This window comes from Strigops habroptila, chromosome Z, assembly GCF_004027225.2.
Source record: "Strigops habroptila isolate Jane chromosome Z, bStrHab1.2.pri, whole genome shotgun sequence".
NCBI classification, from domain to species: domain Eukaryota; kingdom Metazoa; phylum Chordata; class Aves; order Psittaciformes; family Psittacidae; genus Strigops; species Strigops habroptila.
In genome coordinates, this window is record NC_044302.2 from 3,159,517 (window position 1) to 3,410,453 (window position 250,937).

At 40.5% G+C, this 250,937-nt stretch overlaps 3 protein-coding genes and 2 long non-coding RNA genes across 9 annotated transcripts; 2 read left to right on the top strand and 3 right to left on the bottom strand.

The window, feature by feature from the left end:
* Positions 1-6,039: 6,039 nt before the first annotated feature.
* Positions 6,040-159,945, bottom strand: BANP (BTG3 associated nuclear protein). Of its 4 annotated transcripts, none has more exons than XM_030470514.1 (13): positions 159,861-159,945; positions 145,267-145,411; positions 143,794-143,888; positions 142,280-142,479; positions 116,505-116,627; positions 115,443-115,618; positions 101,779-102,018; positions 85,141-85,308; positions 75,581-75,711; positions 72,718-72,780; positions 70,528-70,572; positions 11,006-11,149; positions 6,040-6,858 (listed from the first exon to the last, which is right to left on the bottom strand). In XM_030470514.1, the coding sequence occupies exons 2-13, from the start codon at positions 145,334-145,336 to the stop codon at positions 6,787-6,789; spliced, it is 1,527 nt and encodes a 508-aa protein (XP_030326374.1). In that variant the 5' UTR covers positions 145,337-145,411; positions 159,861-159,945; the 3' UTR covers positions 6,040-6,786. The 4 variants fall into 4 exon arrangements, 3 of the variants coding, with proteins under 3 accessions (XP_030326374.1, XP_030326373.1, XP_030326375.1); XM_030470513.1 differs by having other exon boundaries at positions 72,718-72,789; XR_003989205.1 differs by lacking the exons at positions 6,040-6,858; positions 11,006-11,149; positions 70,528-70,572 and adding an exon at positions 74,320-74,639 and having other exon boundaries at positions 72,745-72,780.
* On the bottom strand, positions 24,981-32,516 carry LOC115601001. Its single transcript, XR_003989207.1, has 3 exons — positions 32,506-32,516; positions 29,888-29,897; positions 24,981-25,160 (listed from the first exon to the last, which is right to left on the bottom strand). It is a non-coding gene; the product is annotated as an uncharacterized LOC115601001 (long non-coding RNA).
* Positions 128,437-136,272, bottom strand: LOC115601000. The gene is made up of 2 exons (XR_003989206.1): positions 135,788-136,272; positions 128,437-128,549 (listed from the first exon to the last, which is right to left on the bottom strand). It is a non-coding gene; the product is annotated as an uncharacterized LOC115601000 (long non-coding RNA).
* Positions 159,946-168,354: 8,409 nt separating the features above from the next.
* On the top strand, positions 168,355-192,912 carry CA5A (carbonic anhydrase 5A). Of its 2 annotated transcripts, none has more exons than XM_030470516.1 (7): positions 168,355-168,579; positions 177,392-177,589; positions 181,573-181,691; positions 183,418-183,513; positions 183,679-183,741; positions 185,613-185,768; positions 187,721-192,912. In XM_030470516.1, the coding sequence occupies exons 1-7, from the start codon at positions 168,450-168,452 to the stop codon at positions 187,898-187,900; spliced, it is 942 nt and encodes a 313-aa protein (XP_030326376.1). In that variant the 5' UTR covers positions 168,355-168,449; the 3' UTR covers positions 187,901-192,912. The 2 variants fall into 2 exon arrangements, with proteins under 2 accessions (XP_030326376.1, XP_030326377.1); XM_030470517.1 differs by lacking the exon at positions 168,355-168,579 and adding an exon at positions 175,816-175,977.
* A 2,882-nt stretch (positions 192,913-195,794) lies between these two features.
* On the top strand, positions 195,795-235,121 carry SLC7A5 (solute carrier family 7 member 5). The gene is made up of 10 exons (XM_030470512.1): positions 195,795-196,882; positions 210,103-210,228; positions 222,846-222,951; positions 223,672-223,716; positions 225,075-225,198; positions 226,305-226,408; positions 227,187-227,283; positions 227,638-227,787; positions 228,945-229,122; positions 230,965-235,121. Exons 1-10 carry the CDS (start codon positions 196,282-196,284, stop codon positions 231,018-231,020), a joined length of 1,587 nt encoding a protein of 528 aa, XP_030326372.1. The 5' UTR covers positions 195,795-196,281; the 3' UTR covers positions 231,021-235,121.
* The last annotated feature ends 15,816 nt before the right edge of the window (positions 235,122-250,937 follow it).

Consider the following 250,937-nt stretch of genomic DNA (forward strand, 5'->3'; position numbering starts at 1 on the left):
TTTCAGGCAGAACCCCAAACAGATGTAAACCCCCCAGATGATTTAAAAACATAGTAAGGTAGAAAAAATAATAAACTAAAAAAAACAAAACAAAACAAAAAAAAAAAATCAAAAGAAAACCCCAAACCTCTGCCCTCCACCCTGCCCATGCCTACCTCTAAAGCTGCTGTTCCTTGGATAAAAGTAGGATATTTTTGTCACTATTGTACTTCAGAAAATGAAGAACCTCTCAGTGTGAACCACCTCCCTGGGCTGCACATTTAACTGCCAAAAGGAGCAAAAGGCAACCTGAACGAAAAGGGAGGAATGGATTCAAAACAAATGAACAGACTGTTTCTCCTCTCTTCCTTGTTCCTCACGCCTCTTCTTTTATGAATATTTTGGGGTTTTTATTTCTTGTCTGGTTTTGCTGAAAAGAGCAGGGAGCCCATTAGAGCTGGGGGATTAAGAGAGTTGAAGTAGGATTGAGTAATAAAATTGCTGTTAAATAACAGCAATTATGCAAGGCAGATGGCCCCAGCCGACAGCACAGCGTTTCCCACATGCCGGGACAGGAAGCAGAACTGAGCCCACTCTGCTTTGGGAAGAGCATATCATTTGTGTCTGATTAAATCATACCAATTTGTGATTATTAGAGAGGAGCTGCCGTAAGAGGGTTATGACACTGGGAGACGGAAGCAGGCATTTTAGGGAGGAATGGCATCAAATGACAGGTTTAGCTGCTGTTTAACCTCAACTGGAAGCACAATTCTCAGTGCAATTCACAAGACTAGCTACTTGTGTGTTCACCTGGGTGAGTGCAAAAGAAGGTTTAATTTTGCTACCACATGGAAACAGCAGGGGAAAATCTGTTTAGTGAACTGAAAACGTTACTAATTAATGACAGACACAATTTCCGACCGTGGCAAATTCTGTAACTGTTAATGAAGACAAGTAAGAGAGCTGCTTCCCTGTGCACAAGGTAACAGTTATAATGGGCTTTTTCTGTTCAATTCAGAATCGCACAGACCAACGGTTTCTGATTTATTTCTTTTAAATCAGGGGTAGCAAGCCAAGCTCCTCTGGTAAATCAAAGCAGAAAAATGGATCTAGGTTTTTCATAAGATTAAAAATAAATGCTATAGAAAGTCGAGAGTGGAAAAAAAAAAAATGCATCAAAAGGAAATAAGAAGAGGAGAGAGGCGACTTCCAGGACCAAAGTAGTAGGAGGTGAGCCAACCCCATGGGAATTCAAGTAACAAGATAGCCATATATAAATATACATATACGTACACAAATACACATCAAGCAAGCTGTAGTGCACCTTTCAACTAGTCAAATGATGCTGGCCAGCTCCCGATTTGTTTTCTACTTTACCCAGAAAGCGAATGGTAAACTTAAACCTATAGAATCACAGAACCACAGAATGTTTTGGTTTGAAAAGAATCTTAAAATCATCCAGTTCCAACCCCCTGCCACGGGCAGGGAAGCCTCACACTAGACCATGTCACCGAAACCTGGCCTTCAACACTTCCAGGGATGGAGCATTCACAACTTCCTTGGGCGGCCTGTTCAGTGCCTCACCACCCTCACAGTAAACAACTTCTTCGTTATAACTAACCTCAATCTCCCCTGTTATGTTTTAACCCATTACCCCCTTTCCTATAAAATATACTTCAGCAATTAGAAATTACTGTGTATTACATATACGTAACACGAGATTTGTTTTCCCTGTGGTAATAGCAAGAGAGGAAAGTCCCTTTGTTTTCAGTGTACTTGCTTCAATTATCAGACCTTGACATGATGCACTCAATGGCTTTGCAAGCAAACCCCAGCGCATCTGGAAAACAGAAATCCCAAAGATTCCTTAAGAAAAGCAGGGAATCAGTATGGAAAACAGGAGTATTTCTTGTTTTCAATTAGATGCCCAGATCATGGCACAATGAGGGCCCATGAGCAGTCTGTCCCTACAGCTGGCATCACAGCATAGCATGGGGAGATACCACACTAACCTCCGCCTTCCACCCAGGCTTTTGTTGATCTGTTTCACAACCAGATTAACCTTCCTTTAACTAGTATGAAAAATCTGAAATAAAATACTTACTGGAAGATTATATTACATATAAACTCATGCTCAACACAAGCTGATGGACAGAGATGAAACCAGACAGTTTACTTCAAAATTCAAACCCACAAAATAACCTGTGGGACCAAAAGTACAAAACTTTTCCCAGCCTACTGGTTAATTAAAAATATTCATACTGATGAATAAATAAACCTTAAAATATAATTTTCTGTTTCAAATATAAAATTTTTATTGAAGGACATTTTTCCTTCGCAATGTGAATTTAGAAAAATTGAATAGGAAACAAACATGAGAATTCACTTAAGTTTAAAACGAGGCAAACAAAGGAGAGGTTCGCTCTTGAATTAAACTTCGCATGTGAAGTTGTAGATGCAGAAAAATAGGTTTTCATCCAGTTCCATCTGATTTATGCTGCTAAAGAACAAGGCTTGATTAAAAATCCCTTGGCACCTTTTGAAAGAGGAGTGTTACTCCCTTGCCCCAGCCACACTGCACGCGGGCAATCGTATCCCACACACATCAGCTCTGACTTCAGCTCTGCACAACTCCTCTTGCCTCCACTTGCTCTGTGGTTTCTTACTCCTGTTTTTGTGGGGTATAAAACAACCTCTGCATATGTCAAACCTCATTTAGCAGAAAAATGAAGCATGTCCACTTGTACTAGTGCATTAAAAAAGCGATCTCAGTTTACTCCAAACACTACTCTCTAACTGAATGACTTTCTTATTCCCGGCTTCATTCAAGGAAATGAGGTTTGACTGTTGAGTACTCATCTAAATCAGCAGAGCTTATAGAAGTGCTTTGGGATTGCATTGAATGAAAAGAACATTCTTATTTCTGATAATGGGAAACAGTTTTTGTTGAATTATATAGTTACAGCTCTAAATTTTCAGTACTTAGTTTATCAGGAATTCAGAAGGAATACTGATTGCCACCAGAAGTTTGTACAGAGTGAGATTCTCCAGTGATTTTGGGGTGGGTTTTTTTTTTTTTTTTTAAGATATTGGTTTTCTCACTGTATTTTCTAACATGAAACTCCACAGTGGTTCTGTGAAGCAGATAATAAAATACATGGCTACCAGAGCATACCCGCCTGCATGCCAGGATCTCCACAACTAAGACAAGCACTAAAGCAACATTTTGGCCAGCATTCCTTGCTTTACAGGCAAACTGTCAATACTGAAATGCCTAAACATGCAGTTAATGAAGGCATTCCAGTTTATTTGGGTCACAGAAGGGTGCTCATTTTTATAGGTTTGTTTTGCAAGACAAAATATGTAAAACTAATGAGGAAAGAAAGAAAGAAAAACAGAAAAGAACCCAGATCCTTCACATTTTTAGACCAATTTCTAGTTGTACAATCCAAACCATAATATTTTTATTAGTTTTTGCATCAGGACCATAGAAGCCCTTAAGAAATCACGAGATTGACGCTCTTTCAGGTGGGATTCAAGATTAAATGATCAAAGGTTATTCTAATGGTACTACAGTGCCTGCACAGCCATAACAACATGTCAAGAATTTTAGTACATCAAGACAAATGTTGAGGTCCTGGCTGTAGTGAACTTAATATCAAAAATAACCAAGGGAGACAAGCAGGGTAAGCAGAGGCTCTCTTCCCCTGAAGCCCACATGCCTTAACATTATTACACAAAACAAAATCAAACCCATGAAAACAGTATTCTGCAGTTCACAAGATGAATTACAAATAAAATATGCAGCTGATCCTAGCCTAACCTTACGAGAAACGTTCCCCCTGCAGACTCTTGGTCATATGTTCTCAATCTCTGCCTCTTGGACAAAAGCAGTGTGAGGAGAAAGAGAACTGTTAAAAACAAGGATGTTAGAAGGTTTGCTGAGGGGAAAAAAGAACCTTACTCTTAAAAAGTCAGAGGCTGTGAATAACAGAAGGAGACATAATGAGAATGCATTTCTAGCTGACCTACTGAACACAGTCAAACAGTCTTTAAAGGCAGAACTGCATCCATGGTGAAACACCACCAACCTACCTGAACAGAGAGCCAGGCAAAACCCTCAGTATCCATGCAAGATTTTCAGTCCTTGAGTTATAATTACTTTTAGGATTTCTTATTGTTATGTTGATATGTTATTGTTACAATAAATCTCTGTACGAACATTCTCTTCACACTTGGCACAGAACCTCACAGCCTTTTCACAGTCACAAGCATTTCCTAGAAGGGAAATAATTCCTGAATTACTCTGCTTGGGAATGACTTATTTGTAAGTGACACACCCTGTGATGTCTAGAAAACACATAAAACATTCCTGAAGACATTTTCTCCCTGGGCAAGGACATAAATCCTCCAAAAAGGGAAGAGGGATGGGAATTACCCATAGGAATAACCTGCTCAGAGTTGAAGTCTCTTTTCTTTGAAGTATAAACATAGTGTGACACAGCTTAGACTAATGTAAACACAAACATAACACTAGGAAACACTCACATCTTGAGGGACATGCAGTCTTAACATCTGAATGCAGTAGAAGGTCTCAATATGCTGCTCTCCTTACTTAATTGATCTGGACACTCCCCATTCCTCACTGGTGAAATGGATTTCAATTTCTTAAAATCTAGTGAATGCTACTTCACTGCTTGAGACTCCTTTACAATCACTTTTAGCAGAAAAGACTTGCACATGCAGCAGGCTAAAGAAAACCTCTCCTGAACTCAATCAGGAGAATTTCATCTTGTACCTGAGCTGAAAAATGCAAAGAGAGGAGAATTCTTAGCAGCACCATAAACCAAAGATGGGTACTCTACAGTTTAAAGGCATGTGTGCTCCCTTTGAAAGCAGAATATGCCCAGAATGCAGAAGGAAAGCTGGCTAAGAGCACAGCTTTCTGAAGAAAAGAAAGCCACTGTGGCCAATATGAATATAGCAAGAGAGTACTTTGCAGTGGCAGCATTGCCATCCCAGCTTTCTCACTGTCATTTCTAAGTGATAAATTATTATTAAACAGGCATGCTAAAATGTACAGGCCTTGCTTTATTTTTAGGCTTTGATTCAGATGCCAAGCTCTTCAAACATCAGCCAGCCTGAGAACCACTATTAAAAAAAGAAACTGAAGAGTAGCCAAATTCTTGGCCTGCTGCAAACATTGTATTCAATAAGCTGTGGTTCAGTTGGCATTGTACTTGTGCGTCAAGAAATATCCTAAAGAGAAGCAGGAATTTACACAAAGCGTAATACTTACCAGGGACATTCCCAGAAATTGGGTGTGCTTAACCCTTCCTTTCATAAAAACATAAGTAAATGCTATTTGAATTCAACGATGTAGAATTTGTGGCTGTGCCTCATTGATTAATATATTAAATGCACCATGAGCCATATATTGACAATAGCCATACAGCTAGTCTGCTGAAAAACAACATACAAAGCAAGACCTCCCCCAGTAAACTCTGTATTTTCCTAAAATGTGCACCATTAGGATAATCAGGTTCTAGCAAACGTGTATCCTTTCCACTCAAGCTTAGCAAATATGAAAACGTCACTTTCTTGAAACTGATATCAAGTTTCCCGTAAGTTTCAGTGAATGATTTCACCTTGCTGTTGGATAACAAGACAGGTATCAGACTTTTGCAGCCCAGCTTTTTATGGGTGAATCCCAAACTGAGGTGTTGCCACAAATGGCTGGACAAAGGAGGTAGGAGAAACAAAAAGGGATAGCTCAGAGCAATTGGTCACACTTAAAAAAGAATTCTTTCAGAAATTAATTGTATAAAATAGGATTTGCAGACTCAAAAGCTTAACTATCACATTTTTCTTGTAGTGGAAATTTAGATAATAACATGATCTAAGATAGGTATCTTCCTTATACACTTAATCTTACTTCTCAGTTGACAGCAAAGCTTGCCAGATAGCATCTATCTTCAAACACTCCAGAGCTAAACTCTTACAGCACAGTCCAGTCAAATCGTGTTCATTCCTAAGGCAGAGAGCAACTTAGAGCTGCGCTATTCATAAATACACATTTATTTCTCATTAGAAATGCATAATTACAGCATTTTAAAGCCTTTTCCCCTAGAAAAGTAGTTAAGCAACAGTACAAACAAAATTGTTAGTCTTCTGCAAATACAGTTTTCATTACACTGAACAGAAAACACCAGCAAAAGGCTAATACTTGCAGTTATGGGATTTTTTTTTTTAAATATTTTCCATTTTTGTTATAAACACCATAGCAAATAAAAAAAGCTGTTTAAACAGTGAAAAATATTTGAGCTCTTGATCTTCTATATGTGGTAAAGCAAGTATTGCAAAGCAGCAATACACTAAAGATATCTGCAGACATTCAAATGGTGTATTTCACAGAAGAAATGAAGAGGATGAAACATTGATTTAGTCTCACAGTTTTGACTCATTAGATTTCTTTCCCTCTTTCTGAAAGACTTTTTTCCCCTCTTTAAGTGTACCTAAGGGCAGGCCATTCATTTTTTCTGAAGGCCAGGCCATTCATTTTTTCTGAAGGCCAGATCCTCAACTGATGCAGTGATGTAGCTCCAATTTAAGTAAATGGGTCTCATTTATTCCAGGTGAGGACAACCAGATCATCAGAACTCTGCAATTCGCAGGACATATCCGAGGTGTGACCGTTAGTCTAAAGGGCATTTCCATTCTCCTGTCGTTGCACGAAGATGATAGCACTTAACTTCTGGCTGTGGATCACCCACATCTCAAAAGTTAATGCAGCTTTTCACAGTTCTCTTATTGGATTTGGATTGCTCCATGTTCTATCTGCATTTCTGGCTGGATTGCTGATTGAAGGGTATCAGTGCCCTGCAAAACGAAACATCAGTAAATCAATCCAACAGTGCTTTCCACTGGTGTAGCCAAAGGAACGCAAACATGTTATAGCAACACAAAGTTCTTGTATATACATCAGTGCAAAATCTGCATGGATATCATCTCTATGAGAGAACTGAAATGGGAATACACTTACAAAGGCACCAAAAATAACAAAGAATCCACACGAAGACCAAATAAGACTAGTGCCCTTCAGGCTGGGAAGAGAAGGTTGAAATAATAAAACCATGATAAGGATCTATAAAATCATGAGTGGCATGAAGAGGGCAAACAGAAAACAATTATTCCCTCTCTTCCCAAAAAAAGAACAAGCTCCAGAAAGGAACAAAATAAAACTCGTGTGTGGCACAACATGTGCCAAAGCTGCAGAAGGACTTGTCCCAGCACGGTGCACGTGCTGGCAGCTTGGGAGTATGAAGTGTTATGGACAGAAGCCCACCAAGGGTGATCACAGAAAAGACAGTAGGATGTCGCTGAGTGACAGAACTATTGTAGGTAAGGGGAGTAAAATTACCTGTTTGGCCTGTGCTTGGAATTTCCCCAGCTGGTGCAGATACGGTCTAAAACTGCTGACTTTACCCACTGCAGTCTTTCTCTATTTTGTGTAAAATGAGAGTAGTGCTACTACAGAGAACTTCTTTCTTAAATAAATTTCTTCCTACAGGCCTGATTCTATTCACTTTCCACGCAAAAACAGTCCTCCATGAAGGAATTTAAAGCAAATAAAGTTGACTTCAGCTCTCAGAGGAAGTCTCCTTAAAAATCACATTACTGCCTACCAGAAGTCTGACAAGGCTGTGAAAGGATAATCCCATAGCAAACTGTCTTTTCAGCCAAGTTAGCTGGAGTAAGGAGAACTAGATTATGACACAAACTCCATCCTTAGAGCTGTAAGACGAATAGCATTTAAGAGCAGCTGTATTGGCTTGGATAAAGCCCATCACACCCAATAAGCCTTCCCCTGATAGCAGCCAGTATCACAAGCATAGATAAACTACAAGGAAAGGGCAAGCATTTAAAGATATTTTCCTGTTCACTCCCACAGATTCCAGAGATCTGCCCTTGATGGATTTTCCCTCCATAAAAACATCTACTAGATGCTTTATGTAATGCCTTGAATACAGAATTATTTCTGTGGCAGGAATTCCACTATGAAAAAGTCTTACTTGAAGCCCTGCTTTATAGTCTCAGCCTAGGATCTGCAGGATGATCCACAATAACACAAGGGTGGAAACTGAACAAGATTTCCCATCCTTTATGTCTACTCTACAGTCCCACCTTACTTATGCAAACAAAACCACTGGAGTTTCAAAATTATAAAGCGCTGCTCCTAAATTAAAGTTTTGTTGTCAAATTATTTCCCTTCACTTCTCTGCCTTGTTGCCAGGAATTGCACATAGGTACCAGATCTTTTCCTGTTCAAATTTATAGGTTATTTGGTGCTTACTTATTTGTACAATAAACTAGTGCAAAAGTGGTGAATAATTCTATCAGATTACTAAATTTGATAACAAGTAAATTTTCTAACGACAAAAGGTTTTTTTCCCATTAGAGGAAAACTGTACTGAAGTATTATAATTATCAAATAATAACAAAAATAGCAATACTGAATATTTATCCAACATTCAGACTAGAATTAGAAGACTGCCCAAAGAGATTAAGAAGCACGCTTTGGCTTTGGAATTCTGGGTTTGGTTTTTTTTCAAATCTAACAATATTTACTATCAGCATACGAATTTCAGCATAGAATTAATCCAAATTTCTAAATATTGCAAGCTGCTCTAAGTAAGAATGCTGTCGAGACACAAAAGCAAGCTTCAGCTGAGGTCAGAGAAGGGATTCATTTCAAATACTCCAACCTTCAGCTTCCAAAGGCACGGCTTTCAAGACAGAAGGTCAGAAAACTGGCATGTTGTTTTCTGACATTAAATAAGCTCACACTTTGGGTGTTTCAAACATTTTGTGTAGAGTTTGAGTAGAGAACAGCATCCAACCCAGGTGGATATTAAACTCCACTTCTATAAGCTTTGATTGATAAAATAGATACAAAATCATTGAGAATATCTCAGTACCCTGCCATAAACCACATGAAAACAGACCAAAGTGTCACTGCAGCCTCACTGAGAGGGTTTTCCCTTCAGATAAGATCATTCCTTCCAGATAAGATATCTTTCTAAACCGATGCAGATCGATATCCATACTTTCAGCTCCCCCCCCCCCAGGTATTGAGCTATCTATATAACCCAGAATAATGCAAATATCATCTCAATATCTGTAATTTTAGCCCCCCAAAAAGCTACTGAACTCGTCATGTAACTCAGAGTAATGCAAATATCAAGTTGGTTTCTCCAATTCATTAACAGATCCTTAGTTTTCAGTTTGTGTAAACTGAGGAAATATTTATGGCAAACTTATTTTTCACCTTGTCTGCTTTTCCTTTCACACTCTTCTTATTTCACATTCCTTTTCTGCTTTTCTTCAGCTTTGTATAAGTCTCTGTGGTTAACCACAATATTAAAGCCTATCAAAGTACAAAGTGTCCCTGAAGAGAAAAGTGACTCCTCTGGTGGCTGCCAGTTGTATGGAAGATGGATGCCGACAAACTGCGCTTCGTAACCTTCTGCCCCTGTCAGAGGTGCTAGCAGAGAAGGGAGGACAGGCACGAGAAACAGACCCAGGAGAAAGTCCATGGGAGGGAAACCTGAGAGTTTCCCAGGCCTGGAGTGAGGACAGCAGCACGAGACACACCTCTCACTATCTGATGCATATATGCTTTATTAACTGCATGGGACCAGCAGTACTTGAGGATTTGTAAGAAATAAGGCACGATCCCTCTAGCAACACTCTTGTTGTCCAGTGTACTATTACAAATGACTGAGTAATATATTGAGACTGTTTACATAGAGGCTAATCTAGAAAAGATGGAAAATGCCTACTCAGGGCTCATCTATGCAGGAAGATCAGCGTACAGAAAACTGGAGTGTAATCTTACAGTGCAGCATGCTCACACACCAGGCAGGCTGATCACAGAGCATCATTATTCTGAAAAGCTCTTTGTAGCATCCAGGTGGGGAGTGGCTCAGAGAGTTCAGAGCTCCGGCTTCTCTCCCCGCACCAGCCACTGCAGAGAGCATGTCAGCAGTACACCTATACACAACACAGCTACTGGGATACTGATGTGCTTTAACTTCACATATCAAACTGATCTGCAGATTGCCTTGTCCAGAGAAGCAGCACTAAGCACTTGAGCTTTGTGTACACAAAGTCTGGATGTAATTCCCTTGATTTCTTATGCAATTTTTTATTTCCACCTCAAGAGATTCAATATCCAACATAAACATTCATAGCCAGATCAGATTCTACAAAACTGTGTAGGTATCAGACAAAAATCCACTCTACTATTTGCTGCTAAGGATACCATTATATTTTGGCTAGCAAGCAACAGCTTATTCTTCACAACCACTTGACCTTCTCTAGAAAAGAAGCCCACTAAGTGAGGTTCACAGAAGAATGTGTATCCATCTTCAGAAAACACAATTGTTCTAAGTCAGCACTTTTGTGCTGCCACCAGTCACAGCTTCAAGATGACGAGGAGCTTTTTCCTGACGCAGATACATGAGTGTTCTTAAAAGGGAAAACAAAAAATAACTCCTCCACCATAAGTGAGAAGATCAAGTATTCACTTACAATTGCTAACATTCCGACTCCTGAGGGAAATCCAGGCTGTTGATCAAAATAACTGGAAAACTGCTGTCAGAAAGGGAATAACATTTTTAAGAGAAACCTCAGTCTGAAAAATACTTTTTGGATAGGTTCCAAGCAAGTTTTTTGACATGGCTCTCAGTCTTCAAGGATGCAAAAAAACAATGATGACCAAAATAACTATTCTCTAGAGGCATTGAGCAAGAGCACTGAAGCAGCAATAGTCAAAGCCCATTTATACCTTTAACAAAATTATGTTTCTTATTATAGACGTTTTGGGGTTTCGTTTTTTTACAGTTTGGAAACAGGATCATAAACTCATTGGGATCACAGTATTTGTGGGTAGATGTACAGTTCATTTGACAGGTTTCAATCAAGTTAAGTACATTCAAATGAAGAAAAGATAATATATACATACTTGATTAGTCGCAGAGTGGTCTGTCACTGGTGTCAGCTGCACATACTGGACTTGGATATCACTCCCTTGGAGCGGGGACCCATCAACACCCCCTGAGGCAGGCTCAGCAGAAGCAACAGCTATCAGCTGAGCACCCTGCAACACCTGCAGGGAAAGCAATGGAGAAAGCAGCTTGTGAACAAGCACAATCAGAAGTGCGTGAAGAACCATCTAACTCAAACCAGATGCAAAAATCAAAACCCATTATACAGAAACACAAGAAAACTTGTCTATCGGTAACAGTTGCTTTAAATCATGTGGGTTTACTGAGAGGACATGGTATGCACATGGAAAGATTCCCATACTAGATGCTCACCACATTTTGTCTTATGAGATGCATGAATTTTGTTTATGATTATTGCAATGACTAACTGGGACAGACTGTGCAGGTTGCACTAAGAATGTGGCACTGCCAATAGCACACAGCAGCATCACTGAGTAATGTTTTTACTGCCACGGAAAGAGACACAGATCCAAGATACTCCTTCTCACAGTCAAAGGTATTTAACTTGTGACCATTTACTTCAGTAACATTTATATTCCTATCATATATGAAGGTACAGATATAAGAATTACTGCTAATTAATGCTTACTCTAAATACATTTGACTGGTGAAGGCTGTAAGTCTGCTATAGGCTTTAAAAATCAAAGAACAGCCCATCCATCTAAAAGTGCCTGCTTAAAAATGTTCTTGTGATTAGACTAATTTTAATTTCCTTCTTGAACCACAAATCACAATAAAATACATGTATGTATTTTATGGCACAATGACAAGTCCCCTCAGCTAAAATCTACATATTCCATTTTAATTTCTATATGCTGCGAATGATGTATTTTTAAAATATGGCATTTGAATCACAGCAAACAAAAGACATCTTTCAAACGAAGGAAAGAGAACAAAGAAGAAAACTAACATTCTTAACAAGGGTTCTTCTTAACAAAGTATGATTTCTCAGCTGATGTGCGGGTGGGTGGCCATGAAGGAGTGGGTAGACCAGAAATGCTCTAGGGAGTGTGGGAGGCAAAAAGAGGTCACCTCCATAAACGACCTTTAGGGGTGTTGTCAGGGTTTTATAGGGATCTTGGGTGTTCTGAAATACCGTCAGCATCAAGCTGCAAAAGGATGCTACAGTTTGTTTTTACAGGAGTAAGCAAAATTCTCTCATCCTACGATATTTGTTTTGGAACTATACGAAACGTACTGTTGGAACCACATTACAGTCTGCTCCATTGATTACCTGCAGGTCTTGAATGTATAATTTTTGTCTTTTATTTCTGAACTACAGACTTCGTAACAACTGTAAGTGACCGAATAAGCCCATCATTCTCACATACAAAGTGTTTCACAATAAAGCAGCCTAAAATTTATAACAGTACCAGCTTCCCTGCTTTATTGTATGTTCTCAACTGCACATCTTCCAGTGCACTTCAGAACTCCCTTTTATAGCAGACACTCTGGAGAAGAGCAAATAACTCAATGTGTGGAGGAGCTGAGTAGCAAAGCCTTTTGCAAATGGGGCAGGTGCAAGTATACGGCTTTTCTTTGGTTGCTCACTTGACTTCCAAACCAATACTTCGACTTTGTACTTTTCACCTGCCCTTGACCTTAAAATAAAGGAGTTGTACCAAAAAAATACACAATCTGCCCCGGAAATGAACTTCTCTTCCCAATTCCACTGGGCTTCTCTAACATCCTGCCTTACTGGTCCAACACAGGTAACAGAATATGGTTAAACTGAAAAATAATAAACTTCAATTTTAACAAAATGGATTAATTCATGCTTTTTACACACACAGAACAAGAAGCTCTAACCAACCCTTCCCTTTCACTTTGGCAGAAAAGCAGGGAAGTATCCAACACGGAGCGTTGCTCAAGCTAAGTCAGGCTAGTGAGAGTTCAAGCCTGAAAATGATCCTAAAAAAAGAGTGCCTTTAAAATTACCAAGCAGAGGGGAAAAAAAAAAAAAAAAGAAAAGAAAAGTTGAGTTTTATTTTAGTTTTTTTCTTTTTTTTCCTTTTTTTTTTTTTTTTTAATAATTCAGTGGAGTACTTAGAAGAAGTACATTTGGTCATCTATTATTACTTCCTGTCAGTGGTAACTAGTTGACTTGACAGTGACAAGATCTGTAGCTCTCCCAGAGCCGGAGCCCACTCTTTACGTTGCACAATTATTTCCACTGCAAGCATAAACAACTGCACAGCTGGAATAGAGCTCGCTAAATTCCTCTCTTCTTTCAGCTTGCAGTTACCACCACAGATACATGCTTTTCCCCAAATAGAAAACCCAGTGAAAAACATTTATCAAGAAAAATCTGAATACTTTAGGAAGGGCCTGTAAAATATGGGAGGATCTCTGAGATATATGTATTTGAGAATGCTCTCAAGCACATTTTGGGACCTAGCCCAATCCTTGCAAGCCTATATGTCCCAAATCTTGGTGTCTCAAAGATTACCACATTGCATGGTGACCCTGGAGAAGACAATCTGCCTAAACTAAAAAGCAGGCATGAACGAGTTCCTTCTTTCTTTTGCCACCTTTTAGAATACAAAAATGTTCCCTAACACGTTCAGACAGAAATATAAATGCATTTCTATTAGTTTTGATTTTACATAGTCCTAGAAATACCAGAAGGAAAAGTATTCTGTTCAGATGTTTAAGATGAAGTGTGAACTCTTGGCATGGTTCATGAATACAGAATCACAGTCTCTTCGACCAAATATTAGTTTTTCCTTAAAGCTCTATAAGCTTTCAGTTAGCGGTATCAGAGCTGACAAGCCTGATAACATGAGCTAAGGGACAGACAGCTCCCTCCTACCCACTCAAAGGATATTGTGCCCATACACAGTTCTCTGTCCCTCCTTATAGCAGCACTAACACAACCCCAGGCTTCCTGAGAACTGCAGCACCAGCATGAATCCGGGCACCAGCATCCCATGGACCTGAACCTTTGCCTTTCCCTTTGGGTTCCCCCCCCCCTCCTTTCCCCCTTTCTTCGTCTGTCATTTTCTCTTCAAAGTCTTGATGACTTAGGACACGCAAGCTATTGAGTCTGAAGGTCCTGGATTTCTAATCCCTTCTTCAGTCCGATGCTTGCCATATAAAACATAATAATAAAATTAGTATTAATAATGAAAACCAGCTACTTTCTCTGCTCCCTTCCTTTCCATTTAAAGACCATTTCAGTCCATAACTAACAGTTCCCATTTTACATTCAACTGCCAGGGCAGGAAATAAAATTAAAAAATTAAAATGTAATAGGTTTTCCTTCAGTGTCTTCCAAAATTATTCAAGCACGGTTTCCAAACACGGTTCCATTCATATCACATCCTCTGCTTATTTTACTTATCACTGAGATATTCTAGAAGCCCATACCCTAAAACGTTTCTTTAAATCCCAACCTTCAAAAAGAGGTAACTGTTTTGAGGTAACTGCCGCTTGTTTACCAAAAAACCCCATCCCTTGGGCTGGTCCTTGCCAGACTGAGTCTTCTAAAACACATTCTTGCTACTGTTGTGAGCTTTTTTATTAATCTAGGCAAGCACATATGTTTGCCTACCTTGCTATAAAAAGCCCCAAAATAAGACACATTGGGATTTTGGTGTCTTTTTTCCACAATTTCTTCCCATTTCTACTGCAGGAATGCAATAAAAGATGATGTTTCTTTTAAAAAATGAGGTTTTGAGTCACTGAAAAAGTGGTTGTTTATAGAAGGTTCACATCTGAAAATCCTGTAACACTTAAGAGCCAGAAACTAACCATTTCAACAAATGTGGCACAGAAGAAATTAGTTGTGCATAGGAAAAAAGAAAGATCTTGGTGAAATGTTCTAGCTAAAACACTGGTTAAAAGGACAGTTTGAACCCCGAAGTGTAAGGATGGTTATGGGGTTACAGGATTCCTAGAAAACAAAAACTTAATACCTGCCGATTATCCTCCTACACTGCCATTCATCACTGATGGCAAAACTACAAGAATATATTCAAATAGAAGACACCAATACATTCAAATAAAGACATGAATACATTCAAATAGAAGACACAGCTCCTTAAACTGACAGGAAGCTCTGCTGATAAAAATGTTCACTTAAAAAAAAAAGATCACTTCGTCTAACTTTTCAGTCTTCAAGTTTGTTTCATGCAGCCTGAAGATTAAAAATATCCACTGTATTTCATGCCAACTAAGCATTTATTTAGTGGATTTACAGGCTTATAGATGGCTTCATCTCGCTAGTAAGCAGACTCTATATTAAGGTCCAGAACCCAAAACTTTTTAATATCAAAAACTAATGAGTTCCTTGAAAACATCAGTCTTAGACTCACCAAGGCCTCCATCACCTTGGCATTTACTAAGGAATCTCGAACAGGCAAGCAGAATGCCGAAAGAATGGAGCTGTATGGAAAAAGAAAACAAAACAAACCAGTATTTTCTTCCATAAGATTGCCTTTTGTAGCTCTTAATTTCCCTTGATGAAAAAGAGCAAGACCAAATAGTATGAAATGAGTCCAGTATGGAGGATACTGAAGTACAGAGGAAAGTCTGTAACATGATCTATTTTACACTCCTTCGTCTTTAAGCCATTGGTTCAATTTAACCCTGGTCAACTGCATTGACAAGCTCCTATCTAATGGTGGCCGATACAAAGTTATTCTGCTGATCTTACAGTCCAGTTCCAATAAAATTGAAGTGTTAATGTCACAAAAAGGAGCAGCAGCAAAGGACGGAGTGACCTCGCTGTTCTCAAAGAAGCAGCCGTCTTCACACTAAGATCAAACAGTATTCATTGAAAATCACAGTAACCCTTACATGGTATTTATCTATCCCATATGTATATAAAGTCAGAATGCATACAGCCTGATGATGTGTTATCTTTCCGGAGAAATGAATTCCCATTTAACCTGCAATTCTTCAGAACAAATACACAGCAGACAGTACGGACCAAGGATCACCACATACCTCTGCATACTTCCTAGGCTCTATTTAAAACAAAGCAGTAAGTATTTTAATGGAATTACAAGACAGTTTTAAGGCCTAAGTTTTATTTTCCAAACTTTTCAAAATATTAACAGCAATAAAAGACTGGGAGTTCCTCTTCCAAAAAGATAAGGAAGACAGATGGCTCACAGTGTTGCAGAGATCATCTGCAGCTTTCCCCTCTCAGTACCTAGCGATAAGAAGCATACAGAGGTCCGAGTAAGCACATGGAAAATGTAACCCATCCTTTAGCTCATTTATTGGCAACCTTTTCTTAAGCAGAAGCCTCCAAAATATAAGGTCTCTCTTCCTTTAAGGTGCATTTTTATGGCTGCTCTATGTCTGACTTCAAACTACTGAGATCATTAAAGTGAAGCAAAAAGCCAAAAGATATAGCACTCACATTTTTCTGAAATAATTACATACAATAATTTCTTATTTTTCAAGTCGAACTTGTTCTGATCATTTCATCAATACCAGCATCACCACAAGAGAAAGAAAACCCACTAGGCCATAATGTGTACTCCAATAATGTTTCATATCCAGCCACCACAGAGTTTCCTGAAATTCACAGGTTTTTCTATTTTACTGTTACAAAGGGCTGATCATTGTCTAGTTTGTCTTACACAGCACAAATTAAAGACTCTCACACAAAGCGATTTCCATGAAAGCCACAGCTACTTTTTGAAGTACAACATCTCCTTTAGAGGCCATCCCATCTTTATGGTAAATACTTCAGTTGATGGAATAACATGGAGCATCTAACATACTGCTCCATCTTCCAAGTCCTCTCATTATCCCTGCAGGAAAAGGTTTGGGAGGTGAAAGAGTATATTTTGTCCTATCAAACAGACCACCAAACCTTCACCAGTATAATAAAATAATTCTGGAATAATTGCTCTTTGAAAAATACATTACTTTGCATCTAGCTTTATTAAAAGGCAAGTTGAGTCAATCATATCTAGCAATCTAGGTCAGAGTGTAAAAATGACCTGTTACTTTCATTACTTTAATTATACTGCCATTTATGTATCAGTAATTATTAATTTTCTTTCATATCTTTGATTAAAATACTGAATAGCATTAGGCAAAGATATTTGTGGGAAAACACTACAAAATACTAATTGGAAGGCTAAAATTACTTTTTGCAATATACCAACTAAATACTTTTGAATAAATGTTAACACTGGCTTCAATCATTTGCTACAGGGACACAATTCCAAGTTATCAGAATAGCATGTTGAAAATACAAAGCAAATAAGTATACTGTCAATCAAGCTCACTAAAACAAGCCTGTTTTTAATAAATTAATGCTGATTTACATTAAGTATGCTAACATGCTTTAATTAATTTCTAATTACCTTCTAAACACTTCCTCTAAACTGGGCATATTTATTGAATTAAAAAACAGACTCTTTGTAATGTCTGTGCCCAGAAAGACCATATTAAAACATAAAAGGAACTGATGCCAAAGGAAAGATTGAGCTATTAAGTCTCCTTTCCACTTGAGCAAGACACCAGATACGGACTGCATTATGCAGAAGAGAAAAGAGAAAAAATAAGGGTGCTGAGAGACCCAGTGGTAATGAAGCAGCTACCAAAGTTGGAATATACAGAATCATGTGTTCTGCTGGCAGTTTCCATCACCCAAAATCAAACTGATTCACTTACTTGTCCTCAAATACTGAAGTGTTGTATGACAAGGGTTTTGCAGAAAACTACACAGCAAGCGTTAAGGTAACATATTCCCATTAACGTCACAACACATTTCTCTTAAAATAGAAGTACGTTTGATCTAACAATATAAAACAATATAAAAAGGATCCACTGCTCTTAAAGATTAGGGTATCCTTCTAAAGTTAATGATCTAGTTCGTAAAGCTTTACTTCGAGTCCTTTCCTTATTCCAACAACAACTTGTACCTAAATTGGCTATTTATTTCTTACATAAAATGTGCCAATACAAAAATAAATTCAGCATATATAGAAGTCTAATATATAGCAGTTCACAGAGAGAGGAACTCTCCCTGCTGTGTATTTCTAAGTGTGCTGAATTGAACCGTGCAAAATGTGACCTTAAATCTGTCAAAACTTCATTAACTAACACCCCTACAGAGTCATATAACTGAGAGCACCTCCTTTAAATTCCCCAAACTAAAAGGCATGAAAAGTGAAACTCATTTCAGCTGTGCCGAGGGTGGAAAAATGAAAAGGATAATTCCAGAGTACATTTTTATCAGTGGCATTATTTCCTTGCATAACAAACAATAAACCATCTCATCTGCTTCTACTTTCAGCATATAGCACAACACAGCTCTACTCCATAATGTCTACTCTGAGATTCCCTTAACACGCCTGTACAAAACCTGGAGAACAGAGTGAACACAAACTGCAGCTATTGTGGTTACTTAAACAAACTTCACAAAAAAGTCCATCTTTCTGGTGGCTGCAGTTGGATTGAGCTAGATGAGTGATGGCAAATCGTGGCTTCATGTATTTAAACCATCTGCATCTTTAAAAGCCCTTTCACGACACACCACCTTGCTTCCCAAAACCTCTGTTGCACTGGTCCCCAAGAAGCAAACCCCTGCCTCTGAAGACCAACTATTCAGTAAAGCCATCAATACTTTACAGCACTATGGCTTTATAGAGAATAGCAGCCACCAGTGAAATGCTGTAATAGGCCCTGAGGAAAGAAAAATATTAATAATAATTTAAAAATTTACAAATAAATATTCTGCAATATTTCTAAATTGTTCACATCTATTTGGTAAATAAATTGCAGAAACATAAGGAGCAGAAAAAGACCAAATTAATACAGTTCATGTTGACTTTTGTTAAAAAAGTACCTGCTCTCACCATCACTGTCTCTCACCCTTTCCTAAGCATATCCAACATACATTTTTCCACATACACATAATGTATGAAAAACCCATGAGGCTCCTGATCTCTCTCCAAGTTAAATGCATCCTGCCTAAATTTAAGTGAACACCTAAGGGCAAAGGTGCAGTTGTTATAAGTATCTCACACTTTCACTGGGTCAACACACATGCCCTTACACGGAGAGCTGGGGGTCCCTCCGCAGCCTAACAGCTCCTTGGAGAAGTGGCTGGTACTGAAGACAAAAAGGTAATCAGTGTAATTAAAACTTTATCTGTGAAGTATTATGCTGGCTGAAAGGGATGCAAAGTTAATTACAAAGAAATAACTGCCCAAATCAAGCTTTGTATCACGTGATCTAAATATAATGAGATTATAGGAAATCCTTTATGTAAGTAGTCCACATCCACATAAGCAGGATTTTATTTTAACTCAGTATCACAGGTAGAGAGACAGTGATGTATCTGTTATCAACAGATAACACAGCAAAGAAAGAAGTATTGTCTCAAGATGCTTTGGGGTCACGTCCCATGTAAGCCAAGTGGGGGCCTTCCTTTTACTACAAGTAGAGATGGACTCAGGCCCTGTAAAATAATGTAAAATACACCAAAACAAGACACAGACTTCCACTTAAAACACACTTTAAACTAGCACATGTGCAAGACTTAATTATAATTAAATGGCAGTTCAACTGCAGATGTAATTTCAGTAAAAATTACTTGGTTACGGAAAGAAGAGTTACCTCATCTGAATTCACTGTATCAAATTAACGAGGCTCTTTGGAAGTATGAGGCTTGTAAGGAAATCTGTACAGTACATCTGACTCATCTTTTGTATGAAGATACTCTTAGTAAATCGCTCACCAAGGGAAACTTCTCAAAACAACTTTGTGGTCAACTGATGGCTCTTCTCAGATGTTGCACTTCCCAAACCATAACCTACCGTGTCATTGGAGCTGTTCCACAAAAGCTAGTTTGATGTACCTGCACCTCATTTATTGTTCCCTAAATCGGGTACGTTGGGGATTTCATGCCCACCTTCTCTGAAGGCAAACCTCTGGTTAATATCTCTTTTCTGTATCTTTTTTCTGGTGAACCAATGTTTTACATTATACAATCTACACGCGCACATGTGGACATGTGGCTGCCAGGCATTCAACCCACCAGAAATTATTTCCTATGCCTCAATAACCTTTTGGCAAGAAAGAAAAAAAGCATTTCAGCTCAGCCTTCGACATTCTGTTACAGCTTGCAAAATCTTTTGCGTTAATTCACTCTAAGAACAGCAAATATTACTCAAATCTATGCAATTGCAACATTTTGTGATGAAATGGCTTCCTGTTAGCACTAAGTATGGTAAAATTGATGGAACCACTTCCAAAGAGGAAGATTTTTCAAGAGTGGACAATTAGATCTCTCTACGATAATTCACTATTTTTTTTTCCCAACAGAATGTTATTTTTGGGCTTTTTTCAACATAGAGCTAAGTGCTATTAAGAAATGGCTCGATAGTTCAGAGAAAAATACTACAGTGTCAAAGAAATCTTACTAAACTGTAGCTGCCGAATGCAAAAAGAAAAAGTCAGACAGGAGTGACCCCGACCCCCTCTAACTGACCAGCACTGATAAAGGTTATCCCAGTGAATAATAAATAGTGACTCACACAGCATCTGGCTGGTGGGAAATTTTTTGGTGTGACATAACCTTGCCAAGAGGGAGAGGATAACTCAGTCCTAAAGGACTGTCTGCCTTTACATTTTTATGTGGCAAGTCCCTGCATGTAAACGTAAACATGGCTTTAAATGTCACCCTGCTGGTCCCATCCTCCAGTCTCCAATTCCTGATGGGATGAATTATACTTAAAACAACAGGTCAAGATAAATGCTGAAGCACTTTCAGCATTTACTATGCAATTCTGCTAAAGTCTTCAGGCAATTTCAGCAGAAAGAGCATTCAATCCTTTCATAAATAACTTAAAACTAGAATTTGGACTCTTAGTGCTGATGAGAGGGTGCATCCTCTCCAATGAGGCTAGTAGTAAATATGCCACTTAAAAATAGTAAGACCAGATTACCGAGGATCTACCAGAACCACACACATCTGTTATTTTGCTTCTAAACCAATTTCTCAGTTTCCCCTCGGAACAGTGATTTTACTTTCATTCCAAGAAGAAAAAGACATTTGGGGGGAACTGCAAATGTTTACATCATAACTGGCAGTGATTTTTTTTTTTTTTTAAATACTAGAAAAATAACATCTGAAAGTTTGGCTTTTGTTGCCAGAGCAACAAAACACTGCTCCTACCATACACTGCAGGATGCTATTAAGTAAGAGAAATATGGATGGGGAAAAAAAAAGCACATGCGACGATGGCATGAGCCTTTTATACACAGAGGAGCAGAAAAGTTCTAGTATTGCAATGTTCAGGAAAAGTCCTAGGGAAAAGAAAATTAATACAGTGCCTCCTGCATTTTAATTATGAAATGATGTAATCAGCTCAATTTATATCAATCAGCTTCAGAAATACATAATGGCTTCAAAAGCAAAGCAGAAGAATGGTAGGAACAACCGCAGTGAGGAGTTAACTGTAAGTGCGCTTGAGCTATAAATCAGAAGTTGGAGAAAGTTTTACACCAGTGCTTGTCAATTAAAGAATACTTAAATAAAAAAAAAAAACCCAGTACTTCTGAGAATTACCTGAGTTACATTAATAAGTTTCTTAGAGAAACTTGCACAAAAAAGAACACTGTAGACATAATTCATGAAAAAATCACAGGAAGGACAAGAAAAAGCGTAAACTGGACAGAACTTAAAGAGCAGGTTCAAACACTCAGGGTTTTTTCCCTTGAATGGGTTTTTTCCCCATGACCTAGAGGAAGATGCCTTCAGGAAAGGAACCCAGAACTTCAAGGTGTCTGTCTTCTGGAGTTTTGCATTTCCACCCAAATCTCAAGATCAACATGAATGACAGAGCGCTGCAAGACATACACACAAGGAGTCGTAGTCATATTATAGTACGGTATACACATTTGTAAACAGAATATGTACTCCAGAACTTAAGCTAGAATTAAACATAGGAATATGGCTGAGTTTTAGAATGACACACGTGACAAAAACACCTGGACTTCTCTAGATATCAGTACAAAAGACTACAGGATATCAGCAGGAAGAGAATTACAATACCCAACTGTATCTCTAATCTTGGCTTTTATCTACTAGCTAAGTTCATGTAAAAAGAATTCAAAATAATAGAGGCTTTACCTGCTCCATTTACATTATTCACACTAAAAAAGACAGTGCTGCTATAAACTGCTAAGTGTATTCCAACAATCACCAAAACTAAAAGCAGATGTAATGCATAAGCTATATATCATGTTCCACCTCAGAAAACCTTATGTTTCATGTCAAAAGCATTTGCAGACAATAGTTCTCAAACAAAAGCAATTAGGAGAAATGATTAAGTTCTTTCATTGAAGTGGATGTTGTTACATATATCCACTCATTTTTGAAACTATCATCTTTTTGACAGATTTACTAACATTAGACTAACACCAATCACTACCCTCTGATTTCCACTGAGTGCACAGATAAGACAGTAATTGTACATCCTTCTCTCCACATGAAACTGGATTGTTTCTACTTCGCTTCTCCCCCAGAAGCCTGCGCAGTGAAGGAACAGCACATGTGCTTCCCTTTTCTTCAATGCACTAAGGGGACAAATGTTTCTAATATCCCAGAGAAGAATTTGGTCCTTCTTTGACACCAGCCCATACAATGATGTAAACAGGCCCTTTCTAATTTAAAGTCATAAAATGAAAATGAGTGTCAGTTTGCTTGACTGAGTCATGTACTACATGTTACAGTGCTGAAGATGATATTTTCCCAATTTTGCTAATGAATTCCTAGTTACTGAATTAATTTCCTCCTTTATTTATTTTTCTCAAGTTGGAGCCAGTAACCTGATATTTAACAATTACATAAATTCTTAAAAATGTGAATTGCCAGGTACATTCCATGTTGAGAATACAAGATAATTTTTCTGGTAGTGATTTTCAAAATTTGCTTTTTGCTTCCATGTCTTAGCCTATGGTATGAAGTGGGAAAGCACAGGAAAGCATTTTCAGCAAAACTAGTATTACAGAAGATAGCAAAACCTCTGCTGTTTAAATTCTGAATCAAGACAACTAAGCAGTGATTGTTTATCCACTTTACTTCCTGCATTGCTTAGAAAACGGTACCGAGTCATTCTGAACACATTAGGTAACACATACACCCTGTTCTCCTATAAATTATTGAAATCTCTTTGCTTAGGGGGTGGGAAATAATTGGCACAGTAGTTGAGAGTCTGTTGCCCCCCGTAAATTAAACTCCAACCATATGTCTATTGTCAGGGCAACTTTACCCATCCAGAGCAGCAATCTCCGTGGTTCTCCAAGGTTTTGCGCACTTCCTTGTATTCATTTTCCACTTCAGTGAAAACGAGGGCAGACAATGACTTTGGGATGTAATTACAGGAACAATCTATCAGTAACACAGTCTCCGAATCCTTTACTACTCTGCTGTAGAGCTGAAAGTTTCACCTATGTGGAGCTTCCACATATTAATGGCCTGTGGTTGAACTTAAATCAGGGTCTCTCATACAGCAATGTGTTTTGCTACCAGCTGAGCCTCCAGGCCAGCCAAAGGTCTTTACTTTCTGAAGCCATATCCAGATAGCATTTGCATACATGTTAAACTTTCCGATCATCATTTGGACGTTTTAAAATGCGTTTTTGAACAACTCTCAATTTTATAATTTTGTTTGGTTTTGTTTTGTTTTGTTTTTTGTGAGAGAAAAGGGAGAGGAATACCTAGTGTGAATTTGAAGCAGACTTCAATGAAAGCTCTGGACCCAAAACTATTGTTTTCTTAGAGTACACATCTGGTTTTCCCCAACATACTGCCAGTTCTGTAACTCAGTTTAATACCCAGCTGGGATAATGTAAAACTAGCATATAACCTAAAATAAATGCTAGAAGCACATATTTTTGTTCGGTAATACTTGTACGCATTAAGTTCTACTTGACTAATGTTCTACCCACATACCAAAAAGTTTGCATCAACAAAGGAGGAAGGGGGGGGGAATCACACCCCAAACCAGGCACCCTGCATGTGTGTGGCCACACAATTGGATACCAGAACTAAAGCTCATCAGAGTGGCATAAAATCTTCCTTTTAGAAGGTTAAAATTACTTATTTTTACAATCAAAGCAGAAGTTTTCAAAGGAAAGACATGTAAAATGTGGGTTTCTCACAACATCAGAAAGGAATTATCAAAGCCTCTAACACTAGCGTGTCACAGGAATGTTCCCCGGGCTGCTGACAACTTTCTCCCTGACCAACTCGAAACTTTCTTCTTTCTAGTCCATGGGAAGTACAAATGTCTGGTAATAAAATTTTTAATTCTTAGGAAACTAAGGCTATTGGAGTGCACAGAGGAAACTGCTGAACTAAACAAGCTGAAGCTACAGAATGCTGTATCAAATCATCATATTTTGGCAACTTTGATGGCCAAAACATAAATCAAAAGTCATGCAACAGTAAAAATGACAACCTGATAATGTTATGCTGAAGGCTGCTAAGAGGTAAGCATGCAGCAAGCACCACAGTGAGCTCAGTTTGAAACGTTACTAAAAGAGTTTAAAGAAGTGTCAGGTAAAGTTATTCCCTCTTCCAGCCTATTAATGCACGAATTATTTTGATTTAGATTACCAGATTTTTATTCACACAGTAACTTTATATCCTATAGTCTGAGCCCAACTCTATATGGCTGGCTGTTCTTACAAAGGTGAATAAAAGCTTAAAATGGATCCAGCATTTTAGGAATAAGCCCCCCCCACATTTGGACTTGATCAGATCTGGTCCTGATACAAATTACAGCACTTACAAACCAGACTTTCATACCTCGCATGGTTTCTGAGACTGCCTTGGGAGTGTAAAATGCCAAGATGCTATTAATATAAAGATTCCATAGAGCATGTGCTCATAAAAAGCATTTTTTTCATATCTAATAGAGAACATGCTGCTTTTTTTTTTTTTTGCTTAAAAATTCAACATATTACAACTGCAGCAAAACAAGATTATTAAGACAGGCACCCTGCATGACCCTGCTGCCGTGTACCAACCAGTGAGACTATTTACACTTACTAAATTACTCCAACTGAGGAACTCAAGCAGACTTGGGCCCTGAATTTACAGTTCATAAGGGTATTCTGGAAATATTTCCTCTTACATTTATAATTTCTTTCTGAATACTAAGATCTTACAAACCTATTCTCCTCCTGGTGCCAACATTTTCCTCTAGAAAAACCTTTGGTTGTATCTTGCTGTAATCTTTAGAGTCAAATCGCAAGGACTCCAAACTGCACATTACAGAAGTTATTTCACTGCCTCCATGAAATCGAAGTTTCACACTTGTGGGTGTTTTTTTAGGAGAAGAGGGAGGAAAATGGTATTTAAGGGGAAGGAGGTAATAGGTGGTACATAAGCATTTGTCATAGCAAGAAGATAAAAGCACAGGAAAGAAGAAAGGGGTAAAACAGTGCAGGAGATGTACTGCTTACCAAGTATTCCCTCTGCTTACCAAATATTCTGTCTGCTTTTATTTACCTACTGATGTGCATACTGCTTTTTCCCACATATATGACTTAGAAATTAAATCACACAAAGCACAAAGAAAACCACTGTATAGCAAATAAGCCATGGAGGAGTAATAAAATCGCACTGGAAAATATAAATTCAAAATTTCTTTCATTTTTAACAACAGTTAGATTAAAAAATCTTTAGTAATTATCCATTGTAGCATTTGAGATAAATAATAAACCACTGTATATGACAGAGTATGATTAGCCAGTGTTATAAAAAACCCGTATAATAGTTAATAATTAGGTTTTAAAATTTAAATTATGGCAGACAGAATCTAGGAGGCAAACAGTAAATAGGTAAACTTTTCTAATAGGTTTGAGAGTCCACACTTTGTGAAAAATTTAATCTTAAAAATACACAGAAATGAAATTTTCTAGCCATTTTCATAACAAAATCCAGTGACTGATCAGGGGTTAATTTGATTGCCTGACTGTCCAGATAGACAGATGGAAATAATGAGATGGAGACAACTGTGAAATCTTGTTCCACCCTCGAGTACGAGCTACGCATGGTGAACGCGCAGCAGCTCGTGCCTGCACGTTTGCTGTGTGCAGACCATCCTCAAGTCCACCCTGACAGTAGTTTTAGAGAAGGAAAATTCTGCATTCCCCAAGGACGATCCTCCTCTGCATACAATCCCCAAATGTACACGATTAGGGCTCCGTGGCCCCAAGCTTTGCCTCTCTATACCACTGGGGGGCAGGCCTACAAGAAACCTGGAGAGGGGCTTTTGACAAGGGTCTCCAGGGACAGGACAAGGGGGAATGGCTTTAACCTGACAGAGGGGAGATGAGTAGCAATTACCAGCATTGTCCTGGCTAATGACCTCCCAGATCGTCGTGCTCAAACCCGATTTTTTGCTGAGGATTGTATTAACATGATTGAAAATGTCAAGAGCCAACTCAAGGGAAAATAAAATTTCTTTGATGAGATAAGGTTAGTCATAAGTAACATTTACAATTGAAATACTGTAATTTGAACCTTTGACAACCTTTGATATTTCTTCACTTGGTTCAAAATTTTTTACAGTGTTAATTTCTAGCACTGTAAAAATGTAATGTCATTTTGGGCCCAGCCACTGGTGACATTTACTGTGGTCTTTGCGACCCACACAGGCCAGTCCCAGACCTATTACAGCTCTATTTACAAAGGGCTCCTTTGAGAGTACGAGCCAGCACCATATAGACTGATGCATGTCTTTAAACCATTACAGATCTCATTCCATAAAACATAGCTGCAGTTGCTGACATTCATAAATGAATTTCTAATGCATTAGGGCACAGGGAAATGGTAACATTATACAATTCCCTTTGGACTTTTCAGAGTCTCTAACGAGCAGGAGGCCAGAACATAGTAGCTACCTACAGAAACAGAGCAGCACTGTCATGGTGCTTGCGCAGTGCACGATGCTGCACCCTTTTGTATTTTTCAATAATGAGCAAAACTATACATTAGAGACCTCATTAACATTACTACTGATAAACATTACTGCTTCAGACAAGTAACAAGTGCTGAACTTCGCAAAGGCAAAGATTAAGTTAAAAAAGATCAGTTTACACTGGGAAAAACTGTTTGGAATTTCTTAATGTGTTCCTAACACAGAAAGTTTCTAAGTACTTGGACACCTCAACAGAATGTCTCTGTACCCAAGGGGATAAATGTGCATGTGAAAATACTCCATGTGGACAAAACTATAATGACAACAAAAGAATGAATCTGAAAACATTTACACACATCATGCAGGAAAAGTGTATTGCAGTTCTCATACACATTTTAAATATCCTTCTAAAGAACCCAAGAGAAAAAGGATGAAAGGAGAAATAGAAAGTCCACAAAGAGCAACTACCCCGCTGCCCAGCACTGCTGTTAATGTAGTTACACAAAACACAAGGTAAAAATGTATTACCATAGGTTAAAATAAACATAGGGCACAGGGGATAGGATTTATATCTTGATAAACAGCTGAAAAAACATGTAGATGTTATGTTGATGAAATATTAGATTCTAAGATAATTTAGTAAAAGGTAGAACTGCAATGATGTTTTGTTGTGCCAAAGTGATAAAAAACTTAGAAGAGGGAAAGTTCTGTACTGAGAAATTTTGAAATAGTTAAAATCTGAGAAATTACGTTGAGTTCTAAACATAAGTTACAAAGTACCTCGGCAACGATGTACTTACTATAAACACCAAAATTTCTATTCATGCATACAGCTTAAACCACTTTTTAAGGAATACACACATCATCCACAGTGGTGCAGTAAAAGCAATACTATTTTCAATAGCTTCCAATGGAGTATTTTAGATATATAGATAAAATTTAAACCACATCATATTTATCACTGGAGTTCAAAAAAAGGGAGGGAGGAAGAAAGCAAACATTGGTTTTGTTGTTTTTACTGTGGCTGTAAATTCGATTTCTGATTGAAAGGAGATGACAAGCAATACTTGGTCTTATGTCTAAATATGTTTGTTCACTGGTTGGTAACTAGGGAAGGTTTCCATCCAAGGAAAACAAAAGTCGAGAACCTGGCCTAAGAAACCAAACGGTGAGAGAGGATTTGGTCTGTGTGATATTAAACCATGTTAAATTACGTGCTAATAAAGAGACAACTCTGAGCTCTACAGATCAAAGATTTCTCACGCTTATCCAATATTGTATATGTTTCTGGCGTTGATCTTTCTCTGGGCGCAGCTGCTTCTTACTGAAGTACGAGCAGATTTTGGCCATTGAGCCAATATAGCCAGGACCAGAAATGTAGCGAGGACGTAGGGCTCCAGGTCCTCCAGCATCCCCCTTCAACACATGACACACACACACCTCATCCCTCTCAGCAGTTGACTTTTAGACACGCTTCGAATGTTATTATACCATCATAATTCCTGGGATAATGCTAAAATTGTTCACGCATCTCCCACAGAGACTAGGACAGAGAAGACCAAGAAAAAGAACAAGTATGCACTGTTTTTACAAAAAAAGTGTGAGAAAACCTTCATAAAGCTGATGTACTAAATATGTCAGGCAACTTGGAGAGTTTAACTAGTTTTAATATCATCATGATTAAGTATATTAAAAAAAAAAAAGGTGATGAAAGGGAAGATGATTTTGGTTCAAAATTTTATTAGATAAAAACCTACTGTAGACCTCAAAAGCACAAACAAGAAAGAGTAATAAGCTCCTAACCTCCTGCATATTTCCAAGTTTTTACTCACTCAATGGTAAGAAAAGTAAACGGTCCCAAAATTTCTTAAATAGGACATAGTTTCTACTGGTCACCTATGACTAACACTGCTGAAAGCATCAGATTAACAGTTTCAGGGAGATTTGACACATTTTCCTGACTTTGAAAGTTCTGGTTTCAATTTCTTTAACAGCATTATAATCTATTTTTATAAAAAGCCAAGAATTTCAAATGAAGAATATTTATGGGGGTTTATTTAACATCTCTGCTGTTACTTTTTCAGTTTATGGGCAGCACTATGACCAAAAATTTCTTTGAAAAACTTAAGGATTTTCAAATATCTGGCTAATAAGTGAATAATTGTCGAGTAATTCAATGACTTCAGTCACTGGTGTCCCAGGTAAATAGGAACTGCCCAGATACAGAATGTTCTCAGCAAAGTGTCCAAGATTGTGGAAACTGGCTCAAGAAGAGCCGCGTGTTTTTGGAAACACGACGCAGAGGAAGGACTTGTGGAAGGACTCCTATGGGACAGGCTGAACTGCAGGAATGCTCAAAGGCTATGAAAGATTTATTATATAATGAAACCACCTGAATTTTTGTATGTAAAACACATCACATTTTAAATTTAAAGAAATACCTAAACAGTGGTGTTATCTTTTCTTCTGCAGAGCGTTTCTGCTAAAGAAAAGACTTTTGTGGTGACCTGGGAAAGCATTACAGCCACAATAATAATGAAAAATGCAAAGCAAATAAAATGAAAAGCCAGTATAAAGTCTTGACCAGATATTCTGAAGGAGAGACCACTGAACCCCATTCCCAATATTGGTTAAAGGCCCAAGGGAAGAGAGAACAAGTCAGTTTTGCCTCTATAAATATGGAAAAATCTTCAAAATTAAAATTATGTGTTAAGCACTTGTGTTTTACACGACAACCCCAGCTGCAGTAACAGGTTTTGCCAATATTTATCTTTACAACCAAATCAAAAAAATATAATTCCCTGCATTAGCAGGAAACTTAACACGTCCCTAAGTGCATCTTGCACTTCGAAAAGCAACAAGCTCTGTTCCACCCTGGTCTAGCAATCGGAGTTTACTTAATCTGGGCACAGAGATCAGTTTAAGACAGACCTTTGGGGACCTGAAGCTTAAACTCCAGGTGGGTCCCCTGTTCTTACATCCTTTTTCAGAACAGAATACAATGTTATCTAACCAAAGATCTAAATACTGCCACGTATTTTTACAGACTTAGTAATTTATTGCTCTGTGTTGTTTTATTGTGATCATAACCTTTTCATTAGCTTGTAAATCAATGATGTGAAAGAGTGAATATAATACAGGGATGAAGAGATTCCAAAGCTGTCACTCGTATTTTTAAATAACATTTTGAAAGCAAGTATTTATTTTAGCTGAAAACAAATGCCTCTAAGTTCTGTTTCTTCGTTTATATACAGCTGTGGGTAACTGCTGGATGAACGAAACATTCTGCAGCTATCTAACAACAAATAAATGTTTCTAGTTCAGCTATTAAGATGAAAAACTCATTAGAAGACACTAACAGCTGACACTCAGGCTATTTCTGCTAACACTTAGTTAACACTTCAGAAGGGATGCAAAGAATTTGTGAAGTATTTCTTACATCTTTGGACTTTAGTTGATAACGAACAAGGCTCAAATTCGCTGTATGAACCTTACCCAGAGTTGGTTGTTTTTTGGTTTGTTTTTTTTTTTTTTTAAGGAATATTCACAAAGACCAATATTGGAAAACCCACATAATAAACAGCACACAATGACAAAGACAGCAGATTATCTGGATCCTAAAACAAACACACCAAAGTTGTAGAGTGACTAAGCTACCATCAGTAGTGCAAATTTAAAACCTGCCCTCATGGATGGTCATTGTATTAAACACATGGCCTGCGACCAGGGTCCTCAGCCACACTGACCTAGTTTTGTATTAACAGAGAAAAGTACAAAATTGGCACTTCCTAACTTTGCAATCCTTGTTTCTTATTTTTGTTTCTTAGATATGTGTGTGTGTATAACTTACGGTAAACAAGTCACTTTGTCAACTAAATTAAAAGTTTCCTGAAACAACTGCATTTGCAACTTGACAAAGGAGAACTCATTTATCAGAAACGTAACACGTAAATCAATTCCAGCCCGAAGACTTTTGGGGAAAAACCTTTCACAAGAATGTCACAGCTAAGAATCTCTCTGCTAAAATTACAACGCATTTGACACAGTTGTTAACAGAAGAGCTGCACTGCAACCTGCCCCACATACCAGAGAGCTCTGACAACAGGGCTAAATGTGAAAATCCAATGTTTTTTATATAATTGGTTCAAACCTGATTGGTTCAAATCAAGGGACTGTGGACTTTTCTAGAAGTAGGAGTTTTCCTACATAATTCTGTGTATAGCAAAACAGAATTCTGCTAAATCAAAGAAGAAGAAAAATTAGAATAGTTTTCTGTTATTCATCGTAAGCTCTTAAGCAAGGAAGAAGGGCTAAGATGGAATCTCCACACAGAAAGGACTCCAGCCATTTTCCTCCAAAAGTGAAAAAGCTTCTTAGGCTTCTTGCTTGGTAAAAGCAGGAATCTCTACTAGGAATCAGAGAAAACATTCCAAAGTGTACAGAAGTAATCCAGAATTCTTAATTTCTTATTTTAGTTCCCTATCAACTGAAGTGATCTGGGGCAAGTCACAGCTTCCACATCTTCCCTGTACAAGCAGGTTGATTCCACTTCCTTACAGAGACATTGGTAGAACTGACAGATATAAAGGCTTGAAAGATGAAAAACGGGTATGAGCTGCTTCTAGCAGCTAAAGATACCTGACAGCAACTCCACTGTCAGGGCTGCACTTAAAAACAGATTTAAAACAGGACATAAACCCCTATCCCCCTCTGCAAACAGGCAACCGATTAAAATATGAAATTTTGACGGCATGAGTTTTTACGTCCTGGAATTTCCTCCGCCCTTTGTTTGAATTGTAACAAAATCAGGATCTTGTAACAGCGCAAAATTATCTGTGATCAATCCCTTGAGATTCTTCCTGAGGTCAGTTAAAATGCAAAAGGTGGAGTAATAGAAAATATCATCAATGAGACACATTACAATTACTGTCTAATTGCAATGATGTGGATTTTAAGTCATGCATCATCAAGCAAAAATAGTTCTGCTTTAAAATTGGCAATATGATATTTCTTAAACTGTATCTCAAGCATTGTTTTTTATCCTGTTAAAGAACATTTTGAGAGTACCATAGAAAGTAAATTCGCTATTCAGCCGAAGGCAGGCAAATTCTAATGTGCTATAACTAATTGGCCAGCATTTCATTTGCACCTGTAATGGAAAAAAAAACCAAAACAACATAAAATCTGTGCAGGCTGAACCAAAGCAGCAGACACAAGTGCATACAGATACAAACCGGAAGTTTTTCTACTGTTTTAGATGCTCTTTCTTATATTCAATATATTTGTGGAATATTATGTGATGTATCAGAATACACACACAATGAGATTTTTGTAAGATTACTTCTACAAACTGTGTATAAAAGCACAGAACAAAAGCACAGAACTTTCACCTTAATGTAATTAAATCCACAGAAAAAAAATCTACGTTTTTAAAGCCAAAAGATCAGTTTTGTTTCTGGAATCTTTGCCTAATTTAGTATATCTTGTGGTCTAAAACTTCTTTTTTTTTTTATCATTATTGCTCTGCTCACAACACCTGATCTCTGTACAAATTCCTCTTCTCATAACCTTGGGGGTTTTTTTAACCTTTTCTATCACTTTCCCACAGTCATTATAATTTTCTTTTCCCCCCACAAAATCTCTCCGAGAGCAAATACACCAAGGTTTAGAAAGCATTTGTTCTAGCCAACAACCCGCGCGTTCTTGTGTGTTCTACACCATTACTCATAAAAAGAAAAAACACCCTTGTAGGAATAAAAGGGTTTTATCTTCTGCTTGATTTATCTCATGGATATTAGTTTCCTTTTCAGAGGTGACTTGCAAAACTAGCAAAGAGAAGGGCAAAACTCCAGTCGGAGATGATCTTTTCGTGACAAGAGCCCCCATTCCTCTCACCTCCCAGTCGGTGCTCCCAGCCTTGGGAGCACTGCTTAGCACAGCTCCAACCTATGAAAAATTAGTAACAAATGCTTACATTTGTCATGGATTGAAAATACTTCCAATAGTCAGGCTTTTTTATATGGCATATGTATTTACATGCAGATATACATATTTCACTAGCTTGGCTAATTAGGGAAAGTGGTTCAATATGCTCTAAATTTCTCCCTTTTTTTTTTTTAATCAATTTTTAAGTCCTCGTGTTGTCAGATGCGCACATTTTGCCAATTTGAACCAATTTCTACCTCCTCCCAAAACCCAGGGGGCACTTCACACATATTTCATTCTTGCAGGCTGAATCCTGAGAGGACATACAAGGGGACTATTAAAAGAGTTTTCACGGAATATTTGGGAATGCTTAAACTTTGAACTGATAAGGCAGCAAAAACACAGCCAGGAGCGTGACTGCAGGATTTTGTCAGCTGCAGAAGAAAACAGGAAAAGGTAATCCACATCTAATCCTATCTACATAAGATGTGTGTTGCTCCAAGTGCAATACATATCCTAGCGAAAAGCAACCCATAGCACACACCGACAAGCCGTAACCAAACGCTAGATTCAACTATTAACGACTCCTGAGTCTACAAAGTAGAAAATCCCAAACAACTAAAATAATAAGACTGGAGCTGGAGCTGAAAACTTCAAGGTCTGATCCAGGTCCTGTCAAACCCATGGCAAAATTCCCAATAGCTTGAAACAGAATAGCATGAAACAAAAGCACGGAGAATATAAATACCCGATATTCACTCAGAAAACACAGTTCAGCTGAGAATATGAGTAACAGACACATGAGCTGGGACACTTGAGATAAACTGGGGAAACCCAAGTTGCCTGCCCCAAAAGGTGTGGTAGCATGATGTAACCTCCAGAATTAAGGTAAACACAGAAAGCTGGATCCTGTCCAAAGCCAGAATAGCTTTTTCTGTAAGTAACTATGCGCTTCTCCTTCGATAACTCCACCCTGCCTCCTGATTCCCAGTCTTTAAATTAACACTATTAGGAAAGAGATAGCCACAGAGGAGTTAAATTACATATATATATATACACACACACACACACACATACATATATATACACACACACATATACACACACACACAAAATCTTAGCTTGCTCTTTCTTCAACTGCAGTGCGACACCTCCTGCAAATAGTGAGGATATATTGCATATTTTGTTGCTCGTACATTGACTAAGCAGACTAAGAAAACTGCATGGCACTTCTGAGCAGTTGGAATTACGCAGTCATGGCTCAAGAAAGCCTTTTTGTAACCCACAGAGTAGACTGTCCTGTTACATGTGAAAGTAAACAGTTCAGAGTGCCTATCGATAATAGGACAGAAAAAAACAAATTAAGTGGATAAGCTAAACTACATTAAATCATTTAGGAATCTCATTCATAATTCAAGAGACTTACATTAAATTCAATCTAATTAGACCCAAAAGTGAATTAAGATCTATGAATTAAATCCTTTTGAATTTTGTAAAATAGTGTCCACACAGGGGTTTATTATGGTTTGAAATAATCCACTAAATGTCTATCTTTGGTTAATTTAGATAAGCTTTTTGAAGTATTCTTGTTCAGAGAAGCCCAAAAGACAGGTTCTCTCTAAAGTATGAGTTCAGCAGAAGTATCAAAAGTATTCTCTTACACAAATCTACAATTTTTGGATTATGCTTTTAAAAAATAAAAATTAATAATTTTTATCACTAAATTATAATAAAATCATAATCCAATCACATTTTTAATGCAGCTTGGTGCACACAGCAATCACTCCTATACCTTTGCACTAACAGCTGCCAATGTTATTAGTTGCAGCTTTAAGGTCCCTTCCAACCCAAACCAGTCTGTGATTCTAATCAATGTCCACACCAGGTATTTTTCTCTCCAATGCAATTAATTTCCCTTTTTATTAGAAAGCTTTATTTACTATATCTAGTAACCCCATGTCCATTAATCCTTTTACTCCATCCCATTCTGAGAGTGCCATGGGGGGGAGGCTCCATCCTATCACCAGCCTATTGTAATAATGCCTGGGCCATGTTATACTTTGATATTTTGAAGGCTGGACTAACATTCAAATGATAACTTCCAATCCTGATGTTATCCTTTAATTATTGCAAGAGTTTAGCCATGTCCTGCATCTTTACTAAGACACAAATAAACAGCCCACTGCTCTATAAATCATCATACGACTGGAGTGCACAAATCCTTACTTGCATGACAATATACAGCAATACAATATTAGCACAAGGATCCCAAATCTACCATTTACTACCACAGTTGCAGCTTTTCATGTGTTAAAAGCCACGAAACTCAAAAGCACTCAGATCTCCTGTAGGAGAGTAACCTATAAGCACATTTTTTGGTAACTACTCACATTTTCCATTTATCTACTTATCTTTTGAAATGCTGCCAAAGCAAAATCCCAAAACCTCTCACTTACCTAGTAGCCTCCTGCAGTGAATATCCTAACATATCTGTCAAGCACATCTACGCATTTTCAGCTGTCTGAGAAATAACTGCAAATTTGAGTCATTAAATGTTTAAGGTTTCCCTTTCTCTGAGGAAGCTGATGCATGTCCCTGATGAAGAATTATTTTCTAAGAGATTCCTGGGCTCTGTTTCTAGTTTCAAATACTTGCAGCTAACAGCAGCAAGAACTAACTCCATGAAAAATCTTCACAAGAAAAGCTTCACTCAAACACATTACGGTTTCATTTCAATACACTCGATTACACAGAATCTGGAACAAAACCTGCTACAAGTTTAATGCATCGATCTACACAAATACACACCAATTAAAGTCACATGGGTTAAACAAACAGAAGCAAGTTATAGACTACTGATACCTGTGCTTGCTTTGATAGCTGTGACTGAGGGATTTTCATTAATTTTATTAAAAGGTAAAGCCCAGCCTCTCGAAGCACCAACCTACAAGCCAAGGCTCTCCTTTTTCTTTCTCCCTCGTGAGCACTTGCACTATAGCTGCGACAAGGTCTCTGCATGGAGAGGCAAATAGCTCAAAACTGGAGTTAACTGTCACCTTCTAACCAAAACTTTCAATGTAGTCACTAATAATTTTTATGGAAGCGACATTAACGTCACTTTAAACATTGAAGGATTATGAGTGTGAAAGCAATGAGAACAATTCCATGTCTGGCACTCAAAAAGCCAGCAACAGACAAAGCACAGCCGCCTGTGGAGATCATTCTGACAGAGGATATTTGTCCTGCCCTTGCTGTCCTGGGCCTCTTTTGGCCATGCTTCACCTTTGCCAGACTCACAATTGATGTACAGTTGTTTTTGAGACTTTATTAGAGTGTTTCTTGGAACTAGTAAACACCAAACCCATCTTCTTGACTCATTATGGCTTAAATTTTATTTTCCATTAATTCTGGTAGGGATGGGTTTCCCATAAGGGATTAATTCCCTGTGCTACCTTGGCTCTCCAAGATTTCTGTTTCTGTTTTAGCATGCAAGAGGAGAACATTTTTGCCTGAAAGGAACAGTCATTACAAAAAAAATAACAAATAACCCTGTAGATTAAGTTGGTATTTTTCTGCTTTCTTATGGCAAACTATTACTGATAGTCAAACACTTCTGGAAGCTGCTACACCAAATGTTTTTGATATAGGATTTTTTTTTAATGCACACAAAATAAAAAGTTATCTGAGTTCTCAAATGAATCACTTCATGGAAAAGATGGAAGTTCTTAGAATTTTCTTTTTTCTTTTTGTTTTTTTGTTAAACAAATTTTAAAGAACACAAGGTTAAAGTTGAGAGATGCCACTGCTATTGTTGGCTGGCTGCTTGTGAGCTGTCTGAAAATATATATGGAGAAGTCTCTGCAAAAATGGCCTTTCGTTTGGACAACTGTAATAAAGATTTGCTTGGCAAGTGTTTTCACAGGAAAAAACTTTACATATGTGATTTTTTTTCCCCATACAAAGACACAAACTGAAAACAGATAATGGTGCACAAGTCCATACATAGAAGAAAAAAAAACAAACCAACAAAAAAACCAAAAAACACCTTCAACAGTTCTGAAAACAAAAAACTAAAATAAATTCTTCCACAGATAAATTGAAGTCCCCTTAGCTCCTACGTAGCTCTTTTTAACAAGTACCTTTGAGGAGACACTTAGATTCAACGTCTGAACCCAGTGACTTTGGTGACTCTGGATACGGTCCAAAGATCATCTTTTCATTTAAAGCCAAGTTTTGATCCATCAATTCAGTAAAGCAGACACGCAATGCCAAAAAAATTCTCCAGCACTTCTTTAGCACCCTGCTACTGTTTTTTCGTCATTCTATATGCAGCTGCAACCAAGGAATCTTAAACCCCCTGCAGACATTAGTTAATTAGGCCTTAAAATTTGGACATGAAACCACTGCATTTTTGGATGAGTCTGCATTGCATTTCTGCAGTGACGTTTCAGGTCAACAGGAATTTAACTGGTAACTTCATTTGAGTGGAAATTGTCTTGTGCTGAAAATGTAAAATTTTAAATGAGAAGGACACACAGGATGCAGCTGCAGCCAAAGGCAACCTTTAACTCCCCACATCCTACCTTCTTGTCAGAGCTCAAGAACTATCGTGGGGTTCAGCAAGTAGGAATGACCTAAGAGTTGTTCTTAAGGAAACAAGGATGGGTTAAAGATCCTGACTAAACCTTCTTGGTATCTGCTGTCCAGATTCTTGTGTTAGAAAATATGAAGTCCCTACTAGCATTTGCAGTCCATACAGTGTCGGAGTGCAGAAGCAAGGGCTCATGGCGCAAAGGAAGGGAGAAGCAAGCAATGGCATGCCGGTGGTCTAAAGACTCACGCCCTGGGTGAAAAGAGTCCTGCACCCGAATGAATAGCTGGTGCAGAGGACAGATACAGATAAATAACTTTTTAGCAGGCTCATTATTTTGAACTAACAATACAAAGTATTTTGAAGGGATTTACTTCTGTATCAACAAACCCTCCAAGTTTGTTTCAACATTATATTTTATATAAACTGGATTAGGCAAATTGGTGTCTGTATTTTTTTATTCCTGCGTTAGTGGGCATAGGAATAATTACAGACGCAACCTTACTTTGCATTCTTTATCTTCAGTTGTTAACCTGTACATCATCTGTACATAGCTGCACCCACTACTATCCACACATAATTGAAAATGTGTTGATAACCTATTTCTAACTGCAGAGGTAAATGACACTTAGAAAAACAATTCTCTTCCTTCCTCCAAAACCTCACAGCCAGTGCTACAAAAATATCCAACAACAGGCAGAACAAGCATCTCCTCATTTCAAACAATGACTTCTTTTTCCTTTCTTGTGTATGTGAAGATAGAAGGAGGGAAGTTTACAGTCTGAGCTCTCTTTCGGTCAAAATCTACTCCCAGTTTGTAAGTGTGAGTTTGGCTACCCACAGGCTTGCTCACAAGCCTCTTATTGTCTGCCTGAGGTCCACAATAACACATTTAGAATAAAATGAAGATCCGAGCACAAAGCTGCTATGTGCTGCTGGTAAATTAAGCTGCGGCACAAAACATTACTACCCAAATCTACAGAGACTTTGAGTGTCTGCTTAAAACCACACAGCTTTACCTTCCACGTCCTGCCTGAAGCAGCTGGACGTTGAGTTTTTCTTGTTTAAGAGCATTTAACACAATTTGGAAAGACTTCACTATCTAAGCAGATGTACCTAATTCCCCTCAAGTGATTTTACAAAATTAATTTTTAATTCCTCGTGTTTTGAATGACTGCCCCCCCAAAAGGGAAATTCCAGAAATTTAGAACTTTCACACAACTTAGCAGCAACAGACTGTGTCCGTAAACAACTTAAAAGGGAAAGAGTCCCTGTTTCAGCTGTAGTCATATTTATTAGCGAAAACAAGAATATGTTCAAGTAGTTCACAATACTTTTACTCAAAATATACTGCTTACAGGATGCTTTTCTTTGCAAAAGTACCTTAATAAAGTATAAATACAGCTTCTGTTAAGAATGGTAGCTAATCAGCTTACCTGTGAAAGGGCAAATCTTTAGCCAAGAATTCTGTATCAATTTGTTTTTATTACGAGAAACACTACGGGATTTTTAAATTGTCAGGAATTATTTTTAACCTTAACATGCAGAAAAGTGGATGACAGTGAAGTGTGCACATCCTAGGATATAGCAAACCATTCTTATGACAGTAGAATAACATATAGCAGAAACTTCTGCAAGAGAATCCAGACCTACTCAGCAGCACATAAAAGCAGCATAACGGGAGATGAAATTTATCCCCACCAAGTACAAATCAATGCTGCACAGACTTACAAATTAACTATGTACATTCATAAAAAAGAAACGCAGTTCAACAGAGGCTGTACAAGCTAAACAGATGTGAAAGGCACGGGAAACAAGGAAATCGAAAATGTTATGTCACTTTGTAAAATAATATTTAGTGCTACGCCTTTAAGTATGCATTCAATTTAGCTTCTCAACGTTAGAAACAAACCAGGAAGAACATAGAGAAAGCAGCCCAGGGAAGTAGTAAAATATATCAGAGACCTAAAGGTTCTTTCATGTGGAAGAGAGGATAGAAAGTTTAAAGATTACCAAGACAAATAGGCACCAGAGGGCTGTATTTGCTGCCCTGCAGCACTGAATGAGAATCTCCTTACACTTTACTGATTTAGTTCAGCATCATGAGCCGCTCTTCAGCTTTGCTTTTTGCTGCATTTTAAGTAGCTTCCAAATGCAAATTGACAGTTATTTCAGCTCTTGCAGCACACACGTCTTATGTATCAAATAACACCAGTTCCAGTTATCAAAGATTAACTCTGACCGCACAGAGTCGCACAATGCACACTCAAGCACATCTCTTGCGCTCTTCAGCTCGTGCTGACATGCTCTTGAAGTCCTCTTGCTACACAAACAGCATTAGAAACCGCTGCTGTAGCACCTAAGCATGGCAGGGTGAGCTGAGGATAAAGAGGACAAGAGTGCTAAGGGGAAAAAAAGTTGTTTGGATAACAAGAGTGGAATATTCTTTAAACGAAGCCATACTTGAAAATAATAGAAAAGGCTTCCAAAACAGTCAACTGTTTTTTAATGCAGTTGCAAATAAAGAAAAATTCCAAACTAAATTTGAGCAGTAGGAAGATGGTTTTGGTTTGGGTTTTTTGTTGGGTTTTTTTTTTGTTTGTTTGTTTGTTTTGTTTGGGTTTTGTGGTGTTTTGTTGTTTTTCTTAAATGAAAGACTTAAATGAAGTTTGCAATTCTATGATTATGTGCTGTAACAGAAAGTTATATGTGACAAAGCTACTGAAATTGGTATTACAGAGCACCACATATCTTCAGCAAACAGACATGATGGCAGCTGAAGTGACTATCAACAGCATTTATTAATTTTGGTCAACACTGAAGCTTGATTCTAACCTGCTAACATAGATTTTACAGCCTGCCAGATGAATTTACTGCATCCTTAACAAAATACAATTGGGAAAAGCAAGAGACTAAAAGGCAATTATTAGATATTAGGAAAGGATGGAAGTTCTTACCAATTTCATGCTCTTCACTATCTCAAGGAGCGATGCAGAATCTAAACTAAGTGTTAGGATGAATTCCACACTCGCAAACGGCTCATCTTTAACATTCCTCCTGAAACGCGAGCACCCTCTTTATGGCAATTCACTATCTGCTAGCTAGAATTGTCGGGATGATCATTCCAAATACATATTTCTTACTACTTTGCTGAAAAGTTAAACATTGTCAACTGAAATAAAGCAGACACAGCTGGAAATGCAGCTCAGAGAAAACAAAAGCATTATACACTCAAACATTTAGCATTCAAAGTTTTCTATTAAGTTAATAGGGCTTTCTTTACCAAGCAGATATAGGAGAAAGTGTGATTTTCTAATCACTCTCTAAAGACAAAAAAGTTTAGAAAACTTTCATCTTGAAGTTTAATAAAAAAATACCCTTATCTCATTCTTCCTATAGATTATGAACTCTCACAAAAACGTGCATTAATACTTTTTCAAACCCCCATAACCTGCATCTTCTACGAACATCAATATCAGATAAAATCACCAAGGTCGTCAATGAAAGGAATTTTCCCCTTTATCTGTAAAATCTGCAGAAAATAATAAAAAGAAATATTTTTTTATACATATGTCTGACATCAAGAAAATGAGATTTTTTTTTAAATCCTTCAGCCTAGATGTAGCAGTAAAAACAATTGTAGTAAATTAAAGAGTATTTTTATGTAAGCCTATGTATTTTACCAATACAGTACAATCCTACCTCCACCCATATGGGTTTAAAAATGTTCATACAGGATATCAATAAATAGTAAAATACTGACAGAAAACATATATTCAGTAGGATATTTTTGCAATATTTCCTTTAATCCATTATCTTCTGGCCAGTTTTCGATCATTCTTCAAAATCAGAAATGCATGTTATGAATGAAGAATGCTGCCCAGAGAATAAATTACTCAAGGGATTAGAAAAACATTTGTTATTCTACCATTTCTTAAGAAAATAAAGCATCCAACCTGTTCTGTTCTTTGGCAGGCATATGTTCAAGCTTTGAAAAAGCAGATTTAATAAAGGTATTTCCAAGTGTTTGCTTTGCCCACTTAGGCTGTAGGGGTTTTTTCCCCCCCAAAAAAATGATGGCTTATTAACATGCAAAAATAAACTTTTTCTTAGATTCTGTATTTAATTATGCACTAAACATCAGTGATACTTCATGCCATGATACTTCTGAAACACGAGACTCTTCCCTGCAATAGAGGATCTTCAACAAATTGTACCTTACAGACCCCTGGTTATCTGCATGGGCTACTGCTCCACAAGGAACATGTCATGTGGGTGCAGGCCTTCATCATCCCCCAAACCCTCACGTAGGCCAGCTTCTGATGAGCACAGACTACGGAATATGCACTAGAGCAGGTTGCTCCAAGCCCCTGTGTCCAACCTGGCCTTGAACACAGGCCAGGGATGGGGCAGCCACAGCTTCTCTGGGCACCCTGTGCCAGCGCCTCAGCACCCTCACACGGAAGAATTTCTTCTGTACATGTAACCTGAATCTCCCCTGTTTAAGTTTTAACCCATCAGCCCTTGTCCTGTTGCTACAGTCCCTTATGATGAGTCCCACTCCAGAATTCTTGCAGCCCCCTTCAGATGGTGGAAGGCTGTTATGAGGAAAAGCCCACTGTTAATTAAGTGATCACTTCAGAAAGTCACTAAACAAGTTCACCAGATCATACACAGCCTCGCCAACAAGAGTCACCTCAAGACCTTCTTGGTTACAAACCACAGTGGGGCAGCTCTAGAGCTTGGCACGACCATGAGGTTCACAGTGCTTTTTGCTGGAAGAGCTTGACACAAGCAGCCGGCCTGACCGTGATGTGACCGCCACAGTGAACACGTACCAGCCAACTCGCAAATTGACCTAACAACAACAGCAAAACAGCTCCTCCCCACCATCAGGGAATAATTTGCCTGTAAAGAAAATGAGCTGCTTGCAAGTCTGCTACATATCTTAATACAGAGCTTGGCCATTATTGACCTTAAACCACTGGCACATAATCATATCCTTATTACCTAATTAATCCAGTCTTCTGGGTTTGAAGCTAGTGTAATCAATTTGTTCAAGAGAACTGCAAGGACCGGGTCCTTCGATCAAAGGCAACAGGACAAATGTGATCTACCCATACTTTCTCCTGCAGAACATCTTGGAACTCTGACAGCTGTGGGGTGTGCAGAACAGCTCCTGCTTCCTCCAATGCATTAAGGATGAAAAAAGAGAAGGTAAAAATAACTAAATATTTCTCTGTACAGCTGCACATTCTGAATCTTGGGCTTGCACTGAGACAGTCACCAAGCACAAGCTGCTGAGGACTGCTAGCAGTCTTGGAACAAACAGTGTCACTGAATTGCTCTCATGTTTTACAATCCCGCTTCGTCATTACAACTCTTACTAAGATCTAAGGCCAACATAATCCCAAGCGGCAGAACACACTAGAAGTGTAGCTTGTATCCAAATGTCTCCCTTAGGGGGAAATTAGTTTTGCCTTGCAAAACAACTGCGAAGAAACCCAAGGACCCATGCAATGACCTAAACATTATTAGAAGACATACACTAATGAAGAGGCAGGTACCAGCAAACACATTATATCAGTAGTAACAAACGATGCCAACAGCAGGCCTGATTGGGAAACATTTCCAAAGATGTTGAGATTTCAGTAAAGTATGGGAGAAAGCAGATGGGATTTGCGGTCTTCTACACATCACTTTCCTGATTCAATGTTTTGCTGCTATCTCACTGGAACCCTGCCCATATTTAGCAAGAGGAAGAGGACTACGAGGGTGGAAGGAAAAGCAAATCTACCTCTTTGGCATGCTTAGTCCTTTATCTCATTGAACAGCATTTCTTTGTTTAATGCTGAAGAATTGCATGCAGGTGAGCCACCTAAGAGTTCTTGGGTTTCTCAAGAGTCTTCTGGAGATGTCCTTGGCTTGAAGTTAGCATCATCAACTAGTTCAAGAGAGAGATTTGCTAGTCTACCATCTTGTCGCTGCAGGTTTGTCAAGTGAGATGTCTGCAGACACAAGGCTTCCCCAAACTCAAGGCTCTCTCCAGATGAGTAAAAGTACTCAGCCTTTTATTTTTGCTTGGCTGTTTAATGGTCAAAGTCATATTATGAATCCACAGGACAACGAGGAAGCTGTTGTAGGCACAACAAACTTTTTTCCCACAGCTTTAAAAGAATCTTAGAGTTCGTCAGTGACAATTGAAAACCCTGATTTCATTGCCCTGATATATAAAAGTACCTAGATGAAAAAGCAATGCAAACTGCATCACTCTGCATGCTGCATCTTCACATAAGGGGTGAAAAGAAGCAGACATTGCCCTTTGAGCCCTCAGTGTGAGGCACATGAAGTAACAGAACCGATAAAAAAAACAGCTCCCACTTCGGGAGTCTGAGGCATACGAACAACCACAGAGGAACGTACATATGGGTGGATTTTCATGAGAACAACATGTTTTACAAGGGAAATGAAAAACAAAACTGTTGTATATCAGCATAAGCCAAATTAAGGAGATATTTCAGTCTCACGTCTGGGCACAAACTAAGAGGGACTAAATGTATTGCAGAAACTGAAAGACAACTGTTTTTATTTCTTTTCTAGCACCATCAACCACATTCTTTTCCAAAGAATTAAGTCCAAATTTTACAAGAAAAACATTCAGATAATATTTGTTAAGAGTAAATTGTCTCGAATTATCTGTGATACGAATTTAAGCATAGAAAGTTACTCATTTATAAAAAGCAACTATTCTAGAACCTTAGGAATCATTTTTTCGTTTCCTTTTAATACTTCACAAAACCCATTATCTGGTACACCTGGCACGCAACCAAATCCAAAACAGTGACTAATAGAGAGACAGGGGCACAAGGATTCGAGCTGGAATCTGCTTGGATCATACGAACTTCCTAACCCCAATAGGGATGTCTAAGGTTTGCTGATTTTGTTTGGTCTATCTCAGCGGATGCTTTCCTTGGCATTGATACAGGTGAGGGGTTTTTTTTGCAGTCAACTAGATCAGTCTTCAACTGTAAAACTCTGAGCAGTCATTTTGATGTTAAAGAGCTCTGACTGAAGCTTTGGCTGGGATATTAAATTCTAAATCATAAGAACCTAATAAAAGACAAAAACGGTCTTATAAATATTTATAATTTATTCTTATTACATTTTATTTATTACTGCAGAAAGTATGAACCATGGAAAATTACGCTGAAGCCATCAAGCTTAGCATATTATATGTGAAAGGCCATTTTTTACATTCTGGAAACAGATAAACAGAAAGGCTTCTAAATAAATCCTTTAAAGCTCCTAATCCAAGACAAACATGATGATTATGATTGTTGAATGCTCCTGCAGAGCATTTGTCGGGTAATTTAATTGTTTCATGTGGCAGAAATAAGCCCTCTATTGATAGCACAGGAGCCGTAGTGAAAAGCTAGAGAACATCTGGTTATTTTATACATACTAAAAATGGCTTCTTGTTCAGACATGTAATGACCACTAAAAGAAAAATTGTGAAACCAACTATTTTTCCTGTTAAAATATTTTGACAATATTCATGCTGGAACCCTTGAGCTGTGTCACTGGTTTTTACAGTGGAAGTAATGGTTTTTATTGGCCCAAGCTGCTACTACACCCCACAGCATGAGGGGGGTTGCTGGCTCTCTTTCGCTGCCAGCAGCTCTAGTGAGAGTTTGAAGGTGCCATGAGCTGCATTCGGTGCAAAGGCTCTAAGAACTGAGATGTCACTACCTACTATTTGTGAAGTAGAAACTAAAATACATGTGAGAAAGTTATTTGCCACTTGGTTTTAAGTCTCACATAATGGATAAATTTCCCTTGAATTTACAGTGAAATTTGAATCATGGCCAAATTTTGCCCCCTGACACCTTGCATGGTAACCAGTAACTGGTTTAGGCTCTTCTTTTTAAATGAGACAGAAATTCAGATCATGATGCTGTCTAGTGAAATACCCTTTTGATTTTAGTCAAAACAAGAGATTTCTGTTTATTCTGCTACCTGGAGTTCTTTGCCTATAAGCAGCATTATCATCCAAAAATTAAGTTGATTTTTAAGCTGTTGCAATATGACATAAATGGCCAGCAAAGGAGAAAACAATGAAAAAAATGGTAAGGGAGAAAACAAGAAGCTTAGATTCATCCTCTTACTTCCATGTATTTAACTTACATACTTCAGAAAGGAAGAGGCTGGATAACAAAGTGATTGCCTTTTTTTTTTTTTTTGTGAATCACCTCCTTTCTGAACTTTGTGATCTTAAGACTTCTCATAACCTTGAAATCCAGTAATGATAAAATTCCAAAGATATGACAGAGACCAGAAGGACACTTAAGTGAAGTGTAGTGTTACAGATACGACATTTAGAATCAGGCCTGGATTTGGCTGGACAGATTCTCTAATATAATAAAAATAGCCTTTTCTTTCCCACATTTTACTATCTGTCTTTGTTTATTCAACCATTCAGCAAACCCAGCTGGATCACAGACAGTGTCATCAAAGAAACATTATAGGTCAGCCAGAAGTGGATGCCAATTGTCTAAAAATAAATAGAGGCTTTGTCACTGGAGTATAATTTTAAGGCCCATGTAATGAATAATGGAATAGAAAAATCTTTCCAAGCAAGTGGGATGCACTGATTTCAAGCAGAAAGATTTCACAGTTAATCTGAAATTCACAATTATTGTAAGCTTCAGATAACCTAGTTTTTATTTTACTTCAATAAAAATCACACATAGAGGAGCTTATTCGAAGGTTTGGTATTGTTTTTAAATACTCAAAGAGCTGCAGAACACCTTGTAAGACAGATGAGTCTAGCATTTACCTATCACACAGACAAGAGAACTGAAACAATGTGGTGAACCAATTTCCTACAGGTCACCAAGTGGCAGAACTGGGATCAGATTTCACACTTTCTAGCTCTTATCCCCAATATAATGCACAAATTATTTCCTCTCAGCTACAGAGAAGAAGCGAGATAAGAGCACAGAGCTTTATCGGTACAGCCTAATTGCTAAAGATCTTAAAGGAGGTTAAGTAAGAAGCAGAGCACCTACAGAAGTCAAAGATGTTATAACAACTAGAGCTTGGCCCTGTAAACATTTTAATTTAAAGAAAATACTTATATAAATTCCTTCATAGCAGTTTTTAAAAGCTACTTCCTCAATGGATAAATACAAAAGTTTTCCAACTGACATTTAGCCAAGTCTTATCAGTAAAGATGAGGTTTCGTCTCTCAAGTGCCTGTCGCTGAAGAGTAGAAGATCATGTAAATCTGCAAATCAAACAATTCTTCCTCCATTTTCTTTGATCTTCATTAATTACTACATAAAATATTTTTCAACCTTTTCTAAACAGCTGAAGGTGCCCTAAAAGTAGAATGGTGCACGGAAGACGCATTTCAAGGTTTATTTCTGCCAAGTTGCATCGTCACAGTGGGTTTTGTATTGGGCAACCTGAGATGCCAAACATGAGAGCTGCATCCCACGGATGATGCCCACAATGACAGCGCAAGCGACTATAATCACAATTGTGCTTCACTGAGGCAGACTAAACTGGCATTGGATAATTCCCAAACTGCCTTTTCACTACCACATCAAAACCAGTGGATAATCCTGTGGAGCTAAAAAGTGGTGCCGGACACGTAAAGAGACGATAAAAAATGCACTCATCTGAAGCAGCATTCAGATGAACAACTTCCTGATTTATTAGCATCAATCTGTCAATTCAGCATTAGAAGTACAAAGGAAGCCCAGAGATTCAGGGTAGAGCAGCATCAGGGTTGGTTACACCAAGTTAGAAATGTTATTAATGTCAAGTTATTAGAAACTAAGGGTTCTGCTCCCACTCCTTCGACTTGTTAGGATGAATAGCAAAAATTCAAGTTCTATTAAGAACTCAGTAATCATTTATAAGACAACAATTTCAGAATCATTAAGTAGATTCAAGGTATGTCTTTGTTATCTCCTTACACACACACACCAGAGAGGGGGAACACGAAGGGAAGCTTCCCATCTCTGGCTGTGCAAAGACTGCACGTTAATGAGAACTCTCACTCTATACTGGGACAGACTGAATGTTGTATTATGTCAAGTTTTGTGTAGGAGTTTTTTGGAGTCAGTTCTTATGACAATAAAACACTACATATTAAGAAGCTTCATAAAGTAGTAATAGTCTTACATTTTTCATAAACTCCATACAAATAGTGAATGCACTTTTTCTAGAGTTACACTTAGCAATGGCAGGCACAGCAATTGAGAAGTAGTAGTTTTGGCTTTCTGTCCAGCACTAAATAGATTGTATGACGTTAAGGAATGGACTACATCCCCAAGAACTATAAATTCAAGTCCTAAACCAACAAAGTATGTCAATATTTCCTTTAGGAATGGGAGTCACTAAATCGATCTTCACTGAGCTGCTGGTTGGTTTTTGCTTGTTCAGTAATTTGAAATCATCAAGATAAAACATCCAAAAAATGACATAGTAACTCAGTAAGGTTCAAGTGAATATAATCCACTGCTTCTTGTAAAACCAGGGAATTACTGAACACTTTTATATACTTTTGGCATTGCCTCTGTGAGATACAAGCTCTTTTATGCTTTTGACACCTGATGGGGCTGTAAAATAAATTAGAAGTGACATTACATCTCTTCAGAAGAAAATCCAACCAATTTTTGACCTTCCATAAGCTGCAGAAATTGTTTAAAATCTAAAGCAAACTAATCCAGACACAAATAATTTTCTTTTCTAATTGGCTGGAACACTACTGCTCCTTAAAAACTCCTTCCCAACAAAATACTTCTTTACAGTGCTCTAATTCTGTAAGTGTTACAACTCATGAGTTTCTTACATTTCTCAAAGTGCTCATGCATTCGTGATAAAAATAGTTTTGGGGGGGGGGAAAAAAAAAAAACCAACATCTGAAGAGGGGAAAAAAAAAAGCTTTTGCACGTTTTTCTCATCAGGTTGGGTTGTAGTTTTCTATTAAAGTTATTCCAAGAAAGAAATGATTCACACTCCCCAAGTTTAAATGCTGAGAAATTTATGGTATCTTCCATCCTCACCCTGCCTGCTCCAATGAGCCTGCAAGCAATGGGAATTAAAAGCCACAGCAATGACAAGAACGTGAAGCCAATGCTTCCCAGCCTGCCCGGGAGAGCATGTCAGATACTTGTGACCGTAAACTTGCCTTTGTTTACTCTGTTGTGAAATACTTCATGTTCTGATCAGTTCTGTGGCTGAAAAAGGCAAGAGGCTTAATGAACAAAATCTGTTTTAGAGATAATACACAGACTGTTGTGAAGACAATTCCCTGTAAACACTGCTACACAAACACTACCCTAAAGATCCAAAAGATAAAGGCTGTCTGATGTTACTCTAAGAACAGCCTCACAGTATTAATTGACACAAAACAAGTGAAAACATTTAGCAACAGATTCATGTCTTCAAAAGGAAGAGACGAAAGCTGCAAGGACTCAATATTTATCATCTTCTCTTGCTCATGATACACAGGCAGGCAGCACTCAAAGGGAAAAGGTGACAAGATAACACAGGTTGTTCTGCACACCTGAAATAATTTATTTCTCCTAAATTAAAAGATCAGCTCAAGAAAAAAAATTTCAGGGGCTGGAACAATCTGGCCCTGTGTGGTGGATGTGCGCCGAAACACTTGCTGAAGCATGGCTTCACCGGGCCTTTCCTTCCAACTGGCTGTGTACAGGCAGCAAGTATTTCACAGCACCTTGCCCGGACTCCAGACTAGGGCAGCACAGCTCTTACAAGTTCCTAACATCACATCCCCCTTCCAAGTCAGAACTTAGAAACACATTAAAAGATTTAAAGACCAAGATTAACATAATATGAAATATTTACAGTCTACCTTGGGGTTATTGATTATTCAGCTAGGAAAATGCTCTCTGTGCCACTGCTGGAATACCTTCAAAGTACTGTACCACCAAGGTGATGGGGCTTGCTCATTGGTTCCTGACCTTGGCATTCATGGTTTCTTCCTGTAGCCTCTCCCTGCTCGAAATGTTTTCTAGCACCTTCATTCCTCCTGGAATTTGCATATATATCTTCTGCTACTGTACATTGTGTCTAGCGGGGTGAACTCTCACACACAACCACAGAACAAGCTAATGAGCCATCCCTGCCCCTTAAAACTGTTCTCTCCCACTGCAGACCCACACAGTGTCATTTTCATAAAACAAAACCAAAAATATTATTAATGTTAGTCTCAGGAGACTTTTCAGCCCAAGTCTTCCAGATACCACTTTCCATGCCATTTAGGAATACTTGTTTGCATTCTCCCGCTGGACAAAATGTCAAAACGTGATACTCAATACTGAACTGCTATTCTGCAATTTAACAGTATCTAACACAGATTGGTTTGCAAGGTTTTTAAAGGATCTGAGGCTATTGTAAACTTCTGGATTAAAACAAATAAAAAAGATTTAACAGTCATAGTGTATCTTTTTAAACACTTTTTTGAACAAAACAATGAAAACCCCAGTTTGCTCCCTTAAATATGATCTCCTCTAGTCATTACCAGGCCTACCGAATTCGCACACTGACAGTGGAGTTCTGCTGCCTCAAGCCTCCTGCTGTAATAATTTTTAAGTATTTTCTGCAAGATCCCAACCTCTGTGGTAGCTCTTGCAAGCGCTGGCCACATTGTGTCTGAACCTGGACAGGCTTTTTTTGTGTATACTTGGTTTTGATCAGGTTGACATGTACTAAATTTAATTCTGGTCTTCGTTCCACTATGCTTTTGGCAAAAGCTCCAGAAACAATGTCTGCAAACATAAAATGTCTCATAGTTTTGTATTTCATTGGCTAATCTATATTTGCAGTCAAAACAGCAATCTCAATATTCTAGTGGGATATCACCCATTTGCTCTATTTGGCAATACCAGTGAGTGGCTGATGGTCAGCTGGCGTGGCAAAGACATATCACAGGAACTTTTCACATCACTACATTAAAGCCAAAACCTCCTCCTCTTTTTGACTGTACTGGTGCATTATTATTTTTTTTTTAGGAACTACACATACCAGTCCCTGAGCTTTGATGCTGATAACACAGAGGTAAAAGAAGTATATGAAGTCAGAAAGTTGAAGTCACTTTGGTACTGCCGCCGTCCTGGAGCTTCCCATGTTTTGGTTGTTTTCGGGCTGGGGTGCAGAATTTGTGGATTTACAATCAAGTTCACCAGTTATCTTTACCCATCAGCATCCTTAGGCTCATGATTCAGACCATTTCACACATAGGAATCTCCTCTGCACCTCCTCCTAGTCTATCTAGGACAGCACAGCAGTGATAGCTACACCTTCAGTGTGACCTTGCTGAGCACTCTTATGCTTCTCCAGATGTGTTATTGACATTATATGGATCCGATACTCTACACTGAGGTCTCTTTCTCGTCTCTCTTTTTAAACTCAGCTGTACTACCTCTTCTGAAAGCCACTACTCCAGCCACACAGACACAGCTCCTGCTCCCTTCCTCCTGCACCTCCTAGCCCACGATCTGTCCAACTCAACACAAGTCACATACTGAGAAACCACAAACAGCAGTGCTCCTTCATTCCTCCTTTGCCCTCACTCTTTCTTCTGCCCCAGGTTCACCCTACCTCCAGTCATTGCACTCCCCTCTTCTGCTCCCAGTCCTTCCCCAGTGCACAAACTGACCAACAACCTGAACATCTCAGCTTCAAGCCAAATGCCACCTTTTGCCTTCTCCATGGGGCCCCTTCCAGTATGAAAGCTCCACTGACCATATGTCAGACTAACTCCAGCATATTTTTTATCGCCCTTCCTCCCAGCTGAGTACACATCCAAATGTAGTGACTGTGCTGCTGAGACTCCAATGTGACTTTTCTAGCCTACGAATACATACAAGACTGCTGCAACAACCATGCATCCAGTCAATAAATACTTCTGGCAGGCCAAATTATCCCCCTGGGCTGTCCATTGGCCACCACTGCTCCGTGCTATCAAAACCATGCTGTAATTTTCAGCAGAGTATCTCTGGTGTTGAACTGAACTCAAACGACAGTCTGAGAAAACTGTCTCTTTCAAAAAGGTTAAAATGCAAATAAAAATATAACTATGCTTTTTATGGGCTGTTGCTATGACCCTCCTGTCCTCATGAGGAGGCAGAGCTGCTCAATTAAACAAAATAAAATATTTAAACATATTTCTGCTGGACTCTGGCTCTATGATTCCCACAGTTTGTGGCTCCAGGTCTTGCTTCCTGTAGTATTTTGTATTCTCCCCAATGCCAACAGCAGCAGAGCTGCAGCCATAGTTGGTACCACAAGACTGAGTGGTCTTCCTTTGATGGACAAATTCTACTGGTTTAAAAAGCATTTTGCTTCTGAGGCTCTTCCATCTTTGCTATCAGAATCTGATCTCTTATCACGGAAGGCTTTTTTTACTGTTTCTAAATCGAAAACAAAATGGTTCTTGAAACTTTGATTAGTCACAGGGTTTACCCTAATTTCAACCACTTTCAGCACCTTCTGTGTTACAAGTTTAAAATGCATCTCTCCGCTGTATTTCAAATCTTACTGGACTGCAGCAGTGTTCCAATTTCTTCGACTCATATTCATAGATACCTTTCCCTTTCATAAATAAATTGTTAAGTGTTTCCAGAGTGTCAAAACCAGCTATTGCTCTCCAACTGTTTACCTTTTCGCCGTGCTCAATTCATTCTTATTTAAACTTTGTTGTACACCTAGAAAATTCCAACTCCAATGCATGTTTTACATCCTCTGTTCTCCACCGCACGAGATTTTTTTTTAAGACTTCACGTGCACATTTGTGTTGGTTTTAATTATCCATCCTGTTCCAAGTTGGCTATGCAAAATAACAACATAACCCTCATGATCCCCTATATGTATTTTGTCTTAAAAACTCAGCTTTTAAAAGAGCTGCCCCGATACTGCACCTTCCTAAAGAGAGCGTGATTACCTGGCACAATTGAGTGTTTTCCTGAAATAAGAATTTTTATAGCTGTCACGCTGCTATGAAGAAAAGCAGTGGAGGAAGGATTGACTATATAACACAACATAGAAAGGACTGATTTATAATTAAAAATGTTATACTGATTGCAGAATCACGGAACGGTTTGGGTTGGAAGGGAGCTTAAAGCTCATCCAGTTCCAACCCCCTGCCACGGGCAGGGACACCTTCCACTAGAGCAGGTTGCTCCAAGCCCCTGTGTCCAACCTGGCCTTGAACACTGCCAGGGATGGGGCAGCCACAGCTTCTCTGGGAAAAGTCTGTGCCAGCGCCTCAGCACCCTCACAGGGAAGAGCTTCTGCCTAAGAGCTCATCCCAGTCTCCCCTCTGGCAGGTTAAAGCCATTCCCCTTGGCCTGTCCCTACAGACCCCTGCCCAAAGCCCCTCTCCAGGTTTCTTGTAGCACTTTTAGGCACTGGAACTGCTCTAACGTCTCCTGAGCCTTCTCTTCTCCAGGCTGAACAAGCTCAGCTCTCAGTCTGTCTTCATAGGAAGATGAGGAAAGCAGTTTCAAGCAACTCAACTGAAATGACACTAACACAGGAATATCAAACCACCATGCAGTAAATGAGAAGAAAAAACCACCAGTGGCGCTCCCTTATATTTTCTGATCTCAACCAGCTCTCACACTCAAACATTGTGATTTTTACATGAAGTCATAATTTGAGATCACATTTATGGTGGTGTGCCAGAACATCCTGCCTGCACTGGGATAAAAGAGCTGGAAGCCTGACAGTGATCAAGCTGCTGAAGTTTTACCTGGCAATCACTACAGAACCCAAGGGACTGAGTTGCCCAAATACTTCTGAATTTGAGGAATGCTGAGATCTTTGAAACCAATTACACAAAAGTGGCACGAGCATACTTCAAAGCCACTAGCGCACTATATTCCTGAAGTTCAGCATAAAGCACAACCAAGAAGGAATGTCAGGGCAGCCAGGAGCCAGGAAGGCAGCCTTTGATGGGGCATGAGAACAGAGACCAATGGAAACCAAAGCACAGCCAAATAAGATTCTTAAGGAGCCAAACTTTTCCTGGAGCAACTAAAAAGACACCAAAGTTTATCCTGAGGGACAAACACTCCCCTGATTAGACATATGGATGACTATTGTACGTAAAATATAGGAGTAGAGAAAGTCTACTTTGTGACCTATCACACTGACTCCAAAATATAAAAATACAGCCTGTGCTTTTTTAAGAGGATGCATCTAATCCAACCTCATTAAAAAAGCATCTGGGTCCTCCATTTCACTGAGTTCACTGTTCAGCTCTTCTATTTTTGAGGCTACAATGGAACATTCTAGCTCAAAAGACACATTCCAGATCTTCCATAATTTAAAACAGACATTTTAGAAGAAATTTTGACTAGTGACCACTAACATAGATGAAGATGAAGAACATTAACACAGAAAATTCTCAAGAAATGAAGTGCTGACTAGATCTAGCATCAAAACAAACCCAGCAACGCTGTGAACTTCTACATGACAACAAACTTCTTTGCTATCCAGATGACACAGGTGCAATTCATATCATCAAATTCTCTTTATACTCATATATGTGTGTGTGTGTGTGTGTGTGTTACATATTTCCTATATATTTTCTATTGGGGGGAGCACAATCTTATTTGATCAGTAATAAGGGCTGGTCTCAACTACGATGCATCCACACCTCAGGGGAAGTTTCATAACGATGCTTGAAAAGCCTGGTTTGTGCGCTCAGAAAAATATCCCAGCCAGAATCATTTATGTTGCTGAGGAAATACAACTGTTTCTGGATGCTCCAGAATCCCACTCTGTTGCCCTATAGCTCTTTTTTATTATTAGATTGTAAAACTTTGTCCACTGAAACAATAGATTTCCTTTAAAGCGTAAACGGTCTTTCTGTGAAAGCCTACAGCTACCAAATTCTTCCTTTAAACTGTTCTTTTAATTCTTCACAGCATTTATTGGGCAGAGAAAATAATGTTAAGTTTGTTTCTATTTTGTAAGTGCAGCACTGACTGTGACACCATCATTCCCCAACAGTATTCCAATCACAGGCTTCCCTGAGAGGCATTTTTTTTTTTCCTTTTTAAATTAGCTATTCTCAAAACAACTCTATTTTTAGCTACAGACCTAAATTATTGTCCATAACAATTACAGATATGGAGAAAAAGGTGTAATTTTAAAGTCACTTTCTCTAAGAATGCATCACAAACTCAAGGCCACAGCATCATGCTCAGCACGGTCACAACTCACTCTTACAATCTTCCAGGGTTTTAATTCAACTTCACCAGCATCTGCAAGCAAGCTACGCAGGGTCCCCACTTGAGCAAACTTGCATGTGCACATATTCTTCGTTTCACAGGAATAAAGACCACATACATTAGTAATATTTAAACACAGATGACTCTTTTTAAACACAAGCTCTTGCTGCTTATATAGCATGGCACGAATCCTTCCTTCCAGTAAGATGCTATCAGCAACAAAGCAGATAGTGTCGTATGAGCTGTGAAACTTAATGGACCAGAAACCTAAATCCATCACAGCTACACAGGGGACAGCTATCACTATTATTACTCTGCAAGTTCATACTCTTTAAAAAGATGATTCTAAAGCAGACTGGGTTTTTTTACTATTTTTTTAAATACAGAGAATAATTTTGACTTTTATTTTTTACCTCACAAAAACATTTCGTTTTGACACATTTTGGTCTGAATACCAGAAAATGAAATTGGTTTGGGAGTTTTGGGGGGTTTTTTGCACGTTTTTACCCCCATATTTCCTTACTACTTATTATATTGCTGTTTTTCTCACTGACGCAAATACAGAAAAAACTTTCCAAATCAGGAAAGAGGAAGTCTGGGGATTTATTTAGCTTTTGGTTTTTGCACTTAGTTGGGTTGAAAACAGCAAGGGTTTTTATTTCAGTCGGACATTTTGCACCAATTTCTGCTTTAATAGTAACTACAGTAAAAGAGCAAAGAGATGACAAATCAATTTATCATCTTAATAAAATGTTTTACTTGAAATGGAAAATGCAATTCTCAACATATTCAACATTTGGAATTAATATGGCATTTGTATGAATTTAAAAAAATAAAAATAAATGTCAGTTCTTGTACTGACATCAAGGTCTGACTAATAAAAAAAAAACCCAATTAACCACAGTGGCTGAAGTCTGTGACTTTTAAGTTCTCTTCTTGATCATTAGTGTTTGCAAATGCTTGGAATGAGAGCTGCTGGATGCCATGTGCTATTACAGAATCGGAGCTGGGGGAAACCACCTTGTTAGCTGTGTTTTCCTGGTCTAAGCACAACAGATTTAAAGAGGGGATAACTGAAATAGCATTGATTTTCTTTATGAACTCTACTTCCCTTTTTTACAGTTACGCATTAGCCACAGTTAAACTGATGGGTTTTGCTACCGGAAATTCTGAAGAGGAAAAAAATACTACAGATTTGTCTGGAAATATCAGTTAAGGAGACAAACAATGAGGAAGGTAAAATCTCTCTCACTATTGACAAAGTCTGAGAAGCAGGATTCCACTGTTACAATTTTTCATTTTATATAGATTTTTAGAGGCTGAAAGGAAAAGCTTTTCTACTTAGAGGCTGGCCTAGATAATCTGAAAAGTCTTCTCCAATCTAGCTGATTCTATGATTCTATACTTGATGTTTCGAACAGGTTAATAAAACCCCAACCTGTAAAACAAAATAAATACTTACGAAACAACGTGGCTTAGTCTGATGCAATGGAACAGGAATAAGATTAAAACCCTGTTAAAAGCACAGAATGTTGGTACTTCAGTGTGGAAGACGATGGCTTCCCACACCCTACAGGAATCATCAGCCTTGACCAGAGCTAACCAAAAGCAACTTTGCTAATGGTTCACTGTAGCGTGATTGTGCGTTGAGAAATGCTCCAGGAAACAAGAGACTGACATTAACACACTCCTGCTGCTGGCAATGAGATCAAGAGCAGGAATAGTGTCCACTTGGTCAGCTCTTTTGCAACATTCTAGGAATTCTTTCATTCCTCTGACTCTGAGCTTTGCTGCAAGTTTTCATTGGAGCTTTCCAGAAAATCAAGTGATATGGAATTACCATACAATAAGAACAGTTAAAATTTAGTGGTATTTAGCTGTGGCTTCTAGTAGTGTTGCAAGCTAGTAAACATGTTGTGATACTATTAAGAAGAAATAGATACCTTCACAGAAAAAGAGGGCCCACTTCTGATTTCAGATGTGCTTACTTTGTAAGAGCGTCATTCCCTTTTCATTCACCAAGTCAGCCTCAATCTACACTGTCATCAGTGAGATAAAATTCTACTCTTCTAAAGGTCAGATTGCTAAAAAAAATCAAGTTTGGCAGCAGTCCCCAATAATAATGAAAAAGACACCATTCAACGCATGGAAAGCTAAAGCATCTGTGTATCTTCAATAAAGTAACTCCAGAAAGTCCCAGATAGTGGTGTGCCAAGATTTCTATTCTTCAAAGCAAGTGATCCAAATTAACTTTTCACAAAGGAAAGGAGCATTTCTGATGAAGACATTTACAAGTGTACCTATTAAATGTTCTTATATAATGGTATTTTCTAAAACAACAGAAGAAAGAGCCCCCTGAACAGTTTCCTCTACCCATTTCTAGGTCAATCATTCAGAACCCTGGATTTTCTCAACTGCTATTTATCTACTCCAGGCAGCAACCACAGACCCAAATTTCCATCTTAATTTGGAAAGCCTCCATGGAAGAAGTAGCATCTATACCCTGTGTTTGGGGCTTTTAAGCATATACTGACATGAATGCCCATGCAATACAGTCAGGAAACTCACGAGTGACTTTTGTTGTCAAGGAGTCAGTGTTGGACTAAATGGACTCCAAATAATGGTAAAACTGTTAGCATAGCCTGAAAAAGAGTTAGGCCAATGACAAATGTTTTTGACAGTTCCATTCCCATTATGCAAGTCTAAGTCATATTATCTTTAATTCAGAACAGATGATTCACTGATCACTCCTTTCTTCAGGTTTCGGATAGTGTCTCTCTGACATATCACCAGTGACAATGAAAAATAAACACCAAAAAGTAAATTCATTTGGTATTTTACCACACGCCTTTGAGGATCAGCATCCTGTTCTCTGGTAGTGTATATGTATCAGAGCAGTCATTACTTTAGGAGACTTACAATCTGTGTTCACACCAAAATGAAGCCCATTATCACATGCTGTGCAAGACATACGCAGGGAATATCATGCGCCAACATTTTATCTTCACTACTGCCTTTTGGCATAGCTCTATATGCAGTATCGGAACACGTTCTGTTTTCTGTATGCTTATAGCCCGTTAGCATCTGACAAGGTCTTACCTTGAAGGAAAGCATGATCCCACCAAAGTCAACAACAGAAGTCACTGCGTCATTGCTGAAACAATGTCATTAATTTCTCAGAGCATGGTCCCTCGTTTGGTCTTTCTTACAGCTTCCTCCTCTCTACATGGACATCTCCTTTGTTTACACTTACAGCATAGACGATGTCCTACCTTGAACTGCACACTATCATCTTCCCACTGTTATTTACGCAAAATGCTGTAATACCTGCTTTCTGCTAAAAGAAAAATGAAAACCACCAAAATCTCATAACACAGTTCCGGAATTTAGAAATACTGATCAGTATTTTTCAATTGCTACCTGCTACATCTACTTAAGTACTGCCACAACTGACATTTTGCCTCTGACAGAATTTAATGCATTACAGCAACTTCTGGAACCCTCCATGCCTTTACCAGTGAAACCCATGAAGTGACTGAGTTCCACACTGTTAGTACCAACTCAGAAGCAAAACTGAGCAAGTCTTGGAAACCATACACGACCTAAGTGTAACATGGTCTGGATTTGTTGACGGTGGTACTTCTGTCATCACCATGAGACTGAGGTACCTCATTTTCGGGGTCACCACAAGCCACCAAAACAAAACAGTTAAATAGAAAAATCCCACTAACATGATAAATAACTTAATTCTATCACTTCCTCCTGGTGAACTCTGAACACTTCTGCTGTTTAACACAAATATTTAGCAACATTCCAGAAGCATGGAATTACATGTTTCAGGAATAAAAATAGCTGTAACAAGCAAAAAAAAAGGGGGGGGGGGGACGGGGGACAGCAACTTATAAAACCGCTTCATTCATAGCTCAAGCCCAGAGTCTCTATCAAAGAAAAAAGAGTATCTGTGTGTAAAGCAGTACTGCTTTTTGCTTCCAGATCAGTCAGGAACTGATAGCTCGAGCTGAATGATTGATGGAGCCAGTATACAACCATTAATCCCAGCAGACGGGATCAAACAAAATGAAGCAAGTTTATACTTTAAAGTACTTATTCCACAAAGGATTTTTCTCACAGAACACTAAAGAAATGGCTAAGGCAAGCTACAGTGGATGATTTTCCAAACATACTTTCCAAGTGTTACTCACAGTACTACATAGATGAACTTTGAATAAAGTAAATATATCTCAGCTAATTAAAATACCATCTGAGATCAGAAATGAAAACTGTGTTGTTGATGTGGGATTTCAACGTCTGAAATAAGCCATAAAGTGGTCATCTTGTGGTTTTTTTCAGTGTATGCACTTGAAATAGAAACACAGATGAACTATTAAAAAATATGCTGAACTATATGGCATCTTCCAGGGTTTGTTTCAGTCGGCATACAGATCACACTATCAGCCTTTTGATCATCCTTCTTCAATTTCTTATTCACTTAGCTAGCTTAAAATATTTTAAGGATTCTGGAAAAGTGAACTGGAAATATATTTGAACTATGGGAAGGATTAAATACATGAATAACAGACATAAAAATCAACTGGTCAAATCTCACTATGTTTAACATTATCTTGCTAAAGCCCTGACAACTCTGTGTAAATCAGTTTTTTCTCCTAAAAAGATAAGCTCATTCCGCACTTGCAATCAAGCCCTGTGCTTTCATTTTTAAAAGGGACAGCTTTTGTGACCAAACGTGGCAAAAAGCAATTACTTTAATGGAGAGGAGACAAAAAAGGGGAGTTGTTTCCCATCTCCAAGTACTTAAATTGGTCACAAAAGATTTCCGAAGTCATGACCACCGTTTGTGAAACACCACAAAATCCCACTGATCATTTAACCTCAGCAGACAATACAGACATCTGGAAACAGGTTTAAGTCATTAAGATTTATTGTTGTGCTTAACAGAGTGGAAAGATTAATTATGTTAATGGCCTGAACTCTCTACTTGCCATTTAGTAACCTGACAACATGTACACGTGCACACACTTTATTTTGTTTTTCAACAGGATGAAACAGGATCTCTCTGTGTTGAAGAGCTAAGCAATCATCAGGGTCTGCCAGCAGCAAGTAGTTGGTATCCAGCCAAGGATATCAGCATTATATGAATCCAATATCAACCCATCACTGGCACTGACAGCCCAACTGCACCAACCATTCCCCAAATCCTTCTTGGGTTGAAATTTGGGATGTGGGACAGTGATTTCTGAACACACATGATGTTAGGGGCATCCCTAATATTTATAATCACTGAGCACAGAACTGTTAAAGCATATGAAGTGGAACAGTGATGGGATAAGAGCAAATCTGCAGCATAAAGACAGGGCTCATATCACATGATGAGAAAAATCATAACTGAAGAGCACTAAAAAAAAATAAACAAAACAAAAAAGAAATGATTTCTCCAGATTAGCACAGCAAGATAGCTTTGTGATGGCTGCTATTCTACAAGCAGAGATTTTTATTACCAAAATCTCTAATAAGAGACAGCTTAGACCTATGCCTTCTATGAAGGTGGAGAAAATTGTTTTTCCTTATATTTAAAAGATTATCACTTCATATCTCATCTCTTCTTATTAAGTTTACAGCAATATTAAAACAAGATTTGGGTGAATAAAGAACATAATATACTCCAAAATAGAGAACATATTCTTTGGAGCATTATAAATGCTCCTGTCTGCTTGAATGGAATTTTAATGGAACAACCCACCCTCTTCGGAGAAAAATAAGAAAAGATGACAGAAAATATTATCCTTTTCCGTAACATTCATTAAACATTCTTGCTTTACAACCACCACAGATCACTCTGTGGACTCTTGTCACTCAAGGACAGTACCAAAGGAAGTATCTGTAAGTAATTAACAAATCACCTCTATTAATTTATAAATTCTTTCCACCAGTCAGAATACTTTTACAACTGGAAACAAGTGATTTGAAAAAAGAAAAAGAATCCTAACATACACCATTGTTATAATAATGGCTGATTTTCACATCTCTGTACATTTTACTACTTTTCACTAGCAAGCCAAAGAAAACCAATCCAGTTTGTGATGTGAGGAAGGTAACAGTGCGAGGCTCCATAGGGCAGTAAGAGAGACATTGTGTTGAGATCTGGGGCTTCTGAACAGAAGACCAAAATAGTTGTGTGACATAATGTCTAAATCTTGAGAAGTGCAAGGGAAAAGCTCTATGTTTAAAACACAGACATTATATTATGTGCTTACAGCCAAGTATCTGCTTGGAATTTACTGTTTGCTCCCAAAACAAATCTTTACCTGTGTCAGTGAAATGAAGCATGAAAGCAGGGTCAAATATGAATCCTCTGTTATAAATGGGACACTATTTCTTTATTGTCACACTTTGCCAAAAGCTGTAGTGACAAAAAAATGCCATAAATATTAGATTTTGCTGCCAGAGACTTCGTCTACTTTGCCTTCAGCAGAGATTTTTTATTCTATTTTATTTTTCAGCATATAAAGGTAGGCTGGGTCCCAAATTAGAAAATACTAAAACAGAAAAGGACAAAATACTGTGTGGCTGTTGATGATTATAATTAATTACAATTAGTAGATGGGGGAAAACTTAAAGAAGTTGTCTTGAAAGGCAACTGTAAGTTTTCTTACATGTTATCTCTTAGGTGTTATACTAAGATCCTGGATGTGACAGAGTATTAACACAGTAAAATTAAAGCCATCAGAAGTACAGCTGCCCGAAGACAAGATCAAGGACTTCACATAAAAAAACAGAGCAGATGCCAACAAATAACAACCACAAAGTGACTGATGAGGAGTTCAAAAGAAAGTTCAGCATTTTTGAAGCAGTGTTATGCACTGAAGAGGCTTGTCTTTCTAATAAATGGTAAAACAAAAATGGCTTTATAGGTCTCTGACCAGAACTATGCACCTGATGAGCGTTAGTGAACTTCAGTGGAGACAGAGAGCAGAGGGCAGATGTGCCCACGATCTCCAAAGCCCACATTTTAAACTGCAGATTAACAACAACTGATGACCTTTGAGAGACTACAACATACAAATATCTACACACCAAACCTTAACTACGCTAAAATGACTTAATATTTGCTTTATCACCAAAGCAGCAATTCCTTTCTTCCACTCCTGATAAACCCAGTCATGCCTGTTTTTTTCTTACTTGTTTCCTTCCTTTCCCACCACATAAGACCTATTTGGATACAGTTGCCTGAAAACCACCATAAAGTACTTTTTCCACCCTCTATTACATTTAGATGAAAACTTACCAAGCAGCAGATAAGTTCACTTGTGCATTAAGGACACAAATGTGTAACACTTACTGCTTCTGCCATCCCAAACTTACAGAAAGATGTTGCTGTTTATTTCACCATCATATAAAGGCTGCTTTAAAGTTGGGAAAAGAAAATACAAAAATACTTGCTAATTCTGCAGAGTCTTTTAATCAGTCCTACCTTGAGGTTGATTAAAAGAAACGAAGTTAACCCAGCATTCAGGAGCAGCAACCAGCAATGAAAGATCATTTTCAATAGCTGCAGATAACATAAAGAAAGTAAATTTATCTAAGATACTATTTTTTTCTTAGCAGCATGGCATTTAGCTAGCTAATTTTAGTTAAGTATTGAAAAGGTTAGGAAATGGTGCCACTACTACTTGAAACAACCAAACAAAACCTCCTAAAAACCAGAGTTGTACATTTTCTGCATATACCAGGGCAAGGACTGGTTTTGCCTTGTCTGTTCTTCCACTGTTTCATGTACATTTAAATAACATATGGAAAAGAGGCAGAGGCTTTGGAAGTCCCTGCTAAGCACTCTGAAAATAGGGAAATATTTATCCATCATGACGAAGTGAAGTGCAATTTCAGGAGGACAAAACTACTTCAAGTAAGTGCCGATGTATACCTCCTACATTTTGGAGTAGAAAATGTAGTAAATAACATGTCTTAGAGTGGAAAATGTTGAAATACTGACGACAGTCCAGTATAACAATTTACATTTGAGAATGGGCCATGCTGCTGGAAAAAAAGCTTTTCCTTGTGCTTGGTGATGTATCAGCCATGGACATCCCTCGGTTTCTCCAGAAAATAAAGCAGTATCTTCTGGCACAGAATCGTGCGGAAAGAAAACTGAATGCAGCCAGTTTGTAAGTGAAACTTACGACCCAATAACGTCTGCAGGGATCTGATACGAACTCTCTGCTGCAACAGAGTTTTTTTACTGCCTTCCCAGTAGCATGCACCATAAATGAGTAAGAGGGAGACAGTCAATGGAAAGAACAACAACTTAAATCTCAACAAGGTGATGGAGAAGACAGGGAAAAGTATCAGCAACTAGGTATCCTTTGTTGTGCACTGCTCAAAGTTTGCCAGGGTCATCCTTTCCAACCCCCTTTAAACAAATCTTAGTTTAGGAAAATAATGATATCTTTAAGCAATAAAAAAAGTTACTAAAACTACTGGACATGGCCAGGTTAATGCAATGAAACTCTTGCCAAACTGAAAGGAGGAGGAAAAAAAAAAAAAACGTAAATAAAAAAGACAGACTTCTGTCTTTTCTCTCTATCATAAATCTAAAAAGAAAAACAAATATGTATTTTTTTAAACCACTATTAATCACTTGTTAAGTCACAGAAAATTAAAAAATGTGCTAGCAAAATATTCAGGTTTTCCATTCTTTAAGGAAAACAAAGAATATTTTACACATTTTGAAATTTAAAACCTTAAGAATAAAAATTGAAGCTATTTTCCAGTTATGGTGGCTTTCACTATCTGGTACAGTTTTCTGTGCTGGTTAGTGAACTCAGACACTTAATTACTCGTTTCTGAAATTTTATATGATTAACAGGGACAGAAGTAAATCTAGACACAAAGAACCACTCCATATTCTCATTATTATTATTTAAAGTGCATTCACTTTCAGGCTCTCCAGGGAGGGATCCCCCATTTCAGTAGCACAGGCATGGAAAGAAATGGTCCTGTCACCATAACTGCATCAGAATTGAAGCCTTAACAAACAATACCAAATCCCTGGATTTGCAACATAGGTGTTTCTCAGAACTGTTGACTCTTTTACAGAGCAAGGCCTGCTGACTTTCAGCGAACTTCAAAACCACTCAGCATCGTCCCCAAAAGCGTGTAAGTTATGTATTAAAAACCATACGGCATATTCAGTGAAATATCCAAATTAGTTCTGCATTCTGTGAATGCAAAGAATGTTTTTTCCCATCAATATTTCTTATGTAGCAGTTTCCTTTCTGTCATTTTGTTCCTATTTTGTGATGTTTCAATGAGTGCTGTTGAAGGACTCCTGAGCATATGTCTCATCATATTCAAGTAGAAGAATCCTGTTGTTCTATCATCAAATACAACAACCTGGAGTAATCAATTAGCACAGATTTGTTTCAGGACTCTTACACAGAACGATGACAACCAGGACCACTGGATATTAGTTGTTATCTACTGGACCATGTCTTGCCCTGCTTTTCAGCCACAAAGTAGGTGCAAATCTTCTACAAATGCATTTTAAATTCTGCAATTAAGCTACACCTAATATAGTTTATTACAGCTCCTTTTTTAATTACCCAAGCTTAATAACACCAATGTTACTACTTTTCTTAGAACATTAATTTTTCTAGAGATATTTTCTATGTTAGAGATGTTTTCATGATCACCTAAGTAGTAAGGTTTTTTCCCCAAGCTTTTTTAATCCATAGACATTTGTATGTCTTAGTAAACTTAACTGCTTTAAATTAAATTTCTCAATTTTAATTTGCTGAAATACTACTTTCTCTAGCAAGCTAAGTTTTCAGAACTAAAAATACAGTGAGTGTTTTTGATGATCTATTTTGAGGAACAGTCAAAGTGGAGAACACCTGTGGAATGCCAAATTAAAAAGTGCAGGAAGGAATATCCTCAAGAAAAAAAAAAATAATTTGGTAAAATGCTCACATTTAGGTATTTTAAGCAACCTTTATCCATAAATATATTGTGCTTCTACGTGAAATTTGCATAAAGCACATTTTGTTTCAAAACTATTATCTTCATTTTTGCTCCTAAAAATAGAGCAGACCCGTGAGACTTTAGTACAACCAATTAGTGAAGAACTATCAGTTAGAAATAATCCTTTCTTTTTTTCAAATCCATTCAAGCAGTTTAAGTTCCAGCTGAATTGTACTGGGCTTTTAATTTTGTTGTTTTTCTTCTAACAATCCGGTTATTTCTCCGTGCATGTTATTCAAAGCAGATATGCTGAAACAAGAAAAACCCTTTTCAATTGACTAGAGCGGCTGGTGCAGAAATTACGGTCATCTTCCTTTTTGCACGCAAGCACACACGCATGCACGCAGCCCCCGTGTCAGCAATGCATGCACAAAGACTCACGCTGTGAACGTGTCTCTGTCCCCACGGTACGACAGTTTACAAGGGTGATGTCGAAGCAGCACATTTCTCGCACTTCAAGTTTCCTCCTCATTTCTTCAAGCTTTCGCGGAGAAAGGAGCTGACAATCATCTTACTACTACTGCCCTCTACTGCTTAGAAATCAGGGACAGGATAACAACTCCTACATTGAATTAATTCTTGACTGAGGAACCTGAATAAAGAATTTTTGTATTTTAAAATGTATAACTTTTTAATTAGCTGCATTGTAAGAAACTTAAGAACTGTGGAAGACAGTTCTTTCCTCTGTTTTGGATAATGTATTATTATTGAGGTTGTTACTATTGATAGAAACTGCAGAGTTTATTCCAAAGGCTTAGGAAAGGCAATTAAAATGAATATTCAGAAAATATATAAAGCCACTTCTTTCCAAATAAAATGACATCTGCAAAATGCATAAGTGAGCAAAGCTGAGTCATATGTCAACACATTTTGTTTGTATAATTGAATGTCATGCTCAAGTCATGGATTAAACTGGACCTTTAAAAAATGAGGTGCCCCCACTGAAAAGCGAGGTGTGAATATCTCACTAATGATCACGGGGTAAACAAAGATACAAAAAACAGATGTTAACAGAGTTGGTTTAAGACCATCCCATAGGTTTGTTACCAATTTCCTCCACAAGCCAACGTATTTTCATTTTAGTTTCATCCAGTCACAAATAAGATTCACTGGATATTATGTGGAATTACTAGAATAGGATTTTTTCCCCCGTAACATTTGGAACTATTTCTTGCCCTTTTCCATTCCTCCAAGATTTAACAGCTTTCCCTTCGCTTCAGACTCAGCAGAGCACAGAAAGTGCACAGATGTTTCAAACATAGGTGATGAGGTCACATCTCCTCCTGTGCTGCATTACAGACTGTACTATGTGTATTGAAAACAGATCCGAATGAGACATCAGATTCATACTCCTCCGGAGGACATTAAAGACAATGTCTCGCTGATCTATTTCTCACACACATCTATATTCTAACCCTTCAAGCCCAACAGCAGCTAGCTGCTACTAGCCAGCACTCAAGTCTGCCCTATTTTCTCCATCACTACAGCAGTTTTCCAAGAATATATTTTCCTATCATGGATTCTTTTACTCTCATACAATCATTACACATTACAAGGATGCTTTTTTAAAGCTTGCTTGGTGATCTACTCCCACAGCCCTGCATCTGAACTCTCTTAGACTCCAGAGCTGCCATAAAGCTCACAGCAGCAAGGTCAGAGTAAAGGTTCAGAAAAAGACAACGCAATCACTTGCTCCATGCAAATACTTCATTAAGCACCAGGAAAGTGCTTTATTTATGTCATCCCCTCTCTCTACATAATACGTAACTCCACAGTTATGGATGGGTCTCAGCACACAACTGATTACAAACTTAATCTGCAAGAGACTATGACTACAACTAGGTAAGATGCCAAGATCCTTATGCAGCAGAAGCAACACTGCATGTTTATTTGCACACAGAATTTATTTTTATGTACACAGTAAGAAGACTGATTACTACAAAAGCAATTTTTGCTGGCTAGTTTTTTGCTGCTAAACCTATCATACCTACTGTTTGTTCTGGATTCTCCTGCTTCTACTTACCTGCAGATACTGATAGTAAGTGAACTAAATACTGCTACTCTTATTAATTTTTCATTCATGGAGCAGAACAAATTGCCAGCTCTCCAAGAATACATATGATCATATTTTAGATGTTAAAGTGCATTAACTTTTTAATTTAAGAACTAAGGCTATTAGTTGAAGACCATTTGCCTGGTGTCATTTTAATTAATTTCTAAATTGGAGAAACACTGGCTTGTGAGGACATACAAAATGGAATGTCCAAAATGCAGAATATCAAGGACTGCCAAACTACTGAAACTGCTCCACCTCATTAAACCCCACCTATACTTCTGAACACTGTGGTACTATATCAGTGCAGGACACACATGAAATGCCTCCTGGAATATGGAACACTGATGCTCAAAGAAAGAAAAGGATGGAGTTACGGAGAAAAGTAATCAGAGGAAAGACACGCAAATAGAAAACTTCCTATAATTCGTAATAATAAAATACAAAGTCCAAAAAATCCCCGCTGGTGCGAGGCTTCAAGTGTGTGTTAGTATGAACTCTAATTATTTTTGCAGTTTGGTATTTTTATTAAACATGCACCGAAATATGAAACTTTCGGCTAATAGAACACATGTGTAGGTAGACAGCATTCTTTTTGGCATTATTTCACTAGTTCCATGAACAATGATGCCAGAAAAAGAATCTAAATTCAGTGCAATTACCTGGATAGACAATTCAAGAGGGGAAAAAGAAGTTAAAATCAACAACTGGCAGCATTCTGCAGAGAAGCTGGTATTTATTACTACTGTTACAAAGCTTAAAACATATATATTCACCTTGGAAATTTTACTCATAGAATTTCACAGTAGATTTATGCTATTTTATGCTTTAGTTCATATGAAGCTAACATATGCTTTGCAGCCCCAGCTTTTGTAAACCTTTTACTTGCAATTGAGTGAAAGCCCGCTTCAGGTGGCAGTACTAAACCTCACCTGAATCGAGAGATTACCCAACATCTGTGAAGTGTACAGTAACAGATGGAGAACAGCAGCACAAGATGAATTTTCAAAGGGAACATTTGGTAGCCAAGCTAAAATCTATTACCATTAGTAGTCAGCTAAAAACATCCAGTAACAGAAGTGCCACATTATTCACTTATCAATATTCTTCAGCGTCCCTTGGCAGCATGTATTGGAGTTCAAAACATGGAAGAAAAAGCCATTCTCCTGAAAAGTAATGGACAGGTGGGAAAACTACACAAGTCTCCTTGCTCACAGGCCATGTACAGATGATTGCAAGCTACTGGATTGTTATGACTTACATTACCACTGAACCATATCATATGACAGGTTTTTGTGCTCTTATCCCACTATAAGTGCCAAAGAAAATGTATTAGTTTCAACTTCCATTCTAAACCACAAACATGGTCTAGTTTAACTCATTTTTCCTTGCAACCTTTATGAGCTAATAGCTCAAAAAATGGTCGCTTAGCACAGATCAGCTGATGAGCAGCAAACAGTTGAGGCACAGAGCTCCCCTCTACCCCCTTTTGTTAATAGACGCGCAGAGCTGTTGTAAGGCATCATGTGAGTGCTACTCATCCACTTCAGTGCAAAACAGGCCCACGTGGCTTAAACTGCTGATGAAGGGTTCAAAATTAATGCAGAACGGAGATAAAAATCCCCTAAATATTTGCTTGCTCCTATTTTTTTGCTCCACTGGAAAACAGTTGAGCAGCAAATACTTCTGGAGGAGCTTGCGGGTTCCTGGGGATTTGCAGAGATTCTAGCTGAAGCGTGACAATGCCTATTGATGCTCGAGAGGCAGCAGTTACTTTTTTGCACCAAAACGCAGCTAAGGGTGTGAAGAAAAACCACCCCAGCGCTTCAGTGCTTGTTTTCAAGGGAAGTTTAAAAGCAGGGCCCAGAGCTCAGGTAGTTAAAAACCAAAAAATTGGATGCTGAGGTGATTTCCTACATACATGTGTGCAACCACAACCACTTTGGTAGAAGCAAGATGTCAAATATAACATACAAATAGTACATACACATAGTACTTGTACAAATATGTACTATGTCATAGTACCAATGCCTTTTTATAGATAAAGTGATGTTGATTTCAACAACAACAAGATTAAATCATGCTTTTCTTCCCTATCTTGTACTCTCATACATCTCAACAAACACATATCATGTTCTATATATATGCAGAGATGTGTACGTACATGTTTACAAACACATACTTGTAGAAAACCTTTCTTCCAGAGTAGCCTTATTCTACATGTACTAATACAGCTGCTCAGACAACCAGCAAGACTCCACTTACAGACATTTAGAGTGTGGAAGTTTTTTACTCCTCTAGACTTTACAGTTTTGTACTTCATGACTACTTTAGCATGAGACATAGCTGAACGCCACTGTTGTATGAAAAAATTTGCCTCTCCTGCCTAACACAGGGGGCTCAGGAAAATATAGTCATCCAAACATTTAACTTAAAACCAGCATGAACTCAAAACATCTTAAGTAGAACCAAGCAATGTAGTTTAAGAAAGATGCAATTTGTGGATACGTGTTATGAATAGACATTTCAAGGGGAAAAATAATGGTACTGGGCTATAATATTTTTTAAAAAGTAACTTAACCTATGTCACTCTCAGAGTGGCATAACACCACCCAGTATTAGTTTTTAAAGAAGATATTTGGACAGCAGTATTTCACAAAGCAGGAAAAAAGAACAATAAGTACTCAAACAAAGGTTCTAACATGTCTCCGAATAAAATCATCTTTCCTAGTGTCACTTCTGTAAAAGTATTCCTGATTAAAGTCTCAGCAAAGAACACTTAAAATCCTGGGGTTTTTATTTTTTTAATACAAGTCAGATTGCTTCCCCACATGAATACTGTATGTGGTCAAAAGTTCAGAGTACTGGTAGCTTCTCAAAGCCTTTGAGTTCAAGAACCTTTATGATGTGAGCTGCCTCATTTCAGGGCAACATTCATGTTCTAGCCATATGTCTCACAACTTATTAATATTCAACAGCAACAAAAAAATTCAAAACACATTTATTCAAGTGGCCTGGCTAAAAAGCTTCTTACAGGAATATTTTTGTGCTGCGGCTATTTTAATATAGCTCAACATTTAGTAAAGTGTGGCTGAGATCAAATGTTAGGAATTTTGCTGACACCTGACACAGAAATTTTGCTAATTTAATCACTTATTGACTCATCACTCTAAGTAAAAGCTTCTTTTTCTTACTTCATGTATGCATAAGCACCTAATAAAGCCAGCTTATCAGAAAGAACAAAAGCAGATGTGAAAGATCTGTTTCTCCCAAGACAGCCATATAATGAAAAAATATCTGCTTAAACCTCGGCAATAAATGTTCTTCTGTTAGTATGGACTGCAGTCCACATCTGGCCACTGTGACAGCTGATAACAGAGAAAAGAACATACTGTACACAATCTAATCAATCCAGTTAGTAGATGTGAGAGTGAAGAGGCCAAAGACAAGAAGGTATAAACTGCAGGGATAAAAGCATCTTACAGGAGTAATGAAATAAGCTTGGGCAAATACTTTGAGTCCACATACAAAATACTTAGTTTACTTTTATCATTCTGCAAGTAGTTTATTTAAACAGAACGACCAGAACAGATTTTTCTCTTTAAACCAGCCACTAATAACGTGAGATCATTCCAACTGCAATATTAAAGACCAAAGTAAAATTATGCTTAAAAATCAGTTATGTTCCTACCTGCCCATCTTGACCCACATGAACTTGATGTATCTGCAGGTTTCCCTGTAAAATAAAAGCAGTGACAATAAACATGACTTTGGAATTTTAAAAGTTGCTCTGTCCTGAAAAGGGCCTGTTTCTCATCTCATTATTAAGCAACTTCAATATTAAGGAAATCTATTAATTTAGGAAATTCTGCTGAGGGTTATTTTGGCAATCAAGCTACAATTCGATGGTCAGCACTTTAACCACAGAGGATAAACAGACTAAAAAGCAAGGAGGCTCCTCAGCACCAGCATGTTTTGCTTTCTGAAAGTTACTGTATGATGTACAATATTTTTATGCAGAGTTTGTTTGCATGGCTTCTGAGGTAAGATTTGGGGTTTTCCTTATTTATATAAAACTGCAAATTTTAGTTACTAAACTAGAATTAGCAGTATTAACACTTTTACATGTGTGGAGCACTATCTACTATTGGTTGTTATAAAATTACTGCCCGTGCTACTAGATTTTTTTACTTTATCAAAATTCGATACCGAGACCAACACAGCTCTGCCACAGGAGTTACGTCTATTACTAAAAAAAATCTCAATATTGTAAAGTATTTAAAGGAAATGGTAGCTACAAAGTAAAAAGGACAGCAGTACCTTTACAAAATGAAGCTTTTATTCATATGTTCAGATATGTCTTTTCAAAAGTATAGTTAGATTATAAACACAGTTTCCCAAACACAGAGACATGCAGTGAAATAGCACATTTCTTTGAAGAAAAAAACCCCACCAGTTCTTTGATTTGCATATTTTCTGCATTTTCTCTTACTGGCAGCACTTCCTCTTATTTGAAGCTGTGTACATTGTAAAAAATTTAAAACCCGATGTTTTCATCTGTTTAAGGACAGATGTGGTCCTTAAAAGTCATACACACAGGAACTTCAGAGGGTGCCAACGGACATTTCACGATCAATTACAATTAGTATCTGCTGAATCATAATTTTTTCAGTGTCTCTACCCAAGAACTGCTTCAGTTTTATTGTAGCACACTATGCATCCCTTTAGACCCAGAACATTTTGATCCTTCTTTATTTCTCCCTAGGTCTGAGAAGCTCTTCAAAGGAGACTGCCTTTAACTATAATATTTATATAATATTTAAAATAATATTTATTCTACAATAGCTCCCTTTGTTAACAGTACTCCTCTTCTCCAAAAGTGGTTTTATGAGATGTGATTTAAGGTACTTCGGAAATGGAGTAAACCTACCCACAAGCAGATGTGCTTACCATTGAGTAAAAAACACTACAGGGAAATCGTAGATTAAAATTGTAGGCTGCATTTATGTTTAACCTTATTTAGCTATTGCTTCTTCATGTAAACAAAGTGCAAAAGAAATCAGCAGTCTTAGGAGTCTCTATAGATTTTTAAATGGTCTAGTGTGAGACATCCCTGCTCATGGCAGAGGGGCTGGAACTAGATGATCTTAAGGTCCTTTCCAACCCAAACCAGTCTGTGATTCTATGAAATAACCAACAACGGCACTCTCACTCAGGTAAATTCAGCTGGCTTTAAAAGCTGTTTTGCCTGAGTAGGGGAAAAAAAAAGTCAAAATTAGAGAGTTCACTACTGGATTTTCCCTTTCCATTCTACTATACTATTATTATGGAAAAAATTATGAAGTGCAAATACTGCAGTGTCAGATTACTTGATCAGTTCACTTCATTCTGCAATGTATCTTTACTGGACAGAGTCTGAAGGTTTCTCCAAGTCCTGTTCAACAGTTCCCACAGTTAAAGACACTGAGTATTCTGAACACATTGAGTTCATAAACCTAACTATGAATAATTTCATTTCTCAAAGGCAGTGAAAATACCTAAGCTGGTTTCTCATAATATTCTGTAAGTACTAAATTTCCAAAGACCATCAGCCATATACAACAGTCATTCATGTCACACACACAGAGAGCTGTCTTGGTTGGTCAAGGGAAAACCCAAAGCAACAAACAAAAAGAAACTCACAACTCCCCCAGAGACAGAAACAGCATATTGCATTTACTGCCATAAAGCTCATTTCATCCTGGCTCCACCTCATGCTCTCACTTCTACCCCTGCTGGTCTCTGTAGAGTATTATAACAGGTTCCAGAGGTTCAGTTTTAGAATTGGGGCCCTAAGTTCTGGCCAACATCTTATCCACAGGTACTCAAACTTTTGGCTCACCTCACTGTCCTGCGTGATTTGGACTTGCTCGCCTTGAGGAACCTGGGCTATGTGGAGATGGCCCTGTGGGATCCGCAACAAAAGAAAACACCAAGAAGCATCAGAAGACAATCATAACTAAAGGAAGAGGCTATTACCTTGGATTCAATACAGCTTAACGTATGGAAGCAAAATGCTTATTCAATGAAAACCACTAAAGACAGCTTTAAAAATAATAAAGTGCATACATATTTCCCCATCTTGTTATGCACAGTATAAGCAGAAGGACTTTGAAGAAAGAATGGTTCATTTTCACATAAAAGGAAAGAAAATGGGCATAATAATAAATAACATTTATGTAGCACATTTCTCTACAGACAGTGTCTGCATTTTTGATTGATACACAAAGTATTGGGACTAACTTGCTTTGGCAGATTAGCATTGTGCCTGAAACATTAATGCCATTTAAAGACCTTGGAAATTCAGTTCTTAAAATAGATATGCCAAGACTAGCTACTTGCTAAGAGTGAGGTTTTAAAAGGTTATTTGTAAGTGTCCACAGAGCTTTGTGCATTCACATAGTTATGTTGAAGTACAGTACCATGCTAAAGAGACTCAAGCTGCCGTAAATTGGCATGAAATCATTAATTTGAATACAGTTACACTGGTTTATGTTAGTGGAGAATCTGCCTTAACAGTTTCAATAATGTTAATACTTTGGATTGCTGACCATACCCACCACTTCAGAACAGCATCAAGCCTACCATTTGATCAAATCATGGATAAGAGTGGACGGAATTCCTTGTGCATCCTGACTAGCCCAGCGAAGTCTTTGCTACTGTGATTTACCTGAAGGGAGATTGGATTCTAAATAACCTACTTCAGGGTTTATAAGGCTTTGTGTTCATTTTAATATGCCTGCATGAGACAGAGATTAAAGATAATCATTTGGAATTCTGTCAAAGGCTCTTCTTATTTTATAACACAAGAACAATTGCATATGATTTTCAAAGAAACACAGATCCCTCTATTTCAAACAGTTTCATTTCCTCTGGAAGGAAACTGTCTATTTATAGGAAGAAAAAACATACTGAAAGTATCGCTCTGACAATAGGGACTGTATATAAAATTATAGCACAGCCCAGTCCATGTTAAGATTAGAATCACTTTCCCTCCTTAACATCAAGCTCTCAGGGCTCCCAGGAAAAAGCACTGAACATTTAAAAGACCCATTTATAGTGTTTTCAAATATAAGCCACCCTTTCTCATTAAAGAGAGAGGGGAAGAAGGTGACTTTATTCATCTTTGTATTATGCAGCATTCCAGAACAGAACTGCTCACTCATCTTTTGCAGATACGTAGCTGGCCTTCAAAGGACAGTCCTTTTGGTTTGTTCACAAATTCAAGTCAATATTGATTTTTTTTAAACATATATACTATAAATATCTACTATCTTACTAATGACTCTTAGCCTGCTCTATACTGCATTTTCCTCTCCACAACTCTTACAGTTGCTGCCTGGAGTTCCTCCCAATGACTTTCATTTCAACTCCTTTCACTTTCATGCACTCCTTAAAAAATATTCCGGCTAATGTTTAGGTCCTCCTTTTAAGCAATGCTTACAGCTCTGCCAGTTGCCTTCAACACTGTGGTGCAGATCTTGAATCTTCCCCCAATTTCCATGATTCCTCTACTGCTACTCTGGTAAACCTTCAGCAGGTCTTACAGACATGTCTTTTTTGATAACATTCCAAAAGCATCTGTCCTTCACAGCCCTTTTTTCTTCATCATCTTTCAGAGCAATGTCACCATTTCCATGCTATTTGCAGGTCTGCATGACCAGACTTGAGTATTCCCTGTGTTGATAGAGATTTTTCATTCTTTATGGATCAATTGCTCAGTTGGGCAGATTTGCACCTTCTCTCCTGCACTGCCTCTCTTACCTAGGGAAAGAATACTATAAATATCTATCAAATATCTATTCATTATCCCACTTCAGACTCTTCTTTGTAATGGCATTGACCAAAACTTTGCAACAGCCAGACCACTGCGTACTACAGTTTATATAATTGACTAACATCTCAGGAATTCTTGATTATTTGCCCATTTCCACCTGGTTTTAACCTGGTTTCTAAGGAAAGTGGTCTTATGTGGTCATCATGCAGAGCAGGCACATACCTCTCTGTGCACGCTCCTATTCTGTGCCTGGACACTGCCTAGCCCAGTTGAGTTTTGGGGTTTTGGGGGTTTTGTTTTGTTTGAATTTGAATTTAAAACAATCCTTGCAGTCAAACTGTAGCACAAAGGAACTAAAGCCAAGGTGAGTTTTTTTCAGAGTACACTAAAACCGTACCTAAAAATAATCATGGCCCGAGTTATGGTAGGAGTCTCAGGCTTAAAAAAATGTCAATATTTATAACTTTTACTTACATACATGTATCTAAATGAATACACATGTGAAAGATTCAGCTAGCAGATGTTCAAAAATGCCTAAGAATGCAGGGTTTTTAAAATGAAAATAAATAAATAAATGCATTCTTGTTTTGAAAGTCATAGCTGGAACTACCTCTGAAGTTAAATCATACATTTAGTACGTCTGCTATTATTATTATGGCAAGTGCAAGCAAATGGCCAGGTGGAGACTAGTCATTCTATATATAGTAATAGATGTGCATTTGTTTGCAACAATTGTGTGAACACATCCTGCATGAAGGTTTTTGCCAAATAGGGTTTTTTTCATAAGCTTTCAATGTTTATTTTCTGAAAATCACACTTAAGTGATGATAGGCCACTTCAAAACAAAAAAAGAAAATTAAACTGAAGCAAAGTTTGCAATAAACTAGGTTGTTTAAATGGAATCATTTAGAAAAAGTTGAGTACATACTACTTGGACTTGTCCATCTTCTCCTATTTGGTGGATCTGAACCTGCTGAGCATTGGCTAGTGCATAGTGTAGTGCTTGGGGTTGGTTCTGCTGGATCTCATTAGACGCTGAAACTGAACTCTGCGAACCCTCTGAAAAAGAGACAAAAATCCAGCTTTGTTACATGTGTTTATCTCCTGCCAGTGTCCAGGCAACAACACATTAAGATTTAAAAACCGCAGAAAACAAACACAGTCAGTAAGTAGACACAGATCATTTGTACATTAATATTCTTACACATGCTTTTGCTCACCTGTAGACTTGCTACAGATTCTCAGGGAGTTCCAAAGGCTATTTTGTCTCTCAGAAAGCGTATGCTTAAAAGCATCTTTTGAATCTAGATTAAAGGTTCTACAATAGTAAAAGTCATATCACAGCAAAACCACATACATTTCCTAAGCAGCAGCACCTACACAAAGGAAGACACCTAGTGTTACTTTGGTTAACAGGAAAACCATTGCGTGACTTCAAGAGGATAATGATTTGCATTAGAAGCAGATGTATCATAGATTCCTTTCTAGGTTTTCCAGCTGCAGGGAAAGGATCCTTATAAATCTGATGCTACATATGCTTTCCTACAGACCAAGACCCCGCTAGTGGGTAAAGTATCACGAGACTCCATATATCCCTCTAGCAATCAGGAAAAAAAAACTGGGGCTATTGATCAATGACAGTTTTGCAGCACATGTGACAAATTCAAGTAGACACAGCTAGGAAAAAACCTTAAAATGTCCCAGTATCATACTAATATCATATTAGTATCACACTAAGATTCTGCACCACTCCTAGTTTTCTTCCTTGGTTTTTTTTATATAAGACATCTTGGGACTGTCAGAAAAGGTTTTTAGAATAACGCATTGTTTGAAGAAATACTTTTTACACACACACAGAGTTCATCTAAATGATTTTAATATTCTTCTTTTACTATGCCACAAAAATACATTGAATGAAATCTCTGAAGCATTAAGAGGTTTACAATTTTTCTAAATTATTTATTGCTCTGACAATGACTTCTATGCTGCAAGATAACGTAAAACGCATTAACATCCAACATGTAGTTAGATTCAATACCACAGGGCTTTCAATCTCTCCAAGTTCCGGAAACTATAATGAAAATATTTAAGAAACAGTGTCACTCTACTTCCACTGTAGATCATTTCCTTACAAGATTTTATGTATTGCTTAAATAAGCACCAGATAGGCCTCATCCTGCTCAGAGATGACTAATGGTTGCTATACTTTGATTTTTTAAAATGATCGGGTTTTTTAAACCAACACAGCAGGAAGCCATGTGTTATAAAATTTTAATACAGCTACTTAATACTCTAAGATTTATACTGAAAAGAGAATGTTAGTTTTGAAAGAATGAGCTTTATTCACTCATACAAGTATTTTAATGGAAATGGTCTTTAAAAAAATCGTCCATTCTTTGGGGGTTTTTTTTCATCCTGTCTGCAAATGTTTGTGTAAGAAGATAATTTTGGAGTTTTGTGTCTAAACATGGGGATTGGAAACTAACTCAAAACCACCAAGCTAGTATTTACTTACTTGTTGAAAGTTTAGTTGCTTAACAATTCAACTAGACAGCTCTAATGGATGTTAATCTGCAAAAACATAACTACAACCAGAACACTTTTGCAGTAATTGAGCAAAACATTAACAAGTACACGGTTTTGCTCTCTATTGGGCATCCATCTGTAATACTTTACATTTGACTAGGAGGTAACTGCAGAACGTTTATAATTTCTTAAATACAGTCCTGCTACTTACAGTGCTATTCCAATATCTCCTGCACTTCTGTCAACAGAAATTTGCTGTACAGAATTCCAGATGGGATTAACAAATCACAATTGCCAGAAAAGTCATGCACCTAGCAGGAAAAACTGCACCATCAACCAAATAATAGCATGATTTGTTCCAATTCTCATATTAGATCATGCTTTCCATTGGCAGTGGCTTTGCCATGGCCACTGAAAGGAAGAGATACTCCAGAAAGATCATTTATCTAAGCCTCATTGTCATTCACTTTTCCTCTCATTTCCATTACTTTAGTCCTAATAATATTTTATGCAATTAATTTTCTGTATTTTTTAGTAATAGCATTTTATGGATACTAAATGGCTAAGTAAACCTGCTGTTACTTATCTTGCTTCTTACAAGCTACCACTAGTCCATTCGTTGTCATTTTGTCTTTCCATCATGCTGCCCAGTCCCCCAATATATAATTCAACAGCCGAGCTGAGTTAAAACTCAACCTCTGGTCAAACCAGTGTCCAAGTCCATAATCCTTCATTTCAATGTGTGTGTATACACACACATGTACAGGCATAACTTCATATACTCAAACATAGAGAACAAATGTAAATACACACAAAGAGCAAAACTGGACCTGGGACACAAGCAAGGAAAGATGTGTTTCACTTATAGATTTAGTAACTCTCTAACAGCACTCTTCCTGAGCTTACACTTACGGTTACACAAACTGCAGTGCTGTACTTCTGAGAAAACACGAAGACTCATTTACAATGAGTATTTCTTTTCTGATTAAGTTATGCAATGAAACAGTACCAAAGAAATAAGAGCTGCAGCAGATATATATTTACATATATATTATATCCACATATTGGAATATATTTTTAACTATAAAGGCCAAAAGCCTTTATTTGTAACCCATCTTTTCCTTCAGAGATGCCAGAAATTATTATACTTAGCAGAGGTAGGAACAGCAGACACAGACTGAATGCAGTCATACTGTACATCTCACATGGCCACTCAGAAATAGATTTCAGTTTGGCTTCACTGCAACAACCACAGTTGGGTTTTCTTTCTTATTTTGTTGGATTTTGGTGGGGGTTTTTTTATTCTTAGGAAGAAAGAAAAGAGGATTCAACAGTGTCTAAAAATAAAACATCCTTTATAAGTATTGTTTTTCCCCTCTAAATCTCTGACCAGACAAAAGTAATTATTTATCCATTTTTAAACATTCCCCATTAAAAACAAACACAAACATGAATAGCACAAGGCTTGAACGGAGGATATGTCAACTGTTATAAATCACTATCATGTAAACTATCTAGCCTCACATTTACAACTTTGATATATTTGAGAATCCCTGGCACCAAGAACCTACACAGCTGAACTCCTGCTTTGAAATTTTCCACTGTACTGGTTACAAAGGGGTACTTTGACATGAACAAACAGCTTATGCAGTGCTACTACTGAGGATGTTTTCCCTGATGTTCCCAAAGCACCCTCCGCTACATGGAGTAGCCTGGGAGCTACCCATGGAATGGAGGATGCTGCACTGACTATTACACGGGTGATTAAGTTATGATACAGGGGGGAAAAAACCCAACTGAAACATTCCTTCCTCCCAAGTTGAAATTGGACCCGCTACATTTTTCCTATTTGGTTACTGTGTGTGCTTATGAGCTGTAAAGTAAATTTAGCCTAAGTGAGTTTGTCTTCTCAGATGAATGTTCAAGAGTTGGCAAAATCACCCCCGCTGAAGCAGTTACTTCTGTCACATCTCTCAATGCTGGTGTTCCTCAGACTCTGCTGAGCAAGATGAGATTTGTCAAACAAACATCATTTGTAACTGCTTCAAGATGTGTGTTTAATTCTCAACCAAGATCAGTTTTAAAATTTCTCACTTCAGAAGCAAAACCTTTGGCGTTTTCTAATTCTTTCCTAATCTACTTCATAGTTATCAGTTGAGCATCTGGCTTCACATTTTGGAAGGAAATGTAGGAGGTACAGATTCTGTAGCAGAGGGATTCAGGCTTGCTCTCCTTATGTGTTGTTATTCAAAAGTTTTTTCCTGGTGTATAGACCTCTCAGCCTGACACTTCTACTTCTTGCTTCCTTGATGTGTAGTCCTAGCAAGGAAAGGTTAATAGCCAGAGATAACAAAGCAGTCCTCAAACAAAAAGCAGGGAAAACACCATTACTGAACAATTAATAGAAATAAAACTGTACCTTGTAAACCATTACCTCTACCTCACTCATCCAGTGCTAAATGCCTCCAATTCTGCAGAACAGCTTTGAAGATTTGGCTGCACATTTGGTTTTGTATGTGATATCTCAGCATAGGCTGAGCACTTCTACATATAAATCCCAAAGTCATAGAACTAATTAAAAATTCCAACATGGAAAACTGTGATAACAGCTTTAACAATCTTAAGAGAAATTAAAAGAAAGGGAGAAGGCACTCTTCAATTAATCCTCCTCCCAAAAACCTCATTTCCTAGTGCCTTCCCTCCATAGACTGCTAACATTTTTAAAATTAGTATCTAGCTAAATTATCATGGCAGTCATGTGTACAACTTGTCAGAAAAAGGAAAAGAAGAGAAGAACACACATTAAGCACCAACGTGCTGGCACTGAGAAGAGCAGAGCAAACCACTGCAATTAATACCTCAATTCCAACAAAAGGCAACAGCTTCAAACAGAAAAGCCAGATAAAATAACTGAACCCAACTTCCGTCTAAATATAACAGTCTGCTACTACAACTTTATGCAACCCATAAATCTTGTGGCTACTGTAGAGCTTCACAGTTCACACGTAAAACAATCTCAATTAATATCTTTGGGGGCAAAGGACAGAGAAGACGTGTTTGTTCATATTTTCCTGCTGTCTTCCTTGAACATGTTTTTGTCAGCAGATCCGTTCCTTTTGAGCTCTTAACACTTGAACAGTATCACAGAATTACAAGGCCAAAAGCTTGTAAGGCTACGTAAGGACCATGGCCTCAACCTCCTGCTTTTCTACATCATCTGTGTAGCTAATTTTTCCGTATGATAAAAAGAGCAAAGAGGAAATCTGTTATCACTTTCAGCAGCACAACTCAAACCAAAGCCACGTGTTACATAAACTTTTATGCACAACAAGCAGAAAGAGCTTTTGACATATCCAACAAGTACATAAGAATGAAGCTCAATAATAGCAATCCTCCTTAGATGTAAATGCTCAAAATTATTTATTGTGCATGCAATAACTCATAAAAATCATGAAACTGCAGAACAGCTGAGCTTGGAGGTGACCTCTGGAGATCATCTAATCCAATGGCCTTCCTCAAAGCATGGACGACCTGAAGTGATTGCTTCAACCTGCGTCCAGGTGGATTTTGACTGTCTCCAGGGACAGTGTCTCTGCAACTTCTCTGGGTAACCTGTTACTGTGTTCGACCACCCTCAAGATTCCTCAGACCCAGAGAAATCAAAGTCAGGTCACAGGCAGGTAAGTTTTAGGCTACTACTTTTTTTTTTTTTCCCCCCTAATGAGGCAAATTAATTGCTGTTAAAAAGCAGGTCTGGAAAATCAAGTCCCCTAATTCACAGGGGAGGATGTCCAGCAAAGCAGTGACCAGACCAATTTTAAACTATTTCAGGAAAAATATTTTAAGTATTTTTTTTAATGATACATAGAGATGTTAAAAAATTTTCTGTGTCAAATAGAAAATACTAAGTTATTCTACACTTTTAGCATACCAGCATTTAAGAAAATATTCTTTAACACAGAGAACTGTACTCCTTTGCAACACTTGAAGGAAAGTGCCAATAAATCTTCTCCTGTATTATTATGATACGACATATAGAAAGTTATCTTGCAATTATCAGCCCCTAGAGGTAACTGATGAAAAATATTATTTCAAGCCAATCAAATACGACATTTTTGGATTTAAGTCTTTTTTTTTTTTTTTTTTTTTTTGTTGCACTTCTTGGTCATAATTTTAAGTACTACAATCACAAGTTCAGAAGTGGAAAAACCCTACCAAAGTCTGGAAAAAGTTCAAACAGGAACGTGGTGTTCGTTCATTCATGCTCAGGACATTGAAATCAGATTTAAACCTCTTAATGATGCTTTCAGAACAGCTCAGCTGCACAGCAGACACTGTGATACTATGCATTTACTGAAGGCATCTGTTGTTGATGGCAACAGTGCATCTTAAGAAGTGCTCTCTGAAGACTATGGGAATATCTTCTAGGGTAAACATTAAACCTTCCCTAGGAAATGATCATAATTTAGCTAAGCACAATGGGTTTAAGCTATCCTGCAGATAGCTTAGGTTTATCATATTTAACCTGGTAAAAGAAGGGAAGGCGTGTGTAAATCTTCCCCCCACGTGGCATCATCTGAAATGCTCACAAGAGGTGAAATGAAAGCACTTTCCTACTGAACATGTGCAACACCACTGGTGTTTCTGAACTACCAGACAATCTGATAACACCCTTACCTTAAGGTGCCCAGTGGCCTAGTCTGAGTACTAACAGAATCACGCTCCAACTGATCCAACTAAATCATTACAGCTTCTCTGAACAGAAGCCAGTCTTCCACTGAGAAAGTGGAGCCAAAGCTTTTCAGAAGAGCTCAGAGGACATTGTGCAAGATACTATACGGCATATCCCTGCAGCCTTCACAGTGTAGATACAACACAGGGGCCATTCACAATCCTTTAAGAGCCTTTTTTTTTCCATTATATCTTTTGTGCAAAGCAGCTACTACACTCCACTCAACAGATAAACTACTCAAATACCTGTAATATGTGCATTAACATGCAGCAACATACTACTCAGTGAAACCAAACAGGTATTCTTCCTCAGAGAGCAGCAACCACAGTGGGGTGGAGACATGACATAAAGCACTTAAAAGCTGATCTTAATAACTATAACTAACGATAGCGGGAAAGACAGTTTCTCAAGTAGCTGTGTTTCAGACTGTTAAAGGCTCACCTTAAATTGCCCCCTGAAACAAATGCTACCATAAAAACTGTCTGGGTTCATATGTAACACTTTAAAAAGCCATATTTGACAGCTATGTTGTCATAACTGTGAAATACAGACCTCCTTTGCTTCAGAGCTGTGAAATATTACTTCTCTTTCTTGCTAGCTGGCAGCAGGAATTCTGCTATATCCACTGTACAGTGTGTATAATAAGGAACAGATGCCTGTGAATTATGATGCTGTAATTCCACTGAGGGGTTCCAGGGATGTGAAGCCACAAAGGCAAAGTCTAAGCAGTTCATGAAGTTACCTGAACAGAGCAGTGGAATTACAGCCCTGTCATGCAAAAGTTACCTTTTAAACATGTGGGAATCTTCTGTTTCTTTCCCGTTGCATCTTTTCTTCTCTTTCTTTTCCCTATATGCTTATTCAGCCTCTCAACCCACTTTCCTGTTTTCCTCATACCTCCTCTTGTTTCTTCAGGTGAAATACCATTCCCACCTGATTTAGGAATGCAAGTTAGTTTTGCAAAGGACCACCTGATTCTGGAAAAGTGGTCTGTTTTTCTAAAAGCTTTTTCACCATGGGTGCAAATGCAGTGGTGAATTTATCTAACATCTTTATGGCCTCCCAGAAAATGATGCCAACGACATTCTGAGTAAGAGCAGTATTTTAAAGAAAATTAACAAAAGATTCTGGATCCATGGGAACATTTTCACATACCGTTACCAGAGGCAGCTGTTAATGTTATTGCCGGTACTCTGCTTTTGGCTGCACAGCCTATACAGTCCTGCCAATGACATGCCAAGACGCCTCAGCTGAACTTCATCATCTTCTGGACCAAAGACATCTTTATAAGGACATGCAGCCACTTCTTTGCTATTAGGGGACACACACAGGCAGCCCAAAAACTCCTGGGAAAATCATGGATGTTGATGTACCACTGGCAGCCAGCTCAACTTCAGCTGAATGACCGAGCCTGGGCACACAACCCAAAACACCAAGGTGGCTCTTGCAGGACCAGCCCATAAGAGTCTGTACCCACTACTCCCACCTGCCCAGACAGCACACTGCTGAAATCCGAGGAGTTAATTCACATGTCCCTGTACCCATAGAACAATTTACACATCAATCAGGTTAGTGGAAATGCATGGGAGGGGAAATCTGAGTTTTCAGCTTAACAACAACAACAACAACAAAAAAAAAAAGCAAACCAAAAAAACAACCCACAAAAAACAAACACCAAAACTTGTTATCTCATGGCCGCCTGAAGACAAGAATTCATTGAGCCTGAGTATGTTTTACATCTCTACACAGGTCTTCCCAAATCTCCAAAGCAGGAGATTAAAGATTATTTTTTAATCATAGATCTTAACAACAGCCATGGAGCACAGTCTAATGAGCACAGGCCCATAATATCTACTTACTACTGCATTTTTATTCTAAAATACTGACTGCTTAGAGACTGAAAATAAAAATCCCATTAACATATATGGCTTATGGTTATCATTATGTTGATTAGTTGTTTTAATTTGAGAATTTTGGATATGATTCGCAGTTCCAACACATAAAATTTTCCATTGAAAGCAGATTTTGGCATTCTTTGCATGAGATACAGTGGTTAGTGTTAACATGCAACCAAAAATTTTATGCAGGCAAATAAACTTACTTCCTTTTCTTTGGGCTCGCTTCCAAAACACTGTTTTTAATATATGACGTACAAATGTCCCATAACACTGCTTTATATTAAAAGCATGAGCCAGAAACGTCCTATGAGAACACTTCTTAGGCCAGTATTTTTCATTTGTTATTATTATTCATGTCTACATACCTATATGGAAATATAGGATCACCTACAACATATTTAAATTCTTCAGAGGAAAACACTTCAGGAACAAAATTTAGCACGTCCTACTAAATGGTGTGAACGCACCAAGGAAGATTTATTCACTTGACTCCTCTTATGAATGTCAGTTGCAGAAAGATTTTGACCCTCTACTGAAAAAAATTACCATGGTAAAAAAAAAAACAAACCCGTATCATAGCATGAAGCTGCACATGCTTCAGTTAAGACGTGGAGATGGATGTTCTCAAGCATCTCAGTGTAGCCAGGCATTCAGATAACGTACAAACCCACAAAGCCAATTTCTCGCTCTGGAATGTACTACACTCATTTCCAGCAAATCCGTAGTTTACTACTGGTTTAGAGACAGACTCTTTTCCTCCTTCTTGTGAACACACACATACACACATCTCACTTCCTTTCTAGGATCATTAACGCACCGCAATCAGGGGCGTGACTGCAATTTGTAGATGAAACAGGATTAGAAGCTCATCCTACCAGTGATCTACTTTGATACAAGCACCACAAGGTTGGTGGAAGCCAACCACCCCAGCTGGCGCTTGGCTTTCACTGAAGGCCCATGATGATTTAACTACAAATGGATAGCTTCACTTAGTACATGGATACACTCCTTGAGAAGCACTACAGATAGACACACAATGTAATAGACAGGCCTCTTCGCCAATGATAAATGGTACTTCCAAAAAAAAAAATGTGAGAATATAAAATCAACTCTGAAACTTCAATTGGGAGAACATGGGTTTCTCTATTTATCTTTGTTATGCAAAAATATCCACATTTTTAGGTACTACACACACCTGTTGTAAATATAACTAAGATCAAGCTAATTTTCAGGTATATTGAAAAACAAATGGCATTATTGCCCTAACTTTCAACTTCTGTTGGGGTTGGTTTGGTTACTGTGGGTTGAGGAGAGGGTTGTATATTTTTTTACCTGAACCACTGTAAGATGATGATGAAGGTGTTCGTCTTGAAAAGCTTTTCACAGCAAGACTCTGCCCTCGTTGTTTCCGCCTCCAAGCTGTTCGGCACTTGGAGTCTATGCTTTGCTTGATTCTGTACCAGTCAGATTCTGTGATCCCGAATTTGTAAAATAGGTGACCTGTAATTAGAGAAAAACATAAAGAGCTGAAAATCAGTAAAAATCTGTATTTTTTCCAGAAAAGATGGCACACACTGTCACACACACAAGGTGTCGTCCTTGAACTGCCTAAAGGAATACAATGACATCATGAAAAAAGTCAAAGCCATAGAGTGATGTGATTTCAAGAACGATTCACAAAATTAAATAACCATAAGTAACAAAATTGAGTAACCATACGGTTACGTATTTTTAAAGATCAGAATATTAGAAATTTCCTAATCTACACTTCTGTCCACGGAAACTGCACTACCACATTCAGGCTGTGCAACACTAACCAACAGAAGGATCCACCACTTCAAAGCCAAAACTAGAAAAAGATTTCTTTCTCACTGGTAGTGCCCCACAATATGTATACATCTGGTAAGTAGGAAGCCGTATAAAGCTCTCTATAAAAAAAAGGGCAAACCCTCTTTCAAATCTCAGTTCAAAATTCATCAGAATCCAATAAAAACGCAATACAAAATTAGAATCCTCTGAAAATGCTACTGCTAGTATTAAGTCATTTAAAGAGCCACATTACACCCTTTCCAGCCTTTGGTGCTAAGTTGCCAAACTGTTAAACAAACACAGCGTTCGCTCATGAGTTGAGCTGAGTATTTTGAAACCAAGCTCATACAGACTGAGTCCTGCTGCCAACTCAAACCACGTTCATTATGATATGCACCCGAAAGGGAAGCCCAAGAAACAGAGGGAGCAAAAAGACTATTTCAGGTATGACAAGAAATACTTGTTTCAACATCTGGACAAAAGGCTTTAAAACTGGGGAAGGAAGCGTTGTGCATTGTCAGCTGTTTCAAGGTCCTCCTCATACTGCTAAATACTTTTACTGTTTTATTGTAAGCTTCCAAGTGCTTTAGAGTTTGCATAAAGCATCAACAGTTGAGAGCATCTGCCTGTATGTTAAGAGAAATTTATAATCCACGTGGCTGCAGAAAGGAAAAAACACACTTGAAAAAGTAAACCCGAAGGTTCAAACCCCAAGAATTCAAACAGAACTATGTGAACATTTATAACATTCTCTAAAACTTCAGTACTTATACACTTTCCAGATTTAGGTGTGCAATACTGCAGTTAAACATTCCAAAGCTATAATAAATGCTTTTACTCAACATGACTATGCTTGAAAGATCTCTTTAAGATTCGTATTTTCCTTTTGGTATCAGACAAACGATTTGAAGCCTACAGCCACAAAATTCCAGTTTCACACAAACGAAGAGCTTTGTACTTCCTTTGTATTACAAATGAGCCCAGTCTCCTCAGAAACTGCAATTTGTAGGTTATTAACACAGTCAAGCACAGTACTTTATCTCTTATGTCATCATAATTTTTTAAACACATTTATTTTTCGATGCTCCAAATAATATTTTCTATAAACTGTTCAATAAGCAGTTTGAAATAAAGTAGAGAACATACAGAAGGAAAACACTGGCATCAAAAACCTAATTCAAAATCACTTTAAAGGCCCCGAGATTTCTCACTGGCAAGCAACAGCAAGCATGTTACTTAAGAGATTTCTTTACAACCCCTATATTATGTGTCCAAAAAGGCAGTGGGAGTAGTAAAGGAGGAAAACCTACTGAAATTATCTGCTGCTGTGCAAGTTCCCTTTCCATAGGTGTCAGCAAAAGGAAAGCACATTCTGCATTGTGAATACCAAGACCACATTTCTCAGCGTAATCTATTACTAATATGCACTACACAGAGAAATGCATTTATAAATGTCTGTAGAAGTGTCCAATAAAAATAGTTGTGCTTTAACTCTTTATACGATTTCAGCTGTCAGTACCTACAAAAGTTCTTGTGTAGTCCTACATAAAACACAGTCGCATGCTCTGTGGTGCTTTTAAAAAGTGTCCATATTTCATTTATAAATACATTTTAATGACTTTCACACTGTATGCTGCTCTGTCTGGAGACGTGACTGAAGCAATTGTAGGTCAGAGAAAACTCTCAGAAAAGCAGTCTAGCTAGGAATTTGACCTATTACAGTGTAATCCATGGGATATTCCAAGATGTCGCTTAATTCAAAGAGAAAACAAAAGCAATATAAATTAGTTGAGAAAAGACACCTCAGATGCAGTGAGCTGTGCACATGAGAAGACCCAAGCCGTGTAGGACAAGAGCTTGAGAAAGATGATGAATGGCAGAATTGTGACATTAAACATCCCAGAAATTGCTCTCTTGAGGGAAGACAGGAAATGACCTTCTACTTACTGATCACAAATGCTATCATTTAATCAATGCAATAAGGAATGGCCATGAAATACTGTATAGAGACACCACTACCTTCATGGAGAGAACATGACTTCAGAGGAAAGCATGGAAAAATCAATAACTAGCTAAAAAGGGTAGAGTCAGACAAGAAGATTTTAGGCTCGAAAAACCCAAGACATCAGGCACAGACTGTCAAAGCCAGGTGTGCTTATTTCTATTCCCTTCTTCATGAAATTCCTACTTCGCTGTTATGGTGGTAGAAGGTGTAAAGCTGGTCTAGACGAAAGGCCTGCTGTTCGCACAGATTTTTACCATAACTACCTACTTGGTCACAGTAACTGCATGTGCAAATTAGGCATGAAAAATTAGCCTTTAAGTACAAAGGTAGTTGATATAAAGGTCAAACGAATTTCAGATGTATAAATCTATCCAGTTGGTATTACAATCTAAAACGTTATTCTTCAAATAGGTCTTTAGAAACCACATTTCATAACAGTCCACCGATGACTGAGGAAAAACCTAATGCTAACGACAGCAGAGTATTTTTTAAGTAGATAAAAAGTTCACCATAACATCAGAAATATGATTTACCTGTAGTAGAGATATATCCCAAAAACATGTGCAAACAATATTTGAAAACTGGAGCATGCTGACTTTCTGTTCTCTACCCATAAATGATCACACGCAGGAGAGCAGTCAGCTGTCTCATTCTGAGTATGTCAAACACCAAACAAAGTCAGAAAGGCAGCAATAAAGCAAGATTCTGCAAATGAGGCATTTTAACTTGGGGAAGTCCGTATTAGAAAAGACAGAAATTCTTCTGTGAAAAGGGATTTGACTTTTTTCGGAACATCTGCTAGTCAAAAGCAGCATGAAGCATTGTAATTTGTAAGCAGCACAGTATCTATGAGGCACATAACCCTGATAAAACACATTAAAAACAAATACATTTGGCAATATAATTCAGCACTTTGGCAAAAAGACAACAGTATTTTGGAAGACAGATGCACTTATACAAGAGAAGTGAAGTAAAGGATTTAGATCATCTAAGGATGCCTGACCGTGTTTTTAGCAGTCTTTTTATTTAGAACAATGGATGGTTGCAGTAACATTCAAAACAAAGGATGTGCTTGTTTTTAAACACCGAGGGTCCAAAGTTTGCTTGCTTTGGAAACCTCGCTTCCTAAACAAAGCTTTATGAAAACATACCAGAAACTTAAAAATAGTTCAGTTATTTAATAAGTTGCAAGGGCTTGAGTACTTTCTATAGACCAGATATATACTAGCACCAGCTTACTAGACAAAAAGGTCTGCACAAAGAATTCCCAAAGACACAGGCTTTCTGAAACACACGGAGAGGAAATCACCTTGATTCGCAAGCCAGAACCAGTGTTCAAATCCCATCAAGCAAAAGCTTAGGAGGAAGGCATGTGTGCATTAGAAAAATTAAACAAGTCAGCTTTAAAAGCTGACAGGTGCATCACACTAAGTTTTCCCTTCCTCATCCTGTATTAGAAACACAGCACATTCCTGCCAAAGTTCCTATAAAACTGTAACACGACTGACATACGAAGATCTAGAATGCTTTTTGTGCACCGCAAAACAAATCTTTCTGTGGTTCAAGGAAAAATAAAGCTTGGAAATGCAGTGAAGACAATCTGGTACAAACACAAAGATCATCATGGCAATGATGCCTGAATTACATACTTCCAAACTTTTGGAGCATCTACTGTACAAAACAGGGGGAGAAAGGATTGGGTTTGTTTAAAAAACAGGGATAATTAGGAAAAAAGAAAACTCTGTGAAAACAACGTTTCTGAGAAAGTAATCCACACTTTCTTAAAGGTCAGAAGTCAGCAGACGAAGCAATCCACATAAAACATTAAATTGTAAAGAAATTTAATTAAGAACAAATTTAAGAGGAAGAGAAGACATTTGTAATATCAAAACCAGACATGAAATATTCCAGCTTGATACTGCATTCAAAATCAGTCTCCTAAAAAACAAACTATGTCAATAGCTTGCACTTGGGTACTGCTAGGTTGTGCTGCTTCCCATTCTCCATGAACACCAGATTTCTGCAGAAAATTAAAAGGTAAATCATTATGTTCGCAGACTTGGCAAAGTTCCTTTGCTGCCCTTTACGCTGAGATGGCACAGACTTTCCCTGTTATTGTTATATTTTGGAAGGTGAGGGAAAGTGTTACCACCAGAAAAAACTAACTTCCACATGCATAAAATAAAGACATATTTACATTAAATGTGTAATCCAAATGGCTTTGGTTAACTGTTCCTTCCATTTTCAAATTCAACGTAATTTTTTTAATCTACATAAAAAGCAAAAGGATGTCCTATTCCAAATTCAAGTGATTAAGCTGATGAACAGAACCTTTTCTTTTAATTGACAAGAATATGATGGATACTATGAAAAACAAGGGCTTCAGATTGTGCCTGCACAGAATCATGAAGAGGGGCGATTATTTGGGGGTTTGGCTAACAAAACACATTTTTTCACATAAGGGTCATACATTTGGAGTTCTTTTTATTAAACGAATAGCATATGACAACAAAATCTGCTGTACTAAACATTGGAGGAAAATACTAAGCACCTCTGAAGTTACATCTTGTGCCTTCAGGCTTCAATTCTTCAAACATAATTATGCTCATGCATTGAGCATATTGAAACAATTTTTAAGAGTAATTGTTTACTCATTTGACAGCTGGGGAGGGGGATGAGCTCCACAGCTGGGAGGCAGTTTCCCCCTCCACAACTCCAAAGTGTTTAAGGGTTGGACAAAGGGATGCAGGAAGGGGAGGGCAACACCGTCCTCGGACAAGGAAAACTTGCCCCTTGTAGCTGGTGGGTTGGCAGAACCTTGGCAGAACCTTGGCAGCTTCTCCAAAATCACATGCCCTTAAACACCAATCATGTCACCAGATAATCACTTTCCATAACATTGTTCTCATCCACAGGGTAAACAGCATCCAAACAGAGATGGGGGAAGCTGTTGCAAACTTGGAGGGAGCAGGGAAGGAAAAAATCAGCTACCAAGCAATTACTCTGTTTTCCATTTTATTTCTACAGTTCCTTTGTTTAACTATTACATCCATACCTTTCAAACAGCTATAAATTTATAGACTACTGGGGACTGCAGTGTGCACATGCCGTAGTACAAACTGTAGTCAGAGGGTACTGATGAACAGCCTCACATACAAAGGAAATCCTATTCTACTACACATACCTAAAGAAGGGTTTACTAAACCTGTGTCAGAAACCAGAATATTTTGAACAGCCAAATAGAAAAATCAAACACTACAAAATGTTCACGAAGTCTGTTCTATAAAAGTTCGCAATTTTTTCAGAAAATTTTCAACTGTCAGCTTTTAAAGAAAAAAACCACTCTGTTTCCCTAGGAACATGACTGATGGTTAAAGAGGATTTCTGCAAATAAGATTCCATAGAAAACAAATTATTTATACTCTTCAACTGATTTCTAATAATACATAAACCTCAAATTCCATGTTAATCAAATCCCTTTCTACTTGGATAGAATTCGACTGCATACTAGAGATCATGAGGAGTCTTCCTTATGTAACTTTATGACAAAATACAATTGCTAATTTTAGAACTGCTTTACAACAAATACCTAGAAATTTTTTACCTACACTATGAAAAATAAATCTGTCATTAGAAGAGAGTAAGGAAATTCAGAAATACCATTAAGAACATAATTGAAAAAGCCAAACGTGTTCGAGGAAACCCTCCAGATGTGAAAAACATCCACAAAGCCTGTAGTCTGAAGTGTGAGCATGCAATTAGACAATTTAGGGAATAAAGACTAAGTTTAGGGACACTAAAAAATGTTTTATCCAGGAGTGGATTGCTCATATTGCATAATTTTCCCGGCTCCAGTTGCCATCATGATGCGGGTGTTATATTAATACACTCGTCAGCACATTAAGAAACCAAACTCTAAACACTGTATTTTTATACCTTTTACATGATAACTGGAATGGAAGTGAGACTGCAGACAAATTTCTGCATACTGGAGTGACAGCAGCCTATAGCATCCCATTCCCACTCCCCACAATCCCAGTTACACCAGCCTTAAAATTATCAAGACACCATCTGTCCCAAACTATGACTACTATGAAATCCCTAAGTTCAAGATTGGGGTGGGTTGAAGTAACATCCTATCATTCATTCTTTAGGATAAACATCTCTTTTCTACTATATCTTAGACCGTTTACATAATCTTCTGGTAACAATACTACACAAACAGAACACTAAACTAGGCAAGAAAGTTTTCCTCAACAATGTCAAATTATTCTACTGTGTTGAGGAAACAGTTCGGAAATTACCTCGTTTTAAATATCTATCAAACAATATAAAAAGTCTTTGCACATACAGCCTCGTGTCTCAACTGATTAAAGTGAAAGTGAATTATTTAGTGCTTCAGTTGTTCCAACTTCCTCTGTCGAGCTGAAGCTGAACATCCGAGGATCTGAGGGATGCAGACAGATGGCTGGAACCACATTTATTTTTCACATTTGTCTCAAGCATACCAGATCAAAGGCCTGCTCCAAGAGAGCATTCACCTTTCACAAGGGATTGAAAGAAAAGTCGTTCTGCTTTGGGTAAAATACACAGGCTCCAACATCCAGAGACTATTTTGTTTGTTGGGCTTTTTTTTAAAGAGGGTTATGAGAAAGCAGTACAACCCCAAAGACATGAGGTTTCTCTTTCTCTGTTCTTGCTCTCTGTAAAACACAGATAGAATTCCTTACATTTTAAAAAATTTAAAGCATTTTGAAACCGAATGTGATATAAGTAAGTACTTTCTGAATGGTTATATGTAGATCTGGCTAAGATTTCGTTCTGGCAATGTACTGTTCCTCAAAAGAAATAATAACTACCTTCCAATTATAAGAATATTTAACATCTAATTTATTAAAAGCTTTCCAGCCAAATATTTAATTAATATTTGTTAATATTTATTTAGGTATTTGCTTGAATATTTCATTTTTAACAAATCTCAGAAACAGAGGTAACAAAATTAAAAATTAGTTTAAATGTCCTTGTTCTACAAATTAAAAGGACTCATGCAGGTCTATAGGACCCTACCAGAAGTTTTAAAACCAAAAATAAAATTAATCAGTATCTAGAATCTCCAAAATCCACTGATGTAACCTCTTCTAAAGCAGAAAAGCTCCTACACTGAGATACACCTTATCACCTTTCTGCAAAAACAGCCAGTGTATTTTGATCTACCTTACCAAGAGCAGAACCTGGGTTATTTTCACAAGAGACAGCCAAAACCATGCAAATAATGCCATCTAGTGGAACCTCGAGTTTACCATTCTGGCAAGAATCGACAGCATTTTGATCCGTGCACGTGTACGTTTGCTCAATCTCCGGCTCCCTCGCAGCACACGCCAAGTGCTACAAAAGGTTAGCAGGACTGCAGAACCAGAGATGCACTGTGAAATGGAAGCAACTGAATTAATCACTACAAAAACAGAGTATTTTTCATGTTCCTGGTCATACACTGCAATTGAAGCAAGCTCCACACCACGTGTTATACCAGTTCCCGCAGGGGTCTTTTGATCACGTTTCTTTGATGGTGACAGAATATCAACACCTGCATAAATGTTTAATAACTGGAGCCTAATTATCAAAAGCATTATCTAATTCGTTAAATGAATCAAATCAACTCCATAAGAAAATAATTCTAGACCAAATCAGAGGTTTTATAATCCAGAATAGAAAAGTTTTCATGTCATCTACTACAGGCTTGCTACAGTTCACAAGTTACATGAGAGGTATTCCACTACAATGATGCTAGATGAATGACGTACATTTGCTTCTATTTTCCCCCCATTTTTAAAAGAAAACACATTGCTTACTCTAAAAAAATATCTTGCATAAATCCAAAGATTTATAAAAACAAGATACCTTGAAAAAAAATATCTGTGTTTCATTTCCTCCCCAAATATATTTATTCCTGCAACATTTGAGTCTCCATATGAAAGCAAAATTGCATACTTCATATAGCTATAGCTGTACAGCTAAGAATTGCAGTGGCAGCATTCCATAGAGACTGCACAAACATTTTCAGCTGAAATGGCTTTTCATGAAGATTAGGACCTAAAGACTCCAACACTTGTTTGACTTACCCAGCCACTAACAATTTCCTTTCAAATTAAATACCTAATAGGCTCATAGTAACTATTACCTTATTTTTGCATAGTAAAAATGTACTTAGAGGGTGTCATGCTCTTAAGTCTTCACTTAAATTTACCTTTTAGCTTTGCACATTCAAAATGTCAGAGCGTTCATTTATGATTACAGTCAGTAAGCAAAGACCTTGCTATTCCTTTTACTCACTGGGAGAAACAATCCCACAAGGTTTATCTGTTTTGGAAGGGAACATACCTAAGTATATGATGTGTTTATTGCCAAAGGATCAACTTACTGTTTGAAATCAAAGTCTCATACTCAAAACAAATGGAATCACCTAAATGGAAGCAATAACACTTGATCAAAATAAGCATTGCTGATTTTAAGGAGCTGCTGCCAATAACCACACATCAGGTCATTTTTGATAGCCGCAACCTTACAGCGAAGTTGATTAAACAGCTGTTTGTCTTTTACACAGCAGCACAATGCGATCTGACAGAACCAGCGGCAGGGCCGATGGAAAAAGGAGGGTTGTCGCTTTAACCACCCCCTTCCCGAGACATCCCGTTACATAAGCCCTCGCCGCAGAGCCTCGGGAGCCCATCTGGATGGCAAACGCCACCACACGTGCCGCCAAGAAAAACTCACTTATGAATCAACAACGAAGATTTCTCCCCTTCCGAAGGAGCTTGTGGGTTTGGAAAGGACTGGCACGACAGAAACCTGAACGCTGCGGGAATTTATTTACGTTTTATTTGCAGTCAGCTCGAGGCATCTCCTCACTTCACTCTTTAACCCTTGTGAAATGGAGAGAAGAAAGTTCAAAGCCAGGAAAGGAAAAGCTATGCAACTTTCTCGAATTCCGTTTATGAGATTTTTGTGAAATCGCAGCTCCCCTTGCATGCAGCAAATGCGTTTTCCAGACAAATGTACGTTATTGCTGTGTTGATCAAACTGCGTTTGGTGGCTGAGCTGGTTTTCCTCTCAAAATGTCAGGGATCAAATACTTTCTTAGACTCTTCATGTCTTCTAAAAACCACACAGCTAAAGTTCAATTTTGTCTTTTATAAGCCTTCAATAGTAAAGAAAGTTTTTCTTGTCTGGAGTCCATTGAAAGTTCATTAGGATATTTTATTTATGCAGGAACTGAGCCTCAGTGGTACTGGGTTCCCACCAGCCTCCTTTACAGATAGGGAGAGTGAAGCACGTTCTGCATCCTTCTGAATTCAGCTCTAAAGGGACACCAGCACTGCACACTGAAGTAACTACCCTGCAGACAACCACAGCACTGGAGAAGTTCCACATATAGAGCCCGGTGAAAACCCTAATTAGTACAACAGTGATACAAAAAGTCCTCTGTTTCACTTATAGCTTCATAGCTCGGAAGAATCTTCAGTATTGATAAAGATGATCCTTGGACATCACACTCAACACATTGATCATAAATGGTCCAATACTTCTTGCTGACATCAGGGTTTGGGGCTTGTTAATATATGAACATGTAATGACTTCTGAAATCCACAGAAGATTACCTTGATTTTCATTAGAAAAAAACCAGCACTCGCTCAACTAAGTTACCTTATTTGTAGCAGTAACTTTCCCAATTAGCACATTGTTCTTACAAGTTAGAGAACTCACCTCTTTTTTCATCATACATCCCTCAAGCAACATTTAAAGTCCCTGAGAAAACTGCTTTTATGCTCACAGACTTATCTGACTGGTTTTAGCTGCCTCTCAAGAAGTGAGGACCAGTGCACTTCAGCACATAAATAAGTCCAGCCAAAGCAGAAAAGTATTGACAGGATGGAACAACTGTGCATCGGCTGGAAAGAGATGATCCAAGTGACCTAATGCATCAGTTTTCTTTCTGCAGAGCCTACGAACTCGCTTGAAAGCACATCATGCACAATCAAGTTACATGCAATCACACGTGCAATTGACAGGCTAAGCAGCTGCTTACATTCAAGAGTGGAAAATTAAATTCATCACTTGTATAATACAAGGACAAAAAGAGAAGTGTGAGAAGATGAGAGAAAACACATTGCCAATAATTTATTTTATTTTCTCAAATTGCTGCCTGTTTTGTTTTGTTTTTTTTTTTTTCCTCTAGCTTATTAAACAGTAACTGGCCAGGACAGTAATTGAAATAAACAGAAGTGCTCAGGAAAGAAGAAAACAACAGCCAGCATTAAATTACAGCACTTACATAAAGTCAGTAAGCAAGTGCCAACATTGATGCCATTTATGAGAACTGCAGTGCTGAGATAAACTCAATGGGTTCTCATATTATCTTCTTGCCTAGCCTCAAAAGAGGTTATCACTTCCCTCCATGTGGCAGCATTTAATTGATTCACAAAGAAGCAGCTATTTGGAACTGAAGCCAGAGTTTCGCCACTCTGAGGAAGACAACATGTTTGAAAAAAGCACCACTGCTGCATCACAAGGCTTTTCCCAAGGGTGCTGCACAAAAAAACCCCACTCATGCTTTTTGGATACGAGAAAACCACAACAGAAATGCTTTCTTTCACTTCTTTCCATTTAAAGATGTGCTAAACTCTCTTCTTGAGTATGAGCTAGTTCAACATTGCTGCAAACTCTCCCTCCTCTCTTCCCAAGTTCTGTCCCTAACAACAGTCACCACGCATGGACTTCAGCATTAACCACAATGCAGCTTGTCTGAACTTGTCAGGTAGAGGAGGTCCTCTGGCTAAGACTCAGAGCAGAGGTTTTGAATAGCGCACAGCTCAGGAGAACCTGCTGCAACTGCCCCAGCTGCCACAGGCGCAATGCTGCAGAACCAGGCCAGTTTTGTTTGCTTATACTCAACCCTTCAAACTGCAGACTGAAGCCGGTCCTACCTCTAAGCCATGATCTGGCAGTTGAGGGGAAATGCACTGCAGCGTCTGATAACACCGCAGTCCTCAAAGGAACAGGCTGAAGCGAGTTTTTATTTCCAAAGACCTACAGTCTATGTTGTTTATTACCAGGAGAAGAAAATGTTGGCAAAACGTACTTCCAGGGACCGTAAGATTAGCTCATCCATGCGAATACAAACCACACAACTTCTTTTTAGACTACTACAGCTTGGAAGATTAATGTCGTATATAATGAAGAAACAGGAGCATGGGTTAAACAGAAAACATCAGAGGTCCTCAACAAATTACTACCTTAAGCACTGCCTCTAACCCTGTTGTACTTCTCCCAAACCTCCAGAGTACCCAGAGCATGACTGATTCTTAAGTTTGGTCCATCAAGGGAGATGGACTGTAACCACAATTAGCAATGTAGTCACAACAGTCCAAATTATAGAAATCCATCCATTTCTAGTGCTGATGAGATATTCAAGAGATAGCACGAAAAGCCGAATTGAAAAAATTTAATTTTTCTTGAAGTTCTTCCAACAGCCTCCTAATGGAATCCAAGGTCTAGATAGATGTCTACAATTACTGTTAATCAAGACCTGCAGCAATCTCTGTTGCATCTAGGTGTAACACTGTTTTAAGCCATTGTATATACACTACGCAGTGGGATAGATAGTGACTAGTACAATATTCAGAAATGAGACACATGAAGCCCAGAATTATAAACAGGAAATGAAAAGGATGACAGATAGAGAGTACAAAAAAGCATACAAAGATGAGGAAAAAAAAACAACAAACCAGGATATAAAAGGAAAAATGGGTATCATTTATAAAAATACAACACTAAAAGGATTTTAAGTGAAAATGGAGGGAAAAAAAAAAGCCAACCAGAAAATACTAAATACATTTTGTATTTATAGTGTACACCTTCACCAACTGTAGTGTTTATTTATATAAAACATTCTACATGATGGCAACAGTGTGCAGTATCTCAGAAAACAGACTGGTGAGAAACATTAGAGCTAACTCTTTGTCTCTGAGAAGCAACTTACTCCCCTTCCTCTATTTAAAAGATGATAATGATTGAGAAAGACAGAAGTGTGGTGTACTTGCTGTTCATCCCGCACTGCTATTAAGATCAAAATCTTCATTACAAGCAAATGAGAAGCTGAAACAGTAGTGACTTACTGTGATCCGCAGGTTTTACATGACAGGAGTTACAAGTTCCTTAAATCAGCCCAGCCCACGTTACATTTGGGTTATGTGCATGTGTGTAGATATATACATACACTGATCTAACTGACACATGCTACACAATTAAGCAGGAGTCAAATGTGTTTCCTATTAAATAAATGTGGGTGGTCTCCTTCTCAAGCACTACTGTGTCAGTGAATTTTCTAAAGCAGTATAGTGCTTAATTTCATTTGAGCAGCCCTCTAAAGAGATGTAGCTGTGTTTGACTCTTGCAGCAAAGTGTATTAACATCTCCTACAACCTAGTACAGTAGAAAAGTGGTCCCATCTTTACTGGGAGCAATATTATGACACAGCAGAAATACCAATTTTTCATTACCAACTTCTTCTATTCTACATTATTAATTGCATCTTAAAAAGCATTGTGCCATTTGAAACAGAATATACATCATTTACATATAAAATAATGTATAGCTAAAAATCAGACTTTAGCGTAAGTTATTTTCAGGTAATAATTTTTTCCTACGTTATTTACACAGTAGGGATGTGTTCTGGATGAAACAAATGTTAACTCATTTAACTGTTGCTATTTTGTTTTCTTCTAATTTCTTAGATTATTAAAAAGGAAAAAAAAAAGAAATATTGATAGATTTTCTTTTACAAACTTCAGAAATCCCCTCTCATTTTTTTCCAAGACAACATGTAACATCATCCTTTGTGCTATCAACTTTCTTATAAATGCAAAATTCTGATTTTGGAAATCTGTTTTTTTCAAACTCACTGGTGGAAATTGCTATAAAATCTCAAGAGAGCTAAACCTGTATTTTCTGTTACATAAAGAAAATTATACAACTGTGGATATTCCTATATTGTATTTCACCAGAAAATGTCTACATTTTTTGTAAGGCTGAAGTAATGAGCTACTTAATAACATATAGTGTGTTTAAGTCATTTTGGTTTCTTGCCCAAAAACTCTCCTCAGTACCACTGCCACCCCACAAGCAAATTTATACCACAAGTGAAAATATATACTTCCAAAGATAAACTTTCAACTTTCTTGTGGTAAACCTAATGCAGCGTATCAAGATTTTTTAATAAACATACATCTCTTCATTTTTTAATGTTTCTGCATATTATATAAAATATTCTCTCTATTAAATGCAGATTTGGTGGGTATTTTCAAGAATGGAAGGAATATCTTTCCACTGACAAACTTTAAGAAACTCAAAACAAAAGGAAAAATAAAATCCTCTATATTGGCTTGAGCTTTTCTAGCTATGATTGGCAAATGCAAGATGATGACATTAGATTTTTCATTTAAGTTTAAAATAATGCATCAAAGTATTACTGCTCCCAGCAGAAGCAAACCACATTGGTAGGACAACCACCTAATTTAGTTCCCATGCTAGCACTGCACTCAGGTTTTGGTAGATTTTATGGAACAACACTTCACCGATAAACAGCTGAAAGCAAAGTAGCTATGGCATGGTAGGGCTCTTGCCAGTACCTCACTGACAAATATTAGGGATCAAACCGTGGCACAGTTGAACTCAACAGGAGTTCTGCCACTGAAATGAACATGGCCAAAATCTCATCCTCAAAAGTTATGAGACATCCATATGCTCACTCACATCATAGTGAACTCATGAACAGGTTACTGAAATCAAATTTCATTTCAACTTAATTATTCACAGTGATGACATATTAAGTTATTACATGAAATCATCATTTCTGGACCAATATCATTACTATTAAATTTGCTGCATTATCAAGTTTACATGCACTTTCTTCATTTGTTGCCACAAGCTTCTTTGTCATTGCCAATAACCATTAACATTTAGGCACCCAAAAGAGTAAATTTTGGTCAGATTCACATAGGGTGTATTTTTTTCCAGACACATACACAACCCCCAGATTTTAATGAACTAGCTCCCAAATGAAAGCCACTCACTATCCAACATGCGGAAGAAAGAAAGATATGTTTCAGATACCTGGATCCCAAACCTTCTGAACCGTGCTTATGACACCAAAGACACAGACATTGGTTTCTGTGCCCAGTCCATCATTCTGAGTTCTGCTCCTTCTGATCCACTGCTGTTACATTTCTGCTACCGCAGACCTTTTCCAACTGCAGGGATCACTTCTATAATCCCATTTCTTCATGGTCAGAACGCCTCATATAAATGACATAATCCCTAGTTTACGCATTCAGTCACATGTGCACATTCCTTCCCCATACTCACATTTTCAAAAGCTTGTTCTTCCCACACAAACAGTTATAAACTCCCTCGTTTGATTTGCACTCACAGTTTTAAGCGATGGGGGAAAGGGCCAAGAGTGACTTGGTTTAACATTGGAGCAAGATTCATTTCTTCCTGTTTCTAAAAACTACTGTTGAACAAAATCTAAGTTTTAAAAACCACAACGGAACAAGGTCATTTACATTGAGATGAATAGATAAAAAGATTTTGGAAATCACAATTACTTTGAATCACAATCTCCCTTAACCATACATATTTAACATGTTTGAGTAGATGCCTGAAGTCTTCTGTTTCAGGTATGTAATGAGACAAAAATTGGCCTGATGCAGCAAACTGAAGGGGTTAGATTTGCCTATCAACTTCCCTGAGATAGCCAGCAAATTATTAGGAATAAAATCAGATAAATAGAACTGTATTTCCTCAGTTCTGTTCAGTATAAAGAAAGCACAACAGTCAAATATTATTCTCGATTTTCTTCCATGTAACTAACAAACACATTGTCCTAACAGAAACCTAATTCTTCAAACACCATTCAAAGAAAGCTCTCTCTGGCTGTGTTCTTAAACCTTAACTAGCATTTCAAATTGGCAATTACATACAAAACACTCTAGTATAACAAATCATTCCCACTCTACTAATCCATTGGTGACCTACATAAGATGTGACTATAAAGAATTTTCTAACAGTGAGATCTACTGGTATATTAAAAACTAGTTCAGTTAGTGAAGTCGGTAATTTTTAGTCTTGAATCCACACTAACATTTGAATACGTTTCCTCTTTACATACACAGCAAAGGTATCACATAAGAGCTGTAAGACTTGTGCCAGATGCCTTCACCTACCCCCTTTACCAGAAAATATTTACACCACAGCACATGGAACACACTTGGCTGTCCTCAGTATATTTACAGAGTGATCTTCTACCAGAAGCCACTGTATCAAGGCAAGAGCCCTATGTCCAGACGATTCTTCACTCAAAACTAGTGGCTACTCTATGTCCTTGCTCTATACAAACAAGATGCATATGTCCAGATTCTTCCTCTTACTTAAAACTAGTGGCTATGACTGCTATATTCTATACTCAAAACACATGATTACTTCTAAATTGACAAAAAAATGCATCTTCAATATAAGAACTATCTGCTCATTAATACGTAATAGCTTTAATAACAAAAAAAAACCCTGCAGACTGGAGCAGACCAAAGAACATTAGCATTATAATGCATTTATGTTATGAATCCAGAGACTTTATGATACTTAATCTCTCCTTTAGTATAGATTGCAAATTTCTTCTATCTCAGTGTAAGCAAGTATTTTGAAATAACACACAAAAATGGGAAGAAAAAAACCTAAGAGTCAAGACCATACTGGTTTGGACACTTGAACAATATTTAAATTTGTGTAATTTGTTTCATTACTTGTTCCATTATCGGAAAAGTAATATTTACCTGATTTTCACTACATGTGGTGTGCTCACAGCTGGTAGTTGCAAAGAAATCTGAATTCAGATTTCAAGATTGAGGATTCTCTGGTAAACACCCACAACAAACTAAATTAAACCAGCCCATTAGCATTCCTTCATCAACAAAAGCTAACAAATCATCTGTCCGACAACAACAATACATACCCTGTTCTTACAAAACTTAGTTTAATTGCAAGCAGACAGTTTCTGCCTCATTAACAGAGGATAAATTCAAAAGTTTCAGTATCATACTCACAGCGAATTCCATAAATCATGAGAGGATCAAGTTGCTTCTTTCCATGCTTCCCCTGGCCTGAGAGGTTGGAAATGGCCTGAATTTCCCGATGGAAGAGATAATCAAGCAATGTCAGCGCCATCTTCTCGGCTGTGCGGCAGTTTGTGCTGATGTGCAGCATGTCAGCAGGCGTGATGGGGCAACGCACCCGCATCTCAGGGTTATTTTCGTCTCCAAGCCATGTCCCATTGGGGTAATCCTCTAAAAACAGAGATTGTGCAAATTCTAATGTGGCACAGAATGAAACAGTCAGATTCAAGTTACAGTCAGCACTTCTTAAGTTACCATGAGCTCTTCCAGTTTTCTTCATAGTCTCCATAAACCTCTTTAAAATGTAGCATGACTAATAGGATCACAAGATTGGCCACAGATACCCTCAAATTCCCACCAAATGGTGACCAAAGTTATTGCCATTAATGTTCTGGCTTACATGGGGAACTGGTGCAATTAGTCAGATGACTAACTCGCTCTCAGATTCCTTTTAAAGCGTCTCTTACTAGAGGCCAACAGCTGAAAGAACACACTATAGTCACAGCATTCTCATTCATCAAGTTAGTCATCCCCTAAAAATGCAGATTACTGCAGCTCCATAATATTCTTAAAGGACAGCTAACTTCAGCAATCTAGCAGCTTTGAAGTACATTTTCCCCCAGGAGTATCAGATCAAAATGAGTCTAAGCAAGATGATAAATTTAAGAATTTAAATTGTAATCAATAGTGAGCAGTACCTTATTTAATCACTTTAAGATAGTATTTCAAGCTATCATTCAAAAATAGCCAGAGATCCCAATCAAAACTTTGGTCTGTCTTCAAATTTACTGGCCAGTAATTTATATTATTTCCTGAACAACCAGTTTACCAAGGAACAGGCCCAGCATAAAGATAACGAATCAATCACTAATCATCTGCCAACTGCATCTTCTATTCAAGCACATGGTTATTAGCAGCAGAACTATCCCTAACTTCTCTTGTGCATACACACATACATTTATCTATAAATAACTTCGATTTCTGTCCCCCCAGCCTCTCAGTTTGGCAGGAAAAATAACTATTCTTTTTAAGAGGAATACTAAGCCCTCACTTGAAATTAATTCTTGAGTACAATGCCAAAAGTTGGTGCCTTCCAGACTAACCAGAAACTAGAACTGGAGTTCATAAGGATGACCAATCCCTATGGAAGTGGTGGATGCAACACAGGACCTGGGATGAGACTCTCATTCCAGATAAAAAACAAAATTCCCAGTACAAATCTTGACAATGCTACAGGAACTGGATAGAACAACATTCCAGTCCTATTTCAATGCTCATTGACACAGACCATTTGGATTTCATTTCTATGTTTGCTCAACTTTGTGGGATAAAACAAAGCTCCCTGACTTAGGAGTCACTCGGTCCTTCCATACTAGAGTTTTATCATGTTTCATTGTTGTTTCACACACTTTCAGAATGGTAAAAATGAAAAAAAGTCATTCAATTACATGATTTATCTTCCAATAAATGCCTTTAAAGTAGAGTTTCATGGTATATAGAGAGTCACAAATCCCTGGTTTCCATAACCCTTCTAGACACAAAATGGGGCGACAGAGTTCAGACAGATGAGCATATCCTTTTCACGTTTAACATGACCTCCCACAAGCAGCATCTTTATTTCCAAGTACTGGCACAGGTTAAGCAGGCTGCATTTTACCAGAGTACAAGCCAAAAGTGTGCAATAAAACATAACTTAAAAGCAACTAAAACACTAAAAAACACTTTTCAACATGACCTTTGGATTGAGTCATACCACATGTCAGATGTAAGTTTACTGCAGTGATTAAAAACAGTATGAAGCAAATGTTAGATTATGCAATACTTATATATCATTATAAACATCAGATTATCAACTATAATAATTTGTAAGGAAATATATTTATTGTTGATGCATGTGGCAGCTAGTCCCTCAAACTTCTGTTGAAGTCAGAACTTAATGCTCTGTTCAGAATATATTTTTATACACTTGCAATTTTTAAATACATATTTTATTTAAACATTTTTATCCTGAACTATGTAACAGGGCACACTAGCTGTTTTCTGCTCACAGTACCAGGTGCCATCTGAAAAATAAGGTGGTTTGGATTAATTATGACTTGTTTGGAATGCCGCTGTGTCTGGCCTCACCACAAGTCTGGTTAACATTATCAGGGAAAACAACAGTCTGTTCCTGAAGATAAATTGACTGTTTTATAAAAATCTGGGAAGAGCTGGCAAAGCAAAAACATCTTGACATAAATGTGGAAGTTTGGCAAAGAAATTCTAGGAAGTCTGAGTAAATGATTCTATATCCTATCAAAACCTTACTTCCTCCCAGCTCACAGAGTTACTATCAGATGTAAGAGTTGTTGCTACTTATGGACCACCTTTGACCTGCAGGCTTGTTTAACAAATGCTATCAACCTATACAAACTATTAAGATTTTTTTCAATTTGCAAAATAATCTTTTTCTTTTTTTCCCCTCCTTTTCACTGGCACGCAGTCCAGAACATACCGTTTCTGCCACATGAAACTGTTCTTTTATTGCTAACAGCCTGGAAAAAAAGACACTATCTTGTTATTCTGACCTATGAAGACAAGCCCTACATTAAATTATCTCTTGCGTTTTTCTCCAGTTCTAAAAGCATCAACAGAAAGGGAATCTGCTTTATAATCATTCTGCATGAAGAGGAACTTGCATGACTGAAGTTAACCGTGACTCTACTGTCTCACTGCAGCTACTTGAGGGCACAAAAGCTAAACTATTCCTTACCATATCTAAAGAAAATTCCTACCAGCCTGCCAACACATCTGGTGCTCTGCACAGAGCAAATACAATGAGAACGGCACACCAAAATGCTGGTGAAAAGAGGAAGTACAGTGCTAGTTATAACTGAGGCAGAACTGCTCTGAACAAGTGGTGCAGGAGAAGACTGAATAGACTGAATAAGGAGACAGAGGGAGTTTGATGGAAGTTCTCTCTGAAGAATTAAGTACATTAATGCTATTGATTAAAGCTTCAGCACTTGAAACTCCGTGCATTCAAACAGCCTCTTATGCTCAGTGAAATGGTTCTTTACATGTATTATCAAGCATTATACGTCATATCTAGATAGAATCTAGATGAGTCAGGTTATTTAGGATATACATTGTAATAGCCAGATACCGAGTCAGGACTCTGCTAGGCACTGTACGACCACACACAGCTTCTTATATTTCTTAAAGACTACCAAAACACAACCACCATGTGAAGCATTGGGGAGGACGAATGCGGTCAAAGAACACACTTTTCTTAAAAATAACAAAGCATAAATGCACATGCTCATCTGTAACTCAGTTAATCACACACCTTTCATGTTTTGCTCTGAAGTATTTTTCTTTCATTAATTTTCCTAATGGCTTTGCTGCATTTTGAATGCATTTTGAGTGCTATGTGGAAAGGTACTTCTTTGCCTTTCTTTACACCAAATATTGTATCACCAGAGAAATAGCTCTTGATCATTTCTACTTCCCGTGTTACAAGTCCTGACATTTTTATCTGATTTCTTCTCTGTATGCAGAAGCTCACTTCAATGACAGATTAATTTCCAGTTCCTCTTTAATGTTTTGGTTTTTTTTTTTAAGATCAGAAAATTTGCCTTTATCTCCATTCTCCCGAATCCAGAAGCAGTCCGCCTTTCAATGCTGTTTTCAAATCTTTTTTACTGTATTAAGTCCATTTCTTTTATCTCACCACACAGCTGACCATTCTTCTGCTTCAGCAGGGACATGCAAGAGGAGAGGTGGCTGGGCTGCTCTGCAAACAAGCCTTTCTATGGAAACGGGACAAGTGAGCTTGAAGGGTAGTATCAAGAAAAACTATGTCAAGAGAACAAAAACCAGACAAGAGCTGCCATGGCTTTCAGACTCACTTTGGACATGTGTATGTTTTCCTGCCCAGGGGGATGACAGACACTTGACTGTTACTCATATTTTTCCATTGGGATACACTCCCTAGTCTGACGTGAGCATTAACAGTAAGACAGAAGGAAAGCCAGGCTCCGTTCTCTCACTAGGTGCTATTAGTCACTCCTTTAACAAGGAAAAACAAAAGGAAACACCTGCCCATATAAACACTTGAATTAACAATTTGCATTATTCTGAGTAGTTTATTTTACCAGCAAGGCTGAGTGCAAATCTGGCATTTGCAGCAGAGAAAAACAACATAGCTAGAGGACAATGGCAGAAACATGACTTACCCTTAAAAAGAAAAAAAAAAAACCAACCCAACCCCCACAAATCCTAGCCTACAAACATAAACACCCACTTCTAGAGAAATTAAACAATATTTTGGCTGATGTGTAGAAGATTTACCATCACCTTTTTAAACAAACTTCTGTCAATTAGCCAGAGTCCTTTGCACCTGCAGAGGTTTGCAGGGGTAGTGACTGAGATTACAGAGCACTGACTTCATTAACTAACCATCAAATGTAAGGAACAGAGTGATAATCAGGCTGTATGTTAACCTACATATCTAGCAATGTGATTTAAAGCTGGTGCTAAAACTGGTTCAAGAACTAGTTTAAAGCTATGTTCACCAAAACCTCCCACCATAAAAAGCAGCTAAGGAGTCCTGGCCAAATGAAGCCTACAACATACACACACATCCACAAACATCAGACACCAACATAGAACTGGAGTTCTTTGCCTGACTATTCTGAGGGGAGAAAAAGATTTAATTTCCAATATATTAAATAAAAAGAGACAGCCAGAAGAGCCTCATGCTCCAGGTGTAATCTTCCATATGGCACAAAGGATTTGGCTAATGGAGTTAGCAGTTAACTTCTAAGTTAACTTAGAAGTTCCAGTTAACTTCTAAGACCCTGTGGTTAGGAGACCATTACACTATCTGAGATACTGTCAATATATATCCTGCACTCTCCTGCACTCGTGATTCCTTTAGTTGTCTGACAGACAACACATAGGGCAAAAAAACATACATGGGCACACAGTAACAAAGCATACTTGTCTCAGCAAATACTGTGGTGTGCACAGAAGTCTCAGCATAACGTGAGATTACTTGTTTGTTAAAAATAAGGCTTGAGCTCTAGTACATGGTTAAATCCATGAGAGAAAAAGGAGATTCACTTACTTTATAACTCATGGAAGGCCAAGGAATTTATTCAACAGCAGTAGAAAATGAGGACTATGTGATCATCTAATTTAAAATGATCAGTTAAAAAAGAAAAAAAAAAAATCCAGATAAAGTTGAGAAAATTAAAGTCTGTGGACTTTTAAAACCCTTAGAAAAGGTGTTTCATGTCAGAAAAAAAAAAAAAACCAACAAAAAAAAAAAAAAACCCAAACAGATTTCTAATTGGGGTTTTGCCCACTTTCTTGTTTATTGCCTCTTTGTTATAGTTATCTTTACACAGTGGACCAGACTTAATTCAAACATCACTGTGACAGATACCTGGAAGAAACTGTTCTTCAATTGTTTACTCTGAGTACTTAAAAAAATAAAATATATCAATTTCTGTAGTTCTCTTTGGCTTTAACAAGTCACTGAAGCTCTTGAAGTCTCATCGTCTTCACATCAGATACCTATAATATCTTTTTCAGGTACAAAAAACTTGCTATTTAAAAGTTCATTCTCACTGTCTGTATCTGGTCATAGGGAGCTTGGCAAGAAAAGCAAAGTGCTGCAAGTGATCATATAACATGTGAGATTTGATCTTACAGTGAACTGGAAAATCTTGTGGATGGATAAGTCTGGGCCATGTACAAATAGCTGCTTGGATTCACATTTGGAAAGCAAATTCTGAGCACTCTTTAATACTACTATTGTAAAATGACTGTTTCAGATGCAAAGTTGAAGAGACAATGTGAGACTAAACAATTTTCTTTGGAAAAATATTATTCGTCCTTTAATTAACACACTATGTAGAATCGGTTTTCCCTTATCTTCTCAAAAAATACACGTTTACATTTCTAATTCTGTATTTTTAGTCTTAAAATGCAGTAAAAGGAATGCAGAGAAAGCAGATATGACACAAAACTATCCTAATTGGTTCCAACATCATATGTCAGTGTATCAAGTGCAAAGTTCACTGAACCAGTTCCAAGTCAGGGGTTCTTGCCATTTTATTTGTATCACTTAAAAACAGCTTTCATGAAGCTGTGCTCAAGAGCATTTCACATACTTGGGATGTACAAGGACAGTGTGTTTCTTTCTTCATAATTTCAAAGTCTTGGCTTTGGCATAGAGATTTTTAAAAATATCTGCTTTTAAAGCAACATAGTAATGCTGAATGGGACATTCTTATACCACAAAGATGAGAGGTCTGGCTTTTTTTTTTTTTTTTCCTTCCATATTGAAAATAGGACAGTAACTCTATTGTGAAAACTTTAAAAGGATAACACAATGTGCATTAATGTTTTAGGAACAGATGCTCCTCTTGTTTGTACAATAAATCACAGATTAAATATTTTAAATGCTACCATATACTGAATATGTGTAGGAACAGTATTTTTATAATATTCCTTACATCTTGAAGCTCCTTGTATCTTGAAAGCAATATCTAATATTAAGGGAAAAAATGCTCTCATCAGATCTCCTCCAGAAGTGTGCAAGAACAGAATAATCACAGTGCCTTTGACGGCTTATTCATTAGTTGAACTGTATTCAAAGTATTCAACATTTGAGCTTTGTTGAGCTAAACTGAAGCAGCTGCTTAAGTTACTATTTTTCCTGTACATAAGCTGCATAAAAAAGCAAATTCTGGTTTTATCCATACTCTAATATGAAATTTTGAAGAACAAGTTCCTGCGAAGTTTTTCAAAATGAAAGCCAACACCTGAGAGGACACACGGACACACAAAACTGCCTGATCACACAAAACTAATTTATCAAAAAGATTCTTAAATATATTTGGATATGATCTATTCTTTGCTTTCTGCTGTTTGCACATGTTTCTTGGTAAAACTGTACTTAACGTAAAATTCTGGCACTATTCTTTAATGCAAGCTCCAGACTTAGCAAGAAAGAGTTCTTTATGAACGAAGTGCGATCTTTTCTACATGAATTCCAAGCAGTTTACCCAACAAATGAGAAAACACAAGTAAGCAACAGCCACATTTTTTGACTGTTTCCTATAAATCCAAGAATGTAACACTCTTACATCAGAATCAAGGGTTGTGGAAGGTACTAAGTACAGAAAAACATCCTTACCCAGCAATTTTACAACCCAAGGACAAGGCAAAAGACAATAGGTAGATTAGAAGCAGGTGTCAACACATACTGAGATTGCAGGCATCACCAAAAGAAAGAGTATCTTACAGAATGTATCTTGAAAGAAAGATACCCTATGACTCTCTTTTATGGAAACACGGTAAGAAAATACAATTTCAAGAGCAAATATTATGGACAGTTATCCTCACAAGGAAACAGAAAACAGCACAAAGTCCTGGTGGAAACATTACAAGCAAGGAAACCCATCTATGGCTGAGGAAGTCAGAGCAACCTCAGATGGTATAGGACAGGTATTCCTTTGTAACAAGAGTGCCACAGAGTAGGGATAGGAATGCAAGTGGGAGATGATGGGGTTAAAATGATGAGTTTGGAAAATCATACTTCTAACAGTTTTCTGAATATAAGGCCAAAGAGGAGGCCTTACAGTAAATAAGAGGGGAGGTAACTGGAGCCTGGACAGAAGAGTGTTATTTTCATCTCAGATGTTATCTGTTAAGAACGTAAAAGGTTTCTTTTAAGCATCCATCATTTGAAAATATGCACATCCTTTTTACTGAAACTTATTTGTTCATAGTTACTGCAACTTGCTTTCCTTCATCTAATGCTAAAACTCTTCAGTTAGGAAGTTTAGACAAATACATTTGAGAATGTCAGAATATTTTCTAACAGATTTGTGGTCAGCATGGAAGTGCGTATAGCTGCCAAGATATAGCTTAGCCAATTGAAAACCAACCCTTGACAGGATTACAGCCACATACCACTACGGGAGAATTCATTAAAGTCAGAAAACAATATAGGTACTTAATATCATAGGTTTAAAACATCTGTCATTTAAAACTAGTGTGGATCTAATGTTCTTCACAGTATTATTTTTTGCAGTGGAAGGCAAAACCCAAAAGAACTCAACAATGTATGGATGAAAGTTGTCCTGAACATAAATAACATACCACATAACTAACGAGTACCAATACCTTCAGAGATATGAAGGCCTAAAGAATGGATTTACAAACTAAGTTCCATGCAATAAAGTCACTAAATATCAGCTGTAGCATTTTAGGTTGGTGAAATCCAATTCAGAGACCATAGACCTTTACAAATGTACGAGAGTTCTGGAAAACACAGGAAAATGGTCTCCTCAAAATAACTTAACCATCTAAACTTCTCCTTCTATTACCACCCCAAAAGTGTAAGAAGTGCAATATCTGACAACCGAAGAGGGAAACAGAAGTGTGCCACCACACCACTTAGCACAAACTCCTATGCAACTATTAAAAAACTAAACTACATTTCAAAATGTTTAGTATATAAGACTTTTTGGCGCATATATATACAAAACCATACCAGTGACATCAACTACGTCTCTTCCTGTGCAATCTGCTTTGCACAGAACAGTGAACTGTACAAAGTTGGAGGGTGCCCGTGACACTTAAGTTACAATTCTGCACAGCCTCAATACACCTAAGACAAATATCAATCCTGCCCCAGTCACAGCTGAACAGAGGGATAAAAGTCACTGCATTATAGACCATTTAATATACCAAGCAACTAAATCCTCACAAATGGACAAACACAGGTTTTATAACAGTTCCTGAAAATCTGCAACGGTTCATTACAAAAATAATGTGCACATAGACACCAGGCCCAAATAATAATGTTTTAAAAGCGTTCTTCATTAAATCAATTGCTCATCAATTTTAAGCCTACTTAGAAAGTTCAAGATAAGGAAAAAGCACAACTTGGTTTAAACTGAGAATATGCCGTACTCCAAAATTTACAGTAAGAACACATTCATGTCAAAATTAACTGGACTTATAAAAGAGAAAAAACACATCTACCAATTGTTGACATTTACTATAAGCACCTCTCGGTGATAAATATTTGTTTCTTATTCCATTAAATGAGAAAGAGGTATAAACCATGCTGGGGAGGATGGGGTGAAAAACAAACAAGTTCCCTGCCTTTTAAACATGGGTTTCCTTATACAGAAATAGCATACATTTCATTTACAGAAAAAGCATACAGCGCCTCAGGAGAGCACAGCACAAAACATTACTTTTCATCATATTTACATTGTTCTCATCTACCAAAGCCTTTCAAAAAAGCAGCCTCTCTCCAAATTCTTAGATACTTGCACAGTAAAACGGTTTGTTTGAAAGTTTGACAGGTCATGCTATAATTCATGTTTGGTGGTTTCCTTCCTCCAGAAAACATTTCTGCTAACACAGACACGTTCATGTATTCAGGGAGTAACAACTACACAAAAGACTTCTAAAAATACGGGTACAGCTGGGTACTTCCAATTCCTGAAAGCCACACTTCAGAAAGTTGTTTATATCAATACACAAAGGCATGCCTCCTGATGTAAACTGCTTCACTGCATTCCTGCCACAACACAGGAGGTACCTAAGCTCCGATGTTTCAAAAGACAGAGAGAAAGAGAAAACAGAAGGTTTAACCAGGTTTAATTTAGTTCCATGCACTGTGGGTGAAGAGTTTCACAACTGTCGTAGAAGCTCTCCTAAAGCTCTTCCAAATCAGAACTTCTTAGCTAAGATCATAACAAAGCTGATTATACAACAAAAAGATCTCTGGTTTGAAACAATGACTCTTGGTTAAAGTGAGGACTGTTTTCAACATCATTAATGTATTGTGTTAAAAATACAAGGAGGGGATTTTTTCCTAAATCAGAAAAGAAAAGGAGATGGGTGATGATCAAGTCAATTAGACCTTACAGTCTTTGTGTTTGTAGTTTGTATAATTGTAACACAAGACAGTGCTTACAATTAACATTTTAGCATTGCTTGAATAGTTTAAGTTACCAGAATAGAGCAGCCTGGACATAGATTTGTTTAGTAGGTTCTATGTTTGCTGGTGTAAGACCTTTCTGCTTTTTCACTTCATGCAAATGTGAATTCAACAGTGGGTCACACTTGGGCTTCTTCGTTCAGTACCTTGCTTCAGTACAGTAAAAAAGTCTGTATTTTTTACTTAGGATTTAAATTAAGGCTTCAATCCAGAACTCCAGAAATCAAAGATTCAAAGTGAATCACTTTTAAAGTTGATGTCCCTTCCCCATTTAAATCATGAGATCACTGGCACTCAGTTCTTTCAGTGTTTCTGGAGGAAGACATCTTCTTAAAAGGAGAAGTTTGGTAAAATAGAGTTTTGAGCTTTGATCTTAGTATGAAATTATCCTCCCACTTGCAGAAAAGTAATTTTACATCTAAAGCACACTGTTATAATCTTACACTACTGTTTATACATCCATGCCAACTGCTTGTCTCCAATTTCTCCATAAGATCCACTTGGAATGCAAAAAAGTTAGAGCAGAACAGGCACACAGCAACATACGCATTCAAAACAACAGCAGACTAATCACTTTTGACATATTAATATCTATAGGGTAAAATTAAAAATTAAATGAAAAATACCACTATTTCTTAGTTGGCCAAATAAGGATACACTTGGTATTTTCTATGCCAAAAATATGACATTAATAAAAATAGTAAGTCACTTACTAGTAAGCCTTCTAGCCTAATTTGATTTCATACTGGTAATTCAATACTGATTAATTCTATTCTTGCTGGGTTCTATCTTCAATTGTGCAAGATTGCTTCATGAACACCACTTTTAGGACTGCAGTCCAATGAATACATCAGGTGTTGGTATTTCTGCTATCATCCCCTTGTGAAAGGAGATTGATTGTTCCAAAGTGAAATTGGAGGGGGCAGAGGGGAGGCAGGCACAAAATTTCACAAAAATTAGAGATTAAGTATCTCTAAGTGCTTCCAGCTCATAAACGCTATGTCTTAAAATGAACACTTTGCAGACCATTGACTGCATTTGTGAAATGGATGAGTTAGAATCAAGTAACTGTTCGAATCAAGTAACTGTTCCTCAAAGAAGAGAGAACATGCACTTACTGCACATGCAAAAGAATAATATACAACTGAAGATTGAACAAAATGCTGGCAGTTGCCAGTCAGCAGAAGACCCCAAACTAATTCCAGATTATTACTGGAAGTGGGAACTAGGCTCCATGCTTCTGTATAATTATTTTTCAGCAATAGAAAGGCAGTAAAACTACTTTTTAAAATACCATATGTGATTAAATGCTCTTTGAAAACAGCCAGCAGAGAGCAAGCAATGCCTTTCTATAAATCTATTAACTTAATTGTGAAAATACCCCCAGGTCAATGCCATATCCAAAGTCAGCTGAAGCCCAACTATGAACACGGTTCAGTTCTGCTTTCTAGACACAAGATGACTGATAGGAATCATGCTGAAAACCCCTTGTTTAATCTCAGTGCGTAAGGGCTGAAGTCTGCTATCCTCAGCCCCTCATATTTTACAATCAACCAAGATTCCTCTGAGAAGCTCAAAAGTCACCCGGAATTTTTTCACAGACTATGAAAGCAAGCTGATGGGTGCTATAACTTTTGCCTTTTAGTGCTGAAGAAAACGAGTCTGCACAACAGACCTATTATTCTTCATCACTTCCTTTATTAATAATTTAATTTCTGCAACATACTGCAGGCTAGTTTGCTTATCGTTCCTTCTGTGCAAGCAATCCTCTCATCTTCATGAGGGCAAGAAGAGGTAGGTGTGGGGGATTACTAATCCAATTCTCAAAGCATTCATCAATCTCAGAGATTTTTAACGGATGAGTGTTCTAAAGGTCTGAAGAAAATCAGATCTGAAGACATTAATGGATTAGCTGTTTCTTCAAAATTTACATACACAACAACAGCATAGAAGGCCAACATCCCATTTGTCTGTGCAAATCTGTGCCAAACAATGAAGTCAAAAAGGGCATTATACAACAAATACCCGCCTAGTGCTAGAAACTTTGTTCCTGGCAGAGCTGCATGAAATATTAACAGATTTCACAAAGAGCACATTTTATATGTATTTTCACATGAAAATATCACCACTATCTGCAATTCAATCTTTCTTTTTTTTGAGAGGAGCTCCTCAGCCTCAGTCTCCTTTAATTCCCCACTGACCGAAAATTAAATACCCTTCAGAAGCAACTCTATCTCACCACATACAAACAGGACAGAACCTAAAAGCTCTTTATTATGTGTGTATGTTGTATGTGTACCCATAAAAGTCGAAGAATCCTAGGTTTGGATGCCCTAGAGGAACCTTTTCAGAAACAATCTTTGGTGCACGAGACTGTCAGCAGACTGACTTCCAAGGTTAAGTATCAAAATTTTAAAGCATCCCATTGATTTTTTTAGTCAATTCTGAAATATTTGCACACACTTTTAAATACTCAGTTGTAGGCTATCCTGAATTAATCCCTTGTCACTAATTTTATTCTAAACTGCTCACACCCAACATGCTTTTACCAGTGGCTGGAGATCATGCAGAAGAAAAAGAAACTGAATTACTCCTAAATTAGAGGCCTTCTGTTTCAATGTTAGAGATCAAAGAGAGACATTATATTCATCTCTTAAGTAGAAAGGTAACCTCCTAAGAGCATTCCTCTCCAATAACTTCCTGAAGTAACTTACTCTTATCTTGTACATAAATATAAATATGAACTACCACATCCAAAGTAACATTTAAGTGAATATTCAATGAGTATGTTTTCAATTTAGTAGTTCTCTTCATTACTTTTAAAGTCTAGGGTTCAAAATTACATCTATATTAAAAAAAATAGATCACTGATACTTTCAAACTAATCATAAAACGATTTATCACATCTTGTTTTCACATGAAACTCAGTGTCCCTTGTATCATGTTTGTGTTTAAAATATAGCAAACTAACATTCATTCTAATATTTCCAACCACATAAAATAGAATATCTTCATAAGGCTAATCTAAAATTTAGATTTCACTATATTTGATTTTAGTATGCAAGACCTAAATAATTTTCAGAAAACTGACACTACACACTATCCTGTTAACACTGGTTTTGATATGGATTTCCTCATAAAGATTGTTTACAGTTGCTAAAATAACTATTTTACATTCATAAGAATTACACTAGTGGACCGCCATAGTAAGTAACAGGAGGAAATAGTACCAGTAAATTTTATTTCCCAGAGAAGGCATTTATTTTCCTGAAACAATATTTCAACTTGGTGATAGGAAACCATGCAGGTTGCATCTGTTAATTTAAAGGGTTTAAAATATAAAGCTACACTGCTACAGTGGGGAATACTTTTTACAAGTATTTTAAATTAGCTGTTGTACCTGCAAAAATGAAACAAACAACTCATTCAGATTGGTTCACTCCTATCCAATGCTTGCTGTGCTGCCTAACAATTCCAGGTTGGACCTGTGGTATGACCTTTGAAGCTTCCAGTTGAATCGTAGTTCATTCCACCACTACATTTACTCTGCTCAAGTAGCTTTACAGTTAGATGAGCATACCTTCAGAGTTCAGCGTAATAAGGGTGACGTTGTTCCCAATACTTTGGCTTCCTATTTGTCCACTGTTGGAAACTGAGTCACTGGCCTCAGAGCCACTCTCTCCGTCTTCATTGTGACTGTCGTCATGCCCAGGAACTTTCACCACTATGGTGTTCTGCCTACGTCCAGGAACAGCACTATGGAAAAGAAAAGTAAATAACTTCGGGAAAACACGATCCTTGTTCAGGAATAGCATCATTATAAGGGAATTTAAAAGACTGACAAAATTAAATGAATTATAAAAGTATATTCCTTTAAAACAAGCCTACTCCTGTTCATAACTCAAGTTATAATCTTACACTGCTGTTTATACATCCATGCCAACTGCTTGTCTCTAATTTCTCTGCAAGATCCACTTGGGATGCAAAAAGGTTAGAGCAGAACAGGCATAAGCTAACATACACATTCAAAACAACAGCAGACTAATCAAGTTTTTTGGGTTTTTTTGCTATCCAGCAAAATAAAATGGAAAGAAAATTGCAGAAGAAAAAAGTTTCAGATGGACTGTCTAAATATGCACCAATGGAGAAGTCTAGGCCCAATGTGCAAACCAAAAAAAAAAAAAAAAAAATTATAAAAATATATTATTTAAGAACATTTTCTACCCAAAATCTCCAGTTTCACTTAATTTAAAATTTGCTTTAGACAGTGTAAATTCTAACAAGCTTTCCTGGGTGGCTGCATATTCCTTCTTTAGTTGGTTAAATACAGGATCTTGGCACATTCCTATGTGATTGTGCATCCTTGTAAAATACATGTAGCTGTGGACACTTTCTTTTGACTAACATTGAACTAATCCTACATCCTCAAAGATACTCTTACCCCATCAAGAGTGAAGCATTGCTCTATACCTTGCCTTCTGACACAAGGTCTCTGTAGGCAGAGCAGTCAGCCTGATAAAATATTCAAGTACCAGTTCCACGTAACCCCATACACTACCACCTAGAACATTTAAATTGCTGCAGAGACTTGATCTATTAAAGGAGGGAATGAAGGGGGAGGATTCCCGTAACCGCTACTAACTTGCTAAGGATATTTTCCAGAGAATCCGCTGCTCTGCTCAGGGGCTCTTCCTGCCCAACCATCTTGGCTACAATTGAATTCTGCCGGTCATTGTTCAGTATTACTGTTGTCTGAGGGACAACACTACAAGACAAAAATCAGAGAGGAAAATGGAATGTAAAGGAGCAGACCTTATAAATAATACATTAACAGAGTCCTATGGTTTAAACAGTCTACTTGGAAGCAGAAACTGCCTCTAAGCCTTGCTCTCTCTCCCAGCATCGCGGTTCTGTATCAAATGCTAACGCTGGTAATCCATCGCATTTGACATCTGTACCATTTCAAGTACTCAAATTTTTCAGAGGACGGATGGCTTCAATGGAATTATATAAAAGTGTAGCACCCCTGGCAAAGCAATAAGGAATTCATCAACTCAAGATACACAGGAAAAAATCTGTAAATCACTGCTCCAAAGAGCCACCAGATTCTTGCTTTGAAAAGTTTGAGCGTGAGCATTTTCAGAGATCTACAGCTGTCTTATATGGTAACGCACCATTTTTAGTAGGATAATTCCTAGGAAAAATAATGTAGAAGTATTTATAGCAAAACGGGACGATAAGCTTAGTTAAAAAGCATGCACTGTCTTGCAGGGCTGGGGGGCTTGTGGAGGGCAGGAAGACAAGAGGTGTACTAGGGGCATCAATGCAGAACAGGGACAGACTGCAGCTTCAAATAATGACAAAACTGAACTAATCTTTGAGTGCATTTCACATACAAAAAAAAAAAAAAAAGAAATAAGAAATTTAAAACAGAAAAGCATTTAGCTTGTGAGAAACCAGAAAGCCTTCACTAGCACTTACAATGTAGAAGGAAATTACTAGACAAGTGTTGCATAGAAAAAATGTACTAGATCTACATTTTAATACAAAAGTAAATATGAAAAATAAGTGGCTCTGGCATGCAGCTTATCACTTGATTTGGTTTCAGAGATTATTAACATTATTCCCACACCATTACTCAATAATCTAAGGCACAGTTTTGATACTTAAGACTGTTTCCGCTGTTCTCATGGTAAACTTACGGAGAGAATTTAGAAGAAAATGTATGGTTTAGTGACAGAGAAGGCTTTCTTCTTTCTCTTTGCTTCGCACAGTAAATAGCCCACTATTGTTTTTACTGTCCAACATCTCAAATATGACTGATGGACATTTATTTTTCTAAACTGTATCCCTTAGCTAATTGTTGAAACACACAAATGTGATGACAGCAACTCTATTTATTTCAGCTGTAATAAGAGTGCCTGACTGCTTGAATATTCATGTGTCTACTTAAGACTTTAGGTGCTATAATAGCAATTGGTAAGACCTAAAGAAAAGATAAGAAACTGCCCTAAGAGCTAAGGATAAATTAATCTTGATTTTGGCACAGATAAAGTGGTTGACAACAAGTTTTATGGATACAAAAAGCCCCAGAGCTACATCCCTTTAACTAACTGCATCTGGTGCTAGCAACAAACAGAATTCCTCTTGGGCTGCCAAGGATCAGGTGGACTGCAAACCTTGAGAAGCTCTGGAAGATGTTTGTCTCATCATAGATGAGTGCTGACTGTACTTTTCACCTGTACATGAATTTCAATTTATATTAAGCAATAAATGGGGAGGTTCTGTTAGGTTTTTTTTTGCTGCTGTCTAGAGTTTAGGGGTTTATGATGCTTCCATAGTCACCTTTTTAAAATTTTCTCCATTATCAAGGGGTAAAAAAACCTGCACATTCTTTATCGGAGGGAAAAAAAAAAGGGGGGCAACTTGTGTCTGTTTTCTCAATGTCAGCACCAAACATTTAAAAACAAAAAAACCCCACACCAAATACTTGATAAATGCAATACTTGCCAGTAGCAATGCCGGCAGTCCCCCCAGTCTGGCATCAATATTATGTGTTCCTGTTACATTTCCCAAATTGTCCACATAGCCACATTTAAAGTTTTCACAGGCTGGTTTAAAATGTTCAAGAATTTTACACTTCCTTTTAGACACTGTTCTTTATCACCATCTTACTTGCAATCACTTCTGAATGCCTGTTTAAAATGTCACTTACCAAAGCTTATTTTTAATGAACACTCTGAATAATTAATTTCAGCTGTAGAGATAAATGCAATAAAATTACATTTATAAAAGACCTTAGGATTTTACTCATATTAAGTTTATATTTGGAATAAAGAGACTTAGCACTAAAAATTGGCATAAAATAAGGAAGAAGTTGGGGGAGTTGCCCTTCGGAGGTTTTCTTTTTTTTTTTTTTTTTTTGGTCATATTCATTTTTAAGGAAGACAATCTAGAGAGTGAGCTGGATGGCTTATAGCTAATTTAAGCAAATTGAGAATAAGGGAATACTTTTATACAGCCCACCAGCACAGATTTATCCCCTTTTCAATGCATCAGTGTATGTTCAAGCTTGCTTACTTCAATGCATAAACATTTTTTCCAATTCATCCCTAAACAAACACCTATGAAAACACTGGCTCCTCTCCAAGAATTAACTTTTCCTAGTTAGTAAGTAGAGTTGATTATTGACAGGAAAAATCCACCTTCACAGTTGTTTTGGGAGGAGCCACTAACTAAACATACCATTTTACTGACACATATTTTCCCGGTTATACAGCAGAAAGGCAAAACCAGACACCACATACACAAAGAAAACCTCTGCAACAAGCCACAACTACCACCAAATTGTCCATCAATTGTTTTACATTTGGAAATGAACTGTTCTCAACTTGTAAGGGATCAAAGAATCCATAAGGCAGTTTGGAAAAAAAACAAAGTCACACAGAAAGCACGGTGGTAGAGAACAGCTAAAATAATTGTTTGAAAATGTTCAACACCACACAACAAATCTACAACCACCAATTAACCTTTCTCTGTGATTAACCTGCCTGAGTAGGAGTTCTAGTTTGAAAATAACTGGAGTTTCTTGTCTGTTACCACGAATCATTAGTGTTGGAGAAAAGAGTATTTGTGTTCTGTATCTACTAATACAAATACTCCAGGAAAACTCAATTCTTTTTCACTCTTAAAGAAGGAATTTCTTATGTTTTATGCTTAACTCCTGAAGAATGATGCTTTCAAAAGGAGACTGCATGAGGTGACTGAGGTAACCTTTCCATTCAAATTATCATAAATATTAACCAAGGAACTACAATTCTGGTCCATGATCTCCATGGAACAAGAATGGCAATAAAATTTGCTGACAAATTCTGACAATGAGGCATCATAAGGCAGAAATTTTTGAGAGCTGATGCTGTGAAACTTGAGCAGTCACATATCTGGCAGAAAAAGAAAAAAATAATTGGGACTAATATGAAAAGGTTCCACTATGCTTGAAAAAGGAGAGTTTCACAGGATTGTCTTAAGAGTCCAACTCATACACAGGAGAAATGGATAACCACAAGATTCCCTGCAGATACAGGAATATGCTTCCTGTTAACTTTCCTCCGAGTTGTTCTATTCTCTGTTTTCAGATTATTTATTCTAGAGACAACAAGAAATCCAATTAATATACATGAAATTAAATAACGAATTCTATGGAAAGCCAAAATATTGGGCTAACCTGACAAATCCAGAGGAAATCATTAAAACTTACTACAGGTTTGTGCATCCTCATACTGGATTATTCTAACTTTTTAGTCTGAACATCTCATACTGGAGATGAATTGATTTTTAACCATTGCTTATGTACTAAAATACAGAAAACAAATCACAAAGAAGGAGGAGGAAAGCTTCTGATATTCACTCCGATCCCAAATGAAGCAATTCTTCCTATGAGTGCTGCCAGTGCTATACTCATGGAGAAGATGGAAAAAAAATATTAAGAAGGGTCAGGGGGAGTGCTTCAGAAACCCAGTGCTGCTGCACAGGCTTCAGGACTTTCCATTTGTGTTCACGTGCTCCTTTCCCCATAAGCATTAGAGAACTTGGAGAGACTGGTTCTGCAATTTGCCTATTCTTGGACACAACTCAGTGAAAAATTTAAAATGCATGCAACCTACAGATATTATTATATTCTGGGAAATCTTTTTGAGTGCATTTAACAAAATACTCTCTTAACTTAGAGATGAAAATATTTCTTAAAAAAACCAAACATACCAGATAATGATTTTCAAATGTACACATTTAGCCTCTGCCTTTTTTTTTTTTTTTTTTAAATATAAAAGGACATTCTACATTTTACATAAGAAAATTGCTGCCAAAGGTAGTTTTCAGTATGGAAACGTGTGAGTCATAGATATGATCATTAGTCTTAACTGTTGGTTTTTCATTGCCAACAACCTGTCAATCACACAGAATGCAGCCAATGACATAAAAGAACTTTTGGCAATATCAGGACCATCATCTCCTCCTCTTCCCAGATGAGGTTTTCATTTAGAAAGAGAAAAATAAAGCATAAGGAACTAACTGACATTTCTATCTTTCACAAGGTACAAGATCAAAAACGTTTCTCTAAACCGATGAAAATGACTTGTGATAAAAATCAGACCAAAGTTTTCAAACGCAAGTGCTCTATTTAGACCATTTCTGAGTCTTCTTTGAACATGAGATCTTGCAAAGAGGTAACTAAGAGCTCAGCTTCGAGACTCTGAACTAGCCACAGCCACACAAACTGCTGTTTCCTGGTCATGTAATACCTTGTGGTCACTCCAACACTCACACAGCGGATGCTGCTTATGTGGAAGGGAGGGCTCCCGAGGATATCATTCTCTCATCCTCTAGGGTACGTCTCAGAAGGAGATGCAGAAAGAGACGGGATCAGGAAGGCTGGAATTGGAGTTAGTGCTGGCAGACTGTGTGTACTGAAGCTCTCCAGCCAAACACAGTCTTAAGGAAAACAAGTCTGGGAAAGAGACCTTGAACTGTCACATCTTCCAGTTTACTGCTGGGGGGGGGGAACATGAAGACTTAAGTGTATACTGCTCATGGGATGGGGGGGCACATCTGGAGGAATATTACAATTAGCCCTACCATAAGGAAAATCTGCATGTTTTTCAAATCATACAGAAAATTACCATTTTAGAAGTGTGGCATTTTCCTTACTTTCTTTTCTTTTTTATCTTGCACTAACACTTGTGTTCATCTCTAACACCAGCCACTCTGGATCTTTCCATCGCTATTTAGGGAGATAATGCTAAATGCTTCTTCCTCTTGATGGCCACCTGCTTCCTTTGCCTTCTGCACATACAGTTAAGATTCCGTATCCAAACAGGAATGAGAAAACTGTCTTATGAATTTACACTACGGTACACATGAACAAAACCACAAACTGGCAAAGCATACACAAAATTACATTGGATTTATGTCAAAAAACAATGAATGCAGCTCCTCATCACCCAGGAGAGAGCAAACTCACCAATAAACAGATGATTCACCAAGATGAAGACCAGTGGAACACCTGCTATAGGGTAAGGAGGGGTATGGGCACTTGAACAGTTAAAGTTTTAACATCCCTAAACTGCAGTCAAGCCAATTGCCACAAAAGCAGCAGCATTATCCATCATTTTCAGTAAGAATTCAGCCATTAAAAATTATCTTTGGATTCTTTGCATCTGGAACATCGTATAAGAGCAGACATTATAAAGACGGCACTAATGTTTAGATCCTGTGAAAAGACAAGCCAAAGTACACCAGCCATCACTGGAGAGAGATTCATGGATGTGAAAACTGAGAAAGCTGTAATCAATTTATAATAAAGATAAAGCAAAAGCAGCATTTATTAAAACATACTGTCAACAGTTTAAAAACATTTAACATTGAATTTTCAGCTCAAATAAGTAAGAGCCAGACATTTTCCAAGCTACAAAATACATTTATATGGAGTTTGTTGTATACAGCCTTACCTAGAGAGCGCCTCTGAATTGGCTGACAATCAAAGACATGAATCACTAGCTTTAAGACCTATTTCATCAACCAATTTTAAAAGCTGTTAACGTCTGTTGTGGATTAGTCTGCTCTGAGAAAAGCTAAACACACCTGTACAATCAAGTGTAGTCATCCACAAATGACAACACCCATTTCCAACTAGTTCAACAACTAACCAACAGTCAGGCTACAAGTGACCTGAAGAACATACCACTTAAAACAAGGGGGTTACTTCAGGGATCTTATGGTATAGGTATGCAAGCAACTTGATACCATTTCTGGTGGCGTTTTGTGGGGGTGGTTTGTTTTGTTGGGTTTATTTTTAAGAATAAAAAAAAAAAAAAAAAAATGTTGTGGGGAAGAACCCACAGCAATTTCTCTTACTTCAAACTCAGCTGAAGCTCCATAAAACATCAATGCACAGCGAACCTTTTGGCCTCAGCAGATACACAAGAGCATCAAAACCAGGACATCCAGGCCACATGCAAACAACATAACTACGATTGAAAAACACTGCTAACAGAAATGTCATTGATTATTAATCTTCTGATTATAGACAAGAAACGGACAGGCCATGACTTATAATTAACAGGTAAATACAAGCATCTTTAAAGATAAATGTAAGATTAAAAATATATAGGTAATACAACAGCAAAGTACAGAAATAAATTAACAGTTGTTACCCTTCTTTGAGCCTTAACTTCCTGAACTAGAGAAGTAGAAGTACTGCAGCATACTGGAGAGTGAATTAAACATGAAATGCAAAAGGCTGATCTGTAAGGGATATGTAGGTTTAACTGATCTTGAACACAGTTACTATGAGTGATCTACTGCAGCCTTAGTACTAAAACAGAAAATGCTATGTTTAGAAAACACTGTATGGAAAAAGTAAAGCCTTTGAACCCTTTATTATACAATTAGATACTTCTAGAATTATTTTCCAAAATTTCTTACAAAATAAGTCAGCATAAATCTGACTTATGTGGCTCTAGATGTTTGGGGATGAAGGAAGCAGTGTTATAAACTGGCTCTCAAGACACTAGTTAACTGAAGCCTTGATGGTCACCAGATAAACTGCAAATAAATACAACGTTAGGTTTCTGCAAACAGAACTCGAACACACAACTCTTATAGAGCAGATTTGTAAATAACTTCTATAATGTATCTCTGTTCTCTTGCTTTTCACAATTACCGAACCATGCTTGCCACCACACATACGTTTTTATAGGTAGGCCAAGGATGCTGCTACTCTGAGAGCTGGTACTGAATCTTTAATTTCCATATACCCTGAAGGGATATGGAAGAAATACCACTCTTGACTTCTTACAAAGAATACAATTTTAAAAGTTATTAGGAGCAGATTTCCTGTCTCATACTCCACCCTTCAATATGGAACAAAGCTAAAGATATGCAAAAATGTACAGTTCCACGAAAAGGAAAAATTCTGTTTGGAAAGACATTCAGATTCCAAACAGTGTGTTTTTTACGTTTGGAAACGTATCAGTTAAATAGCATCTCCTGCCAAATAAAGCAGATGGAAGACTGGCTCTCTGCCATCTTACCAACCTTGCCGAGATCTTGCTAGATGATAGGCTGTTTCATCCTTTTGAAGCTCTAAGTTCATCTATAGCTCCTTCCCACCTTGCTTGAAGTAAAGCTAGGACTCTCCAAAAACACTGTAGACTATTTTTTAAAACTATACTACTATGTATTATTTTCCATGAGTACCAAGATCAGCTGTTTTTACAACTATTAAAAATGCTGTACTTGAGTTTGGTGTAGACTGGTATGCAAATTACTTTGAAACACAACTTAAAGTTCTGTCCTTTCCAGAGGAAAATGAAAACTTCCCCCTTTTAATGCTCTCCTCTTCATTCATTCGTTTTGTTGTACTCAGAATTAAATACCCCAACTTGCAGGAAAAGTTTCCAGGGAGTGCTCTTACTGCTTCATTTTAAAACTCCAAATAATCTCCAGAGACTGTAACATTAAAAAGATTTAAATTCTCAAAACTGGAATCCAAACGAATATATAAGGCTTTTCTGCCCCCTTCTGTTTATTATATGCTCGATGAATTACTTCTTGAAATATAGCGTATGTAACATGCTTCCATAATCCAGTGCATCGATTCAAATATAGTAAGATTTTTAGGCTTTCACTAAAATATAATCCTAATAATAATTTTCAGCCATTTTACAACATTCATGAGGTAAAAACTGTCCACTTCCATTAAACACAATAATTCTATTTTGTTGTTATTTAGGCAAAAGGAAAAGCATGAGCCATATGAAGACACTTATCCTGAACCAAATTTCAAGTCAGTACCCTTTACCTTTATTTTTTGAATGCAATAGCTGGCTATGCTCACAGAACCACAGAATTAGCGCCAATATTCTGCTTTCCCCAGAATTCATCTAACATGACCCTTACAGGTTTCAGCAAGGGGGCAGGTTAATCCACATTTTAATACTACTATAATTGGTTTTAAATGTTCTTAAACGCTAATTACACTAGTAAATGCCCCCCCTAATCTATAAAACTGAAAGCCTTTCTGATCCCCATGTATGCCTCTCTTTCATTCTCAGATACCCTTACAAATAAAGGATGTGGATTTCTAAAGTGTTTTGGCACAAGGGGCAAATTCTGTGCACATTCAGTTCTCTTGTTTCTTAGCTCACTATTGTGAATAGCGATACGCAAGGGACTTCACACAACTGCTCTTCTGGTTTTGTGCCGTGGCTTTCACATAGGTTTTTTTCTTTACAAAATGAGAAGGAAAGGATTCACCAAAGTCTTAAACACAGAACAAAGTTCCTGTGTATTAGCTAAGTGGGAATAAACTGTTTACCCATGTGTAGTTCAGAGCAAGCACAAGTTACTTCCGATGCGTTAAGCCTCCTAACTTAAAGGATTTCACACTTGCCATGGGCTAAGAGTAACAGCCAGGAAAACTTACTGTATGATTACCTGGCAAACAGAAAAATACTAAGCCTTGTAAGACATTACAAAACCAAATCCTCTGAAGAGAGTTTATTACCTAAGACTTAATTTTCAGTGTATACTGCTGAAAATCTTAGCTAGCATTATATTTAAAAACTCAAAGTTGTATCTTTCTAAAAGATGACTTCTAGAGTGTTAAGCCTCACAGGCACATTTTAAACACCACCACAACTAAAAAGATCCAAGCCACATATTTTGCATCTATTTCTCAGGCATAAGTTATCAGCTGCTACTTGCTAGGCTCTCCTTTGAATCACTGGACTATTATTTCAGTATTTCATCAGAAGCCATTAACCTAAGAAAACTGGACTTGGGAAAACGAATTAACACAGTTCAAACCTTGGTCAGTTTGAAAAGGTTTACAGAGTTCCATCCCATACATGCTTGAATTATTGAACTCTCCAAAACACAGACGAAATATTAGTATTCAATTGTTATTTTAATTCCATAACTGACCTTGCACTCTCAACCTAAATGCTATCTGGACATTATACATTGTTTCTGAATTTATCAAATCCCAACAACAAATTACTAAACACTTGGCTCCCCAATATCTTAGTGCAACAATAATGGAATGTGAAATTCCAATGAGAACACTGCTGTACAAGCTTCTTAAATCCAAGATGCTGTTTCTCCTTAATCCTGTGTGAATTTTAACTCCCAGTAGTGAAGGGAGTAAGCATAAAATCTTCACAAACTGATGGTTTGTAACAAAAAATCTTCACTTGCTAATGATCTTTAACAACAAGTCCAGACAGAAAACCAACAGGGCAAGCTTCATTCCAAAATACCCAAGTCTCTAACATAAAAGTCCAAAGAAAGAATTACCATTGTTTGCAGCACTGGTAGTGTAGATCTTGCAAGATATACAGCAAAAAAAACCCAATAAAATCAGTCATGAGAGTTCTTGAACTATTTTCAATATAAAGTTGTACTGATCCTAATTATAATGAATCACAGAAGTCCATTTAATCTGTAGCAGGTACTTCTCCATGAAACGTGTGTTTCAATGCAGGTAAAATAAAAAGATGTAAATTGGTATGCTTAGTTCTATGCAGGACCAGGATCAGTCTCAAGATGTTGAGGCTGACAAGCTCTTCTGACAAATTAGGAGACTTTGGAAAGTATTTTCATTTTTTCAGGGAATCAAAGATGTCAAGATTGGGGTGTTTGGTTTGTTTTTTTTTTTTTTTTGCACCACAGCCAAAACAACTATCACTATGCAGGATAAAGGAAGAGGGGCTGACAGCTATTCAAATGATTCCTTTGATTAGTGCAGTTTCATAAACTGAATTTTTGAATGCAAGACAGAACCATAATTTTCAGATAAACATGTCCACTATACCTCGAGAAGGTATTTGGGTTTTTCACCTATCTACTTACATAATTCAAGCCACAACAATTCTTCCAGACTAAAACACTGCTCATCACTATCTGGTATTACAAGGTGATAGTAGCTAATTTCCTTTAAGAAAGCCATATAAAACCTACTGCACACATTCAACTTGAAAATGAGAGTGTGCAAGTGTGTGTGTTTTTATACACAAATGCACATGAAACAAACCCCTTTATCACCTGCTTTGCAGTAAGGATTTAAGAAAAAGGCAAAAACCCAACGGCAGACAGAAGAACTGAAAACAGAAGCGGGATTGACTGCACCCTCAGCAAGTTTGCCAATGACACTAAGCTGTGTGGTTCCGTTGATATGCTGGGTAAAAAGGATGCCATCCAGAGGGACCTTTACAAACTTGAGACATGGCCAACGCCAACCTCATGAAGTTCAACAATGAGAAGTGCAAGGTCCTAAACAAGGTAAGAACAATCCCAGGCACAGCTACAGGTTGAGCAGAGAAGAGATTCAGAGCAGCCCTGCAGAGAAGGACTTGGGGTGTTGATTGATGAGAAACTGAACATGAGCCAGCTGCAGTGTGCGCTCGCAGCCCAGAAACCAACCGTGTGTTGGGCTGCATCAAAAGCAGCGTCACCAGCAGGTCGAAGGAGGTGATCCTGCCCCTCTACTCTGCCCTCCTGAGACCCCACTTCAGAGTATTGTGTGCAGTTCTGGTGGCCTCATCATAAGAAGGACACGGAGCTGTTGGAGCAAGTCCAGAGGAGGGCGATGAGGATGATCAGGGGCTGGAGCACCTCCCATATGGAGACAGGCTGAGAACATTGGGGCTGTTCAGCCTGGAGAAGAGAAGCTGCGTGGAGACCTCAGAGCAGCTTCCAGTGTCTGAAGGGGGCTACAAGGATGCTGGAGAGGGACTCTTCATCAGGGATTGTAGTGATAGGACAAGGGGGAATGGATTTAAACTTAAACAGGGGAAGTTCAGGTTAGATATAAGGAAGAAGTTCTTTACTGTGAGGGTGGTGAGGCACTGACACAGGTTGCCCAAAGAAGTGGTGAATGCTCCATCCCTGGCAGTGTTCAAGGCCAGGCTGGACAGAGCCTTGGGTGACATGGTCTAGTGTGAGGCGTCCCTTCCCCTGGCAGGGGTTGGAACTGGATGATCTTAAGGTCCTTTCCAACCCAAACCATTCTGTGATTCTATTATTCTATGAAAACAGAAGCCACAAAAGGCACTGAAATTAAGAGCACTGTTGGCCAATCAGTGCAATTATGAATGGCAGTTAAAATGGCGGTTAAAATTCTGACTCCCCTAGCAAAACTTCCACTTTACCAGAAGTCTTTTTTCCAAGAGATCTTTTTTACAAGCAATTTTTGCTTGTATTTGTGCTCTTTAAAAAACTCGAGATTCTACACAAAATTTCATATTCACAAAAAGGGGCAAAATCCTCTAAAGTCACAAAGTTTTAATTGAGATCTTTAACTTTTGTTAATCTTGACTTTGTTCCCTAATTGAGAGTGTGCCCGAAATGAACACGATGGAAGCAGATCACAGACAATTGTGCCATTTTCCTTCAACTCGCTCCATACCCAGACATAAACAGACTGAACTTGAATGAAAGAGCTATTCACACCAGGACAGCACAATCATCCTCAATTCTTCATGAAAACAAACCCATTAAACATAACAGAATTGTTAAACAGAAACTACAGACATGACACTTGAACTGGCAATTCAAAATAAATGCTTGCACAGAGCATCACTGACTGATGACAGAAAGTGACTGGGAAAAGTTATTAGTTTATTGATACCTGTCCTGAGCTCAGCTATAGCAGTCATTTTTCTCCTTCTTAGTAGCTGGTGCAGTGCTGTGGTTTTTAACTTTCAGCCTGGGAACAACACTGATAACACCGATGTTTTTAGTTGTTGCTAAGTAATGCTTACTCCGACCAAGGACTTTCTCAGTCTCATGCTTTGCCAGGGAGGAGGGGAAGCCGGGAGGAAGCAGAGACAGGACACCTGACCTAAACTGGCCAAAGGGGTATTCCATACCACAGCACGTCATGCCCAGTATATAAACCGGGGGGAGTTACCCAGAAGGCCCAGATCGCTGCTCGGGTGGGGCTGGGTATCGGTCGGCGGGTGGTGAGCAATTGTATCCTCTCCCCTTGTTATTTCACTAATCATTATTATCACTGGTGGTAGCAGTAGTGGTTTTGTGTTATACCTTAGTTGCGGGACTGCTCTTATCTCAACCCGTGGGAGTTACATTCTTCGATTCTCCTCCCCATCCCTCCGGGAGCGGGGGGAGGAAGAAGGAGGGGGAGTGAGCGAGCGGCTGCGTGGTTCTGAGTTACCGGCTGGGCTCAAACCACGACAGTTCTTTGTGGCGCCCAACGTGGGGCTCGAAGGGTTGAGATAACGACAGATCTGACCAGAGTGTGTCTAATCATATTTGTGATAAGCATTCATTGTTACTACTCGTCACAATGGTGATTATTTGGCTCTCAGACTTGTTGCGCTTGATCTCAGAGTTTCAGCATGTTGTACCTTACTTACAGCCACTATTTGCTGGTTTAGCATTTATCGGCTGGGGGGCCTGGGCTAAGGTTCTTGTTTCACTGTACTTCATCGTAATGACTTGTAATACAATAGACTCATTGATCATGAAACTGGTCTGGTTTGTGCTTCCAGAGTGGCCATCACATCTATACATTGGGAGGTATATAATGAAATATTTTAGCAACTGCATATCATTTTTTTTCACCTCGGGGGGTCAACTTACGAAGGAGGCATTCCCTTTCACCCCCCGTTCCCCCACCAGCCTATTTGCAACAGCGGTTGAGAGTTCTGAAGGGTTTAGATGGCCTTTGAGTACCCTTGAAACCTGCCTGCTGATTGTGCTGGGGATCAGCATGTTGGCACACATACGGAGTGTGTTTTACCCACGGCCATCCCGTCCTGGGAACATCCTAATTCGTTTAATCTCGAAAGTTAAGCAGTATCGGGTTCAAATCTGGCCTAGGGTTAGACGACGATATAGGAGGACCACCAAGAGATTTTCCCTGAGGCTGGACAGTCATGAGTGGCAGGGTGTGTGGGATAGTATGGGCAAGTACCTAGGCCAGTGGGCCCCTCCAGTGCTTTGGAACTTCACCACTGAACAAGTGCAACATCTGGAAAAACTAGTAAAACACTTAAACAAGGTGTGCTGTCGTCCTGGTTATAGCAGAGAGGGACAACTCGCTGCAACGTGCTGGGGCTTGGCCTACACCTACAGAGCCCTGCTCAACACTATGCAGCACCTTCAAAGGGAAAAAAATGTCTCTGGATCTGATGGCAAAGCAACAGACAACGCAGCTATGCCAACTACAAGCACAGCAGCCACCCAAACCCTGACCACAGCAGACAACACAGCTACTCCAACTTCAAATACAGTAGCTACACCAATCCCAGCGACAAGCACAGTAGCTACTCAAACCCCGACAGCAACAGACAATGTGGCTACTCCAAGCACCGCAGCTACACCAACCCCAGTGACAAGCACAGTAGCTACTCAAACCCTGTCAGCAATAAACAATGCAGCTGTTGGTGTTACTCAACTCCCAAGCACAACAGCTGCACCAACCCCAGCAATAGACATTGCAACCACTCCAATCCTAGTGGCAGACACTGCAGCCACTCCAACCACAGTGACAAACACTGCAGCTAAACCAAATGTCCAGTTTGTGACAATGTCTGTTGCCCCTGTAAGCAAAAGCAGACGAGAGGCACAAAGAGCGACCCGCGAAGCGAAGAAAGATGAAGACCCAATGCCATTACTACACGGAACAGCATCTGAACAAGAGTTACTACTACGTGGGTCAGAGGAAGAGGAAGAAGAAGAAGAGGTCACTTCTCGACCCCGGACCTCGACCGAGCTGCGGAATATGCGAAAAGATTTCACCCGTCTTCCAGGGGAGCACATTGTCACCTGGTTGCTCCGATGCTGGGACAATGGGGCTGACGGTCACGAACTAGAAGGTAGGGAAGCCAAGCAGCTGGGATCACTTGCTAGGGAAGGAGGAATTGACAAAGCGATTGCAAGAGAGAAGCGAGCCCTCAGTCTTTGGAGGCGGCTCCTGGCAGTTGTGAAGGAAAGGTTTCCCTACAAAGACGATATTACGAGTCGCTCAGCCAACTGGACCACGATAGAGAGAAGCATCCAGTCCCTGAGGGAATCAGCCATTCTAGAGATGATCTATCATAGGCCGGATGCCAGGAACACATCCGTAGATCCAGATGAAGTCGAATGTACACGACCCATGTGGCGGAAACTTACATGGAGTGCACCATCATCATATGCCCACACATTGGCATCAATGACCTGGAATGATGGAATATCACCAACAGTGGATTGCTTGATTCGTCAACTCCGAGAGTTCAAAGACAATCTCACCCCTTCCATCATTTCAGCTGTGGAAAAACTGTCCCAGGAGTTCAAACAGTTGAGAGACGATTTATCCGATCTATCCAGTTCCCCACGCGTACCAACCCATGTCTCAGCTATTAACAGAAGGTGCCCCACTGCTCGAGAAAGAAAATATAGGAGGTACACGCCACGGGCCACCCTATGGTTTTACCTGCGGGATCATGGAGAAGACATGAGAAAGTGGGATGGAAAACCTACCTCAGTTCTGGAGCAACGGGTGCATGAATTGAAGAGGAGAACAATGGTCAAGGATGATCCTCCCATGAAAGCTGCTGCTCCAGTCTCTGGTGAGCAGTTTCCCAGATGGAGTGGAAGAGCTGATTTTACTCCAGCTCCTGTGATAAGGAATACTAATCCCTTTCTACAAGACATAAGTGGAGAATTTTATTATCACTATTAGAGGGGCCCTGCCTCCAGCCAGGTGGAGGAGAGGGATAATCGGGTTTACTGGACTGTGTGGATCAGATGGCCTGGCACATCAGTCCCACAGAAGTATAAGGCTCTAGTAGACACCGGTGCACAGTGTACTCTGATGCCATCAAGGTATCAAGGGGTGAAACCCATTTATATTTCTGGAGTGACAGGAGGATCCCAAGCGTTAACTATGCTGGAAGCTGAAATCAGCCTGACTGGGAGGAAGCGGCAAAAGCACCCCATTGTGACTGGTCCAGGGGCTCCATGCATCCTTGGCATAGACTATCTCAGGAGAGGGTACTTCAAAGACCCAAAAGGGTATAGACGGGCTTTTGGTATCGCTGCCTTGGAGACAGAGCAGCTGTCCACCTTGCCCGGTCTCTCAAAGGATCCTTCTGTTGTGGGGTTGCTGAAGGTCTAAGAACAACAAGTGCCAATTGCGACCACAACAGTGCACCGGCGGCAATATCGCACCAACCGAGACTCCTTGATTCCCATCCATAAGCTGATCCGCAGACTGGAGAGCCAAGGAGTGATCAGCAGGACCCGCTCACCCTTTAATAGCCCCATATGGCCAGTGCAAAAGTCTAATGGAGAGTGGAGACTAACAGTAGGCTATCGTGGCCTGAACGAAGTCACACCACCATTGAGTGCTGCCGTACCGGACATGTTAGAACTTCAGTATGAACTGGAGTCAAAGGCAGCCAAGTGGTATGCCACAATTGACATTGCCAATGCATTTTTCTCCATCCCTTTGGCAGCAGAATGCAGGCCACAGTTCGCTTTCACTTGGAGGGGCGTCCAGCACACTTGGAACCGACTGCCCCAGGGGTGGAAACACAGCCCCACCATCCACCATGGATTGATCCAGACTGCACTGGAACAGGGGCAAGCTCCAGAACACCTGCAATACATCAATGACATCATCGTGTGGGGTGATACAGCGGCAGAAGTTTCTGAGAAAGGGAGGAAGATAATCCAAATCCTGCTGAAGGCCGGTTTTGCCATAAAACGGAATAAGGTCAAGGGACCTGCACAGGAGATTCAATTTTTGGGAATAAAATGGCAAGATGGACGTCGCCAGATCCGCACAGACGTGATCAACAAGATAACAGCAATGTCTCCACCAACTAACAAGAAAGAAACACAAGCTTTCTTAGGTGTTGTGGGGTTCTGGAGAATGCACATCCCAAATTACAGTCTGATTGTAAGCCCTCTCTATCACGTGACCCAGAAGAAGAATGATTTCAAATGGGGCCCTGAGCAACAACAAGCCTTTGAACAAATTAAACGAGAAATAGTTCATGCAGTAGCCCTTGGACCAGTCTGGGCCAGGCCAGATGTGAAGAATGTGCTCTATACCACAGCTGGGGAGAATGGTCCTACCTGGAGCCTCTGGCAGAAAGCTCCAGGGGAGACTCGAGGTCGACCCCTTGGCTTTTGGAGTCGGGGATATAAAGGATCCAAGGCCAGCTATACTCCCACTGAAAAAGAGATACTGGCAGCCTAGGAAGGGGTTCGAGCTGCCTCAGAAGTGATCGGAACTGAAGCACAGCTCCTCCTGTCACCCCGGTTGCCTGTGCTGGGCTGGATGTTCAAAGGCAGGGTCTCCTCTACACATCATGCAACTGATGCTACATGGAGTAAGTGGGCCGCACTAATTACACAATGAGCTCGAATAGCAAATCCCAGTCGTCCAGGAATTCTAGAAGTCATCATGGACTGGCCAGAGGGCAAAGATTTTGGGATGTCACCAGAAGAGGAGGTGACGCGTGCTGAGGAGTCCCCACCATATAATGAACTGTCAGAGAGTGAAAAGCAATATGCCTTGTTTACTGATGGGTCCTGCCGTATTGTGGGAAAGCATCGGAGATGGAAGGCAGCTGTGTGGAGTCCCCTGCGACAAGCTGCAGAAACTGCTGAAGGAGAGGGTGAATCGAGTCAGTTTGCAGAGGTGAAAGCCATCCAGCTGGCCTTGGACATTGCTGAACGAGAAAAATGGCCAGTACTTTATCTCTATACTGACTCATGGATGGTGGCAAATGCCCTGTGGGGGTGGTTGCAGCAATGGAAGCAGAGCAACTGGCAACGCAGAAGTAAACCCATCTGGGCTGCTGCATTGTGGCAAGATATCGCTGCTCGAGTGAAGAACCTGGTGGTGAAGGTACGCCACGTAGATGCTCATGTACCCAAGAGTCGGGCCACTGAGGAACACCAGAATAACCAGCAAGTGGATAAAGCTGCTAAGATTGAAGTGGCTCAGATGGACTTAGATTGGCAACATAAGGGTGAATTATTTTTAGCCCGGTGGGCCCATGACACCTCAGGCCATCAAGGCAGAGATGCAACATATAGATGGGCTCGTGATCGAGGGGCGGACTTAAAGATGGACACTATTGCCCAGGTTATTCACAAATGTGAAACATGTGCTGCAATTAAGCAAGCCAAACGATTAAAGCCTCTCTGGTATGGAGGACGATGGCTGAAGTACAAGTATGGGGAGGCCTGGCAGATTGACTATATCACACTCCCACCAACCCGCCAGGGCAAGCGCTATGTGCTTACCATGGTGGAAGCAACCACCGGCTGGCTGGAAACACGCTGTGACCCATGCCACTGCCCGGAACACTATCCTGGGCCTTGAGAAACAAGTTTTGCGGCGACACGGCGCCCCAGAGAGAATTGAGTCAGACAATGGGACTCATTTCCAGAACAACCTTATAGACACTTGGGCCAAAGAGCATGGCATTGAGTGGGTATATCAATCACATCCCCTACCATGCACCAGCCTCTGGGAAAATCGAACGGTACAATGGGCTGTTAAAAACTACACTGAGAGCAATGGGAGGTGGGACTTTCAAACACTGGGATACACATTTACCAAAAGCCACCTGGTTGGTCAACAGTAGGGGATCTCCCAACAGGGCTGGCCCAGCCCAATCAGAACTTTTACGTCCTGTAGAGGGGGATAAAGTTCTTGTGGTGCACATAAAGAATTTGTTGGGGAAGACAGTCTGGGTTATTCCTGCTTCAGGTAAAGGCAAACCCACTTGTGGGGTTGCTTTTGCTCAGGGACCTGGATGTACTTGGTGGGTAATGCGGGAAGATGGGGAAATCCGATGTGTACCTCAAGGGGATTTGATTTTGGGGGAAAACAGCCAGTGAACTCAATTGTACGCTGTTGCCTGCCCTATAACACTTTCATAGCCCACCAGCTAGATATCTTCAGGTCGCCAGCAACTGACCCTGACTTCCCTCCAATCACCACCTCAACAAAGAATGAGTTTTGAGGAAACCAGAGGAGCTCAGCAGTGACCAGACGAGGTTGGCGGTATTATCAACAGGCAACAATCCAACACTACACACCGTCCCTCCTGCCCTGAAAGACTATTACAAGAGATGGAGCCTGACATCATGGACTGGATGAGTTCAGCAATTTTACAGGGATTGGTCCATGGACTAGGGAATGATACCTTTCTCTGTGTGTGGGTGTGGGTGTATATATATGTGTATATATGGGACAGGGGCGATGGTGTGTTGAGAGATGTGGGATCTGAGCATGACGTGAATGGTATGGAATAAGGGGTGGATACTGTCCTGGGTTCAGCTATAGCAGTCATTTTTCTCCTTCTTAGTAGCTGGTGCAGTGCTGTGGTTTTTAACTTTCAGCCTGGGAACAACACTGATAACACCGATGTTTTTAGTTGTTGCTAAGTAATGTTTATTCCAACCAAGGACTTTCTCAGTCTCATGCTCTGCCAGGGAGGAGGGGAAGCCGGGAGGAAGCAGAGACAGGACACCTGACCCAAACTGGCCAAAGGGGTATTCCATACCACAGCACGTCATGCCCAGTATATAAACCGGGGGGAGTTACCCGGAAGGCCCAGATCACTGCTCGGGTCGGGCTGGGTATCGGTTGGTGGGTGGTCAGCAATTGTATCCTCTCCCCTTGTTATTTCACTAATCATTATTATCACTGGTGGTAGCAGTAGTGGTTTTGTATTATACCTTAGTTGCGGGACTGCTCTTATCTCAACCCGTGGGAGTTACATTCTTCCGATTCTCCTCCCCATCCCTCCGGGAGCGGGGGGAGGAAGAAGGGGGGGAGTGAGCAAACGGCTGCGTGGTTCTGAGTTACCGGCTGGGCTCAAACCACAACAATACCGCAGGGTCCAGTCCAAAACAATGACGAAAGTTCATCTGTGGTTTTGTCAGCCACTCCCAGGCTTGAAGGTTTGCACTAAAGATGCTGCTGCACGAGGCCCCAGAAAGATGCTCTACCACAAGATGTACTGAAGGATAAATAAACCTGGCTTGCTTATAGAAAGCACAAAGAATTTCTGAAAACCTGATGAACTCCAACGCTGCTCCAAACAAAATCTTTATAATACATTCTGATTAACACCCCAAATCAATGACATTTTGCACTAGGCTGCCTGCCGAGTTGTCTTGGGGACTGAATCTGCTTCCAGGGAAATATTTTTTCAGGCCTAAAGTTCAACGCATGAGCTCAGGCTCACAGCAGGCAGAGTAATGTACCTGCAACTTGAAAATAAACCATATACCATACATCTTTCAGGATATTATGTTCCTCAATACATGCTTTGGTTTCAAACAGGCTACTTAAAAAAAGTACATCTTCCTGCAAATTGAGGGTCTTCAGACCTCTCAGCTTCGGTTCAAGGCAGTAACAATTCCCAAGGCTTCCACTTCAAGAAGCATAGAATGGTTTGGGTTGGAAAAGACCTTAAAGCTCATCCAGCTCCAACCCCCTGCCACGGGCAGGGACACCTTCCACTAGAGCAGGTTGCTCCAAGCCCCTGTGTCCAACCTGGCCTTGAACACTGCCAGGGATGGGGCAGCCACAGCTTCTCTGGGAAAAGTCTGTGCCAGCGCCTCAGCACCCTCACAGGGAAGAGCTTCTGCCCAAGAGCTCAACTCAGTCTCCTCTCGGGCAGGTTAAAGCCATTCCCCTTGTCCTGTCCCTACAGGCCCTTGTCAAAAGCCCCTCTCCAGCATTCCAGCATAATAAACTACGGTCCAACCCACTAACCAGTCTTGCTCAAGGATACCATATTAGGTCTTTATGCAGTAAGTGAATGCATTAAACTCTGCAATTCCATTTAACTCTCCGGTTCCCATTAAAGACAAAAATATGTGCAATTCTATCTCTACATTTAGTGACCGGTATCCTTAATGGGTTAGCCACAAATGCATATGGTAAAGAACCAGATGTATGTGGTCTGTATTTCAACTTTACCATAACAAAGGCTCAAGGGAAACAGCTTAACAAAAGAAAAGCTCCGTTTACCTATGAATTTCCATATTTCATCAGAAATACTTTCATTATTAAATATGAAGAGAACACCAATTTTAAATTTAAATCCTCTTCAAAATAACTACATTTTAAAAATTGCTCTCAATTACATCTATTTACCCAAGAAAAATGTCCAAAATAACAGAGTAGAACTGTACAACGTAGTATTTGCAGAAAATACCCATAAATACAAATGACGAAGGGTTCTGTGAAACCAAACCAAATTCCTATGTTATCAGAAGCAATCAACCTTGACAATTTATACTTGAGCTTACCCACTCAGAAGAATGAATAATGAAAAGACGTTGACAAAAATAACACTGTTTCTGGGCTGAAATCTTTCAGATGAAGTATTTTCTTCAAAACGTGGATAAAAGATTTGAGTCGCACTTTCACACTGTACATTCATCAATTTCTAAGTCTCAAGACCTGGGCACATGCTAAATTTCAAACATCATCTGAGGCTGCCATACTGACAAGCCATCAGGAATTGCACCAGCTCTCCTATCCAAGAAGCTTTCAGCAGCTACTGAAATTTTTTACCAGCATGGTACCTCATAAAGAAAAGAAATTAGAGGGGTTTAATAGCCATACTGCCAGGAAACGTTGCAGACAGAGGAAGAGAGTCAATCACTTCCTGGATGGAAAAGCAGGGCTGTGCTAACGCTGCACAAAGCCAGACAAAGCTCAGAACAGTGGGACAATACACATACTCCCATTACTAATTTATTACATTATTTTGCTACTAGTTCTTGGCTCTTTTATAACTCCATATAGTTCAGCATAACACTCTGCAATCTGAAGATTTTTGCCACCTATTTTACTAGTTTTAAAACCTTTGACAGCCTTTCTTCCCAGAAAGAAATCTTTAAAAACTCTATTATCACTGTGTCTTTGCAGGTAATCCTGACAACTACGTATTTTTAAGCAGCAGCCACTGAACATTGAGAAAATTCTTCCTGAAATTCATTCCAACCCCTTTCCCTGCTTCCCCAGAAAAATAAGATTTAACATCATGCTGTTTCTCCAATCCCAAATAACACTTTACACTCTTATGACCAAATCTGACAGAAGTAAACTGTCTGAAAAATTCTAAACACCTATTAAAATCTGGGGCTGGGCTAAGGACAAGCCTGCAGCAGCTAACTCCAGCAGTCAGAGATGCTATCATGGGAATAGCATGGAAGATTTCAAAACCCCATAGCAGGGAGCATCATGGACCACATAGCAAACACGACGCTTGCCCAGTGAAAAGGCAGAGGATATAGGACAAAAACCTATATAAAACTACACTTGTTTAGTTCTGCTTTTCCTGTGATGATTTATACAACGTATACAAAATAAAACAGCTACAAGTCACTCCATATTGTTTATGGCATATTGCTCTTTCTCTCAAACCAGTTTAAATCTCACAAATTCAGAATTACTTTCTTTCAAAAGAAGTTTTCTTCTGTTAGTTTTTGCTGTAGCTTAAACTTCTTAATTGGAGATCCAGAAGTTAGCCTATTGTTCCCCCTGTATCTCAACCATTCATACAAATCATTCATTACACAGCACTACATAACCTGTACTTTCTTCCTTATCTGCACTGCAATTAGCTAGTATATAATGAAGTATCATAATAGCAGATCAGGGTAAACAATGTGAACGGAAGAACTGAGGACAATTCAGCCTGCATGAAGATGTACTTATGCAAAATATCAAGAGCAGTAGACAGTACTGTAATTTCTGAATTCAACATTTCGTAGTTTTCCAAGAAACACCAGAAAGCCTTCAAAAATCACATATCCAGAAAAAGATGTTGGAAAATTTTCACACATATCACTTCTCATGTGTTTAATAAGGAGACAGAAAGCAGAATGAGATTCTAACAAGCATTACATTTCTGTTCTGGGAGCCAGTAACATGGGGGGGTTCCCGACTTACTGCAAATCTCCTTAAAATCTTCTGTTTCATTTCCCTAATCAGAATTTCTAAATGTTGGAAACAACAGCTTGGCACGAAGCAGGTACGAGTTATCCCCATAGATCAATACGTTAAATTTACTAGAATCTTACACCATTCAATGTAAGCCTAATAACCATTGCAAAATAAGACTCCTGACTCCATAGTGCAGCTGTATAGACAGATTAACACTCCATCTTATAAGCAGCCAGTGCACAGTGCTGAAAACAACATCAAATTCCACATCAAGCCAAGGCAGGCCATAGTGCATAGCTGTGAATTCACTCGGTACGCTGTAACTACACAATTCCACCACAAGAGGACGCAGATGAAAGCTTCTCTGTCGCAGCTGTCCTTGTTTTCATCTCATGATGAGCTACGTGCATTTTAAACTGGCAAGTCTTAGAAAAAGCAATTTGATTTTAAAAGCACAAATAGCACAAAGCAATCAAACTGTGTGAATTTAAAATGCACAGTTTGTACTTTAGTGTGTGCACTGCTGTAAAACAAATTTTGATTGTGTTAAATCTGCATCAAAATAATGCAAATTACCAAGAGTACTGTAACCAAAATTCACTATAGAGTGCAAAAGATCACAAACCCTAAGGTACTTATTGAAGAAAAGAATGAGTCTGCTTCACAGGCAGTGTAGCACCACCTGGGTGACATGCTTTTGTTAACTAAAATGTTTTTGTTGGAGCACCAAACCTGGTATTACTTAGTGGCAGAAGGAAGAGAATAAGATTGAAGAATCTCATTCAGATGCAGAATCTGTAAATCACTATCCAAAACACTGATTCTTGTTGGCAGCTCTCCACTGCCATCTGCAATGTAAGGGGACGAGGGAGCTATATAGAGAGTTGATACAACAGAACAGACCATGCAGGCTTTAACTGGAAATAATCAACAAGTGATAAAGGTTTTTATGAATGAGAGGCAGGGAAATCAGTGAAACGCACCACCACTGTGAAACTGAAGGGCTACTGATGCCAAGTTAAACACATACGCCCCTAGCTATTTTCTTTTGAGTCATATAGGCCACAGACTGCTAAAGAACAAAAAGCCCTCAGTGCTTTATTGGCAAGATGCATTTGATAATGTGCAGCTTCATACCAACACTAACAAATATTTGGGGCAGAGAATCTTACAGTCTTCAAGACTTCTGTCTAAATCATGTTCAGATTGTCTGAGAAACCATCGTCATGAATCTGTACACCCAAAACAAAAGATTAAACACCAAGCTCACCATCAACACACAGGATAGATTTCTGATGGTTACAGAGATTAAAAACAAACCACTTCAGGTCTGGCAAATCCCATATGAAACACAAAACAGTACAATTTACAGAGGAAAGCCTTCACTGAACATGAATTAACAGACTCCCAAAGGGACCATGCATTTCTGAATGGTCCCTTTGGTGTTTTGAAGTCTTTTGTGCATAAATCACAGTAAGAAGTTCAGCTTTTGCACAAGAACTCAAAAATCTCTGACACAGAGACAAAAAAAAAAAATTAGCAACAGATTTAAAGAAGAATTGAGAAAAAATTATTGATAAAGAATATTTAGTAAAAACTTGTGTAATACTCTAGTTACTTGAACTATAATCCAAATAGTTACTACACGTACTTTACCTCTCTTGATACAGAACTTAGCCATAATTAACCTTTACAACGTATGACTGGAAAGCCTTCAAAAGCATAGGCAGATGTAGACACAGCACCTACTTCAAAGAAAAATTAAATGGAAAAAAGGAAAAAGAGGATGTCCAACGGGCAGGGTGTTCATCACCGGCACAAGAACAAAGACCAGTAGAAGAAATTCTGAACTGGGGCCCAAACACTGTACTTGGATATCTGAAAAAGAAAGTTGTTTTGGAAAAGTCTGAGGATATCAGCTGTTCCTGACTGGACAAGTGACTGCTACAGCAGGAGGAACAGAGATTACTCCAATTTACAGTGAAAATAAAAAGGACATCTGAACTTTTAATACAGAAATCAAGAAACATACTGGGTTGTGTATTATTTTAGATTTTTAAATACAAATAAGGTATCTTTTAAAAAGATTAGACTCCATTCATCGGTAGTAACACTCAGTTAGCAACCATGAAGTAACAGTCTGCATTATGCAACATAGGTACAGGTACCCACGCAGAGTGTATCCCTCTCAGGTAAAAACCTCCAACTCTGAACCCTTACAGTAGCAGTTATACTTCACCCTGCTTCATAAATGCATGAACTGAAAGATGTAATAATAAAATGCAGTTACAGCCTTGAGATAAATTTTTTAGTTTAAAATACCAATTATAAAAATAGCAATACTGAAAGAAAAAAAAAAAAATAATAATACAGCAAGGAGCCTAGGAGAAAAGGGGTCAAAAAAAAGGGTCATGTTTGTGGTAGTTTGAGTTTTTTTCCCCCTACATCAAATGGATGAGCATAAGGCAAGGAACTGAATTTTCTATAGAGCTCTAGAGTAGTGCACCTAAAACACTGCACCAAGTATAACGTACCAAACATATATACAAAACAGTTTTCAGATATTGAGACAGCTCAAAGACAGCGATTAGAAAGATCAGAAGATGGAAAAGCAGACTGACAAAAGATGAATTAAGTTAGGATATCTTGACTAGAATGGTATGACATGTGAAAGTTGCCTATACACCTTTGCAATGGAGAATAAAAAATAATTTTTTAGAGAAGTATTGATTTTTTTTCTAGCTATAAATGTATGAATGAGGAGGAAAAAGTTGTTAGACAAAAGAGTCTTTTGATAAGCGTATTTCTCTGGCTGGAATCATCTCCACAGTAAAATGACAGGCACAGCAAGATTCAGATATTTAAAATTATATAAAGCAACTCATACATAAAGGTACTACAAGTTAAACCTGCTCCTTCATCAAAGTGGATTAGATTTAACAGATTTTCCATCTCCAACTTCTAACCCTCCCAAAAGCAGGTATTATTCTAGCAAGAGTTTTTAGAAAACAAGCACATAAAACAAACTCTGTTGTATTTCTGGTGAAATAAAAGTAAACTGAAAAGTAATTAGAATGGTGAAGTCATTCACTCAAAACAGCCACATAAATAAAAGCAAAGCAAGTCTAAAAAAATCTGTCTAAAATAGCTGATGAGACTTTTCCAGAGTATGGATGAACCAGTCTTAAGTCAAAATGAAATGTGGAAATAGTTGCAAACTGTCCATGGACAGTAAGTACATTCTAAGTAACATCATGAAACTGGTACAAAAATTACCTTCAAAATAAATTAACTCTACACTCATAAACAGCACTCCAAGCTCTTGACAGCTATACAGAAAGCTGCAGAGCTTGATGCCAAAGAAATGGATTTACGTTATTTAAAAAAGCACGTTGATGAGTAATCTGTTCTTTTCTTACCATCGTACTTTATTGCATGTCTGTGTAGCGCCAAGAGGAGAACCTGCCACCATGGGGACTTGGATGGGGCTGTGCTGTTTGTTCATGACAAGATCCAACTTCTCTTCCAATGATTTACAGGTAGCCTCTAGTGCCAGCAACTTTGCCTCAATGCTATCCAACCGCAGGCATATTGTCTGATTAATGGAATACAGGAACGACTAGAAAGGGAGAATGAAAAAGAAACTGATTTTAAAGACTTACGCATTTATCTTCAGCAACATACACATAAGGAAGCTACAGATAAATGTGATTGGAAAACAATTCTAAAGGAACTAGGAGCGTGTCTAGTGACAACATTCATCCACATATAAAACTGATGACATCCAGGAGCATTTTAGCATTCTCAAGCTCTTCCAGATCTTTACTTATAAGCCAAAAGCATCCAAGCCAAACATATTTTCACCTAAGCACTTCGTTGGTATGATTTCATACACATGTCAAAGCCTTTCCATACAAGTAAAAACAAAAGGATTATATAAATCTATGAATGCATCCTCCTGGATAAAGTTAAGTAAGATTTTTTTCCTGCCCAAACACATAAATTCAGATGATTACAGTGGAAATTGTATCAACACGAATAACCTCAGAGACAATTAATGCCACTCACTTAAGTTTTCTCCTGAACAGCAAACCAAGAAAAGCAAATAAATAAAACCTGTTTTCCTAAGCAATTTTATTGAAAAGAAAGCCTATTCTACTTGGTTCCTCTTGGGAAAAATAGGCCATTAAAGGGTAACGTTACACGCATTCGCCTTCCCAAACAGCAACGATGCCATCTCGTGGCCCTCTGTTACAGCTTACACACCTCATCACGCTGGTTTATAGTGCTGCTCCCTGGTGCTCTTTTAATACAGGGCTTCAGTTTCTATGACCATTTCAAAACTACAGACCTACATATCGTTTAACATGTGTGGCAGTAAAACAGTGCTCATATACTTATGCTCCAAGGAACAACAAAAACCCCACAAAACTAAAACACACTAGAGAGAAAAGCGGGAGAAGTTCTGCATGTACAGAAAAGCCTGAGCTACTGAGCCTGAACCAAATCTGGTTTAACTATTATTGGGAGAATGTTGTTAGCTAAAAATAATAATTTTAAACATGCTCAAAAGTATCTACAAATTGTAATACAAATACATGCTCAAGTTTATCTTTTAGGGCAACTTTATTCACTTTATCAAAAAATGTACCAATAGTGACATTTGCGTCACTGGAATTAATCCTGATGACATTTTATACTGCATGTAAAATTCTTGGTATGGATTTTACACTGGAGAACTAGGCAATCATCCAGATTTTTAAATTTATGCACAAAAATGAAGAAATATATACAAGAAGGCTATCAATAATTCCAGCATTACGTAATAACATAATAAACAGTTTGTTTTACATTCTTTTCTTTTAATGTATTTCCCTAAGTAAACTAACTTAATTCTATTACAAATAAAAATAGGAAAAGGCATTATCGAAACCTTAATAGAGGGATCCTGGCAGTTAATTTCTATACGCTGGCGTTTCAGAGCAGGTTCTACATCATCATCTGTCACTTCATGATTCTCCAACACAACTGCAAAGAAAAATAAGCACGTCCATAGTTTATAATACAAAAGGATAAGGCTCAAATTAAAAGTACATTAGTAAAATAAATGTTAAAAGTGTTTAATTAACATAAAAGGTGTTTATTATATGTATTTTTACACTTACTTTGGTTTTCTCTTAAATATATGACAATGCATTACTGTTTCTCAAAAAACATTTGTCCAAATCCAATATTTTATTTCAAGCACGCTGAGGATGTAACACTCAAACACTACCTTGGATTTTTTTTATTAGGAACTTACCAGAAGGTAGCAGAGTTTGCTGCCTCTGGTAGCTGTTCTGCTTTGACAGATCCTACAGGCTTCTGACCCCCACGTTTATACAAAACCATTAAAAGTACTAATGAAGTTCTATACAAAGACAGAATTACAGCCACTACTCAGCATAGCGTGGGTTAGTTTTCCCAGTATAGATGAACAAAATCCTGCCAGCTTTCCAAAAATAATCACTTGCATGTGCGGACCCATAGGTTCTAACAGCCTTTCATCTAAAGGCAAACTTTTCGAAGAAAAAAAGTAATAAAGGAAAACTGAATTTAGAACCTGAAGGCCTGGCTGGCAAAATCAAGAGGTAAAGCCTCACAGTCAGAGCATCATTTGAGATCAGACCAGGTTTGAGCTCCTCTACCAAACCAAGCAAAGGAAGCATTGTTTAACATAGACCATACCACAGCCTTAACACCAAGTTACCACCTAGACTACAATGGGCAGGTCCCAGCTTCTCTTCCAACACTTTGCAAACATTCTTGAATTGCATCAGAATACAAGTTTTTATATGTTTCTGTTTTCTGTAACTGTAGTTACTGTTCTTTCAGTCACCTCCTCATAGGTAATGGCAGCACAGGATCAGTGTCTGTGACTGATCTCAGTATTTTGGCTTAGTAGGTCAAGTTCTAAGCAAGGACTATCACAGTCTTTGCTTCCAGGAGTGTTTTTCAATTTGAATAATGTATGCTAGAAACTGTTTTACAGATAAAACAAGAATTCATAGTAGATGGGTGACAGTTCTCACTTTGAGGGAAAGCCCAAAACATACATTTGGTTTGGAGAAAAACAAGAGATTGCAAGAGGCCATATTTCATTCAAAGTCTTCAGCGCTAGTCTACCCCTGCACAAAAAAAACCCCAGGCAATAAAGTCTGTAAAAGAAAATAAAAAAAATCTTTTAAAAAATCTGATCTAAAGGGCACTGAAGATGTACAACCTAGTGTGTAGTCTTAAGAATCACCTCTCAAAAGAATCTGCAGCACTGCTTTATATTACTAAGAAAAGCTCAACAGCAATTTCCACCTTGTCAATGGGCAATACTATAAATATCTTTGTGTCACCACTAGCACCTGCGCTGTACCTGGGTTATCTGGAGTCAGGTCTTCAACAGCAATCTGAACAACATCTGCCAAATCCTGTTCTGACATCATTCAGAACCAGGCAGCAATATCCAGTCAAATACCACTGCAGGTCCCCAGACAGGTAGTTTTGCAAGTCATGCAATCCTGAAAAACAGCAGCAAGAATGTTAGTACAGATTACTTGATATATTAATACTGCCTTTATTTTTTTCATTCTTGCTCTATATAAGGAGATGCAATTCCCAACCCAAGTAACGAACCTACAAGTGATCATCCAGTGGTATCAGCTTCTACTTTTCTACTCACTATCCCCATCGAAGAGCAAAGGACTGACCTACATGCATTACTCCTGAGTCAATCTTTCTATACTGGGCCTGAGACAAGAGCTCAAGCTTTCCTTGCTGGTCCACCTTTCCACATTTTCCCAATGGATAAAGTGAACATTTAGCTTCTGAGATTTGGCAGCTCATCAGGATAAAACAAAACATTTTATTTCATAAATTTATTTTTGTCTTAGACATTTCAAGAGCAATACAAGACCATTCCTAAACAGCAGGGGGTTAATTTACAAATTATTGCTTAGCTCTTGGAAGTGATCAGACTTTAGTATTTAGTCTTAATATCACAAAAGCATATGAAGCTCCCAAGCCAGGCTACATTTGCAATTACCACATTCTGTACAGACCTATATGTACACAAGATCCTTACATGTATGAATCTTAACAGGCCACTCAAATCTTCAGAAACAGTCGGTGAGAACAGGGAGCTAATTACAACTAGACTTGAAGCAAAACTTGACTTTTTCTTGGTTATTGAACTTGCCTGGGTTTTCTACAGCTCAACGCGGATGAAACCGTTTTCAGAATATGGTCCTGATTTTAAAGCCAAAATATTTCTCAGCCCTGCCTCCCTTGGAATTCTCTGTCAAGGTTATTTATTAGTGTTTTAAGAGAATCCTTTAGTCTGTAAAATTGAATTTGAAACACTGGAACCATTCATATCTGTGCATTCCCACAGTTCACGAAAGGATGGACAATGAATACCAAGAAGAGATCAGCCAATTCTTTCCTTTTAAACCTGAAGCAAAAAAACACTAGAGGGATAATTTGAGATTTACCAGTGGAAATGGTAATTCATCCCTCAACACCAACACTGAATCAAATCCAACTATGCATAAAGATTTTCCTCTCTCCGTATTCCACTTGAGCGCAAGAAAGCCATTCAGCCAGACAAGCGGAGTACTAATTTTTGAAGAGAACACCACAACCTACAGAAGAACTTTGAGACTGAGCAACCACTGCACACTGTGAAAGCCCATCTCAAAAGGGGGACTCCCCATGTACCCCAATTGTTTACTCAAAATACCAGCACTGCCAATACAGAGTCATTTGAAATTCTGATTGTGGTGAAAAACTGTTGGAACAGCACACCCTGTGGCTTCACGCCCAAAAAACCTGGCAATACATTAGTGCATATGGATGCCATTTTGGTAAATTGTATTTGCCATTTCTGAGAAATCCTGGTAACCAGCCAGGCTTAACAGAATAAAACAGCTGTGCTGCAGTTATTGTTTCATAATGTCACATACTGCTAGTAATATTAAGAACCCTGCCCTCAACTTGAAGGAAGACAGCCGCCGCTCCAAACACTAAAAAGGGACAAACTAGAACAAAACCCAACTTTTAAAACTTTGTCTATTTACACAAGTTAAGATTTCACTCATACTTCATGTGTTGCATTGAAACCAGTTACAGTTACAAACATACCAATATTTTACAAAGCATTACAAAGGATTTGCAGTGCTTTCGTTTAAACGCTTTCATACTTCACGTGATGCACATATTTAGCCTTCCAAAACTCCTTATTAAAAAAAAAAAAAACCCAAAACCAAAACCAAACAACACTGAAATTGATTTAACCTTTCTTCAACAAAAACAACACAAAGAATTTCACAATTCTGACATCAGTTCCCCACTTCTCATGGGTCATAGCCTGAAAATATTCAGTGTCGTGTTAGACGTACCATCAGAATATTCTGTCACAGAGCCTTAAAACACAGGCATAACAAGCAAACTATGGCAGAACAGCTACTACACGCACAGAGCAATGTGTCTTCATATCATTAGTATTTATTTCCATTTAAACAGATTTTATTACAACTTCAGTAAGTCAGACACAGCTCACAGGCAATTAGCCAGCATCCTCATTGAACACATTTTTGCCTTCTCAACAGGCAGAACAAAATATACTTCTGCTGCCCCCAGAGGTAGAGAGCTCCTCTATTAGAACATAAGTGGAAACAAGTAATTCCATTATTAACACTAGATGTGTGGATTAGGAAGGCAATGCCCAAGTAAGCTACACGTGGTACTGCAACCACAGCAGCTATCACAACTTGAATAAAATGCCCCTCTCCCAAATTCAGAATTTCAATTTATAACAGAAAATTTTAGCTGTGGTCTAACCTTGCTTTCAGAACCAGGGGTAAAAGACCAATAAAACTTAACAGTTAGTTTATCAGCGTTGAAGAGCTGATAAAACTCAGAATAACTTTGCCAATATAGTTTCCACGCGTTTTACTCAGTGAAGTATTTACCAGCATTTCCTCATGCAAAACATTTCTTCAGAGATTTGCTACGTGTTCCCAGCCTTTTCTCCTTTTTTTTTTTTCCTCCTTTCCTTCTTCTGGCTGAAACCCTAGTCCCCATTAATTCCAAATTAAGTATGTGTACTTTGGCATTAAGCCACTAATGCTGAAATATCACCTGGAACAAATATTAAACTATAAGGAAGAAATATTAACATAAAGTGAGGAAGCCAAGGATAAACTGCAAGAGGGACATGAAACGTGCCCACTTTTCCTCCCCCAACCAGCATGTGGAAGTTGGATCAACAGAGCAATATTTTATAGTCAATTTGCCATTATCTAGGGGAGGGGTAGGGGAAGACAGGTCATACCAGACAATGGAAAATATCTCATTAACACATACACTACAGGAGGCCTTGGCCAGCCACACTCACACTGACTCCAGCTGAGCTATTTAGGTGGCTATTTAGATCTGCACTGCACTCATCACTTCTCCCAGAGCGCTTTTTGGGGGTTGGAAGAGACTGCTTCAAGTCTGCCCCAATGCAAAAACTGAGGAACGGGTTACGATGTGTATCTGAGGGATTTTCTCCCACCTCCATTCCCACCTCAGCCCTGGGTGCCGCCAAATCTCAGTTACCTCAAATGTTTCTGACCCTTCAGACCTCTTGCATCATGCAGCCAGATCCCATATCAGCTGTTACTGTCCACCTTCTCCCTACCCCAGGCCAGACATGACTTTTGTAAACCATGCCTAATAAAGCCACCATAAACCCATTCCTGTTGTATAAACCAGCACAAACTAAAAATTGTCTCAGCTTTTAATCACAGTGAATAATGGAAATAATCATGTGCAGCAAACATAGTTCGTTAGTTCCTTCTTACCTCCTGAAGGATTTTTTTTTTTTCCCCAAAATTTGAGAAAAACAGTCCTAAAGATTCCAAGATGGAACAAGCATCAATATGGAGTAACAGAACTAAACCTTCTAATAATAAATACAATCTATTTCTTCACCCTCCAAAACATAAAAATATTAATTTCCCTATTTATGTATTATGAGTTGAAAGTGAAGACACACACTGCTCCCTGTTCCTGGATTTTCATATTCAGAAACAAAGCCAAAGAGAGGAGCAAAAAGCCCAGAGCCTTCCTACAACCAGTTGCCAGGAGGTGGCTCTAGTACTGCAACACCCAGAAAAACCAGACAACTAAAGGTGTAAATTTAAAGCAGATTAGATAAAGTGCACTAACGATCTCTGCCAATAGTCTTACTCAGAATTGACACACTTAACACAAATTCGCCTTTGTTTAATTAAGTAAATTAATATTTGTAAGCAACTAAATTCACCTGAATTCCAGATTAGCTCTTCCACACACAAGTTTAATGCAATTTAATTAATCTATTTTAAAACATTAATTCAGAATAATTCTTCTGAGCAGTCCCTTGTAAACAAACTTATTTACTAAAACATCTGATGGCTTCAGAAAGTCACAGGGAACCATTCCAAAGTGTACAAGCAAAAACATCCAATGCCTTGTTAACATATAAAAACATGCACAAAACAAATCTTCTCTTTCATACTAATTAGTGAGGGTAAACACTAAATTTTAAAAGGACATTTTCCAAAGCTTTAGTCTGCTGAGTGTTTAATTGAACTTCTCGTTTGAGCAGCTCATCACACACTGCCTAATATTTCTCAGTGCTATTGACAAATGAAAACACTTCTCTCATACTTCGGCTTGCACGATGACAAGCATTTACTGCTGCCTGTGTGAGAACAGCTGAAGGATGCCTTTCTCGTTTGCCCAACCTAGAAGTGCCAAATGTTTTTCCTCCTTTTCGTTCTACTTTTCCTTTAAATGGATTAAGGCAAATTTTCAAGTATGTCATTTCTATTACAAACATATATTCTTCTTCACACAACCACTATCAGCCAATCGGCCCATTTTTCTGAGCCTAATGTCTACCATGGATGTGACAATGGGGCCAAGGTCCTTATCTTGCAAAGACCTCTGATTTGGTGACGCTTATAAAAGTTTTCCGAAACAGCCAACCAGCTCAAGTACAAAGAGAAGCCCAATGATAAGAATGTGTCTGCTACAGGCACACAAGAGGATTAATCCTCTGTGAGGACAACTTTGTGCAGAAGCAAAATGACCTTATGCTGTAAAAGGATTACAGTATAAAGATCATCCACCCTCTGAAAGTGAAGATCCGTAGAGAACATAATACATAATACTTGTTAACTCTGCTGCTTTATAAAGTGTGTTCAACCGCCCTGAGTTCTTGTACCTCCAGGGAAACAGCCCAGCAGGACCACTGAGCTTTAAGTCTCTGTGCAAAGAATAGTCCACTCCAAGAACACCTTTGTGCAGCTCTATTAAATCCACTCTGGAAGCAAACGATGAAAGACCAGCGAAAAGGCACTCCAAGTACAAACAACATTTTTCACATGATGGTGTTAACAAAGGTGAGCCAGCACACACAGGTTTAAGCCTGGCTAACCTGGCAACAGTTCTGCATCAACCAGTTTGTAGTTTCTTCACAGAAGACAATCTCCATGAATAGTCCCATGGAAAGACCTGGAAATGTTCGTATAATGCAATAGGTTATTTTATTCATGGGCATTAGAAGGTTCAGAACCTGACAAAGCTCTTTTAGTCTTGTGCTGTGACTTGCAGCATTTTTATAATCCCAAAGTCTGGCTTTTTCTCCAAGATAAAGTCACTTTAGCTGGCAGCTGGAACAGAGCCGTCCGTCCTATGCTAATTAGTAATTCCCCAACAAGCCACATCAGTGCAAATGTTAATGGACTGTAACAGATGAGGAATAACATAATAAAAAGCAGCAATTTAATAGCATGCAGGGTTAAATGCACTGTAAATACAAGCACTACCAGCCTCCCTTATGCTCCAACTCTCTGAAGTTGCAGTCTTATCAGGATATGAAATTGAAAATCACTTTCAGGAGGATAATGGGGGCAGAAGAGATCAGACCTTAAACTTTATTACTACTAAAAAGTATAAAGGAAAATATTCTAATCTTTCTTAGCATCTATTCAGCTTTCACCCTTATTCTCAATCCACTTTAAAAGGCAAGTAAAGACACTGTATTTTAAGTAAATTTCATAGTAAAAATACTTACACAAGCATTTTAGTTTAACAATTTAAAAAATTAATGGAATAATATACAGACATCTTTGGTTCAGCCAAAGATCAGAAAAACATGTTTATCTCCCAAAACATATCAGAAACATTCCCTATCTGTGAAAGCATGGACAGCAGAGACAGATATATAAAATAAATATCACCCAGAGATGTTATGCTGAAGGACTCCAGTACTTACAATACAGACAGCAACAGAAAAAAACCTCAGCTGCTCAAAGAATAAAGGAACTTGAAATTTCTTTGGAGTACAAAATCTTGCAGGGAGGCAGAAATTCTTAAATATTGCTATGAAAGTTCAAATTATTACCATTATTTTATTTACTCCTAGAAGTATTCCCCGTTTTTTCCACCCACCTGGTACAAGCCATTGCTTTGTTTGAATGTCTTTTTCTAACTCTTCTAATCCACTGCCAATGGCCACAATCCTAACACAGGAATGACCATTGTCAAGTGTGTGGCGACATGCACCAGCAACTCAAGCACAAATTCTCTGTAGGCCTTGTATAAATATTCTTGCTGCTGTCAGGTGCCAACACCTGCACTGCCACATCTTTGATATCATTATTCCCAAGTGAGCTAGGAAGGATATATTAACACCTATTACAACTACACTTTCAGGTGCAAAAAAGCCTGAATTCAAATTTTACAGACAAAGAATCCCATTGAACCTAATGCGACTACCCACACAGCCAGAGTATACCCAAGTGTCTGCAGATTCTGTGCCTTAGGTCAGTTTCCTGAGGTCAATCTATGAGGTCAGTTTTCTGCACCACGGTTTAATAACTCAGGACATAGGTCGTTAACACCAGGCACAATTTGTATAGCAAATACAAAACAAGGACTGCCCAGAGAGCACAAGCAGTATGCAGAATCAGATATAGACATGTTGTTTTATTGTTTTCATCCACTAGATGGAGAATCTTTATCAATAACAGCTCCAAAAAAACCCTGCAAGTACTTAAATTCAAAGAAAAAGCTTCCAGAATTAATTTACTGTGTTACTCAAATATAAGTGTCTCTCAGTCCCAAGGAATTTCTACCCATGATCAGAATTTTTTTTGAAATAGGTAGTCCAAATGCCCTCTGAACTTTGGGTAACTATACCTTCATTCAAGCTAGAAATTACTACTATTTATATACATACATATATATATACAACCTCTTGATCTATTTTTCAGTGACACTTCATATTAACTCTGAAAATTTCAAACCGCTGCCTAACACAATCTGAATTACCTAGTGCAGATCTTAGATCTTTAGAGCCACTCTGATCAAAGTCTTTTTCTTTTGTGCCTCAAACTCCAAAACACCCCCCAAGTATTGCAAAAAGAAGTATTTCTGGTGAGATTATGACTTGAATCGCTTGCAGCATGTACTCCAATTAACAAAGGCAGCCCCACCACATCAGGTTCAAGGCATACCTTAAGACATCACACCTAACTCAGTGGGCCTGTTTTCACATAGAGATGGCTGTACCCTTGTGCCTTTCCATGCCAGAAACAACCCTCAGAGAGTAAACCTGGTCCTGTAAATTTCCAATTCAGGACTACTTTCAGATGTTCCTAGCAAAGTGACATTGCTGCTGAACAGGTAAAATCAAAGCCCAAAACCATCCTAATGCTATTACTAGTTGAAAAAAAACCAAATGAACAAGAAAAATGACTGGAACAAAACCACAGTGGCACCCCAATTCCTTTTCATGTTGTCTGCAAGCAGAAAGCTCTTAACAGAGCATTAAACATATGAGAAAGAGCAAAGCTCTGCTTGAAGGTTAAGGCAGCAAGTTCAGTTGATTATACAGCTGCCAAAACACTGTACGTCAGTGTTTGAATTCCGAGTGTTTCTTTCCTATTCTCCATCACAAAACTTGAAGGACATTAAAAAGTTACACTTTTAACGTGGAAGAATCCACAGTAGCCCACAGATTCAGCAACAACAGGTCTTGTCCGATGTGTGCTACTGGTCCACAAAGAGATCACTGCACACTCAGAATTAAATTTTCTCTTCTGGAAAGGGAAAAAGGAAAGGGAAAAAAACAATAAGTTTTTGCAACTCCAAGTTGCAGTATCTGCCTGAATAAAAGGGGTTATTTTAAAAGAGTTGATGTTACTCCTCTTGCAGGCGAAATGCAGAGAAAACAACAGGGATTTTTAAATATCTCAAGTCACTCCTCTGTAAGAGCTGAAGTGGCGGGAGGAAAAGGGGAGCTTTCTTTGGAAAGCCAATACTCCAGAAAACACTAGTAGCTGAAGTATCAGCAGCTACAAAATCACTGTGGCACTAAGTTAGAGCAGGTATCATCCAAAATTCCTGCACCACACCATAATTTTCATGAGCAGCAGGAGAAAGTTACACTGCAAATGAGCTTCCCCTCTTCTACTCAAAAGATCCACAGAGATAGTCAAGAAACTGAATGAGAAAAGCTGTGAAGGAATCAAACGCTTGAAGAAAGCATACAAGCAGTACAAACATCTGTTACAAACATCAGCTCAGCTTCTTCAGCTGAGCCTCCTTTGCAGCAGAGGGAGCTGCATTATGCTCATGAAACATAAGTTGCTTCACAAAGGATCAAGGGCGCATGTTTTCCCCCAGGAAGAATGTGTAGACTGGAACAAGTTTATCACCAGATATTTGACCCTGAACTTGAACATCAGCAAAGGCTTTGGCGAATACAACTTCTATCAAATCTGAGTTTCATTACTTCATTTTTAGTGGGGGGAAGAAAGTGTACTGATAGTAAAACATTTTTAAGTCTTAATGGCATAGACTGACATAACCCTCAGAAATTTCAACTCTAATTTCCCACATGAAGCAGATGCCCAAAAGCTGCAATGTTCTTTAAGACTCTACATGAAACATTTGTAGCTGCTTTCTAGCTAACAATACTGTGCAGTGATCAAAGTCTTTGAGACGCTTTCTGTACAACTGCTGGCTCGACTCAAAAGGATTTTAAGGAATATATGTGTAAGAACAACAGATCTAGATACCAGCTCCTTATTCCATACTTGAATCCCCTTTGCAAAGTGGGAAATAAAGAGCCTAGCAAAAGGGATGCAACTAAAAATAACAATTCTAAAAATCTGTCAGGTGTTAACAAGAGAGAGGAGGTGGTGAAAACATTTATTAATATTAAAACACTTGCTCAAACTTGCTGAATAAATGAAGCTTCTGAATGCTGACCACCTACATAATAATTTGTACCTGATAAAAGCACTTGCACACATCTCTCGTAGCTTCATTAACCATTTCAAGATTAAGTAGCTATCCCATAAATTTCCTTCCTGTTTAATGCTTTAATTCTATTTTACATTTGATATTTGTGAACATCTAGGCAATTATTTAAGTTCATTTCCCTTTTGCAAGACTGAAAGTAAAGATCAAGATCAAAAGATGGGAAATAAAGAGATTTTAAGGAAATCCGCATTGTTTTCAACTTGCGCCTCTGAAAGCCCAGTTTTTCGTTATGTTGTCCAATCATTTCAGTGTCACAAAGTAACATTTGCCCCCTCGGATAAATATCTGTATACAAGAAAACAGCTTAATGAATAGTATCACAGATGGTACTTTACACTATAAAAGACCACTGACATGGCAAAGACATTATCTCAATGCAATTAATAAGAAATGTTTACCAAAGGACAGATTTGAGTCGAAGAAATTTTCCAGGAAAATCTCCTCTTCCAGAAGCCCTCAAGAGTCACGAAGCTTCAGTGCGGCTGGGCTCTGCCTAAGTGGGAGAAGTGCATCAATGCACCACGGGATATGCTGACTCCAGGAGAAGAAAGGCTTATCGCCAGTTTTGGCATCAATGACCACATCCCAACAGTTACATTACCAGAAGAGCCTGTGGTTCTTCAAACCTTCCAACAACATTTATTGCAGGTTTATAAACAGAGCTAGAAGAAACACTGAGTGAAGAATAAGCTGGCAACCATACAGGATAGAAAAGAAACCTGAGCTAGACACAAGTTCCACCTAAAGGACTGAACTAGTGAACCACATCTTGTATTACTAACTCCACCAAAGCAAATATCACTTCACTTCACAGATCAAACACTGCAATTTACTGCAAACAGGAAATTATTACTTTCAAATATGTTGCTAAAAACTGTATGATAGCTGGGGGGAGGACGATGTTAAATGAGTTTCTTCTTTGATTTATCAGAAATTATCCACGATGTGTTCTATTACATTTTTTTCCCCACAATCGCATGCTTTCTTAGGAAAAGCATGAAGAACAGGAAAAAAAAAAATTAAGTTATGCTAGATAGAACTGAACTTTTTTAATTCATTCAAAAAAAAATCTAATTATGCACTTTCATAAACATCAGGTTTAGGCTGGAGGCTATTATTTGCTTTAAAGAGTTAGAAATATCAGTAAATTCAGAGTCCATTTCATACGGAATTCACAGAAGGAGGCAGATATAAGCATGTACCTCTTTGATCAAATGAAAAACTGACTCTGACACAGACCTCTCCAAGTTTAACACCACCCATATTTTTCACTTATAAAGAAAGTTACCTACTTGAAGCCAAGTAAAGGATCATTTAGAAACTTTATTTAGTGCAGAAAACTGTTTGTATGTTTCTGCTGACACACTGCAGAAATGGCCATCACTGTCTAGATAAAAATGTGAAAAGTACCTATGCCCTGAATCCTGCAGCTGTACTCAAGCCATGGGTACCCCCAGAAATACAAGCACAGCTCCAATGTTACGGCTACACATTAACAACTACCACTATGCTTGGTCTACACAAAAGTCCCCAACAGTGAAATTCCAACTACTGCCAAGGGAAACATCTTGCCCCCCACTGGATTGCAAAACAGCACTGGTGAAGAGCAACTTCCACCAGGCTCAACTGTCCTACATCCAGATCTGCTCCTCTCCTTGGCTCCAAGACACTGTGTGCATGCCACAGGTGCTCTACCCCAAAACATCATTTGACATCCCTGAAATGGAGCACTAGATACTATGCCAGGAGTCTCTTTTCCTTTGACTGTCATATTCCTTCACCATGTTAAAACTAGCTCTTTTGCAAAAACAAAAAATAAATGTGGAGTCAGGATGTGGGAATAAGACCTGCACCTCAACTTGACCTCTTTCAGCAGGAACCTTGCTTAGTGCACGTTCTCCATTGGCAGAAAGAATTAAGACTTTCTAATACTGGAACCTTCCAGTTAGATGGCCTCATTGAAGGAACGAGGCTTTGCTGTACCATTTAGAGGCTTTGCTTTGGAAAGTTGTTTAGTTTAAAGGTAGCAGCCATCCAAAGACCGGTATGCACTATGAGAAGCACTTCTCTTAGTTGCAGGGAAGTACCTGTAAAATGCTTTATTCTACTGTGTTTGGCTTACCTAAAGTACAATCTTTGACAACAGAAGTGCATAATATAATTTATATTTTTTTTTTACCATTTTATATTTTAACTAGTATGCATGCTGCTGATCTTCTATACACTGGAAAAACTTTGCCATCTAGCAATTCCAGGAAGAACAAGGATGGATCCCAACATTGGCATAGGCTTCTACTACCAAAAAGCATGATGGCAAATAAAATCAGCAGCAAATAATCTGCTTACTCAAGAGTCTTGTAACAGATTTACCTCCTGTAGCTATCTAGAAAAAGGAAACATTCAAGATGAAGAAACAGACCTTAGTGCTGTTTTAAAACACAGGGATAACACTAGTATTTTAAAATTCTTACCAAAAATACTTGTGAAAATAAACTCAGGAGCATCATTGCAGTAGAAAAACACAGAGCAAGCAGTTCTTCACATTCTGAAACACTGTCATTAGTACAGTCTGATCCTCTTTCAACATTCCCCCTCCCACCTCCAGGAAAACAAGAGAGTAATTCCAGCTTTAAACTTACAAGACCTCATATTCATGAAATGTTAAGAGAAGTATCTTGGTAGTAACAGACATGTTTGTGTCTAAGGAGCAGTGAAGGAAGGGGAATTCAACCTTATAGTTGCTGTGAAGTCACTCCATGGATATGAGAGATGCATTCTTTTTTCCGTCATAAAATACAGGAAAATTTGAAATTAATGTATTTATCCCTTAAGTGGTCTAAGGGTTTTACAAACAGGAAGCAAAGATAAAATAATTTCGTTCAACAGACAACATAACAAATTATTTTATTTAAAGTCCCAATGCAAAAGATTTTATGAGGTTAATCCTTCTGTGCACTATTGCTTAATGTCTTAACATGAGTCTAACAATGGCAGGCAAAACCAAATGCTTAACAACAGTTTTACAAACCTAAAACTGGAAGGAAACAAGTGTTTGACATGATGTTAAAGACTTTTTATTCTTTTTATTTTTACTTAAAAAAAAAAAAGTTAGCCTTTTAATGATACGTAGAAAAAAAAAACAAAACCAAAAACAGAAAACGAAATTACTTCAGAGGTTCACAACTAAACGTCAAGTTTCAAACTAAAAGAAATCAAATCTGTGAAAAAAATTTTATTGGCAAAGTTTAGTATATACATAGACATGTTGTTGTTCTAACTCTAATCATTAGCTTTGCATTGTCTCCTCCTACAAGCAGCTCATTCTTACTTCACATAAAGCTTGTGCTCGTGTTTCTGTACATCTCTGGGACAAGAGCTTCTGTGCACAGAGAAACACCCATCTCCTTTCAGAATGAATGTACTGAGAGAGTCTTTACTTTCTAATGAACATCACAGCCATTTCAGTTCAAGGCACTCTTCAATGAACGATCTGAAGACATTCAAGTTCTGACACAATAAAGGCACATATTCTTCCTGCACAAACAAGGCTTTACATGTTTAGGGAAAAGCTCAAGATAAAGACCAGAGACAGCCTTAAGTCCTTGCAAATGCGAGTGTATTACTGTCAACAATGTGGGTCTGAATCCCACAGCACTCCTCCTCCCAAAAATCAAGCTAAACATGCAAGCAGCACTTGTGGTTACGTGGGGCTATGACTATAAGCTCATCTTTCTTCACCTCATCACTCCAAACCACTACAGAACAAGTATGTTGCACTGTGTTAAAAACAGCACAGGCAGGAAACAAGCCTTTTGCAAATATGCTCAGCAGAACATGTGCTGATGGAACCTTTCCAACTGTGAACACTGATCATCAGCGCTCGCTATATTACTACTATATTCTTAATGTTGTTACTCAATTACTCAAAGCACTATTTATCTATTTCTCCTTTAAAACAACCTTAAAATTAAAAACCTGTCCTGTAACCAACCACACAAGTTAAACATGGCTGGATAATTAAGGCATTAAAGCCAGTTACTGTTACTGTAAAAGAGATTATAAATAACAAAACAAAGGAAAAAAGATACAAAATATTTTCATTCTCTGAAAGAGATGGAACATTTCCCAAATCCAAATTCAGCCTTTTTTACTCTCTTCAATAAACTGCTCTTTCTTTGGAACATCTTTTCATGTATTATTGAAAACCAATCTACTGCCAAGATGTCATTTAATGTACGAAATAAGGCTCAGTTTCAGAATCAAATTCTTGTTCTTCTGGTTGATTTCTATGGACACCCATTTTAAATGTATATTAACACTTTCCAACAGAGAAAATCATTTCAAGTGGCACTGCTACAAAATTATTAAGACAAAGGGATTGTTTGGGTTTTGTCTGTTGTTTTAAGCTCTTGCTTGGGTATGTAAATCCTATAAAGTGTATGTCTTCTTCTTGAAAGCCTGACATCAACAGGGTACTATATCTACGGAAACCTCACACAGAAAGCAAAAAATTTAGTAAAAATCGTTCCAAACTCATTTTACAAGTTGAAAGCTGCTTCCACTGAAGCAATCACTCAGTTGCTAATACCCCTCCAAACTTGTTTACTTAAAAAAAATCTTCCCTCGAGAGCTCTAAAAATAAACTATATAGCAGGGTAAAATGACTATATTTGGTTAAGCACCCAACTTCCCACTATAAAAGGATTTAAAAATAATTTAAAAAAAAGCAACACTTGAATTGCAAATCAGGGAAGACCGAGTGTGTTGTCAAACAGACCACTGGTAGGAAAAGACTAGAAAATACCAACCCCGCTAAGGATGTGAAAAACCCTCACTGCGACTCAATGTCCACACACGCAAAACAGCACCTCGGGAGACTGTTTTCCCACACAGACGCACTCGCAGGCATGTGAAAAGCAGGAGCCCCTCTCCATTACCGCTACCTCCCAGCAGCAAAGGGAGGCGGCAGCACCAATGTCACCAGCCACTGACACTCTGCTGCGGCAGGGACCGGGAGAGAGAGCGCTGCCGGCGATGCCCCTTCCCCAAACCGTGCCTGCAGCGCGGCCCAAGGGACGGAGGGCGGGAGAGCTCCGACCTGCCCCGTCCTTCAGCCCGGGGAAACACAACCGTCGGGGGAGACGGAGCGGGGAAAGGAGCGCACGGTGCTCGCAGACAGAGCAGACCCTCCACCTCGAACGCCGCCCCGCAGGGGTGCCGAGCGCCCCGGCAGCGGTAGAAGGAGCCCCACAGCAAGGGGGTGACCCCCCCAGGCCTGGGCGCGGAGAAAGCAGGCAGGGAGCGAGGCGACGACGAGGAGCCCCCCGCGGAGGGCCCAGCTCCGGCGTCCCACGGCGGGAGGAGGCGAGTCCCTTACTCGCTTCCCCCCCTCCGCTCCCCCCCCCAGCCCTGTCCGGCTGAGGGGGGCGGGAGCCCGCGGGCCCCCCCGCTTCAGCTCGGCCCCTCCCCGGAGCAGCCGCCTCGCGGCCCGGGTGCTCGGGCAAGCGGTGTGAGGAGCGGGAGGGCCGGAGCTACACGCCCGGCGCCAGGCCCCCCCCGGGGGAGCTCATCCCCAGCCGTCCGGCCGCGGGGCGCCGCGGTTACCGTGTGCGGTGCCGAATTCTCGTGGTGTTTGTCGAGCGGCTGCGATAATGGCGTCCTTCCTCGCGAGAGATCTCCCTTCCCTAAGCGCGCAGGCGCCGCCGCGATGCGCCCGCTCGGACCCCCGCCCGCCCCGAGTGGCCGCGCAGGCGTAAGGGGGAAGGGCGCGGCCACGCGGCCGCACTTCACCGAGTGAGCCGCAGAGGGAAGACTACAATTCCCAGAGGGCAACGCAGAGGCAACGGCGGGAACGCCCCTTATCGAGCAGGCCGGGACCTGTAGTACACGCGGCTGGAGCAGGGCATGCCGGGAGTGGTAGTCCGCACTGTCGCCCCACGCTTTGCACCCCTGCTTCCACACTGAGCCCCAAGGCACCGCATAGCCCTGCGCTGCCGCAACCCCCAGGGCTCCGCAAAACCCTCCTGGGTCGACAGCAGGGTCCTGAGTGCGCCCCGGGTGGTGGTCATAGAATTATAGAATCGATGAGGTTGGAAAAGACCTTTAAGGTCGAGTCCAGCCGTTGCCCAGCACTGCCGAGGCCACCACTAACCCATGGCACTGAGGCCTCGGCTACACGGTGTGTGAACACTTGCAGGGACGGTGCCTCCATCACTGCCCTGCCTGTTCCAATGCCTGAGCACCCTTTGGGGAAGGAATTGTTCGTCATCTCCACCTAAACCTCCTGTGGTGCAGCTTGAGGCCGTTTCCTCTTGTCCTATCACTCATTACTTGGGAGAAGAGGGTGACACCCAGCTCACTACAACCTTCCTTCAGGTAGTTGTAGAGAGCGATAAGGCCCCCCACCCCGAGCCTTCTCTTGTCCTGAAGATGGACCTGTCAGTGTTTGGCCGAGGCAGCCAAATGTATTGTGTGGTGGTGACCCATGTCCTGTGGCCCATGGCCCAGCCATCCTGCTCTGATGGTGTCTCAAGGCTATCGTGAACTCCTGTGCTACATCTCTTCTTTATTAAGTGTTTCCAGACCTGCCAGGCAACGTAGACACAGGCTTTGACCAGCAGAGCTTGTCCAAACAAGCAGATCAAACATGTATCTGCACCTTGAGAACTGCCTGCACTGAGCCGTTCACTGACACGTTCCCCTTCCGTGCATGTTCCCTTTCTCTAATCCTTCCATTACATTTCTCCCCGCTCAAATGGCTCCTGAGCGCTCACATCGCTGAGATGGGATGATCTGAATGTAAGCTGTCACATTAAGGAGAAAAATGTCACCATGCATGCGAACACAGCTGAAGAGCAGGCAGCAAGTGGGAATTTGCTAAATTAGCTCATCAGAGTGATTCTTCTGTTGCTTTGTTCCTGCATTTGGTGTGAGAACAGAATGACTGGGCGAAGGTGGAAAACCTTCTGTTAACCTACTGGGAATGATAAATATATGCAAAAGCACAAAATGGAAGCATGGAGGAAGTATGCAATTAGCTCTGAAAGATGACAAAGATAAGATTATTTTACTACATCCTTATATATCGCAGTGTTGCCCAAACAAGACCGTCACCATACTTCCATTTTTCAGCTTCAGCAGAGCCAGAGATGACTTTCAGGCTTCTGCATAAAAATACTCTTTAAATGAGATGCTCAGTCCCGTTTTGCAACATCATGATGTGCAACTGAATCCATCTGGTTCCACTGTAATTGGCCACCCCAACACGTACAAGTCTGTGGCTAAGCGTAGCTGTTGCCCTGGCAGTCGGGCCAGTGATTTGTTATGCTGTTCTCACACACTGTACCTTTGTCATGTTCAAACTCAAGATGTCCACAGCAGGACTTTGTACCTGTACGAAATGAAATGGTGCACGTCACAAAAACTCCAAAGTGCTGATCCCAGGGGACCAGCAATTCCTCCTGCTCATCTGTCTGGAAGTTATGGAGTCAGAGAACAGGACTTGAGGGGGTTTGTGTTTCAGGCAGGGAAATTTATGCTGATGAGTCACATCTTTGAAAGTGCTTAGAGGGACTTCTCAAGCTGGCGTTTTCTCTATTAAGGAGTCCTCATGATCCTTCGAATTAACAACCAGTGTGTTAGGAAAAACCTTGCTTCTGCTTCCAGATTTGTAACTGTTCAGCCGAGTCTGTTGATTTATTTGCTGTGTTCTCTTCCTTCACAAGCAGATTAGGAAGTTCAAAGGTTAAACTATTTATAAACTGACTTTTCACTCAGGATTATTTCACGCTTTGCTGCACAAATTTGCCCTGCAACAGATGTGCCAAACAGTTTCTGCCACACTCAAGCAATTGCCGTGTCCCAGCTAGGAAACCAGTGATACAAATACCAATGTACTACCTGCTATGGAAAGTTCCTAGTAAAAGCCTTTGGCATCATAAACCAACTCTGATGTCAAAGCTGTCCTGTTTTCTCATCAGTATATTCGCTCCCTGAGATTATTAATCCACATTCTGATGAGGATGTGAGATCCCGCTTCTCTCTGTACTGCCAGTAAATCATTTCTCACCTAAAACGATACAAACCACAAAGACTTTCACTGTCACTTTTACTATTAAACCAATAGTATAATTGGTTTAATAGTAAACCAATTATACTATTCACCTATAGTCGTCAAATTAACTGCAGGAAATGCTGGCAGGATCCAGCTGATGTCTGCATCTTTGATCACAGACAGCAACATAATAAGAAAATAATACAGCAATTTATCAATGAGAAGGGTTGCAGCACTGCCTTCTGCTAGTGAGTCTGTCTGCTCTCATCATTACAGCAATCCAGAATATGCAATTAACTCACCATTTGTAAGGGATTTTTTCTGTCTTTACCAGAGATCGGTAAGATTTTTTCCCTATCATTTTTAAAATTTTGAACTACACCAATAAATCATGAAAAGACTGTTATCACAGCCTGTCCCTTCTTCCCCTTGTGACTGACACAGCTAGATACAACCTACTCTTCACGCAGCATGAACTATGACAGAAAACATTTGTATACAGCAGAAGAAACAAATCTTCCTGTTCACAACCTAATAGAGGAGACCTCCTTCGTGCTTCAATCAGAAAGCCCAAATTTGGGTTTAATCTTTAATTTACAGTACCAACACACGAATTACTAACTAAGGATAATTGTTTCCTGTGCTTCCCAATCTCCTAAGCTTTATGTGCTTTCAAAAATGTGCTCACCTGAATATTTCTGCAATAATGTAATGAAATTCAGTGTAAGTAAGTCCCCGTCCAATGAATGAAGACTTCACTTTACCATGGTGTAAGTGACTGCCCATGAGCAAGCACCGGGAAAAAATAGATATACTCTAAGTTATATTCTGATTTAAACCATGGTAACTTGCTCAAATGCCTATGTCAAATCCACGCTCACTTTCCTTCCCCCTTATAAGAATGAATAAGAACTTCAGAGTGCTAGTATATCAATTTAATTTTTTAATTTTATGGAAGAAGATACATCCTGTCACCCTCTTAGCCTGTTGTCCCAAATAAAATAATTCTTTGTTGTTTTATTTCCTCACCTTTGTCATCCTTTTTTTTTTTTTTTTTTTTAGTCTTTTTCTCTCTCACATTTTATGTATGTGCTAACTTTTCTCTGTCATGTTATGAAGAATCATGTGGTTCCAGGAAATATCTAGCTTATTTTACCGTTGTATCAGCATTCATTTACTATTGTTTCCTAAGGAAGTTGCTGCTTTCACATTTTGTGTGGATCAGGAGAGATTGGTATCTATCATCTCATTCATTGGTTTCCTTTTTTTTTTTGTTAGGAAAAAAAACCCCTTACCATAGCATCAAAGGTAAAAAATTAACACACTGTGCACACAATTTTGCAGCTGCATCAGCAGCAGGAAAACAAAGGTTGCCAAACAAAGCATTTGTTTAAACAAGTGACAGGCATTCATAATTACACTCACTGCTGAGCATGAGAATATAGAAACAAAGGCATGAAGAACACAGAAGATATAATCAGGGCACAGGAGTACCTGCGGAGTGTTTGCCATAAGAACTCTGTAGGAATCATTTCCTTTCATGTGGAGAAAATCCTTGATCGCATCCTATGCTATTAAAAACACAAAGAGTACCTGAAGTTCCCCTGTTTATTCAGTTTCCGTTTGAGTTACTTTATTCACTTTGTATATACTGACTCTCAGAACCGGAGGGGGACACAACCACATCCTTGTGAACATAGCATGCACCAGCTTGTGGCCTAGTGATGCTTAATGCAAAGTTATATACATTTTTTTAAAAAAGGTAATACTAATGCTATTTGTAAATTTGCTGTAGCATTTATCCTTTTCTCAATAGAAAACTTCACTGCTGTTGAAACCTGTTTTCAGTTTTCCTCCTCCAAGTACACACTTCCTCATAGCTTACTTTTCAGACACCATATCCATTTTCAGTTCTCTCAGAAATGGTCTTTGATATTATTACAGAAAACAGCTAGGATCAAGTGCGTTTTGCTCCTGAACCTACTTCAGCTAGCTCTAGAACTTTGGAAAGTCATAGAAAAGCATTTTCTAACTCTGATCTCACTTCTGGTTTACACTGAGTAAACTCAATGACATTCAGTTTTCGATACTCCTAATTTTCATGGATAAGGATGTAAGAAAAGGCCTTGAATTCCCACAGCAGGGAGAAAAACATTGTAACATATTTGGTCATCTAGCTGGTCAAAGTTTATGGTCTTGCAAGGTAATTTTTGCCAGTATGAGAAATAAGGTGAGGAGAGCAGCCTTGATCTCAGTGTTCTCTTATCTATTTACGTACTGTTCCATCTCCCCGTATACCTCATGGAAAAAAAAAAGAGGAAGATAGGAGGCTATTCCCCTTCCCAGAAATCTGCCATTCTGACAAGCTCTATATGTGTACTTTGCCCGACTGTGATCTTCCCAGGATCACGCTCACAGCTGCGTCTGCTGCCCTTTTACCTCTGTTACACAGTTGATATCTTTGCCCAGTATTTGCTAGTTTTTCCCAGCTTTGTTCGAGTTTGCTCCACACCATGTTTACTTGGTCAGGTACCATTATCATCATCATCAGTGTTTTTTAATCCACTGGGATTATAAAAAACCTGAAGGAGCTTACTGACTTTAGAGGATTTTATCGTTTACTTCAGACTGAGGGTTGCCTGAGAACTGCTTTTTCATTCAGTGTGTAGTACCCACCTTCATATTTATATTCCTTCTTTCAGAAATCCAGGTACAAAATGTAACATAGCATCAACAGAATCATAGAATCACAGAATGGTTTGGGTTGGAAAGGACCTTAAGATCATCCAGTTCCAACCCCTGCCAGGGGAAGGGACGCCTCACACTAGACCATGTCACCCAAGGCTCTGTCCAGCCTGGCCTTGAACACTGCCAGGGATGGAGCCTTCACCACTGCTTTGGGCAACCTGTGTCAGTGCCTCGCCACCCTCACAGTAAAGAACTTCTTCCTTACATCCAACCTGAACTTCCCCTGTTTCAGTTTGAACCTGTTAGCCCTTGTCCTGTCGCTACAGTTCCTGATGAAGAGTCCCTCTCCAGCATCCTTGTAGCCCCCTTCAGACACTGGAAGCTGCTCTGAGGTCTCCACGCAGCTTCTCTTCTCCAGGCTGAACAGCCCCAATGTTCTCAGCCTGTCTCCATATGGGAGGTGCTCCAGCCCCTGATCATCCTCGTGGCCTCCTCTGGACTTGCTCCAACAGCTCCGTGTCCTTCTCATGTTGAGGAGACCAGAACTGTACACAATACTTCAAGCAAGGTCTTACGAGAGCAGAGTAGAGGGGCAGGATCACCTCCTTTGACCTGCTGGTGACACTTCTTGTGATACTTCATTAACGCTTCTATTCCAAGCAGAATTTAACCATCTCTTAGTTCTGGACCTGCATCAGTTTAGACACATGTTCAAAATTATTTGCAATGTAACCCAATTTGTTCAGGTGTGAGAGGTAAAATAAACTGAATGTAAATCTTCATCAGTGGCCAGAGTAACAGCAGGCTGCATTAGAAAGAGCCTGGCCAGCACATCAAGTGGCTATCCCCCACCACTCTGTACTTTTGAGGACACATCTGGAATACTCTGTCCTCTTTGGGGACCCCTAATACAAGAGAGAGAATGAAAAACTGGAGGTTGTAGAGGTGGCTAGCAGGCTGCTGAGGCTCAGCACATTACTAAGTGTCCTAGCAAAATCTGGACATCAGAGAAAAGGTTCCCTTAGGCTGCAGCAATATCTAACATGGGAAGCATGAGCCAAGCCATGGAGAAATGAGTTAAAGCCCACCCCATAACAAGCTGACTCTTTGTGAAGGCTGCCCTAGGTGGTATTTTCAGCTACTCCACAGGGGTTTCACATGGACTCCTCAGCAGCAATGCCACCCCAGGCAGCTTGACTGATTGTCCTGTCAGCTGTTATACAACGGTAGCTAGGTGAGGAAAATGATAATTATGAAATCACTTTCATTGTACCTTTCTAGTTACAGTAAAACTGTATTTTTTCCTGAATTACTGGTTTTGACTTGCCAGTGTTGCAACTGAGGTAATTTTACAAGCACAATGCCAGAAGTATTAGATTTCCTGAAACACTAAATCCAGGAGGTAATTTTCTCTTTCCAAGTAACAGCATTCATTTGAAGTTAACCAGAATGTAAGTACTGCCAACCCCCTAGTAAGCATCAGGAAAAAAAAAATATTGATCCTCCCTGTCCAGTCTGGAGGCAGTTACAGCAAGTCAGATGGGTAGTGACAGCACGAAATTTCACTTCTCTAGTTTCTGTGAAGACAAAATAAGCACCTTTCCGTTATATACAGACATACTCCACAATCGTAATTACCTACAATCATGAGCAGCCATAGAAGTTTGATGTTGCAGTTCTTCAGGCAGATCTCCAAGCTGGTAGTGGCTTGTTCTTAAATACTCTGAAGCAGGCAGCTGAGGTAATAAATGACAAGCATTAAGAAAGACTCTCTTAAATAGTCGGTTTTGGAATAGTAAATAGGACAGATAACCTTACCACTTCAGGCTGCTAAAGAAGATTCCCTGAGCCTGAGCCTTGCACTTACACCCTGTGTGATAAGACATGAGACACATGTATGTTTAATGAAAATATTGCCAATCAAATGAGTTTCTAATTCAAAATACCACCATTTGTTAAGTAAAAAAGCCAAAAACAAAGCCAAACAACAACCAAAGAAACAAACAACTGACAAATATTTCACAGGTAATTTTATGGATTAAGAAAGGAGTGGGTTTTAATGGCAAATTTTTAATAGCAGAATGTTAATAGTCTTCTCACTTCTGTCTGCTCTGTCATTGATAGATTCTGTTGCTTTCAAAATATGCCCTCCTATGTACTTAATGGAGGAAAATAATCAATCACATGGATTTTGTAAATACTGACACGGGAGTTACTAAAGGCCCCACATGACCCTGAGGCTGCTAACAAGTCTTACTGGTCCTGACAAGGCTCGTGTGCAGACTCTACCCACGGCCCTGCCTGCAGGCCAGGAGCCATTTAAGCCCAAGCCTGGGCCCCTGAACTCTGTTGTTATGGCACTTGTCTTCAGGTTTGGCTTTGTCCCTGTCTCAAGGAAGGACTTTGGACCCTTTAGTTGCTTGTCTGTTACGCTGAGAAACTACAGCACTAACTCAGAAGCTACTGCTGTCTGTGCTGTTGATGTGGATTGCAGCTGTGGGAGGAAGAACAAACATCCCAAAGAATATTGAAGAATGGGATCTTAATACAGATCTTTCATGCAAGGTAACAATGTTATTGTAATTGCGTGTGGAAATAGTAAGAGAGTAACATTCTTCATGCTTTCATCCCTAAGAAACATAGGTCAGGAAAGCATCTCAATCTGTTCTCCCCACTGGGAAAAAGAACACTTCAGCTGGGTCAAAGGGGTGTGTGAGGGGGAGAAGTAATTAGGGTTCCTTATGTCTGCTCTAGTCTGCTCTAAGTCTATACAAAAATATCTCTCTTATGGGACATGGGATAGTTCAGAAGAACAAATTCCTCACCTTGAGGCTGCAGTGATGCTGTGTTACCTGCGTAGAGCTAAAATACTCCTCTGCAGGAGGCTGCTCTCCAGGAGGCTGCTCTCCTTCCTATTCTGCGGGCAAGCCTTGTAGATCTACTAGATTTCTGTGAATTCCTCAGTCTGAGCAGTCACCAGTCCTCTGAATTACAGCTGTTAATGATAGCAGTTCTTAGCTATCAGTATTCAAATACACAGCTATCCAAATTCAAAGCATGTATACATGAAGACATGATAAGAAACCTCTCCTTGCATACAAAAGAGTGGTTTCTGTAACACTTTGGTTGTTCATCGAGCCAGATAAGAAAAAAGCTGGAGAGCACATGTAGAATAATCATCAACTAGCCGGCCCTCCAACAAAATATAGAACCCATGAAGAAGGCAGCTTAGGGACAAGTTGAAAATTAACTACTTGGTCAGCTCCATCTCTCCAACCAGGAAAGGGTGCTCACAAAATTTGTTATAAATAGGTCTGGAGACCCTCCAGTTATCTTGAAGCTGTATATCCGCAGGATTTTTTTCCTCTACTTTGTGTTGATAGGTCGCTGGACTCTGGAAAGCTCCTCTGGCTGTTTGACGAACTGAAGATTTAAGTGCCAAGGTGATAGCAATGAATAGTGTGAAGGCAAATACCCTGGTGCGTTTCTACAACCAGCTGAAAACTACCTGGAGTCCACCAGCAGTGCCAGCACGACTCTGCAGCCTCGCCACCTCCACTCATAAAACCAGGAATGGTGCATGTAAGTGTGTTTCATTTTATTGAGATAGTGCTGGCCACCTACAGCAAATTGATTCTGAGGGATTCTGAATTTAATAAACACTACAATCTTTAATTTTGAACAGAGTAAGCCACAAAACCCTCCAAATGTGGTGTGTAGAACTGCAATGAATTGCTTCCTGAGATGCGGGATACTACTGGAAGATGTCAAAGATTTAGCTATTTAAAACACTGATTAATTTATTTACAGATAAGATGGTGCCAGCCAGAGATCATGTGTCTACTCGCTCATGTGCAGATAGTGTCAGCTGGAGCAGTAGTAAAGAGTAATTTTTTACATCTAGGAATCCTTTTGTTTTCTATTTTTTCCCCTCTGTAAATGTATTCAGCTTAGTAACTTTTCCCAAGGAACAGCCAGATCCCTCCTTGAATACTGAGATGTGATTCCCTTCTATTTAAACTATCAAACAACAAACTTTGTATTTACTTAACTGATGAGAAAACAGATGATTTTGTGGCAGATGATACAAAACAAAGCAGAATGGAGACAAGCACAAGGCTTTGTTTATATCAAAAGCTAGAAGAAATACTCAGAAACTTTCAGTGTTTAATAGCTCTACACTTGGAAATGCATTTTGAAGACAAAGCCAAATTCTTTCTGCCACTGAGCGACTAGCATTTCAAAAAACCTGGTAGATATTGGCTGCCAAGTTCAATGTGCACAGTGGTTTAGATATTCATAGACATGGAAGCTTTATGTAATACACAGCATGCAAGCTTCCCTGCCACTCAGCACATCAGGAATAATTCAGAACGGTTCTTATAAAGGTACAACGTTTGCAAAGTTTTTCAGAGTTCTTAGTCTAAATTTTCTTTTTTTTTTTTTTTTTCTTTTTATTTAGAATAGAAAATGTGAATTGTATCCTGAAACCTTAAACCAGAATGGGTACTTCCACCTAGTAGCATTTGTTAATATAGCACCTCCTTCCATTTTTTTATTTATACCTTCATTTTTAAAAGGTGCTTTCTAAATCTCTAGGAGATGCCTAATTCTAGAAGCAAGATTAGCACTGAGTTCTTTTACTAGTGAAACAACCACAAGAAAGCAAGAAAGAGCTTAATTCCTAATGCAATATTTAAATGATCATGCATGCATCCCTGATAGCATTTTTCCCTTTTCTGACCTGTGTAGAGCTTTCCTAGTACAGCTCAAAAGCTCTTAAACTTTTACTTCCTTTCCTACTATTTTTTCTTTATAAGCATGCTCAGAAACCATTAAAACAAGGAAAAATACATTGTTAATCTATTCAAAGAAAAGCAGTACAGTAATGTTTAGAACAACTATGATTCAGCCCTATAAAATAGCAGCTTTCCTAACAAATTCATATTAACTGTGTTAATTAGTCTGTACAACTGTACATCCTCTCCACGTAAGAACACGTGCATATGAGAGAACATATTCTAACAGTCACAAGTAATCTCTGTATGACTCCTTCAGCTGCAATTTATCAGCAGACGTTTTCAGCACTGGAGATTCAACAGCTAAAACCAAAAGCTGTGGCAGTAAGAGTAGCGCTGGGGCTCATACAATACTGCTCATCGTGTGCAGGGATATGAATTACTGCTTCAGAGGGGAAATCCAGATAATCCACTGTAATTGTGGTTAAAAAGTTCTGTTGTGACCCTTATTCTTATAAATATTGTTATTCATTATTTATTCATTGTTTTTATACTTGAAGACATTAAGATTGCAAATGAATATTCATTGTGAGTCTAACAATTTCCAATTTCAGAAGCCACACAGACAATATAAATAAACGTCCTTCATAAAAAAAAGTATTGAAACCATGAATCAGCAGTGCAGGATCCCTCTAGACAGTTCCTAATTCTGCTGCTTGCTTGGTATTGGCTGAGAAACCAAAACTCACTTCATGGCAACAAGATTTCCAGGAAGAGATCACACAAGGCTCTTCCATTGCAAGACCACTGCTGTTTAAATTAACTGCAATTGCTATCCATCTCTTTTTACTCACATTCCTCTTTTCAATTTAAGACAGATGCTATTTATTACTTAAATCTTTCTCTATTCCATGACATTCATGCAGGAAATGCCAAAACAAACTGATTCAGGAAAATGCTATCTTTGGAATGGCTGGTTTCGGCTGCCAGTGAATAGACACCAGCTCTGAATAAGCCAGCCTGTGGGTTCCTCCATCTGCTGGCTAGAACCCTGTGCACAACATCCATTCAGAGCAAAAAGCACATTCAATTAAATTCAGCTATTCACAGCTGATGGTACAAAAAGCCCTTTTGGTGACAAAAACTTGATCAAAGAAATGGTAAAACTGGACTGTAGATTTCTTGGATAATGTCTTCGATATGAAGTTCACCATTTTCCCAAATTTCATCTCCTACCCTCACCCTTCCCACACACAGAAGCAGTCTCTCACCGAGCTGTGTGGTGATGCTTTCACTCAGCAGTTAGCTCAGACATTTGCTTTGAGGATATAAGTTAAACAATTAAAAGACTGAGACTTTCTAGTGCCTTTTCTGGATTCCTCTTCTCTCCTTACAAACACAAAAGTATTTTTCTGCACTTCACTGAGAAAGAACTGTGGAAACATTGCTGAGAACCATGCCATATATGTACGAATTTCTAGTGACATGGGCTATGGCAGTGGAGGTCTGTACTAAGCTCTGTAGTATGTTGTACCATGGAGGCAGTGGTTTCAAGCACCTTTTAATACAATAGAAAGGGAGTTGCTGGAAATGCTCTTCATAGGGATTTTAAGACTATAGAGCACCCAAGCAGTTGTTGCCAAAGCAGAGCTCGATGTATTTTTCTCTTTTTCTTTTCTTAGCCTTTTAAAAGTTACAACAAAATTGGAATCCTTCAAGTTTTTTAAAAAAGAATTGTACAAGTACAGAAATTACACAATCCAGGTGTGCCATCTCCAGGACTGCACATACAATTGCAGTAACTACACAAATTGTCCATGAGATATCTTGTAAGCCCTTTCCATGCTAAGCTACTAAGTCTGCATGCATAATTTCAGCAAATGTTTTTACACAGAAAAGATAAAGCCTCTGTTTGCTTTACCTTGCCAACTGGAATCACCTCCTCCTTATCTGGACTTAGCCTCAGCCACTGCCTTCTCATCCAGGCTCCTATCTCTGCCAAACATTCTGGAAGCAGAGAAAAGCTCAGCATTTCACAATCTGCTGCTGCTTTCCTGTAGAGCTTAGAGTACTCTGACAGTTACATCCGTTTGATAAAAAGCACTGGACTGTTTATCAATAAGCTGGCCTACATCACAGTCCAAATCTGACATCAATTCAGCAGAACTTTCAACACCTTGTCACAATCTCAGCCAGCCATCACTGTTATCCTCCAAAATCTTGATTCATACTAAAAAGCTTCAAAGAAATCAACCTTTTTTGGATTTCCTCTGTAATATCCAATCCAAGTGACTGAAGCAGAGCCATGGTCTTCTGAAGTTTAAAATGGTTCTCTATTGAGCTTCAGTTATATATTTGGGTTTATTTTTCTAATTCAGAATGTGTTGCTATGGAAAGCACCCCTGGTCAACTTAGGACAAAAATGAATTTCCTTCAAGTAAGACTGCTGTCCCCCATGCTGTCCTCCCTCTTTTACTTCAGAGCTGAGTGAAGCTTGTTTGAAAGTCCCTGTGTAAACAAACCAAAGTGCTTCATTCAACAAGTTGGGGTTTTTTTCCTTTTCTTTTTAAAGATTAAACCCAGAAAGACTGAAATCCCCTGAAGCTGAGTCATTTTCCCCTCATTCTTACTTAACAACCACCAATTTTCATACTCTTTCTTCTAATTCTGTAACCCATACACGAGAACTCTCTCCTGCCCAGGATACCTAAAGGTAAATTAAAAAGGAAACATTGAAAAATGTTTTGTCTCTTTAAATCAAGTTTACAAGAGTGCAAACTGGCAGTAAAACCTTTCATTTAACTCAATTTATTTTGGATTTATACCATCGAACTGTGGCCTTCAAAATATTTTCTTGGAAATTGTGTTATGAATTATGATAATCCTGTAATATTATACACAACCCACATTTTCATCTGGATCTTGATTCCCACCCCAAAGCTTTTGACGCTTGTATCAATGCTAAATGAACTTTTTAACAGTTACTCCAGACAGACCTGTTAAAGCATCCACAGCTGCAATTAACTATAGAAAATAATTCAAAAGATTTGGACTTTTTGGATGGCTCTATATGTCTACTTCAGCTGGGAGTGGTAGGAGAAAACCCCACAGTGCAAGTGTAAGAAGCCTCCAAATACTGTAAAATTAAATGGAGCATCACCGTGTCTGTCTGGAAGATTTTAAATAAAATAAATCAAGCACAGATTAAGTCTGTCGCAGATCTGTCTTCATGAGTGACTCACATCTTCCTCATCCTTGTTATATTACAGTATTTACTGAACCATTCAGACAATGCCATGGATATGCATGTAAAAAGGTAAATGATAGCTAGACCCTCAGTAAGCTGATTGTAAATGAGGTGTGCGTAAAGCAAAGGGTGCGAACTGCACAGTAGCTTAATTCTCACCTTTTTCTGTTTTTATTTAAACTTTGCACATTTGAAAACAGACCTAATATATGAAGTTTCTATTTCTCTTTCCACCCAGATTCTGCATCACTCTAACTCATCCAGCAAGCCAATTGCCAGATTTCTGGTTGTGGTGTTCCCTATACGCAGAAACCTTTCTCGTTCAGGAACAAGAGAGAATGTAGCTAAAACCTCCCAGATGATCCAGAAATGTAGCAATTTTGGAAAAACGTGAGAACAACAGAGATACTGTAATTCGGGCTGCCATTGTTCTCCCCAGCTTACTGCGTGAGAGCCATGTCTCTCTTGCATAAACCACCATCTCTAGCCGGGACATGGCCAAGGAGACACTGTGTTTCTGAAACGGTCCAGAAAAGATTTTGGCCTCACTAGCCAAGTGCTGTGCAGGAGGTTTAGAGCTTAGGTTTCCTTTTGCACAGGTAGTTTTTGCCCTTCTGTCTGCAGTTTCCAAAACAAACCATCCCAATGCCACTGAGCTCATATTTTGAAGTGTTTTCTTTAACCCCTAGAGAAGAAAAGGTTTTTTTAAAATCAAATGCTTAAGTTTTACTGAAATAGCATGTAGGTGTAAAAACTGGATGGAGATTCTGTGAATGATTCAGAAGGGAACCAAAGTGTTCAGGTCAAAGTTATTTCTCTTTCAGTTCTGCACCCGAACAGCCCATTGTTTCCGAAAGCCTACGCCATAAGAACTTTCCTTTGGTTGTGCTGTTCAACCCACAAGAAATGACTCATTCTGCTCAGTTTAGTAGCTCTATAAGAAACCTTACATTGTCAAAAGCTTGCAGGATCTAATTCCTAAAAAGCTTCACAAGTTTGGCCATATTAATGCCCCAGTGTAAAGCAGTGGAGTTTGAGGCTTTTTTTTCTTTTTCAACTGCTTTTAACACACAAGAAAAGTGATAGTTGTACAGAAGCCAGGTTATGCTCTGCAACAGTAAGCAGCTATACTATGATACAGGGCACACATACATTAGTTAATTTAGTAGATGTGATTTCTAAACTGCCCAAGATTGTTAGTTGTACTTAGAGGACACATCATGGAAGAATGGAATGTGAGGGAATGTCATTCTTCCTTTGTTAGTAGATGAGAATAAAACCCAATATCTCTTGGTTATACTGAATATTAAAATACCTGAAGCTACATCTGAGCTCCCTACTGCAATTAAGCATTAAGCTCATTATGAGCTGTCCTCATGACCAGGAGGTACCTGTTGCTCATAAGTAGCTTCAGCAACAGACAGGTCTGACCTGTACTAAACACAGTGGCCCAACCATGATCAATAGGCTATTAAATTGTGATTAAGCCTGAATGCGAGATTGTGTTTGTGGGCAGCAACTGTTTTCAGCTTCATCAAGTACTTTTCTCTTCTTTTTAAGTTACAGGAAGCTGTATGTTGAGGATAGTACATTAACCATCCTGAAAAACATTGAGTGTCAAACTACAGTTCATTATGTTTGTAATTGAATCCTGCCATACAAAAAAGGTCTGTGCTTTAAAGAAGGTGTATCTTGGCAGGGAGGAAGTAAAATGAAATTTAAACCCAGTAAAACATCCTAAGATCACAAGCTGTTTGTACATCTAATGATCTGTTTTCTGATCACGTAGCCACTAATAGCAAATCACTTGCCAGATTTCAACCTCCTCTTACTCAACTCAGGAGTACTTTAAATACATTATACTTTGAATGCAATGGAAACTTCTTACACAACATTGTAAACTAGAGCAAACACTTCTTTGTTGACTCTAGTTGAGTATTTAGTCTTGTCTCCACTTCAACAGAACATTCTCAATGCCACATCAGGTTCCTCATGAAAATTCAAAAGTACCCTAACAAGATAAAACATCCCCCAAGGGTAAACGCAGATTTGGGAAGTCATTTTAAGAGAGTAACCAAGAAATACAATTCACAGTAGGTGGCCAGATGAAGACCAGGAGCTGAGGTGTGTTTTGCTCCTGGCTGCTCAACGGAGCCAGCAAAAATGAGGACACTTACTTCATCTCTGCACTTTCACTCAGTTAGCTTTCTACAGGCTTTCCTTTTCTGCATTGTGTTCCTCACTGCCAACTGTAACAGAGAAAAGGGGCAAGGAGTCACCAAAGTTTTAACCTGCCTCAGGTGGCATTAGACAAATCCAAGTTACATTGGCCCCTTTTACCATCCTGGGGTGGGCCTGTTTTGGCCTCCAGCTTTTGGGACAGACGCAGTCGGGTAAAGTGGCCATAACGTTAACTTTTCCTAACTTTCCTGTGTGCACATCCCTGTGGAAGCAGGATCATGCGCCATCCCACCTTCACCAGGGAGAAACCAAAACCTCCTGCTTGAGCAAAACGAACTAGACAAGAATAAAAGCTAATCCCCTGAGGTGTGCAAGCAAGCTTTGACGCTGTCACAAACACATTTTTGATGTGAGTCAGGCATAGGGATTAGCCTGACTACAGGAAATGGCGAACGCGCACACACAGAGACCTACTGTCTCTTCCATAGCACTGTCACTGGATAAAATGCCGGTAAAAGCCAATCCCCGCCCGGCCCCGAAGGAAAAGCCGCCGGAGCGGTATACGCCGCTCTCACCCCCTCGCCTCTGGCAAAGACACCGCCCGCTCCCCTGAGGGGACCGCAGCCGCAGGGGGCCGGCCCGGAAGGGGGCCGGGCCAGGCCGGGCCGGGCTGGGCGTTGGCGCCCGGCGGCTCCGCGGTCTCCTCAGCGATGCTGCTGTTGCTGCGCCGGGCTTGGGTGGCCGCTGCCTCACGGCGGGGAACGCGACGATGCAGCCTGGGCGCCTGCTGCTCCTACCGCCTGCGAGACGCCCGTGAGTGCTGCCGCCTTCCCGCGCCGCTTCCCTCAGGGGAGAGCCGCTTCCCTCAGGGAGACCGCCCGGCGACAGGCTCCCTCAGGCCCGCGCTGCCCTCACCCCTCGAGCGGAGCAGCTCCCGCCGCCTGAGGGGGGCCCGATGCCCCGCTCTCCCCTTCCTCTCCCCGCCCGGTTCATCACCCGCTGCCCACCGCGCTGCGCCCCCCGCCCCGGGCTGCCCAGGGCCCGGGTACGGCCAGCGCCCATGTTCCTCCGTCGCTTCCTGGTCCTGAGGGGGCTGCCGGTGCCTCCAAAGTTTGTGTGGATAAGGGGGGGACGTTAACTTCAGCCTGGCTTTGTCGGTGGCCGGTCCTCCGCTAAACATCAGGAAACGGCAGTAACAGCAACGGGGAGTCGAGGCACTTCTGTGGAGTATTTTGTTTGCCTTACCTGTGTATGGTGACCTTGCGCGGGCCGATAAAGTTTGCTCCTCGCTGAGGAAACTGAAGGGGAAGGTTGTTTAGCCACCCCTTGTGCGAGAGGTTTGTTAAAAGATTTAATTTGCTTTTATTTTCCCCTTGCGAAAGATCTCCAGCAGTTGTACCTAATGAAGTAGCTGGTAGAGCAGTGCCTCTCTAGTTTGCGTTCAATGGTTGGACAGAGCACGAAAATCTCTTTCTTGTCAGTGGGTCCTCAGTGTTGCGGGACAGCAGGTGGACAAGTGCTCCTTGTCTACACAGATCTTAGCTCTTCTTTTAAGTAGAATAAAGTCCTGCAGAAGCTATATTCATGCATCTGCGCTGCTTATGCCAGTTTGAGATGCCCAAGCAGCCCCTGGAATGGGTTTTTACAGGTGTGAGATCAGCTGTAGGTCCCAACTCTATGAAGCAGGCTTGGTCAATATTGGCATGGCTGCTTCAGGGCACTGTACCCTCAGCAGTGGTGTAACCCCTAAGCGCATGTAGGAGAAAGACCAGCACCTTCAGGAGGATATTTTTGGTTTCTCGTGGGAGTTGTCCTGTGTGTGGCGCAGGCTGACGTCAATTGATGATACTGGTGTATGAGGAAAGCTGAAGTGGTGCTGAGAGTCTGGCAAAGTTATAAAGCAGAAGCCACTTTAAAATCAATTGACAGTAAAAGGAAAAGAGTTTTCTGGGAAATACTGGGACAGAATTTCTTTGAAGAGCACTTTGCAAATGCAGTGAGGTATCAACAGTTGTGAGTCAAATTATTGCACTTCCCTGTGTGGCTTTGAGTCATGCAACTGGAATGTATTGTTATTATTTTTTTTACTTTTCTGTGCATCAGCTGACTCGAATTAGCTTTTGGAGCCAATATGCCAAAGCACCTTCTCTTGCCAGAAAGTTCTGAGGTATTCAGTTGGAAGTTCTGTATCATGCATTAATGCCTGACTCTCTTAATCATCTTCCAGTGCATCCACTCTGGCAGAGTCCGCTTACAATTCCTGGAGGCACCCGACAGTCTCCTATCAATATCCAGTGGAGAGACAGTGTTTATGACCCCTTCCTGAAGCCTCTGAAAATCAGCTACGACCCAACAACGTGTCTTCACATCTGGAACAATGGATATTCATTCCTGGTTGAGTTTGATGATTCTACTGATAGATCAAGTAAGAAGAACTCAGAAAAATGTATTTAATGTCTTCATTAAATGCTTAGGAGAAATACTTGCAAGTTGTAAAACCTCAGGACAAGTGTTGGAAATGCATGTATAGTAAAAGAATGCTTTAGCATTTACAGTGGTGGGAATTGTAATGCAGAAGTTCTATACAGGCCTCACTTTTACAAAGTATTTACTATCATGGACACTGTGCACAAACTGTCTGTTGCATGTTAAGACTTACTCTTATTGCACAAGCCTTAATCCCCTACCTTTTGATTAGGTCTCCTAATATTGCAGCTTTGTCTACATGAGTCAAACTTCAGTCGTATCTATCTACTTAATTTTAAATGAGATTCCATCATTACACTTTATTAAATAGTGAAGTGTGTAAGGTATTAAATAATAAAGTAATCTGCCACTTACCGCTTTTTCAGTGTTAACAGATATATTTAATGCATTTGAAATAACTGGCAACAAAATGACTTTCATTTGTAAAGCATGCATACTTACCTCAATAAGCTCTTGGATAATTAGGTAATACTGAGTTGCTACCATATGGAGCAGAAGGTGCATGTGTTCCTGTTGATTTTAGCGTAAGCAGGAGTCCATGCATGCAAAGTCAGATTATACATTCCAGTAATTTACTGTGAATAAGCATTCTGACCTGAGCAGCTGAATCTTTCTTAAATGCTCAGCAGAGTGAAATGACTTAAAATGAAGATACTGCTACCAAATTCCAGATTTTTTGTCCATTGTTCCTTTTAGAAGTTGACTTTACCAAAGGATATTGCTGGTGTGTATAAAGAGGTAAAGATAGGTGAACTGGTTGAACCTGGTCAGGGATATTGTGAATCACACGATTCATGTTGATTACTTGTCCTGGAGGGAAAAATTGAGGAATGTGGGGGAAGTTTGAGCCTGTTTGATTAGAACTATTTATAAGGTGACTGCTTACCATGAGAGGTGCTGGAACTTCGTAAGGGGTTTAGTAATGCTCTTCAGAGGGAAGCGTTCAGCATGCTTTGTCTGAACAATACCAGTATTTTTGGTTGATGTTTTGAAAGAGGCTGAAGAAACAATATAGCAAAAATGATAGTGGTGGAATGCATGGAGCTTTCAGGGGCTTGTGTGATGTTTGGGGGTTTTTTGGTTTTCTTGCTTATAGCTGTTCCCCCAGAATATTCGTTTCCAACCAGAGAATATGATGCAAACAGCCTTTATTCGTTTGAGTGCTGTTGTATGAAGAAACCAAGTAGTGCTCTTGTGTTTTTACCGTACAAACTGCTACTGCATTAGTGAGGTAGGTTAGAGGAGAGACTAAGATGGAGACATCACTTGTTAGCTCATAAGTGATTTTAACTTACTAACTTTAGATTGGTTTTGCTTTAATTTCACAGTCCTTTTTAATTTAACAGTCTTTTATTCGATACAGCCATATCTCAGTATCAGTTGAGGATGCATTCCTGAAGTGTAATAGTTTGCAGTTTGATGGATAACAAAGTTTTTTTGTTTTGTTTATTTGTTTTCCCTGGCAGGATTGATGTAATGGAGGAGACTTGCCTGCAGGAGGTTAACAAATACACGACGTTTAAATACACAGGGACAATGTTTTGTGACATAGAGGCAAGCATCAGGATTGTCAGTCACAGGGGTGCTGGCCTTTCAGAGCCTGGCTAATCAGAGCGCATCACAGCTCTGAAAAATCTTATCCACTTCATCTGTAAGACTGAACACTTGAGGTGAAGATTAAAGTGTAAGCAGTCTTGCTGCCTTATCATCATCATCTCCCTCAAATGAATTAGAGTCAATGAAGAGTGCTGATGGCTAGTGGAGGATTACATGAAATGATCAGTGACAGGTGACAGGACTCCAAAATGACAGAGAAATAACAGATCATGAGATGTTGCTGTATAAATGGCCAGCTTTTCAAGTGCTTACCTCTCTCCTCTATCTTTTCTGTCTTTACTTGCTGTTTCTGACTTTTCTTTCTGCCAGCTTCTGTCTAACAATAATAGAAATCCAGAGAAGGAAGCATAGGAATAAAGAAAAACAACAAAATTGAAACAGAAGATGAAAAAGACAAAATGAAGTATGCACCCAGGATAGACAAAAATGCCCAACTTCTGAGATGAGGCAAAACAAGACTTGGGCAAAAGATGAAGGTAGTGCTGCCATGGGGTGTTTGCTTATGAGCAGATCAGGAAGATGAAGAAGAAAGAGGGTTTGGGGAAGGTATGTACTGAGTGTGGTCCTGTCTGTGTGCATGAATGCCATCTCCTGCAAGGAAATGAGACTGAAACAGAATGAGGGTTACAGTAAAAAGCTGATGTGATTATTTCTCCTGATTGTTGTTAGAGTTCCTTTAGACTTCTTTTTTGTTTTGAAATTTTCAAGACTGGTGAATTGAGAGGAAATGAAATGGGAAAAATGCTTGTAAAGGGACTGTAAATTCCTGTTCATTTCCTGTCACTTTCTGGTGTCCACTACAGGAACCTGATTTTCTACGTGTCCTCCTGTGCCTAACTTTACTCGTGAGGCAAACATTCAAGTGAATGTGATTATTAACATGAATATAGTCACTTATGGGTTTGCATCATCACAAAATCAGGAATGGGTAGTGTTAGAGCACAGAGACCTTTAATTCTGAAGGACTTTGCAGTGGGCCACATCTTCATCCTATCCCTATAAGTTACCTTTCTCCATTGTAATTTTTTAGTGATGGTCAGTATTGCATTTATGCTAAAGGCTCAGCGAAGCAGATGCAATTAATGTCAATTAATTGACATTAACTTACTCTTTTATCACTAGCAGGCCTATCTAGTTAGAATTTCAACACTACTGGCTGGCTTTCAGGTAAAAAAAAAAAAAAGGGACAAGAAAAGCTCTTAATACCTTTCATTGTTTTCTCCTTAGCATTAAAGTGATAAACTTCTTTTCAAATAGTGTTGGGATTATGCACTTTTTATACAGTGGTTTCCTATAAAATTTAGCCATGACGTACAGTTAAGTAAAAATCAGCAAATGGGACTTTACAGCTGCATATTTGTCGTTAGCCCTTTGGAAGTAATTATGGTCTCTCATTTACCAGGTACTGTCCTGTAGTAACTTGGAAGAAGGCTTTGCAGCATGTTCCTGGTTTGATTAGGAAGAAATGAGTAAAACCTAACAGTACACAGAAAACTATGCCTAGAGTTTTTTATTCATGTATTTGCAAAATGATGAGAGGCCTTCTGAAATCAGGAGAGCAGTCTCAATGTTCACCTGTACTCATGGCTAAAAAGTGCATTAAAGCTTCCAGAAACTCAGAATCTTGCACATAGATATTTCATGGAGTGTAGCTTAAACAGTTCGCAGTAGACACAATATTAATATATTTCTGGCTGCGCAGAAAACCGTTAGCATTGGTTATGAAATCTGAAAGTTGTATTGAAGCAGAATAGTATGTTTGGATTTTTATAACCTGAAGAACAGCAGAATTGAATGTTTCACACAATGTACTGATTTTTCTGGCAAAATTGGATTTTTGAAGCCTTGTCAAGGGAAATTTCAATGTTTTTCAGAGATGCTGAGGCTTTGCTGCGATGTCATTTAGTAGATGTATTAATTGCTTTGTCATTACACGTTTCTTGGGGTGAGGCAGTTCTCATATGCCTGCTCAAAGAGAAGAGGATAGATCATATCATGTAATCACCACTCTGCCAAACTGGATGTGAACTGGGGAGATGGATGAGGAGACTATTTAACTTATCTTCAGTTTGATATAGTAGATTCAGACTGCAGGAGGGAACACTGGTGTGTTTGCTTAAACAATTTTGTTATAGCAAAGTAAAGTGTAAAAGTAGCAAAGCAATAGGGGACTGTTTCAGTTAAGATAAGTTGCTCCACCTGATCTTTTTCCTGGGCAAATTTATTTCAAGGAGGATCTTGCTGTGTTACTTGTCTGGTAAATTCTAAATCATGTTTATTAATATGTCTGTCTTTGTTTTTTAGTAATCGATGGAGGTCCCTTGGAAAATCAATACAGGCTAAAGCAGTTCCACTTCCACTGGGGAGCCATGAATGACTGGGGTTCGGAGCACACAGTTGACTGTAAATTTTACCCAGCAGAGGTATGAGATAAAATGCTGAACAATGCAAATGCTTGTGGGGACTGGAGGCTGGGTCTCAGGCTGTCTGTGGCTATACTGCATGCTAGAAAGCTCCCAGTTTGAAGAATTACAGCTTACTGTTAAAGATCAGACCTGATAGGTGCCAGAGCTCATCCACCATTTTATTAGTAAGTTCACATTCACAGTGTTTTCTGGAGAGCACAGTCTTAAAATTGAACATTGGCCTCAAAACTGAAAGTTTCAGTTAATGTTTTCTTCTCCCTGAATGGCCCTGGGGTAGCTGCCGGACAAGCCAATGGCAGGCAGTGAATTATCATTGATATTCCAGCTCTGTCCTGATGGAGTGGCACAACTCTGCTTGTCTTTCCCCCTTTTAAAGGGGAAAAGGATGAAACAGAAAGCAGACCGAGGGTGCAATTGGGTCTTAATGAACTCCCAGGTCCCAGCTGATGTGGTGCAGATCAGGTGGGCAGCAATTACTGAGGTAAGTGTGCAAGCTCAGATCTCAATTAAAAAAATGTAGGTGCTTTACCTCTGAGCTACAGTAAGCTGAGAGTTCACATTTTCCTGGGAGTACAGTGCATGCACTGCATCTCAGCTGCTGTCTGTAGTGGGCCTCAAATCTTCTTACTGCTTTAAAATCACTACTATTACTAAATGCTTGCAGAGAAACAGAGCACATTTTGAATACTGTTTTTAAAATATATGTTTAAAGAGAAAATGAAAGATTATTTAATTCTCACACCCATACCTGTAACTCAAAAAGCCTGATCCTGCTTTCCATGTATACAATAACTGTCTTGTGTATGTGAACCCAGAGCCCCAGCTAGTGTTAAAGGTTATTTCCAGTTATCAACAATTTTTTGTGTTTCTTAAGGTGTTACAATAATGTACAGCAGAGTTCTAGGGTAATAGAGGAGTTATCACAATCACTTTATTTTCTGTTTTCAACTCCTAAGCAATCATTAGAGCAGCAAAACTTTTGTGAGTAAATAACTATAAGGCAGAAAGAAAGAGTCAATAAAAAGGATGGAGCCAATGGGGAAGAGTATAGATTAAGTTACTCAGAGAGGAAAGTATGACAGGTATAAACACAGTTACATGCCAAAGATGGAGAATTTGAAAAATAGTTATTTTTGAGAAGATGTTTCTCTTCTGTGAATGTGTTCAGAATTATGCTTGTTAGCTTGGCAAGGTATTTGTGAACAGCAAGGTACAGCCTGCAAGTTCTGGGGCTGGTTCTGGGTATCTGTTCAATACACAAAACCCCTTAATGGGCTGCTTGTATTGAACTGTAAGCAATGCAGAGGAAGCTTATTATGTGCAGGAGAATGTTCTTTAGCAGAATAGCATGCTCTGTACTTTTCCTGTTAAGAAATGAGAGTCCTTCAGTTCCAGGTATACTAAGCCTTTTTTGTGCTTTTAACTAGCATTCCTGTAATTAGTCTCCCACAGACAAAATCCCTTTCATATTTGTGAAATGTGGTTTATGGGTCTTTGGCTATTATTTAAAAAAGGAAAAAAGAAAAAGTACCATTCTTTCCCAGTAACACTTTGGTCCTGTAACACTTTGGTCCTCATTTTTGTGCTGTATGAGTTCTGAGGTAGCTCGCTGCAGTGTCTCAAATTGCAAAGGACCAAACATAGCAAAGATCAAGAGTCGAGTTTCTTGATGTCATTGCTGTGATCTGTGTGCATGTTAATTTCTCATTCATTTATATTTCAGTTGCATTTAGTACACTGGAATGCTGTTTTGTACCCTACGTTTGAAGAAGCTGTAATGGAAGGTAACGGCTTGGCTGTTATTGGAGTGTTTTTAAAGGTAATTTTACTTTGTGTAATAAGCTGAGTGATGCCTTTTTATTTTGTTAAAACCAATGTAGGACAAAATACCTCTAGATTGTTGCTGTTTGCAAAAAGTACTGATTAAGGTAGATATGTAAAATGTCAACTTAATGATTCTCTAACTCCTGCCTGTCTTCTGCAGCTAGGAGCATGTCATGAAGGGCTGCAGACACTGGTTGATGCCTTGCCAGCAGTTAAACACAAAGTAAGTATTTTTAAGTGTCCCACCAGTTATCACTGGGCGTAGCTAATGCAGTCATTCAGTGTAAAGAACTTTGAGTAAAACAGTAGTAAAGGCTTTCTTCCTTAAATGTCAGTAGGGGGCCTGATTGACACCTTGGATAAATTGTTGACTGCATTGAAGGTGGGGGGAAAGCTAATTTTTAAGGAGGAATTGTACACTTTAAGCTTTCCAAACTCTTATTTTAAGAAATTATGCTCTTCATATTGTGCCCCCTTAGAATGGCAGGCACATGTTTAATGCTGGCCCTCACTGATGCTTCTCTGTTGCCTGCCCTTCCACTTCCGTGAAAGCAGGTGCCATTGCATTAGTTTTCATATGTCATTTAACTGGAAAGAATTTGCTGGGCTGTGTAAAGTGGTAGTTTATTTCTTGTGAAATTAAGGCTTTCTGATTTTTGTCTGGCGTTTGAGGAGATTATTGTTTGCTTATTTTAAATGCTGTAAGTTTTCTGCTTGGGGAATGGCACTCTTTCTTCACAGCTGAATTCTGATTTCTGCCAGGAGAGGGAGTGCTGCGTCTCTGCTAGTGCTCAGTAGCAGCTCATGCTCCTGCAGGAGCCTGTTAGTTTGGAAAGCATACACGAAAAAAACACATCAAGAATTTTGCTGGCTTGTAAGAGCATTCAGTTGAAGTCGCTGTGCGATTATTTATGGCAGGAAGCATTTTTAAAAATCCAAATAAACCAAATATTTGTGGCAGTGCAGTAAAATTCTGCCAGATAAATGCCAAACAAGTCAGTTCTGTGCCTAAAGACCTATAAAAGCCTGTAAATACACATCCATTATGAGAATATAATATTTTACAGCATATGAATTTGAGAGAAACTAAAACCAAGGTCTTTAAAAGAAAAATATAGTATCAAATATTAAGCTCTTCAAGCTGCATGTGGGCTGCTCCAGAAGGGATCTCGTTTCAAAGGATCACACAGCAACTCTTCAGCACTTGGTTTAAAACGTATGAAAATCTTTGCTGCCTTGTTATTACTGACTTAAGCACCAAACAATGAGGAACATTACCCAGTTTAGGAGAAGGAAAGTCAGATAATACCCATTCGTATGTCCTTGCATCTTCCTCTCTCATGTGCAGGGTGAAAGGTCCCATCTAAAATCTCTTGTCCAACGCCTTATTATTGAAAAATCCTTTACTTTAGTATTTTTCATTATCAGTAGGGAAATGGTAAAGCCCGTCTAAGCAAACCCAGGATCTTACTTTCCTGCATTGCCTGTATATCCTGGAAATACCTCAGAAGTAAAATGTTTAAGTAGGAAATCATGGGCTCTGAAGCTCCTACTGTCTGGTACCTCACTTGTGGAGAGGAATGTGGAGACATGAATTCTTGATATGATTTAAATAAAACTTTAGTTGTTCTCCCTCACCCAGCTGCTTAAAATCATGTGGCGAAAAGTAAAAGCACTATTGTTTGCAGTCTATTAAGTGTATCTGGCAGAGTGACCTGAACTTATTCCATCATTTATTCTTTTATTCTTTTTCTTGTTTGTTTCTAGCTCCCACAAAGACATAGTCAGTTGCTCCTTCGCACTCCTTATTCTTCTGCCCTGAATTCCTAATGGCTTGTGGGGACAAGAGGAATATTTCGATTTTGTCTATTCAGTAGCTGCCTCAAATGCCTCAAACCCAGCTTACCAATTTTGTACAAGTTCACGGGGTTGTACATTATTATGTTATGTAGATCATTATTAATATTCACAATACCTAATTTTGCGTATGCATACATAACACGTACAGTATTTAATATTGTTGTTTGATCTTTTTTAATCTTTTTTTTTCCTCAAAATACGATCTTTGAAACTTTTTTTTTTTAATTGGATTAGGACACTGTTATCGAGTTTGATGTCTTTGATCCCTCCTGTTTGATTCCTTCATGCCCTGATTATTGGACGTACGCAGGCTCTTTGACTACTCCCCCACTTACTGAATCAGTCACATGGATTATTAAGAAGCAGCCCATAGAGGTTGATGAGAATCAGGTAAATCTCATGCTTACATTTCAAATCATACCATATACCTGTTTGCCTCCCTGTCATGGAGGGGAAAATGCACAGAAGTAGGTGCTTACCGGTACCAGTAGTTCTCTGTGAATACAGAGGTTGGTGGCTACTTCACACATGGTATTTGGGGAGGAATCCTGACATTAACAACAGCTGATATTGAAAGACTTAAGACCTCTCTAGTAAGCAGTTGAAGATGCTTCTCCAGCTCTGCAACAGCTCTCACTTGATTAGTGATGAACAAAGCCTTATGCTGGAAGCTGCCCCTTAAAAACTTCTAAGATTATTTGTTGTAGCACTGTTTGCTCTCTTTACCAGGTTGCAGCTCTTTTTGTGGTAGGGAGGGAGAAGAAATGGCATACTTTGTGAAATTCCAAAGTCTGACCTTCTGTGCGTGTTCTTGATAACCATGTTGTGCATTTGCACAGGAATCTTGCAGAGACTGCAAGGGCTAATCTGCTGCTCTCTTGTGTGATGTCTTAAGAAACAGAGGTGATGGTGGGTGGCTCACATGTCATTCTGATGGCCAGAGATAGTGAGTTCCCACTGGGTTTTCTCCTTTGCCTTTGTGGGCAAGTTTTCAATATATTTGGCTATACTGTCCTTGAATTCCTTTTTTTTTCTTTTTTTTTTTTTTTTTTTAAATTCCCCTTTAAGAAGGACACACAAAGTTTTCAGCAAATGTTTGTATTACGGAAGTTATTTCAAGTGGAGAAGTTTGTGGTCAATAGCCTGTCCTGAGACTAACCCTAATTTGTCACCATAGGCCCTCTATTGCTTTTAATTTTAGTACTTCATGTTTCAATGTGATGGTATTCCTTGGTATGAAGTAGATATAGGGACACGTAGAAAATGGTCAGAAGGAGGACTCATTGAAGTTGTCCTACAATTGTGGTTTTTGTTGGACGTTTTCAGGATTTTTTTTGTCTATTCAAAGTCATGAAGTACTTAAGGGGCATTACAGCATAGAACAAGTCTTTGAGATTGTTGCAAAGCAAATAAAAACAAACAACCCAAAAATCTACCATTATTTCATGGTTTAAGAGGCACTGAGAATTATCTGTGCGTTGTCTCTATTTTTTGAGGCTTTGATTAGTAATTGTGAGTCCAATGACATGAGGCAAAATATGGATTTATGGGTTGTTTTTTTTTTTGATACAATTTTATATGGAGTTAGTGATCTGGACAGTCATGCTCCAAACAAAACTCTGAAGAATAGGCATGTGTGTGATCTTAATATTTTAGTTTACATAAGGGAACAGGACGGGACGAACTGAGGACTGTTAACAGAGCAGAGAGAACTGAATGCATAATGGAGCATTCTTATTTGCAACTGAAACTTTTTTTTCTTTCTTTTTTTTTGTTCCATGGTTCTTTTTCACCCTCATTCTTTTATGGCATAGAAAGGCTTATAGTTTACTTAACATCATAATGCCCTTGTGAGCATTAAAACCTGACCTGCTGCTTACGTCATTTTAATCCCCAGTTGTAAACCACTGAGAATAACAGCTATGTAGATTGTTGCTTGTTGAGCTTCCATCTTTTCTGGGTGCCAGCATATGCATGTCAGTATAAGCTAAAAGAACTCCAGGAAAGGTGTAAATTAAGAAGGTTGGAGAGGTTTATTTAAAGAAAGCATATGTTCCATCTCTGGAAGTCAGTTCCATCTCAGATGTGCCACATTTGAGATTTAATTTGTCTAAAAATGGCAGATGACTGATAGTTCATCTTCTGCACTGATATGGCTGATGGTACAATCTTTACCAGCATGTGACAAAGAAGTGCCACAGCTCTGTGCTCAATTTTCTCAGAATGCAAATGCAATAGTACCTTTGATTTTGTTACCCAAGCATGAATGATTGTGTTTTGTCATGAACTCCAATAATTCCCCAGTTAGTAAAGTCACAAAACTGGACATTTCTCATTCTCAGCTGGAGGCATTTCGGATGCTGCTCTTTACTTCAGATGGTGAAGAAGAAAAGAGAATGGTAGACAACTTTCGCCCTCTTCAGCCATTAATGAATCGAACCGTCCGTTCATCCTTCCAAAGCAGGCATCTCTTGAATGCTGAAGTGCAGCCCAAGGACCATGCTGAGCAGATGAGGCCATAGATGGCCCATGAAATGTCAGTCCAGACTTCAGTATCCGGCTATAACAGACTTATTTTTTCGATTAGTTTTCTTTTTTCTTCAGTATATGTCACAACAGTTTCACAGCCAGCCAGCTTCTGTTCTGCTAAGTGCCATTTGACTTTCAGTAGAGAAGCTGTGGAGTTTCTTAGTTTTAATTTTTTTTTTTTTTTAGAAGTAAATAATATTAACCTGCAACAAATTGACTTGCTTTAAAACGGGAATCACTAAGGAAATATTTTGACAGCTAAAGGAAGAATAAGGGCAGGAGATCTTTTCTGAATTGTTCTGCCTCTTTTCTGAATTGTTCTGTCTTTCTTCAACTGCTCCTTCAAGTGACTTGCACAAATTAGTAATCCCAACTGAAAACATGCTGTCAAGCAGGAAGTGTGAAAAAGTGTAAAGTATTAGGGTTGTGATCAGTGGCACCGAGTCTAGTTGGGAACCTGTAACTAGCTGTGTCCCCCAGGGGTCAATACTGGGCCCAGTATTGTTCAACTTGCTCATCAGTGACTTGGATGGAGGGGTAGAGTGCCTGCCATGGGGAGGAGTGGCTGATATCGCTGAGTGCTGTGCTGTCCTTCAGAAAGATCTGGTCAGGCTGGAGAGATGGAGAAGAGGAACCTTTTGAAATTCAGCAACGGCAAGTGCAGAGCCCTGCACCTGGGGAGGAATAACCCCATGAATCAGTGCAGGTTGGGGGCTGACCTGCTGGAAAGCAGCTTTGAGGAAAGAGATCTGGGAATCCTGGTGGCCAAGTTATCCATGAGCCAGCAGCAATGTGCCCTAGCAGCCAAGAATGCAAATGGTGTGCTGGGATGCATGAGGAAAAGCATTGCCAGCAAGTTGACGGAGGTAATCCTCCGTCTCTCCTGAGCCTTGGTGAGGCCTCACCTGGAGTACTGTGTTCAGTTTGGGCTCATGGAGCAAGTCCAGTGAAGGGCTACTAGGATGATGAAGGGTCTGCAGCATCTCTCCTATGAGGAAAGGCTGAAGGAGCTGGGTCTGTTCAGCCTGGAGAAGAGAAGGCTCAGGGGGATCTGAACAATGTATATAAGTATCTGAGAGGAGGGTGTCAAGGCTCTTCTTTTGGTGCCGGGTGGTAGGATGAGAGGCAACTGACATAAACTAAGCCACAGGAAGTTCCACCTGAACATGAGGAAGAAACTCTTTACTGTGAGGGTGACTGAGCATTGGAAAAGGTTGCCCAGAGAGGTTGTGGAGCTTCTTTCCCTGGAGATAATTCAAGAGCCATCTGGACACAATCCTGAGCAATGTGCTTTGGGTAACCCTGCTTGAACAGGGAGGTTGGACTGGATGACCTCCTGTGGTCCCTTCCAGCCTTAACCATGCTGTGATTCTGTGATTAATACTGATCAGGTTGTTTTGTGGAATTGTTTGAGGTTTGGGAAGAGAACTAGCTTCTCCAGTCATATATACAGAGACATTTTATTTTCTTCCTTTTTCCTTCATGGTTATGATGCCAAGAGGAGAAGGGAAAAATGACTTAAAGAATCTATTTCCATTCTATTGACTCTGTGATCCATGTTTGATATGGTTGCCACAGAATGTTCACTCTATTTACATCACAAGCCAGAAGACTTTTTTCTAAGACCCTATAACAAATGTAGAAGCTTTTAGCTTTGGCAGCTTTTACTTTTTGGTATTACTAATGTACCAGAGCAGAAAAGAATTCACCAGTATCTCAAGAATGGCAAAAATGTCCAATTGATACCAGGAAACTGATCACATCAAAGGAAAGCAAAATTAAAGAAGCCCTGGCTGACCCTTCCGATGGGATTTAGGGAAAAAAACAAAACAAAAACCCACAACAATTTCTGAAACCTAATCCAGCGCTAGGAGAGCATGGAAAAAATGCGGCATTTAGATACTTGAAAGATTTATTTTCAGTGACTCATAGAGCACCAGTGCACTCTTCCGTGTTTTATCTTCACGTACTTTTATAAAAAGAGTTACTTAGCTTCAGGACAACTGGGGATCAGATTGTATTTATAGCACCTTACAGTAATGAAGTTAAGTGGTGGTTGAAATTTATTTGGGGATCAGACAAAATTGTTGTATAAGTTGCCAGCTGTAGAGCCTTATCCTAGAGTTATGGTCCAATTGCTGCAAGTATTATCTACCTCTGAAGCTTTCTACTACTACTAGCCGTAATTTTCTGTCGAGCACCTTTCTCACTGGCTTTTAATGCTTTACTGTATTTAAAAGTGTGCCTGTGCATGAAGTTCATGTACTAAATGTATGGTCAGATTTTCTGATGAGGAGGAGATCTGTCTGTGATGTGATCCTGACTGATTGTATTTGAGGAGTCTTCTTGGAGAACAGCTCTTACTTGGTCTGCTTCTGCCAGTAGGCAAAGTCACTGGTGTGATTCAGCACAAGTGAAGCCAGGGCACCAGCTTGTCAATGCTAAATTCAGAAATTCAGAATCAATACTTTTCTAAGTCCAAGTGTTCAGTTTAAAAGCACTTTAACGCTTTTTAGTGTGACCCTGATGATTTTAAGGCTTTTGAATATTCTTGTTTTACCAGTTAAGTGCCCAGTTCCTGCCTTTGCTGCTTTAATAGCTCTACCTCAGGCTGTTGTTTATGTTGCAACAGTTGTGCCTTTCTCCTTGGCAACTTGAAATGTGGCCACTTAACTTTAGAGTAACTCTACATGGTAAATGTAAGAAAATCTGTCTTCTATCCCAACTTATATTTACTGTGTAGTGCATCTTCAGTTCTTTTAACCCTTGCAAGCCCTTACTGCTTAGTTGAACCTTACTGTCTTGGCTGAACTCTTGTCAAACTACACCATCTGTACCAAATGATTGAACTATGCATCTTTGGCATCATCAGACAGACTTTTTACTATGTTCCTGGCCTGCAGAATCACATCAGTGATGATTTTGTCAGAGAATGACAGGTTCCAAAATAATTTCAGAAGGGATATTTACAGCTCTGGCAATAGGAAAAGAATTCTTTTACTTTCTGCCTGAATGTACATGATCTAGACGTTGTCAAGCTTGAGGTTTTTATTTCAGAACTGTTCTTGCAAATGTTTTTCTGAGGAGGATCCTATAAAAAGATGGCAGTGATTCAGAGCTGGCATATATCTTGTCTATCTGTGAGATTTTTTTGCTACTCTTTATTAGCAGTTAGAAAAACTGTAGTGTAAAGATGTCTTAATGTTGCTTTCACATTTAAAAATACAGGTCACTCAGCAGCCCTAACCTAGCTGTAGGTAGCCTGCATCAATATCCCTGACATATATGAATGGGTCTTAAAAAGCTTCATGCAATTGCTCAAAAATTTTTAGTTGCCTTGGTAATTTCCAAAGTTTTTCTGTACCTTTTATCCACTGAGCTTGTTTCACTGGTTAATATCACTTTCTTAGCATATGCAGATACAAAATACATATTTTGTTCTTAGGGAACTGCTACAGTGTAAATGTTTAATGCTTCTTAATGCTGTAGTTTGCTTATATCCAACTGAGTTCTCAATAGTTAGGTTTGTTCCACTGAACCAAATTGGAATTTTTTTTTTAGAGAATAGGTGTATTATCCAGTCATACAGTTAATAAGCTGTACTCCATACATACTTAGATAAAATCACATCCAAGTATACCAATATAAAAGAAATCCATTTCAATTTCAGCACAAATATCTGAATACAGGGACAACTTAGAAAAAATTTACTGTGCTACAAAAATAACCTTTACAGGGATTTTCTGTTACAATTATTTTACTGGGTTTGGAGTCTTGCATTTACATGTTAGTGTTTTAGCATCTCTGGTTAAGGTAGGCAGTATCTCAGTTGTAGGGTGGATTCTTGTTGAAATTACCTGTCTGGAATTGAACAGAAAGGTGTTTTGGTTTGATTTTTCTTTTTTTTTAAGCTTTTATGTTCATTTATACGATGACTGTATTTGCCTTGCAAGTTAACTTCAAGAAGAATAATTATATGTGCCTGCACATGAGATGGTATAGAATTCTTTTGACTTACTCTCTCAGTTGCCTGGAGGGAAATTGATTTGGTTGTTGGACTGGAGCTAATATTTGTAATGATTTTGCACAATTGAGTTAGACTCTATTTGAAAGGTGTCTGCGTAGGAATCTCCCAGCTCTTTTTTAGATGGTACAATACGAAAGGGTCAAAGCACATGTGTATTTGTCCTTGCATAGTAGTCACTTCTGTTACTCCATACTGTCTGGGAGGCATCCCTGTGGCAAGAAGTGCTAGGAATTAAGGAATGTAACAGAATTTTGAGGACAGCTTACTGAAAAGGGAGTAGAAGGCTTTTGAGTGTAGATACAACTCTGTTGGTCTGACTTGCAACTGCCTTTCTGTTCAGTGTCATTCTTACTAGAAGTCTTGTTCTTCATGACTTCTGATTAAACATTTGAATGTTAAATCCATGTTCCTACATCCCAGAATTTTCACACAGTGTAGGCCACCAGGTGTACCTGGACAGGCTTTTGTTGTCTCCTATTATGAATGGCTTGCTTTGGTATTTTTACTGCAAGTCTGGCAGGAGTGTGTCTTTTGGCTTTGAAAGCTGTAGAAAGAGAGATTGCTTTGATCTCACGAAAATATACTGGGGTTTAGAGTACTGGAATTTCACGCGGCTTTTGAGGAAGAGTCCCTTTTTCTGCTCAACTTCATAGTTAATAGTATTTGCTTTAAAATGTGCATGCCTTAATTTTTAATGTCTTAACTTGTATTTCTTAGCACACCTTTGCTGTATTCTTTGTTCACCTTGTTTTCGTGGCAGTTATTAGATTGTGTATTTTAATGTATGTTACCTGTCTGCTCATAATTTACTGAAATAATTGCCCTTGCAGATGGCATATGTAACAGGGAATGCCTTTTGTTCTCCTAGGATACAGGTCTTTTCCCTCAGTTTTTACCTGATGTAAAGAAACTTGTAACTGCTGGATTTTGAACTGTTACATTAGTGTGCAAATGTGCAATAAAGAAACACAAAAGAAACCTGTGCCTGCATCTCATTATGTAATTAAGCTCTCCAAATTAAAAAGTAGATTTTCTGTCAAGAAAATAATACAATTCCCACTGAGAATGAACCGGTTCATTAGGAGTGGAGTCTAATCAGATGTCAGACACTGTGATACTTAAAAGCTCTGAAAGACTCTGCTGAACTGTATTATAATTGGAATGAAAGAACAATGACCCCTCTGTTGCCGCTGTACTGATGGGAGCATATCTAGTTATTTCTTACATTCAGCTAGATGCAGCATGCCATCTAAAATGGGATTCCAAATTTTGAGGATCTTTGCTGAACTACTTCTTTTGCCACTGATCATTAAACTCGTCCTGTCAACTAAGCTCCTTTTCTCATTGTCTAATCAGTCTTGATAAAGCAGAGCATTGATTTGATGCATGCAGTTTCATATTTAGTGATTGTGGCTACAAGAATCTTAGCAAATAACCCCCCAAAAATCTTTGAATAAAATAAGTTACTTTTACTGATGAAGTTTGGCTAATCAGGTGAAATGAGTGTTGTCTGTCTCACTGCTTAGCCATGCTTGAAGACTAGATATCCTACAGATATGTTTAGCTGAATTAATTCAAATATGTTTTCAGTTCTTTTGATGGGGAAAAGTAGATTATGTTCCTGGCTAAGGAATTCCCCCCTGAAACAATAGTAGACAATACTTCTATATAAGACCTCGCAAACCGCAAACAAAAAGGGTTTGGTACCCTTTGTGATAGGCAAAGCCATTTCAGTATCAAAAAAAGAGCGGCATGGGTTAAGTGAGGCCAGCTCCACTATTATTGCTATTTAAGGATTCAAGAAGCTTCCTCCTTTTCCATGCACCCAGCAAAAAACCTTATAAGTGCTTGTATTAGTATAGCTGAGACGTTTGCTAAAGAAATGGGTTACTTGGTTCCAGCGGGCTGTCTTATTTTGATCAAGGCAGCTTTCCCGATAAATGGTTAAGAACATCCACATTACTTCTAACAAATGGCCAATTTACTTTTGATACTGGCAATTATTTGTCTTTCTGACAAATAATTCTTTCCCGCTTTCTTTTTGATGTGACAAACTTCAAGTGCCTGAGTATTAGCATATGGAGAACTGATTGTATAATCCAATAGTCTTCAAAGATGCTGCAGAATAACTTGGGGGCCTGAAGAGAGTTAATGTTCATGGTCAGAGCTAATAATAATACTTAGCATTTGTGAAGTGCTTTGAAGATACAAAGCACTATGTGAACACACCCTAACACCGTGGCTGTATTTCCTCAATAATACAAATGGAGAAACAGTTGCAGAATTAACGCCCATGGATTAATTTGCAATACAGTCAAGTACGTGGTTGACTTTAAATATGGAAGTTCAGTGGCTGCTACTCCACTGCTACTTGATCCCAGAATTTCCAGGTGGAAGTGGCAAAACTGAGACTGAAGCCTGCAAATTCTTAGCTGGCAATCTGCTAAGAAACTCCCTTTCAGAAGAATTGGATGAAGGGAGAAAAAGGTAACTTGGTCTCATTCTTGGGAAAGTTAATGGAAAGCTCTGCGCATTAGGTTACTATCAGGTATAAAATGCCAGTCCTCAAGCAGTTAATTTATTTGCCTTAAGGTAAGAACTTAGTCTAGAGCACTAGTGAGGTAAATCCATTGATGAACAATTTTGTTCACTCAACTATAAAACTGAGTTTGAGCATTCATCTGAAAATCCCTGAAGCATACATCTTATTTTCATTCCAATCATGTCTGTATCCTGGATGTGGTAGGTACCTGGCTTTGGGGTTTGGGGTTTTTTTCAGTTTTTATGGTCCTATGAACCTTTTCCCTGGGGTAAGGTATGAAATACAGTAACAAGTAAATGTTGGTAAAGCTTACATTGAGAAATAATCGGGTTAGATAACAGCTGTACAGCCTCTGTGTTGAGGCTAATGTTAAGTTTGTAAGCTAAAGGAAGGCTTTGGGAAAATTGTGTGATAAATAGGTTTTGCTGTTTATTTTTTAATTTATTGTCATAGTCTTTGTAATCTCTTCAGGATCCCATTTCTCTCTCTAAAAACTAGAAAAACGTGCTCTATGCAAAGGTAACTTTTGTCTAAGCTTTCTTCCACAACACAGATGCTGATGTAACCAGAGCAGCAGTGAGCAGCTTCAGGCCTCTGGGCTGTTGGGGCTACCAGCCACCAGGTGTCAGGTTCTGATCAGCGCTTCAGAGCTTCCCTGTCATGGTTGGAAGTGGTCTTGATGCCCATTACCAGGGCCATGTACCTGAAAATGTTGTTAAAATGTTCCATCTCTCCACAGAATGCAGATCTTGCATTTCTCTGAGGTATCTTGCAGGAAACCCACCGTGCTGTCAGTACTGAAGCATGTCTGAAACTTGCGGGGAGGAGGATGGTCCAGGGAAGATGGGCACACCAGCCTTGGGCTCCAGAGCTTGGGCACAGCTTCTTGTGTGACACCAACTAGCCACTTGCTGAGAAACACCTCCTCAAAGGTACTGCTTCCACTTCTCACTGGGAACAATCATTGTTGAGAATCAGGGCTTCCAGCCTTTAGCCTCTGAATGCACCTCCTATCCCACAAGGACACGAGGGAGTTTGAATTTGCTAAAGAATTGACTCCTTAGGCACTATTTTGAAGCATCCAATTAAGTCTCCTTGGATGCAAACCCTCTGCCTTCCCTTGAGGTAGTGCAATAGAAGTTTTGCCTGCTTGGCAGATTGGTGAATTTATTTATTTTTATGTATCTTTCTCTTTTTTTTGTGACCTCAGTGTCCAAAATGACAGGCAGGTTTCTGCAGTGAATGCAGAAATGCAGGTGATGCAGAGACAGTGCCTTGGCCTGTGCTTACGTGAACGGGAGGAGTGAGTACAGCAAGCGCACTGAAATCAGGTGAGGCTGACAGGGTGGTAACTGGGAAACATGGATTTTGCTGTATTTTAGGTTTACACATGCACAGACCCATTCTCCTTCATAGAAATACACAGCCCGGTCTTGGCAGGATGAGGAACGGTAACAAACCTCCTCCTGTCAGCGAGGAACCGCGGCGCTGGGTGATGAGGAAAGGGGGAGAAGCGCTTTGGCCCCGCCGCGCCTCTTTGGTCACTTGGGGCGAACGAGACCCGCGGCTGTCCGCGCAAGCTGCAACACCCCCTTTTCTCCTCCCTCTCCTCCTTCTCCTCCTCCCGGAAAGGCGGCCGGGCCCCGCTCCCCGCCTAGGCGGGAGGTGCACAGCGCACGCCGCCCACCGCCACCGGAACAAAAGGGGCGGCTGCATGGTGCCGGCGGAGCGCCGCGCCGCTCCGCGCCCCGGTCCGCGTCCCGCTCTGCGGCCCCGCTCCTCTCCGCGCCCCGCACCGCGCCGCCATGTCGGGCAGCGGCGGCAACAGCAGCAACAGCGCGGTGAAGAAGAGGAGCCCGGCGGGCTCGGCCTCCTCGCTGGCGCAGCAGGAGGAGAAGCAGGCGATGGAGAAGATGCTGGAGGCGGGGGACGGCGGGGCGCAGGAGAACGGCTGCGCCCGGTCGCCCTCGCCATGCGCTTCGGCTGAGGGCGAGGGGGTGACCCTGCAGCGCTCCATCACGCTGCTCAACGGCGTGGCCATCATCGTAGGCACCATCATCGGCTCCGGCATCTTCGTCACCCCCACCGGCGTGCTGCGGGAGGCCGGCTCGCCGGGGCTGTCGCTGGTGGTGTGGGCCGTCTGCGGGGCCTTCTCCATCGTGGGTGCCCTCTGCTATGCTGAGCTGGGTACCACCATCACCAAGTCCGGCGGGGACTATGCCTACATGCTGGAGGTGTACGGCTCCCTGCCTGCCTTCCTCAAGCTCTGGATAGAGCTGCTCATCATCCGGCCCTCCTCGCAGTACATCGTGGCTCTGGTCTTCGCCACCTACCTGCTCAAGCCTATCTTCCCCACCTGCCCTGTGCCCGACGAGGCTGCCAAGCTGGTGGCCTGTCTCTGTGTCCGTAAGTACTCACAGACCCTCTGCTGTTCTGCCTGCCCCACGTGGCTCTGTGGCCACCATCGTCTTTCCCCAAAAGTCTGCCTTAAGCACATCACTTTGTAGGAGATGCACAGTCTCTTCTGCACTATGCTGGCTGCCTGCTGGGTTTTTTTGGGCTGTTTGGAACAGCATGAGTAGGAAATAATGGCCCCATCCCAAATAAATCTAGTAAAAGATGTCCAAAATACCAGTTATAGGCTGGCGAGCCTCTCTCATTCCTGGCAATGCAGTGAGTAGCCTGTGATAAATGCAACATGCATTTTGCCCGTGTGCTGGCATGGGATTTCTGGTGCTCTGCTGCAGAAATGTGTTGAGGCAGGGTAAAACAAATCCCCTTTCAGCACCACAGTGCTGAGGTGTTGCGGTCACTGGGATGGGCATTTATATGCAGAGGTAGGTGAGGGTAACGTGTGGTTGGGAAATTATCTGTCACGAGCGGCTGGTGCTGAACATCGCCTGTGCTGCAGTGCCGGCCTGTTTTCAGCACCAGTTGTGAGATTAGATGATTCTTGGCTGTATGTGCACTGATAACATGCTTAAAACCTGGTTTGTTGTTGGGGTTTTTTGCTAGCGAATGTTTTATCTCATGAGAAATTGCCTTGCAGAGAAGTTCAGTCATGCCATGATGAATTTAGGACCCCTGATGTCTGCCCTGACACCCAGATAATCTCTCCTGCTGCAGTTTTTATCGTATCTCTGGTATTGTGAGGTCTGCAGTTTTGCCACTGAAGCCTCATTTTCTGTTCCTTCACCCCGTCCAAATTCTTCATCCTTTAAATGCAGGACCATTTTCTGCCTTTCTTTCCTCATTTCCTATTCAGTCTGTGTTGTACTCCAGTGGTAGTTCTTGTGCCATTGTAAAGACGTATATTGGGAAAGGATGTAATTTTTTGTGAGGGCTTTGTACAACGTATATTTGGTGTATGAAGTTACAGTCGGGTAATCTTTCTGATTTTTTAGAGGTAGTGTAGGATATCTGCTTGTTCGTGCTGTCCAAAGGGAGATTGTGTTAGATTCCTTTGCCCTCTGAGGATCACAGGCATTCAAAAGCTGCAGCACATGGTCGTTATGGGAAGATAGATTGTCTGTAAATGTCTTCATACACAAACCCAACCCATATAATGTCTTTGATAGATATATTATATGGCTAGCTAGTAGATAGAATAAGATAATAACAGGGCAGCAAATTGTGCTTTCTTTGGGCAAGATGGAGACTTCCCTGTTCCCTAGATAAATTTTAAGGAAGACTAGGGCAAGTAGACAGGCACGTGGACTTTCCAGGCAAGTTTTTAACAAAGTTTATTAAGGAAATACAGTCATCCAACTATAGTTCTGCTGATTGGTTTCTTTCCTCAGGCAAGAACATATGAAAAATCTGGTTTTAGAGCTTTCCTGCCAGTCTGCACTGTGGTTTCCTTACTGACACGGAGAAAAGGGGCATCCATCCACATAGCATTCCCATTGTTTGCTGAGAAGCTAATGGAATTAGAGCATTGATTAGATGGACTTTCTTACTGCTTTAGATCAAAGTTTTGCTGTGAAAGAACATACTGTAGTTGACAAAGCCTTTGAGAACACATTTGTAGTGTTAAGTAACTTTTCATCTGCTGGATCTTTCCCAAAATAGGTAGGATGAGGTGTCGCTGTTCTCATTTTACTGATCAGAAAACAAATACAAGGGTAAAGCAGACTTGCCTGTGTTGAGATCTGTTCAATGATAGGGTGGATTGCAGCATGAAATTTCTTAATGCCACATCTCATTCCCACTTAGGCTTTTTCAATAAGTAATGTGTGTCCAACTTTCTTTTGCTAGCAATTAGTAGGTTTCCTGAAGCGGAATTTGTTCTTGAACCTTTATCTTGAAAAGCCAAAGAAAGAATTGCCAGTTTTACAGATCTGCGTCATTTCCATGTGTTTCTTCTTTAAACTTTACTCTCCCTTGCACCGCTGGTTACTATTTTGTTTATGCTTTGGGTTAAATTCTTGTTTGTCTGCTTTGCTACAAAAGGTTGGTTCATCATGCCTTGCCTTCAGCAAGTTAGTTTTCTGTAACTTTGATTCCTGGACTTAGCTTTTCAACTGTCTGGTGCCAAAACCACATCATGAACTAGGAACAATAAATGAAGTAAAGCTGGTCCAAGCACTTAGCGAGTGAGACGTAACCTCTGTGGGCTAGCAAGCGCCTTTGTTACATGGCTGTTGCAAACACAGCCCTATCCAGTGAGATACTTACTGTTTTTCTAGAGCCCTAGGGTAGGAAAAATGACCTATTTGTGCATAAGCTCTACATCATCCATTAATGAGCTATCTCAAAGAGGACAACAGTTCAAGGAAGCAATAGGGGAATCTGGGACTCTGGGCTGGAATACAGTTGAGCTACAGCCAAAACCCAGCCATCTACAACAGTACCAGCTGTATTCCTTGCAAAGTTTGTATCGCCACATAAAATGCGATTGGCTGTGTGGTTTCTAGTAAGAGAAATAACAAAAGTTACTTGTTTCCACTTCCAGTGTTACTGGTGTTGAACAGTTCACTAAATAACGTGTTGTTCCGTATTTGCCACTCTGAAGTACAGAAATGGAATTCCTAGGCATTAAGATAATCTAAATAAATCACAGACTTGAAAGAAGAAATAGTTGGCATAAGGAATTTTGTTCCCCTTAAGGTGCTGAGGAAAACAAGGTGGGTGGTAAGTAGAATTTAACTGCAAATTGGTATTTTCTGCTATCAAGATTGTAATCTACAGACTGTTGGTAAGCAGGACTACTACTTCCATAAGACAACATGAATGCTTATTATGGTTGCCAAATAAAAGCGTGGGAATTCACTATGGGGAAGTCTTACTGTAGCAAGATGGGTCAAGTTGCTCATCGTTAGTGTGGCTTATTTTATGTTCACCACAGAACAGCCAGTGCTCCCTAGTTTTAAGAATTCACAGGTAGTTTGGCTTAACATTTTTCAGGCTCTGGGTTACTTGGGTAACTCATAAACTTGAGCATGTTATTTTAGCTGTGAGATTGAAGGGCTGATACCTTCAAAACTGAGAAATCATAAAAGCAAAAGCAAACACAAAGTGCATCTGGTATCCAAGCGTTTTTGAACAGAAAAAGTTAAAGTTTGTGAAACTGAGAATTTGTGCGTATGCATGAAAACCGAATAGTAATTTGAATTCCCCCAAATACGATCTCGTCTAAACCAGTTCTGCCCCTTCTATAGATGATGGAGGGGCAGTTACTTTATTCTGAGTTTGCATATTCGATGAGATTTACATTACCATATCAGTAATTCTTTGCACATGGCAAAGAATTGAACTACTAAGGATTCTGTACTCAGTGTCACACATTTGAAGCTATGTAGATAAATAAGAATCCATGATACTTGTCTCCTCTTTTTAACTCTTGAAAAAGCATCACACTGGAACGTACACTCACACTGCGCTTCTAGCCTACTGGTATAAATTTTTGTGTGTTTTTCTACAGTTTATTTTGACTTTTAATTAAAAAAATACACAATCAGAATATTTAGGTAGCAAGTGTAGTTTTGGAAAAACTTGTTTATATGCAGGACCATCTTCACATAGCAGAAGCATCGTGTAAAACTATTTAATCCTGTCTTTTGTTTTTTCCCCATTGAAGAGGTAGTGTCCAGGTAGTGGCCTGAGCAGTGATGAGGAACAGCAGCCAGTTGAAAGTGCATCCCTGGTGTCTTACAGTGCAAGTGGGTCAGATTCTCTTTCACAGCTGGCTGCCACTTGTGTGTTAATATTTCTTAAATTCAAACTGATAAATCTTTTTAAAAAAACCGTAAATCACAGAGCACAACCTAATACAGAGAGTGTGTTCTAGAGAAGGAAGGAAAGTTTCAAATTGGCCATTAGAAGATAATATGCATATTCCTTATAACCACCTGTTAATTTGCAGATTTCCTACATGTGTGACGTCTCTGAATTCTGGTACAATAAATTCCCTGTAGGTAAGGGAAATGGGGGATAACGCTGCTTCCAGACCTGAGGAGGTTCTTGCTCAGTGTTTCACAAGTGCCTGAACTGTTGTTCCTACACACGTTCTTACACACAGCTTACCACACTCCCTGTGTGCTACATAACAGATTATTCTATAACTTACTTATTTCTTGACAATATAATCTGCTCCAGAAGCCAGAGAAACCCTGTCATTTGCATATAATTTTACTTTTGATCTTCAATGTCAAATCAGTGATTTGACTGTTTTAGCTTCTGAAGCCTTTTCTCAGTTGTTAATTATACATGCTAATCTGGCACTAATAACCCTAATATTGCTGCAGCAATATCTGCTAGTTCCAAAGCAACAGTATTTTAATCTTCTTTAATATTTCTTTAGACTTCCTTTTCTACTTCTGAAATATTTTGGGCACTCCTCCTGCAAGTATGGAGTTCCAGTAAAACGAGCACATAGTTCTCATTCATCTCTTTTGTTATGAACAGCCTAATAGTGGAAGAATTAGTAGCAGTCAGTGCAGAGTTGAGTCATATTTAATAGCTGTCCATGTCATAGAGATATGTAAGTGCCTGACACCCCCCTAAGGAAATTGTGAGTTAGAGGAGGAGAATGGTATTGAATCCAGGGATTGGCAAAAGTGTATAAGCAGATGCCTGGAATGCTTGTCAGATCATAGCCGTAGTCCACAAGTGAATATTCAGTGTCAGCATTTCAACTAGAAATTGCCTGTGTTGAAAGCAGGAACATCTTTATTTAGCATTAAGGTTTTACTTTAAATCTGACAAGTTTGGCTGTTTGACCAGCTGTTTCAAGTGAAGCTATGGGTAGATTTTCAACTCATCAGGCATTAGATGGTAAGCAAGGCCAACACAAAATACATCTTATTCTTGTCAGTTTAAGATGGGTTTATTCCGCAGCATTGCTACTTGGAATTAATCTGCTAGGACAAGCAAGGTGTGAAGCTTTAATGATGTTTGGGTTTTTTTGGTTTTTCTCCTCCAGAAAGGTGGATTAAATGATTAAGCTGAATCAGTAAATGCACAGTTGTTTGATCAGAGTGGAAAGAAGGGGTCTTTGTAGAATCCCTGTTGTATGGCTAATGTTGAAAGACTGAGGTTGTTGTTTTAAATCCGTGTTTAATTAGAGAGAGTAGCATTAATGAAAACGGCCTCTGACACTAGCAGGACTCCTCTGAAATGGATAAAGGTTTGGAGGACATTTGAACCGCAGCAAGCAAGTACTGCATTTCTTGGCACCCTTCTCTTGGCTCTCACAACAAATGTCTCATTAAATTTTACTGTATTTGAATGACTTAAATTACCACTGAGATCTTTCAGAGTCTTTCTCTTCTGACGTGAACAAATTGGGAAGGCTTTTTCAGAGAAACTCTCCATGGCCAATTTAATTCAACCCAACATCACTGGGTATTTCAAGTATTCAAATAGTTGCATAGTCCCAGTGTCAGATGTGGCCAAGAGAATGTAATGGATGAGAAAGCAGCTTCTTGCCAATCAGCACACGGAGCTGAATTCTGACCCTCTACATGGCAGAGGTGGCGTGATTCAGACTAAAACTGTCTAGAGTTTCATATGAGGTGGGTGTGGTGGGAAAGATGTTTAGCTTGTGATGGTCATGGGGTCCTTTAAATTTGCTGGGAATAGAAGAAAGGTATCTCTTTCTCCTATTACAGTCTATATTTACTTTGTCTTCCTATGGGAAAATGACTCGTCTTGTGGAATTGCTGCATCATGTAATCTAGACACATTGACAGGAGAAACACAAGCTTCTTTCTAAGGAGACAAAATAGTAACTCCTACCCACTAGCTGGGAGTTAAATCCTCTAACATTGATAATTCTTCATCATAGTAAAATACATTCTTTATAGTAATAAATTCACGTACCACACAGTTTGACTAATGTAAACTGTGTCACTGTTATTACAGAACCTTGGTACCAAAGTGATGGATGTATTTATATAGGCTTGAGATCCAGGCTCTGCAATATCTGCAGGCAGTGAAATTCTTCACTAAGCTCTTCCTCTGGGCAGTCCTTGTTTTGCCTTTTGGCCCCAACTTGTGCTGCAGTGGTTGGCACAGCTCTTGAGAGAGAGGTGGCAAGTAAATGCTTGTTAATTTATTCTTGCAGAATTCTGGAAACTCGAGGATGTGGATGCTTCTGGGATCTGTGCTACATGGCGAAATGTCGGCATCGTTCCACTTTGCACTGACTTCTCTGGCTCCCAACTCTCAGCTGGTTTCAGCACCAGGGGCTTCCTGGAATTGCAAGCCAACAGAGAGATGGAGCTGTGACCTGCTCAGGGTGTCTGCAGCCGTGTGTTGGAGGCATCCAGAGCCCCTGGTCTCAGTTAGGGTGTGGGTCTTAAGCTTTTCTTAAGCTCTAGTGGTAGGGCAACCTTTGCCTTCTCCTTTTACCTGTTGTTTGTTGATGCACTCATTCCCCAGTTACCCAGTGCTGCTGTTTGGGGAAGAAAAATGAAAAGAAAACTAATCCATTGCCAGGTTTATTTGTTATTATAAGTTGATTTTAATATAGATGCATTTGCTTTGGGGCCAAGTGCTCCCTCCTAACAGCCTTATGTGCCACTGTTTCCCTTCTACAGACTGATTGCCTTGGCTGTTAAGTTTCTCCAGGGAATTGTTCTTGAAAACATAGCTGCAAAGTTTTTCCTTCTGTTTTTTCTCTGTGTGACCTTCACTCAATTCCTGTTGAACTGAAATTTCCCCAGCCATTTTTAAGCTCTGTATGTCTCATGCTAGATTGTGCAATTAGAAACAGACATCTGAGACTACTGGAAGACACTGTAGCATCACAGGCACCTTAATTTAAAGTGGGAGTTTTTTGCCTTAGTGGATAGTTAAGGCATTGATTTTCCCATGGGTTTAAATTGCTGTAGTCAGTATAGCATAATTCCTTGTTTGTGCTGTGTGTGTGGAGTAAGTATTTTCACTGTAACCTCTTTATTTCAAGTTTAACCTCTTGTGAGCTTAGGCAGCAGTTCCCTGTAAAGCATGTGGACCATTTGTGCTTGTGCCATGTGTTGCTGTCATCCCTGTGGTTTGTTTCTTGGTGGCCGTGGGCTCAGCTTGTCTTGTCTCTGTGTGAAACCTGCTTGCACCATCAAGAGAAAACTCCTTATCTATTATCCATACTTTATACAGAGTGAATGGAGCAGCCTTTGCTGTAGGACTGGGAAATGGAAAGGAGCTGAGAGCTGTTCTGTGAGTAATTGTGAAGTGGAAAGCAACATCATCCAGTGGCAGATGGTAAATGGAAGCATCATCTTACAATTGAGAGGACTAAGTGCTTTGGAAATGCATGAGTTACAAATAGGAATCATTGCATGATTTGTCCTCTGTGTCTGGACAGTGTCACAGTCCCTGTTTTCTTGTCAGGAAGCTGAGGTGGAGGATTTCCTTTCATTCTTCCCCTTTCTTTCTGCAAGTTCCCTATGCTACAACGCATTTTCATTCTGGTCTGTAATCCAACAAATAGGAATCCATGGCTAACTTGCACCAACTTAAGCTTCCTTCTTTAAATCAAGCTACTTACACACATTTATCCTGATTGTAGAGGCGTATACTGAACTATATAGGAAGCACTACAGGTCAAGACTAGGGAAACCTATAGCAGATGAACTAAAGGACAAAAGTAACATTGTGCAAGGCTCCCAAGGTATGTAACCTCACACATGAATGCAGCTATGCCAGTACTTCAGGAATTCCTACACTCATTTCAGAAGTGTTTCACCTGAAAAACTGCTAAAGATCTTGGGTTGAGCAAACTCCCATCACTCCTTCTGCAAGTTACATGTGGTGCTGGACTTGTATCCTGTCTTCCCCTCTGAATGAGGATGAGTGTGCAGAGCTGTGGATCGCCTGCTTGTTTGTTTGTTTTTTTCTTTTCCAAACAAAGCCTCCCTGAGCGCTGTCTTTACTCCGTCTCCGATCCATGGCCACGTTCCATTACCCCAGGAAAGCTGCAGCCCTGCCTTTTTCTGTAGGATTATTGCCAAGACTCTTGCATCATAAATGCCAAACCCCAGTTTACCTGTATTAGGGCTCCATTCACATACTGTTTGCTTTGGGCAGAACCACATGCCCACAGGGTAACTTTACTACATCCTGCCTTTCCTTTGTAGACAGAGTGTGCTTGTGATGGACTTGTACTATGTAGGGATTATAATGATCCCTTTCTGTGCTTTGCAGGGATTTACTCCTCTTGCATCTAGAAATCATGTTTGGGAGGGATCTTGGAACTGAGTTCAAAGGAATGTGCCCGTAAAATGTGAATTGCAGCAGGGCAAGGTTCTGTGTTGTATTAGTCAGTTTATCCTTGGTTCCTATCAGTAATGGGGAAATTATCAGACTGTGCAGGTGAATGCCAGGGGAACAGGTTAAGGGACATGCCTGAGGCCAGCTGGGACTACTAGGACAGAGTAACTGAAGCTTGACCTGCTGTTGTCTTTAGAAAGCCAAAATTCTCTTCGAAAGTCTCTGTCTTCCCCTGTGGCTTGAGTATCTTGAAATGATGCTCACACTCAGTTGGCTTGAGCAGTCACCAGAGGAGATAAAAGGGTTGATAGCACCTTGTGAGCATGTTCTCTCTTCAGCATTCAAAAGCCAGCATCTTCCCTACTTCTGGCAGAAGTAATAAGTAAATAAATAAAAGTACCCCTTGATACATCTGCAGTCACTGCTGCTTTGTAGCTCCTGTTATCCCAATTATGCAAAGCCTTTGGAGAGGGGCTGCTGGATCAGACAGGCAGTGTCACATCAGGTCGTGCAGAAATCCTTATTCCTAGAATGGTTCCTGAGAACGGCCATGCTAGAGATCTGCCTCGCTGCATAGCTGGCTTCTGATTATGGCTACTGGCTGTAGCTTTACAAAAGATGCTGCAGAAATTAGGGCAGTGCTGTTTGATATTTCCCTGCATTGTATCATTGCCCTGATTCATAGCGAAGCTGTGGCTGTCCAGCTTTCCCCTGTTGTTCATGTGGAGCAGTTCATCTGAGGTGAAGGGAGCCGAGCCAGGAGGACTCCCACAGCCCCTGCTTCACAGGGTAGCATCTCGGATCAAGGGAATAAAACTCTCTGCTTTATGAAACCCAAGCTCTGGTCTCTTGGGAAGCAGCCACTGGAATTTGTCTTGGAGTTTTATTGAAAAAGTACTCAGTCTGTTTTTTCATCTTGGTGTCTGTAGGAAAAAGCATGTAAGTATAGTAATTCCACCGCACTCCTTTAGGAAAGACAAATATTATTACATGGTAGGAAAAGCAAAGCAGAGATTGTCACTTGAAGGACTCTGAATTATGACTGGCGTGGAAGAAGCTGTCGACCCTGTTCAGTCTCTTCCCTAAGTGTTTTTTTTTATTCTTACGGAGCCCATTTATGTGGCGCCAATGTATTTTTAGGGGCCGAATACAGATGGTTCCATTGCTTTTCAGTTTGGGACTGTGTAGAAAGCTTTTGCCTTTTATGTGCAGCATGGTCCGTCCGGCAGACTCTGTACAGAACCAGAACATGAAAAAAAGCCCTGAGAAAGTTAGTATTTAATGTGGAGGCTGAAGCAGCTATTGTCAAAGAAACAGAATGCCTAAATGGGGAAGGGAATGTCACTGTCGCACCTCTAAGTGCTGTCTTCACTAATGGGAGAAGTGTGCTTTTAGATACGTTAGCTCATCCTTTAAATATCCCTCTGTAAACAAGGAGAGTTTTATTTTTAGCATAATCGCTGGTTGAAGTGAATCCTGAATCCTCGGTTCCCTCCCTGTCCTCCCCATTAGGATTCACTATAGATGTGCTTTTAATAGATGAATTGTGATCTGTGCTTTAGTGGTATTTCACTGTGTTTTCTTCTCTCCCCTTCACCTCCTCCTCTGTAGCACAGACATACTGTAAGTTGACCTTGCTAATCTTTGTTTTCTCCTCCCCTCAGTGTCTGGACAATGTCCCTTTTAGCATACTGGTTGGAGGCAGATATATCACAATCTTGCTGCACGGTGACGGAGCTGCAGCCCTGCAAACCGCAGATAGTGCTGGCCTGCTGCTTGATGCTGAAGAGCTTCCAAGCCTGGGCATGTTACATCTTTCCAAGGAGATGCACCATATCTCCTCCAAGCAGCACGGCGTGGGGGGACCCAGGCACAGGGGTTTATGTCTGGGGGTGGTGGTGTGGCAGGTTTGTTGGCATGGTTCTTCGCTGCTTGCTTTTGGCTGGGTGCTGAAGCAGGTCACCCAAAGCCCATGATGACCTGTGCAGGAGCCCATGTGGTACAGGGGTATGCTTCCTATTAAAAACAGCTCTTGGTCATTTCGGTTTCACCCGCTCCAAATGCCCAGACACCCCCAAAGTGGCTTGAAAGGCATGATACAAAAAAAAGGTGAATCTGAAATTCCTTATTTACTTCTGGCTTTCATTCTTGTGCGATGTATTGGATCATATGCTTTTCTTTGCAAAGACTTCCAGCTCTTTCATTTCTCCAAACTTTAAATGCTCTTGTATTGAGATGACACCAGATCCCAGGAGTAAAGGTGAGGGCATGTGGCCAATGATCCTGAAAGCAGGCATTGTATTCTGAGATGTGCAGTCTTCTGCACCGGGACTGGCTTTGCTTTTCCCTGCCTAAAGATCCCCCACAGGCAGCCTTTAGCTGGGCATTAGATGGACATTTAAATCCTCTCAGCCTGACGCACGTTGCTGTTGTGCTGTGGCCGTTGCAGGCTTTCACATCCCTCTGAATGAATGATGCAACTCATATCTCTTCTTGCCTGTGTGCCGCTACTTCCTGGTGGCTCCTGCTTTGAGTCACCGGGAAGCCCTGTCACTCTCAGTGTAACTGGAGCGAAAACGGAAAGTCTGATAGTTGTGATCAGACCCAGATACTGTGATCTCTGAAGACCGAGCCCTCTGAAGCCTGCCTATGGGTGCGTCTGAGCCTGCCTGTGCCCATATGTTCCAGGAATTCTATTCCCAGCTCTGGCGTGGGCTGTGTGCTGTGTTTCCCTGAACTCTTACCAATGCAGTTGCTTTCACAGGCAGGGCAGGATGCAACGTGGCAATGAGCCAGTAAGACCCTTTTAAATGCCCAATACTCCTTCCTCCTCCCATGGTTATATTTCCCAGTCTGCAGTTTATTGTGCCTATGCTGGAAGGCAGGGTGTGAGGCTGCGGGAACATGGCTTTGCTCCAGGCTGATGGGATGTGTGCAGCTCTGGTGCGTGGTCCTGCCCCAAGCCGGAGACCAAAGGCGCTGCCGATCCCATGCAACCATCTCATGTCGGAGGAGAGGTGGTGAATATGTGGCGTGCTGGTGCCTGAATCCTTCACGTGCACATTCAGGTCAGCTGGGTTCGGGTCTGTAGTTGGGGTAACCTTGCTTCCAAGTAGGGGTGTGTTGTGGTTTTACCTGTGATGCTCAGCATGTGTTGAGGGTTTTAAAGCACTGGGTTTCTTGCTGGGCAGGAACCAAGCCATCCAACTGCTGGTATTCCTGCTTCCCACCTTTATCCATCACCTTCCCATTCTGTTCTGAACACCCCGTGCACCTCAGCTACACAGGAATAGGCCAGAGTCCCCACCAGCAGTCCCCTGGAAGAAGAGAGTGGTGACCTGACAAAGGTGCTGCTAAACCCAGTCATATCTCTGGAAGTTCTATTAGGATTGAAATATCTACATCACATTCTCTGGGCTTTAAACTGTGAGTGCAGATATAGCCTGTAACCTCAGGAGAGGGTGATTTGCATCCAAGCTGAGTATTTTGGGGAGCAGCTGTTGCTCGAGGCAGTGGGGTCCTGTGAAAATACGTTGCAGGATGTGGGAAGGAGCCTTTGCACAAGGGCAGAGGCCAGCCTGGAAAGGATCCCACAGGGAAAAGCCTCCAGCTCCAGAAGAATGGTTGAGATAAGCTCTTCCCTGAGCAGCTCCAGGGGCTGTGCGAGCTGGCGTGGTGGAGGCAGCGAGGGGTGCAAGGGAGACGGAGAGGAGGGGAAGGCATCCAGCACGTGTGGCCCTGTCATGCTCTGTGTGACATTTGCTCGTCTCTATAACAAGCAACAGTCTCTGGGAAGCGGGGAGCGAGCAGGGCATGAAAATAGTAAGTGATTTGGAAGAGCATTAAAGGTTTTAGTCACTATTTTCTCTGAAGCAGGTGAAACTTGGCCAGTCAGCAGCTTCATGGCTTTAGACAAGTTCATACTGTCCTGGTAGGACTGTCATGCTGAATAGTGGCAGGAGTGGGTGGTACAGAGGAGGGTGATGGGGGAACAAGGCCAAAAAAGGCAGGAAATTAGGCTTCATTAGGTGCATTAACCATAGAGCAATGTGTGGGTAGCAGGAGATGCTTGGAAATGCATGGGGAGGCAGCATGATCGCGTATGAGAGCAGTCAGAGCAGATCTGAACCGTAGCACTGTTCTACTCCGTGCAGCCCTCTCTTCCATCTCTGGAGTGCATCCCTGGAATCCTGCACAACCATCCAAGGCCCTGCTGGTCCAGCAAGTCAAGCAGAGGATGAGGGTTGCCTTAGATCCGGCTTCTCTTTCAGTCAGTGCCACTGACCCATGTCCTGCAGCTTGCAGAATGGGTCAGGACAGGGACATCTCTTCCTTGATGTTTAGCCTTTCAATAGCCTTTTAGGTGCTATTGTTACACAAATAACTATATACCAGTTCTGGAAGCTTGTCCTGACACTATGGTGTTTCCACATAATAGCAGCATTAAATTGAATTGTCTTAACAGGGATTGCAGCCAATGCTAATAGTAGCAGTAAGTACTTGCATTTACACGCCCTCAGAAGTGTACTTTGCAATGCAGCAGGGCAGTTCCTCATCCCAGGGATACTATTCAAACCGCCTGCTGACAAAACAGAAGACAGAATAGGGAAGTGCGTGGCTGCAGAGCCTTGCCTTTAAAAGTTTCTATTTTAGGAAGAGACATTTTGTGTTTGCTTAAGCTTGAGCAAAAAGTAAATGCCCAGGGAAGTGGTGGACTCCCCAACTTTGGGCACGTCAAAGATTCAGCTGGACATGGTGCTGCGTGTAGTCTAGGTCAAGTTTTACCTAGAAAGGTTTGACCAGATGATACTTGAAGTCCTTTCCAACCTGGTTTTCTATGATTCTGTGATAATTTGTTTTGTGTTTCAAGTCTTTCACTGAAAACTGATGTGTCTCTTGTCTGCTTCCCTCAGTGCTCCTCACAGCAGTGAACTGTTACAGCGTGAAAGCTGCCACTCGTGTTCAGGATGCCTTTGCTGCGGCAAAGCTGCTGGCGCTGGCTCTCATCATCATTCTTGGCTTCGTGCAGCTTGCAAAGGGTGAGTATGTGGTTCCCTCTTTCCTTTTGAAGGTGGTGTGCAGTTAAAGCAGAATCTGGGAATTAGGGATAAAGCCCCAGAGTCCTAACCCAAGCATTTCAGAACTAGCACAAGTACTTTACAAACGTCTTTTGTCTTCTTGCATGCTTGGTGATATTTCCAGCTCATGCGTTGTAAAGGGCTGAGTGCTTTCATGCATTTTATTTGTGAAATTTCATATTTACCTTGATGAATTTATGCTTGATTTCATGCTACTGGCACCCAGCAGATACGACCCAAGGTCTTTTCCACTTAATGCAGTCACTGTGTGGCCTCTCCCTTTGGGATATCAGAGCTACCAAGTCTACAGGGAATGAAAATTTTGGTGTTATGCCTCTTGGAAATCTTACCTGTAACCAGTGCCAGGTCATGGCCATTTCCCAGTAGAGAATTATCTGCATGTGCAAACCAACCCCCAGTAATTTTCATTCTTTTCACAAAATATCTCTGCACGTTTCCCTTGTTCATGTATGGAATAGCTTGGTCGAGTCCATAAGGTCACACAGGGATGCCTGACAGGCAAGACTGCAGAAACTGCATGATGAACAGTGATACTAGGGCCCTCAGCTGCCTCCAGCACACGTGTCTGTCAACTAGCATCTAAAAAAGAAGATAAAAATGGGAAGATAAAGCAAATTTTCTGGTGGTTCTGTTTGTTTTCTTCGTGCACACTTAAAATTCTCTCAAACCCAGAGAAATAGTTTGTTCCAAACCCATCTGATTAACTAATCCTCACAGATAAGCATTTTACTGTATGCTTTTTTGTATGAGTTTTGTGAAAATAAACTCTTCTGGGGGAACAGTACAGGCCCTATTTGTTAAATGTGGATAAAAGCCTACAGATAGTCCCGTCTCTCTGTATTGGCAAGTGTATGTGTGTGTATGTTTGTGTGTGCATGTGGGTCTTTTTCATTCCTGTCTCAGCTATGGGAGCCAGTGCTGTCTTTGCAGAATTTCTTGCTTTATCAGAGGTTTTATTTTCTTCCAGCTCAGTGCCCATGCTCAACAGGAACATTGTTTGAGGCTTATCACAAAATATACCTCCTTCCTCTTTGTAGCTCCCCAGGCTGCTTTGCTGAGCTTTTCTTTTCTCTCTTAGAAGGAAAAGGATAAATAAATATAAATCTTTGTTAGTTCTTTAACATCTTACCGTAAGGGTTTTTACAATTACTTTTTGTTTGCAGATGATAATCTTAATTTGCATGTTCAGAATCACCTTCCCTCCCTCTGTACTGTTCTTTTGTCCTTTTGTCAAGGGTGAATCACTTTCTGCCCAGGTGTAAATACATGAATTTCCATTGACTTATATCTGTAACCAATAAGAGATTTCTATCTTGTGTTCAAAAACACCCATCCTACACTCTTCTGTCTCAGAAGCTTTTTACATCCTATGAAGCCTGTTACACAGCTTCAAGTTTTTGTAGGTGTGGAGAGGTACAACTATGACTTGTGTCCATCTTGCAGTAGAGGTAATTCATGTGACATTTAGTTTCCTGCTAAACCACCCAGCCACTTCAGATAGAGTGAAAGGTAATAAGATCAAAAGCAGTAGTTAGATGTTACCATCTAACAGGTAATGTTACCATCTACCATCTGAAGGCAAAGACCTCTTCTCCCTGTTTGTGCACGCAACACTCAGTAGAAAGCAAACTGGATCAGAGTGGGAACCTTTGGATCTACAGAGGATGCTTCTCACAAAGCCCATGTTTACACCTTGTCCTAAGTGGCATGCTACTACTTGTCTGAGTTCCTATTTTACAACATACTACCTGCTAATGGTCTAACATGGATTTTATTAATCTCCTTATGGAAGTTGCAAGCTCTCTGGTAAGTCCTTAAGAACATGCCAGCTCCTTTCATATGTCCTTTTTTAGCTTCCACCTACATTTTGCAACTTTCTCAATTTTTCTTTAAACCATGCCAGGTAACTCAAAGCTTATGTAGCAGGAATACACCAAGAGACTGTCTTTTTTTCTTCAAGGAAAGCACAATAGCATTCCTTAAAACATACTGAATATGGGAAAGTGCTGCACTGTTCTTCATCTTTGTTGAGACAAGAAATGGTGGGTGCAAGCTGTGAGACAAGGGAAATTTAGATTAGTTGTCAGAAAAAACACTTCTAACTGTGTGCTGAGCTCAGGTAGATGGTGCAGAGAGGCTGCCTCACTGCAGATTCACAAGAACAGGTTAATAACTGTCTCTTGGGAAGTCTTTAAGTGAGTGAAACCTGCCCTGGAGCAGGGAATAAACCTGGAGCATCTGGATGCTGCTGCGTCCATGCTTTCTGAGGCTGCGCTGTGCATTAGCAGCAAAGTACAGAGTTGCTGTTCTTCTCCAGGTGAAATGCTATAGAGTAAGTCTGTTAAAGTACTGATGTTTTTACATGGATAACTTGCTTATAAAAGCCTGTTTAACCTCTGACAAGGTGAGTGAGCCCAAGTCCCGTACACAGTGCCATGCCTTTGCCGCTCCTCTGCGTGCCCTTGTTTTCTGTTATTCCTACTTCAACACAATTTGGGCACAGAGGGTTCTTGCCACCATTCATCCAGCAGCTATTACTGGTGTGAAATACCCACCAAGTTGATTGTCTGGGACTGCAGTTTCAGTGGTGATGGGGTTGTGTGTTCCCATGACGCTCCAGGTGGTGCCTGAGCAGCGCTGATTAACTTGCTTTACTGGTTACTGTCCATTGCTGATTTATGTTTACGGTCTCCATAAACAGAGAAGAGGAGCGATACCAACTTTGTTCTTCAAATGCGGCAACTTCTGAGACTTCACAGAAGTATGTCTTTCCCTGTACTGACCTCCTGCCTTCAGCTTTTGGCTTTTTTTTTTTTTTTCCCTTGTTATCCTTTCATTGAATATTTTCGTTATTTTCAGAAAAGCAGTAACATCTCCAGACAAAGAAATACGTGGCAATATGACCACACAGAAAATAGGGTTTCCGTGTGATCTTTCTGTGGACAGCTGTTTTACATCACTCCTTTCATGCAACTTCAAAAGGAGGGATGAAGTTGGTTTCTTACTTAGACAGCATTTCAACGGTTTGTTTTAAAGTTGACTCAGTATAGCTGACCCACTCGGGATGCAATTATTTTACTAATACAAAAGTTAACACTTTTAAAAGCTGTTGTGGGGCTAGAGTTGTGTTGCTTTAAAAGTTCAGTTATTCTGGACTTGGTGTATAAAACCTTAGAGATGGACTCCCAACTGTACAGCCCACCAGACTGTAATACTTAAATAGGATAAATAACTTATAGCATAGACAGGATCAGGATTATTTTGCTCCAGTGTTATAAAAACTAGGCTTATTTTTGATTCTACTGTTTTACCAGCTCTCACAAATTGTCTTCTGTCGAGTCACCTCTGGGTATTTTTTGGCCGTATTCTTGGCCTGGTGAGTGGGATAACTGGGATCAGGTTGGTTTGTATAGTGGCTGTGCAGGTTTAAGGGGTGTTTTCTGTGCTGAGTGTGACACAGAGGTCTGTGGTTAGATCTGCAGCAGTGCTTTTCATACCCCATCACCCTGCACCTCACAGTGCCTTAAAAACTAACCTAGGTATGAAGTAGCTGAAAAGGTGCTAATCTTTAAGGACATGCTCATGCATTTTACATGTGAGGGAGTTCAGGAAAGGTTTTGATGTCAAAAAAATCTAAGAAAATCCATATCACAGATGCGTTTCAGATATATTCTATTCTGTGGTTTCTGTCCTAGGGTTTCTTAAATGTTTATGTGCCCTTAGGCAGCTCAGGCAGCAAGGTGCTGTTCCTGGCTGCTCTCTGTTTGGGGAGTGCTTCAGCACTGTGATTCCTCACCAGCAGTTCTCCTTAAAAATTAATAAGAATTGGGCATTTGGGACTTGGGGAAATAGAATTTAACTCTTGTTTTATTGAATTATTTTTATGGAACTGATTGTCCCTTTTCCCTCTTAACGCCCAATTTCTGATCTTAAATTTCTCATCTGTGGCACCTCGAGTGCCTGGTTGATGGCAGCAGCATTATTCTCTCCTAACTCTCTTCACTGGGCTTGTCAGGGACCAGCATCTGCTGAATGAGCACAGGGTGAACTAAGGACACACTGGGCAGGTTTAAGTCCAGACATTTACCATGGAGAGCTTAGACTAGGCAAGGAGTTTTTGTTTTAATCATGGTTTTGTTTTGTTTGTCTTCAATAGATGTGTACAGTGTCAGCCAGCACTGCCAACTCCATCCCAGTATTGTTTGCTCTTTGTAAAATGGTATTGAGAGGTGTAGTTGTGGCTGGGAAATTGTGAGCTCTACATGGGAGGGTTTCTGAAAGTCCTGAAATGAGGGTTCAAACCTTCAGTCATTGACATGTGCTTGGCATGTCTGTGACGCCTCCTAAAAACAGCATTGAAGTTCTCTAGGTGGGAGGCAGCATTTCTTGCTATGGGGCACTGTGCACATCTGAGTGCTACTTTCATTTATTGCATCCCTTTGCCTTCTACTAGAAAACACCCATTTGGTCTCTGTCTCTGTGAGGCTTTGGGTTGTTTTGCTAGTTTCCTGTCCAATTTTTCTGCCTTCTCTTTTTTTGGTGAAAAATCCTGTGGTTAAGAAGGACCTGAGGGAGGGGAAGTTCACTCACTCTTCCTTTCCTCCCAGATTTTCTTCTCTGCTGCCAGTTGGATGTCCCAAAAAACCCCCTTGAGGCAGATCTGGAGCGAGACCCAGGGGCTGAGCAGATGAGCTCTGCAAGCAGCAAAGACAGGATAGAGCTGTTAGCGTGGGGAGGGCAGGGTTGCCTTGGAGGTGTCCTGCGGACACAGCAAGAAAGCTTGGTTTCATGGCTGGGGATCAAAATCTCAGGCTCCCTCAGGTCTCAAAGCACAATGGCACACAGATACTAAGAGAAAACAAGAGTGGTCATTGTATGAATTCTCTTCTACCTACATTTAATCCTCTTTGGCCATCCGGAGATGAATGAGCACTTGGCATAGCTGAAGAAATCTGCCACAAGTTTTCCTCTGACCTGGTCTCATCTCACCCGAGAGTGAACCTGATCAGCAAGTCGATGTTTAGCCATTTGTTTTCAATTGATTTGGTTTCTTTTTATTTCCTGCCACGTCAGTGACCGGCTTTTTTGCTACCTGTGGGTAGATGCAGAAATGCCTTTGCGCGCCCTGTTGTTGTACACAGCAGAGTAGCCATTGCAGTGGTGTCTATGCTCAGAGGATCCAGCTCATCCAAGGGACTGGCCCTAAGATGCAAGTTGGGGCACAAGAATCAACTGAAGGTGGAGTTGAAGGTGTCTGAGAAGAGTTTGGAGCCCAAAGCCAAACCAGAAAGGTGTTCACCCAGCCAACCCATGACTAACTTGCACTGTAAATCCTCTTTGGCAGGCAGGAGGCAAAGCCTATGGGTAGTAAATGTCCCTCAAGCTTTTGAGTGCATCCCTGCAAGTTGGGGCTGAGGCTTGTGCACAAAAGATTGCAAGAAAAGCATGCCCTGCAGCTGCCCGTGCTGTTTCTTGTTACGCTGGCATTCAGAAATGCCACTATAAAGAGATCTTCCAGCAGTAAGCTGCGAAGGAAAGTTATTGTGCTTCCCTTACTCACCCTCCTCTTCATGGAGCACATGGAGAGTGGAAGACTGTACCGAAGGAGAGCATGAACAAAGAAGCTGGGAAAGCTGCCAGCATCCTGCACCTCTAAATCACATCAACCACATGCTGGAGATTAATCAGGCATCTTAATGCTGGAGGGTTGATACCACACAATTATGTTTTATGGGCCTCTCGCTCTCTAATCTTTGATTTTTTTCCAGCCAAAGGTGGATGCAGATGCTGAGGCCAGGTGGGCATGGCAGATTAGTGTGCTATGCAGCTTGCCTGCTCTGGTTTGGAGTCAGCAGCAGTTCATTTCTGCTGAGACAATTTTTGTCTTGCCCTCTCTGCCCAGAAACCGTTTGGCAATTACAGATTCCAGGATAGAGTTCAGCCTGCTGAGCCTCTTGCATTTTACAAGTGCAAAGTTGCCTGTCCAGAAATAAATAAAATGCATTTAATAACAGGAGCGGTCAGTCAGTGACCCTGTGCTTCTTGTTATGGTCTCTGTGAGTTGCAGTGGCTCTGTATGCAGGCCTTTAAGGATGATGAGAACTGTTGTTTGTTAAACACTGAGGAGGGAGGCTCATGGCTGGGGTGGAAATGTGCCTTGGCATCTGAAAAGCTACTTTATCCAAGGAGTTGTGGATTGTAGCATGTTGCTCATTTTTAGTATTGTGAATGAACTGCCAAATGTGAAGCAGGATTGAGGTAGGTGCATTGCGTCGGAGGCTGTGGAATGCACCTCGAACTTGCCACGGGGAACCTTGCTCACCACTGTTGTGGGCTCTGTGGTTTTAAGGCAGCTGACATGAGAAGCTCTGTTGGCTTCTTATTTTTCCAAGTGCGGCTATCCCCGCAATGCAGACATACCTAACTAGAGAGCAGCTAATGCTTTGGTGTTTGCTTCTTTGCATCTCTGTTTGGATCTCCTCTCTCTGACACAGAATCGTTCAGGCTGGAAAACACCTTTAAGATCATCAAGTGTGTTAACCCACCACTGCCAAGTACTGTCTTACTGCCTCCAAATGCTGGGCTGAAATTCATGGCCTTGGCTGTGGTGCTGGAGGTGTGGGTGACAGGTAGGAGGATCTGCCCTCCTCAAATGCTCTTGGCTCTCCTGCATGTCAAGGTGGCTGGCTCCATTAGCCCTCCCAGAGCCTTGTCAGTTGGCTTGCTTTTCATTCTCAATCACAAGCTTCTGTGGATGTGAATTGAACCTGTTGTGCAGCTATGAAAAGAAAAAAGAAGCTTATGGAGGTGGCTGGAAACCAATTGGGTGAAATACCTTTCCATGCTGTGCTAAGGATCAAAGGGACCCTGTTCATCCAGGGTCTCTGCTTTCTGGCTCCCAGGCACTGTGTTTCTGGGTCTGCTTCTGTATTTCTCATCAGCAAACATTATGCCAGCAGACATGGAGGTTGTGAAAATCAAGACGTATTTGCTTAGGAAGAGGAGGAGAAAAAGTGTTTTGGTAGGATCAGCAAGATGCAGAGGAGGTGGAAAGGGCAGCAAAATGCTCTCTGGCCCAAGTTGTGTCTTGATGGACCATTGCAAAAGGAGGAGTTGTGAAGCTTGAGTCGTGTGCGGGGTGGAATGAGTCCAGGAGCCCAGACCCTTGGTTTCACCCTGAAGGAGAAATAATAGCTCTTCGTAAACAGTATCGACAGAGCTTCCCAGTATTGGGAGGAGAGGAACTTCTGTATAAAAGAGAAGGAAGTAGTTGAAATGAGGGGAAGCGTCATTGCCTATCCACAGCTGGTGAGAATCAGGACGTAACCCAAGAGCTCCGGCTCCTCCTTGGATGCCCTCTCTGCTCTTCCAAGGTTCCCATGGGGTCTCAAACCCATAAACTCATCTGCTACGGGACCCAACTTTAATAGCTGCTGTTCAAAACTACTTAATGCAAAGCTGTCTGCAGAGTGGCAGCAGAGAGGAGCAAACGGCTTATGTGGCTACTAAGCGTGTGTTTCCTGGGTTGCTCTGAGCTGCCCAAGAGATGCTCTCCGAACCCTGACCCCTGTTTGCTTCTTGCCGTCTTTGTTTTTCTGACTCAGTCAATTGAACTCTTGCTGCTTTTCTCGGGAAATGGCTCAACAGCTGAGTGCATCTTCTCCTCTGGGGGTTTTTGTATATACAACACATTTCTCCCTGGCTCCGTTTCCTCCATGAGCGAGACGCGCTGAGGGCCCCCCCTTCTCTTGCTGAGCTCTCTAGATGGCTGTGTTCCCTCTGCTCGCTGTTTAGGCAAGTTAGAAATATTTAATAATCATTAAATGCTTTCTGCAAGAGAAGATTGCTGTGCTGTTAGAACCGGAACGGACATGACTGGGGAGCAAATGAACGTTTTTCAAAGAAGGGGTCTGAACATGCAGCGCATGGATCCAAAATAGGTCCCTCCTGCAGAAAGGCCCCAGGTGACCCATCGCTTGCCGGCGCAATTACCCGAGTCTTGGCAGCTGGCAAGATCAGCAAATGGGGTTTATGTCAGAGCTTGTTACCTTAATTTGGTTAATTGTAGAGCAGAGTGTGGCTGAACAGCCAGTTCAAACCAGGTTCCAGATCTCCGGGGTGCCGGGCACGGGCAGGGCATTGCCTCGAGAGTGGCCGTGTCTGCATGGGCTGGGGAGGATGAAGGATCCAGAGGGTGGGCAGAGCATGGTTTTGGGATGCCCTCACATATAGACCCCTCTCTCCGTGGGAGCAGTTGGGCCGTGCTTGGCAGCCTCACCTGCACATTTATAACCCATGATTTGATCCAAAGACAGCAATTTAAGGGTGGAGGCTTGAATTGCACACTGAGGCTTGAAAGATGCAGAGTGTCCAGAACTGAGGTTCACACCTCCAATTTGAACAGCAGGTCCTAGTGAGCATTTGTATTAGAGGAAAGAGGTGAGAATGACCATGCTGGACCATCTACCCAGTATAAGAAAGATGGGGAGAGACTTTTTAGCAGGGCTTATTGCAATAGGACAAGGGTTGATGGTTTTAAACTAAAAGAGAGAAATTCAGACTGGACATGAGGAAAAAATTCTTTACTATGAGGGTGGTAAAACACTGGCATGGGTTGCCCAGAGAGGTGGTGGATGCACCATCCCTGGAGACATTCAAAGCCAGGCTGAATGTGGTTCTGGACAACCTGTGCCTATGTAGTTGAAGATGTCCCTTGCTCCTCTTTGGGGTTGGACTAGATGAGCTTTGAAGGTCCCTTCCAACTCAAACTATTCTATGATTCTGTCCCAAGTCTCCAGCTGAGGCCAGCAGCTGAGCATCAGTGGGTAAGTGTAAGAACAATGGGGACACGTCATGTTTCCTGGATGCTTTCACAGCCGCCAGTGCACCTCTGGGACTTCTGCACCACCTCCGTGCATCTTTGTGTGATGGATTTCTGTTCCAGGGATCTAAGGACCGCTTGAGAGAGGACGGATGCTCTGCTGGGATTTGATATTATGGGCATGCTCGTTAAAGAGCCCAAGCTCCTCTCATGCAACCAGGAAGCTATATATCAGAGAATTATAGAATGGTTTGGTTGGAAGGGAGCTTAAAGCTCATCCAGCTCCGCTCTCATGCCACGGGCAGTGACACCTTCCACTAGAGCAGGTTGCTCCAAGCCCCTGTGTCCAACCTGGCCTTGAACACTGCCAGGGATGGGGCAGCCACAGCTTCTCTGGGCACCCTGTGCCAGCGCCTCAGCACCCTCACAGGGAAGAACTTCTGCCTTTTATCCAACCTAAACCTGTTTAATTCTGAACCAATTACCCCTTGTCCTATCACTACAGCCCCTGTGAAGAGTCCCTCTATGAAAGAAGCAAAAGTTGTGGCAAAAGAGCATCATGTGAACACCTGATAATATGAGCTTGTCCCCTTGGAGCGAGAAGAGATAGGTCTTAGCTCCTCTGGTTATTTAATCGTGTTCTGACAGGTCGCAGAGAGACGTGAAGTTTAGCAACTCATTTGAGAGGTACAACTCTACAGATGAGGCATCATAGCAAGGTGTCAGCTCCTCAAGTGCTGAGGAGGAACAAAAAGCCCTTTTCTTTCTACCTAGTCTCCTCTCCTGGCTGCCTCCACGCTGACCTGACTTGCCACTCCTTTGCCGGTAGCGGCATTTCAGTGCCGATGCTTCAGAGGGATGAGTTAGGTGCGTGCTGCGGCGGGTGCAAGGAAGAGGTGTGTGAGTAATTAGTTATGTCCCACCCATCCATCACCCCCACCCGCAGCGTAGTGAAATGCCAAGGCTTTGTTTTACTTCTCTGCATCAGTGCTGCTCCCTTTGCTGCCTTTCCCTCTTCTTTGTCCATGTATCCTGGAGGGCAGGCAGTCCTGACACACAGCCAAAATGTCTCTACAGCCCAGCAGGCCACCAAATTGGGCTTGGAGCCTTACTTGCCCAGAGGCTGAAGATGCTCATGGTTCCCAAGTGGGTGGCACATCCTGAATCCAGGCATGTGGTTTTGGGTTGGGGACCACCGATGGTCTCCTCTCCTCCTGGCCAGCTGGGTGAGGGCGGCAGCTCAGCCCTTTCTCAGCACCAACACATGGTTTCTGTGTGAGGTTTGGGAAAGCCCAGAGTGAAACCTGCAGATGCCTCAGAAAAAGGAACATTTGGCCTTGAGAGCTTTTGCCTGCGGTGGACAGAAAGAGGCTGCTGGTGGAAGATGGTGTCCAGTTGCAGACCAGAAATGGAGGTGTGAGCCTGTGGCATGGTGCTGCTTGTGCCCTGGCTGCTCCTAGATCAGAGCATCCTCTTGACATGGTGAAGGTGGTGGTCCCTCGGTCTGGGTGGGACCTGGGCTGTTGGCAGAGCACAAGCAGACCTTTAAGAGGCATCCCAAGAGGTGTTTGAAATATCTGGAGAGCTTTCCTGCTCTCCTAGTCCATCCTTGTGCTGTTCTGGTAGCTAATTACAGTCACTGTTAACAAAAAGTGTATCTTATTCCCATAACAAAAGACCTGGAAAGAACTAGACTGGTAATTATCTAGGAGGGGCAGAAAATTAACTCAGGAAAGCTGAGCCCGAGGGATGCAGCAGAATGTGATACTGTGCACACCCACCTACGGCTCAGCCTTTATATTCACAGCCAGGCCAGGGCATTAATGCTAAATTAAGATTATAGGACTGAACCGATAAGCCAGGAATTAAGGTTAAACTCACAGCATTATATCAGTGTCTTTGCATTTCCTGGCTTTCCTGTTCCATTCTGATGTACATTTTCTAACCTCGCCTTTTAAAAACGACTGGTGCATCTTGCAAAGGAGATTCACTGGCTGAAGGGGCATTAAATACGACCAGCATACCCCAGGGTAGATTCAGAAGATACCTTCCTAGTGCGAGGAGGTGCTGGGGCAGAGGAACAGGGCAACACCAGTGGAGAACAGCAATCTGCAGTGGGATGTGGACGAGTAGAGCCTTGCAAACCTGCTGGAGACAACTGCATGGGGCTTCCTGGGCCTGACTGCCCAGTGCATGAGCTGCTGCTGTGGTCCTGGCTTTTCGCAGCTCACATCTGCAGCATCCCGTTGCAAATGGGTTAGTGACCAGCTAGGAGAGAAGGCAGAGGGATGCTGGTTTCCTGGGTACTTTGTGAGCAGAGAGCATTTTGCGTGCTGTGTTAAGGAATATCTTTTTGCCCTGGCTAGGATTCATCCAGAGCAGGAGGGAGAAGGGAGGTGAAGGGAGCAGTGCTGAGGATGGAAAGGGTGGGATAAAGCTGGAGAGTCAGGTAGAGAGGGGGAAAGACAAGATGTAGCTCTTCCACACTCATAGGCAGCTCCGTGTCACTGGCACAGATTCGGAGCAGTTCCTTGTGAAGCCCCATGAGTGAAAGATGCAGCAGCAGAACAACAGTGCTCTCAGGAAAAGTCCCCCTTTCCACCACTATAAAGATGAGTGTGAGATGTTAAAAGGTTAATGCATTTGTTACCCAGCCCCTGTGAAAGAGGTCTTTGATGACACAGGGGAGTGAAAGTTCCAGTATGAGATGAGAAGAGAGGCCATCCAGAGGAAAAATGGTTTGTTTGCATCCCTCTCCCTTCCCCAGAAGCACGTCCTAGGTACCTTATGCTAAGAGATGAAGGGTTAAGCTCCAGGACCTGCTGACTGCCATGTGATGCAGTTGCTGGGGTGATTAATAAAGATCTGTGCCCTAAGAGGAATCACATGGGCTTCAACAGGGCTCCTTGGATGCAAACCCTCCCTGCCGAGTCCTGCGTTGCTCCTTGCTTCTGTCCTGTCCAAGAGGAGTGCTGGGTACAGGGAGGGGAGCGTTGCTTTGCCACCCCACAGCCAGGCTCCACATCAAAAGGCAGGGAAGAAAACAACTGCAGAGCATTTTAAAGCAAAATAAATAAACTCTTTTCTCTGGGTGAGTTCTTACCAAAGGTACAATCGAGTCGTCTATTTATGGCTTTCTATTTTAAAAGTAAATGCATAACAGAAACTTTTGATATTCAAGCCCTAAAGAACCTGACTTCCCACAATCAAAGGCATTGCCTTAACCCTCTGCTTTATCAGGTGGCTGGTGGGACTAGAGGAAATCCTGGGTTTCTGCTTTATTGGGTAGCTGGTGGAAGCGGAGGAAATCCTGGGTTTTTATCAAACAAAAGCAGCTTTCAGTTGAGAGGACAATGTGACAATATCTGTTTGTATAGCATCTTCCAGCAGGAAGATCCCCAGAATGTTTTCTTTGCAGAGAGAAGGTATCTCAGAGATTACCTTGGTGATGGCATGTTGCAGTGTGAGAAAGTTTTGAGGACTCAGTAATGGCCAGTTGCTTGAGACAAGTGTATTTGGTGCTGATTACTTGGTGCATGGTTCCAGATGAGTTAAGTACTGTAAAACTGGAGAAATCAGCTCAATATGTGCACATGCTCTCTAGCATAACCCAAAATGCATCAGCATGATCATTAAGTATACTAAACAGCTTTTGCCTCCAGGTTTCTCTGTTCCGAACCGCACAAAGGTTCATATTCCATCTGCATTGATCTTTTCTTGGTTTTGTTACCTGCAGGTGATGTGTCAAACCTGACTCCTGAGCACTCCTTTGAAGGCATGAAAGTAGGCGTGGGGAACATCGTGCTAGCTTTGTACAGTGGTCTCTTTGCCTATGGAGGATGGTAAGATGCAGCCCTCTATCTTTTTTTCAGTGCTAAATGCTGTATTCCATCCCTTTTGTCCTCAGATTGTTTGAAGGAAGAGTGCGGTGGAGGACTTTCCATGTCTTTTGTAACCGGTTGCTTTGGGTTTGCCTAATGATGTTAATAGTCATGCTTCACACCCTGTTTCCAGCCAGGACACGGAAGCACAAAGAAGTAGAGGTGATCATGGGATTTAGAAGAGGCAGCAGATGATAGGTGATGGTGCACCATGATGCTAGGTGTGTTAAGAGGAAGCAGTAAGGTGGGTGTAGCTAGCAAGAGAGAGATATGCTAAATGCCAGCAGATTGCTTTGAGCACCAAACTGAAGCTCCTGGAGAGCTTCTTCATCAGTCCCTTAGGGCACTTGCAAGTAAGGAGCCTGCTTAATTTGCTGTAAAAACAGGCCAGTTGCAGCCATCCTTACTGCCTGGAGGGGTGGCCCTGTTGCTCCTTGGTCCAGCTCTTCACCCCCTCTCTTGCAAAGTAGCTGGTCTGCTCGATCCACCATCACCACCCAGGGCTTGCGCTTTGTAGGTTTTGTGCTGCAGCTCTTGGACTAGGCATAAGCCATCATAAGTTTTACTGCAGGTGCCAGTCTCTCTACCCCTCCTGAAATTCCCTTGCATATGAGTAAGATGAAGGGCTTCATTTATTCCATGGGCTAACCATAATTAACCACTGTTCTTTTTGAATTACAGGAATTACTTGAATTTTGTTACAGAAGAGATGATAAATCCCTACAGGTAGGTGTGTGTCCAGTGATGACTTTCCCTGGGAGGAGAACCTGTTGATCTCAGGAAGCCTCTTCCTTGTTTGTGTAACAGGGGTTGCTAATCAGCCCAGAAGCCAAGGTCTTTTTCTGGAGAAGTAGAAAACAAGATAAATTAATGACACTGTTCCCTGGAGTAGGGGAAGGAGGAATAATAATCTCCGTATGAGAAGAGCTATTGCTTACACTGCTTTCCTGTACTGCTAATGTTACCAGTGTTGTTGGAAAGTCCTGTTTCCTCGGCACGGCACCTCTTTGAATTACAAGCGAGGAAGAAAGACTCATGGCTCTATTGCTATCTGGTATAAACTCCCACAAGAGTACTCGTGTGGACATATGCTTGTCACGTGCTTTTCCTGTTCTCTTGAGCAATAGCTGCTTTCTGCACTGCTCACGCCTTTTGGGGCTGTGCAGAGGACCTGGAGAGATAAGGGTGACACACCAAAGGCACGACATCACTGATAGATCACTTTTGCTCACAGAGAAGGTAACTATGAGGCACTGTTGATACGAGCTTCAGGGTCACTTGTGCAAGAACCCATTCCTGGCTGACCCTGGCAGTGATTAGTGCCTGCTGGGAAGCATAAGATTTGATATGAGCTTTCCTTCACAAACACAGTTATAAAAAGGTTTTTTGCCATTTTGCAATTATTTTAATCTCTTCTGAATGCAGTCACAGTATTTGACTCTTTCCTCCTGTGGCTTTGAGCTCCACTAGACCAATTATACATGGTATCAAGCAGGGTTTCCTTTTTCAGTTTCCGTTTGCAAATGAAGTTAGACTATTTGAAAAGGCAAATTTGTACCAACACAGCCTCATCGTTACAGACCCACTCAGACTGTGCCTGAACTCGTTTTTGTTGAGTTTCATGAGTCCAGCCAGCTGCACAGTTAGAGCCTAAAATCTGCCCACTAAATCTCTGCTCTTTCCATCTCCCACAAGAAACCCACTAGCAGGAATGGTTCTTCTTTGCCCAGAAAAGAATACATGTGCTAATGCCACTGGCGTTGGAGGTTGTTTTCAACTAATTGCCTTTGCAGTGGTCTTGGGCTACTGCTTGCGCAGACAGCCAGAGTCTCTCCATGCATAAAGTTCCTTCTGCCATAATCATTCACCCTACGTCTGTCAGGCTCCAGTCTGTTCCTATGTGGGCATCATCTCCTTTCCTAGGGGAGCAGTGTGTAGCTGGGAAACGGGACATGCTGAAGAGCCAAAGAGCAGAATGGCTCAGGCAAACTTTAAGTGAGCAGTGGAGGGCTGTGGCATGAAGACATCAACAGCCCTCTTCTCTGAACTGCAGCACTCCAATGCAATTTATGTTTTCTTCATAGAAACCTGCCTCTGGCTATCATCATCTCACTACCTGTAGTCACTTTGGTTTATGTGCTGACAAACTTGGCTTACTTCACGACCCTGTCGACAGAGCAGATGCTGACATCCGAAGCTGTGGCTGTGGTAAGCTAGGTGTATTTCTGATGTGACTCATCTGTCTTCTAGGGCTGCTTAAATCAGACTTACAATCTCTCCATACATCTCATAGTTCTTTCCAGGCTGATCATAGCTGCGTACAAAAGAGCTGATGTTTGACAGGAGATAAAGAGCAACTGTGACGGGAGCAGGGAAGAACAGTGTGATACCAAGTGGGATTAATCACAGACAATAGTAAGGGTGGGCAGTCATTTACCACTGCTCTTAATTTGGTAAATATGTAAGGTTGCTGCTGGCCTCATGACTTCATATCAGTTACCAGCGCATGATATTTATGTGAAAAGGTCATGCATTCAATACTGAACTAGATTGTTCTCTCTCTGTATCTTCTTTGTTTTAATTAAGAGAGAAAAATAATACTTCTATTAATTAAAATGCCGTGGCAGTCAGAAATCCTGATTGCTTTGGAAGTAAGCAGTACAGTATGATCTTGCAAACTGAGTGTGACCAGGATTGTTCAGTGCTTCAAAGGGAATTTCCCAGTCCCAAGGTGAGCTGTTCTGGGCCGTTCGGTTGATGTGCTCCATCCTTTGGGTTAGTAGCAAGCCTCTGCTCCAGCCTGCACCTACACAGTTCTGAGTTATGGGAGATGCCAGCCTGTGTTGCATTACTCTAGCTGTATGCCTTTGTGAGTCTTGAAATCCATATAATAGTGTTGGTGTAAAACTGCAGGGAAGCAGCGTGAGGTCAGCTTGTGATATAAAACTACAGCTCCAGGTCATTGCCTTGCCAAGGGGATGCATCCCAGGTCCTTATTCAGCAACTGGCAATAGCTGCGTGTCTGAATCTCCTCTCAGCTTCCCTTTGGTCTTGAACCTTTGGATAACCATTCTGATAAATATTATGTCCTGATTCTGAAGGAAGGGCTCATTGCTGATGTTTTTTGCAATTCCACAATATGCTTTTTCAGAGAGGAGAAGCAGCAAATGGCAATAAGGAAAATTCCATAACAGCTTCAGCACTAAGCCATGTCACTTGCTCAGATTTCTACAAATATTAAGTCTCTGTAGGCGGCTGTTAGTTCTTCTGGGCATTCTGGGTGTGAAATGTCTGTCTTGTTGCCCACCATTTAGGATTTTGGGAACTATCACCTTGGCGTCATGTCCTGGATCATACCCGTCTTTGTTGGCTTATCCTGCTTCGGATCTGTTAATGGATCCCTCTTCACTTCTTCCCGGTAGGTTTCTTCTCAGTTTTGTGGGTTTTGTTTACAAGTCGTGCTCAATCCCTCTTTGCTTGGCATTGTCCTCCAAAGAGTGGCTGTGCTTAGGCACAAAGTCTAAAGGGTCTGGAGGCCATGTGGGGAATGAAGGGAAAACAAAGTAAGACTTCAAAACCATATCCAGTTTAAAGGAAAACTTTTCAGTGGTCTTGCTCTTCTGTTTCTCAGGCAAAATCCTGTTGAAGTTATTAGAACATAAACAAACACATGCTTGGGGCTCAGTGATGTTGCCTGAGAAAGTGGCTTTAATGAAAAGCAGAAACATGAAACTTAAGGGCTGAGAATCCCTCGAGAAAGAATGGGGCAGGATGGGGATTGAGATGGTTCCAGCTCTGACACACATCTCCCAGGTTGTCTTAGGAAAGTCACTTAATTGGAAAGTCACTCTCTGGAAAGGAGGATATAAACACGTCTTTTCTTGCATTCTTTGGCTGTCTGCAGCCTTCCTTCCCTGAGACAGCGGCTTTCCACTGTCTGTGTGTGGAATACGTGTGCTGGGGTCTGATCCTGGAGGGCCCCACTCCTGAGGCAGTGACTAGCAGAAGGGCACAGCATCATGCAGATCACTGCTAAGGTAGAAAACCTGCATGGAGCCTGGGCCTTTCAGTCTTGCTGCTTCAGCACAGGTCTAGGCTGAGCATGAGCTGTCCCCACTTGTTTTGTGCTGAAGACAAACCCTGGCCCGGGGCTGAAGGTTGCAGAGGTGATAACTGCTCTGTCTCCCCCATCTCAGGCTGTTCTTTGTGGGATCCCGAGAAGGACACCTGCCCTCAATCCTGTCTATGATTCACCCCAGGCTTCTCACTCCCGTGCCATCGCTCGTCTTTACAGTAAGCACTTGGCTCTCTGGTGATGGGGATCAACGTGGTATTGAGAAATGGGTCGGGGTAGGATCCCATTTGACTGGTTGGAGGGGGCTACTTGGGCACCACCTCCAGACAGAGCCATTCCTGCATGCACCGACAGGAGAGGACAGACCTTCTCCTTCTCATCATATGCTCATACTCCACTTCTGTTTTGAAATCGCTCCAGGCAGCAATTGCAAATAACTCAGAGAAGTAAAAAATAATCAACATGATTCTTTCCCTGGCAGATAGTTCTTCTGAAACACCTGTATTGGGTGTTGTAACATACTTGGGTTTGCCTACTCCCTTTGCTAATAGCCTTTTTTTTTCTGAATGCAGTGCATCATGACTCTGCTCTATGCCTTTTCCAACAACATTTTCTCAGTCATCAACTTCTTCAGCTTCTTCAATTGGCTGTGCGTGGCTCTGGCCATCATTGGCATGATGTGGCTGCGTTACAAGAAGCCAGAGCTGGAAAGGCCCATCAAGGTGAGAACAGTGTGGTAGTTGCATGGTGGGTCCTCCCTGAGCCCCTCCTCAGCATAAGGGAAGGTTCAACAAGTACAAGCTGCTTGTCCTGTGTGGAAGAAGAACAGGGATTGCAAGTGTGAGGGGGATATGTTGTGTTGTAGGTAACCAGGTGTCCCTGCTGCATGCAAATCTGCTGGATGTGAATCAGTGCAGGAGGACAAGGAGCTGCCATGGGGGTATCAGAGTGGAGGAGGCTCTGGGAGTCAGAGATGCGGGGTGCTCTGGTGGGGTAGCCCAGTGGGAAGCTCTCAGTTGACTAACATATTCCCCAGGACAAATCATAGGCTGTGGCTTTCAGTGAAATGCTCTGTACCATTGTGGAATTCAATTAAACTAGTTTTTTAATAAAGCAGACAAACCCACGCCTGCAGAGAGGAGAACTTTGTTCTCTTTGTCCTTGGCCAGCTTGGCAGTACCGTATCCCATCTGGGGAGAGGCCAAGATTGTGTCAGCCACAAGCATGTCTGCCTGCCTTAAAGGCATGTTTCTCACTCGTCCCCCAGCAGGTCTCTGCCAGGCCACAGGCAGCCAGAGAGAAACAAAACTCACAGACCTGTACCAGTGCTTTCCCAAAGTAACTCTTGCAGGGTGTTTCCTTTGGGTTTGGGTTTTGATTCTAAAAGCCAGGCTGCTCTCAGTGGGTGCCATGCTCAGAGCCGAGTCCCCTAAGAACTGCTGTGAAGATGCTACGGCTTGTGCTGTGGTTGCTGCTGAGTTTGATGCTGTTGGTACAAGTGTTTTTTATAAGGAATCATTAAAGTATGGAATTGGGGTCAAAAAAAGAGCGCTGAGAAAGGCTCATGGCTCTTGGCAAGCCACATGTCCGTGCTTTGTTTTGCTGGTTTTAAATGTATGTTTTAAGTGTTATCCTACTCCTGTTTTCTCCAGGATTGAGGAAGGGCACTGCCTAAATGAATACCTTTCCCATGGCAGTTCAAGGTTATGGTCCCCTTATTCAGAGCAGTGGGTCAGACAGGAGCACTGTCCGTGTAGGCGTCCGTAGGGAAACATGAACTCCTTCACTCCCTGGGATGTACAGCTAGATAAACTTCACTGGGAGGTGTACCTTGTTCCGCTGATACAGCTTTTAACCTGCTCTTTGGGTCCCTGTTCAGGTGAACATCTGCCTGCCCATTTTCTTCATCCTGGCCTGCTTGTTTCTTATTGCTGTTTCCTTCTGGATGACACCAAAGGAATGTGCGATTGGCTTTGCGATCATCTTCAGTGGGATCCCTGTTTACTTCTTCGGGGTCTGGTGGCAAAACAAGCCCGAGTGGGTTCGCCAACTCATCTGTAAGTATTACCAGTGAAGAGCGAGGGTGCAGCCTTGGCTTTTGCTCCAGAAATAGCAGCTTCCTGGTGAGCATGCTACAGCTAGTAGCACTGGCTCTCCGTTGTGGAGCAGAGGCTTCCAGTGTCTTAGCTCTGGTTAATTCTCTTTTAACGGAAACAAGTTTTAACCTGATGATTACCTTATCTACCAAGCACCCAAAACGCACCCTGCCTTGTGATAATTGCAAAGTTTGGGCCAAATACCGTGGGTATTTTTTATCTTGGCAAACTGGTGGCTGTTATGCAGTGGAGTGTAATTTGCTGAGCATATTGCTGCCTTTCTTCTACCTCCTGTAAAAGCACAGGGTCAAGCCTTTTGTCAGCAGAGAATCCATTTCCAGTGGTGTAGGAAGAACTAACAGTGTAACAGTCTGAGCACAGTTGGCCTCAATTTGATTGCTGAAACTTCATAAGTAGTCCCAATCCATCGCTTAGCCAGTGCTAACATTTCTGATCCAGTCAAAGCTCTCCTTGGCATCAAAATAGGGCAGCAGAGCAGAGGGAGGAGAGAATCCCCTGGATGTTTTCTCTTACAAGGTTTATTTTTAAGGTATCTTCATATAAGGTTTTCCAGCAGCTGACACTACCCCATGGGGTGTTTTGAAGGGATGGAGGGGCTGTGCTTGGCGCATGGAACGTCTGTCTGAGCAACTGAATCAAGAAAGTCAATCCATGTGTTCAAGTGACTAAACTGCACCATCTGCCTCCCAGCTCTCATACAACAGCCTGACCTAGAAAAGCAGACGAGGAGAAATGCCCAGCCTTAGCTGGGTGCATTTTATGAAGAAGAAAAAGCCTTTCAACAGCGCTTAGCACTTGTTATTATTCTCCCCCTCCTGTCTCTCTCTCCCTTTCTCACACACTCACTTTTTTATTCAGAGTGTTAGGTTCAGTTCCTGGAAAAGCCATTTCTGCAGTGCCTGAGTGGCAAATTACCATATTAATTGTTTTCTACCCACTCAAAAGTTTGTTAGGAGAATATAGAAAATATTCTGGGAACACAGAATGATAATCCTGCCCAGTTAGAAACATATGAACTTTAAACTCGTGTATATTCATATATTGCAAATAATTTGATCAATTCCAACTGATCTGAGCTTGACTGTGTATTTAGAAGTAGTGTTAGCTCTACCTGGCTAGACTATCTTGTGATCTCCAAACACACGGTGAAGCAGCAGAAAGCACAGGTGTGTTTGGACACAAGCCATCTAAACTAATGGGTGGAAAAATAAAGTTACTTCAGGTTAACACCTTTCCTGTGCAAACTGGCACCTGAAATGCTTCCTTTGCTCTCCACCGGCTCTGCGCAAGACACTGGGCTCTGCCTTGGGTTCATATGCTGAGCTGGTTTTGTCCTGGGTGCTTGAGCTGTTAGAGCAGCTGTATGGACATACAGCCAAGGTTTTCAAAATTGGAAGTAAAAGCATCAGTTCCTATTTTCAACGCTAATTCCTGTTATTGTGCCTGACTCAGTTTTGGCTGCTTGCAAATATGGCATCCAAACATGGTTACATTTGGAAGTAGAATCTGGTGTTGAGAGGTACCGGAGCCTCTCTCAGGGAAGTACAGCATCCATGCTGCAGAAGCAAAGCTCCTTGTGTTCCATGTTTAAGTTCTGGGCATGAGTCAAGAGTAACCCATGGCTCATTTGCTTTCAAGTCTTAAACTGTATTTGGACTAAACTTGCTCAGAACAGTGGTGGGGAGGCAAAAAGATCAGCCCTTTTGAGGGAGAGTAAGACCAACACACATGTTGGGCCCCTGTGTGTGATCTCTGACCTGTACATTGCTTTCTTCCCCATAGTCTCCGCAACAGTCCTGTGCCAGAAGCTGATGGAAGTGGTTCCACAAGAATCATAAGTGGGAAAAGCAGAGACATTCAGCTTGAGGAAACGCACAATCTTATTTTAAGACGACACAAGGAGAAAACGCTTCTGATCCCTCGTAAACGAATCCTAGGCACTGGAGCACCCCATCAGAGCTGCTTCGTGTCTGACACCATGCAACCAGCTCTGCCTTGCCTCCACCAGCCCCTCCATCACCACCCTTCAGCCTGACAGATGGGCAGCCCTGTGATGAGAAGCTCTTGGTACGAATGGGAGCCAGGAGGAGGAATTCCAGCCGGGAGCTTCCACAGGGGTCCTGCCTGTCCAGCAGCAGGAAGTCTGATAGCATCTGTGTGTGTGTGTGTGTGTGATACTAAGGGCTGTATTTCAGTTCTGTGTAGGCTTACTTGGCTTGGGTTTGGGTCTGGGATCCCCCAGACAACAGCAGATCTGCTCGTGAGCCCGGTTTGAGTGTTCCCAGCCCTAAAAATGTGCCTGTGCCTGGGTCTGGGACTGTCACAGAGCCGCAGGGTGGTCCTGAGCCTGGCCCACTGGCCTTTCCTGGACAACGGGGGGTGGTTGGGAAGTGAAGGTTGCCTGATGTTGTCTCACACACACACACAAACGCATACCAAAACACACGCTGCTGGATGCTTTGGACTCTGTCCACTGGCAGTGACTTAAGTGAGACAAGGCAGAGCAGAATTAGTGTCAGAGAAATGATGTGGGGAGGCCTTGTCTGATTTTCATTGCATTCCTGACTAGAGCACTCGGGGGTCCCCTGCCACTGCCTAGCTTTGAGCTCTCAGATCCAAGCCATCCCCCTGCTATTAAGCCGGTCCTCTGGGATACTCTTCACCACAGTGCCCATCCTGTGGCCCTGTGAATTATCACTGGGGCAGGTACAGGCCTGAGGGTGGACTTGCTCCTGATAAACCCAGGGAATAGCACTTAGCAGAAGGCCCAGTGCTTGGCTTGCTCACTCCATGTTTCTCTGTAGATAGATAGGCTATCATCCAGTGTGGGATGAGCGGCATCATGCTATCCACATGGCCCTGTTCATTGCCCACAGCGTGATTCGTGATTGCTCCTAAATCATTTGCAAAGAGAGAATAAGCGTGGGATTCCCTTAGCTTGTTCCCCTGGGGTTGGCCTGTGCATTGCCTGTTGCTGTGCCCTGTGTCTCTGTATCTTCTACAACATGCAGTGGAGATGGGACCAGCTGGGACTGGGGGTATAGAAAAGGGCAGATGTCTCCAGATGCTGGAGCCTGGGTTTAATCTTGGTCTGCTGTAGATGGTCTGTTTTGCTCTGAGAAGCAGGGACTGGGGCCCTGGTCCTCCTTCGTGCAAAACTGCAGCATCAGGTTTGTCTTGGTGAGATGCCCCCACCAACATCCTTATGCTCAGGGAGCAGTCTTTGAGCATAAACCATGTTCTGCATGTGAAGTCTTGTTTTGCTGTTGTGGTGGTGCAGTCCCATCCCCTGAGCCCACCCAAAATTCCTCTAGTTTCCGTGTAGTCAAAACTGTCCTCTAAGGGACATGTTACTTTATTTGGTCAAAAGCATCGCCTTTTCAGCAAAACTGCAGTTGTGAACAATTTGCTTATCACGCCTCTGCACTTGAGGTGATAGTCACTTGGAAATCAAAAGCATCTTTTCCCCACAAGTGAGCTGCTTCAGTCTCCGTTACAGATCTTTGTGCTTGTGCTTTCTGCAAATGGGTCGTTAAACTACTTTTTTTCCTCAATATTTCTGTAAACTAAGATGTTTGGAAGCCAGGATCCTCCAAGAGCTAATGCTTTCTACTGGATTCTTCTCGTAGTATACAGTTATTTTGGATGACAAGGCATTAAGGACATCAATGGTACTAGCTCATGCTTTGTTGTTTTAAGTTCTTTAGCAAAAAAAAGGGGTTGTGTGTTATAGCAGGTGGCAGCTTCTGTCCGAGTGTGTGTGACAGTGACTGTGGCTTTGTCAGCAAGTGTCTACGTGCTGCTCTTTGCTATTGCTTCACCAACCATTTGTCTTTGCTTTGAGGTAGTGCAGGAGGAATAGGTGAGACAATCATGACACTGAGAACCTTTGCTGTCAGGTTGCTTATTCCATGGCAGCACAGCATAGAGATACCCAAGCCAGCCCTGTGCCACTCTGGATGTGTTAGCATTGAGCTGTCCTGGAGCTCAGTTAACCTCTGGGGAGTTGCAGCTCGTTTGGGTATACCTACAGCGTAGAAGAACCCAAAGTTCATGGCCAGTGCCTGGCTGTTAAGGGGACCTATGTGCAATGAATTGGAGCATCTCAGATCCAGTGCCTGTGGAGAGAAGTTTGCATAAATAAGGTCATGAACCATAAAACCCGAACTCAATTTTTGGAATCCTTTTGCAGCTGAAGGCTGAGAGGTTTTGGCAGGGTAGTGATGAGAAGTCACTGCTTACGCTGGACCTGTTCCATGGAGAGGGAACCTCAGTCTGTTATGTCCCACTTGGTCTGCAGGTTTTTTTGGCTATACTGGTCTCAGGACCAGCTCCCTGCAGGGCCTGGGCTCATCATAGGGGCTCTTAGTGCTAACACATACCAGCAGAATCACTCGCGATGCAAAGGAAAGAGATTTTAACTCTGCCACCTCAATACAACGTAAATTAGCACTCAAGTCCAATCCATAGAGAGCTCAGAAATGGGTCCAAATCTCTCCAAAACATGGGGATTGCTTGGTTTGGAGACATCTTTAAATGAGTTTTCAGTGAAGACCATCACTGCAGAATTCCCTCTTGGTGAACCTTTTACACTGGTTTTAAAGAGGAGATGTCACACTGAGAAATATTTTTTTATTAATTAACTGATCTTAGTTAAATCCTTCAGTCGCTTGCTTGCTCTTTATGAATTTTCATGATTTTTCACTTGCTGCTAAAGATCTTTCTCTTGTACTAACCTGCTGGCTCTGGCATTGATACCGTATGTTTCATGGTGATTTCACTAGCATCCCCCTGGCAATAGAGGTTTAGGAAGAAACTGAACCAGGTACCAGCACAGAATGACAAAAATGTTGAATTTGGTCAGCCACAGTTCACATCTCAAAGTTTACCTTTCAAAAACCTGATTTCTTTTATCCCTGATTCATTGACCTCGATAGTTCCCCTCTACCAGGGCTTGGTGACATGGCTGTAAGAGGTTGGCTTATTTTTTCCTGGGGATTAAGGAGATAATGAGGAAAGGGGTGAAAAACTTAATTCCATTTTATAAAGTAAACTTAAGAAAGTAATTTCTCCAATGGGTGAAACTCCTGCCAACAGTATCTGCTAGTGTGACAGCTTGTAACTTGTATCAGCAGCCAGGAGTGTCTGCTGCCTTCAGGCTTGCCATGCTCAACTGGATTTTGGTATGGAAAAAGAGAGGATATATCCCCATCAAAGAGCTCCCTGCCGCTTGGTTTCCTGAAATGTGGAATGAGATGCAGGGAGGAACAGAGACTTCACAGGAAATGTCTTGCCATTTCCAACGCCGTATGTGGGATTTTTCTGTTGTTTCTCTGTTTGCTTGTACTCTTTTCGAGGCCATGATCAGTCACGCCTGTTGAATGAGAGGTATACCCTTCCAGTAAAGTACATATACAGCCACAGTCCATGAATTGGCTTTCCTAAACAGTAGCTACAGTTAATCGAGGTACCGTGTGAATCTATTTCATGAGACAGTATTGTGCAAACGCAGCCAGAGCGGCTGCATCAGTGGAATCATGTAGATTGGAAAAGACCTTCAAGATCTTTGAGTCCAGCCGTGGAGCCCTGGCTGTGTATTTCTGCAAGTGATGGCTGTGCTGCAAGTAGTCCCTTGGTCCTTGTACTAACTCCCCCTTTTCAGTTACTGCTGTTCTTATCTTGTTTTGAAGTATTTAGAGTCCCAGGAAGTCAGTTGTTAGGGGGTGTTCACGGAATAGCATCCCACAGGGATTGCTAAACAGGCAGGAGCTGGCAGCCGGGTGCTTCCTTACCCATTGGGTTCCTCTTTCTAAATGAGAAACCTTCTTCTCCACAGTGAGGGGAACCAGCCCTGCAGAATGCTCCTGGTCAAAAATGAGGGGATTTAAGTAATCCTGGGTGGATTTTTTTGTTAATGATGTTTTAAACTTCCTGCAGTATTTGCAGTGTTTTCTGTCTCTTTTGTTTTTAATTGCATCCTCCATGGATACTAAGTTCAAAGGGGCTCTGTCACTGTTGAACAAGCTTTAAAGACCTTTCAACTGGTGGAAACTCGTAGGAAGTGGGTTTTTTTGTTCTTCAAGCCCTCTCTAGGCAGCTCAGGCAGGGGAATAAATTGGGCTCCTCCACTGTGGGTCTGCCTGAGAGCAGAGCCCTTGAGGGGCAGCAGCATCGCATCAGAACTCTTCCTTGCAGATGTGAGTTCCCAGCCATGGGAAGATATTTGCAGTGGCAGAGTACCGGTCTCACTGTGGAGGATCACAGGGAAGGCTTCCACTCAGTCTGGGAAGATGCCCATCCCTTCAATGTTCTTGGGCTTTAACAAAAGATAAAAGTAAAATAATAAAGAGGGAAATGGCCAGATGTTGTTGTTGCACAACACTGTGTCTGTTTGGGGCTATACTTGTGGGATGCCAGCTTTTCCATCAACCAGTTGCGCAACTCCATTTATAATGACATCAAAGGGGATGGTGGCCTTGGCCATTGAGAAAGGTCTGGAACAAAGCTTCCTGCTGGAGCCTGGGAGAGGGCAGCCAGGGATGAGACAGCTCCAGTTCCCCCTGGGGCTCTTGCTGAGGTCTGCTGGCTGCAGGAGGGGCCAGCATGGCTGGAGCCGGTGGCACTTGGCTCCTGACCAGGGAGTGCAGCAGCCATTGATGCATTCCATTGCCTTCCTGCAGCGATGGGAACCTGCTCTCGTGCCTCCCCCAAGGACCTTGCCCATGCCAGGGCATCCAGCAGGACCTCGGCATTGAGAGATGCTCATGGAGCTCCGTTTCTGGTCACTCTTTGAGGAGTTATGCTGGTTTTGCCCATGCTTAAGAAGTTTCTTCCCAGTTTACACAGCACAGCTGGAACTAGCAGCTAGGAGGGGAGGATGTGCGTGTGATGTTGCTGGGTTTGGTGGAATCAAAAGCTCACAGTTTGGTGCAGATGCTCTCACCCACGAGACGTAATGGTAGGAAATCTGACTCGGGTTAGGTGGCCCCTGAGGAACCAATGTCCAGAGGATTATTTCTTTGCTTTTACCCCTCTGTTCCTTGCGAGAGAGGGGGTGTTGCTTCCTCCAGCTGTTGAAGTGTTAATGAGAAAAAAACAAATATTTTTTTAACTATTGAATTAATTTTTAAATGGCCTAAAAGAGACTTTATATCTACACCTAAATTATTCCCACTGGGTGACCGTTCATCTCAGTGCAGGGGCTCTGTAAGCACTCGGTGCTCTCCTGCATCCTAGCCAGTGGTGCTGTGGGGTCTGGCTGCATCTCCAGCACTGGGATGAACATCACTTACAGGGAAAAACTCCTTAGTTGTTCAGAGGACAGGGTGAGGTCTGTGTCCCACCTAAGTCCTTGCAGAGGGAGAGTATTAAGTGGTACCCAGACCTTCTGCTGGCCCACAGAACAAAAGGAGGGTAAGATTCACTGCCAGTGAATAATTTGACTTTTCAGAGATACTTTTCTTCTAAAGTTTGTATTTTTGTTGTGTTTTGTTTTGTTTTTTTAAACACAGGAAAAAAATAAAGATCTTAACATATAGAAGAAAATCTAGATCTGATTTACAATTTTGTTATATTTGGTTGCTTTAAAAATATTGTACTAATTTAAATGTTGCTGTAGATGACATTCTATTTATTTTAAGGGGTAAATATCTTTTAGTCTTAATACTTCTACAGTAAGCGCTGTCTATTTACACTGTTTGTGTTCCTGTCAACACAGCTATTCCACAACTGACCGAGTGCTGCTCAGCCAGTAGTAACTTAATCAAATTGCCTTGTAAAACAAGATGTCTCCTGCAATGTATTTTTTCGAGTATTTCTTGATTCTTTTATGTCCGTGGTTAACAAATCTGTTAAATGTTTGGGTTGTTCTTTGTTTTGGGTTCTCGTTTTGTTCTGGTTTTGTTGTTTTTTTTTTTAACAAAGAAAGCTGAATTACAACTCTCTTGTTGCTGGTCTTTGCCTCTAAAACTTTTATTTTGCAAAAGGTTGCCTTGTTTATCCCACATCCAACAGCACCTAAGCCCTGGCCTTCCTTCTTGTAGACAGGTCAAAGAGCATAGCTGAACAATGACAGCATCCATTCCTCTACCACCATCCTCCATTTTCTGAGTTCTAGTGACCATTTCTGGGTTTGCATATGTTAAAACTAAGGGAATGGAAAAGTGGGTGAGCTTTGGGCAAGAGGTGGGAGCAGAAGATGGATGTCCCAGTTCTCAAAGTGTATCTGCATGGTTATACCATGGAGGCGCTGCTCGTGCTGCTGATAGAAGCTAGCAGCCGAAACAAATGTCTAGCAGCAGGAAGGTGTCAAACATTGTAAGGGGAAGTGGTGCTCTGCTGCAATCTCTCTTCCACACTAGAGAAGAGACTATTGCAGTTAGAAAGGACCTACAGTGATCATCTAGTCCAACTGCTTGACCAAGCTGGGGCTGACCAAGAGTTAGAGCGGAGATGCTCTGTGTGCAGGGGCCCTGGTCAGAGCCAGGGGAGGGATGCTCAGGCATGCAGAGAGGTGGAGGTGTGAGGGTTGCTTGAAGATACGCACTTCTGGGTGTGCATATGGCACAGCTCAGGAGCTTTCCTTCCTAAAGGTGAGAATGGTGTTCAGCCTGTTCTGTTGACACACACACACATACCCCTCAAAGAGGAAGAAATGGGCATGAAATGCTAGCAGAGCTTAGGAAGGCTGCAAAGAAAACCCAGTAGGAAAGTGAGATTTCAGTGATGCTGAATAGATGTTATACACAAATTCCATACTGAATTTTAGGTGCAACAGTCAATGATGTCTTGAACAACGAGAGAATTCACAAGAAAGAGGCAAGTCTTGATTTACTCTCAAGCATTGTGGCTGTTTTAACACTGGAAGAGAGAATCTGCAGTATTACATGCTCAAAATCAATGTCCTCATAAAGCCAAACCTTGCCACTGCTGTAACATTTAACTTTAAATATATAGACATAAAGGAAGAAAACAGAGGTGCAGAATGCAGTTACAAGGATAATGTGTGTGACGAGGAGCACAGAGGCTCGCCAATACAGCATTAGAGACTCTTAGTGGAGGAATTAGAGTAATCTAAAAAAAGCATCTCTCAGCCAGCATGGCTGAGGAGCAGAATAGCCTGTGCCATGAGTGATTTAAAAGAGATCATTCAAAAAGCGACAGTTGTGGCCAAAGAAGGAAACAGGAGAGAATAAACTCTGGCAAATTAAACACAAAACCTCAATAAGTCAAGTCAACAGAACATTCACAAGTGGGATGCCGATGGCACAAGAAGGAGAAGGATGTGATGCCTGCAGGAAGCCTGCCAGGGACATGTGGGCCCTGTGCTGTGCTGCAAAGTGCCTTTACAGACAGATAAGGTGGTAGCACAGAAAAGAAATGAGTTTCTTGCATCTGTGTTTGCTGCAGGCTCGGTTGGAGAAGTTCCCATGCTGGAGCCTTTCTTCACAGGGAGCAAGCACAAGGAATTGCTGCCAGATAATGCATCATGTCTCAGAGCAAAGCTCCAGCTGTGGGATTCGGAGGCCTTCAGGAGCTGCAAGGGGTCCTCAATCAGATCAAGTGCTACCAGCAGGTGTGTGCAACTCACTGCACAACATGGCAGTGATGCCTGTGGTATGGGAGGTGGCAAACGTGATGCTGGTACAGGTAAAGGCCCAGGTGGGTTGCAGAAGCTGGATACGGTGAGCAGAGAGATGAAGAAGAACAGCCTGGGGAGAAACACACAGCTTTCGTGCAAGGTCAGTCCCCAGCAGACTCCTGAGCTTCCAGTACCTTGTATCCTTGGGTTTTCAGCAGTGTCAGGTCTCACTGAGCTTCCCACAGGATTTGAAAGAAGGAATTAATCTTGGTAATAATTGTTTAGGAGAGAAAGAACACTGGTAAAGTAGTTAATAATGGAGGGAGGTGGTCTGCAGAGCTTGCCTATGGATCTTCTCTTGGTTCAGGTCAGCGCACACAATCTGGAGAATGAGATGGACAGGGATGGCAAAGTCTCTTGGAAACATAGAATCCTGGAATGGTTTGGGTTGGAAGGGAACTTTAAGCTCATCTAATTCCAACCCCCTGCCATCGTCCGCTAGACCAGGTTGCTCCAAGCCCCGTCCAATCTGGTCTGGAGCCAATCCTGAATCCATCCCTGTAGAACAAGCATTTTCAGGCTTATGAAATACAAAGTTAGGAAGTGGGAACAAAAAAGAACTCCAGTAACATGATGTAATGTTGCTCCATGTGCCTGTCCTGAGCACTGAGCAGGTCTGGTCACCTTTCCAGGGCCCACGGCTGTGGGATTGGGATCAGGAGAAGACTCAGACTCATTGTCAGGCGAGCACTGGGTGAGCACTCAAGCAGACATCCTGAAACAAAGGCAGGAAGTGTTCTTTCACACACAGCCGTGTTCATCATGCACTCGGTGTCAGGGGATGTTGTCGAGACAACTTTTATGTGTGCGTTAAAGTTCAAAAAGAGCTCAGATAAAAGGGTTTGTTATTAACTGCAGGAGCCCTGGTGCAGCGTCTGCCTCAAGAAGCATGATCTTTGTGAGTCTGAGGCTGGAAGGACCAATGTGGGATGGGATCACACCTCATGTTTAATAAATTTTCCCCATAAGATCACTACTGATGGCTGCTGGAGATATGGTCCTTTGGCCATGTGTTGACTCTTGGCTCCCCTCCAGTTGTCCTTTACTTTGGTGCCACTGCAGCAGTCACGCCTTCATCTCCAGAAGATGAATGGTGATTCACAGCGGTGGCAAGGGAAGCTCCACAGTGGTAGAGGAAGCTCATGCTGGGCTTGGCCTGGGAAGGACTCTCATCGTGGGAGCCACACATGGACCCAGCATGGTCCCCAGGCAGTACTGAGCGGTTGAGATGCATCTCCTCAAGCTTTGGCCCTGATGGCTGGAGGTGATGGGAGGGGGCACGCGTGGGAATTCAGCCCTTGCAGAAGACACACAGGCAGCAAGATTGATGTTTTTCAACCCTCAAGCCAAAACTATGACATTTTTCTCCCCAAACCCAGGAGCACCTATGTGTTTGAGTGGCACGGAGAGAGGCATGGGGGTCTGCCACCAAAGAAGGGTGAGCCCTTGAAGTCGCAGGTAGAAAAGCCTCTGCAAACTGAGGGCAAGCCCAGCTAAAAGCAATAAAACTGTTGTTTATTTGAAGATTTGTGTGAAAGATGAAAGGCATTAAATATGTTTGGGTTGGGAAGAAGCCGCTAAGGGTGGGGTGTGACATGGGCTGGGAACTGCTTCAAGGGTGCAAAGGAGCTGCCGAGGAATTGTGGATAGAACTAATAAAGGGATCCTCTGAGGCAGATAAATTAATACTGCCAAAAAGAGATACAGGTATGAGGAAACTTAATAAAAAGAGAATTGATTTTGACAAACTGCCTTGAAGCAAAATATACCCAACAACAAAACTGCCCCCTTAATATTAGAAGTCTTTATTTTAAGAAAGGAGCTGCTAATATTTCACCTGCTGTACAAAAGCTGTGAAATAAAGGCGTCTCTTCAGAATGTGCTAGTCCATCCTCATTTTGCAGGAGACCTATTTAAGGCATCAGAGCTCACCAGCACAGGATTTATAAAGAGTGAGTGTTGTACATCATTTTCAACAAAAGCATGCTGCGCTGATTAGCAGACCTTGAAATATAACAAAGGGATTCTTGTATAGATATCTATAAGGTTTTTCCCGCTGCATGTCTACTGAATATGCAAGTTTTGTGCCTATCTCAGACTGCCATCCCCTGCCCTGGGGATGGATGGCACAGGAGATGGCAGTGATTAAAAGCTCTATGTGAATCAGGTGGGGCAAGAAGTGCCAGCAATTCCCCTGCTGTTCATCTAAACTGCACAATGCAAAGATAAATCCACATTTGAGTCCTTAGAGATCAGGGAAGTAAGAAATGACAATTCCTCTTGCCTGAGCCTCTCTTTCCTAATATACTAACTTGTCCTTCAGAGACTGTCTTTCTGAGGTCACTGTGCTCACATGAAGACTTCTGCCAGCACCTTGTCCCTGAAAGTCAGCTCAGTCAAGGTTTGCTGCAGCAGAATGTACCTGTTGCCTTAGTTGAGTTAAATACACACCTTGAAGAGCTTGTCCCAGATCTGGGTTAGCTGGAAGCACTTTCAGCACCATCCAATTACCCACCATGGGCACCAGGAGCAATGGCAGTGGCGTTGTCCAGCAAAGAGCTGAGTGGCAGCCCAGTTTGGATGCAGCTGGCGAGGTGCTGAGCAGGGGAAGGATGCGGGGTGAGAGACAGTGCCTCAGACAGTGGAAACAGGGAGGATGACACATTATGTGAGAAAAATCATTCTCTTTTCGTATTAAAAGCTCTTTTCAACACCTCCTTTTGGAATTGATTTCCTGCCTGCCCTTTGCAGCCAGGGCAATAAGCACTGAAATGATCCAGCTTGAGAATCCCGTTCTGCTCTCCCAGCTTCTCCATGGGTTGTCATCACTTGTCACTGTGTCCTTCAGAGCTAGACAGTGGCAGGGACATACAAGGGTTACAATGCAGCCTTGGTGGGTCAGGATGCGTTTGTCTGTTGCTGCCTCTGAGCAGACCAGTAGAAGGTCTTTACATGTGCTCTGTCTACGCATTGTGCCAGGCTTTTTGCACAGTTCAAAGCAAGCTTTGAGCAGGGTATCATCAAAGACCTCTCCAGACTTCTGAAAATGAGGTATTGCCTGTAACGGCATCAAGTTATAAATCTTGTGGCCTCCAGATCAGCCAACAGTATTATCACAAAAACGAGTAACAAAAATAAAAGGCACAGAGCAGTGTGCACAATAAGTGCCATAAGCAAATCAGAAGGATGTGGCAATATGCCTGTACAAACCCTAGAACGTAACTACAGGATGGGAACATGAGTGTGTTCTCCACTTTGGACCAATTCTCTGGCTGGTTTGGTCAACGTCTCCAGGAGCCTGGCTCCAGATTTCTGTGAGCTCATTTCTGCTCTAACTTGCCCAGGAAAAGAACAGGCTCCCCCCTCTCCCCATGCAGCTCCTTGCCTTGTGTAACCGCTGTATGCTGAGAGCTCGTCCCTCTTAGCCTTTAGCTTTGCAGAGCTCATAAATCAGGTCTGGGCATCTCAGGTATTCGGGAGGTTTTGTGGTGTAACGAGCTGTGGGGAGGTGCTGGTGCATGTTCTACCTGAGAGCAGCGTTCTGCAAAGACACCGGATCAGTTAAAAGGAAAAAAACCCAAGTGTCTGGAGGGGATGCGTTTGCTGTGCCAGGACAAGGACGGGTGGTGAAGCTCCTGCTCAGTTGACAGGGACTAAAGCCCTGTAAGTATCTATGTGATAAAGAACATGCAAGACACATTTGGGCCTGCAAGGACTTGAAATGAGGTTGCTGCTGGCCCTGGCTTTCAGTAAACAAAAGTCAGCAGAACAATTGCACATGGATAGTAAAAACAACAGTACGTGTAGTCTTTCTACATTGAGTCTTGAGAAAACCAAGCCGAACACTTTGGGGTTGCATCAACAGCAGTTGGAGAAGCAGTTGTGTGGCCACAGGGAGATCTGGCCAGCCAAGGACATGCAAGGAGGAGCTCAGATTGCAGACATTAGTGCAGGAACCGAAAAGGATGCCCAGACTTGGCAGACTTGGCAGTCTGTGGCCCCTCTGCCGGTGAAAGCTGCCTGCAAGCCACCACGATGTGGGCACTGCTGGGGCAGAGCTGGCTGGATCAAGGGAAAAGCCACCATACACCACAGGGACCCAAAGCGAACATAATTAAGCTGCCCAACATGCTGGGTGTCACCACACTTTCACTGTTTCACTATTTCTTACATGTTTGAAGTCCCAAGTCTTTAAAACATGTCCAAGATGTCCCGATGAACTGCAAGTATTGCAGGGCTAGGAACGCAGACGCCAGGCTGATCTCCCTGCTGTGAACTGCAGCCTCCTAATGCTGCTCTTGCCGCCTGCCCATCCATCTGCAGCTTTGCTCCTGCTAAATGGTATCAAGCCATTTGCCAATATTGTGTTTGCATTAGGGAAAAAAATAAATCATCCAGATTGACAGAGTTGCTTGAAATAGTCCTTTCTGAGAGGCGCTGGCTTTCCACAATGTAAAGAGTCTAAGCTCTCACATGACACACTGGCTTGTGCAATTACTGCAGAAATCAGCATTGGCTTTAAACAGTGTGGTCACAGGGGGAGAGCAGGAACCTGAGAAAGCAGCCAAATGCAAAGGTCTGGCCTGATGAGCTGCTAATTGGACAGACCTTCCTTAGGTAGAGAAACTAATTGCTTCAAATTAAAAATGCCAGTTGTTAGAAGAAAACCATTTAAAGCCACAATAATTCCACCATAAATCAGACCCTCCAAGTAACCAAAAATTACTGTTGCTGGTCACTTTTTTTTCTTTAGAAGGAGCATTTGGGAATGGAAAAATCCTTTTGTCACTTGTTTATGTTTGTTTTCTCCATATTCCTCTAGTATTTTCCAGAAAAAGCCAGAAGCCTAGTTTCTGGCTTTCTAAATAGGCACTGCCTAGTTAGAAAGGCTGCAAGCCTCAAACCTCCCTAACTTTTCTTTGTTTTCCATGTTTAATTAGAATTAATACTTTAAATTAAAACATAGAAAACTTCAGCAAAATTAGTTTCTCTTTTTTCTAGTACCCTGTGGAGTTTTAATCTGGTGCTATCACTGCTGAGCAAAGGTCAAACAGGTTTTGTCTGTCTTACTCCTTAAACCAAATTTAGGTTTGGTTTGGAGAGAATATCCTGCACCCAAGTCAAAGGAGATAAACCCCAAAGTCTTGCAAAATATTCCCTATGGGATTTTCTTCTTGCTGTGTGGGCCAAATACCATCTGGATTTCTTCCCTGCCCTCCGCAACAGAAAAATAAGCCTGTTAAACCACTTTTACACCCACCTAATTCTGGACATGGGCTCGCAGCATTTTCAGTGTCTTATGCAAGACCCCACTAAAGGCCAACATCAGAAGAAAACAGCAGGAGCCATTTCACAGCTTACAGGGTGGGAAAGTGCCTGCAGAGGCACAGCTCTGCCCTGTTTTCCCCTGAAACTGTGGGCTCTGCTCTCTGTTTTGTAGGAAAGGAGCCTTATACTCAACCCAGCATCCACAAGGCTGCTCTGCACAAAGCTGTGATGGTGTCTCCGAAATGGGCTGTTTTGCTACAGAACAAGATCCCCAGCAGAAATACAACGTATGGCAACTACCCGTGATTCAACCACCTTCTTGTTGTGGCCTGTTCTCCACTCATGTGCTGGGAAAAAGGCTTCAGCCTAAGAGCTTTTGGATGCTGAAGCCAGCTCTGTTGATTCACGCAGGCGGTTAGGTGGGAAAGGATGCTTTCAGCTTGCCTTCAGCTTGATTTTCCTTGCCCTTCTTAAATGAATTCCAGCCTTTCCGTGGAGCTGCACATGCTGCTTTGCGTGCCATGGTCTCCCAGGCACCGGTCCCAGTCCTGACACAAATCACAGTGGGGCCAGCGGTGTGTTGGTGTTCTGAGCATCGATGCTCCGAGCTCCGAGCATCGATGCGAGTGCTGCAAGGCTTGACCTGCAGCATCCTTACCCCCAAAGCCCTGCAGGGATGGGGAGCTGCAACTGGCAACCGCAGCAGCTGGATGTTCATACCCTCCTGGGGCCTGTGTTGAAAAGAAACCACAGACATGGGGGAAACTCCTCTCCCACCCATCTCTGAGAAAATAGCATGGAGATGAAAGGACAATATTAATCTCAAGACTGGTTAACTACAGCCAGGTGTGAAAGAGACAGGGCTTGGGAAGAGATGGGGAACTGGAGACAAAGAGGAAAATTGACCTGGAATGAAAAAGGGATCTTGATTCTGCATTAGATCAAAGAGCAAAAGGCACGTCAGGAAAAGTTTCCCTGCTGGGTACAAGGTTTGGTGGTGGGGCAGGTGGAGGAGCTGGCAATCCTCTCCTGTACAAATAACCCCAAAGGGATGGCAGGAGGATTTGGAACACAACCTTCCAGTTTGGATTGCAGAACCTTGGAAAGTGAAGGGCTCTGGGTATTGCTGCTCAATGGCCAACCCCTGAGGAATGAACACGGGGTGAAGTTCCCATGGTTTTAGACCGATGGAGATACAACTTAGAGCTAAAGGATTTTCTCCAACTGGGTTTGGTAACTTCCCCTCACAGCCTTGCATGCAGGCATTGCTAGGCTCGCTGCCTGTCCCCAGCAAATAACCACCAGCTTGTTCAAACCCCACTGGCCTCCAGGCGCAGTGGTTAAAGGTGAGGGATTTGGTAGGAATGAGGAATCCCAGCACCAGCCCATGCCTGCCTCCAACTGAGCCCTTCAGCAGGCAAGTCTGTGCCTGTGGAGAGCCGCCAGCCTCTCCTAGTAGCTTCTCTGCAGTTCAGAGCATCACCACATTGCTTTGCTACGTGTTTGTCTGATATGTACCAATTCCCTTTGATACAAAGCTGTAATGCAGCTAACACTGAGCTGATAGTGAGCTAACAGCTCTGTGCAGAAGAAAAGACCTTCCTGGCAGACATCTCTGCTGGATGTCCCGTGACAGCAGTGTCATTGAGAAGGACTCATTGCCCTGTGTGGGGCATCTTTATTTCATGGTGTCTTGAAATATCCGTACTCTTTTTCATGGACCGGCATCCCCCAGTGTCACAAATGAGCAGGAGGAGCCTGTTCATGAAGGCAGCAGAGGGGAATGGGCAGCTATACAGTTGCCCATTGCACAACATCCCCTGTTTCCTCCTCTTCCTGGTGCCTGTCCTGGTCTCTCACTTTGAACCTGGAGAGCAGGAAAGAGTGTTTGTGTTAAATCAGAGCTGGCGCTTTGCACGGGAATATAACCCTGCACTGGCTGTTGTGTGGGCAGCCTGGGCAAGAGGAATAGCACGAGAATGGGCACCCCGGCACCCAGCCATGACCCTGCTCCCTCCCTTGTGTGGCTGGGCTGCTTCTCACCTCGGTCCCATAATGTGACAGTTTATCTTGCAGGAAAGCGTGAAGCTGGCCCGAGTGTCAACAGCCACCATAGAAACCCACTTTGAGTTGACACTCCTGATGCTTGCCAGACAGCGCTGCAGAGCAAGCAGCAGATATCAGAGTAAATATTGGGTTTTCAAATGGGACCTAATTCCCATCTGCTGCATCAGCAGAACGAGATCATGTGTGGTGTGTCAGATTGGTTTTCATGTGGTTATCTTTATAATAAAGCTGTATTTTCCATTCAAATCACACAGAAAATAGCCCGCTGTGACTTATCACCAAGATCTGGGTTTTGCCTTCCTGTGTGACTCTTTTCTTAGTAAGAGAAATGACATCACAGGTCAGGAAACCAAGACGGTTATTTCCTAGAGAAAACAGTACATGCTACAGTGATAGAAAAACTGTTAACAAATTACTGTTTTCACTGGGATGGTAGCTTGAGATTATAATTAAACCTTTTCTTTAAAGAACAAGTCAGTGATGGACAGATTTGGGACAATCATCCATTACATTATGTCTGCAAAAACACCCTGAAACATGTTCAGAAATGGATGTGATGTCATCTTTTAATAACTAAATCATATTAATTGCTGGAGTATGAATCTATCCCAACAGTCAGTGCAGGAGAACAGTATTGTGGCAAGGTGGTGGGCTTTGTAGATGACAAAAAGTGGAAGGACAAAAGAAAGTTTTGTTTACATTTCATTGTCCCTAAATTGCCGACCATCCCTAGAAGGTCTGCTGGGTTTTGGGGGCTTCACAGGGAAGAGTGAGAAAGAGGCAATTCAATATAATTGCAAGCACAGAGCACGCATCTCCTCTGTCTCCTACTCCATGCACGGCTTGTCACACCCACCACGACCAGCACAATCACACCAAAGCACACACTCCACAAGAGCAGCTCCTTCTCCTAAAGGGTAATGCTTTAGAATATTTCTGCTCATGAGAGTGGTTAATAAGCCCAAGTGTACCTTTCTAAGCCACTGAGAATGAGCAAATATTTTCTTTTATTTTGCAAAACCACAAGGATTCTTGCGAGGTCATCGTTTCTTGAGGGTAAATGTTTAGCATGATAAGGGATGTATGGAGTTATCTTTACTGAGGGGCTAACAAAACCAGACTGAACTGGAGCAGGAGAACACCCCAAATCCCTCCACAATGCATTGCTCAGGCTGGTAAAGCCTTGTCAAATCAAGGTGACAGCAGCAGGTACAGCAGTAAGTAGATAATCTGATCCCAGTAGCTGACACAGCACTCCCAGGAAAAACAAATGCCAACCAGTTGTGGAAAAACCTACTCACCCATCAGGCTGGGGTCAGTGGCTTTTCGTGAAGACAAAACAGAATTAATTTAATCAATGTCACTATTATCAGGGCTGAGGTAGGTAAAAATCAAACCCTGCCTTTTACTTCCTCAGCTGTGAAACTATGTAAAAGTTGGGCACAGGAGAACAGTGAGAAATGACCCGTGTCCACTCCTGCCACAAGGCAGGTTGACTCACTCCAACCATCTCTGGCTGATATTGGCCTCACAGGGCCTTAGACATGTCTTTGGAAGTTTCACAGCCACCCCAGACAGTCTCTTCTCATGTCTCTTTCACCTGGCACTGTGTAAGTTTTCTCTAATGCGTAAATTAAACTTTTCTCTGCTAATATATAAGCCAGCCTCCTCACACTACCAAGACCAGGTTGATGTGTTCCCTTAGAACTGAGGGAGGAAAATGGGAGCTTGAAAGCACTTGAATGGGAGCATTGTATCTAGCCTGGCAATTGCAACAAAAGCCAGGAGATACGAAGCCCTGCTTTCATATTACTGGGGGTATCATCTGCCCGCAGTATTTCCTTCTCCGTTAAAGTGAAATGCTCCTCTAAAATATTCTGAGATCCTGTGATGAAAGGCTTTGTAATGGGAATTGAGTGTTGTCGAGGTGTTAGTAGCGCAATGATTGTTTTAAACTGAACTTGCATCTACTTACTGAGGGAAAACAGGACTGATAGCTGTATGCAGTGGCCAGTCCTTTGCATCCAAGTGAAAGCAGTACCTGCAAATCCACTGCACGCCCTGTCTCTGGAGATGGTGTGTCTCAATAACCAAGCGTGGGCTGTTCAGGCACCACATGGCAGAATGAGTCTCTCTGTGTGAGACGAATGTGCTTGGACTTGTTATTTGGATTAATACTGAATCCCTGCTGGAACCACTTTGTCACCTCACTCCTGAAGATTTAAGAAGAGGGAGGTGCTACCCGAGCCAGTTAAAGCTGGAGAAACTGAAATACAGAGGATTTCTTCACCTAACCAACCTCCATTCACTTGAGTACATTGTGCTGCTTTTCTCCTCGCATCCTGAAGCCTGGCCCTGGGCTTGGTTATCCCTTTCCCATTAGTAAGAGCTCTGCATCTCCGCAGATGATGCAACGTCTCAGCAATTCTTGCACCATGGTGCAGTGGGAGCCGGCTCAGGGCGCTTCTGTGCAGAGGAGCTGACATCTGGTGGGACACGAAAGTCATTACAAGTCTTACTACATTCCAGGCTGGGTTGCATCAGACTTAGAATATGAATAATGGTGGGGGGAATGTGTTTTGTACGTAACGGCGGGTGATTTTAAGGTATTTTTAGCTATATTGCCCTTATGAGCAATATGACCTTTCCTGTCCAGAACTCACTTCTCATTCCAGGCTTCCTGAGCTTTCCTTTTACCGACTTCTCTTTTGGGTTCACCCAACTACTTACACTTCTCTTCAGAAATAAGAAAATGGATTCAAAGATATCTGAGGTGCTGTGAACAGGGCTGAGCCCCAGATTGTGCCCCTGGAAGCAATCTCTCTACAGAACCCTAACCGCAGGATGAGGTGAGTCAGGGACCTGTGCAATGACATTGGAATTTAAGAGGAGTGCCTCTACGTCCCCTTGGTACTTAAACGACTGGCAAAAATATCAACATAAAACGGGAATAGAGCAAAACAAGCCTGACTGAAAAGTAAGGAAAAACAGTTTCATCTGGTATCAGCCAGACTCCACCGCTGATACTGTGAACCCACAGTGAAGATTAGGCAGCTCTAAAGAAGCTTAGATACCCTAATTAATGGTTCACTAGCCTAATTAACGAAGATCCAGGACAGACATAAAGACAGTCTAAGATTTTCGCTTTCTCATCACCGTTCTGGGAACTGGCACACTGACTTGAGCAGATTGGAAGGGGCCAATGTCGCAGAAAAACGTGACAATAGCTGGACAGAGATTTCCTGTGCAGCTGCTGGAGCATTTTAATCAGGAGCAGCTTCAAGGCTGGGCTGGTAAATACTGCCATGGCACCGTGACACCACAGACACCCTGTACACTTGAAATACCACCATCAAAGCTGCTCTGATGAAATAGCAGACGCAAAGGCCAGTCCCTGCAGCAACCTGTGATGTCTGAAAAAGGACAAGCAGAAGGCAGTGACGCAGAATTCGGCTGCTTTACAAGGAAGTTTGCAGAGGCTGACTTGAAGCATGAAACCATTAGTTCCTCCAAGAGTCCTGTCCTCCTGTGCTTGCTCATATATGTGTGCATGCACGTGTGCTTGTATTAAGTTAGCAAAACCTTTCTTTGGAAAGAACTTCTGGATCCTGGTGCTTATGAGCGTGGTGGTGAATTGGAAGGACATGTTGGGTAAAGAGTGGGAGCAGACCTTTCTCATGTGGCAGCTGTTCATGGTGAACAGCTGAAATAATTCAGCAGCCCTGCTCTGCTTGCTGAGAGAGAAGGTGCTTGCCCCACGAACAGGATCCCTTGGCAGCAGAAGGCAATCAGCATTCACTCATCACCCTTGCAGGCAGTTTCAGCTGTTTTACACAAATCAGGAAGTATGTATCCCAGCACATGCCCACCCTTAAAATGCTGATCAGCCTTACTGTTGAGCTGAGTATTTTGCCACCCTGAGAAGGTTCCTCTATTTTATCTTCAAGGCTAGAACCAGTGCTTGTGCAAAAGGAGCTTGTTTTCAGACCTAGAGCTATCTCCCACAAATAAGCCTGGCATGACACTGAAGAACGAAACATTTCAGCAGGAAATACATATTAATGTTTCTTGCTACACTTCTCATCCTGGCACTTTGACTGCAAGTAAATTAATTAAAAACAAAGCAAGCACAGCCAGGCTGGGCAAGCTTCGCATGTGAAGAAATATCATGCAGAAGGGCTCATTTTGATATTAAACCCAAACTTACTATTTTAGGTATTAGCTGTTCATTTTGGTGCTGAAATGGAAGCATGAGCATTGAAAAGCAGAACTCAGAGTGGGGAGAGGCATGCTCATCTGCTCTGGCTCAGTGTGGAGACATTTTTACTTATTTGCTGTAGATATCAGTGGTGGATTGAGGTGAGAATTTATTTTGCCATGCCTGTGGGCTTTTTTCTGGCTGTCTTCTGTTTATTAACTGGAGCAGCCACCTTCCTTATTACCGGTTCTGATGCTAGTAATTAGTGCTATAACACCAGAGTGCTACAGCATCCAGGATATTGAGATTGATGCATTATTATTAATGATCAGAAATGTGAATTTCTAAGCCACTCTTCTCCTCCGTCTTGTTTTTTATTCCTATTTCTGCAGTTTTCTTCTAAGAAGCACAGAAAACCCAATGAAGTCCCACTGGAATGGCAAAAGTAAGGGCTTTCACAGATGCACTGAGAATTTGCGGCTTCAAGTGCGACAGTTTGCTGATGGATTTAGATTGATGTCCCTTGGGATGTGTATCTGAATAAAGCCACACTTTGTACTTCCCTCCAGGGAAGCCTCTGCC

Bases quoted from the DNA above. Each gene is read 5' to 3' on its own strand.
- CA5A (XM_030470516.1), top strand. From the start codon at position 168,450: ATGAATAGTGTGAAGGCAAATACCCTGGTGCGTTTCTACAACCAGCTG. The intron at 183,742-185,612 runs GTAAGTATTTTT...TAATTGGATTAG, and splicing joins TGCCAGCAGTTAAACACAAA to GACACTGTTATCGAGTTTGA. The intron at 185,769-187,720 runs GTAAATCTCATG...TCTCATTCTCAG, and splicing joins TAGAGGTTGATGAGAATCAG to CTGGAGGCATTTCGGATGCT.
- BANP (XM_030470513.1), bottom strand. From the start codon at position 145,336: ATGATGTCAGAACAGGATTTGGCAGATGTTGTTCAGATTGCTGTTGAA. The intron at 72,790-75,580 runs GTATGTACTCAA...CTTTTGTTGCGG, and splicing joins AAGATGGACAAGTCCAAGTA to ATCCCACAGGGCCATCTCCA. The intron at 70,573-72,717 runs GTGAGCCAAAAG...TTTATTTTACAG, and splicing joins AAATCACGCAGGACAGTGAG to GGAAACCTGCAGATACATCA.
- SLC7A5 (XM_030470512.1), top strand. From the start codon at position 196,282: ATGTCGGGCAGCGGCGGCAACAGCAGCAACAGCGCGGTGAAGAAGAGG. The intron at 225,199-226,304 runs GTAAGCTAGGTG...CCCACCATTTAG, and splicing joins CATCCGAAGCTGTGGCTGTG to GATTTTGGGAACTATCACCT. The intron at 229,123-230,964 runs GTAAGTATTACC...TCTTCCCCATAG, and splicing joins GTGGGTTCGCCAACTCATCT to TCTCCGCAACAGTCCTGTGC.